The following is a 288,358-nucleotide window of genomic DNA, read 5'->3' on the forward strand; positions in this document are numbered from 1 at the left end:
CCACCCCTTCTCAGCCCCATGGCCGCCTCCTCAGCCCAACGGTCACCCAATGCCCGTTCTTCTCACTCAACAACCCCCTCCTCATCCCAACAGCCGCCCCTACCTGCCCCTCTCACGGGGTTCAGCCATGGGCCGAGGGTCCTTGTTTCACCTGCCCTCAGGGTCTGGTCCCTCAGGCTGAGGAAAAGGGTGTTTCACGCAGCCCCGAGAAGGAGAACGCCTGGCATCAGGAGCTGGGCTGGGCTTCCAGGAGGGCTGCAGCCCCAGGGTGGTATGAAGGCCATGTTCCCCTCCCAGCTGGGGGAGCCACAGCTTTTTGGGCGGGCGGGCGGCTGTATGCCGAGACACAGGACATCACCTCGTCCACGGTCCATCTGCCTCTGCTGCCTCACAGAGGAGCCAGTCATTAACGCAGGCTCGTTGGTCAAACACACCAGTGTAGGTGACCACGTGCGGAAGAGTACTAGTTAACATGGGTGCCAAAAGTTAAACACAGGTATAGACAGGCAGGACCAGGGCTCAGACAGCTCAATTCATCCATAACTATTTGTAAGTGAAGGCTCTGGAAGGCTGGGGTGGCAGGTCACAGCTGCAGGCAGCTATTTCTACACCCTGTGGTCAACACTGATAGAATTAATGAAGTAATAAAGTGCCACTAAATAGTTTTATGCAAGTTACAATTCAAGCTTACTATGTACACTTCAGTCTTGAGCACAATTTGCAAGCAGCTCTTCTGCCTGTGGGTTTTGGCTCCACGCGTGGTCAGAACGGCGGGCATCGTCATATCCACTTCTACAAAAGAAACCAACTGTTGTGGTCAGACCAGTATAAAAACCAGTGAGAAAGAAAGGTGACCTAGTATGATAGATTGTCTATACCAACCCTGCTTTGATTTGCAGATGAGTAGCTTAAGACAGGAGTATCTTTAAAACAGATAATTTGCTGTGACTGGTTCAGGAGGCACCCAGGACTGGAACAGCATTAATGTCATCTGGATGCACTACTTTCACTTACCACTTAATCACTCGATTAACAATTCAGGCAAAAAGCCACACACACTTCATGCAAATATCTAGCTATCCATTAGGCATAATAAGTGAAATGAAATTACCATGAGGATATTTCTAAATCGGCTAATAATTGTTGTGTTTTTACAAGGCGGTAACATTGGTTAGCTGATGAGGGGTAGACATCAATGTGTATTTGTTGCACGCAGTTAGTATATGCCCTGGAGAAAAACTTTATTCATCCATACTGCCATCAGTTAAAAGCAGGAACGAGCCCAAGCCATTATCACAGTCTCTCCTTTCCTTACGTTTGCTCTCTGGCTTGTAGCACCAATTGTGTCTTAGGGCTGTTGACTACAGAACAGTGCAAATTTCACATATTTTTCTCCTTTTACAAAGGTGCTCCTCACACAGTGTGTGCATCAGGAGATGTGCAGTTTTGAATATTTTTTAAGAACATAGTAAAAGACTTTCAAAAGAAGGAGAAATGAACACATCAGGGCCTTTTTTATATGCATGTGAATCTGTGACATTTACAAACAGAGCAATGACCCAACTCATTTGGACACAAATGACTATACACAGATGTCAATATAGGATTTTGTGGGCACAGCAGAAGAGACAGCATTTTGACAAACACAAGTGTGCTTGCTGCTGTACCACTACATTTGTGTTAAAGACACAAAGAACAAGGCAGATACCTCACGAACAGTAACGGGCGCTGGGTTGTGCAGTACATGAAAGTCAGAATTCAACATGCGTTTGCCAAGTCTCACACAAAATAGCTGACAAAACCCAGCATCTTTCTTTCCTATTTCACTACCCACAGCATATGTAAATTAATGACAAATGCAATATTACTTATTTAATAGCCTTATGAGCTATGGGTATTTCACATCGCAAGGAGAAAATGAATTTTAAATTAATGTGTTTAAAATCAGCTTTATCAGATCTGGAAACACAAATGCTGTGTGCTTTAAGTAATAATGCTAAAGCCACAGACAGACTGAAGTTTACTAGGGTTTTTTTATGGGTTTCTTCCAGTATTTATTTGCAATTGCTTGGATATGACATTATTGCAGTATTTTTCCACTTATGATGTTTCTCTTTGAGGATAGTTACGACATCTTTTTTTTTTTTCTGTATCTTAAATTTAGAACTACGTATGCTACTTTTTTTTTCTTTTGATCTGGGAATATATATGGACATAGGACCTTAAATTAATATTGCACTCAGCACAAAAGGCCATATAGATATGCACAACATCTAAGTTATGGCAGATATAGGAATGCTGATTTTAAATGCCTAGCTCTTATTTAAACAGTATCTTAACCACAAATAAAAGCTGCATATAAATTCGATGGGGATTTTTGTTTGGCTAGGTTTTTTGCTCTGCTTTATATTTGATAATTGAATACTTTCCCGATCACGCTCCATGATCCCATGCACGGGACACAGTAGTCAGCAAGCTGCCGTTCAGGCTGGCCCCGCTGCATCTGGCGTATAGAAATCTGGAGCAGACCACGAAAGCTCTCACCGTGCTCCCTGTCAGCGCCTTGTTCTTACAGATGAGACAACCAGTAGCTCAAATTAATTGCATCCTGATCACATATATACTTTTGCCAGGCAATAAAAGAAGGCTAAATCCACATACTTCAAATGATTCTTATTCACCTGTATATCTGTCGATGCACACCTGGTTTTTATTTCTTTTACTACAGGACTCAGAATGATCATGAACAGAGTCTTACTCCCCAAATGAGGTGGAAGAGGTAAGGTATGTAATATACAGACCAGGGTCTAGGCTAGTAAGAAAGAGCACTGTGGTAGCCAAGCTGGTTAAGGCCATGCAATAAATATTTATTTGTCTTGGGGTTTTTTCCTAACATTTTTCTCCTAGGTGTGCCTCTGGTCTAGCCTTTTGACTAGACCTAGCCTCGATCATTTAAAGAATGGAAGTGGAATTTTCAAAAATATTTTAACAACCTACTACTATTGCTGTGATTGCCTACAGTAACACCCTTCACTGACTTCAGGAAGACCAGAACTAGACCAAAGTCTACCCTCTTTATTTTTCTAAGTATTTGCAGTCAGTCTTCTACTGACCTGCCAATTCCATGTGGTTAACCACTGAACATGCTCACCCCACCCAAGTAATAGTTAACAGCACATTAAAAGACCCTGCTTAGAAAAGAAGGCATTTCCACACGGGTTACTTTGCAGATGTTTAACATCTATTTCTTGATTGGGATTTTCCTGAGAGTGCCCCAAAAGACCTGGAGATAAGAGCTCAGGCAGGACATGGTGCTTCTGCACGTGCTCATGAGCAAGACACACCAGGGACCAGCTCCCTCAGGTGAGGTAAGGCGGTGGCTGACACTGGCACCCCAGGAGCCTGGGAACTATGAGCTGCCTTCAGCCTTGTCCTACAGGAAAGTGCTTTTGAATTTCACCACGAAGCCCCACACCTCTTCACATGGCCATGGTCAGTGGCTACCTCCCTGCTGCTGGGAGAGGCAATGCAGGGAGCAGGCGAAAGAACAGCCATACCTGTCTGGCATTGGTACATCCACATCTCTTATCCCATACCCATACAAGAAAGTCTATACACCCTTAAGGACTTTGCCGCTTATGATTTCAGACACTGTAAAACAGCCCAGCGTTGACTGATCATCCCAATGTGGCTACATTATAACAGCAGAAAGCATCGGTATCAGAGGTAGAAGGGCTTCAAATTTTCATTGCTACCATCATCTAAAACTCACGCTTGAGGATAAATTTATTTCCAGCTCACAAGGTGAATTTAAGATTGAGCATATGCTTATGCTTGAATTTAAAGCAGAGCTATGCTTTCTACTCAACTTGTAACTTCTTTGGGATAGGAAGCTTCTCTTTAAATAATATAACAAATAATAAATTAACATAATTTCATAAAAGTATCAGAGTATTTCCGACCAGCTCCTTAAGAAGTACAGCGTATTTATTGTACATCAAGGAACAAAAAAAGATAGACTAAGATGCAATGAGGAAAAATATACATGAAAGGCAAAAGATAACATGTTGCATACAGTCATGGAGAGTAATTATTTGGAAAGTTTCAAAGGAAAGAAAGTGGGTTTTAAACTTTTCAGTATGATGAGAACACCATCCTGGAATTTAATGCTTTTGATAACATGTTGTTCCATCAATCAGTTATTTATAAATACCGTGCCAAGTTTACGTGCATTTACATCTGGCCGTGTTGAGATAGTTTTAGAAAAATAAATCAGTATTATGATTTTTTTCTTAATAAGCTTCACTTGTGCCCTTCACTTGTGCCTGTAATTTTGTACATCCGTGTTTCATGAATATTCCAGCAAGCACATTGCTGGCACACAGGGCCACCAGATCTCTTTTTATAGTTCATTAGAACCAACAGAAGAAACCACAATTTGTTCATAAATATTAGGCAAAGAGATTTAGGTGAAATCCAGCAAATACCTTAGTCATTGTGAAGTATTTGCCAGGATCTAGGTTCATGAGATGTGGCTGCCGTGAAGACTGCAGGGATAGTATTTGCATGCTACCATGACAAACCCATCGTGCTAAGCTATGCCAAACTGTATGTTCCATGCAAAACACAGCAGGGGCAGCTTTAGACCTTAACAGCAGCAAAGTCTTAAAAGACGTACAGGATCTCCAATCTGCTAAGCCACATACTGTTACTTGCTTAAGAAAGAAAAAAACAACAGTGTATCTGTCTGGAAATAGACTGCTCACCTAAAGCGAAATTCTTAGTTGAAATCTTGCTTATCCACTTCTCTCATCTCAAGCAGCACGTTGTCTTGCTCTTTAAGGGTCTCCCACTGGTAGAAAGCAACAAACCCAGGTGACCTAATAGAAGTGAAATTAGTGGAATTTGAAAATTGGCAGTTTAGGTTTTGATCACCAATTCTTAGTGATCCATGCAGTGACACTTTTTCTTCAAGTCTTCAAGGAGTTCTTATAATTTGTATGTCATGCCTAAGGAAATTAGGTGGTGAATTCCTACATAAGAATGAGAGGAAGTTGTTGACCTCATGGAGTTTGCAACCTCTTGCGTTAAAGGTAGTCAAATGCCCTCTAACTTCAGGCTGTCATTATTGCTAAACTATAAAATGAATCTGTGAACTGCAAGATGGTGTGATTTACTTACCAGTATATGAATTAAGAAACTGATATAATTTCTTACCTATAGATATTTCCTAGACCCACATTATTACACTGCAGATACTGGTGGAGAGAAATTACTATGGAAATGAGTCAGGGACTTCAGAGAGCGAGATATAATTTTATTTTTTCAAATAGAAAATTGCTCACATCTAGTTCATTTAGACATAGTCAATACATTCCAGCACATTACATTATACGCAACAATGACAGTGCCAAGGACTTAAAAATGAACACATCTATTATAAGTTAGTGAGTCAATTTACAGAAAAGACTGAGCAGCAAGAAGACTCATAACCAAACCAGTGTTTAAATAAGTTTCTAATAGAAGCCAACCATATCAAATTGACCTGTGAACAGTGCACATAGCTTCTCTTTTTTTTCCCCCCTTCCTCCTCTACTCTCATGATATACGAAGACCTGCTTTAAATTACTTAAGAGTTTATTAATTTTCTAAATCACTTGCACAGTTCATTTTTGGATATAATATTGTGAGGTACTTAATATCAGTCAGGGGAACAGCAACCTGACAGATTTTTCCACCTAAGAGCAGACACACAGTTTTGGGTGGAGCACGTGTTATGACCACATGGCATCCAAAAAAGCATCTTTTTAGCAAAGAATATTTTTGAGGCCCATAAAATGCTGAGGGCTCTCAGCTTCTGTTGACTCTAATACTCTCAAGAACTCAAATCTTTGGAGCTAAAAGGAAAGCACCCTCTCACATTTGGTTTTACAGCAAGCAGGTATCTGCTGTAAACTAAAATCTCGGGGTTTATATACAATTCAGAGCAACCTGAACCTGACCAACTGTAGTGTGTGCATCTCCTCTGGGCAAGCAGCCTGGACTTTGGTAGAGGAGGGCAATCTCCTCCGCAGGACTAGGAGCATCATGTGTGCCAGAGGCTGCCCTTCTTCTTCCTCTTTGTACAGCAGCAACACTAAGACTTTTTAGATTGTGAAAGTGGGGTGAAAAAAACAACCCTTGACTGATATAACTAGAGATTTCTGCTGAGTTCCCCCCTTGTGCAAAGCACTAAAAAGTTTGCTTTAAAACTTTGTAAAACTACCTTGAAAGCATTATGACTCTTCATTTTCTACAGAAAACTGTGATAGATGTTCTAGACAGTCTTGTTCTACGGGATTACATGAGGCCTCTGGGAACAGTGATAAAGTCAAAAAATTTTCTGCACAAAACTGGAAATACCAGCAGATCTCCACAGCAAAAATGAAAATATTTATTGCTGCCCTGACTGCTCCTACTTTGTGTCAATCTTAAGTAACAGCTAGTTAAAAAAAATAAAGAATCAATCGCTGCAATCCATCTCAATAAACATGTAATCTGAAGATCAGGTATGCTTAGCCTATGAATGACAGGGAAAAAACAAAGTCTGATGGTAATTTTGGAACACATTCAAGGATTCTGCTATGTCTTTCCACTGCGATGAGAGACAAATTATATAGTTAAAGCCCTACATGTTATGTTTTAAGGGTACCCCTTCCAGTTATGGTAACTGAGAACATTGTTTAAAAATCTTAACTTATATTTTATCACTAATTACTTACCAAATTGATAAAGCTATCTACTCTATTACACACAGCTTTACCTATACATAGCTGTTAGAAATACATATTTATCAGTCAAAATCAGAGACAACATCCAAACTGAAAGATGTAACCATACACTCTTATCCACTTTAAACAGTCTAATAAATAAATACAAATACATAAATATTGCAGAACCATAGTACATTCCTTGCCCAATAGAGGTATATTATTTATCTGTGGTCAATAGTAAAATCTTGTTTTAATCTTTAGAAAGGTTATTTTAAATTTTTTACAATATAGCAAAAACTTAAGATCATTCATAAATTACTGTGACAGAATCCAGTGTGTCTGTTACCCTACAAGTACTTACCAAGAGGCTTTTTTTAGTTTAAAGCCTTTGGAACAGGAATGCTCCTAGCTTTGGCTGTACCATAGGCAACCGCTGCAAATTAGCACCATTCATGAAACAATGAGAACATCAAATCTTCTCAGAGCACGAGGTAAAATGATATTCAAAAAGAAACAGTCTTTCAGTTTCTCCTTGTTTTTTCGGTTTGAAAATGTAGTGCATCATACATACAGTTGGGAATATTATCAATCTTAAATTGCAAAATTATCTCAGATTTAAGAAAGTACCTAAATTACACCGAATCCTAAGGAGAACTTCTGCACGCCTGCTTTGCCAGTATCTACAAATGCATGTACAAAAAAGATAGGAGATGGTTCCTTTAAGCAAAAAAATATGCATATATATTCTTGATCAGCAAGATAAATGTAGTTTAAATATAGCAACAACATTTTCTATCAAATGTTGACGTTACAAACTCAACATTTTTTGCAACGCTTCTGAGGAATTATTCTCAGGGAGATCTTTAACTGCTACATCACTCATCACATTCTGTGATGCTATTTGTGATGTATTTGATCAAGCAATTGTAAAGCAGTTAGTCTGTTACTGTTTTTAAATTATCGTGTAGCATATTTTAGAGAAGACCTTAATCTGTGACATACAAAAGCTTTTTTGAGCATGCAACAGTCACCCCTTTGATAATCCCTTGCCATTATACAAAATGTAGGGATTTAATATTGCTTTAACTTCTTGTTCAAAAATAAACAGTGCATTAAAACTTACAAATACCTGGAAAATTAATTACTTACATGCATTTACAGTAGTTTTAATGAGTGCTTATATGTAGTTATTAGTCAAACGACCCTTCCTCCACCAGAAATAAAATTTAAACTTATTTTTAAATGAGATGCTTGCTTTCTGACCTTTAAATAGTTCAACATGGGTTGGCTGTGCCAAAATATTAACAAAACCACATACAGATTCAGACAAACAGATGGAAGCAGCGCCGTCTCAAAGATACTAAATAATGTCATCGTGTTTCTCAGGAACAAAATTCCAAGAAAACAACTGAGCTCTGATTTCCCTTTCACAGACCCTGATGCCCATCAGACAGGTAAATTCAGTCCTGTTCTGTATTTCAGTGATCCTTTAAGCTGGTAGTAAAATGACTCACTCCGGTATGAGCAAAAGAACTGCTTAAGAGCTTTTGATAACAAAACAGCATGTTTCCCAAATAAACTGATATTAATTTGAATTCCTTCGTTTTTCAGAAGACTGTATCTCCATTATTACAAATGTGGCTGAAATCATGTTTATTTGCATCTGGCTGTTTAAATCCTGCTCAGTTGATAACCTCTAGATAATATAATGCTTTCAAAGTGCTGGTCTTCTGCTTTTTCTTTCACTCTTTGCTCCTCTAAGGTAGACACGAGTTTGTCTCTTTCTTCAACGACTTTCATCATCTCAGTAAAAATTTCATCCTCCTCATTCAGATCCATCTCATCTTTAAGGCTGTCTAAAAGATCGCAAAACAAGAGGTTAAAATCCAGATCACTCTGTTGTTCCACTTTGCATTATAACTGTTGGTGTACAGGTTGAATTAATATTATAGCCAATGACAAATGAAATCAATAGCAGTTAATATTTTTCATGTTACAGTTCAGGGAAAATTTCTCCTACATTTGGGCCATTTAAGGGTCCTAATATCTAGAGTAGATCTTGTAGCAAAACTTAGATTGGAAGGGGTAGGAAAAGCACAACTTGTTTATATAAACATTTAAGCTGGAGTTTAAATTTAGTTTATACAAAGTAAAAAGCCCAACCATGAAACATAGTACCTGTAAGAAAAGGGAAAGTATTTTTCAGAAAAAGTATTGAAAACCGCTGTGACTTACAATCCACATACTTAGAACACAACAGGTTGTTTTGGGATATCCTGTTGCAGGAGATGTAACCCCCCCTGCATTCCTCCTTCCCATGCTGTCTTTTCTAATACCAAATAAAAGGACAAGCCCAACCTGTAAACGCAAGTACCTAAAAGCAGTTCCAAAATACTGCAGTAGCCAATAATGCTACAGTTAACGTAAAAGCAGATAACCTCTTCTGCGTTTGGGTGGTTGAAGAAATTACTTTCTGTTGCTGCCTATCATCACATGTTAGCTGGATGTTGCTGTTTGCACAGCACAATTAGTGGAATTACATGTTTGAGTGCTTCTGATCCAGTTCAGTGTAAAACTGGGCAGGTTAGCTTAGCTGTCTTCACTAGAAGTCAGATGAGAAGATCTCACAAGTTGCATTTTCGCTGCACTCGAGCTGCACTCACAGAAGAGCGCAGGAGGAAGAGCCTCAGACACTCTGGTCCTTTTTGGAGCCAGCAGGGACTCATATGGGCATGGTCCATCACTGTGAGCTGGAGCACACTCTCCCCTTTCACTTACCATCAATGGCCATTTTCTCTCTCAGCTTTTGTTCCAACCTGCTTTGGTGGTCCTCCAATTCTAGCTCTTGGGCTCTAGGTACAATAAAAAGTACGTTAAAGAATAAGCTTTTTTCAGTAGATATCTAGACATTAATATTTTTTCAACCAAGAAATTCTGTGTTCTGTTTATCCAGTATTTTCTACTCATTGGCAGTCGAGGCTAAAAGCTTTGCCTGTGCCCTCATTGCCACAGCAATCCCAGAAGTACCACTTCCACCTTTTGCATTATGTATCAGATTAAGCCCCCTCATACATTGCAACCCTTAAGGCTTTAACCAGCTGTGCTTTGCTAGTGGCACCCACAACGTGACTCTGGAAAGGATTGAATGCTCCCACACATGAAGGGCCCTGCCAGGCCCTCTGCACAGGAATGGATCCTGAGGCAAGGGAATTAACACACGTGAACACACACAGACAACAACATTTTGTGCCCTGCAGTGATACAAGCAGCCTGCTTTTGCTTTTTCAACTGCTTTGCAGACAGCGTGAGCAGGAAGGATTGCTACCACAACACCCAATGACAATCAAAGGGGAAAGAAAAGGTTTGGCCCCTGACAGCATCAGCGCCGCTGGGGAGAACCTGGGGTGCAGCCAGAGCTAGTGGCTGGGCTGCAGGTCCGCACACAGCGCAGGGCTGTCTGAGTGATATGGAAATGATAAATGGCAACGAGCAGCCTGCACTGGTGTGAAATGCAGGGGCGAGTAATGACTGCTACGGCTCTCATCACCTTCCCACATTGTCCAGAAATACTGGAGAAAATAGCTGAGAGTCACCTCCACCTAACTGTTGAGTGCGTTTCCAAGGAGGCGAGGTGAAGGAGCTACAGCCAATATTGTTTCCATCAACCACAAATAGCGGCATCTGGGACGGTTTTTATTTGCTAGGTGTATCTGCTTGTTTCATCACTGTAGTGAATTCCTAGATCTTTTCTCTTATGTCCAATAAAAACTGAGATAAATTGGCCAGACTATTTTTCTTCCACAGGAGAGCGTGCCCCAGTGCTCATTAGATCTACATTATATAAAGGCAAAGCGTGTGTATGCTATACTGGTTTAGAGCATCGTACATGATTGAAATAATTGAACCACTATGAGAGGGAAGGACGAGGAGGGCTCAGCTGAAAATCTGTGTTCAAAACAGATTGTAGCTACTCTGGGTACGTTTATTCCCTGACAGTCTCAACCTGCAGCATGCAGCAAGGTGTCCAGGTGTAACGTGAGTACACTTTTCCCCTCCCCATCTTTAGTACTAATGCTCGACCTTACTTACATAATCAGGAGCTCAGACTCATAACGCATTAATTTATTCTTCTCCAGGACCAGCTCAAACCATTCATGTAGCATCTGAGTTTCATCCTTTGTGCCTGAATCTGTTTAAAATAGGAGAGTTAAGCGTGCATTACCAGCTTTCCTTCCAATGCTCTTACCACTTGAGTTCACTTTAAGTTGTCCTCATTTGTAAACCTAGGTGAGTCCAAATGTAGATTTTTTTTGCTGTATGTAACTTACATCAGTAACGTCTGGGTATAACAGGTGTAACATTCCTGTCTACATTCGGTTCAATGTTGTAGTTTATTACAGTTAAAGGCGCATTAGATTTTAAAACACACTTGTTTTGGACGTTAAATTTTTCCTTTCTAGTAATCGTATGGACTTTCCTTTTTTAATGGGCATGTTTTCTTCCTTTTAGTTCTGCCTTTGATAACATAGTTTGTCTGTCGATAGTGGACTCCAGCAGCTGAACTATTCGTATAAATGGATATCCTGTTAACACAATCAGACTTCAGGAGGTGCATGCTGGCAAGTGTCAACTTTGTCCCTGCTTCCAGTGGGCATCAGACACACAATAAAATCCTCTACAAATTTCCATTCATTTGCCAACTGGCCTCTAAATCTGCATCTGGTTTGAATGACAGGAAAGGCTGTGGGACAGGACAAATCTATTATTACTGGGTGTTTTTTTAACACTTTGCACTAGGGCATCACTGGTAGGCATTATACAGACATGAAACACGAGATGGTCTCTCTCCCGAAGAGCTCACAGCTCGACTCTGCCTGGCTGAGGGAGAGGAGGGCTTCCTCTCTCACCAGGTGAGGGCCTTTACTGCTCCTAAAATGCCGTCTGTAGAAAAATCTTTGACAATGAAGAACCCCTGGGTATTTTCAAGTGGCAAGTCAGAGCACATTCGTATTTCTTTTCCTTGCTGTCCTTTTTAACACACTCATCACTTCACATTTTCCATTCATTTTCTCACAAAACAAAACCAGCCCACCACCTTTTGATACAGAATTACAGCAGCAGTGATGGCACTGCCAACATGCCTCCCACGATGTCTGCTCTGACCATCTGCCCTCTGTTGACACAAAATAGCGATCACTTGTAGGAAGCAAATATCTTACACTACTCCGGGTTGAGGCAACAATTTAGGTGACAGGCTGACCCCTTCAGAAGCATAATACCAACAGCCAGCCTGTGCTCCTGCCTCAGTACATGGCAGTTGCCCACCCTACTACGCTGCCACCGCATGTTGTAGGCAGGGTCGGCCAGACCTGGGACAAAGCAACAGGAGGTGTCACAGGCAGGCAGGAGAACGCAGGGCTCTCCTCCTCAGTCCTTGCATCACACTGCTAGATAACCAAGCATAGCATCCCCATAAACCAGCCTGGCTGTTTTCTGTGGATGAAGACCTATGTGATTTCTCCTACTTTAAGAGGACTGCACCTTTATTTCAGACTGAGCACTGAAATTTAAGCCGAAAGGTCTCAGGTTCAAGCTCCACAATTACAACAGTATCATTAAACTACGTTACCAAGTAGAGAGATAACCAGAGTCCTGGACAGCTCAGCAGCGTTTCGGATGCCTTTCTGTTGTCGTTTTGGCATGCACTCTGTTCTCAGCCCAGGGATTACCCTCTTGCCTCTACTGCTTCAGCTGTCCCTCACTTTAACGTCAAAGCCAGGATCTGACTCCATTCAAGAACAGTAGTTTAAAGCCCATCTCCTTGGGGCAGTAATGATCTCACCTGACAAAGCCCTTCAGCAATCTTCCTGAGCAGGAGGGAAACTGTTGGGTATTTGGGATCACCAGCCCATTTGCATGCCTTCACCAGGCACTGTCATCCCAGAGAGCCCAGGTCACCTCCTGCCAGTGTCTGAGGAATGACATGGGCCCCCATGCTGAGGACAGGAGCCATGCTGGCTTGGGTGCAGTTCTATGATTTCTCATCAGGATTTGACCCCAATCTGAAGTTACCATGAAATGTGAGATTAAAGCAGCAGGAGAGGGCGAAGAATCTTTGTCCAATTTCTACCCGATTCCATTAAAACTTGCCAGGAACAGATGTTTCCTGTGGGTTCTTCCAGGTCAGCAAGCAGTGATAAAAAAAAAAAAAAAAGTCTTGTCAGCGTGACTGCTGGAGCAGTTCTGGCTGGGATGAGTCAATGGTAACTTCTCACAGATCCAATGCAGGCATGCAGCATTAGTATTCAGAGCCTTAGGTCTTCATATGCCACCGTCAGAAGTTATCATGGAAATTTGATCTATCTTACTGTCAGTAAAATCATTGCAATTGCAGGTATGCATACGTCCTGCACACATACAGAGGGTTACTATTCCGTTTGCTGTTTTCTTGATTAGGCAAAAATATTATTGCTTTTTTCTTTTTTTTTTTTTTTACATTTCCTCTTTAAACTTTGAAGTCTCTGTATCTCCAACAAAAGACTGTGTATCATAGCTTGATTGAGGTAATCAAAAAGTAATGCACTTCTCAAAAATGCTACCCATTTTAGCAAAATCCTCAATGCAAGGTGAAATAAAAATAGCCCTTGTTTTTCCTTCTTTTCCATCCCACAGAACGCACTTCCAAGTGTCCCCAGGAGCATTTTTCCCCTGAGCTTTTCAAATGTTTGTAATAATAATGTTAATTGTTATTTAAGTCTGACGGAGTGCTTTATGCCTTCCAAGGGCAGAACAAGCCAACGAAGTCCTTTGCATAACGCAGTACGACAGATCTTTTTAAAGGTTAGAGGGAGAACAATTTAAGAGTTTGTTTCAGGAGCCACACTGGCATTTTCTTACAGAGTTGCTAAAGCAAAATTTTCCTCCTGGTTTACACAAGTCTCCTTTAACCTGGATAAAATCAGATATTCTTCTAATTACATCATAGTAATTTCTATATTTGTCACTTTTGAGGGAATGACAGGCTGTGGAGCGTTCTCAAAACCTCAACCTTCTGTTTTCCAGAGTGATGCTATGCTGTCCCTCCGTACAGCAGTCACACCGTAAAGGGGGCTTGGCCAGTTTGCGCTCTTTTGGGAACAGCTAAACCTCATAGTCCTTATTCTTACAGGTTTTCAACTGATCTCTTTTGACTCTGCTGAAAGTTTTGAGAAACCTTGGATATGCTCCTTATGAAATAAAAAATTAGCTGCAACATGTGCAGATATTTGTTCACTTTCCAAAACATGAAGACATTTCTTAACATTCTCTCAACACAGATTTTCTTCTTTGTCATCATTCTTCATGATTTTTTTAGTTCAACAGATCGGTTATGCTAATTTCAGTGGAAAACATGTTTCAAGATTTTTATTTCTGTATTTTCTTGTAGGCAGAAGTTCTCCATAAGCCTCCACAAATGTCAGTGAAAAACAAAGCAACGGTACATCAATGATTTATTATCTGGCATTTCAAACCAGAATAAAGTAAATAACGGGCATGAAAAATTATTCATAGGACTGATATTATTTCTTTTTTTTTTTTCTTAATGCATGAATTGTTGTCACTACAATTAGAAGATCATCAAAGCCTCATTTTGCTCATCAGTCTTTATGGCAGTTGTTTCGCACCCACGCATGTTCTCTTCTAATTCAGTTGAGGAGCTAATGAATAACTGCCCCTAACAAAGGGGCCATTCATCCCGGGCTTACAGAATTATTAGAGGAGAGTTGCGTAAATGTCACTGAAGACTAGTGTTTGCAGGCCTGTCTCTAAATTTGGTTATTCACAACCTTTGCAGCTCAATATTATTGCTGAACTGTGATTGTTTTCTAATTACCTTAATAATACCTATTAAATCACTTGAATTGCATAAGTGCAGACCTCCTTAAATACAACTTAACCTAATAAACACTGGTCATTCATTAAACAATAATGCTCATTATTTTTAAGAAGGTTGAACAGAATATTAAACTCACTGATTCCTGCATCATTACACGTATGTTATCACAAGCAACAAAGCACTCACATTTTTGTTTGGAAAACTTAAAGCTTCATGCTTTTGCAGCAGGAGAGTTATTGAGAGACGGTAACATCCTACGTTTCAGTATCTGCCCTATTTGTAACTGGCCACCTACACACATGCAATCAACGGGGAGAAAAAATAGTACTTTCACCTTAATGAGGGCAATCCAATTACTAAGGATGGGGAGAGAATGAGAAGCATCAATCTCTTGGCAGACAGCCTTCTTTAGGAAATGCGATTGTCAAAACAGCAAAAACAAGAGGTGGCTCTAGGCCATTTATCCCAGTATTCGGTGTCTATCCCAAGAGCTAGAAGCCTCTTGTCCCTCTATATTTTTGACATTTCCAAAAAACATCCACCCTTATACAAATCAGTGGTGAAGAAAAAAGCTAATACTCCAAATCCTCAAAGCCTTTTTAACAGACTTTCTCACAGGCAGTAAGGTGAGTGCCATTTGATCAATGATTACGTTTTCACTTAAGAAAAAAAAAAAAAGAAAAAATGCTGGCCTTTTAAATAACATTTGAAATAGGTTGGCACTATCAGTTATAGGAAATCAGTTAATAAAAGGCTGAACAAATGATCTCTTGCTGAACTGATTAGCTCAGTGTTAGAATAGGGGCGATAACTGCTAAGAAATATGGCATTTAAAAACCTGGCATGTAGAGATTGTGCTGGGTTGCCTAGCTAAGACAACAACAAGATCAGGTGCCAAAATATAGCTAGGTTTTCAGTGTTGTACAACTGCCTGTCATGAAAGCACGAGGCTCAGCTTTCTAAAACAGAGGTAAATAAAGACGCGTTTGCAATCGGGCTGTCAGCTCCCCAGAATCCTTTCAGCACGGAACTGCAGCCCCCTCTGAAGTCCCTTACATGCATCGTTCACAATCCTATCCCCGTTTTGAGCCTGGCAGGAGCCCCCAGATGTCCCAACTCTCTGCAAGAGGTCTCCCCAGCTTCACCCTGTGAGTGCTGGGGAGCATTCGTAAGGCTGGGCGGGTGGGGGGATGCCACATCCTGGGTGATTGGGATGGTTGGTTCAGGAGAGTGAAAACCTTGCCTCCGACCAGGGCCAGGATGACGTCCCTGTTATCTTCTGCCCACTGGGGGAAAGGCTGTGTGGTGCAGGTCTGCGTGCCTGCACGCTGCTGTTGCGATAGCATGGCCACCAGCTCTAATCCTGTTAATGGCATTTCACACTCTGGGAGAAGTCATTAAAGACTCTGTTACTAGGCACGGGCTGCTGCTGGCTTGGTAACTGAGATACAGCTCCTGGAAACCTCACTGGTTCCCTCCAGAAAATGAAATTGAGCTCAAGATGGGATTTTTAAAAATGGGGGCGGGGTGTGTGTGTGTGTGTGTGTAATGTAGATTCAGGTTCAATAGCAAGGCAAATAATTCCACATCTGTGGTAGCCAACAGAAATTTATAGCACTCAGTGTAAAGGTGCTTGACCTAACAGAGTTTGAGGAAATGGGTAAACGATGATTTTCGTTCTTCCAGTTACTCTTTCGTTTCAGATTTTGCACTGAACTCTATTTCTATGACAATCATTAAAACCCCTCTGCTTTTAAAAAGTTTAAAAAGGTTAAAAAACCACCATCAAACAAACAAACACACACTGCTTTATTTACCTGATTCTCCTCTTAGTTCTCTCTCCAGTTTGACACCAAAAATCTCCAGAGCTCTTTGTCTTTCCTCCAATTCTTCTAGTTGGCGCTGGATTGCCTGCAAAATCATAATGATATAAAAGCTACAGACATAGCTTGAAAATTCAGAGACAAAAGATGGTCTCAGTGGTTAGAGAAACAGCTTGAAAAGGTCTCAGAGGAGTCGTGAGATTTGCAAAGTCATTGAGCGTACTAGACGCCTAAGCAATTTAATAATTCCACTAGGTATCTATCCACATTTTTAGTGGATAAGTATCACAGGTATTAAAAGAACCTCAGTTTTTCTGAACCTTATCTCTTCTGTTGTAAAACAGAGATCATAAAGTTTCTGTGTCTCGCAAGGTGTGAAAAGTCAATACCTTACACATTCAGAGGCACGTATTCTGAGAGGCTACATGAAAAAAGCTCATATAAATATTGAAGGTTTACAGCTAGAAAGCTTTGCTAGCTATTTTGTTGTCCATGGGGTTTTGTTGTTTGTTTTGCTTCCATATTGCACAAGCTTTTGACACAGACAGGAAAGGGTCTAATAAGTAAGAGGTGATAATTCAGTGGCACTTCAGGAAGGACCTCTACATTCACTGGTCCACCCCCTTTTAAATAACATTTTCAGAGGTGCCATGTGGATAATAGGCATGAAACACCTTAAGAGGTTATACTGTCACAGAGAGATGCTCAGCAGTTCCCATTTCAGGCTGTGTTAGGGAATACCAAGCCAAGCCCTTAGAAACAGCCTAACAAACATGAAAGATGGTTTGAAAAGTTTGGACTTGATCATTTCCACAAAGAAGTAGAGAAGATGCATATGCATCTAATTTCACCTTGAGATAATTTACAATTCTTAGATCAAAACTATAACATAGTTGTTCTTACTTTGGCTTAAATAAGATACTATTTCTTGTGGTTTAATCTCAGCTAGAACCACGCAGCCGCTTGCTTACTCCCCCCAGTTTGGATGGGGGAGGGAATCGGAAGACTAAAAGTGAGAAAAAGTTTGTGGGTTGAGATAAAGGCATTTTAATAAGTAAAGCAAAAGCCGTGCACACAAGCAAAGCAAAACAAGGAGTTCATTCACTGCTTCCCACGGGCAGGCAACTGTTCAGCCATCTCCAGGAAAGCAGGGCTCCATCACGCATAACTGTTACTTGGGAAGAAAAACGCTATCACTCCGAACGTCTTCCCCTTCTTCTTCCCTCACCTTTATGTACTGAGCATGAAGTCATACGGCATGGAGTATCCCTGTGGTCAGTTGGGTTCAGCTGTCCTGGCTGTATCCCCTCCCAATTTGTTGTGCCCTCCCAGCCTGCTCTCTGGCAGGGCTGTGTGAGGAGCAGGAAAGGCCTTCACTGCTTAGCAACAACTAAAAACACCAGTGCGCTACCAACACTCTCCCCATCCCAAATCCAAAACACAGCACTGCACCAGCTGCTAGCAAAAAAGTTAAGTCCATCCCAGATGAAACTACAACACTATTTTTCTTTCCCATGGATTTTATTCTGTCACAGATTTTATAGTAATGGCTAGATATTAGCATTTTCTAAAATCCACTGTCTCATTCAAACACAAAGTTTCTTTCCTTTTCAGTAACACATTTTGCAAAAGCGGTGACATCTACAAAAATGGAGATTTCAGATTCACGTCTCAAAAACTACTTATTAGTTTTCTCTTTTAATTTAATATTGGCACAGAAATAGCAAGTGGAAGCTCCATCAAAAACTATCCACTTGTTAGAGTAATACAACAGAAGATGATGGACAACTCTGCCTAGAAAAAGCCTGCTCTCCCCACTACCATATCTTGATTATCATTACAACCTGAATTAATGAGATTAAATCTAGCTCAAATTTCTCTGCCCTATGCTATAGTACAGACACAGACAAAACTGCTAATGGCCACATAAGCCATTAAGTTGTGTGTGTGCGCGTATCTATATGCATATAGATATGTATATGTGGTAAATGAAACAGATAAACCTGAAACTTTTGAGATGGGAGAGAACACAGTCTGAGATCAAGTCATGCAGAAGTGCATTCCTAAATCTTTAAACTGCAATTGAAAACAACAAAACACTATCAGAGGCCAGGGCTTTTCCAGCATTTTCTAAAGAGCAGGGCCTGTATAAAGTCAAGTGACTTTGCGTAATTAAGAAAGAAAACAGTTGACTTTCACTGTTGTGGCAGAGAGAGAACAAAAACCATCACACTGTTTTCATACCCTCCTGTAGTACATAGGGGTAATAGCTGAGTTTCTTACATTCTCAGGGGCTGATATTATTTCTCCTTTTTACCTCTTTCCCTCTTAAGTGTATTCTTCTCTTATTGCCAGTCCCTATTCCCTCTTGTTCTTCCTGCACAATTACGAAATTACGATGATCTCCTGGGGCACACGTGGATTTATTGCATACAGAGATGCAAGGCGCCACCACATACACCTTTCTGCTCCTGATGGTTTGGGGGGATTTCCACACAGAAGGCAGTGAGCCGCAGCGAGGAGCGAGGGGAGGTGCAGAGCCCACACTGGGGACCCCTCGTCCTCGCTAGTCACTCCTGGGAGACAAACGGGACATCTGTGAGCTACATTTTTACCTGTGCCTTGTGAAGCCTCTTCAGCTCCTCTTGTTTAATCAATTGCTTTGTCTCCTTCTCCAGCTTCCTTCTCCTTCTAAGAGTCCTTTTTGCCTACAAAAGAGAGAGAGAAAAAAAAAGACAATCAAAGCATAACTATGCCAGCACAGGTTTCCTCAAACCTTCTCCAGAATCACAGAACCATTGAGGTTGTGAGAGACCTCTGGAGATCAGCTAACCTGACTCCCCTGCTCAAAGTGAGGTGAGCTACTGCAGGGTGCTTGGGGCAACCTAACTGAAATGAAAATATTCATGTAGGGATGTCTTCATGCATTTTCCCACAAGGACTTTAAATCATTGCAAGCTCTTATTGCAACGCTAAGTGAGTGTGAACTGTCTCTATCAATAAAAAAAGGTCCAAATCACAAAGTTGGCTTTATACAACATACCACTATACATGGCTTCTGCAGACATCACCTTCATCAGGGAAGAAGCCAGGCACAGGTGGTGGGAAGCACCAGTTTAAGGAAACTCAAACCATTTCTATTGCTGTACCTGCTACGTAGTAAAATTCATTTTGGATCACTTGCAACACAGTAAGAGGGACATATCCAAAAGAAACAGCCATCACAGGACTCTACCTGAAGCCCTGTGAAACCTTCCCCAATGCCATTCCTCTATGGCATTACAGAGGTTTTTTGCCTTTCCCTGGGCCCCTGTCGCTGCTGCCAGGAAAGCGGAGCAGCACGTGCTGCAGGGCCGGCCGAGGGCATCGCCCATGCTTGCTCCAGCTTGCCCTTGACCCAAGCTCTCTGGAAGTGCTTCAAGGCTGTGGTTCTCCCATTTTGGAGGAGACAGAATATATGAGCGCTGTAGACGAGACGACTAAAAAACTAACAAGCCAGGAGGCCGCTAAAATTTTTCCCACCGAGTTTTGCCAGTGAAAAATGGTGGTACTGGCAAAATAGCATTTAGAGCTGGCATGAAAAGAGGTGTTAGGAGGCAGCCGAGAGAAACAAGCTGAGCGGGGAAAGTGCATCAAAACTGAGTCACTGTTAACACCCGCGTGCGGCAGCTGCTGGTTCACCCCGTTCCTGGCAGCTGCTCCGGCAGCGCTGCCTTCCCCTCCGCCAGGCCCTGCCGCCGCGCACGCTGCTCGGAGCTGCTCCTGGCCACTTTTCTCCCATGTCTCCCTTCTTTTCTCCATTTTGTTTCAACTTTATTTAATTAGCCAAAATATTATCTTGCTATAGATTGTTTTTCCTGTAACAGGAAAGATGAATGATGAATTCTGACATCTCAGCGCATCCTGACACAGAGCCACCGGCAGGATGTGCTGCCACACATTGCTGCGCTTCTGCCTCGTGGCACCTCGGTTCCTCTAGAGCTGTGCAACTGGGTTTCCATTCAAAGCCCCACTTAGCTTTCAGCTCGGCTGTGTTTTTCAGCGTACTGGGCAGCCTCTTGCTTTGCTTTCCTTTTCTTCCCCCCCCCCCCCCCCCCCCCGCAAAAGCAACAAATCAAAAGGCCACCTCGTACTATTAATTCCACTTACTGATATTCCCTCCACAGGAAAGAGGTAAACACATTTCTGATGAGCTATGCAGGCAATAAAACCTCTGTTTCTACAAATCAAAGCTGAGTATCAAGAGTTCACTGGTGCTTTAACCCCACCGCTCCTGCCAGCCACAGGAACTTTGTTAGGGCTCGGAGACCCCAGTGTGCAGCTGGCCCTTTCGGCATATAAGGTCTGTGTCCAACCCCATGCCTCACGCAGTCGTGCTGATTAGGATAAACACAGTGTTTTCGACGCAATCTGCCTGTAGCGCCTCTCAAATGAAGTTGTATTTCCCCCAGGGAAATCTGCATCTGTTTGGTTTAATGTTTTCAATGGTTTGCTTGTTGGGCTACATATTAAGGCCACTTAAGAATGCAGCTTCAAAGTGGTTTCAGTGAAACATGTCTGCTTGTCATATTAAGACCTTCTCTGTCAATGTTGGTGTAACCTGGGGGAATTAAAGATCCAAAGACGGAACAGAAATTTTTATTTTCATCAGTCTTAAAGAGTGTTAACGTATTTTTCTCTGTGTGACAAGTAACTTCCACTGATAAAGCGTTCCCATCCCCATTTTGAGAAACTGCGGTGTGTTTTGGATCAAAATCACATGATAAATCTTAAATACAGTCCAACTGAGGAAATATCTTTCTGTTTCCAAGTCAAGGTTACCTTGTGTGTTAATGAAGGCTTGGATTCAAATTCATCATCAGAGGAAGAAGTAGAACACTCGGTAGTTTGTTTTCTGACAGGTAGGTGTTCACATCCTAAGATGCAGGAACAAAACAGTCAGTGAAGCAAAAACCACTGTTCTTTAACTTACACAGACACTTTGCACCTGCCCTGAGTTCTAATCAGCAGCACCTAGAGCAATTTGGAAATTTGGCTGATGGCATTAATTAAATTTTTGATCCCTGTCAAAAACTCTATCTGGGTATATCTGATTTTTTTCGGGTATTACGTACAAATAAATTAATTCCTTGAGCACCCTGCATGTAGCATGCATGTTCTGAATGCTCTCAACATTCATTAAAATGTATATCTGAAGTTAGCCATATTACCCAAATGATTGTATAAGGCTCACTATACAGTGTAATTGAATGCAAAAAGTCTGAGCCAGCTCTTAAACAAATTATCCTTATGTGGCTTGTAGCATCTGGCACCCATTTTTACTACATGACATCTGCTCAGTGTAAAATAGTTGGCGTCAGAATGTCTGGTCATATAAAAAAATCACAAATGTAATCAGAAGCAAATGGACTAAGAGAACAAGGCTTTATCACACAGCCTCATGCAACATAAATATTTCATTAATTATGTCTAAACAAACGTCACTTATTTTTCTGCTTTAGGAATATTATCACATCATTGAACTGTTGATTAAAATGCCATAATAAGTCAGGAAAATCCATACATCACAACAATGCACTCCATAAGGAAAACTCAAAGGCTACTTTGGAAGGAGCATGCTTTCAGAATTATAAATTAAATTACATTTAATTGCAGCAATTTTATCATGCCTGTTTTTCCAGCATCTTGTTTCAACTGGGTGTAAATATTTGAATTTCTTCTTAATTTGTCTAATTCATAGCTTCATTCTCTTTATTTCAGAAATAAAACTGCTTTTGGAACATCTGTCTCTATGCTTCAACCTGCTACAGGGTTAATGATTAACAGCTGGGCAACATCTTGGAAATGTACATTATTTAAAGCTAACAGTGCCATTTTTCTTTGTATCTGAGAGGTAACAGTTGGCTTTCTGTGTGCAAGTTGTATTCAGATTAAAATCACTTCCCATTCTCCCAGTGTAAATGTTTCTTCTTTGCCTTGTCCTGGATCCCAGTCCTGAAGTAGGACTTCTGTCTCAAGCCCAAATTTAAAATCAGGATCCACGAAACACGTCCATTCCAGGCGGTAAAGCAATGAAAGCAAATCCAAGTAATTCGAGGTAGAAATTCTGATTTTTTACAGCGGTCTCAATTTTAGAAGGACCCAGTCCTTGCGCTCAATGAAGGTACAAGCTCAGAGGGTCCAGTGGAGCAGACTTGGGTCCTGTCCTCTGTTGCAAAACGCACAAGTTCTTGGGCAGCAGATGCCTGCAAGCGAAAGCGGGGAGGCGCAACAGCCCTCCAGGTGGGAGTCCAGCCTCCCAGGTGATTCCCCTGCTCCAGAATTGCTCAGACTACTACACCACACCTCCTCACCTCGCAGCAATTGGAGGAGGGACACAACTCCTGCTTCCTGACCTGCTGGGGACTCTCATGATTGCTGGCGTCACACCAGTGCTGTGCGCTGCCCCATGCTCTGCGGACAAGAGTGCAAATCCAGCTGCACCCTGTCGCTGCCCCCAGCAAGGAAGCCCTTCCCAGTGCACGAGATGGAGGAAAGCACGGTGGGGATCACACTCTCTACTTCTTTTGAGGAGTAAACTCACCTACATTACTTTTCTCTGTGCAACTAAAAGTTTGCAGTAACTACCTTGCGGTCACACCGCTGTTGAAATCAAATTCCATAATATGCAAGTAGCAAACCTTACAGCCCAGCAGGGCCGGAAACACAAGCAATTACATGCTCCCTTTCTTCTCTCAGCTGTGGGAATAAGTGACTGCTTCCCCGTGCCCTCCTCCTCAAGTGATATCAATAATTTAAAAAGCGTTACAAGGTCTAACGGAAAAGCAGCAGGAAAACACAAGGGCACCTGCCTCCTCCTCGGGGGTGTGAGCTTTTTGCCTTTTTGGGACAGAGAGATGGTCAAGGACTTCCCCAAGGAGTTCCAAGGGCCATCTCACGAGCACATGGAAGCGGATGTCTGTGCACAGAATAGCTTCATAACATCCACAATGCCCATCTGCTATGGAGAGCCATGTATTTGCACCTTGTCCTGCAGAGAAAGCCATTTAGATTGCTCTGAAACAGCTCAGCCTTTCAAGAGACCCAAAGCTCTGTGAGACAACCACCACCGAACTGCAATCAGCAACGTCCTCCATCATCTCCACCCAAGAAGCCTACAGGACAAAGGGCCATGTGAACCCACTCAGTGATGAGGCATCTGATGGATCTACCTGTGGACATTGACAGAGTCTCTGTCACGTTTCTTGCACCCACATTTCACAGCACTGATGTTCTCCGCTAATGTAATATGGAGAGGTGACGCACGGGCTGCTCCAAGGAGCACACAGCAGAGAGTGACAGAATTGGGATGAGAATAAAGGGGTTTGGCTCCCAGATATGCGTGAGCCAAACTATATCCCTGCCACATTTCAGGGATATAGAAACAGTGGGTCAGTGCCTTCCTTTCACCATTAAAAGGGCAGCCATTCAGTGCTCTGCTCAACTATTTTTCTTTGACTATTTTCTTGTTGGAGAGACCAGAAATATGCTTTAAAGTGTTTCCCAGATGCAAATTTCAACTTCAAGACAACTGTAATAAGCATAGTAAGAAGTTACCTCACTGAATGAACTTGTTTTATGCACAGCTAGAGAAAAATACCACAAGTTTATTCTATTTTTGAAAAAAAACCCACAACCCTACAACAACCCCCCCCCAAAAACCCAACCCAAAACATTCTTCTGTATTACAGCATCTACATGTTCTACTATAGATGATTGAGCATTAATCTTTCCCACCTCCAAAGGGGTGGGATAGGCAGAATTTACCTGCCAGCTATGAGGATTTGGACAAGGAGTTAACACATAAAAAATGTTCAACTTAGAGACTTTCACACTTACAGAGTCATTAAAATCTGAAACTTAGAACTGTAATAGTAAAGTTTGATAATAATAATTTGTCTGCTCCAAATATGTCAAGTCTTAAAGCTCGATAGCTACAGAAAAGATTGCAAAAACATACTTTTTTTTTCCAAATATGAGCTCAACCCTTCTAGACTTGGGCTTTTGCTTTCCTGCCATCTCATTCCTTCAAAACGGGTGTTATTTATTACCCATTTCTAAAGTATTCTAATGTTTCCCTAACTTTCAAGTTAACCGATGTTCTACTAGAGCTTTTCGTCCCCAGCTAACATGACTTTGGATCACTAGGCATGGTCAGCCATGGGTTTAGCTCTTAATTATGAAAGAGAAAGGAACAAATATTTCTGTAATCTTTATTAGTTTATTCTTGATTTACCTCACAGTAGCTACTAGGAGTTTGGCCAAGAGACCTTTCCAGCACACCTGATTTACAGCTGTCAAATCGCAGGAAACTGAGTATTAATTATTACTGTTATTAATACTGAGTGTCACAGAATATGCTTCAAAGTATAAAATTGAAAGAAACCTCCAGTTCTTCATATTGGGATTTGGTATCCTCGTACGTGTATGTCATAAGAGATAAGAAAAATTACATCCATAAAAATAAAATTATTTCCTATGGCCAGTTCCTCACACCTTGGTAATCCAAGGGTGAGTCTCAGACACTTTGCTTTGGCCTAAGCGCGCTGACATTGAATGTCATCAGCAGTAAAACCCTCTGTATTCAGGGGGATCAACTGGACCAAAGTCCAGTGCTTCTGCAAGCCGCTCCCTTAAATAAATCTAAGGTACCGGTTTTCCTAGGAAACCTGAGATTCTCTGAACAAAGAGGGAGGTGCCATGTGAAGAGGTTAAGAAGGTGATACCTTCTGTTAGACGTGGGCAGTGCCACCACTGCTGTCCCTCTGCACGTCACAGCTCACCTCCCTTTCTTGGGGTGTTTTTGTGTCACAGTAATGACTGTAGTCTAAATACACAGATAGTCTCAGAGCAGGAACTGTTTTTAAAATATAATGTTATATTAATCTGATGGCTTCCTCTGTAAGTGTCCAAGATGGCATATTTTTATATTTTTATAAAGTTGTTGGAATTAATCATGACCACTTTAAGTAGTTCAGTGTTTTACAGAAGAGAGGGGCAAAGCTATACGTATCTCTTGGGGCACTGGTGTCCCAAACCAGATGGGAATTGGCATGAGGTAGGAGATGAAAAGAAAGGCCAGTAGAAATCAAGAGTGGGCTTAGCTATTTGGCTTCACATGTCTGCTTTTCCACAGATCTCTCATGCGGTCTTAGGCATGTAATTTAATCTTGTAGTGCTTCAGTTCCCCTTCTAAAATATGAAATCCCCGAGATAACAGTGTCCTAGCTGACAAGAACATTGCAATCGCACAGACTCTCAGTGGTACAAAGATGCAGTAACGGGAACCATGTATGAACTGGAAATATTTGCAAGCAGTCCCTTTTCAGCCTCAAAGTGCACAGAAACATCAAAGTGAGTTCATAACATGTCTGATTTTCTCATCAGCTGAATTGGTTGTCCTGCTTAATGAAGTGAGCCATGTAAACAACACACAGTCACAAAGTGAGTTATAACAACTCTCATCTCATCTAAGGGACGATTCTAGGAATGTTTTCAGGTAATCCCTACTCTGTCACGGACAGAAATTTTCCTCCCACGTCTCCATCACTATCAAGAAGCAAACCTGGAGTCACAATCGTCTGCCAATAACCAATCACCTTCGTGGGCTGGCCTTCCCTTCTTGGTGGGCTTCTTTTCTGTAAGTTAAAAGTAACCTAAACCTGGATCCACTACTGCGTCTCATTCCAAACACTGCTGACTGCAGCACTCTCATACAGCCTGGCTTAGCTCTCTTTTCCTGTTGTCTTTCTGTGGTATTAATGATTTTTAGTATCTATAACTAACATGTTACTTTGGCATTTTTTTGAATTTAAAGAGGGCAAGTAGCCCCAGGAGAGAACAGTTAACCATCTGATTGGTCAATTTTATTGATCAAGTTTTTGTGTTTGGCTTTTTTTTTTTTAACTGCAGGTTGGAATACAAAGGAGGAATCAAAGGACAAAAGCCTCAGAGATATTTCTGCAGTAAATCAAAAATCTGGAATTGCACCTAGAAACTCCAGTGTGGCTGTCTGGGGACATTTGTATATTCTACAGGCAAACTTAGATGGGAATTTTTTTTTTTTTTTTTTTTAAACTGATCTTTCACTGAAAACAGTGCATGAACAGTGGATGAATATCCCCGTTACTTCAGTAAGATTTGTGTAGGTTCCACACGGGTGGTCTGCGCAGCTAGATCTCTGCACAGCCAAAACTTCCAAGTGGCTCTAAGGAATAGCTCTTATGAAAGTGTTAGCCAGGAAGTCTTTAGACCAGGTCTGGCTATCAGAAGCTGGAATGACCCATATGGAAGGTGTAACTGCACCTGTATGTTTGAGCGACAGGCAATCTGCTGCTCTGTAATTAAGATCTCTGCTTCCTCATGCTGAGCTTCAAGTTGGTGGTTGAATACGTGGTAGGAGATGACAGAAGGACAGAATATAGTTTTAGCTTGGACAGACACCTGGGTCCGAAATGCAGAAGTCATCAGCATAGGAAAGACATCTGGACATGTATTTGCAGATGAAGTAACTAAAATAAGATGTAGGGAAAGAAGAGCAACGTAATATAGAAGTAGATGTGTGGGGTGAGACTGAAGGTCCTTCCAGACTGTCTCCAGCAGCGGGTGTCTAAAGGAATGCTATAGGCACCAGCAGTCATTCCTCCCCTTAACACTCACCCAGCTTCCAAGCATTTTTCAGTTCAGAAGCTTTCTAAATTGGATGTGATTTCTAAACACCTGATTAATTCTCAGTGGATTTCTCTTCAATGAGCTTACCCAGTCTCATCTCAAGCCCATGGACTTTTATCACCCAGCTCATTCCTTGGCTCCACAAGCCAACAGCCCATTGAGGGAGAAAACACCGACATAATGCAAGACTAACCATACTTGCACAAAACGAGTCTGTCTGGCCTCAAATAGGATAAAAAAGCCCTACTGAAAAGAGCCAAGAGGAGTATGAGAAAGAGACTCACTAAATTGGTTCCTGCAAGGTGCTGGGAGTATTTTTTTTTCCTTTAAATAAAAGAATTTTCCTGAGATTCAAGAGAGAAAAATAATGACATATCATGTGGGCTAAAGCTTGTCACCAGTTCGTGACTGCAGTTTGCCAAGCCTGGGCCTTAGACAAGTGCCAGCATGAGACAGAAATGCCATTTTAGAGAGCCAAGCAGGACTTGGCTCTTTACCAGTTTGATTTACTCAAATATGAATGTTTGAAAAAGTTCGTGAGCTGCAGTGTTGAAACATGGAAGATGACAGATTACTGGGCAAATGGCTAGATCAAAGCTGCATTTTTTTATTCTGAACAGACTTTGCAATGCCTATATTCAATAATTATAATAATTTAATGATTCCTCTTTTGGCTTGCACAGCAGAGGAATGCAGCACATATTAAACCAGCATGTTTTTCCAAAATATTTTAAACATATATAACATATAGCATTATTCAAGCCTAACAAGAGCTTTTCCCATTTTAGTAGGAACACAACATACCAATTATCATAATATGTTTAGTTAAGAGCAAGTCAGCTTGGCTTAGTCGATGGGTGATAGCTAGGTACAGGCTCAGAAAAAGCGTCCCGTTTGAGACCACAGCGTGACAGGTGTGAACACTAGCAGCTCCCTGTGGCTTCACTGCGGCCCTTAGCATCCTCCTTAGCTCCATGGGGATACTGGTTTTGCGAGTTGTTTGATAAAGGATGCTCCAAGAATCCAATCCAAAAATTCAGGAACGAGAGGAGGAGTTATTCTATCAATTTTAATAAGCTTCAGATCAAGTCTCTTGTATACTGTATGTCTTCCTCGCAGCATGCAGCAGTTCTGAAGCAGAAAGGATCTGACAGCTCACTGGGAACATTTCGGCCACTTCACATTTTACATACAGATTGTTATTTTAATGCTGCAGCAGCAGCAGCATTAATACAGCAGCAATTTTGGGGTTACAGTTTGGGTTGCAATTCAATAAAGTAAGAAACAAAGAGGAATGTCAATAAAATTCAATAGGTTATTTAGTTAAATGACTGTGACTTTCTGCAGTGTGCTAGTGGAAAGATGGATCGCAGAGAAAGACAGGTGGGTGCAGCTCTCATACCTCCTATTTTATACCTGAAACTGAGCTGCGCTTAATTCTTTCTGAGCCTATGCTCAGATTACTCAGATCGCTCTTTGTCTGACATTAATATTTCTTACTCATCTGCAATTTTAATACTAACCTTGTTCTTGCAAGCAAACATGAAAAGTGATGCTTTTTAGTCCCTACCCGAATAGACTCACAAATAGGTCAGAGTAGGACAATAAGTGCTATCTCCTCTCAAATAGAAAAACAAAGTGATATTAATGACAGTGGAAAGCTCCCAAAAGTATGTCTACAGTTCGGTCACTGTGACAGCAGACAGAGCTGAAGAGACACCTGCTGAGAAAGCAGATACACAAAGCAAAGCTTCTTGCTGTTGCAATCATATTGTTTCGGTCTGTGAGCTCCTCATGGAAAGGGCAGCAAGCGTACTCTGCACTGCACTCGGGTTCGCCGTGCTCGTCCTTTTGCTTGCCCGCTGTACACCCCCTTCTACAACACACTCGATGTCACAGCAGCAGCCGCTCTGCACAGCTTCCCCCTCTGCCTCACCACTCCTGCCACCTCGGCGAGTACGTTTTCCTGCCCCAAAGACATTTGAACAGCAGCGAGCAGGAGAACAAACTTGGGTCCAGAGAGCTGCCCTCTGCTTGCAAATCCATTCCGCTCCTTTAAACCAGAAGCAACTCCTAAATCTTAACCAAAGAAAATATTTATTAAGTCTTCCTATGTAGAAAGTAACTATAAATTAAACACAACATACAACAGATTATATGTATGTGATCACACACAGGTCTTAAATGTTAAGTGCTATTACTAGAAATAAATTCCACTCATGCCCTCACCTGTGGAAGGATAAAATAGCCTGTCTTCTGGAGAACGGTCCTTCAGGAAAGGCAGAGATGACACAAAGATATTGCTTTCTCTATCACGAACTTTACTTCTCAGTCTATCAAAGAGCGACCCAAGACTACCCTTCTGTGTGGAGTCATCCAGATCGTCCTTAGAGGTGTTCTTGGGCTCTGGAGATGAAAGGAGGAGGTACTTTTCATTAGAGATAAATATGTCATCCATGGGAGCCCCTGAAGGAGTCTCCTTAAAGGTGAACTTTTCTAGGAGACCTGGGACATCCTCCATCCTAGTGCAAGATGGTTTCTGAGGTATACTGGTTGTCTTGGAAGGCCTGGTGTGAGGACTGTAGAGTGGGAAGGATATATCCTCACTGTAATCCCTTAGAGATCTCTTTTGAGAACTGGCAGAAAAATGAGATGGGTGTGAGGGAGGGCTCCCATTTCCTAAACACTCTCCTGCCCACTCCCTTACTTTAAGTTCCTGTGGCTGAGTGCTATTTATTCTATTATTGTTACTGTTCCTTTGGCTTAGGGAATAGTCAGCAGTACTGGGAAAGCTGAAAAAAGCTTGTTCTGAAGAGGCTTTGACTTTGCTGTCTGAGTCTTGCTTTAGTCCTTCTGGAGACGAGGTTAGAGGCTCCAAAATGGACCTCTTGATCACGTTGGCTATGAGCCTCAATGGGGATTTTGGCTGGCCAGCTGCGTGCTCCCTGGCAACTGCATCTGGACTCCTCAGAGCATCTTTCACGTCTGGTTGAGCATCATCCACAAATAAGAGAGGCACAGGACAACCAGATAGTTTGAATACATCTTTTCTCCAGTCAGCATCCTTCTCCTCTGAAGTCCCCATTGCTCCTTTGTTTCGATACCACGGACTGCTTCCACCTAAGTCTGCCCCGTTGGAACCACAGGACAAGGGTCGCTGTTGAGTACAAAGCACCAGCCTCTTTTTTGCCTCCTTTAATTCTTGCTCAAACTTTTCTTCTGGGTGCCTTGTATTCTTGTCATCTTTTTCTTTCAAATCCAGAGATGACAGTACTTTTGTTTTCCTGTTAAAATCTTGTTCAGGGGTATATTTCTGGTTTTTTTCCTTCCAGCCCTGGGCTGTGTATGTCCCAATGTCACCATCTATATCTTCAGGCTCAGAAAAATCAGCAGCCAGTGTCCCATTCCCAGGAGGGGTCTGTGGAGAACCTCTGGTGCTGCTCTGAAAAGGACAATGGGGCACATAGAGACGGATGTCTTCAGGCATCTCTCTGCCTTTTTCTTTTCTTTGAAATACTGGGCTGTAGAGTTTGAAATGTCCTCTTGTAACTTCTGGTGGTTTCTTGCAAGAAGCCAACTATGAAAAGAAGATTATTTTATGGGTAGAAAAATACAGTTCAGTGTATCTTTTATTTCATATATTTTAATCAATTTCACTCTTAACGCAATACCAATAAACATAATATTTTCTTTATATACACACATACATATGTAGATGATAATACAATAGGAAGAAAATATTTTCTCCCTAGAGGGCTAATATTTCTCTATGAGTGTAGATCTAATACTACTGTTAAATTTAATAATCTAAAAATAATGTTATTCATGTTAAGAATCTGTCATATTTTTATGAATTGCTTTTAATATTTTCCTTAGAAAGAAACAGTCCCATCTACAGGAAAATAAACAAAAGCAGATCTGCTCTTTTCCCCTGGGTGCATTTCTGTTGCATCACCTTAGAGTTTCCAGCAAGCAAAGAAACCATCATCTGTCCTCTCCGACTGCTTTTATAATATTGCATGCTTACATAGCGCAGGTAGGAATGAATGAAGTGACCCAGAAAAGACTGTAAAATGCAAGATGGCAGTTTTGAACAATTCCATTAGTTCTCTCTTATGATTACTTTTCCTTTGGGGAAGATTTAAATTCATTACTCTAGCCACTAAAATCTTCTGCTGGAGATAGTAACAAGGATAAATGCCCACGTTACCCAGCCAGCAGACCAAAACTAGGATTTTAACTTCTTAAAAGGGAAGCATTTTATCCTCAATGCTATCTGATAATGTATGGTGAGAAGATTCAATTCCTGTTTCCGCTTATGTGCCAGATTCCCAAATTCACACAGGTGAAGCCATTAATCTGTCTGACTTCTCATTTTCCAGAAGCATCAGAAGCAAGGCAATAATGATTGCGCCTTGCTTCACAGTTGCGTTTGGTGACTAATGTTAATATTGGCCAGATCTCAGATTAAAAAAACCATGAGGGACACCAATCAACAAACAAACACCCTCTTAATCCTCTCTCTTTAGAGTAGGAAAAAGGCCACCAAGTGCTGCTTATAGAGCAGGACCTGCATGGAGTCACCTCTCCTTAAGAGCAGTGTGGCCAGGCAGCATTGTGCAGCTCTGCTCCCCTGGGACGTTCCCTTCCTGGCCTTATTGTCCTGGACCGGATTTCAACCAGTACCGTGGACATGGAAGATTGATTTTCTAACACAGACCTGAGGTCAAGCAACTTTAATAATTTTTAACCCGAGGGTGAGGACAACGGGCTAGAACACAGAGGACATGGGCTGGTCCCCGTTCCACCCAGCTCCGAGTCCGGGGTACGTGCTGCCCTTTGCTCAGAATGGTTGGTCATGACTCCTGCTGTAGCATTGCACTTAGGGCAGGCCCACCCTTCCTCAGCCTTAAAAAAAAAAAAAAAGAATTAAAAAAAGCAGAAAATACAAAGGAAATCCTAGGTCCTGACGGAAGCTGAAGATGCTCCTGAGCTATAGGAGGCATGAAGTCACTGGTACAGGATGCCCAGAGAAGCTGTGGATGCCCCATCCCTGGAAGTGTTCAAGGCCAGGCTGGATGGGGCTTTGAGCAGCCTGGTCTAGTGGGAGGTGTCCCTGCCCATGGCAGGGGGTTTGGAACTAGATCATCTTTAAGGTCTCTTCCAACCCAAACCGTTCTATGATTCTATGAGTCAGAAGCCTACTGCAAATTAGGAGAAGTCTTCTGCCCACCATACGCAAGGAGTAAACATTAGACACAGACACATCTACGTATAAGGGCTGTAATGGCCCGAAATCACCCAGGCTCCTGTGCCATGTTGCTTATGGCTGGCGCTATGCGACCCCTTACCTTGGATCCCAAATACATTCTCCAAGGCCAGTGCTGGCAGTTGCCTCTCCCTGGTGATGGAAGTGGCATTTAAACCACCCAGATGCAGTCCCTTCTCATCCCACTGCTGCTGGCACCCAGCCTTGCCACACACGGAGAGCTGTCTCCATCCAGCTCTACAAGCACATGGGCAGACCAACAGCCAGCTCGGGAGCACCAGAGGACAGAGATTTGGGAGGTTTCCTCGCCTTTGTGCAGAAACTGTGGCACAAAGGAAATCCCAGCAGCAGCTAAGGGAAGGGCAAGGTGTTGGTGCCTACATGTTGGCTGATGCACCGGGTTAGTGCCTAACTCTCAGCGCGATCGAGGTCCAAGTCCCACAGAAAGCAAATGCCACTTAGCTGCCTGATTTGGGTATGGTTATATCAATCAGAGCATCAAAGGCTCTTCCCTGTATATAGCAGAGGCATAACTTCAACTTTAGTCATTGACAAAACTATTTGAAAGAGCAGAGGACGCTCAGACAGCCTGCTAAGAGCAGACATGCCAGTAGTTCTGGCTGTGCACAGTTCTCCTTGTACCTGTGTTCGGGAGTGATCCTCCCCAGGACCACTTGGACAGCTGGCTGCGCTGTCCTTCCCGTGGAGCCCAGGTTTCTTACTGGACAGTAGAGGGAAACCTGCCAAAGACACAAGTTTTACCATCACATTTCTATTGCTTTTGTCTTAGATAAATTTTGCAATTAAAGAACGAGTGTAGAAAGCTAAGAAGTCATCCGGACCTACAGTAATGAAGTTTATGACCTCGCTCACATGTGCGTGCACGCTGTGCCAAACACATGTTGACATTTTCAGCAGTGGATCTGAACCGCTTCCAATTTTTGCCTGGATGTAGTGAAGCAGCTTTTGAGTTCCAGGAAACTTTCTGGAAAATCAGCCCTCTTTAGAGGGCTTCCAGGCCTTAAAAGCAGAGGCAGTCCAATCCAGCGACTTTTGAAGCTTTTGGTAATTCTAAGAAATTAAGAAAACGTATGACTTCTGAGAGTGCTGCCTGTCAGAGTGGGAAAGAAATGGGAAATGCAACTACCTGCAGGCAGTACGGACAGAAACAGTCCTGCCGACTCCCAAGCCAGGCAAACGGGCAGCGCCCTGGGGCTCTCCCAGGATCAGGCAAGGTAACTAATTGCTAAAACTAGCACACGCAGACTAAGACCTACTGGAAGAAAAAAGTAGGGAGGTAACTTGTACCTGAAGGTAGTCAGGAGAGCTCTCTAATCTTTGTGCCTGTGGGAATTTTACATCATAAATAATATTTGCACAGAAGAAAAGTATCCCTGCGCCAAGATATTACCATGTCAAGCTTTAACATGACAAGTATATTTACAGCTGAATTATTAACTCCCAAGCCCAATTATTAGTTCTGAAACCCACAAAGGTTCCCAAAGCAGGCGTTGGGTTTTGTACGCAGGGATGAAAAGCTGTGCGAGGACAAAAGCAACATGCCAGACAGAGAAGACAGCTCCTGAACAGGGACTGCAGAGAAGGCAAACCAGGGAGAGAGGCCAAATTTCCTTTCCCCTCAGCACCTCACCTGCTCATTGCCAATCTTGATGCAATTTGTTACATTCAGTCAAGGACTGAGGGAAACGATGCACTGGAGTTCGTTAAGGAACTCCTGCAGGGACCAGCAACCAAGGGCTGACCTTTACATTCTATATAGCGAATTGAGCCACGGGAAAACATGAGAATCCAGAATTAGGATTAAAGAAGCCCCATTGTTACCTGTATAAGTGAGCCAGGGGGGTTTAGCCTGGTCCACTAAAGCCCTTTGCCTCCTGACACGGGCAAACGTCATGGCTCAGCACACCGAGGTGAGATGCAACCACTCCATCAGCCACAGCCCTAAAGCTGTTGAGAGCATAAGAGCCACAGCCCAGGGGAACCCACCCAGTCTGCAGGGGAACGGCACCTGCCCGTGCCCATGGGGACAACTGCTCCCCACCACAGCTCTCGTGGACCTGCATTCACTGACAAGGACAGGGCCTGCACACGCGAGAACGTGGCTTTGTGCAAAGACACCACAGCTTGCCGGCTTTCACAGAGAGAATGGATTTATTCCCACCAAAATGCTGAACCCATATTTGTAGCTTCACATTCAAAAAAGGATATTTTTTTTTTTTTTTAAAAAAAAGAAGTTCCCTTGAGCATTATCATGCTCTGCTTGGCCCAAAAGCTACTCCAAGTGACCAAGATAAATTAAGAGCGTGGTGTTCCCTGTGGCCCTGTGACGGGGATTAAAGATTTTGAAAGGTAATATCCTGCTCTGAGCCTTTCAGCCAATATAACCATGACAATGATTTCCTTTCCTTGGCCGTGTACTTCATGCTGTTTATGAAACATATGTGTTTTGGGAAATAAGTCTGAAAAGAAGACAGACTTTTCTTTCATGTGACTGATGATCATATGAATTCTTGTAACCAAATATTAAGTGGATTAAATATAGAAACTAAGACTTACAGTGTTCCTCCAGAGAGTAAAAAATGCCTTTATTCTGTTCCCAGTATACGCTGAATGTGCTTTACACCTCATTTTAACAGTATGCTTGAGATTGAGACAAATTCATGCAGCGCGTCACTTCCCTCTCAAAGGCTTTTAGCTCCCTCTAGAGCCCTTTGGAGGCACACGAAGATTTTAATAAAATGATGGGAAAATTAACTGGCAAACGATTAAATAAAGCACTTGCTGGGAACAAGCTGAAAATGAATCGAAATTAAGAGTGGCTCCCTGTCTCCTCCCCTCTCTCACAGTCGTTCCTTTTTTCCCCCTCAGACCTCGAATAAGCATCATTTTAGTTTGCTCTTTTAAAAACTGAGATCAATTAAGGCAAGATTTTTAAATCCAAGCCTTTGGTGAAGACAACACCTGATTATAAGCCAGTCCTCAAATGCTCAGAGACAGCCCTGAGGCTGACAGAGATGCTACAAGACTTTTCAAGGGCACCCTGCTCTGCCTTCCCGTCCCAGGCATGGCACAGCCTTCCCCCAGGTGGGACATCCCGCACGACTGCTCCAAAGAAGCCTCGCAGGCATGGCTAGTCCCCTGCGCCTCGGATGTGGTGAACCCTGGGGAACACAGCCCCATCACAGCCCGTCTGCCTGTCCATCTGCCACAGCTGCCTCTCTGGGGACAGCCTGTCACAGGGGACGGCTCGATGTAGTCCAGCTTGGTGGGAGCATCCTCTCAGGACCAAGAAATAGCCCTGTGCCTCCTCTACTGAGATATCCCAGACATGTGGCACCAGAGGCCTCCAAGGGACCATGGGGTTGGTAGTTACCGGACTTAGGTATACCTGAAAGCATCTGACCCAGGTGCGAGCCCGCTGCAAGGTAGGAGAGATGCAGCTTGTCTCCTTTTTTTGAGATAGAAAAATTCATTCCACAGCGGATACTTGCAAATAACCTTGAAGCTTGTTTGTGCACTCAAACCAAGCAAGCCAAGGCGCCTCTGCTTGAATGCTGGTCCCGTAACACACACACAGGGATCCTACTTGTTTCGGGAGCAGAGCCTTAACTTCTCTGAAGGCAACTGGGACTCTGAGCAGCAGCAGAAATCCCCCTCGTTGCAGAGGGCAGCTGAGGGCAGGGTTAAAGAGCCGCTGTCACCACCATTCCCTAAAACCCGCTGTCTCCATGCCCAGAAACTATGGCACTCGGTCACATGCACAAATCCTTTCTTTCCATTGCTGTACATTCATGTTTTATGCTTAAGGCTGTCAACACCCCAACCTAACAGATACCACTGCATTTCTAACCAAGTGTTGAGAGGGTTTGGGATGCTGGGGAGGTCGCCCGGCTCCCATACTGGTATGATCAATGCTGGCAGGTACCTGCGAGTCCGTAGTGGGGACTGGGCAGACACAGGGTGCACTTGCAGAGGGGCTGTGCCAAGACGGGCAGGCGACCCTGCTATGAGCAGCAGAGGTGTGACTGGGGATGGCTGGCTTGTTTTGGGACCACAGCCCAGGAGGATTATTCAGATGCAGCCCCAGCTGCAAGGAATGACCGTACTGTGTATTGGAAGTGAATTGAGCACGGACCTGATCGCTACTGAAATCACTGCATTCTCGTGCAATTCCCACGGGCAGGGATGGTCAGCCCAAACCAAGTGAAACTGCCAGAGGATAAGAACTAGTAACGCTCATTTCCACCAGCTCACCTCTTGGGATGGCTGTTAGTACTCTCTTCCTTTCAGTAACCCTGAAACATCGCCCTTTTTTTTCCCTCCCCCCCAACAAAAGAAATGATAGAGCACCTGCAGATAAGTGTAAATGGGCACCTCCAGGAGCATTTCTAATATGTAATACTCAAACTGTTAGACCCAGCATTGCACCTAATCAAAAGCAATCAGCGCAGGCAGGGCTAGAGACAGAATATGTGGCTCTCGGATATCGGTACATTTTCTTGGCTGGAGAATTAGCGCAGACGCAACTTGCCAGTGGGGGTAATAATGTAGGTAACAGTCATGCAAAAAGGGAGTCAGATCTTTTCAGGACAAGAAAGTGGAAAAGAAATATTTGGTGGATTTTCGATCTCCGTTTTCCCAGCTAGTGATGAAAAAAAATACAAAACTTTTAAAGAAAGAAGGAGAAACAGACATTTAAGAGACAGGAAAACAGGATACAGTATAAATAGAAAATGCAATCGCTTCTCAGGCTTTACTCACTTGTTTGGAGTTTTCTTCTCCAATTCTGATACTTATTTAATGCTGTGGAGTGAAAACTGTTGGCTCTCTGCAGCGCTGAAGAGAAACGGAAGACAAACACGGTCAGCTAATGTAGCAAAAGCCAGAGAGTGAAAAAAGAGAGGGGAATAAACCCAAACCCTAACCAAGCGATGGGGGGTTAGTTCTCTAACAGCTCCCCCGGTCCCGGTCCCGGTCCCTCTCCCCCGGCAGCGGCCGGGAGGGGGCAGCGCGCACCCGCCGCCGGCCCCAGCTGGGGGGGCGGGGAGAGGATCAGAGAAGAGCTCCTCACCCTTCCCGCTTGTCCCCAAACCAGCCCCGGCCGAGCAGAAAGGCAGGCAGACAGACAGACGGGCGAGGGGACGGGCTGAAGGGGTAAAGAACTGAGGGATGCTGTAATGCAGCTGGGTGAGGACGCAGAGCTGAGAGATCGTGAAGATGTAGATAACACGGCTGGCACGGTGGGGAGGAAGGTGACCTTATCAGCTAGAGGTGGGAGAGAGAGCATGAAACTGGGGAGGAAAATGGGTAGAATCCTTCAGTGACTGCATGGGGTCAGACGCTGCTGGGCACGCTCTGGGGTTTGCTGCTGCCCTTGGTTTTTTGCCCTAAACAAGGGCTTCATTATTCAAGAGTCAATTTGAATTGCTGTATGAAATCCCCTCTTTTCTGTGTGGATTAAAAATGCATATATGGATCTGGGGGTGGTGGCAGATGGGAAGAAATGAATGCTGATGGCCTTTTATTTTCTGCAAAAACATTGCTTTGGCTGTTTTTAGCACATCTTTTAGTTCTGACCTTCTCCAGCTCCAGAAAGAAGTTTCCATTTGGAGGCAGAACGTTCCTAAACCTCTCCCTGCCTGACCTAGCTATATCCTTTCCTCCATGTTCTTTCACTGGATGCAAAAATTGTAAGCAGCTACTGATACAAATACAAATTGAATGAAGCAGAGCTCTCTAGTGCTTCCCAACATCACCCTTGCTTAGGCAATACTGCAGATATCGCATTGACTGCTAATAACACCCAAACTTCTTACCGGTGGGAAAACATTCATCCCACCCCTGCAAAGCTAAGCACAAGGCACAACTATCCCAGGTTACCCTGCATCATGGAAATATTGTTTCAGTTACAGCACCCAAAAGACAGAAATCCCACAAATGAAGACACCATTAACAGGTACAACTTCACCATGTTGCAGGCAACGGCCTCCGCTTCAAAACCTCTCCCTCCAACCCTGACTTCAGCCCTCAGGAGAGGCTGCTGGAGCATTCCTGGGTTGGGATGCTGCTTACCATCAGCAACTTTGGATGTTCTAGGGCTTTCCTCTGGTGCCACAAGGCTCCTGGTGAGCGATGGCCACCTCTGGGCAGGTCTCGGGCAGGTGGGGGGCTCCAGCAGCGAGGTCTGTCCTTCGCTCACTTCTGAGTTTGACGAGTCGCCATTAAAATCAGACTCCAGCTCAGAGCTACAGGGAAAAAGGGCAAGACAGAAAGAAAGTGGGACATTTCAGAAGATGGATAGCATGGAAGTATTTGTTCCCCTTCAGTGCAACAAGCTCCGGCACAGCACTGACAGCAGCGCAGGTCGCAGAGAAATAGACATTTTGCAGCCAGAGCCAACATCCTCATTTTGATTTTTCATCGTCGTTATTACAGGACCATAATTTGCCCTAGGTGCAGCTGAGATATCCCTATTCCCATCAGGCTTCTGCTGCCCGGATTCGCACCCACAACCGCTGTGTTCAGCACCTGGAATCAAACTGCTGCTGAGGGAGACTGAGGGTGAAACCCCACGCTGCTCCGTTAGCCGGGACGGGCCCTTCTGCCTGCAAGGCTGGGCACCAAGATGAAGAAAGGGAAACAGCATTTGCAATGCTGTAATTGGCCTAGGAGCAAGGCACAAGGGACAAAACTCTACACTTTTCACCAGAAGAAGATGAAGCCAAGGAGGGGGAGGAAATCCCTTCAGCAGTCTGGGGGAACCCTTGCTGGAAATCCGGCAGCATCAGCTGTTTCAGCCGCAAGGCGACAGATGACACCGCGCTGGCATTGGCCTGAAACCATCTATTTTGGTGGTTTCTAAATCAGAACATCAAACATGATAAAACACCACCTTTCAAAATAAAAGCTTTGCAGGTATGTCTCAGAGCTGAGACAATAAATAAGAACCTATTTAATTCAGCACTCAGGACAGACAGCTCAGATGAGACTTCTGTAAAACTGGGGTATTTTGTTCTTTGTTATTGCAACAGCATCATTTCTTACTGCGCGCCGGGCACCTCGCAGAGCCATGGGGAGGGGTTTGGACCAGAAGAGGCTGTGCTTGGTCCTGACCCCACTTCTGGGGGGGTCAGGAGGAGACCCCCCTCATTCAAGAGGAGAAAAGAGCCTGGAGGAAAGGGCTGAGGATGGCCACCAGCCCAGCAAACAGGGCTGAGGCAAGAATTTGGAGAAAATTGTAAGCATTAGTCTAGAGAGGAGAAGACCTAATGAAGCTACGTGAGCAGCCTTCAAAAGGCGTCTGTAGGAAATAAGGAAACAAACTCTCCTCATTCCTGGGAGCCACTGGGACAGCCCACGGAACAGTGAGTGCAATGAGGCACCTGAACTGATCACAAAGGCAGATTTTGGCATCCCCTTTCTTAAATATAATTAAAAATATACCACACAAACACATATGAATAGCACACACTTTGTGACCGTGCCTCTGGGCAGGAGAACGACCGTTTGAGGTGATTATTAATCCTTTGTTCAATGATCATGGGATTTCTTTCATCTCTAAAGGCCAGAGTGTAGGGAACAGCACTTTCAGGCCCTTCTGAAGTGACCACGTTCCCATCACCATAAATAAGCGTGCCACCATCCTATTCAGCCTATTTTTAATGCAAACAATACTGCTAAGCTAATTTGTAGATTTATGTGATGATTAACAGATTAATCAAATAGATTTATTGTGATGATTAATAGCTCTACCTTAAAAGAGAAGAGTCGCTTACGCTGTGAGTAGTCCTGTTGGCGTGGCAGGAGAAAGCCGCTTCGTGTTTGCGTAGCACTGCTTTGTAGAAAGTAAAGATTTACTGTAACAGCCCAAGGCACAGCCCAGGAGGCAGGAGGAAGAAGAGCTAAAGGAAAGGCTGCAGATGGTATAACACCAGGGGAAAATGCCATAGAGGTAGCGCCCACCAGTCCTGCACCCCTGCTTCACCCAGATCAAACCAGCAGCGGGGCTGGCAAGGCAGCGAGAATGGGAGCGCAGCTCCAGGTGCGTTGCTCTCTCAGTAGGCTGGAGCAGAGTGGCCTCAAATTTCACTACTAACACATACTGTTTAGGTGTCTTTAGAGCTGTGTCGAACATACAGATGTATATAAAAATATATAAATGTACAAAGTCTTTGATAGTTGAGATGCTGCGTGGATGGAGAGATACCACACTGAGATTGGGCAGAGCGCCACACAAAAGGCCTGCCATTAACATTGATTGACATATTTCTGTTTTAAAGAGCAAAATGTTTATTTTCGTTGGCTGGCAAGGAGGTAAGTGCTATAGTACGAGGGTTCTCCTCTGATCTCTGCTTGATAGGCGCGCTCATTATTCACGCACACCTAAAGCCTGAACTGCAAAGCTGTGTCACTGAGCTGCTTGTTTCCCCCATCCCACCGAGTGCCTGGCAGCCAGCTCAGCAGTGCCATTTGTCACTTACTATTTCTCTCATCCCCCATTTTTAGGCAGGGGCTGGCCCGCTGGAGCGGCAAGAGGCTGACCTCAGAGCCGCTGGCACCTGCTGTGCCAGTGACAGATGCGGCGTCACCCCTTCCTTGTACTGCATCCCGCTGGCAGGGAACCAGGGTCCTCACCATCCAGCCGTGGGGGCTGCCGCAGGGAAGGGAGCTGATCCCTCTGATCGGAGGGATTATCCAACTCTCATCCCTGCCCGCACGCCGCGGGGGCACCACGAGCCAGAGGGTATTAGCGAGGGATACAAGCACATGGTCCGCAGGGGACCATGTAGGAAACCCTTCCCTGAGGTCGCAGCCCCCTGTGGGAGAGGAACCCTGGAGAGGTTCATCCTCCCCCCGAGGAACACCCCGACCCATGCAGCAGAGCACAAATGCCATTTAAAACCACCGCAGAGAATGGCAGAAAGTTGCATTCCTAAAAGCGCTGCTCTCTACAAGCCACATGCAACACCACCAAGAGCTGTTCTAAAGGACATCAAGAATTTGAATGAGCTTCCTTACAGAGCAATAGCTCCATGTTTGCAACAGCTGGCTTTGGGTTTGCTTCCTCCCCCTTTTTTCCCCCCTCCCTCTCTTCTTTTTTTAGTTCTCAGTGAGGAAAACTGCTTTACTCAGGAGATACCAATCTAATCTTTAGACAGAATGAACACCCACAGAATCCTGCCCAGAAAGCCAATATATTCTAATTTGCATGCAGAAATCAGGCTTCCTCTGACAGCTACCCAAGCATCCAATTTCAGATGTCTTAGGGGCGGGCAGGCCCTCAAATGCCCCGGGAGAGGCCCGGGGTGCACAGCTGTGGGATGATGCCCAAGTGGGAGAGGACCATGTCACAGGATCCACCTTTTGCCACAACACACCCACTGCCCTGATGCCTGAACTCACATTTACTGGTATGCAAAGAGCTGAACCCGAGCTGATCAGGGCCATGTTTTTCTCTCTGATTCAGGCCTCTGTGTGGGATGCGAATATTTGAAGATTTCCTGCAAAGTGAGTCATGTGTCAGGGGGATTTATGGCTGCGGTAAAAAACAATTGTTATTCTGAGTGGCTTTTCTTTTTCTTTTTTCTCCAACTGTACATACATTCAGTACTATGTTTGTTACATTTTTCCTTTGTGTGCCAGAGAAAACCAAGCTGCTCTTATGGGGTTTTTATAGGCTTACTTGTATTTTAAATTACCTGCTTGCATCACTGGTGACCATGACTCGGACAGCGAGAAGGTTGTGCTCGGTCATCTCCTCCTCGGGGATGACCCTCACGGTGGCCCACTCGGGGGAAGGGGGCGAGAACCAGCTCTCCAAGTCACGGTGGTCGGGGATGCTCTTCGCCTTCTTCGGGGAGGTGGGCTCGTCGGCCGCGGGCGGGCAGCGGTCTGGGAAAGCACAAAGGTGACAGCAGGGTGTCAGGGGAGGAGGGATTCTGCAGGGGAGACCTTGCCCCCTCGTTCAGGTGATCCTTGGCCACCACCAGCAGTTTGCACATGGGGCCCCGTGCCATGCCCATAGCACAGGCGAGGTGCACGCATCAACTGTGCGGCACGGCAAGAACAGCCCTTCAACCCGGTACGGCCCTGCCGGGGTTTGTCAGCTTGGATAGAAGGAGAAGGAAAGTCCAGGCGCAGCCTCGGCTTTTGCAGCTGCAGGTCCTCACTCTGCTTGGTGGGACAGCCATCAGGTTGGGTACCTGGTGGCAGTGGTAATGAAGACACATGCCAGCCTGACAAGTAGGGATTTATGGTCTCTTTTCAGGCCCCAGTTGTGCGTGTGGCAGGACGCAGATGGACCAACCTGGCTTCGGTGGCTAAAACTGCAGCATTTTATTGCAAGTTTAGGTCAATTTAGAATACTGGGAGCGAGCAAAATAAACACAGGCTCTTCAGAAAATTATTTTTGAGTGTGTACAGCAAATAGAGACACTGACTTGGGAGAAGAAGCAGCATCACAGCAGTCAAACAGCACCAGTCTGAACTTTGAATTCAGACAGACGGAATAAAGAATAAAGCCAAATTTCCCTTGCTCACCCCAGGTGATGCAGACAGAGCCAAAGAGAAGAGATCATCTGTCCCTGTAAAATCTTTAATTTCTGAGCAACCTCATTTATCCACAGACTCCTGCACAAGCAAATACGAATGTATCAGCCCCACAAGTTCCCCTGGGCTCAGTGCAAAAGGGACAAATGACAAGCTCCAAGAGTGTGGCTTTGCTCGGTTCACCTCCCATGTATGGTGCTTTTGCCACGTTTAATTCAACACTGTTGCTTCTAATTTACACCTGTATAAGTGGAAAAAAATCAGACCTGGGACGTGGCTTGTTTTCTCATCTGTTAGAGCAAACTATCTAGTAAACATCAATTAAACTCCTCTTTAACTTCAGCTCCTCCATATGTTGCAGGAGAGCACTCAGCCCTGTCCTTCATTTTGCAAAGGTTTTTAACTCAAACACCCAGCACCTGCGTGGCTTGAACAAAGAAAACAAACCTGCTGGAAGCAAGAGTGCTACGAGCAGATCCTTGTCCCACATGCATCAGCAGCATTATATACACCGCAGAGCCCGAGTGCCGGCCCACGGGAACCTCCGAAGCCGCAATTCCCTGCCTGCAGACCCCGGGCTGTCACACACGGCTGTTCACTCGCACGCGAGAGGCAGCAGCCACTGCCAGGCACTGCTGCTCCTGGGAGCCCATACGTGGTATCGCGGGTGCACGTCCCACACCGTGCCGAGCTCTAACCCCATCTTGGGTCCCTTCGTTCATCCATCCCTGTCCCCTCCCTCTGGTACCATCTCTGTGGAGCTGTGAAACAAGGTCCTCAAAACAAGCCGTGACAGCAGAGCTACACTTTTACTCTGCGTGATTCAGGTAACTCCCAGCCTCCCCCAGTAAAAGAAAAACTGGTGTTCTGAGCTTCTGCACCTCTCCCAGTTATTGTTTGTGCTCACCCCCTTTCTATGTTCCCAAGTAGCCACCACTGAGGAAAGCTCAGCTGCTGGTGGCAGGGACGACTGCTCTGCAGGTACAACTCTCGTGCTGGCCAGCTGAAGCTCCCTTACTTGCGCTCACAGACTGAGTAACATGGCCTTGCCATCATTTTTTCTGTAGTTTTACCAATTACGCTTCTCCCAAGTGGCACAGAGAACTGGACTTTTCAAAAGGCTATGGTGAGCTCTGGTTTTTCACACTTCACAAAAGTCAATGTATTTTCTTGGCTTGAAAACTCCTCAAGACTTCACTGCTCACAAAGAGTTGTTTTGTTGGTTTTTTTTTCTTCTTTTATTATTATTCTACTTCTATGTACAAGAAGCCAAGGAGGAAGGAGGAGCGGCTCACTGGTTCTCCGGAGCAAGATGCTCCCATGTGAAAACACGTGCTCAGGCTCTATGTCCAGCTCACTAGCACCCCAGCAGCCACGTGTTTCTTGGCCACAGAGATTTAATTTCCTTTGGGAGATGGAGGAAACTCATCCCTCTCTGATTGTTATGCCTGACTTCTACTTTGGTGCAGCCAGGCCACCCCCAGGCAGTGCACAGCGAGCCCGGCCGCGTTTGGGTGGCAGCGTGGGAGTCCACGGGTCAGCAGGGCACAGCTGCCCACAGCGGGGCATGGCTGCCCTTCCTCACGCGGGGCATGAAAACCCACCCGGGAACGTTCCCCTCTCCTTCAGAGCTGGGCTGGGCCACAACGTGCCATTTCTACTCTCCAGAAGCAAAATAGAAAGCAGTATTGTAAGCCAGTTTGAAAATATAATTCCTTCAACTCAAATTTCTCCTTAAGAGATGCTGCATTTTATATGAAAATCAGAGCAAGCAAAACCCTGCAACATTTTGCCAGCTCAGATGATAAACTTAGTACCCACGCCGGCAAGAAGCACTGCAGGCAGCTGCTGACGAAAGTCAGTTTTGCCAGTTGCCTGCATGCTCAGTACGTGTTCCCTCCCCATCCCGCACGTTAATGCTCTCCCCGCCATGCTAACAGGAAAGAGGAGAAAACATGTTTATGACTAACAGACACACACAGCTGGAGAGCATCGAAACCCACAGACAGACAGACTACCTAAAACGATTCCCAGCATGGCTCCTGAATGCAAACAGATTTCAAGTCAACAAGTCCCCCCGCAATAGCCCATTACACATCCAGTTTTTTAATCATTACAGAATAACAGTCAGAGCTGGTGAAGGACCTCAGGATGTCCTCCAGGCCACCGGATGATGGTGACGGATGGCACTGTCACCTCAGAAATATAACTGAAGAGTTATATTTCCGTGCTTGCTTTTTTCCTTTTCTCTCTTTTTTTTTTTTTCTCTCCTTTCTTTCTATTTTTTTTTTTTGGTACCATGGTATCTCCCTTTCTTGAATTCTGCACCCAGAAGTTGGCCCTCTCAGGAATCTGTTAGGCAGCTGAGCCCCTTCCAAGGAAGACAAGTTTGCATTCACAGGGATATTAATCAGGTCAGCATCCTGCATTAGCATCCAGCCCTTCCAGTGGAAGGGGTCCCTGCCCATGGCAGGGGAGTTGGACTAGATGGTCTTTAAAGGTCCCTTCCAACCCAAACCACTCTATGATTGGGAAGCAAACCCACTCCTTACTAACGTGTTTAATCAATATTTATATCGTGACACATGAAGTTGAATAAACTACTTTGCCCTCAACTCCATAAAAGCAGAAAGACGCTGGCCCGCCTCAGGCTTTCAGTGGGTGGGATGCCCACGTGTGCGCAGTAACTCAAACACCCGGCTACAAGTTCTGCAGGACATTCAAAAAGATTCAAGTTCCTACTGCTGTTTCTCACCGCCAGGATGTGCCTTGGTAACAGCCTCAAACAAAAAGCAAAGATGACCCAGATGCCCAAGTGTCAGGGTTTGGGGTTTTTCTTTGTAGGCTCTGGCGACATTATGCAATTTGACCGGTCTCTCCTAAAAAGCAGCGCTTGCTGCAAGGAATTTAAAAAGAAAGCTGGAGTGCCTTTAAAGCTCTTATTTTGCACAAAAAAATAATAAGAAGGGCTGTCTGCACTAACTTCTCCTGCAGCAGCCCAAAGGCTGAGTGCTCACGCAAGGCGAGGCATACGTTCACGCTCCTGAAGAGACGCAAGGCTAAACAGCAAGCAGCCCTCGTACCTCTCCATTCCAGCCGGGAGCCTCGCAGCGCTCCCTGCATCCTGGAGAGCCCCCCATCCTCGCAGCTCTGGCAGCCAGGTCCTCAGCAAGGCCGAGCGGGAGAATGCCGGTATTTTGGAAATCTGACTCCAGGGTGGAAACCATGCTGTAAGCCTCAGTGCCCTGATTCCCATCACACTGCAGGCTGAGAGTTAAGCACCTTGGACTGGCACCACTGGTGACCACTGCAATTAACTCTGGTCACGCGCCGAGCTGGCTGATAAACCGGCCCCCCGGGAAGAGGCCGATGGAGCCTTGCTGGAGGCTGCGCTGTGCTCCAACAGGGGACAAGCCAGAGCTGTTCGGCACTTCTGGGCAAATGCAGCAGCCCCCCAGCCACCCCTGCTCTCTGGGGAAACTCAAGCTCTTGCAGAAGGATTGAGGTGGACATTCAGCTCCTAAATCCAAGGTGACAATTCCCACATAAACTCTGAGATATGTAATTTTGCTTGTGCTTGATTCCTTTCATAAATTTGTGCCTGGCTGTACTTACCACGTTTATCCCACTTCTTCACGAGAAGACACAAAAATGGCCTTATTGCTATTCCCAAAGGGGAAGGGGCAGGCGGGTGTCCCAAGACGCTCCTCTGGGATTGCCTGGGCAGCCCGTGACACCACAGGCACCTCCGTGGCCAGCCTGCGCTCTCTCTCCGGACCAGGCTTCCTCCCCAGGATAAGAGTTTTTCTACTTGAAGCTAAGCGACTGAGTCAGAGGAACTGAACTTCGTAAGATAAACACACACAATGCGATAGCTGGAGAGGCATCCGGTCTGCGGGACAGAAAAGGGCACAGCCCCGTTTCCTGCCCAAGCTGGCTGGTGCTGTGCCACTGACCTCCGTGGGGCAGCACCGGACGTTATCGGAGGAGAACCCAGGCCTCAGGAAACAGTCACTCAAAATAGCATTTGCGTAAGGTCTTACTTCATTTCCATCACGCTCACTTCAGGTTTCCTACTGCCTGTGGCTCAGCGTGCTAAAGACCTCCAGCAGTGAGTACGCCTGCTCCGTGGCACGATCTGGACTGCAGTCCCTATTAATCCTTTGCCAAAATGTTCAAATAATTTACCCGGGGGGAAGGCACAGACAAGCCGTGCAGTGGGAAGGCGTTAATCTTTGGTCAGAGTCAGCGGAGCAGATCTGTCATGCGAGCGCAGCTGCAGGGACAGGCAACACACGCCACAAGTATCTCGCAGCACGCTGCTGGCCAGTTAGAGTGGAAATGTCCTAACAACAACTGATCTGTGTTTTTTTAAGGTGCTGAAGTTCCCTAAGCTAGTCAGTATGAGTGAGCCGAGGAGCTAACGTGCTAATTTCCAAATCCTCCGTGTCCTTTGGTGCTTTCCCGCGCGGCGTGAGGCAGGGCAGCCCTGCCGGCTCTGCTCAGACACCAGCAGCAGCTCCTCCCAGCCGGCACAACCCGCTGTTTACGCTGCCTGGTTTATAGACTACACTTACACAACTGTAACTTGCTGTCTGAAGGTCTGGTGGGATTAAGAGAATTTTAAGTTTTCCATTCCTTCAGTTGCTGTTAACTCCACTGTCGTCCACTTGTGATGGTCCTTCCTCATCCATCACACCACCCCAGGGCTTTCTTTTGGCCCCACTATTGCCTTTTTCATTAATCTGCCAGTTCTCTCCCCTGCCAAGCACACTGTGCCTTGCCTAATTTATCCCCTACCTCCTGGTTGCCTCTCCCCAGCTGCCATTCTCAGGGTGATGTCCCGGCAGGCTCCCGGGTGCTCCCTTCCCTCCTCTTCCACTCCTCACCCACTTACAGGCTGGCTCTGCTACTGACCTGGGCAGTTTCCGGGGCCGGGGACATCTTGCTGGCTCAGCAGCAGGTGGGCCTGGCCCCAGGCAAGGGCTTGGGGGGACTCTGTTCATCAAAGCAACGAGAAGAGCTCTGCGGTACCACAAAACTGGCCTCACGCTTTCTGCTCCTAAAGCATGTGACAAAACGGTATGTCCCAAATCCACACACAAGCTCTGCCCCCCGTCTCGTCAGTGCAAGTGTCTCTCCTCAGTCTGAGCTCTCCCGATCAGAGTCCTTGACTGAGATCAAATAATGGTTTTAGTTTTTTTAGGGGGTTGAGTTCTTTTTCTGCAAGCAGTGGAGCTTAGCCGCCTTCAGTTATTTAAACAGCAGCAATGGTCCGTGATTTCAACAGAACAACCCTGTATTCATCTGAGCCTCCCACTCAAACACGATGAAAAATTTGGATAAACAATTTCTCCTTTGTCCGTATTTCAAAACCCACCTCATCCTCCTCGCACGGGGAGAGAAACAACTGTTTTCCTTACAGGGAAAGGATTTAGCTAAACCGCGTGGTAACCGAGAAGTATTCCTAAAGCTTCATCTGCAGGGCTCGCAGCTGGGTCGGTGCTCACCCGGAGGTCAGGGCTCTTTGAAACTCGCTCCAACGTACGGGCTTGGCCAAACAGCCCCTGCAGACCCCACAGACAGATGCAAACCTCTTCCCAGTAAAACACACTTTTATTCTCCATCAAGTGTCATGCCAAGTTTTCCCAATTCACCAAGAGTGCCAGCTCACCCTTGCATTTGGGAGACAGCAATTTTTGCACTGTCTCGAATGAGTCAGAGATGCAGCTGGTGAGAGACAAAGACATTACTGGATCTCTGTGATGCTGGGAGGGTTCACGAAGCTCGGAAGTGGGCCTTATTGCAGCCGCACAGATATGGTCAAGGAGTACAACTCCTCAGTTTTTCCCCATAGCACCAATAATCCAAACACCATGGTAATTTACTGATGAAAGGTAAATTAGCGAGACCATTTGGATGGTAAGACCATCTTCAGCCACTTTGTGGCTTCTGGGTGGACTTGCAGGAATTCACCCATCAGACTGCGGCTGAGTGGACTGGACCCCTCAGGGAAGTCTGTACGGAGGAGCAGAGAAGGCAACAAAACGACCTAAGCCTTTGGGACGGCACGGCGAGGCCCTGTGCTGGACTGCCAGCCTGCGCCCAGTGCCCCAGCCCTCCGGACCCCTTCACCCCGCTTCTGGGGAGGACAGGCGGTGTGAAGATGCTCCCATCTCAGCACAGCTGCCCAGCAGGAGCCAGACAGGGCTGGTACCTCGGCAGGGGCCTGTTTCAAGCAGATTATCAAATCTGAGAAACAAACTGTAGTTTGTTTATGGCTTGGCAAAGTAGCAGCCTCTAATTAGGAACATAACGACAGTATTTGGAGGTCCCTGTATATACAAGTCCAGCAGCAGCCCTCCTGCAGGAGGTTTTAAGAGATCTTTGCCTTCATCTCTCTGGAGACGCTCTCCCTGGCTGAGCCCTGCAGAAAAGGCACAGGGTCACGGCACATTCACACTAGCAAAAAGCATGCAAATTCAGAATGGTTCTTCTGCTCACTGAAAGACCATTGCAACTGCGATTCTCTCAAATGACAGGCTTGTAAAATTCACACGCTTACAGCATAACATCCAGTGATGATCCCCCATAATCCAAAAAGCATTTTTGCCCCCTTCTTTTTTTTTTTTAAATAAGTTTTTGTACCAGCATCCTCAGTGGTCTGGATGCATTTCAGCCTCTAATAAGGCCTTCAAGCAGCACCGCTCTCCTGCAAAGGCTCTGTGCCCGGCGGGAATGGCCAAGGAAGGAGCATGGCAGTGCCACCATGCGTGCAGTGCCAAGACCCAGCCCCACAGGTCATCCCAAAGCCCAGAAACAAGGATGAAGAAAACCTCCCAGCATTCTGGATCAGGGACTTGGGGATCTAAAGTGCTTTTGTGAATACCTTGGTTTGCCTTCCTCCCTCCGGTACAAGGGCAAAGCTGAGAGCCAAGCACAGCAGTGAGAGGTCCTTCTTGTCTGTAATATGCTGCATATTATAGACATGAGCGACACGAATATCCTTAAAGCCCTGAAAGCTTGCAATTAGTCTTGTTAGTCATTTTCTCCTGCAGTGATTTTAAGGCAGTTCGTACCCACGGAAATACAGGGCAGGTTTCCCCAGAGCTACCAGGCACCCGCGCCGGTGTTGCTCAAGCTAAACAGGAGCAGCATGCCTGGAAGAGAGCAAACCTCTCCCAGTGTCACAGGGCGTCACTGCCAGTCCCCGCGGGGACCGAGGGAGGGTTCGCACGGGGCACAGAGCTGCGCAGACCCAAATCCAGGACTGACGCTGTCTCACGGTCTCAGCACCACTGTGCAACTGCCTGGTGTGGCCGGGCCATGCCAGCTCTACTAGACTGCTCTGCCAAAAAACTCAAGCCCAGATTTTTGAAAGCTCAAATCTCAGAGCTGTTTACTGCCCCTCCGTGACTAACAAACTGCTAAATGCAGCCTACCAGCAGGCAAGCGCCTTCTGCTACAGCCAAACAGATAAATGCATCATTGCATCCCTCCCTCCCGGTCTCAGAGGCTTTGCCAACACACCAGCCACATTTAACGAGGGAAAGGTTCCGAGTTTCACACTGGTGTCCCACGCACACCGTGCCAATTCAGCGCTGCACTGAGAAGCAGTGACACCCATTTCCATGTTATGCCACACCAGTGCCACAACTGCAACGGGCTTTGCGTAACTGACGAAAACACCCTGCTCCCGTGACCGTCACTGGTGTGGGTGCCTGGGAGCATCGTGCCTCCACACACATGGCAAAGGAGAGGCCCCTTCCAAAGGGGCTTAGCGTCCACCCACCCAGGGCTTCGCAGACAGCTCTCGGCACCTTCTATGATTACCATTTATAAGGCATTAATCGCTCCCCGCATCTGAGTGCCCCCACGGATAAAGCCAGGGCTAATGAACAGATGTAAGCAGGAGATGTTATTCATACTGCCGAGTCCCACTTGACAAGGCAGCCTGACTTTCTGTATGGGCTGCTGCTCCCGAGTCATCCGCCAAACCAGCGTCAGGCAAATCACATTACTGTGACCTGACAAGGAGATGACAAGGGCACGGGAACCAGCCAAATTTGGGCAGAGCCAAGTCCCCGCTGGGGGCAGCTGGGCCAGAGAGGCCGTTTCCCCCCCACCTCGGGCACGGCACGTGCTGCCCTCAACAGCACAAAGCCTGAATTCTGCCAAACAACATCCCCCTCCCCACCGGCAGCGCTGGGCCAAGTGCCTCGGACACCAGCTGGCTCCGGGCAGCTGCGTTTTATCAGCTTTGCCGGGGAGTGGCTGCTCGGTGCGTGCTGCTGCCCGTCCTGGACAAAAATGGTCAAAGATGCTCCAGTGAAGAATCCCCAACCAAGGCAGCTGCAGCAGCCTCCCCATCAAGTCAATGCCGCCGGGCCATTAAGCAGCCAGAACCATTCACATTTATCCTCCTGCCTCTTCTTTAGCCAGTTTTAAGTCATGAAAGGGGAATTAATTTCTAAGCAAAGTACAGCAAGAGCTCCCACGGCATTTCTCAGCTCAGTCAAGTCAGACCGTTGGGAGTCTCACACAAGCAAAAAGGGGGAGTGAGCCTTGCCGAGCTAACCAAAGTATGAAAACAAACTAATACAAACCCGGAGAACATCCCTGAAGGCAGATGAAAAACAGAAACAGGGCCAGGAAACAACAGATTTTGAAATGATATCAACCTTTCTGCTTTGGGCCACAACACACCCAGCGTACTGGTGGTCAGGAAGAAAGTTTCTGCTGGGAGACTGGTCAAGAAAGTGCCCCCGAGAGCGCCCTGATCCATCCAGCTTGGGGGTCCCCCCCACCAAACACAAGGTCTGGGGGCTGATGGGGTGGAGACCCCCCCGTCTGGGCCCTCAGAGGGGGTAAGAAATAGTCCATACCTGCTGCTGGCAGTGAAAGGGGACCCTGCCCCCAGGCTGGGCAGCTCAGCCCCTGCCCCGCAGCTGAGGAAAAAGCAGGTAAGAAATGACCGATTTCTTACAGCCCTGCCCACGTTGCATATCTGCGTGTGGGCCTTTGGGGGTGGGAGGGGAAGAAGGCAACGTGCTGGAATTAGGTGTCACAACCTGCATTTGGGATGTTTTGGCACCTCTGACACATCACGTTTCGGTGTCTCCCCGATGGCTGCGGAGTGGGAGCAGTACTTACCCACAGCTGCCCCCGCCATTCAGGGCTGGCAAAGGGCTTTCAGGTCCTCAGGTGACAAGCACGACCGAAATCCCAAGTACTGCCCTTAGCAGTGGGAGGGGGGTGCTCGGGCACCCGGGGCTGGCACCCGGCTGACTTTCCCCGCTGTGCAGCTGGCCCATCACACCACAGCGCCCGCCCATGAGGACCCCAGCCTAACTTGTGTCCTGCTTTTCCCACTGTCAGCCCTGGGGCTCTCAGCCTGCCATTAAGCTGCATCACCCCATAACTCATTCAGAGGATGAGTGGACTCTGCCTGGCCTTGTATGGAGCTGCTGACTACGGCAACGACAGGAGTGAACAATTTTAGAGCGGCATTACTCATAAACGTAGGCAGCTCTGATGGTGAAAGCAAACACCAGTTGGCATCAAAAACTGACATTAAGAAATTCAGTCAGCAGACCACAAATTGATTTGTAGCGCACCCAGCACACTTTACTGCCTCTCTGACTTCTTACCGTATCATAAACCAAAAAAAATAATTTACGAGTCCTGATTATAATACAGCAGTGCTTTAAGAAAGCTGCGGGGGCAGAAGGAAGGCACCTTTATACCAGTGCTGTGGAAGCCCAGCTGAAATGAACCCAGCCAGCACGGGGATGAGATACAGAGCAGAAAGCACTCGCCAGGGAAGCCCAGCCCGTGTGGGACTGTGAGAGGGACGGGGGAACCACCACACCTCCACCTCGGTTAGACCTGGGTCTTGCTGCAACACACTGGTTACCAGCCCACACTGGAGTGAAAGCCCAGCTCAAACCCGTTACAGCTTCAGCTGTGGCCTGAGCTTCAAAACATGCAAGGCTGCATGGGAGGATCGCCTGTGCTCAAGTTTGAAACACAAAACATGCCATTAAGGTATTTCATACATCTGCCTTAGGAGGCTATAGGGCTTCTAGCAGCATTCCCAAACCGATGTCCTGTCCAAACGCTAATTTCTCATCACACCTGAGAAACCGGTTTGTCCTTGTAAAAGGACTCCTGTAAAAGAGATGTCTGACATTTCACAGATTTCAGTTCTTGCCACATTTCTCTTCTTTTTTCCTCATGCTTGCTTCATACATCTACAGCAGTCACGTCCACGTTATGGTGGCTAACAAATGGCAAAGAATAAAGGCAAGTGAAGTGGCTCTCCCATTTCCATGGGGTGGCAAGTGGGGCCAGATCGCCTGCCCGGCTTCCAACCACCAACAGCAAATGCTTTCCTGCTGCCCCTTCTCCACCCATGGCCCAGTGACGGGCTCCTCCATGGCCCCCTCGTCCTGTCCCCATGTCAGGAGCCCACCTTCTCCCACTCCCCGTGGGCCCATGCCAGCACCTACACAAGTTCTTCAGCAGCAAAACCATTTTTCAAAGTATCCATTGCTTACTCGATAAACAGACACTTCTGAATTCAGGCACAAAATACAACCAGGGAATGTGAAGCCAAAGCACGACAGAGGCCAAAGCCCACGACTTTTGAATGCATCCGGGGCGGTGCACATGAACGCTCTAATACAAACTAAGCAAAAATTAATAGATGAAGGAAAAAGCAACTCAGTGAAAACCTAATAGATATACCGAATGTATATCTTTATGAAAAATTGCTTCTCAAACAAAACCTGCTGTGATAACACACTATTTCTGTACTTTCAGAGTAAATAAAAAATATTTTATCAGAGCAATCTGTGTTAGTCTGGTATATTAATGCATATAGTAACTGTGAATTCGGAGTACGGCAACAACAGTTTCAGTCTCTGGAGTGATCAGTGTCTCTCAAAATAATATTTTTTGCACACAGACTCCAAGCACCGAAAACCTTAAAACAAAGATGTGAATGAATACCTGCAGAATAAATGCCGAAAGAGCAAATTCAAGATTGTAACATTCAAATTTCTTTGTAATTTCACATCTCAAAAAACATGTCAGAAATTCCACCCATTTTAAACAAGTTTGGAGCCCGCCACCTGATGAGATGAGACCAAAGCCTCCCTTCTTTTTATGTTAACACAGTTTATGTGTTCCTTCAGAAGAAAAGGAAAGAGACTTGGGGAAATATTTACATGACTAATACGTATACTTGGATCAAACATTAATACATAGTGTCTTCTGATCTTCAGCAACATGATCTCTCATGCAAAAAAGCCAAGTCATCTGCAAACATGTCATGCCTTCGAAAACATAAATATTAATGCAGAATTCAGTGCATTTCAGAGTTCATTGTTTTGATTGGAATGCGAGGAATGAGTGAGCCAAAAGTGAATTAAAGCCAATTATAGTAACTAATTGCCATAATGTTGTGGGAAAACGCAGACCATAGCCCTTGCTTGAGGTTGGAATATGTACAGAAGCAACTTTCACTGGCATTTTATAGCTGTAGCAATCTAGAAGAAACCGAGAGGAATAGAAATTACTCTTCTCGTTAGAGTTAATGAAAGGCTGACGTTTGAATTTGAGACATTTCAAGAAGTTTTGTCTTTACTCTTTTTTTAAAATCACATACGTTTAAAAACTGCAAGATCTTTTTCATCATAAAGTATTAGCATAATTATAATAAAGGAAGGTTACCTTTACAGAATCCCGACATGTCTGATTTTCATTAACAGACATCTAGGCAGGTAATGCTGCCTTGCTTTGAGAATGAAAGATCAGCCCGGCTTTTCAAAAAAGCCCATCTGCGTACATATTTCCCATCCAAATGGCCCTAGTGGCAATAATTTCAGAACCCATTTTGAACCAGTATAAAGAGGAGGAAAGACAGAGCAACTCCTGAGCCTGCCAGACACAGCAAACGTCACCTCCACACTTCTAATGCCATAATGGCATCTATAACATCAAGTAGCTTTCAAGTCTTAGAAAGCATTAACTATGTAAAGTTAAACTAGTATCATCCGCTCCGAAACCGTGGTTTTTGGAAGGCGCCCAGTTCAGCGGCAGCTCGAGACCAGAGCAGCAGCCTGTTTGCTTTCAAAGAAGCACCGCTGCCAATTCCAGCTACGCGAAGGGACAAAGCGTCACTGCTTTGAAAGGGGTGCATTTATAACAGCACGTGCTTGCTGGAGACTGGGAGCACTGGGGCTTTTGGAGAGAGCTCAACACAAGAGCAGTAGGAGGATTCAGGCCTCCCACTCGAGGGAGGTCTGCTCATGTGGCCAGAAGAAGGCAGGAGTCCCAAATTAGGCTTATTAAATTCATTCAGAACTTAACCCAGTAGCTTCTTCCTCTCGTACCATTACTGTGAGCAAAACAAGGAATATTTAGTTTTATTGTGTAATGATTTTGACAGAGTGTGAGGGAACTAACAAACTTGATCCTCTCACGTTGCTCATTTTGTCTGGTTTGTTTCTTGTCCATACACTGTGTCCTGTCTCGTCCACTAGCATTCCAGGGCATGGACTGCCCAGTGCTAGGTATATCCCTCTAGGAAGAGGATTTGTTAGTGATTTGACTTCTTGGGCCTTCTGCATCACCACAAGCAACACAATTACTACATTACCCCAATTCCAAGATATTTTAGCAGGAATAAATGAAACTTTATGAGAACAGCATGAACATCTGATGCCTCTCAAAGCTTCAGTGTCAAACAAATCATCACCTTCCGCAGACACAAAAACCTCTTCTGATGTTTCCATGCCACTGCCTCTGTCTGAAATGATCAAGTAAAGATGGCAGAAATGAGTCTGCTCCAAAACTGTAAATTGTGCAAAGAGTAAATTTAGTTTTACCCAAATTGCTTTGTCCACTGCAATTAAGGAAGTGCCAAGTATTGTCTTAAGTGGTATTTGTTGCCCTATGTTTTCATTATGCAAATCACCTCCCCCTCAGACAGCAAACATTCTACTGTGCATGGTGGCTTTTTCTTTGGCAGGGAAGATGGAATAGTTCATTGGGAATAACATTTGTTGTTCTTTAACAATGTTGTCTTTAGCAACGCTTTCAAAAAACGCATTTCTGTCATTCAATCAACTCCTGTGAGGCTCAGTTTGAAATAACTTTAAAAAAAAATATCACACAGTCTTTCCATTAAATTATTGGGACTATTCTTTCTGGGATTTGTTTTTTTTTCTTGAAATACAAAGGAAGAGATTACAACTTAACAATTGCAGAGCAAGCAAAAGCAAGCAAAAGAAAGAAGAGGAAGGGGAGGAAGACTTAGGAAAGCTCTTTTGGAGAACCTGCTGTTTAAAGAGAACCACACCAGCTTTAAAAACAAAAATTAAAATTAAAAAAAAGCTGCGACAGAGCAAAGGAAGGCAAAATAAACAAATAAATAAATAAATAAAACAAGGCCACTGTTAACAGATATTAGGTCACCATTAGCTGCAGCTTCCAGGGATCCAGAAGATACCAGGAGCTTGCAAACAGCACTCCAGAGCCAGGAGCAAAGGTAAAGCTTTACCCACAGTTATTACCTGATTTTCCTGTACACGATATAAGATCCCAAATACACGTAACTTAGCATGACCGTTATGACATTTGTTAATATGTAAAAAAACCAAACCAAACCATAAGGAAAGGTAACAGAAGTCAGAGAAGCAGACAAATGCCATTTGTGTATGCAATACAAGCAACCCCCATGCTCACCAACACCAATTTATCATTCCCAGGAAGGATAAATCCCAACACCAGGCACCTCCTGATCTGCAGCAGATGGAATAACTTGTCAGGGACCCTGATGTATATCCCCTTCACATGGGACACATGTGTGATTAAACCAGCACAGTGAAACTCTCTGGCCTTTGGCTCAGGCCACAACAAAGATAATGTAACAGCATCCACCAGAAGAGGAATTTGCGAAACGAGTGTGAAGTCACTATTAAGTCTCTGTCCTCAGGAAATATTTTTAAAAGGAAAAGATGAAACAAGGAGACTTACAAAGAACTACATTTATTTTTGTTTACAGCAGATATCATAAATAAAGCTAAAACAATTTTCACTGTGTGCAAAATACAGAATTTCCATGTGAAAATTTAAATACAGCGTTAAAAACTATTTAATAAAAATGTTCAGTTAAGATTATAAAGTAAGATGAAGACAGAAGATTTAGGAGGAGAAGGACAGAATCCTCACTGGCCAGGAAGAGCTAGGAAGACTCTGCAACAGACGGTAAAAAACACAGCCAGGGGAAGTGATTTGAAATGGCAGACCTTTACGTCACAACCTTCATCTCAAAGCATGCAGAGCTTTGTAACAAAACACCATAGCCCTGAAATACGTAGGAAGTCATGTCCTAACCATTTGTGCAGGAAGTGACGCTTAAAATACAGACAGGTTTCTGTGTGGGCACTTTCAAAGCCATCAAGACATTTTAGGATACCCACACAAATAAATACTATTGCTTTAATCACGCGAACATACAGGTCAGCAAGATACGGTGTGGGGCTCTGACCCTGCAGCCCTTCTGCATTCCTGGCCGAGGCGTGCGAAGTGGGGCAAGTGGCAGGGGATGTTTGGCCCCTCCTGAAAATTGTTGCTTAGATCCATTCCCGGAGGCCCTTCCCTTTGAAAGGGATCCTCAGCAGGGAAGGCTGGGTCATGACCATATCAACCAAAACCTTAGCAGGCTTGCTTATCAGCCTGAGCCCTTGGTTCTTGTTTGGATTCATTTCCCCTTCCAGATGATCAACATGTGACTACGCATACTGGAACTTATATAAAAAAGTATGTACAAAAGAATCACACAAATTTGTCATGGAAAGTAGTGGCAATGCCTCATGCAGCAAGACAAATCCATTCATCAGAGTGGCAAATGGGGCCTAGTTAATTAGTTAACAAAACAATTCAAACCAAAACATTCTGGTTATGTGAACTTGACATTTTTGATATTACAGACCAAAAATATCATGCACATCTACTGCTGTTAGGCCTGCCTACTATGTTACCTGGGGTGGAAGACTGGAATTTACCTCCCTTTGACTACTTTTTCCAACAGAATCCTTTTATATCATACTTTTCCACTATGAAAGCAAAGATGTGCTTACAAAGCGCCACAATGCTCAAACGTTGCTTGCTTATTACATATCTGAGCTCAGTGGCAACAGGTGTTCACGCTAACCAGGAGAATCATCTGGCTAATCTTGTCCTGACCTTATTTTAAATCTTTCCTTCGATACTTTGAAAGAAATAAGGCTTCAACTAGTTCTTTCAAAAAACAAAGTACTTGCCTAACTTACCTTAAAGGCACAAGGAAGCGAACACACACAGACACAGGGAGAAAAACATTCTCTACAGAGAGCGCAGATGTTACCTTTTCTAGAACTGTGAACTCAGCAACAGGTTAAATGATCATGCCAAAGCTCGCATCCATTAATATACCAGACACACACAGTTTGCTCCAAAATCTTAAAAAAAAACCCCACGCAATGAAATGCTGTCAAACAACAGTGTTAGTCACACAATTTTGGAACTGGCAAGCGGAAAAAAAAAAAAATCACCTGAGAGCAGAAAGGCTTCAGCCAGTGAGTGGGTGCAGCACCGGAATGATGAATTGAACTAAAAGCAACGAGGGAGGTTGACAGAGAAGACAGCAGGAAAAAAAACACAGAACTTAACTTGGTTATACAGGAAAGCATCAGAAAGATTACACAGGCACAAAGAAGAATGGGCCAAAACGAAACCACCTTTTTTCATTAAATCATGAATAAGAACAAATAGGTACAAATCTTACTAGTAGAATATTAAGATGAGGTTAAAATAAAAAAATCTATTAATTTGATTGATAGCAATAAAAAACTTTCCCAACAGAATCACCTGCAAACTCCCAGTGGAATATGCAGTGTTCCTCAGGAAAATTTTTTCATTATGCAAGTTCCCGAATTCTGTTGTGGGAATGTAGGGATTTTATTCCCCATTATATAAAAATATATAAAGCCAATACCATATTTTTATTTTTTTATTTTATTTTTTAAACTTTCTACTCTTTTTGCTTGTTTTAAATTCATTTGACACCAGGGACTTCCAAGTTTCTTACTATATTCACCATTTTCTGTGAGTTATGCTCGCTCTGCTGAAAAGCAGAAAATTTCCTGTAGTAAACACCAGGAGAAAATGTTCCTAAAGACTGTGCTGCTGACAAACTGAAATCAAAATTGATGGCAAGCCAAATTTTGAAACTTTACCACTTAGCAGTTTGCTGTGCTGCAGGAGTAACATGGTAAATCACACTGCAGATGTTTTCTTTTTTAGGGTGAAACAATTACTATCATTAGCAAGTAATTAAAAAGTATACAGTGTTCCAAAGTAGTTTTTTTTTAAATGCCATAAAAGAGGTACAGATACATTTCTTTGCATATATACAGATGCCCACCATGTTACTAAAGTTGTCGCTGTGTCCAGTCAATATTCTAACAAAGTTTTGCTGAATACATGCTTGCGAATCAATGGCAATTTATTTCAAATGAATGCTACCTTATACCTAAATGATTTTCTTCAAGCACTTTTTCAAGTTCTGTGCATATACTTAACATTTTTTTTCCAAAATACATAAGCACTCTAAAACGTGAAAAGCTTTATCCTCATAGTTTAAAGAAAGTCAAACTATCTAGAAGAAAAATCCAGTTTGCCATTTATTTTACAGAGAAGACACACTTCCTTTTAATACCTAAGAAACAAAACAATTCAAATAATCTTCTCCCACATTACGTTAAAAAGATCAAAAAACTGCCAGCCCATCAGCAGTGCAGTCATTTAAGATCACTGGAAGGTGATCATCAACTTTGGTACTAACTGAACGCGACATTATTTCCTATTATGTAAGCCACATTCTTTTGGCTGGAAATAAATGCTTTTAATTTTAGGCTATACATATTACCATGTTGATGTATTTACCCACTTTCTGGTTAACTTCTGAATTTAAACATTTAAGTATCTGAAAGGCAGGGAGCATGCTTACCTCACTGGCTAACTAGGCTGAAAGTAAATTGGAATTTGGGATGTTGGTGTCTCTTTGCTGTTAAATAGTTTATTTAACCTCTCCCCACACCTTCTGATTAAGGTGGACCTTTTTGAGAAACATCTGAAAGAAATGTACTTAACAGCTGCTCCAGATTACGGAATTTCACTTTTCTGCAATCAGCTTTATACATTGAAATGAATGAAATACCCAACTTAGAATACATTTTTAGGTTTTTGTTGTTTGTTCTACACTTGTATTTTTAAAAAAATTCCACAAGACAACAGGAGCAGTGCCTACCTAGAGACACAACAGCAGTGATTTCACTTAGATGAGCGCTCCATAACTTGATATTCCTCAAACCAGCCACCTAATGAGGAAGCCTTGACTTGAGGAATAAGTCAACACTACCAGTTTCTTTGACTTACAGTTTCAATCAAGCCTTCACTCAACTAAGATTTGCTCTTCAAATTTATTTCAAAACTTTAAATAAATTAGTAGTACAGATTATACCCACTATCAACAAAGGGTATCTATCACATGTAAGAAATGTAAAAGGCATGACTAGGAGCAATGTGAATTAAGTACATGGTTTTTTTTTTTTTAAAACATATTCATGCAAGTTATAAACCTCATAACCCAGAGCAAAGATGAAAGCAAGAAAAAAAAAAAAAAAAGGTATGCGCCATATTCAGGTTTCAAAACCCAGTCATTTGTCATGAATATTCCACAAACATCTGAAAGAATGCATATTCTTTCTTGGTCTAACAAAAAAAAAAAAAAGGGTGGGGGGGGAGGGTGGAGAGGGACAGGGCGAAGAATGGTTTTAAAATGTGTCACCCCCTCAATGGTCTGATCACACGATAAAACAGGGCAGGGAGGGGGAAATCTACAAAATATCCTTCATCCGTCTCTGTATTCTGGAAATGTGTCTGGACACTGCCCTTCATGCTCTAACATACAGTACATTTTATACTGAAAATTTTGATTGCACCTCTTTTATATCAGAAGGAATCCACCATTCATTTAAGTCACATATTAAATTGCATGAAAAGTAAAAAAAAAAACACCCAACCAAAAAAAAAAAAAACAAAAAAAAACCCAAACTTCAAGAAAATTGTGAGGCTGTTAATTTTGAAAATCTGAAAGGCACAACTGAGCAAGACACATAGAAGAATTTAAACCCTATAGAATTTTTTCACCCATTCAAGCACATTTTCAAGTGATAGCTCTGCTTCCCGGTACATATGAGTAAGTACCTCTAGAAGAGCACAGAGGAATGGCACACCAAGGCTCAAGAGTTCGTACAAGTAGGTATAGTTATATGCATTGTCCCTGAAATGAAGATTGGTAGCGTGCAGAAAACCATGCATCCAGTTAGACAGGCGTCTGGGAATGTCAAGCAGATCCCTTGTCACCCGAAGGGGCCAGCTTAGTGCGCCCCTAAAGAAGGAAGTCAGGATACCTGGGGACCTGTCCTCTGGACTGCTAGCAGTAGACAAAGTGCTTTCTGTGGTGGTCTCTGTGGCTTTGGGTTCCTCTTTCTTCCATGCTTCTGTGGCCTCCTTATATAAAAGCATTAAATAATGTTAAATATACTTCTAAAAAATAGAAACATCCTTAAATCTGTTACTGTTTTCAAATTTTTAAGTATATGGTCATTTCCAATTGCTCTTAAGTTCAACTTTACTTTGCACAGGAAAAGCTAGTTTCCATTGAGAACCAGACTATAAATACATCAATTTTACAGGACCAGGAAGGTGTATTTTAGTATTGATTTTACAACTGCTGGTCATCAGGTAGAAAACATTTTACACAAACACACAAGTACTGCACCCTGCTCCAGATAAAGCTGCCTCAACTTTTCATGCATTAGTAACGTAACCAATACGCACCTTTCCCTGGAGCTGTAATGTTGCTCTTCTCTTTCTGTGCTTAGTACTGATTTTGCAGTGCGTAAAATGAGGTTTACAGTAAAATTTACCTACAAGAGAAAAAATAAGTTATATGATATTTTATCTATATGCCTACGGGCTGAAACCCCACTGTTGCATCTACAAAAAGATGAAATCAGGATAATAAATAGTGGGGCAGCAAGAGGAATAAGAAACTTGCCACCCACTCTGAATAGCTCACAGCTCTGAATGGGTTTCTTTTACAGCGCACAGATTTGCACATTTGTTAAATAAGGCAAGGTCATTTATCTACCACACAGGTTTTAAGATTAATAAATAGCAGAAAGACAAGATTCTGACAAATCACAAACCGACACAAGACATCAAGCATCAAAAAGTCAAATAATCAATTCAAAAAAGTCTTTGCAGAAGATCCTCTTGATTGCAAAAGAACCACCATTGGCCTCGAGTCTTTAATCCTTTTGTAGAAGGAGAACCCGGCTGATACTCCGATCTACTCAAATCATTTGGAAGTGACAAGGGAATTTCAATTCAGTTTAATAATTTCCCTCTAACCACCCCCCCACCCCCCACCAAAAAAAAGGGGGGGGCGAGGAGGGGGGAATAATTCCCCATCTCCAAACCCCAGGCTGTAGGTGGGACTGAGTGCCCAAGATCTGAACTTCCCATTCTGCCGCAGATGGGAATAAATTACACTGCTGCTTGGCCAGTACTACTGCTTTCAACTCCTGAGCTATTACAGCTTGAAAGAAATAACCTATATTCCCCCCATCCATGTAAATCTGCCACTATCATGGCATATCCTTATAGATCACATTATTTAATGGCCAGTTATAAATGAGAGATGAAAATAATTCTGCATTTTTGGAGAAAAATCACCTTTCCCTCCCTCCCCCTGTTTTGACCGGTGATTGGACAAACTGCATTTTGGTCATTCAACTTATTTTCCACTGAGGATTTCTTCATTTAAAGCTCAGGTCTGTCCTAACCGGATTCTTCTGAAAGACTAGAACTGCAAGTACAAGGACTTGAAGATTAGATGCAAACAACGTACTTGGCAGACCTCCTCCTGACCGAGCTTCTCGGCCAGGTCTTTTTCCCTAGTTCCATTAAAAGCATCAATACTGAAACATTTTAAAATATTCTTAAATAGCTCCTATATTACCTTCTTCAACATCAAAGGCATAAATTCCTAAACGGAGTGTTGTAGAACATATTTCACACTTGAAGCACTCCCTATGAAAGAAGTGGCCTTCTGCACTCAGCCGCTCCATGACATATACCCGTTTTTTGCAGAAATAACAAATGTCACTCCCCCCAATAGACTGAGGAAATTCTTTTCGCAGAGATCCCTGTTAAAAGATAAAAAAAGAAACGCACATAAAGCTGTTGCTCTACACCCAGATATAAATTCTTATAAAGTGGGCAGCTACTTTAGCTGCTTGAAGTTTTACACAGCACCCTCCACACACAATTCAAATAAGCACCAGTCAGCTTTTTTATTACTCATTTGCTGTGATTCTGTAGGTTTATGCAGCAATTCATAAATCAGACATCATAAGGACGTTAAGGGGTGAGTTTTCAACTCAGACTTGCCTCCAGCTTCCCTCTGGGAGTCCACCAGCATTTTGTGTTTACTCAGGTACAAGAGCAGCACCAGCCCCAAACGCCCGTTTCCCGCCCTGTGCCGCGCTGGCTCAGGCACTCATGTCTCACGGCCACGGGCATCCGTGTTCCTCAGAAGAGGGCAAAGGCAAACCTTGCCACCCTCACACAACAGACACGCATTTGGAGCTAAGAAAACAGACACCCTGAAAACTCAGTTCATACACACTCTGGAGGAAAACGTAGGCTCACGCTTTAAGCTCCAGGAAGACAGACTGACAGTCTTTGATGCTGGTGTCTGAACTGCCATTTATACCACTGCAGACGTGCTTTCCCTCTCAGCCATGTTTCTCCTGAGACTACAGCCCAAGCTGGGGCTTGGTTTGTTTCAAAAAAACCAATTTAGTTCCTACCACAGACATTCAGAATATTTATAACTCATTGGACTTTACATTATGATTCATATTAACAACTTGAAACTATTTTGAAAGTTTTTGTTGAATTTGGGCTGGCAATTAACATTCTAATTGCCACAAATCCCATCCTCTCTGGATACACATGCAAAAGGTACAGAAAAATAAATTATAAGTGGATTAGATGCTACTGAACTTCCCTTTTCTTATTAGAGGCAGGTATGAGGATGTTACTTTGCATTATTGTATTATGCTTAGTTATAGGTCGGTACAGATGAGCATCCTGTCTCTACCACAGCCAGCACCATCTCCCCCCGCTTCCACCACCCCCGCTGCCACAGGAGAGACACCACGCATGGGACAGAGGAGGCGCAGGCTTGGCAGAGTCCAGGCACATTCAGACAGCAGCACACAGTCCACATAATTCATCTTTAATTTGCCAGTACAAGGCAGCCTTGGAACAGTTTTTTAATGTTAAGTGCAAGTCCCAGTTGTCATTGTCACATTGTCTTGTGCTTAAAAGTTGAGAATCCTATTCCAAATCTGCCATTAGTAATCCATTTTGCTGCGATGCATCATTTCAGAGCATGAAACTTTCCAAACGAACAGCCATGCAAATGGAAAAACATACAAATGCATTTTTAAAAAGATGATGTTAATAGAACAGATAGTTACAATGAAGCAGAAACAATTGAGTTTAGTGTTGGCTAATAAGTAAGTGTCGTCACCACAACGCAACACTTCACTTCCCAATACCTGACAGCTCTGAGCAGTGGAGGCAGGAGATGGAGAATGAGGAATGGGGCAAGAACCTGTAGCTCTGTCCAGAGACGGCTTCTGAATTCAACACAGAACAGTGTCAGAGTTTAAAAACAGCTCTCCAAATGAGGCACGGTGATGCAGCACTTGAGTGTTAAAAATAACTGCACAAACATGTACTGTACAAAACTTTCTTTAGAAGCCACCCTGATTAATAAATGTCTTCTCTTACTAATTGTACCAGTAATTACATTTAATAAAAGCCTCCTGAAGTTTTAATTCATGCAGACAAGTAATAAAAATATAAATGGAAGACACGGTGAACAACGTTTCCAGCGTATCCACATCAGCATATTTTGCCAATATGCACTTGACTCCTTAATAAGTGTTAGACTAAGACCTTTCATAATGCTTAAAGTGCTCCACAACCCGGGTCTTAAGCTGTGATGATGTTCTGGAAGCACTACTCAAGTCAAGTTACTGTTTCTTGTGGGTTTAGTCTTACCAGTTCAAGGGGGGGAAGCTGTGGCTTGGGTCTGTGATCATTCACATACAGATTGACAAGAACTTCAGCCACAGCTCCAATTGCACGCGAGACCTTCCCTACAGTCATCTAACCAGAAAAGGGGAGAAGATGAAGAATAGAAGGAAGAGCTTTAGTTATCCTGAAAAATGAATTTAACAAGAAAAGGACAAGAATGATCTGAAAACATGCAAACAACGATAAAGAGAAGCTAGGAGAAAGAGCTGAGGCAAAGTCTAGCAGAGCACAAGCATGTTCATGCATGATCAGCATGGTCCAGCTGGTGGCCACAGAAGGCTTCCACGCAGCCCATACATATCTCCCTGTGAATGATGAAGAAATAGGTGCTGGGAGCAAATGCTGCTCCCACAGCACAAGGCCTCCCGCTGTGTCCATGAAGAGGCTGAGCTGGGAGCTGATAGCCTGGCTATCAGGGTTGGACCATTCACATAGATTAAAAATCCCTATTGTTCACTTTGACTTCTTAGGACTTTGTTGTCGTATTTCAGAATGGGTGTGGGGACTAAACTTCACATTAATGGACCACAAACCGTGGCATTTCAGGAAACATTCTATGAAAGCATACTAGAAGTCCCACGTGGAAATGTTTTGTTGGTGCTCACAGAGCAACCATTCTGCCTCTCCGCAGTGACTCATCTTAATGCTAGGGAAAACTGGCAAAACTACGCTCATGAAAGGAAGGCATCTCCTTTAGTCTGCTTCATTACCCTATTGCAGCCATGAATATTAGGCTGTTTCTAACAAAATCTACCGAATCGACCGGCCTGCAAGGAGACTGCAGTTCCTTAGGCTGTGGCTCCAAATGCACCACAGCCAGACCACTGACCGCATGGTCCAGGCTTCCTTGCCAAAACTCATGCCTGGGGACCGGAAAATAAGAAAGGAGGGTGTGTGTGAGCGGCAGACAGGTAGGTAGGTAGGTACTCTAGTTCTCTGTTCCTGGAAAAAAGTCTGTGAAGACTTCACAGATTTACAGTAATATTTTCTACCCTAAACCAAATTTCTTGTAGTGATTTTGATTTTAGTTTTATAGTCAATATAAGATCCCACAACCTCTCTGGTGGCAAAGGCAGCAAGGGCCATCCTGGTATGGCCAGGGATCTGACACTCCGCTTCACAAGCCCGGACATTTTTTTTTTCCCCTAGAGGATCCATGATCTCATATCTTACACTCCACAGGGCCCAAATATTAAGTCCCACACTTCTCAGTGAAATTATTCTTCTACTGCCACTACACCAAGTCTTGCTAACAGAAAGGTTTTAAAATATCAGAAAGTTACCACGAAGAAAGGAAAAAAATATAAAAGCAGTAGTATTCATGATACTTTATAATAATTTTAAAGCATTTTAAAAGCAACTATAATGCATTTTTGGGCGTGTTTTCAAAAATTATGATGGATAAAAATATTCTTGCTAATAAAAAAATTTCAAGTTCAGGAACTTGGGAACATGTCCAGCCCGTTAGAGCTCCCCTTATCTTTTGAGAGTTATCCCGCAATTAACTTAATATCCAGGCAGATACAAGATATGTATGTTAAGATGAAAAAGGCCATTCAAGGGAAAAATTTCTGTACTGCTTGGTTTTGTTTAATATAAAAAGACTTTTGTTTAATATAAAAAGACTTTTCAATGTTTTTCAATATCTGCACAACTTGTGAGGTAACAACAGCAATGTAAACTGTTAATTACAGCAATGCTGCCCTAAGTGGTACATTAAATTATAAGCCAATACTAGAAGTGAGACTGCTTGCTGCTACAGGAAAACTAAGTTCCTTTGTACTGTTTAAGATCACAGAAGACAACATTTTTCTCCCCAAATTCTGCACCTCTGAATACGCTGAGCAACTTTTAGGCTACATACAACTTATTACCCATGAGCTCCTGGGTAAAAGGAAGCATTCAAAGTCTGCTGAAGCAGAAAGTTTACCTTGAACTAGTTAAAGGCTGGAGCAATCGGTTAAACAACAAGACTAGGCTTAAAGTGCAAGTAGTTGCATTTCAGGAAAAGTATCCTTGAGCCTGAACTACACCTTGCAATTCATCAGGTTGGTTGACTTCTGTTCTCCACCCATTGGAGGAATCTGTGTCAACATTAAAGCAGTCAAAACAAGAAAACTCCATGTTTATACATACTTTAAAAAATGTTATTAAAAGGAAATGTTCTTGTAACGAATGTGAATTCACATTCCATGTAAAAGCAAATGGGATTCCAATTTAATCTAGTAACCAGAACATTGCTAATTGCTCTCATCTCCTCATCAACAACCACCAACACAGTGTTGCTACTCACCAGTGGGGAGGGCAGGAAGCAAGTGGACTTGAGGACTGATTAGATATCATCTTAGAGAAAAATTTTAATAAGGACCTATTACTGGGGGAATATCTCTACTAGTTCTCCTTCCAGAATCGGATATGTGGGTAGTCAAGAGCAGGTGAATTTGCTACAGCCTCTGTACTGCACCTTTCAGATGCCTTGCAGAGGGATCCAGACGGATTGGAACACTGGGTGATGACTGATGGGATGAAAATTAACCAGTCCAAATGCTGAATTCTGCACCCAAGATGGAGTAACACCAGGCGCAAGTATAAATGGGGAGAGGAGTGGCTGGAGAGGTGCCCTGCAGAAAGGGATCTGGGGGTCCTGGTCCACATCAGGCTCAGTACGAGTCAGCAGTGTGTCCTAGAAGCCAAGAGAGCAAACGGCATCCTGGGGTGCATCAAACCCAGCATCACCAGCCGCTCAAAAGAGCTGATTGTCCCACTGTACTCAGCGTTGGTGAGGCCTCACCTTGAGTGCTGTGTGCAGTTCTGGGCCCCACCATTTAAGGAGGATGGAAGGTTCTTGAATGCATCCAGAGGAAAGCAACAAAGCTGGTGAAAGGTCTGGAAGGAACGTCCTGTGAGGAGCGGCTAAGGACTTTGGGTTTGTCTAGTTTGGAGAAAAGGAGGCTGAGGGGCGACCTCATTGCTCTCTACAGCTTCCTGAGGAGGGGAAGTGGAGAGGGAGGTGCTGCGCTCTTCTCCCTGTATCCAGTGATAGGACATGTGGGAATGGTTCAGAACTGTGCCAGCAGAGGTTTAGACTGGACATTAGGAAGCATTTCTTTACCAAGAGAGTGGCCAAACACTGCAACAGGCTTCCTAGAGAGGTGGTCAATGCCCCAAGCCCATCCGTATTTAACAGGCATTTGGACAATGCCCTTAACGACATGCTTTAAATTTTGGTCAGCCCTGAATTGGTCAGGCAGTTGGACTACATGATCATTCTAGGTCCCTTCCAACCGCAATATTCTATTGTATTCAAATGCTGTTCAATCACAAAATAGAAATATCATGGCAGGATGAGAATCCACCAGAGCATCCCCTTGAGCACCTGCCACCATCAGAAACCCGCAGAGAATGGGAGGGATGGGGCGTGCAAGAGCAGTACTGCCCTGCAAGGCTTGGGACCTCTGCCCTTGTACAACCCCCTGTGTCTTCTCTAAACCTCACCCTGCTTACGGACAAGGACTTCAGTAACATCCTTACCCATTTAATCATCTAAGTGTAATAAATTCCAATTGCAGGCGAGAGGGTCTGACCCCAGAATCTACATACATTCCTTTAGAGAACCTGTCAGCTCTTACACAGCTTAGCTTTGGTCAACAGCACACAGATCTCTGCCTGCCTGATGCTGCTCATGTACCCTAGAAACTCAGCATACACATAATAGGTTTTATACTTTGCTCATGCACTTACTACCCTTGAGGCTACCAGTGTACGTGAAGTCCCACACACACAGGCAATTTTGTAGTGCTGGTGCACTACAAAACAGGCGACTGCTCACAATTCAGGCAGGTTTATACCAGTAGCTTTGAATGGGAAGGCATCTTAAAGAGTTACCTTATGTGGTGAATTTCAGAAAGCAACCACAAAAACACTTAAAAATAGCCCAAGTGTTTGTGATTTACTAAGACTACTGACCTGTCAATGACATGTTGCCAAAGCTTTACAGCAGGTTGATCAGGGTGGTTAATGTGGGGAGAGAAAGCTGCCTTCTGTATTTCCCTGTGCTATTGTTTACAACACTGCAGCCAACCAAATAGTAAGCCTCAGTAGTATTTTCATAAAACAAAGGAAATACACTCTCTACCTCCAAAAAGCATACAATGCTTTGTTGTTTCATATCCTTAATGATCTTCCTGATCTCATTTTGCTTTGAGGATGACTTATTTACTGCTGGTACCACCTGCTACATACATTTAACCTCTGAGATAAACAGCATTTGAGTAATAAGTTACTGTGTGTAGGAAACACCCAAGCCCTGCTTACTGCTGGTAATTAGAGTCATGTCACCGAAGGGAAGTAGTTGGTCCAAGCTCTGCAGGCAGCAAAGCCTATTGATTGCAACATCTTCATAGTTCTTATGACGTACTGTGTGGATTCACTCATGCAAAGCTCAGATGAACACAGTTTTCTGAAAGTCAATCCAACTTTAAACAGAAAACAGGAATAACCCAAGCCCAGCCTGTAATATAATATTTGTTAATTCATAATTTACCTATATGAATTTTGGCAGCTGACTAAAGCTAGAAGGTAGTTTTGATTATTACTGGCAACTTGCATGTAGTGTCATATAGAAGTTAATTCTTAATAACTTGTAATGACTGTATGTCTTTAAAAGAAACAATATGCTTCCATAGCCTTCCTTTCAAGTGCTCCTTTCAGGACTGAGGCCTAATAACAGGTTTCTGTAATAAGACAGCACGATTTCTTAGCCACCATTTTCAATAAATATGCCACCATAACTAATACTGTTCCAATGAAAATTCAACAGATGTAAAGAATCGTTATGACTGATAACAATCTCAGTGCTCATTTGAAATTAAAATGACATAATAACTATTTAAAGGATGGGAGGGCGTTGATATTTATAGTTCATATCTCATGAAATTTTACAAAACTTAAAAGGCTTCTGGCTTTCTGCTGGGAAAAAGCAGAAACACTGAGAGCGACATGCAATCTTTAAAGATAAAACATGGGGACAACAATTTAACCATGGAAGGGCACTGAGAGATTGCTTGTTATTAAATCAAGGCTGCAGCAGGTGTTCCCTGAATATTTAATACTCAGAATAAAAACAGCAGTAAGAAATCTGCATCTCGGAAAAATTTTGCTTAAGAAATAACAAAATAGGCCAAAATGTGGCCTATGCAACTCGAAGAGGAACAGAACTTAAGTTGCCAAAGAGAGGTAAAGCTAAAACAACAGGGGTATCACAGGACTGAATTGACCCCACAGTCCATGAATAGCATGGAGAGCAAAAGTCTTGCACATCCACCAACGCTTCACCAGCACATCACCAATGCAAGTAACGGTCCTGGATATAGGTCCAAAGGGCCACTGAGTCCATCCCCTGTCCCCAGGGGATTCACTTTACCTGTGTAAAGTAAGTGCAAATTGGCATGACCTGCTCCAAAAGGTGTTTGTGCTGCAGACTGCAAACCTCCCCCAGGACCCCGCTTCTTACTACTCAAGGGTCCCCTATCCCCATCCCCAAGTCTGACCTCAATCTCCATTCCCTGGTGACCTGTGCCAATAGCGGGTATGGTAGACGGGTACCCTCCCCTTCTCCACAACAGCCTTGTGCAGACACCATGCCTGACTGACCCTGTCTAACCCCTTCACTCCCTCTTAGTTACCCCAGTAGCAAGGACAGCACCAACAATGTCACTTGTACTCACTGGCACCCCTGGAAAGGAAACTCGGGGGTTTTGCCCTTTTTTTTTTATTATTATTTTTAAAAATCTACTTAATTTTCAATGTAGATTGAAAGGTATTCCCATTGAAATATCTACAGTAATACACCATCACTTGGGGTTCATTTGGATCAGCTTCCTATTACTGCATCTGCCAGACAGGGGAGGAAAGTTAAAGTTTGCCTGTTCGTTATCAGACCTGCTATTTAAAAGTTCTCAAATATGCTGTGTCAGACGCACCACATTTAAATATATGTAATGCAGACAGTGTACAAGAGGACCTGAGCCCATACAAGCCTATGGAGCAGCATACTGGGCATCAAGACATTCATGCATGTAGATATACCAAAGAATACATGTAGTCCTACCTAACCAGCCAAATATTCACCAGATGAGATGAACGTATATTTACTGTGCTGGTCACAGAACAAGATTTTCTGGCCTCAGCTATGCTGCATTCTGTGCCATTACCTCTGGAGAGAGCATTTTCAACTAAAGTAAACTCAGCCTGCGTGAAATCAAGTCACAACAAATTGCTACACCATTTTAATACAATGGCAAACTAATAAAAAGCTGTGAGTGCAATTTAAACAAAATGCAGCTGAATTAAAACATCTAAAAACGATTGCTCAGAAAACATTTTAAAATCCCAGTAAAATTAACGCTCACAGATTTTCCATATGATTAAGAGCCTAGTTCTCATATTCTAAAGGGTTGTTCACATAGTTTTTTGGGTTTGTTTTTATTCTCTTTGCAGTGTCACAATAGCTTTCCAAACGAGCAACAGGCCCTGGTATTTTGGAAACCATTACATAGCTTAAAACCCATCACATGCTGCTGTACCTCCTAAGTCATAAAAAGTAAGAGGTAAATCCAGGCAAAGGAATTATTTTGAAGCTGAAGGGAATTAGGGGATTACCGCAGTAAGGCACCTGCTGGGCTTGCAGTGTCCTTGAAGGGCTGTGTAGCCTATATTTTCCTGGGGACTGAGAGGAAGGGAGGCTTTTCAACGCAGCTCTATCTCAACCGAGGAACGTGCCTTGGTGACGGTACTCATTTTGCCAAACAGCACTTCCCTGATGTGTCAGGCAGCAGGGCCACCAGCTCCAGCAGCACCTGCATTGGGTCATAGCAATTGCCTTCAGTACTTCTAGAAACTTGATGTGTGAAGGAAAGGGAACCTTTAACCTGCCCTGAAAAGCTGAAAAATATCAAACTTTCTTCAATTAAAATCCTTCTAAAACAAGGGGAGTTAGAAGCCAATGCCATCTTAACTTCCACAGCCCATTATAACATCAGCGTAAGTAATAAGAGCTGAATCTCTCTGATTCAAGCGTTACCTAATTGCTTTCATTCAGAGTATGCACGTTTCTTCTCTGGGAAGTTTGCTGTTACAAAGAACTCTGTTCTAGCAATTAATGTGCAGAAGCAAGTTTAAGGTAGAAATAAGTAAACAAACAACAATAAAATCTGTTTGTATCACCAAGTGTTCATACAATTTTAAGACATGTCCTCTAGTTAAAAACCATTATAGTGCAGGTTCTCCCCTGCAGTCCAGACGGATATTCTTATAACAAGAAACACAAACACCACTCAAGAGCAACTAAGTGATCCCGTAACATCCAGTTGGCTGTACAATGTGAAGCTCTCTCTCTGCTAGGCACGTCTACAGTATTATTCAACAACAGAACATTTAAAATAAGCAGCAATGCAAAATTTTCAGAATGGAAGCAAAAATTTTGTTAACTATTTCCTTTGTTCTTCAGCTTTATACCTGAACTATTTTTAATGATGACTTTCCTCTTACAAGCATGCAGAATTAACAACAGCGAAAAAAGTAAAGTTTGATCCAAATGTGAAATGCAACCTATACAACAGATCGGCCAGCAGCGCCTTCCATCCAAGCCATTTCTCAAGCAGCTTTAGTGCAAGTTTGGATTTTACAGGAAAAATCTGTTAATAGAGTACCTGTCTAGAAGGAACAGCAGGGGAAGCTGAACTGACAGATGATGGAGAAGAGGCAGCAGCTGAATCATGAGGTGGAGGGCAAGAGGGAGTTGGGGGCTGAGAATGGGAAAAGCCTTTAGTAGGTAGCTTATTCTGTGTAGAGCAGAAACAGGAGAGTTATCCAAGAGACAGTGACATTAGCACAGGTTAAGAGAAAAATTTCAGTCATGCACCAAAAAATACAGAAAGATAATAACTCCAGTTCTGCTCTTTTCTCTATTTCTGCACAGTGAGGAGCCGTGGAAATCACCATGGTAAAAACCTCCACAGCAAATGATATTATTTTACTCATTTTTCTTATTAAAAAATATTTACAGCAGACAGTAAGGTAAGAGAGTGTTGGGAGAAAGCATAACAAAACATAAGAAATTCCATATCGCACTAAGAGCTACTGCTTGCCAATTCATTAGAAGTGTATACTTAAGCACAAGACGTGGTTTATTCTAACATGTTTGTCTTGTGCTAAAGTACTCCAACTAGCTTTATGATTTAGATTGTGTTTTACCTCAATTAAATTATGCAATAACATTTAAACAAAACTTTTCAAGAGTTTCAGTGGAACCCACGTTACTGTTTAGATCCACCCAGGATGAAAGGAAAGTTAAAGACAAAACCACTGCAATTCTTTCCCCGCCCATGAATTCTGATACGTCTTCTAACTCAGCACTTCTTCAGATGCAAAACCTAATATTCACCTTTGGAAACTCCATGTATCCAAACATTGAGGCAAGATGTGCTGCTTTCTCTTTAATGTTCTTTTTATGGAATTCCCTATTCGCTATGGTCTGAGCTCTTTTCTGCAATAAGAGCCAGGGAAAGAAAGCCAAGAAAAGAAAGAAAGAGATTTCAGTTAATGTCACATACATCATCAGAATACAGCAAGTTTGTAGAAAGACTTTTTCTTGTCTTAATATAACCTAAAGTTAACAGAGAAAAAGCCAGCATATCCAGGGAAAATACAGTATACAGATTAGCATAGGCAGTTAAGAGACAGAAAGGAAAAGAAATTGCTTGTCACCTGTTTCATTTTTTCCTCCAGATGCTGAAGACGCTCAAGCACTCCAGAAAGTACAAATGCAGCAGAACAGGCAGATGCGAGATTTTCAGAGGTTTCTGACAGACTGGGCTGGTTATCTGGTTTTTGTATAGTCTTTGCTCTCCTGGCCATATGATCAGAACCATTTAAAGACTGTTTGAGTTCCCTGACCTCGTGTTCACTCCTAGCTACCACCTGAAACTGGGAAACACTTGAAGTGAAAAAAAATCTGCTTTCTGCATTACCATGCAGTATATGCAGCTTTTAAGGATGCTTCCGAAAGCGCAGCACAGTCATGCACGTAACTAGAAATAAAGTGTTCTCACATCATTCTTTGCACACTATCTACCGCATCTCTGATGCCCGTGTCCATGCACTGAAATAACTCAGTCCTATGTAACTTATGCAGGTCTTGACATCCTTCTGTAGGTTTGTGTCAGTTTTTATGAATAACCCCAGACAGCATCAGTGCAGAAGAACACAACACGACATCTCCTTCTAAGGTTTTTAGCAAAGGTTTTGGTTTGGGGTTTTTTTTAGCAACACATCTGCCTGAAACTAGACTTACAATCAAATTGTAAGAATATCAACAGTAGTTCTTGGGATAACTCTAGACCTAGTCTGACCCACGTCAAGCTATAATATATTTCAGATTCAAGGCGTTTTCTGAGGAGTTCAGAATAGGCCCCTGAATTTGAATCTTCATATAAAATAGGTTTTGTAAATGAAACATTTGAACCAGTCCAGCTTTATCAAATTCAGTCTCGAAAATGACCTTCCAAGCTGGTCTTTTCATGACAGCTTTCTACTTCAACCTATCTGTCCAATTCAAATAAATACACAAGCCTTCCAAATTTCTCAGAATTCAAATCAAAAACCCTAATGCCAATCAACTTCATTATGCTCCTGATGTTTCAGGATAGCACACCTGCCTTTAAAACAACTATTCTCAACCGGTTTATGAATCTGCATTTTTCATCAAGCTGATCTGCAGATTTCCACATGCAATGCAGATCTCATTTCATTGCAGACTACTCTTGAAATGCCACAACAGGATATTTACTTCCATTTAAAACTCTAATGTAAAGTGAATGTCAGTATTATTTGATATGAGATTGCTTTCATTGGAAGTACTACGAGAAAAATTTAGACAATGTATTCAAAAATTTTGCCCCATGTATATGATGCTGCAAAACAGTTTTCAGCAGAAATTCTTACCAAAAGTTCTGCTTAATGAAATAAAAAACCCTGGGCATTGATATCAGGTTTTCAATGCTCAAGCTTTTGTCTTGCACATTTTTGCCAGGTTTCTCGCGGTGGAAAACTCTCTTTGCCTTATCATTACAACAGCCCAAAGCATCGAGTACACGCACAGACAAATTTTAAGGTACTGCTGTAGTTTTCATGCATGTTAAATGTAGCTATATAATTATATTTATACAATTTGGAGTCAAGATGTGATAATAAATACAGAAATCAACACCTATGCTTTTAGGGTTTTTTCCACACAGTTACTGATTCTTTCAAATAGTTTTTTCATCTGGTCAAGCAGGTGTAAAACAGCCTTAAGCTTTAATATGTTTTTCACAATTCCCAGCTAAATATACCTAGTAACTGTGCAGATTACACCCAAATATTGTTTTATATATTCTGTAGTTACACAATAACATTGAGTGCCCAGAAGTACAAGAAACGGTGTGTTTGTCAGGTGTTACCCATATGAGTTCCTACCTGCCTTTTTGGTTGAGGTGGAAGAAGACTTGGATCCTTAGGTTTAGCAAAGCGAGGATTAACAGGAGGGTCAGAAGAGAGCAGGGCTGGTCTATCTATTATCTCCTTGTAAAGCATTTTTAAAATTATAAAGGTAAAGTGGAAAAGAAAAGGAAGACAGTAAATAGGATTCAAAGATCTTTTAAGGCAGAAAGAAATAAAAGCCGCTTTTAAAGACATTTTACTGTGGAGCTTAACATGTTTCGCAGATTTTTGTCACCTACCCATTTTATAAACCCCTGCTACCATCAAAGATACACTTAAAATTCAGCACATTCAGTATTCTTTAAAAGAGGTTACGATCAAAAGGTAATGTGTTGAGGCTTCCTTCAACGTGGACAAGCAAACCTCTGCACACATACCACACGCAGAAAGCTCAGGGCACTGACAAGCAGCCAGGCAGAGTGCAAACAGCAGTGGTTCACAGACTGAGAAAGTCACTTGACATCTGTAAGGCCTACACTTCTGGAGGATTAAATATGTAAATAAACAAATGGATAAAAGCATAAAGAATTAAGCAAGCCACCACCCTTGACAAAACCTCGACACCTTGCTCATCCTTCCTTCTAGATCTTTTAAGGGGCAGATCCAAACTTAGCTGACTCAAATCATCTCACTGGCTGAAGCGTGATTTTGAGCTCATCATCCCTATCTTGACAGCATGGGATTATTTTAAAACACCACTAGTCACACTAACAACTAACGATGAAAAAGCTGTGGAACGTACAAGTATATTCCATCATGCCTACTTTATGAACAGAAATGGCAGCCGGACACATCTTGCAAAAGATTAGGTTCCCTTCTTCTGCTTTCTGAATTTTCCATAAAGGAACAGTCCACTGGTTATACAGTACCCTTTATCCATAGAATATCGGGGCGAAAAGAAAGTCCTTCTGCAATACCATATGCAGCCAGTTTAGACTTCCACACAAAGCAAAAATTCTACAGACTGGCTTACAAGAGATTTCTAGACATTGCAATTCCACTACACTTTATTAATATAATAAATTTAATTTGTATAAAGTATAGAAAAAAGACAACCCACTTCAAACACGTAACAGATCCCTTTTTTCCCCTTGAAATCTGCATCAAGTTCACAATGAGGGACTACAGTTTAATTTCAGAGATTATGTTCATCTATAACCTACCTGCCTCCGAAAAACTGTATTTGGAGCATTCTCTTCAAACTTTGCCAACAGTTGAGTTGCCATTGATTTAACTTTGTTCTGGTTCATTCCTTCTCTGCCATCACTCTGTTCTTTCCCAGCATTTGTCCCTTGGCTTGAAAAGCCTGAAGCCTGCAAGGAAACAACAAACTACGTTTTTCTCATGTTTACCTACGACACTCATGAAGAGAGAGAAAGAGGTAAAATCCTTATCAGCAAAGGGTGAAAGGAAATACAGTCTACAATATATTAAAAATTACACTGTTCTGCATGCAAAAGTCACCAAAAAAGTATTTTCTTTGTTCCCAGAGTACAGTAAAAAGTGAACATTAATTGGTACTGGTGATGATAAAGCAGAGTCACAAAGGTGACATCAGAGAGGGGCTAGGAAACAAGCTGCAATGCAAACTCTTCAAACAAAAATGTGTTTAAATAATTGAGTTGGGAAAAGGGAAAGAAAACCCCAAACAATATCTTAAGTGTTCTTGGGTCAGAAAGAACACTGTGCAGTGTTAGGTAGTAGTTAGTACTTTAGTTAGGTAATGCTGTCCTCCCTACCAAATTATTTAAATAAATTTATCTCTTCTTCAGTGCACACCACAGTAAATTCAAGGTTTTAAGGGGAGAGGCTTTTTGTTCCCACCAAGCACAAGAGGCCAAGCCCTGGCCCCCCAACTCCCAGTGCTCCTTCAGCTCTGGTGCTCATCAAGGAGCTGGATATGCATGGACACCACTGAACACCAACCTCTTCAAAGACACCAAAAAGACCTTTTCGACGTCTTTTGTTAGTCTCATTTTCTTCTGTTTTCCCTTCAACCTGAAATGGTAAAGCCAAAACAAGTTCTGTGGATTACTGCAGCAGTTACTAGATTTACCCAAGCAGTTCCTCCCAGGATATTAACTTTCACAACCAGGCAAGCATGGTCTGCCCTGTGTTAAGGCAAACACAAGTGAGCAGTGCCAGTGTGCGGTGGTCCTCATGGCACTGGCATGCCTTGTTAGGCCCCCCCAGCTCAGCAGGACCGTTTCTCACGTGAGGAGCTTGGTGGCCCTCGTGGCAGTTATCATGTACGTAAAAGCTGTCCTGTAGCCCCCGACTGGGAGCTGTCGCTGGACTCTGATGGGTGAAAAATACATGCTTGTACACTTTGTTGAACATAGGCCCTACAACGTTGGTGTTCACCTTTTCCTCTTTCAGTACTGAATAGTTTATAGCTCATAAAGCACCAGCACATCCCTGAAGAAAAAGCCATTACAGCATCAACTAGTCTGTGAATTTTAACCTAGACTACACTGGTTTTGAGATAAGTAACCCCTCACTCTTTCACTACAGCCTCCGCATCTCTTTTAACCTAGATATCTGCACGCAGATCACGTGTTCCCAGTGCAGACTTATCTCATTTTTTGGAGCAATTATTGTCTACCTTAAAGGTCTGTCTCCCTTGTAGGGTTCCCTTCCCTGACTATGTCTTTACATAACAGTACTTAGGCAACCACATTGCCTATTTTGTGCTCAAGCTATGCACATATTTCATTATTTTACTGAACTAGAGATTACACAAATAAATAATACTCCACATCCAGCCCGCACGAATTTGCAAAATAGTCAATGCTTAAAAAATTGTGTCAGTTATTAAATTCAGTCTTGAAGATTTGGTACAATGGATATTTTTTTTTTTGTCTGATAAATGTCATGCTAGGTTATATTTTATGAACAATAAACTACATTCCACTTATTTGCATTTGCCAATGCTGTAACTTAGTGATTGCTCAGCCAACTTTAAAAAAAAGAAACAAGAATAAAGAGAGAAAGATCAAAGAATACAGGCTTCCTTTTTACATATACACTGTTTGTAATAAATCATTATGCAGTGAATAGAAGTAATCCCAAACAACTTCTGGGCAAACACAAAAAGAATCAGATGACAATATTTTGATTACTTTGTATGCTTTGGTACATTGTCCTTCATGCAGCAGCTCTCAGTAACCTAGCTTTACTCTACCTATAGTCATGAGTCTACCAAGGAGGAGTAAACAACACTACAGCACAATGTATTCTGCATAATAATCTGTACCACATAAAAGCAGAATTTGCCTAAGTGAATGGAACAAACAAGACGTTGCCTTTCAAAAATCGTACATAAAGGACTTTCATTAACATATTTACAAAGAAGTGAAAGACAAAGCAATTTAATTGCCTAGCAAAACTCCAAAAAAGAGGACTGTGCCCTTTATTGTGTAAACACCTCCATTCATTTATTAGTCTGGAGCACAGGAAATCTCAGTTCCTCTCCAGCCTGGCTGACACTCGTAGGAGAATGGAAAACATTATCCAGCCCAGCACATGCTGCCAGGACGGCTACTGCCACACCAGCTCCAGGCCCCCGCTTCCTGGGCTCTCACAACCTGTGCCCAGATAAGGGTCCCTCTTCCAGTCAAACAAAAGGGCAAACTAGATGGTACGGAAAGTTTAGCAAGCAACACTGTAACCCGGCTGTTTTTTGACTCTGTGATACATGAGTGCTCTCCTACAGTCATACCCAGATAATGCTCAGCACCACTTTTGCAGGGGAAAGAACCATAAAACTGAAGCCGCAGCCAAACTCGTAACTCAAGCAGTTGCTTTCCAAGGAGCTTCATTTCCTAGCTAGTTTCAGGCGGTTATGGCACTCGCAAGTCTCTGTCCTAACCCGAGTACTGTGTTTCTTGCTTAGTTTCACGCCCCATCCATGACAGGGCTGCAAAGCCTCAACAAAACAAGGTCTTGACAGTCCCGCTCCTCAAGCTGATTTGGAAAATATCACTTCCACTTCTTATTTCAAATGAGCCCCTGTGGTGTGAAACCAAAGGGGCCCGTCAAGCAAATCACCTCATGCTTTCATGTAGTGCCAAGAACTATACCTCCTGTTATGACAGAAGGCTTATTTCATGATGAGAGGTTAGTCAGAGGGCTGTCCAGCTTAGTAATGGAAAGCTCTCCCCACTACTAAAAGTCTATTTACCTCTGCAAATAACTCATGGAAAAACAACAACATTGTGGTCATGAAAAAGGTTTTTCTTTTAAAGAAGTCACCCACAAGAAAAAGCAATGTTTGCTTTGCCTACTTGGTTTCTTGCTGCTCAGTTAGCCGGGAAACATGTCACTTGGTTTTGTGTATATGTGGGTGGCAGGGAAAAGTTATTTCCTAACAAGGATATATGAGGTTACTGGGCAATGGACTGTCCACAGTTTCTGAAAATGTGTTTGTGGATGGAAAACATTCAAGACGTAAGCCAGTGTAGGAAACGTGGAAATTCTGAAGTAATTCTTCAGGTAAAAAAAAGAAAATATAAAAAAAACCCCAACCACATTTCTATCAAAACTGAGAAGATAAGATAGCAAAAAATTTAAAAAACAGTATGTTAAAATACTGAGAAATGCAGTACGTACATGTACACCTGAACTTTTATTAAGGACATTGAATTCCAAAAGCAGTAGGAAACCTGTACTTTTCCAGGCAAAAATTTAGAGTCTCTGCATAGGTATAAATGAAGCAATACAGTTAAGCATTAAGGAGGTCTGTTTCAAACAGAAAGGAAAAAAAAAAAAAAAAAGAAAAAACCATCAAAAACAGAGACAGAGCTTGAGATTCATGATAGTAGATACAGAGATTCTGGCTGGCCCAGGAAACTCGAAACCTGGAACAGTTTTGCAGTAAGCTGTGTTTCAGAAAATGCAGAAGTTACATTCATTTTGGTGGGGAGTACATGCTGCCGTCTACCTTGCACTGGTTAACCTGGACTCAAGACACTGGTGCCTCTGAGCCAGGTTGTGCAGACACTCCTCATTTAAATTGAAGTTAAAATGAAGGTAGGCTTGGCTGTGAAAGCAAAGCCCCTCCTCAAGGTCTCCTTTCAGAAGGGGAACAAGTTAATGAATAGGCAGAAGGTGAAACAGTTTATTACTGAATAATTTCAGTAGAGAAACTTTTAAATTAAATCACATAAAACTTTTGAAGTTATAATCCATTCAGAAACACACAGACAATACTCTCACTGCCCACAGTCCTATGCCAGACAGCATTAACTCAGGTCTCCATAACCCTTCAAGGCCCTGGAGTCTTTAATGGCAACATGTATGGGCATGGATGTGTTTCATACAGGAACATAAAGAGAGTGTGTCAATAAGTTTTCATTAATAAGTGACTGAGAGACAAAAGTACATCTGTATGACTAAGACACCATTACCTCAGAGTCTTGCTAGTCAACCTGCCCACCGCTTGTCATCGTTGCAGGCTTTATGCACCTACAAGGGTTTGAAAGCTTCCCTCCAGAACCTTGGCAGCATCCAGAAACTGTTCAAATCACTGCTTTCATTAAAAAACAGCACTCCGTCTCAATCAATAACTAATCTAGCATACCAGCCATAATTTGAACTGCTATATAATATTATGGCTGTATATTTAATTCCAGAAATATAGGTCTATTTTTCTTAAAGGTAAAAATAGCCCAGAAAAATTCTGAGTTCCACATCTCAAAAAAAACCCAAAAAAACCCAAAAAACCACACACCACAAAACCAAAGCCCCCAAAATAAAAAGCTTAGCATCTAGCATTGCACAAAACCTCCTGAAAAAACTTTTTGAAAAAATTTCCAAAAATAAAACATAAAATACAATACACATAATGGAGCCAAGATCTCAAATATTTCAAGTTGAAAGCTTATAAACACACCAGATAAAACATCCTCCTCCTCTCCCTTTTACCTACACTGAAGAAGATTGACAAGGACAATGGATACGAATTCTCCCCAAGTACACCCAAATTCTCACTATGATTTGAAATTTTGCATTTAGGGAGAATGTTTAACTGGGACTATTATTAATGCTTTGGGAATTTGACACTGACACTGCTTCAGTTATCCTTAAAAACATCATGATTGAGTGTGCATGTGTGTATTAGCTTTATTTACTGTGAAATGCTTTACTTTCTTAATATGCTCAAAAATCTCCTTCTACAGGTCTTTTAATAGTAGGGTATATACAGACCCCTTATTTCTGAGCCTGACAGTTTATTTTCATCTTTTTAGAGGAGAAAGATTTATAGGGCAAGTCTTCCTTCACAACTTACCTTTGGTACTCGCTTTCTTGGTAAAGTTAAATTGATATAATTATTGAAGATGAAGTTCGATGATTTTGCTGAACAAAGATCATTATTTTCTCCATTTTGCTTGTCACCAGCATCTGTTCAAAAAACAACTGCTTAGGATACTTATTCAGATTTTTTTTTTTTTTTTTTTTTTTTTTTTTTTTAAGTACTAACTAAGCCAGAACTTTCTAGTTGAATGTTGGTAGCAATTATATATAAGAAACCCAGGCAAATAAAAGTATATACATACAATGTAGGGTGAGTTTAAAAAAGGAAGAGAAACACCCAGGAATGGACATGCCGTATGCAGTCATCCTTACCAGAGAATCACTCTAATGACCTGATACATGAACTTCATGATGTCAAGCAGCAGTTATCCAGCTGCTCCTGTTCTCTGAAACCACCAAGGACCCACAAAACCTTGGTCTTCAACCAAGTTTTTCCCCCTTTCCTTTTTTAAGCACAAGGTAACTATTGCAGACAGAAGCAGGCATGCTCGCATGCCAGAACAGCTCAGCCGGGAAAGAACTCGGCTCAAGAGCAGTGCTTGTAAGCAGCCCGGATGAAGTGCTCCTGCTCCCCAAACTCGCAAGAATTAGGAGGAGACTGGGTTTGGCTTACCTACTGCCCGCAGAGGTGTGCCTCTGAACAGTTCATAAAACTTCGAGAGGTACATGACCATGCTGAGCTTGTCAGGCTCCCCGGCCGACCCCACCTCCTTCCCCGTGGTCACAGGGGGGATCCCAAACTCCTGCTCAGCAACATCAAACGCCAGCTGGTTGTTTTTGACAACGTCCTCTTCATTCAGAGCATCAAAGTCACTGCAGGGACAACAGACTGGCGTCAACAGTGGTTGCTTTCTGCTCCCCTCGGAAGCACACAGTGCTCCCTTGCCCGCTGGAGAGGTGCAGAACAGCATGAATGAGGGCACAGGCATTTCACTGGGTCAAAGCTACGGAGTCTACACAATGCCAAAAGGTAAGAGTCTCATAGAAATCCCATTATTACAAATCCTGGCTTTGCCAGAAATGTAATTTAAAAGCAATTGCACTGAACTGGATTTTGATGTAGTCCCATGAAAAAGGATTCCCTTATTTATGAAGAAATGCAATTCATCCTCAGAAGTTCCAAGAAACCTTTTTTTGTCTCCAAATACAGCTGTAGTACTACAGATTTCACCTGTTAGCAATTGACTTTTTAGTTTCAATTAGTTCTATAAATCATCAGAGCCAGGAGGAGTAAATTTAGGCTAGCATTTTATGAAACAAACATGTTATATGTGTGCACGTACATGTGCACAGGCATAACCTTTCTTTTTAAGGTGTTACACACAGTTTGAATGATGACCTATGTGTCTATGTCATAACTGGATTTAGCAGTGCACTAAATAAGTACATCACACATCTGGAACTGTGTTATCCATTCTCTAATCCATTTTCTATGGGACTTATTCTAGGACTCTGATCCCTTGAACGGCTTCCAAAATTCATGATTAAAATAAACATGTGAATAAATTACAAAGCTCCAGGCAGGGTAGTTTCTTTCTCCTCATAAGGGATGTGAGGTTTGGAACCCCGAAGAATTCCTCTTTCTCTCCCTCCCACCCACACGCTCTGCCTATTTTTTCTGGTGCCAGGGGGCTTGCCGGCAGCCCTCCACCCCAGCCCTGCCCATAGGCAGCTGCCTCTCTTGCCTGCCCGGCTTTCATCTGTCCAAGTCCTTCAGCACTCCCATTTAACACAAAAAAGCCAACAAGATCCGAACACAACGTTAATTAAACAGCAGGAGGTCTGTTAGCTCAGGAAGATAAATCTATCAGCTTTCTAGAGAGAGCAGTGCTTAAAAGATGCTTTCCACAGACAGCAAAAATGACTTTGCTTTCTGTACTCTCTCTCCCCCACTCATATCCACAAAACCATCCATAATTCCCTTTTTTTTTTTTTTTTTAAACTAACCCAAGGCAAAAAAATATCTTACTCTTACAATCTTAGCTCTTCCTCTGGCAAAGCCGTACAAACAAGCACCCTGGGTATCGCTCCTATTTTTTACAACTTATCACACCTCATAAAAGAGCTCAATCATTTCTTTCATTTATCCATGATAAAGGGAGGCTGACAATAATTCATTCGTGACTCCTAAGTCTGTGTAGGAAGGCAAGAGAATGCATCCACTGAATGCATCTAAGAGAATGCATTTTGGGGACTGGTGAGAAGACAGAAGAGTGAACCCACCACAGACTGCATCAAGCCAATTCCTGACACCTGTTACGTATCCACCCTCCTGCATCCAACTGAGGAACCCTACAAAATGTTCATACATAAGAAGTCAGGTCTTGTAGGGTTGGACCCCAGAAACACTGTCAAAAGAAGAATGCTGGCTTATATTCAATCCCTAAAGCAGTAAATTTTCAAGGGCCAGCCCTTGCTGCATAGCCCACATGCAAGGGCATTGCGCTCCTCTGGACAAAGAGCTGTGCAAAACCATCACCTCCTGTGCACCTCCATGGCCCAACGTTTCCCTACGTGACTGTCACAGCAACCACTACAACACACTGAGAATGGTTCATTTAAGGCTTATCCAGGTATTTCTGTAACTCATGACAATGCCGTTATGGCTGTGGTTTTAAACGTGCACTAAAAACCTGTCTCCAGAGACCTGGGAATGCAACCCTCACATTCTCCAAGCATTGCAATTTTTGTTTTAAATAGCCATGTGACTCCCACAAACATGATCATAAGTCATAAGGTTTAAAACCTTCCCAGCTCTTTGAAAGCATATATATTTCATTTTAAATGGCATGCAAGGACATAAAGAAAAAACAAAGCAAAAACAACTCCACCCTCTTCATACCCTAAATCTGGCAATGGTGTGCAACTCTTTGCAAAAACCATCAACAGAAGGGGACTCTGAGTACTACTGTTGTTCTGGTTGGTCTTACACTATACTTTGGTAAATGCTTAATATTATCCTACACTCAACAAGATCTACAGATGTCACTTACATGAGGTCTGGTCTGAAGCGATGGATAATTGCACACAACGCAAGGCCGCTTTTCCAGGAGGTAGTCAGGTCTGTGACATTAACGTTACGGTACCCTTCTGTCTGTTTCTGGCACCAGGTCAAAAGCTTGTTAGGTCGAATATCTGACTCTGCGGTTACAGTGGACAGCAAACATTTTGATCAGTTTTTGTATGTTCAGAAGGCTACAAATAGTAAGCCACAGCAAACATGAGATGTCACATACCATGTCTTGAGAGATTCACTGATCTTCTAATGGAGCTCACTCTTTCAAGAGGACATTGTTGTAACTCATTGGTAACATATAATTGTCTCACCTACAAGTAAAAGTGATTAGCAGCATAATGTTAGGAATGCTTGGAGAGAAAAAATGAGTTTTCTTTCTAGGTTAACTATATCAACAGCTGATTGTAAATTAAGGAGTCTCCTGAAGATTTTGTTTACGCATTACTTGCGGCCCTATTTCTTCTAGACAAAAAGTGAACCATGATTTCACAAGCAAACCTTTTAAGTACTGACCTGGTGAGGTCGAACACAGCTTGAGTTCAAGTTCGGGTATCTTGTTCCTGGGTCAATGGTATACTGGTCGAAGTTCTTGTTAATATTTTCAGGGGTAGTCTGAGGCAAGAGTCGATAAATGCTCTCTCTTATAGAGAAAAAAGATGCAAGAGATATTGATTAAAATAAATATTTCTTATATAGAGAGTATTTTATTTTTTGCAGCTACCTGCACCTTGTTTTCATTCTGCTAGGACAAGCGTTATGCACTAAGTGCAGAATGCATCCATCCCATTTCTCATCCCTGCTTAGCAGGAGAAGGATGCCAGACAGAAAAAGCACAAGAAAAAGACAGACTCTTAGAACTTATGCCCGTATTTTCCTGAGGCAGGAAGCAAGCAAGAAAAAAAAAAGAAGGAAAAAAAAAAAAAGGAGGTTACATCATTCAGTCATCTGGTTTTGCTTTAACCTCCACCCAAGGAGTAACTTCTTTGCCACATAACAGCATTAAATCCCGTCATTCTGCAATTCCTATAACCACCACAGCCTTTTTTATTATGCTGTTCAATTTTCCATGCGAGACTATGCTGTGTTTGAGTCATCCCACAGGCTTCTATCTTAAAACTCAAAGCACTGTACGTTGTAATACTTCTACTTGCATTACCACAACGATGACTATTTCTGTTATGTATCTGCCCCGAAACAGCCTGGGCAGCTGTAGCGGAGCAGGGCAGTTGCCATCAGGACCCAAGCCTGCAACTTCAACCATCAGACCATGGCAACACCAGGATCGCTGATGCACTTAACAGCAGATTTTTTGCTCTGGTCAAAAAGACATCACATAGAGAAGCTTATGATGCAGCATGATAGCAATTCCCTTTTGGCATACATTTATCAGCCTAAATAAAAAGGGCATCAGGGCTACTAAGCTAAAATGCAGAGTTGAAAATCACAGGTACCAATTATGAAAGCTGTTCAAGTATTTATTTAGACTTGTTTCAGGATTATTTTTTTTCATTAAAAAAAACAAGGTGCTGAAATGGTTGGAGGGTTAGTCTTCTGACACAAGACACCTTTGGTTTGTTGCCTTAAGGATCACACTTAATTCTAGTCCTTGGTGATTAGTAAATTTGTGATTTAAACCCATGTCATGCACATTGCTGGATCTCTGCATCAGTGTGCAGGAACTTACAGAGCAATGTCCTGCTACTACTGTAAATTGTTCAGTAACCTAAAAGAATGGATAATTTCAACCCAATGCCACTGCAGTGAAGCAGAATATTCCTCCTGTTGGCTTTCTGAATTGCACTGCCTTCTACCAATACTGCAACTCTTTAAAACACTAGAAATGACGGAGAAGATAAAAGCAGCACTCACCGCTCAGCAAGGATTTCTAATGGGGGTTTTCCTTGAGCCCAGCTCCGCACCATCCATGCTGTATCAAAAGCAGCTAAGAAACCTCTTGCACATCCAGTACCCATTGGCCAGAAGGGCTGTAAGAAGCATTTACATTTTACTTCCTTGTATTTATTAAGCTCTTATTACACAAGTAACCTGCAATGTGAATTTGGAGTCTAGGGTTTCACCCTGCCTTAGAAACATAGCCCAGAAAGAGTTAAAATACAACATAGCCAACTCTTGAAGTTTTTAGACATTTCTCTCCTCCAAGTCTTAGGTAATGAAAAAGACTGCTTTCACTTTTTCTTTTTTTAACTTCTATATTTAAAAATAAATTTCTTAACATCAAAAGGTAAAGGCTGAGAAAAAAAAAAAAGACTCAATACTCAATAATTAGTCAAGGAAAAAAACGGAAAAAAGATGCCTTCTCATCTCCCAATTTTGCTTTGGACTGATCTTTTCAAACACTTCAGACTGTCAGCATGAGTTGACATAAATAATATTAGTTGCAACATACACTCTTCACTTCAGAAAGAGAACATATTAAGGCAAAGAAGCTGCAATAAAAATCAGGACCAAGTTTTTCTCCGTGATGGAAGTCAGGAAAATTATGCCATGCACCCAAGCTGAGGACACAAAGCTCTCAGTTTTCAGACAGAAATACAACTTGCATGAAGCAAAACAGGATCTCAGCCAGAGACTGCCAGCCAAGCATTAGTTATGACATTGACTATGGCATAAAAAAAGAGAACAGAAAAAAAAAGTCTATTCCAAAGAAGGTACCATTCTTTCAGGACACGTAAGAGAAGGCAGTTTGTTTTGGAGGGTAGACTGAATGGCTGGATTAAGGGTGAGGTGGGGGGCGGGGGGGGAGAGAGGGAAGCACAAATGACTACTTGGAAGACATTCCAAGATATACCTCAAGCAAACTGTCCCCAACAAGTGCCACCAGGAGCTGATGTCTGTGCCTCTCTCTCACTAGTGCAGCATTTTCTGATGCATACATGGAAGTAAAATCAAACATTGCTACATCTGGTTGCCCATAGTGATTAATTGCGAAATCCAAGGAAGGCAGTTGGTAATTGGTTGCAAAGTCAGCAGCTTCTCTGGCGTAGGACAGCAAATTGCTCTGGTTCACATTTTCCCCACAGAGGAGCAACTCAGTGTCAATATAGTCCTGCAAGGAGAGAAGCACATAGGATTAGATACTCCAGCCATCCTCTCTGGGTTGGAGCATTGCAGTCTCAGAACATCAGAGTGGCAACCATGCATCTCTCAGCATAAAAAACCAAATGAGATTTGTCATCTCCTCCAAAAAGTTACACATAAACATAGGTTACTGGACTGCCCCAAACAGGAACTCTCTATGCCAACACTGAATAAGCAGCTTTATTTGCAATAGAAGATTATTGTGCCTCCCATGTCCTCGGTTATGTGTCAATTCTTTCATAACATTACTTCCCTCCCATCAAAAGATGTTATCATCATTGCTGCAATGCTTTTTTGCATGTGTGTGCACCCCACATCTGAAACCACACGAGAGCAGAAATACCAATGACATAACATGCAGGTCTCAGCCTGAAGGTTTGATATAGCATCTCAGTAACAACACATTCAAGCTTGGGCTGCAGAACCTTTTCTGTTGTTCTGGTTTGGGCTGGTATGGGGGGTTTTTTTGGCCAGTGCGGTGAAGGACCCTGCCTTTACAGGTCATCCTACTTAAAGCCAGCGACTATTAATAAGGCAGTTTCTATTTACAGGTTAATCGTGGATGAGACCCCTAATCGCAGGGATGATACCACAGAACCGCTATTAGCCCAGTTGTTTTAGACAGACTGTTCCCCCCGCCCCAGACCTGAGCAGTTCAGGAAAACAGCTCTGACGGGCAACAGCTGCTGCTCCTCTTCTCCACACTCCCCACATATCCCCTGGGACTGCCCGCACCTACAAACACCAGCCCCTCAACCCCAGGGCCCACCTCCCACTCCACCCCACTACTGCTGGGGGCTGCCACCCTTCCCCTCTCCTCCCCTCCAGTTAGGCACAGCCAGCACCCCCATCCTCCAAAAGAGCAGGAAACCGTGGCACAGAGCTACATGATCCAAGCAGTCCCATCAGAATAGCTTCTTATAGCTCCCCACAAGTACTTCCTTCGGGGAAATTATACTCAACTGTTTTGGCACTGTCTTACTTTGCAAGAAAAATTGACCTCTCCTGGGTTTCCAGGAAGAGAAATTTAAATGGTGCCAAAACACTTTCTAGTAACAAAAGAAAATAAACCCCTACATCTTACAGGAGGAAAAAGAAGAAGAAAATATTAAAAAAAAAAAAAAACAAGAACAAAAACAAAAAAAAAAACACGAAAAAGGCCTCAAAGTCCCAAATACCTTTGAAAGTTCAGGCCATCATGTTTATAGCCTCCTTCTGTCATGTTTCACCCACTTTGGAGAATTTGCAATTTAGCCTGCGATAGGTTTTAATGCTTCCTTATTTGCCTGATAAAATTGGGCATAGCTGTGCTAAGTTCACCTTTAAATAAATGAGGTTTTAATTTTGTGGCGTGAAGACCACATCATGTATTTCCAAGATGAGTCAATCAATGTATTTCCCATTTCAGCCCATTTCAGACATGGCAAATTTAGGAAGTATTGTTTTCAGTTCTCTACTGAAACTTTGTGCTGACTGGAGGGAAGAACAAACAAACAATAAAGGCAGAGTAAGATCTAAGTGATCTGAGCTTTAATTGAGTGATCTCGTAAGTCTATAAACACCCTCTGTAACATGTAAAAATATTTATGCAGACGTTCACACTTATTCTGTGCCAAGTAAGTAAACAGGGTTTTAGCCAGCATTTTTACATACATTAATAATCACTCCTTTGTCCAGAAGACTCTGCTTTTTTGCTGTCATCACAAAATAATGAGTGCTATCTTTATAGTAAACAATATTCTCCAAGTCAATTCCTGAAAAGAGATAATACATTTGTTATCAAGTACAGTGCACTGTGTCATTTACAACAACACGTCATCGATCCCCACAGGTGCGTTTCCTTTTTGGGATACGTTCACTTTGCCAGCTGGGATGAAGCATTAGTGGACAAGATGCCAAAAAACAAAACAAGGGAGGAGATTGGCCTTATCCCACAGAGTTTGTCTCGCATTATTTGAAGTTATCTAGCAACCTTTTATGGAACAGCCAGTTATCTACAGCCTTAACAATTGGGTCTAATCAGGAGGTTCGTTTTCAATAATAATAATATCATCAGCTGTAAATCAAGAATGGAATTGTTTGTACTGACAGTGGATACAAATATTCTGAAACCCCTTTCCATAAAGATGTATTTCACAGTTTATATTTCAAGTATTTATGGCAGATTCCTGTCTAGTTCTTTTCAGTTTATCAGATCTACACATCAAAAAGCAAGAATAAACTCCTCCCAGAAGGGCAGAGCCTTTTTCACAGGATTTAAGCTGTTCAGTATGTGAACAGATACAAACAAAACAAACCATGTCTTAAGGGAAAACTCTGGGCACTGAAAGTGCTCTTCTAAATTTGTTCAACATAGCAGACATTTTTACAGTTGACAAAAATTTAAACATTAAAACAAGCTATGATGTGGCAACGCCCAAGCTAAAAAAAATAAATCTCACTGCACCATAAAAGGACACCTCCATCTGCAAGATTCTGACATCAACAGCATTTTATCACTTGGTTTTTTTGTACAATATATTTAAATTGATGTTAATAGGAACAGGAAGGTGGCCTGGCACATAAAGAGTTGCTCTACTGCCTCTTGTATTTGGTTGTGGAAAAAATGAGGATGCACTCACCCGTTTCCTCTTTAAGGTCCTGGAAGAACTTTTGATTGAAGATGAATGCAACACCACTGATTTCTTCTACCTTGGCTTCTGCAGTTGTATTTCTGTTTATAAAATTGGCAGTGATAGCTATAGCCAGCTTTCCACGAAACTCCTTCCTCCTGAAACCTGGTAAGCAAAGAAAAGAATTAAAAACACTGGAAACTTCACATTGGACTTTCAGGGAGGGTCAGCTCAAGGCAGCCTGGTCTCTTTCCTACGTTTAGTCCCACACTTCAAACAACACACCACCAGCAGATTCCATCATTCCTCCAAAATTCCCTTGAATGCAAACAGTATTTTCTCCCCACTTCCAGCTGTAAAACTGGAGCCGTACTGCATTCAAGATAAAGTCTCATAAAAAAAAATATAGGTCTGGAGTGGAACTATGGGAAGAAGTTGAACATGGGAAGAAGTTAAGGACAAATGATGACTAAAGAAAAACAGATTGGAAATAGAGCAGATCAAATTTAATGGAGGGAAACATTTTTAACAGACTAAATAGCAAATAAGATTTGCGTTATATATGTAGTAAACGGCTTATGAAAAAACATGCAAGAGATCAGCAGTCAAAAGCAGCAGAGAAAGATCTGAAAAACAGAAACCTCAATGAAAGTGCTTAGGTGCCCACGCTACCAGCTAATGAGGTTTTCCAAAGATATTAGGCGTTGAAAAATGTTCAATGGCTTAACTGTTATATTTCCAAGGGAAGCCTGACTGCAAAGTTACTTGCTCTCTCACTCCATCCGAGCTTCCTCTTTTCAAAGAAGAAGCCCGCTAAGCCACAATCTTGCAATCACACGCTTAAGTTTTTCCCTCTGCACACTCCCCTTATCCGTAAGTAAATTGTGAAGTAGGACAGAGGGTCCTCAGAGCTTTTTTAGCCAATTGCAGATGACTTTTCAGAGGATACACGTATTTTCAAAGAAGAAATAAGTCAGCTCTGAATTTTTGTCTCGGTGCTTCTTGATATGCTCTCATTACTTCATTGGGATAGATTTAATATAACAATACCAGCTTCTGTATGTTCATAATCTTCATCTTCAGTGCACCAAACATTCCCTTCAATCCTGCTACTATGATAACAGTTAACTTCTCAATGAAGTCTACAGCTGAGGTACGAATAATTTCATTTTCCTGGTATCTGACTATTTAAACAGTCCTTTATGGGGTATAGCTGGACAATAGCATGGGGAAATTTTTAATAGAGCATTATAAGGAATTAGCTGTAAGCATCTTGTAGTCAGCAGACATAAGAATAAGCAGACAAACTACGAAGCTAATAAAAGAAAGGAAATAGTGGACTCAAACTACATGGAGATAATGAAAGCTATAAGGGACACATATAATTAAATAACAGGTTTGCTCATATGATACAGGAGCAGCTTGGCAAGTGTCTTGCTAAGGAGGACAGCTCAGGTGGTCTGAATTCTCAGCAGTGACTCAGGTTCAAGAAGCATTTCCCCGCCCCCACCTTAGCGTTATTTATTATCTTTTGGTATCATTTCCAAAGTAACTGCTTCTGAAGTTACATCACCACTATAAAAGAGCGATACCTCTGATGCCTTCATTAAATAACTGGCAGTCACGTTTTGGTCATTGGTTCAAACATGTAGTGCAAATTTACAGCACAATAGCAAAGACTGTGCAATTCCTGACACGTATCTTGTCAGCCTCCTTAAAGTTAAATCATCATATAATTACTTAACCTTGAAGCAAGCCCAATGGCATCATGATGCACTTTGTAGGCAATGTAGATACACAGTGCTGAAAATTAGTAATGACAGTAAATGTCTTTATTTTGAGCTACAACTTAATAATAAAAGCAGAAGATACCACATAAAAAAAAAAAGTTTTCACACAGACTTCAGTGGATTGAAAGGTAGCCTGTTGCTTTGTGTTCTCCTCTGACTTTCAGGCCTTCTAAAATATGCTAAAGACCATTAATAAAGCCAAAAGCACACATTCACCTACCTTCTAATGTGTTCCTGCGGCCATCTGCACCAATAATAACATCAAATTCATACTCTGACAAAGGGTGATCCACGGGGAGAAATTCAGCCCTCCAACCTATCTCTAAAAACACAAAGAATAATATTTATTCATTCTTCAGTAATACAATTGAGAAGCGATTTCAGAGTCTGAAGAAAGGGCACTAAGATAAATGGTCCATTTCTCATTTCAGTGAGCTGAATTCTGCCTTGGTGCGATGGAGGGAAGTTCTGTTGCAGTCAAAGTTACGTTCAGGCGGTATTAGCAAAGTGTCAAGCTCATAAACTGACAATAAAAAAAAAAAAAAAAAAAAGGGGAAACCTTCATTTGGATAACTTAATGCACTAAAATTCCTCTCAGACCCATATCCCAAGAATATGTTTAAGTACTTCATTCTCTCAGAAATAGCCCCACAGTGACCTTATCAGGACACATGGTTACAGCAAGGAAGGGCTGGGTATTAAAAGAAGAAACATAGCATTCCATTGTCTATACTTTTAATTGTCTTCTAAACAGAAAATTAAACGAAAGCATACTCACAAAGCAAAATTTAAGTTTGTATTAACACAAAGCTGATTATGTGAAAGTGTTTGTATTGTCCATATTTAAAATTTATATATGTTTTAACTACTTAAAACAATATATTTATTCCACTGTCACTATATGACCATTTAAAGAGAGACAGCACAGTATTTTAATTAAAGTGAAATTTTAAAATACTCTATTCCTACTACACCCTAAATACTAATCTTAAAAAAAATTAGGAAAAAAAAAAAAGAATGAGAAATCTTTCTGTATTTTGTTTAAAAATCTTGCATAAAATGACTGATAAGACTCTGTGTGCCACTGGGAGTTATATCGAATGTGAAAGCAAAATGAGGCCCAGGGAGCTTAATCCATCCTCAATATTTATATTATCAATCAAAAATTGTTTTTGCAAGAAGATACCGAAAAGCCACACCAGACTCCCTACAAAGCCTCAAACCCATGCCAGAAGGCATAGTGCAAAACCTCAACTTCTCAGAATGGGTTATATTTTAAGAGTTATCAGTGCTTTATCACAATGATACTTATCATCCCTACAACTGCATATAGCAATCCTAGCTGAGTAAGAAGCACAAAAAACTCACATTTTTTTAAACCAAATTCAACTGCCTTGAATGATTTCATATAATGCCTGACATAAAAAGAAGTTACTGTGAACAGAACTACATTATGATAAACAATACTTTGGTTTTCTTGATCTTCAGGAGGTTCCAGGACTTTCACGAATTCTAGATTCACATGGATTTCAACTCCTAGTATAAGTGCAACTTTGAAGAGGATAAGTTGAAGTTGTCGAATACCTGTAGACAGCAAGTAACAAAGATCTATTTAATACGTAAGTAATCACAGCTGCTACCAGCATGCCATCCAACCGATATTAATTGTTAACAGAAGCATGCAGCGTTATTGTTCCCCATACTGTGACAAACGCAAACCTAGCAACCACCACAGGATGTTGTTCTCTTCTGGCTCATTTTCCTCTTGCAGCACAACCTCATGGGTAATAACACTCATTTCAGTAAGTTTCTTAGAATACTTTCTTAGAGCTTTCCTTCTTAGCAGATCCTTTAAATATCATTAACCAATATGTTGACAATTTTGGGATAGAAAATTTTACAGCGTATTTCCCTGTGAAATATCCCACTATTGTGTATTTTCTCATTAGATTAAGGGTTGTGTCTACCTTCAACATACTAGAATGAATATCAATATTCTTCATACTTCGTAAGAAAAACCTATTGTTTAACAAATGCAGATTAACAAAAAAGCTGCTCCATAAGACTGTCGATTTGTTCAAATGCCATCTTGCAATGACACCATTATTTTTCCTTGGGGGGTGTGCATGTGTGTGACACACTCACGCATGCTTAAAGAAGATGAGCTTTCTGACAAATCAAGAAAGTCTCCATTAATCTTCTGACCTCAGTACACCTCTTATCAGAACAGTGCTCACACCCTCAGATACTTACTGATGTGATCAATAGATCCTGCACAGAATTTTCCATAAAATTTCTTTGCTCCAAGTCCCCGGAGGTCATGGATTGTAAATGGCCAGAGATGCAACACATTGTTTCTTGAAAAAGTGTCCCTCTTCTCTACGACGACGACTTTGGCTCCCAGGAAGGCAAGTTCTATGGCAGTCCGCAAGCCACATGGGCCACCTCCAATAATTAAACACTAGCAGAGAAAAGAAGGAGTCTCATTTTTACACTGACTTCCACACAGTTTCTAACTTACTCTATTGGTATGACTTGGTATTCACCTGGACTTGAGAGTGTATTCAAGTCATCTATTTAAATCAATAAACATTCAAATTTTGTTCGCGTGTGGTGTTCAGTCAATTTATACAAGAGGATAAACTGTGCTCTGTGCAGACATAAAAGCATCTGATAAAAAGATGCAAAGAAAATAAGATAAAAAGAAAAGAGCAAAAAGCCAAGCACTTTTGAGCATCTGCTTGTAGATTTCTAACTTGCATTTAGTGTTTCAAAAGTGCTTGCAGTAAACAGGATTACAGCTACATAAAAGGGAAGAGAAAGGAAATAAGTGGTCTTGGTGTAGGCTTTTTTTGTTTTAAAGAGGAAATCGGTGTGCATTTTCTAGACTTGTTCCACAAATCTATGAAAAGCCAGTAGTCCCACAGTATTAGTTACTCTCTCTTTTAAGTGAGGGTGTACCCTGAACATAACAGCTTAGTTCACCAACTGCTGTAAATCAGGGCATACCAAGGGGAGTCAGGAGACTCGTCCTACTTCAGCAGAGCTGGGGAACTCGGCCTGTCCTATTCCATTTCAGCCAGTGGTCAACATCCTCACCTTCAGGACTATCACATCTTAGGAGCTTAAAGTTTGAGCATCCCCAGAAGAACCGCTTCAGAAATGATTACAGGGAATTCTTGCCCAAATTTCAGTTGACAGCTGTAAGTTTTCACAGACTAACAAGCAAAGGATTTCCAGAAAGCAAACTAATTAAAACTCAAACATATCTAATGCTTACATTTTCCCGACTGATTACTGAAAACTGATTGGAAACAGCCTAATAGCTGGACAATGTTGCTGTTCCACACCTCCCCGCAAAACTCACCCCACTCCCCCAAACCCCACACAGACTTCCCAAAATCTGCGCCACCGGCTGGAGCCAGGGAGAGCGGTGGTGTGCCCGAGCAGAGGGGAGAGCTTCGGCTGCAAGGCTGAGCTCTGCCGCATTCGTTGCAAATCCAAACCCATTATCTCACAAGCCAGACATGCTCCTGTGCGTCCCGCACACATAGCCAGACAGTGATTACAGTTTCAAAGCAAGCACGGGCTGTATCTGGAGGCTCGTTGGATACGAGTCTGGTTCCCATTACATTTCAATTTCATAAAAGAGAGTCATTTATTTGTTTTGGTTTGTTCGTCATTTGTTTTCAAATTTAACAACTTAAGCAAAAATTATCTGGGGCTGACTTTTGTCCATGACTTTTGTCCAACCCAATTGTAAAAGTGCAAAAAATTTTTTGAAATTGAATAAATAATTTGAATAAATTCCCACTGAAGGAAGAGCTCCTGTGAGGTGCATTTGCTTTGCTTTAGGCAAGTGTTTTGTTAACTAGAGATTTTAAATAAGTTAAAGTTCGGTTGTTGCATTAGCCGCTTGGCTTTCTTCCTCTTAGAAGAACATATTTAATTCATAATTTCAGAAGAACACTCCTCACTGCATGCTAAATATTAAAAAAACATCAACAGATGTAATTATATAAAGGAAGAAAATGGAGTGCAGATGTTACCCCGACTGAAGAGGATCACTGGTGGAGGCTGGGTCAGCTCTTCTCTGCACATGCTTGTTGTGATTAACATGGGAACTCTGAGCTCTGACAAGTGAGTGACTGCCTTCACAGCTACACAGTTTTCCAGTAATGTTTAGCAAGCAGTTAGAAACATTTTACAAATAAAGACCATACATGGTTTGATAAGGTGGGGTTGTTTCTTTGGCTAACAAACTGCATTATATATAAATAAATGCAACTTTTTAAAAAAGCAGTCTTTTGAGATTTAGTCATAGAGGATCCTGCCAAGTAATAAAACCCACACAGAAAGCACTGTTAGCTCCTCCTGGTTTTCTGCAATACAGTACGTTACAATTTTAGGGAGGATTCTGCCCTCTCTCCTCCTCCTATCACCATTGAAAAAATATCTTCCTAATTGCCTAGAGACACTGTGAAAAATCGTTGTATATTTGCCATCATCCATGGTTACCTTCCATAAACATATTTATCTATGTCTCAGAACTATTTGTTCTTTGATTTATTAAGACATTTCCTGCTGGTGTAGAGCTTACTCTTGGCACATTGTCATCTTTTTTTGAAATTTCAGGGGTCAAAACCAGCACAAAGTGCTTGCAAAGGTAACTCTTACTGTGGTTACTTTCCTACCATTATTTATTAAGTAAGGAAAGGGACCATACCACTGTCCTGTCCCTGCCCTCCCTCCCCAGCTCTCTGCTTGCAAAAAAATTCACAGGAGAAACCTTCTTGTAGCCAGCCTAGAACAAACCTTGAATGGCTTCCTCTTTTCACCTCCTGTTACCCCAATCTCCTGGCTCATCAGGGCCTGTTTTTGAAATTAAATCTTGCAATTTAACACAGATCGTGACAACGGACATCACATAAGGAAGTCTCGAATGAACAATCCTGAAACGCAACAAACAGGGTTGGACAAATGCCAATGGTTTCTTGACATCCACATTGCCATTCACAGCTCAACTGTCTTTTAATGGTGCCAGATCATCTCCTAAAAAGGAAAAGGGTAACTTGACTTTTCAAAGCATCTTCCGCAAATTATTCAAAGCAACAGTTGCTGAAGAGGACTGACAAGGAACTTTTACATATTTCTTGTTCAGGCTGGAAATGAAGGGAGAAAGACTTGTACAGATTACAGGGCAGCTCATCCAAGAATAAGATCATTACTAGACTTCCGTGACCCGCCTGAAGAATCGGTATCACTCTGGATGTTATATCCTGTTTTACTACTGAGGGTATACCATGTTAGTGCAAGATAACAATACTGACAGAAGGCATTTTTTCAGTGAAAACCTCATAGTATAAAGGGCTGATCTTCTGCTTGCACATCTATGTAAATACTTCGTATCAAATCAGAAACTTCATTGAATTTAATACTCTAAGAAGAGCACCTATGTCACAACAAGACAGCAGCAGGCAAAAGTACAGAAACAATAAACGAGGATGGAGAAAACAACACAGTTACGCATTCATGTGGCAGATTAAAGCATATGATTTTAAAATGCCATGTTTCCTCCTTTATCCTTTATGACAATAATTTGTCTTTGCACATGTCTCATCCAAAGATCTTATAAATGCTTAAAATACTGAACATACATCCTCTAGGAGAGGAAATGCACACACTGAGAAAGGAAGCCAGGATGAGGACTCCGACCAGGCTGTTCCCATGCCCTGGTCCTCACCGCAGCCCAGCGCTGCACCCAGAAGTCCCCCCCAGCCCAGGGGAAAAAAGCCGGGCACCACCAACACCTGCAAACGCCCAGACAGCGGCTTGTCCTGCACGGGCACACCTGCGCTCCATCACCTCATCAACAACAGGACCACATTAAGGGTACATACATCAAATTTTCTGCGCCAAACTCCAGCTACGCAGTACGGAAGAGACTGCCCACAAACAGCAACTCCTACAAGCAACAGTCACCACAAGCACTTTTCATGAGGATTTTGTGTGAGCTAAATTCATCTACTCTTCTTGCAAATACCTCGGATGTGAATGAAACTAATTATTGATTATTATAAATGCAACAATGAAAACTTTACACTTAACAATATAAATTATCATAAGTAAATGGACATGCTAGTTCGCCTTAAACTTCTGCAAGCGCATTTTTAGAATATCACTTACAAAAGTCCCACTGAAGAGGGCTAATGCAAGTTTAGAGGTCAGTAATAGCTGCCTAGTGACAAGTTTAGGATTATTTCAGTTTAAAGCTATAAATATTAAGTATGGAAATTTATGTACTTCAAAGTAGAACAGTAATAAACCCATGCATATCTTATAAGTGTTGTCTACTTAATCTGCTGACTAAATACTATGTTTCTACAGTACTGTTAAAAAGTACTGTACTTCACCCTCAAAGACAATTATTTGTTTCTGTATAAATCTTGTCCCACACTATACCAAGCACACAACTCATTGCATTATTTATCTTCAGACTGAAATAAACCAGAAACTTAATGTATTTTTTCCCCTGGTACAATTAAAAGATATCAGAAAGTTTCACTTGCAATAATATAAACATACACAGCATTTGGCAAGTCTCATAAGCTTGATTCTACTCAAAGGTCCATCTGACTTTAGGAGATACTATTTTTTCTAGCTTAGTATGTTTAAGAATGGCAGTACCTTGAAAATCTCCAGAAGATGTTTCTACACTGAATAAGAGCACTTAGTGCTGAGATAAATGGCAGCACAAGTTACTTCTCCAAAAGCAGAAGGACCTTTGTGCCAGGTGCAAGTTTTTGATATGATCTCGGGTATATAACGTACAAATATATGACTTACAAAATAGAAGAGGAAAGGCAGAGAGGGAAGTGAAGTAGGGGCCTCTTGCAACCCCTCCCATCCACCACTATTAAATCGGCAGCCTGTCAATCCAGTCACCTATATCCCATTCTAGAAAAAACATATGCAGTTTAACAGCTGAGAATTTGCAGAATGCCTCCATTGGTTTTCACACAGTAAAGTAAGCTTACAGAAACAACTGAGGTTTTGAGAGAAAGGGGAGAGAGAGAGAGCAAGAATACTGTCCCGATGTCTAACAAAAACCAAAATAAGACTCCACAGTGACCTAGTCACAAAAGTCTCAACCACTTTAATAACTGAAATGCAGAATCTACTCATTGACCTTGAAAAATGTAAAAAAAAAAAAAACCAAAAAAACCAACAAAAAAACCCACGAACCCCCCCCCCCACAACACACCACATTAGCTCTCAGCATCTACATGCTCACAGTCAAGGAATCTACCAGTTGGTAGTAGCATGTGGGTAGGGTATGCAACCAAACAGTACCTCTTTGCATAGTTAAGAACAGATAAATCTTCTTCTAGCTCAATGCATTACGCTGTTATTGTCCAGCTCTAAATCCCTCTCTCCTCTCCTGTCCAAGTGTCATGATTTGGGCACAACCATTAAATTAGTCCTGGAAAATAAAAGCATGTTCAATTATGATCCACTCCCTGTATGTTCTTGGGATGAAGAAAGAAGTTACAGTCACTCCAAGAATTCAAGATTTTCCTCATTTCTGCCTTTCAGTTGTTTTGGAGGTGAAAAAGAGGAAACTCATAGAATCATAGAATGCCTTTCCATGGCAAACCCTCTTCCATTCTTTGCTCTGGGCCTCAGGTGCGTTCCTTTCCATAGTCACCAGATCTGGGTGACTGCACACTGGTCCTGGCCTTCATGCAACATCCAAAGCAACAGGGATGCATCAAGGGATTAATTTGACTGACTCCACAGGATTACATCCTACATGTATTTGGGCAAGTGTTTATTTCTGATAGAGCTAAATGTGATGCAACACGAGATAGGCACAAAATGTAATGAAACAACACATTTTCTGGATCAGCAATGACTGTTTCCCTGGAAAGGCTCCAAAGAGAAACAGCTGCATAAGCAGCTAAGGCAGACAGCTACCAGAAGCTGCAGCGGGAAGCTCTCTCCACCAGAACGCTTTCCACTTCATCCCTGGACACGAAAATGCTTCTGGCAAAAATAGGACTGCTCAGTAGGACATTCCTGACTTGCTGACTTACAGTTCATCTCGCATTTGTAGTCTCAGATTCTATCACATAAATTCATAGACAGCCACTGGATACAACACTGCTGTCAAATGTACCCTGAATCCACTGGGTAGTCAATCCAGTTTTAAAGTTTGAAACATTATAATTGAAGTCACCAAAAAATAAAATTCTATATGCCACTTCAGACATTAAACATGTCAAGAGCTAAAGCTTTATTGTTAAAAAAAATATGAAAAAGAAAAAAGGGTTAAGCTTACAATAGGCGTGACGCATTTTGTCAATCCAAGATGCGAGTCTAATCTTGCTACAGCCCTGGTCTACGAGAGCACTTCAATATACATATATATATATATATGTACATATAGTTGTTCCCCTAAACTCAACAGCCCTATTCAGGTACTCACTGCTTCTCTAGACAAAGACCCCCATACAAAATGCTTGTAATCTCCTTTTCTACAAACAAACCCAGCCACTGGCACCAACGAAGAATGGGTTGCTATAAAATAGCTTGGTTACCAGACACACTAGAGCTACACGAGTACAGCATGCTCTTGACAGTAACATGCCCTGCATTGCATGAGATGCTTGTACTTGTTGCCTGTTGCCTGACTTGTTGAATGCTGCCATACCTATACAACTGCTCTTACTAAAAGGCAGCAGAACATGACCCTGTGAAGAACAGTGATGATAACTGTAGCTAAATATGACAGTGATTTGGAAGGTGTCCATTCGACTGCATACATATATAGAAAAGGGACAGTGCCAACCTAAAACAAGAATTCTTTTCTTCATTTTTAGAAAGAGGTCAAATGCTGAAACATATACCCAAAACTTCTGTGGTTAACACATCTATATTACATGCAAATATTAAAAAAAAAGAAATTAATTATTCCATCAAAGGAAGGGGGAGGAGAAGGTATAGGAGCTAATCTTTAAAAGCATATTTTCCTCTATTACACTATGTTTTATGAGATCCTTACAAAATTAGTGAGGTTAAAAATGTTTTATTTGACAAAAATAATATTCAGTTAAGCATATTTTAATGAGAGGTCCCAACTCTCCAAAGGGCTATGTGAATACTACTTAAATGCACTACAAATCACCAAAAATCTACCTTAAAATATTATTAAGACTAGCTGGATCTTGCTGAACAGACATTTTTGTAGAGCGAACACCACATAAATACTACTGTTGGGGAAGTTCAAAAGGCAGCTGGGAACAGCAAGGCTCACGTACCCTTAATTGCCACCGACCGCAGCAACAAAACCCTGTCCCAGTGCAGGAAGCACAACGCGAGTCCATTTCTGCTTTCAATCCCACCTGAATTTTACCCTTTGTATGCCCAGCTCAGCACCTCAAAAATATGCAGTTTTGCCCTCTCCTGCCAAAAGCACCTGTATCAGCAATCAGCAGATATGGAGACATTGCTATTTTTGTTCTTAAAAGACTGTAACTGGATTTGAGACTACCTAATCTAGGCTGATTCTGGTCAGAGCTCTTTTCCCAGCACTGCACCCTGCAGTTGCTGCACTCGCAGCTGGACGTCGCACAATCCAGGGATCAGAGGATCTGTCTTTATTGCCCTCCTGTTTTATTGGGTCAAAATGCCAGAAGTGAAACATTAGTAGATTTATTGCATTCATCTGGCTCATCTTTACTGGGATTTTTTTCTCTTTTTTGGAAGATAAGCTTCTGCGTGGAAAAAAAAGACACGTGCCTTCATTTTTCCTGGATGAATTTGGACACACTTATCTGTCCACCCTCTCTGTCTCTCAGATATATGTACTAATATTAGATTTGCGTATAAAAACCTTTCCATAGTTTGAAATTAAAACAATGGTATGAAAGACATCTGAAACTTATAGTCTGCTATGCAATACATTAAAGAAAAGCTGTGTGGACTCAGTGTGCTAGAAGGTCGAGAGCTCCTTCGTTGATGCACCAAAGCTGTCAGGCCTTGGTTATCTGGAGCTTTTCTGAAGAGCTCTCTCAGGTGGCATTGATCATATTTAAATATGTTGACTTGATCTCAGAGCTTTTATAACAATTTACAAAATTAAATTTTAAAAAATTGCAATTGGTAGATATAATACAGAAAAGAATCTCTAGAAACTTTCAGTTCCCGTGCACCACAGCTACAGTTATCTGAAGAAAACCTGCACATCATCTGACAAGAAATGTTATCCTCCTTTTAATAAACAGATTATCCACCAGAAATCAGGCAAGTGCTTTAATCCAAATATTTCCTCAACTAAAGCACAAAATAAACTCTTTAACACCCTTTGGAATTAAGAGCGTATTTGCTGTTTTCTTACCTGTCTTTCATTTTAATCAAAACAGGGGGAAAAAACCAAACCACACCCAAAAACCTGAAGAGATTGGTTTCTTTTCTTTTTTTTGGCCAGTTGTTTAAACAATCAAAATGAAAACAAGATAAACCTTGCAGAAAGAATGTTGCCTGACTGTCCCGGTCATGAATATGGTTGGCAGCATTTCAGTATCTTGCCTTTCTTTTGGTAAGCTTATGCCTGTCATACTGAGAAAATGCTTTAAGGCTATCCTTAAAAACTTAGCAGAAAACCCAAATGAAAACCATGAAACAAAACAATTCATCCAGAAACAGAGAACTGGTGAACAGAGATGAAGAAACAAGGATACCAAGAGCCTCACCGCTGAGCACAGTGGACACCAAGCCCTGAGTCTTGGGAGCCTCGCGAGTAGTGGCACTCGTGAGATTGCGACTGCAAGAAAATAATTAATCCTCTATGTGGTTTCAGGGTCAGGGGCTGACCAGCCAGTAGAGGACTTGTCTACAGACCCAGAGGAAGGGATTTCTCATGCTTTATGGCATCCAAAGCATGCAGACAAGTTGGTCAACAGCCATGGTTTTGCTACAGGAAGAAGCTGGTAATATGCGCTTTTAAAAAAAAAAAGAAAAAGCACTATTGCTATAGCCTGGTCTGTCTACAGAGACGAAATACTACACCGAACCTAAAATTTTTAACTGAACAACAACAATTACAACAATCTAATAAATCAGCTAAGCTTCCAGTTAGAAACTGGCTTTTTAGAAGTGGTGAGTCAAGTTATTTCAAGGTAATTTCACAGAATATTTTAAAATATGTTCCAAAATATATTTTTGTATCAGGTGAATTATTAACCCATACCCAATTAAGACTTGGCTTTCAGAACCCAGTACTGGGTAAATGAGTTCATACAGAACTAGCCATCAGGTCTGAGTGAGAATCCAGATTTTTAAATTATTTATTTATTTCTAAAGAGCTGTTCTTATTTAATACCATCATTTCTAACTTCCCTAAGCAGAATCACTGTATGGTAGTGTAAGGCAGCTTCAGCTGAGCTCAGAATGCAAACCCGTACAAGTAGGCAGCCGTTCTGGCTCCTATTTCCTCCCAGGTCATCATGCAATCTTCAAAGGCACTGCACTTTCCAGCGCTAGCGTTCACAGCCTCTTAACTAGTAAAGTCAAACACAGCTCCAAAGAGCAATAACCTGTTTTTTTCCCAGTTTATTTAACTGGTCACTTGCACATACCAGTTTACCATAGGCAGACAATGCTTTTACTTTTTTACATTTTCATTTACAGTTTGAAAACACTAGGGATTGACCAACCAGCGCCTCTAAGCAATATGGCATCCAATAGCATCAACAAGCAAGACGGACTCAAATAGTTCAAATAACTAGAACTAAAAAATATATCTTTAGCATAACATTCTTTAGGAAGGTTTCTGACAGCAGGGAAGGTTAACATCACTCATACAGAACCAAGAAACCAGGCTGCTGGCAGCATATCGCACAGTGAAAATTAGATTTCAGCACCTGTAGTTCTTCTTTCAAAACCTCTTCCGCTGAAAACAGAGAAGGTACATAACAGCCCTTATTACTGCAGGAAAGAGTCTTGAAAAATAAAAGTAAATATAAAAAAGGTGAAAAAACATGAAAAGGAGTATGCTTCAAGGAGACGGGCAGAGAGATGAAGACATAAAATTTAGCAGCAAATTGCACATCACAAGGTGTAATAGTCTCTTTCACACCAACATCCGACAGAACAGGAGGGAGATAAACATACACAGAAGATCAGTGTTTATTTACATGGCCACATATTAATGACTCTGTTTTCACATTCCAGGCAGGGTGAAATTCAGAGGCACCTGCCTGAACAACACCGGCTGTGCTTGTTCCACCACTATCAGGGCTGTATCTGGGCTGACAGTGAACTTCCTACCCCAGGTGCCTACAGCCGGGCAGGAGATGGAGCAAACCAGCCCAGCCCTCGCAGCCCCACCGGCAAGAAGACCCAGCAGCAGCCCCACCAGTCACAACAGCCCTCGCCTGCCAGGATAGGCTTCCTACCATATGCAATTATTTCCTACCTGGCTAAAAAACAAACAAACAAATGAAAAGGAAAAAAAAAAAAAAAGTAATCTGAAAGAAATGCCTCCGCCTTCCACTGAGCACTTGCTGATCAGCATAACTTCTTATTAATGATCTGGGTGTGTAGTCCTTGGCAGGAAGCTTGCTACCATCTCTTGCAATGTTTTCTAATCTGAGTTGCAATTTCCCCTGGGGCAGTTGTTTTATCTGAATTGTAAATCCAGCGAGGATGGCAGAGCACAGGCAGGATGGGGAGGTGGACACCAGTCACAGAGAGAAGTATTTGCTGTTGCACAGCTCCTTTTAAAGCTGCTCTTGTAACTCATTGTTGGCAGTGGAAGTAAGCAACACAAGACTAATTCAAAGTGTGGCATTACCGCATGGTTCCTTCTAAGTTAGTACCTTAGTCAAATGAGCAAATCCAGAGAGTGATGCAAGACAAGCAAGGTAGTATCTCTTGCTTGGTTTCTTAAGCAGAAACAGGCACGACCTTGGGAAACACAAGCTGTTCTTCAGGGCTGAAATAGGAGCAGCAAACGTCCAAAGTAAAACACAAACTTTGAAAAACTAATCAGAATTTGATCTATCAGTGCTAGCAGGACTATTAGAAGTAAAATCAATAACAGCTCTGGTTGTGCTCCAAGTAACTATGTAGCGTTCCTCTTTGGGTCTTCGCTAATGTATATTAGGCGAAGGTATTTAAGCCTCTCCTACAGGGCACGTTCTCTAAAGCTCTAACCATTCTTGCTGCTGTACTCTGGACTTGCTATAGTTTACCTGCCTCTTGCTATAACGCATACTCCAAACTGGGCAAAATATTTTAGCTGGGGCTTCGCCTGTACCAACTAGACTTGAAGGAACACTCCCCCCACCCCAGTCCCCAACACACCGCAGGTCTCCTTGGACAGGCTCCCTTGGGTCAGCACTACACCCTATGGATTCAAGCTTTGTGCCTGGTCCCTTATAAGCACCAGATCATTTTCTGCAGCATATTCCCGATTTTTTCTGGGTGTTGCACACTCCTTCGTTAGAAGGGTCATAATTTTCTAGTAGCTTTTAGGAATTTTATCCTCTTGATCTCACACTATTTCTTCAACTTTTCAAGATTTTTTTAAAATTCTAACCTTGTGTTTCAAAGCAGTAACAGCTCATTCCAGTTTGGTTACCAACTGCACCTCCTCAATCCAGCATCCAATTTTATAGTAAGTGTGACAAGTACCAGTCTACAAAAGGAATCGCTGAAATCCCACTTAAAGCATTTCCGCAGATTGGCAGCAAACTATTGCGAGCACCACTGTAAGTACAGTTCTTTAGCTGCCTGTGTGACGTAATTTAATGTAAACCATATTCACAAGTTTTCTCATTAAAGCAAGGGTTCTACGAGGGTCAAGTGAAAATTTCAACTTCTGCTTCCCTCAGATATGCTGGGCCAACTTCTTCGCAAAGGAGGAAGATACCCATATCTGGCTGTGGCATTCACAATCAAGGTAAGATGTCACCATTACCCACTTCACCCCTCAAGCCTCATCTCCCAGTATATAGTATAACAGGCTCACAGCTCATATATTTCTAATTTAAAACTTCTGTAGATGTGAAGTATAGCTCTTTCATTAGCTGAAATGGTATTACGCTTGTCCTTCTCTCTGCCATCACCCAGGGCCCAGAACAGCACCAAGGCCCATTTGAGTACCTGCCAGACTCTCACAGGTCAGGAAGATTTGAAGCAAACTGTGACCAGCTGCCAGGACAACAGCTCTCAGCTGAAAAGGCTTTTTCACCACAGAAATATGTGGTTCTCCCCCCTGCCAGGTTTGTTTCAAAATGCAGCTTAAACTCACCCAAACATTCCTGACCTGAGGAAAAGGTTAAAAGACTGAAGAATTAGAAAACTGTAATAGCATCACATTATGGTACAAACTCAAGATTATTTTTCAATAAGCACCTTTCATCAGATATATAGGTTGAGACACAAATATCCCAGAGACCTGAAATGACAAACAGGTGTCTACATTAGTTTGCAGAAACCTGGCTGTTCACAGACACAAACGGGTTTTGTGTGTAAATATAGGGAATGTGGGAATTTTGAGAACTGACTGACACAAAATAATCCACATTTAAACACTGTAGCAGAGAAAGTAATGCAAATTAATGCAATTTCAAAGGCATTAAAGGGGAAATTTCTACTTTGTGTGACAACAGATCCCAGTTAAACTTTTTTTTGACCACAACTCCATCACTGTTAAGGCTTTTCAGTGAGAAAATACAAATAGAAATTCTGTTATTTGCTTAAGACAATCAGCTTTTACTAAAATATTTTACGTTTTCATTTCTTATACACCATCTCTTAGAACTGTCATATTTTACATGCTACCAAAAGTTTTTTTTAAAAGCGATCTGCGCAAATGCCTACCCCAGAAAATAATGTAAAGTCAGATTCGTCAGCAGAAAGAGGAACGAGAGCAACCACATCCCCAAAATCCCAGTTCTCAGGACAGACATGGGAACCTCAGGAAGGACCTGAACTGTAGGAGACAGGAAATTGCCTTATTGTCTGAAATCTGGGTTTTAGCAGCCAAGTGTTTAATCACTTCTTGGTAGCAAAAGCTATGTATTTCCTCACTTATCAGTACACAAACATTACCAAAGCAAAGCTGGAAATGTAGCTAACAACAAGCCCCTAACAACCACATCTGGTACCATGGAGGCCCCTCTGAAGCCAGGAGAAGGGTCTAACCCCGGTGAAGGGCTGGCAGGGGCTGTGCGCCAGGGGCCAGGCGAGAGCCCCCCTCACCCCGCACACACCACCCAGCCTGCGGGACAGACACTGGACACACAGCCATGCCCTTCTCACAGTCAAACCCAAAAGCGCCGCAAAGCCACACGCCCTGTCATAACCTTTTGTTTCATTCAAACTTAATTAAGCCACTTGCAGTGACAATAGTAGCATTTTGTGTGAAAGTAACTGGGTGTCACTCCCTGTGGGAATCTCTATAAAATATCTAGGAAATCAGGTCAGGGTGGGACAGTTCCCTTCTGCTGATTACTTGCAAAGCCATTAAGCAAGGGACCGAGAAACAGCACAGCACTGTTAAAGTACAGATGTAAAGCTACTGTTATCTCGCAAGCCAAAAAATTTAAAATTCCCAAATGCCTGAAAAAGTCTTATTTAGGCTGCCTGATTATGCTATTTTGGCCAGGCTTCATTGCTTTTCATGACTGATAAAGCTGAAAAATCGTGTGTTTGTGGAAACGTCTGTAGAATAATAAAAATAAAGTGATTTCATTACCAAATCACATGCCAAACATTTGCTTTTGCTGACGTAATTTGGCCCAATCTCAGTTTAAAACACAGCTCAAAGAGTCAAATACTTTGCTTTGTTTTCAAAGAACCCTGTCTGCTGTGTGTCCTGTCATCACCCGAGCTTTCCCCCATCCCCTCTCTCTAAAAATCCTTAGAGAAATGAATGCATAGACAGTGATCACAACTGTGGTTTCTCTGCATGTTCATAGGTGATGTGCTGCTTCTCCCCTCATCTCAAACAAATTTCCTTACCACTTGTTCCCATTAGTCCCATATTTTCTACTACTTTGAAATAACTCTGTAAAAGCTGCTTATTAAAATTCTTAAAAATAAATTTACAATTAAAATCCAGTGCAAGGCTTTAAGTGCCACGTCCCAAAAGGCAAAAGCAAAGAAGCACAGCCACCAAAATAAACAGCTTGTCTTTCAACTATACCAAACACATCTAGGTACCACTTAAAAAGTCAGTGGAATACATGGCCCTTAATACCCCCAACACCTCAATAGCTTCTGCATTCTGCTCTCCAAGCACTGTGCTTTTGGATTTAAAAAACAGCCACCACCAAAAAATACCCCCACAAAAAAAAAAAAAAAAACAAAAACAAAAAAAAAAAAACCCACAAACAGAAAACCCCAAAACAAATCAAAGCAAAAAAAACCACCAAAAATACCCCCCAAAAAGCAGCTGAATGTACTTTCGTGAGAACTCACAACCTTTCATTCACTAAACTTCCTATAAATATGGCAGTCAACTTCTGGTTTCAGGTTCTATGACCTTCACAGGAACACATTTCTATTATAATAAGAAAGTTTGCAACTCTATCTAATACATCTAAGATAAGTTTGGTGGGTTCATTATAAACCCTGATTATCAAGTTTGGAAATCTCCCCATTTCAATTATTATTTTGAAGAGATTAGTAAATCCAGCAAAAGGGATGTGCCATCTGGATATTCACTCTTTACAGAACAAACAGGTTAAAGGTTTCATTATAATAAGAGTATTTTTGAGTTGAAGCATAACTGGTATTCCCTTCTTTCATCTTACAATTCAATTACTCTCTCAAAAAAACAAGTATTTGTCTCAAGGGACACAATCAGTCACGACACTTGAACACACAAACTCACTGGCTTCTGTACCAGTATATACAGCACAGGAGAAACCTGGCTGGAAATCCCACTTGCTTCTGAAGGATCAACCAAGCCAGTACTTCAGGAGGAAATTTAGCCACAGCACCATCAGGTTTATACATGCTGAATGATTTGCTTAATTAAGAGACAAGTATTTGTTTAGCACTACAGAGGAAAGTGGGGAGTGGGGAGCAGAAGACATCTAGAACCCAACCTGCCTCATTTACCATGAGGGGCAAGACTGTAGATTAGAATGTTTGTAAACAACTGAGGACTGGTAGGAAGCCAATTTCTACCTAATAACAAGGAGAGAGACCTGGTATCCTCTCCTCATCCTGCTGATTACCCTATGGCTATGTAACGTGGCAGCACCCAGCACGGCCCTGGAGCAGCTCTCCCTTTCTCAGCTCTGTGGGAAGGAGAACACCAGGCGATGTAGGTTTTACTAACTCCCAAAGCATTCATTTGACCATCTTTGCTTTGCTTCACAGGAAACGAAGACAACATGAGAAGGAGCAGAAGGAGCTTGGCAGATAAAGACGGTCCTGTTTTATCATTTGCGGGTACACCAGTGTGGTTAGTACAGGGAGATGAGGCTCGGGGCCACCGCTGAGTCAGTTGCAAAACCTCCAGCCTCCATCCCCATTTCTGACCCTGGGCTCCTTCTCATCTGACTCACACCCTCGCCCCAACTCCCCTCCGCTCCTGTCCCCACTCGAGGTCTCTGTAATGCTGCCTCAGCTAAAGCTGCACCCCACACCGGAGGAGCCCATGGAGCCTTCCCCTACAGCAGAGACACCAATGCCACCAAGCCTGGTTAGGACTGACAGCATATGAGGCTACTGAAAAGAGCCACTGTCTTTTTACGCAAGCCCTGGAAGTGTGGTCATAAATAATTTTAGAGTCATTCTCTTACAATAAGTTTCTCAACAGAAGTTTTTGGAAGGGAACCTAATCTATTATAAAACAAGCTTTTAAAGGCCAAGTCCAGGAACGAGGAAAACAAGAGAGGCCAAGAGGGACTGAGTTCAAGATCACTTCATTTGTTTTTCAGGAATCTATATGATGTATGTACACCTATACCTACAAGTGCACATACGTATGTATTTACATACACAGCACTCAAAACTTCTTACCTCAGTTTCATTTACTTGCTTTATAATAATGTTGTCCAGTTAGGCCTCAAAACCACTGCTCAGACTGTACAAGTCCTCTGCCCAGGAACCATGCCCAAGGTGGGGTCTACAACAGAGACAATGCTCAGGAGACCACAGCCATGCACAGGAATTTGCCACTGCCCTCCCCTCCATGTGCAACACCATCATCCGAAACTGGGTATACCCAGAGAGAAATGCTAGAGTCTACCAAGGCAGCTGATAATTACACGTTAGCACCTTAAACCAGTTCCCTTAGTTCTCCTCAAGTGTAAGCATGTGTTTTGAAAACAACAGCATACATGTTTGAGGGGGAAGACAACACCACATTTGCATGCTTTAGAGAATCAACACCTCCCTTCAGAGTAAGTTTGGGGTGTTTTCATGTGCCCCAATCTCTGCTCTCCTCAAACATGAACGTACAGTCATGAGAGAGCCAGAATTTCAGGTGCACAGCATGAGCCAGGTCCTGCCCTCTGATACATATACATACACATCTCAAACATCAGTGGAAACCTCATTTATATGTGCATACCATTTACATAGGTAAACTGCCAGTAAATCAAGTGCAAGTAAAGGATCTACTCCATACAGAGAGGGTCAAATAAATGTTTAGAGAACTCTCACACATGTCTTAAAAAGGCTATTGAATACACTCTGCAACTAGCTGGATGGATTCTTGTTCATCATCATATTACTATGTTTTGCATGTTCATAAATTTAGAGACACATTCAAACCGCTAGCATGGTGAACAACGTATATTAAACCTTTAGTCTTCAATTGTCTAGCTACATTTCATTCCATGAAGAAACAAATAATCATTACAGATTGCAAGCACGCTACTTTGCGTTGCACAGTAAAAGATAAAAATGAGAGAGAAACTTTGCCAGGATAATAAAGCTGTGCTCTTTTTCTAGACATATTTGCAAAAAAATCACAGTATGATTTCTAGAGTTTTGGCTACTTAGGACAGACTTCTGCTTCTCTCTAATACTGGTGAACCGTGCAAATGCCAGCTCCAGAAACACCTATTCTGAACAGTACTCATTCCCATTTTACAAATTGGTGATGGAAGGAAGTGTATGTATGATACAGATTTAATATACATACAGATGGACTCCTACAGTTTCAAAAAAAGTTTGCTTCTGCCCCAATTTTGTGCATGTCATTCTGCAGCACTTTGGTTTTGTTTTTTTTTCCTTCTACAAAGAATTAAAGAGAAAATAAAGTCCACAGTAAGGTGACGCTGAAATAGCAGTGGGTTTAAACTTCTTGAAAATTGTTCAACTTGTTTTATTCATCCAGCTTAAAATCATATCATTGTAGAAACTCTGAAAGCCATATTTGGCAATGCTCTTCAAGAGCAGTTAAGACACAGGACTGTTGTTATTTAGTTGGAGTGCAACGTTCTGTAAGAATAAAACTTGTCTATATTGTAATGAGTAACTTAAGTGTGGTTGAAGAGTTTATAAGCACAAAAATCAACAAGTGCATCATTCAGCTCTTAAATACTATGCAAAAAAAATGAACAGTTTTTGGGTGAGGCACCAGCTTCTTGTTTAAAAAAAAAAAAAAAAAAAGAAAGAAAGAGAGAGAGAGACCATAAGTAATTTAGATCCTGATTGTGTTTTATCTCCTTTGTCTCCTCCAAAGATTGGGAAGATTGCAAGCAGCCAGACAGATTGCAAAGCTTTATCTAAGAACTGTGAGCTGCACACTCAGCTACAGAGCTCATGGCCACAACCTTATGTAAAGCCTTCAAGTCATATATTTTTTTCAAATTATGCCTACTAGCAACCTTGGCTCTGTTTACAGAACGGCAATTGCAAAAATCCACTTAGCTCATTTTCTGATCTTGCTTTAAGTAAGATTTTCACTCCAGGCTGATCTACTTCAACCAGTCCCCAGGCAACTCCACAAAGGTGAGCACTGGGCACCGCTGTCAGGATTTAGCCTGCTAACTCACATTTGCCTGCTTCACTACTAAAAACAGCAGCTGGCATAGCATGCAAGAAAGACAGAAACTTAAAATCACCAGTTGCACCAAAGAAAAAAATTGAGGTATGTACATTGTAGCCTAATCTCTCTGCATTGCCAGCATTTCTGAGAATTCCTTATCTGTAAGTGGGGCTGTCAGAGCACAGCACGGCAATGATCAGGGAGTCTGCAGTCTTCTTGCAACATGTCTCCTCTCATTCACATTGCGTAGATAGGCTTCCACAGCAGACTGTGATTCACGTGTGAGGAATGTTTGGTAGATATCCCCACAGAGCCCGCAGACTGCGGTTACTGCTTTCATTTGCAGCAATCTGAAGATTCATGTTTCTCTCGTTAAATCAGTGATGACACAGTAAAGTGCAGCTCTGGGCATGGTCCAGGCTCATAATGAACATCTACAAGTATTTTGCAGAATATCTATACACACACTGTTCACATACAGACATCTATATTTGCAACTTGATCATATGTGCATCATAGATATGTCCATTAATTTCTGCAAATACTTACACCATGCCATTAAAAATTAATCTTTACTCTCAAAGAGCAGTAATACCATACTTTGAACTCTGTGGAAGGTGTTGCTTATCCTCCTGTGCTTGGCAACCTTGTAAAGCATTACAAGGTATTTTATGTACCAACTGATTTCCATAAGTCTTCTCACCACATAAAAAAATTAATCCCTTTGCTTAAGAACTTTGCAGAATCAGGCCTTAGCTTTGTAATGTCACACTTGAGAGAGGACTTCATTTTTGTATTTCACATGGTCTTAAAACTGCTTTTTTGTGTTGCAAATAATTTGTCAAACTAACCGTGGAAATTTGGACCGGGAGCTGTATGTGTAGGTGAGGTGCATGTGGAATATCTCCTATAATTTGTTAATCATCAGCCACTTTCTCGTTCCTTCCCTTTCCTGTCTGTTTTCATCACAAAGATGCACAATGACATATGTTGAAGGCCTTTTCCAAAGAACAAAAGGGAGGAAGGAAGCATAGGTCAAAAAGGGAAACGAAGGGAAAAAGGAAAGGAGAAAAACAGGCTGTCAGGAAAACAGTGCAAATAGCTGTAATGGCACTCTTCCTCGTCTAAAGAAAACTGTAGTAAGGACATTTATTACCTTAGAAAAAGTTAATAATCATTGGGAGATTATTAGAAGTAAAGAAATAAAAACACAGGCCTCTCTATACTGAAGGTAACATGGTGTCCTTCTCCCTGGTGCTTTTGGGAAGTTTCGATGCAAACAACAAGAAAGAGACTTTCAACACTGCCTATCTACTGAGTTCATAAAATAACACTTCGGTGATGTTTAGTTAAAAAGTCCTCCACAGTTTGGTGTCTAGTTATCCCCCCGTGTGCCCTTCCTCTCTGTTATACCTCTATAGAGTGAATTAGCTTCTTAGAACTTACCCTTCTTGGGACAACTTTTAGCAATCACTTGGCAGTAAATAACTGAATTGCTCTGAGACAAAGCTATTAAAAATATTCTGTGATAGCTAGACGAAACAAGCGGCACAAACTACAGTATTTTGTACAGTTTTGTCAACAAGATTTATACCAACATTCAGTGGTTCTATCAAAATATGGTATTGCACGCTCTGCTGAAGAGATCATTTCCTGTCCTTTCCATAACCAAGCAGATCATGTCCTTCAGTAACTACCACATAGCAACTTTACACATTGTGCTTGTGAAAAAGCAGCTACAGGAAAGTATTTAAATCCATAAATAGTGCAGGATTTTCTTTTTGCTGTTGTTCAGCAAGTAGAGCCAATGCTAGGTGACAAAGACAGATCCCCAGACCTCCAAGCAGCACTTTCCAGAGAACAGTTTAGGAACTGATGTTGAAACACATTTGGCCAGCCCTGGTCCCTTACAACATTCACCAAGCAGCAAACTGAGAAGCCTCCTGAATATGCAATGATTTGCACTTTGCAAAACCCTGTGTGATAAAGCAAGTAGTTTTTGTGAGCCTGGAATGAATGAAGCCTACTGCCCTCATGAGTTTCTGCCATGACTGAGGGAGATTGTAAAGCGTGGTGCTCTTAGGATCACTTCTACGTGCTGTGTGTTTCCACAAAACTTGCAGAACAAAAATACCTGAAAATGTGTCAAAATCAGTTGGTATCAACGATAGTTTCAAAAAGTATATTAAAGGAAGGGTTACATGAGGAGACACATTACATATGATGGTAGAAACCTTCCTTCTGCAGAAAAACAAGTTTAAAAGATTCTAAGCTATGAAACCCAAAACTGAATTTCTCCACTTACCTTAGTGTTCATACAAGATTTTCCGCGTTTATACTCTTTGTGACTTGCTCTTTTATCAAGCTTGTTCCACAAAGCTTTGGCCTTCCACGTGGTCACTCTTGACTTCAGTTTGGTGTAAAAGTTTCTATTGTCCAAAGGATCTAATTCAAGTTGGCGAGTGAGAATATTGAAGGCCTGAATGGTACCTTTGCATGTTGACGCTTGTACAAAGTTTTCAAATATCTGGCCAGCTTGGCTGTATTTTTCATCATCGTTTTCCCCCATGTTCAAAGAGAAATGTTTGAAAAGGATTAAGCTGGAGCTCTCGTGCTGGGGCACAAGTGATCAACACTACCAAGTACTTCCAAGCATGTTATTCCTAGAAAAGACAAACGCAGGTCATGTTAAAGCAGGTTCTGTCTAACAAAATTAAATCCAAAATTAAACTGCATATCCAATACAAACATAAAAACAGAGCATATGACAACTTCTGCTAACCAGGTACAGAAGTTAATAGTGGCATCCAAGATAAGCTTTACAGGTAAATATAACATACTTGTGCTGTCATGACACGTACTTCACAAAGACTGTCATAAAACCCCTACAAACTCAAGCCTACTGTCTCAAAATCAGCTTCACTAACACCCTGAAGATTTCTTTAATTTTTGTTCAGTGATAGGTGCTAGATAACAGATGAAGAAAACCCAAACGTCCAGATGCTTTTCCCAAGCAGAATTTATGTCACAGCAAGCACATCTCTGGTAACACTTTGGTTTTAAGAATCCCTAGAAACCTGAAGCTAAAAATCAACGCTGTTTCAGGGAATTTTCTCCCATTGCACAAGCTAGGGCCAAGAGCGCAGCTTAGCCAGAGCAATTTAGAACTGGCACAATCACGTGCCTCGAGCAAATGTACAAAATAGGCTAAGTAGAAACATTTTCACAAGTTACACCAGAACTGAAGAAACAGAAAACAAGTAACCACAGAGCGCTCCCCTTTTTCTAACTCTCTTGCCAAAATGCGAAAGGGTTCAGCGCTCTATTGTATAGAAAGGAATTTTATCTTCACGTCTCCACATGTTAAATGCTAGAGTTATGTGTTTGGAGTCTTACCTTGTCACGTGCTGAGGATATAAAGTAATGATGTTTGGCCCACTGGGCCCCATTGGCTTTTCCTAGCAACATGATCACTGTCAAACTGTGCCTGATATTCCAGATAAATACCCTTACATTCTGCAAGAGCAATGCTATTCTCAATTAACGTAAGTTTGCAAGAACTAAAATGCTTTCTTTGCGGCACTCCCTTATCCTTCTTTAACCTTTCTCTCAATCTCTAATGGGGTGCATCTTAGAGTCAGCCAAGGTCCACAGAAAACATCCAAGTGGTTTTCACATTTTCCAAGAAAATTTTTACAGGTTATGTATAAACTTATGCTCAAAAGAGGGTCTACCTGGACTCAAGTCCAGAGATTTAAGTCATGTATTCTTTTTCTTGCTATTAAAGAATTATCTACCAGTCCAAGAAATCAAAAACTAAATCAATGCTTGTCTAACCTCACACATAATTAGTTATTTTGCTTGGAACATCATCTGTTGGCTGATAGTTTTAGAATAAATTGTTAAAAAGGCCTTTGAAGTTATGCTTTTTAATTTAACACTGTTCACAAACTATTCATTCTCTGCTTGCACTTCCTTCAAAGAAGCAAAGAGAAAACATAACCAGTGTATTTAAGTAAAGAAGAGACCTACCATGTCTATCTTACAATCCTCTAATACAGAAAAATATTATGCAACTTATTAAAGAGATCCCATGGGGAGATAGGAGGAAGCATTTGGAATACTCACATTCCCTGGCTGCGCTCAAAATAAATAACCTTTGTGTGCACATCATCAGTCTCTTGTTGGTTTGTGGGTAAAATAAATTGGCAATGTTAAGAGTTTGTACATTTTCTTAGACCAAATGTCATGATTAAGCATTTGGTGCCAGGAATAAGTCAGGAAATTTTTGTTTTCCCCGCTGAATACTTCATTTATAGCATCCTCCATGCCCTTTTCTGAAGGGCTTTGAGGTAAAAGCAAGTTTTATATGCCCCAGCTTCCAGAGGGTCTAATTTTTTCAAGAAACTGAGTGCCATGAACAACACCTTGGCTGCCCCAGTGCGGGTGCAAGGGGGGACCAGCACAACCCTCACCAGCCCTGGCTGTGGGAACACAGAACTATATAGCAGTTTTGGTATCAGTCCAAAACCGACCAATAGATCCAGAAGTTCCTAGGGGCAGAGGAAAGATAAGGGACCGCCATGCAGAGGCTGGTACAGCTAAAATATATGCCTGGGCTTAAGCTTTACAAGGGAAAGGCAACACGAGGCAACTAAAGATAGCAACAGCACAGTGTAAGATGCTTGATATACAGGCACCGTAGGATTCGAGATGCATTGAAATGAAAAGAATTAAAATGAAGGATTAACACTTATTTCACCCGACTTCCATACCTTCCTGAGATACTTTTTTATAATAGAAAAGCCAAAGTATTTTTCTTTTCTCTCAAAATAACTATGAATAGCTTCTTGGTGAGTGGGGAAGTTTCAGTGAAACATTCCACTTTGGACATTTCAGCTAAGAGAGTGGCAGCCAGATTAGGTTTCTTTAATCACTATAAACTCACATCGCTACCACAGACTTTGACCAACCTAACAGCTATAAAACAGTACTTCCTCTCCATTGTTGTCCTTAGCTCACCACAAGACTTATCATGTTCATATAACACAGAGATCTTTAAAAGTTAACTCTGGCATAATTGATAAGTGAGTATGATCACAAGCTCTTTAATTTAGTATATTTTCTCCTCACAGAGAGGAGATTTTTATAGCCTCAGCTGTTTCCATCCAGCAAGGAAGGGAAGAAGATAAAAGCTCAAAGAGTAGAGCTGTATCTGAACCAACCAAGGAAGAAAAGCTGCGTGTGCCAAGGCCAATCATGGCAAGAAGACAGAGGAGAGGGTCGGCAGGAACCACTGCAGGCCAAAGGAGGGGAGGAATTACCTGATGCAAACCAGTGGAAGTAGGTGTTGCACACACAGAAAGACACGCAGCAGGCCTGGGCTTCCTCTGCCTCTCCACTGGGGAAGAGAACAGCTGCGAAGGACAGCCAGGACACCTTCCCCAGCATTAAAACTTCTCTCCTCCAACACCACAAAACCAGGACTGGGGCTATTCTTTTTGGGCACAAAATTTTCTCCTCATGAATTCCAGAATACTCCCACCTTGTCCACACCAAAAAGCCATGGAGTGGCATCTCGGCAGAGACATTTGCTCACCAGCGAAGCATTTCTCCTTGCTGTGTCAGAGGTCATGATCTCCAAAAAAGCCACATTTTGCGGTCAGAAAGGCAGGATGAGACAGGAGACTCTGGTTACTGGGGTTTCTGGCTTGCTGGAAACACCATTTTTTTCTCTCTTTTTTTTGGCACAAACAGTGTGTTGACAGATGACAGAGAGGAAGATGGTGCTCTAAGTAAATACAGCTCATGGAAAAGTATGCGTTTTTCTCTAAGGAGTCACCAACATTTCACTGCAGCATTGTACATAACTCACTAGAAACAATGCAATAAGGACAAGAAGTTGAACAGAGTAATTCTTAACTATAATTAAAGTTTCCTGTTCTGTAACTGTCTCAAAGACTTAAGAGGCAATGTATAAACTGCTTACCTATAGCGGAAATAAAACCTGCTTGGGGGAATACTTGAGTTCTTAGAGTACTATCATTTACCCTTTTTCTTCCTTCATCATATAAATCACTCTAGGGATGAAATACAGATCCAAAAGTCTCATCAAGGTGCATATCGACGCTGAAAATGCAAACCATACTTTTCAAAGCAATCACTGAACTTCCTCTGGAAGAACCACCCAAAAACATAATGAAGTTTATTTGAAACTTTACTGAAGTAAATAAGACCCCAATAAAAATTTGTGCCACAGAAAGGAAGAGAATTAGATAGCAGGAAACAGTCTGGACAAACAGTTCTTTTAAGTCAGAACTCAAGCATCCATGGGCTAGATTCACAGCTAACAAGAACTGTCATTTTAAGTCCCATGCACGATGAATACATACATGAAGCATATACAAGAATTTGGCCTCCCACACAGCCTCCCGTGGTATTATAGGAGTCTCTGGAGAGCTCCCAGACACAAAGTGCAGACACTGGGTAGAAGAAGGACTGCATTTTGATGATCCCTTCTTCTCTTATAAGATCGCCCAACCTCCTTTCTGCCCCGAGTTGGGGGCAAACAGGAGTGTCAGATAAAAAAATCTGAGAAGTGCTGTTCATACCTGGTGGCTACCCAATGAGAAAGTGAAGATCTTGTGACAACTTAAAGCAATGGAAAAGGGACAGAGAGAAAGTAGAAATTAAAGCAATTGTACATGTACAGATGTATACATATGAAAGCAAATGCCTCCGGTCTTGGCTTATATTCCCTGTCAGTGAAACAAACTCCGTTAACTACACATGATTTTGAGAATAGTGAAAAAATGGCTTCATTGTTAGGGTAATTTCACTAATTATCGCAAGATAAATGGATGTATGGAGCTGGTTCATGTCTGCACATGAAGCCTTTCAGCATCATATAGCAAGCAATAAAACTGACATACAGGAGTCATTTAACAAAAATAACTTAGTCTTTTGACAGCAGTACCATGTGTATTGCTTGTCAACATTGCTTTGAGGTACAATACTCAAAAAATTAAAAACCTTTTTTGACTTAATTGTCCCACTGGAGAGAGAACAACCCTAATTTTAATTCAAACTTGCAGCACTTAAGTCCTTCCTTAGCCCCTTAATGCTCTGTTTCTAATATTTGAGAACACATTCCTCAGGGAGATTGGAAGAGAATTAAATTCTTCACATTTCAATACCACTAATCCTGATTCCACTTTCAATACAGCCCTAATTCTGCCATGTTTACTGGAAATAAATTATTTTTCTTCAGACTTCAGTTTGGCATGCAGGATACAATACATTTATTGTTTGCTTAAGGCTAGAAACATGAAAAGAAAAGAAAGACTGGATTCTGCAGCATCTGTAGTAATCATTTACTTTGGCCTTCCTCGTCATCAATAAAAACTGGAGTATTTCTGCTGTGTCTTCCCTAACATAGCTGTTTAAAAATCTCAATACCATTACAATAGGTGAAATTTGCAAGTGAGACTGGCTGTGTTACAGGATCTTCTAGGTTTTTCAATTTAGTTTCTACTCACATTAAGTACTTTGTTTTCGTGGTGACCATTTTAAATATAAATATTTCGATCTGGAGGAAACAGCTTTTTGGTGGTTTGGTTTCTTTGCATGTTTTCCTAGAACTGACATAAAAGGAAAAAAAATTTTTAAATGTGATTCTGGTAACAACTGAGGCTCTCCCTTGCTTTGCTTGTAAAAGTCATTAAAAAACACGAAAGTACATTTGCCTAACATAATTGTTTTCTATTGGTGACAAACAGAAAACACATTTCTTAAGATGCACAATCCTAATAGAAACATCAATGAGCATAAACTGCTTCTGAACAAAGCCTCGCAAATGGTCTCTCTTTATAAACAGCCAGATTACTTTTCTGTATTTTTATAAAAGCTGACTTCCACAGAACTCCTGCAAAATAACTTTTCAGGCCAAGTATGGAATTCAAAACAGTTCCTACTGAGACACTCTGTGCCTATGAACTTACAAGGTTACCGTACACGCTATCAGCCTGTTTTGCCGAAGTTATATGAGACATTTCAAACATAAGCCTTCCAACAAGTGCTGCTGTGCCGATTTAACCTGCTACATCTGGAATCACCCCACAATAAAATATAGCTGGAAGCATGAGCACAAGTACACTGACACTTTGCAGTGAATATTTCAGATAATGTTCATAGGAATCATAAAATAAAATGACCTATCTGGAGAATTTTTATCTACCACACAGACTAAGTTACATTCCACACATTTTAAAGTTGAAGGCTTCAAATATAGTCCAGTTTGTTTCATGATGTTACTGGCCTGAGCTTTCCAGTTTTACTATGGGAATACACTAAGACACTGACAAGTAAAATGAGATCAACCACACAAGGCAGCAGCTTGCATATGTCTCCATTCGTGCAAACGTTCAGTGTTGGCATGGGTAAAGCATGGGATGCTGCCCGAGGGGCCACACGCGTAATCCCAGAGATGGAGGCTCAAACATCATCTGCCTCTGCCACCGGTGGACCCCAAGCCACACTGCACTAGCTTTGCCGCTCAGCCACCCTTGTAACCCAAATTTCAGATAACGGAGAACAGAAACCTGGCAATCACAGAGTTCACACCATTCTGCTGCCTGCACAGAAAGTCCTGTCCTGTGAGCATCACTAAAACCCACCGATGCTCATTTCACAAAGCACAGGCACAAGTATTTCAAATGAATGACAATACATAGTTTTCCAGGCTTCTGTATGCAGCATATACTTAAACTGCTCATAAGAAATACTGATCAGAAATAGGGATGCGTTTCTGATGAGTGAGTTGTAAAATAAAGAAATTTTCTTTTTTTTTTTTTTTTTTTTTTTTTTTAAAGTAATGGTGTTGTACCTATGCTACTGGAAATTGTAACTCTAAACTTTTAAGTCCAAAGCTTTTGAGGAAGAATGTCTCTAGTCCAATTTTTATTCTATGCAGGTTACAGTGAGTATTTAAAAATTATTATTTCTAACAGGGGTGCTAAAAGCTCCATTAAACGGTCCTAACTTTCCATATAATCTACATATTCAAAGCTAACTGCAGACGATTAAGCCACAATCATTAGGGGTTAACATTATTCATAAACAAGATATTAAAACCTGACTCCTGTTTAGACTGGTTACAAGAAAGAACACTTTTCAGCTCTGTTGTAGTAGATTAGAAACACAATATGAACAACAGTAGAAAGTTTATGCTGATGTTCTCCTAGGTTAGGATCACAAGAGCAAAGGAAAAAAGTATACCATAAGGACATTAGCCAGCAAGTAAGTGTACCTCTTAAGAAAAGGCACCTGCCATTTAAGTTAGAAAGATGTTATGAAAAGACTGTCAGCGAAAATAAATAAAAGGACAAACTTTAAGCTCTTCAAAAATCCCGCCTTTCTCTTCCTATAGTGACAGTTACAATTTCAAGCTCACAAACTGGAACAGCAGACATACAAAAGTTAAGCACAGAACAAGCAGGGGGGTGGTTGGTTTTTGATTAGCACAAGATTTTCTGCTTTCAATAGGATGTTAGGACATTGGGCCAGACTAATTGAGAAAGTAAGTAATATCCTGTTTACCATCACCAAAATCACCTCCAGCAGGGAGGCAGCAGGGCCAAGTGCATTGAGCAGGGGCGGACAACACGAGAGGATGATGGAGAGGGAACTCCGGCACCGCCCCTGCCCAGCTGCCGGTGGGTGCTTCTACATCCCACTTCCTCTCACAGCCCTGTGTCCTCCTTTCTGCTCCTCACCCCCAGGTCACAGGGAAAACTTCGATGGCACAACTGTGCCTGTGAGGAGCACGAAAAAAACACATACCCACTAGCTGACAGAGCTGTATCAGCAAAATCCCGGTACAGATGCAGCTATACCAACAAAATTGAGCCACATTTGGCAGCAGCAGTTCCTCTAGTACAGCTTTCCCTTTGTATGCCCAGGGACATAATTATGGAGGTAAATACACCATGAAAAATGAATAAACGCATGAAGCAGGAAAAAGCAGACTCTCTCAGTCAGCAATCATGGAAATAACGTCAGCTCATGTCACTTTGAGAACGGGGATAACCCAGAAGGATGGGGCAGCAAGATAGGCTATGAATTCACACAGCAATGCAAGACTGCCAATGCTGGCAGTGCCCAAGGAGGTGCCACCCCATTTTTAGGCAGCTGGTGGCCCCCAGCAGGGAGCACAGGGCAAAGGGGGGCACCAGTCTTGGTGCCCAGATACAGCCTGTCCCTCTACTGGGGTCACTCTTGACCCAAAGGGGCTACAGAGCAGAGAAAGGTGATCAGCACTGCTGGTACTCAACCTGACCAAAGACATCTGCTGGAGACACCAGAAAGTGCCTACCAGTGAGGGACCAGAGAACAGGGGATACCAAAATAAGATTGTCTTTTGTATCCACTCAGGATTTCTGTAAGAAAGGAAATTAATGTTTGTTTGGGTTTTTTTTAAGCAAAAAATATGAAATTATGGCTGTGCTGAAGCAAACTGCCCAGGATATGTCTTGGGGGAAGAAAAAGAACAGCACCAATGTTAGTTTTTACAGAATACATGCCAAAAGCTCTCCAGAGTATGTTTCACATTGTCTTTCCAAGTGTGGATCTCTGGTTATATGTTTTTTCTCCAGTATGTGTCCCTCTCATTATTAGGGCTGCGGCAATTACCCAAGAGCTGAGGAAGAAACAGTCAGCACAAGGGCTGCAAGACCCCAAGGGCTCCAGGCTGCAATAATTCATTTGGCAAAGCTGTATGACATCTACAGACATCAGACTTACAGACCAGTAACCACGATTAATCCACTGAAAACACAGACACTATTGCATTGCCAATCAAAGAAATAAAACGTTCCAGGCAATATTTCATTTGTATACACACACCACACACGCTTTTACGAATCAACAGATTCAGTTGTTGTAACTTTTTTAATAGAAGCTAGCACACAATGCTTCCTGTGGCTTATTGGGGTCTTAGTGTTATCAGTCACACTGAAATCCATGAAAACCACAAATAAGTTAATGAAGAAAAAGAATTAAAAAAAATAAAATCCACCCCAAAGTAGTTCTGAGTTGTGAACGATAGGCTCCTTGGTTAGAGCAATGTCACCAAATGTCACCAAATACGAGCTGCTGAACAACACTGGAGAATTGTAAAGCCACACCCAGGCAAGTCAGCCAGAGGGTGGTGGAAAACCACAAAATTTAGGTTAAACACCAAACTCTGCTCCAGAGAACATTTATGTGAGAAGACAAAAAAGAAAGCAAGCTACTGAGATTGCTTTACATCTGTTCTCTTTCTTTGTCCTTGTAAACCGGACCCGTAATTACCAGAAGAGACTAGAAAAGACATCATTTCTGAACGTAGAAACAGTATTTTTGGAAGAAAATGTGCAGGACAATTTCTATCCTCTTTCAGCCTTGACTTCCCAAAAAAATGAAGAAAAACAAAGTATAAAAAAACCAAATAAAGATTCCAAGAGAGTTACAAAAACAACATCCATTTCTGCTGCAGAAAAATCCTCTCAGTCAAACAACAAAATACATCTCAAAACAGTATTTTGGCAAAATCCATCTGAAAAAAAAACAACAACCTAACAGTGGGAATAAAACGTTAGGAAGCAGCCCCTTCAAAAAAAGACTCTGAGGGCAGAACGTCATTAACCAATAACAGGACAGATGACAAATGCATCACTGTTTTCACAAGGCAAGCTGAGATATAGTCAGAATTAAATTATGACTCATTTTCTCCAGCACAGAAAAGTTTACTAGAAAATGAGAAACACCAAAAAAGCACTACTTAAAAGTAATTGTTCATCACATAGCCTGGTTCCGAAAGGCTGAGGTTTAAATCCTCTATGTTAGTCCTGTCAACAATATTGAAGGTCAGAGGTGGATGCACCTTCTCATATTAAAGTCTTTATGCAACACTGACCATTTGCTTCCAATCACCTTCCAAGGAGAATGGCCTACGCAAAAATACCTAGAAGATATTATCATCAGACTCTTCATTAGTCATTCTTTCATTTGGAATATTTATTTTTCCATGTACCTGTACTTCACTGCATGTAAGTGGGCAGACACTGTAGGAACGCAGGCACTTCTGAAGTGCCAAGGCAAAGAACAATGCCAATTTTTTCTAAAAAATTACTTTTCTCACTGTCATCTGGTCCTAACATTCGCTTTACTGTATAGAAGATCCAAAATTTCTTAATGAAAGAATGCATCTGTAGGAGGCTATGGCCAACATCAACACATACACATCTGTAAGTCAACATTAACAGTGCTTTTATAGAGTTGAGCATGTGTAAGCGTAAGAATATTGCAGATATGTTAGATATATCCAGAAAGTTTTAAGACTGTGTTACTGTTTCACTCCCATATACTAACATGAGGTTACACGTAACATCTACAGCTGTTTTGGGGATCCTCAAATGATGCCACGTGGCGATTACGTGTTGCTTGTTTCAGAGTAATGTTTGCAGTACCACAGTAGATTAAAGGCATTGTGTTTCTTCCCCTTCCTACAGCTACAGGGCGACGGAGTTAAAGCTGCTTTGGTACCCCAACTCTCAAACAGTCTGTAATTTTCAGAGAGAAAGGATTAACTGGTTCAGGGTTTGCAGAGCGGCTGGTACACAAGGTCCTGATTATAGCTGGCTTTGATAGAGCAAACAACAATTTAGGAAGGAAAGTGGTTTACAGAAACATCTTGGGTCAATTCAGTTTTGCTTTAACACAGCCCAGCCTCTGCCCACCGGTTGGATGTCTGCTGGCTGGTGCCTCAGCGCTACCGGCCCTCCAGGGCCGCGCTGGGGAAGGTGCGGGGCAGCTGTGCCCTCACCCCACTGCTGTGGGGTGGCTGTGCCCTCACCCCACTGCCGTGGGCTGCCCACGGCCCCTGCACGGTCCCCAGAGCTGAGGGTTTTCAAACACGGGGGAAGACTGAAAGTTTTTACTCAACTTCCGATCAGAAGAAAACCCAAATTTGTTTCATCCAATGTGCTTACATAAAGAAAACCAACTGAAGACATGAAGATGTATTTCGTTATTACAGTTCCTTCATATATCATTCAAACAATTTTAATATCCCCCAACTTACAGAGACCATGAAGGAAAACACAGAATTGACCATCAGAAAAAGGATAGAGAGAAAATTTTCTGGATGAAAGTTATTCACAAAGGAAATATTGTTAAGTTCTCCACTTTAAAAATATGATTTAAAAAAAAAAAAAGTTTTGTTACTGAGCCCAGGACATCATATTGGCTTGGACTTCTCTCTGGTTTTACATTAGCACAGATTCCTCCCTTTCTTCTGCATACAGGTAAACAATATTGCTTTTATTTCACTGAAATGTGCAACCAGATCTTTATCTGCACTCCAGTTATCAAGCTTTAGTTTACTACGAATAAAGAACCAGCCAATGCCCTAATACAGTGGCTGTATTACCATTGTGATTAAATACTAATGCAACCAGTGCCCCAAGAGCTATACGCACAGAACAGCATAGGCTTTGTTGCAGGATCTGTCAAAAGCAGTACCTCCTTGGAGCTCACTACACGGGACTCTGAGTGTTCATAAACCCACAGAACTAGACTTTACTTGCATTGCACTTCCTTAGCCATTTAATTACAGACTGCAGCAACCTGCATTTGGCATCTCGCTCTGCCATTGCCATACTGAGCCTGACTTTTGGCGGAGGCAGCTGCATGGAGGTGGCTGTTGATGGACAGGCACAGACAGAGGAGGGCAGATCTGTGTTTGGACCAGACCAAATTCTGCCATTGCCCCCATCACAGCACAATGACAGACCCTGGTTAGGGATGAGCATCTGAGGGACCCCCACGCAGCACTACTCACTACTCTGCTGTAAAAAAAAAAAACAAACAAACTGGCATAAACACCCCTAAAGATCATGTAGTACCTTTCATCTTTGCAAAGCATTGGGGTGGGAGGAGAGAAAAGAAAAAAGAGCTTTAGAGGTACTGTTGGGTACTTTTTGCTCTCAGCTTTTCTTTCCAGCTGGGACATGGACTTTTTTTTTTTTTTTTTTAAAAGATACATGATACATATTTTTTCTTCCCCCCAACAGTTGCTTAGAACTGCTACTTGGATTACCAGAGAATAAGCATGTGATAAACTGTATAAAGCAAAGGAAAACAACGTTATTTTCTGAAGTAAAAGCTGAACTATGATATAGTATTTCCCCTTTCAATTTTGAACTGAAGTTAAAAACAGGTTCTTCAGTACATGCTGCGCCCACAGGCATGTGACCACAATTGAGTTTCAGGTATTGTACAGTTACTGCATGGAGAGAAGAAAAAAAGAAGAAAAAAGGTATACACCAGAAGTTTTGGACTGTTGGCACACCAGACCCAAATGGATACCACTTCCATAGTATGAGCTCACTCCCTCGAAAAAACCTGAATCAACATACAAACTAAACCTCAAATGAAATAACCTGGAGTGGAAGATGCATGGAACAAGTTTAAAGGGAACTTGTATCAGCTCTGGAAGCAAAATTTTCAAGGAACAGCACTTCCTTTTGCATGCAAGTCACACTACAGCTAGATACTACTTAAAACTCCCAGACCAATAGCCAAAGGAGAAAAAGAAAGGAAAAAAAAATTAAAAGCACAGCAGCATGAAAAAGTCTTGTATGCCAGTCAAGAGATTTCCATAATGCATTGCTAAATCAGAAATCCTTGTGAAAGGAGCTGGGAAGCGACTGCAACAGTAGCAGAATCAGTCCATTTCTTCAAGGCACAACATGGGAGTTTCTACCCCCGCCCTCATTCCTGCCAAGCAAAGATTGCTAGAAATACATTAAGTTCAAATACTACAGAACCTCCTCTGTGTGTAGCACAGATTATCATAGCAAAGGCTTTGAACATCAATGTCTCCTTGTTGTTTTCTGGTGCCTGGTCCAGCTAAGCAGGATGAGAGGGCTATCAGACCTCATGTTTCTATCAAAGCTAGACTGAGCTTGATGTCTCCACTGATGCTATCAACTTCAGAGAATTCCTTTCAAACAAGGTCCATCAGACATACCGATGTCTGCATCTAGGGAAAATGGGCTCCCTTCTAGCCAGATTAACCTGCTACCTTAAACTGACACATTTAAAACCACACACATGCAGATCCAAATATATTACAGTGATTTTGTTTTGTGAGCGTGTATCCCAGGGCTCCTGCTGCCATTTAATGATGTGGGGCTTTTCATGAAAAACTCTTTCATCGTATTTCATATGATGGTTTATCTGTGCTCCATGATCCAAAGTCCTCCTCACCCCACCACACATAGCAGAGGCTCTTCCTACTGCTGACTGCCAGTCCTGCCAGTGGACACAACCAGCACGCTGACTCTGTGGGAGCAACACAAACACCCAAAGGAAAATTCAAAAGCCTTAGCAACTCTTTGCTTACCAGATGCTGTAATGCAGCACATCGATGACACCCAGAACAGTTTATTCCTAGCTTTCTATGATTGACATGATAGGATTCTTCAAATTATTAGCTTTTTCTTTTTCACTGCAACAAAAGATGCCATACGTTTACATAAAAGGACACTAAAGATTGTAGAGTTGTAAATTGCAGATGTTGAGTTACATGAGTGGCCGCCACAATCTCTCCTGTTGTTGCCCATAGGATGTGCATATGAAACACTGCTTTGATTATATACATTGGGTCTAAAAGATATTACTATAAAAAAATGCAGAAGGCAGCACACCATTGGATTCCTAATATCCAGTGCATCAACTAATTATGAATCAACTTTTACAGAGCGTATTTCTCCAAGGCATCTTGGCAGGCAGTGCACAGCAACACGTGAACACTTCACCTCGGCATTTTCAGGTCAGACTATATCCTAAATGGGTCAGTGCAACATCAGGCAGAAAGCACCCTTCCTGTCTAAAAACAGAAGCTGACAGCTTTGCACAGGCCCCTCACAGCCCATCTTCTTGCAGTTGGGGCAGCTACACTTACTTGATTACTCCTTTTACCTCATGGCAGACCTTTACTTTCAGGGCCACCCCAGAGTAACCGCGTCTCACAGTGCTCTGGCAGAGCTCTATTAATCATCAGCAGGTTAAAAGGTCAGATTAGTAAATCAGATTAAGGCATATGCCCGACAGGCAGGGGCAAGCATCTCAACCAAGGGCGTTCAGCACAGCCACTGCTAACGTGACTCCACTTCTCTGGACCTACAAAATGCCCCAGCAGGCAGAGAAAGTGGCCTGCGCTCGCAGGCGCTGCCTTCACAGAGTCAAGAGTCCATCCAGACTCTGGCACACTGCTGTAACCTCCCAGGCACAGATACTTTACACGTTAAGAAGAACAATAAATCCAACATGCTTATATTTCCCAGACAGAAAACCCAGATTATTAGCAACAGTTTCCAACACAATTACCACAGGAGTTCCCAAATGGATTTCTTTACATTCTTGCCTACATCCTATTTTTCTGATCACTATGAGGTTGCACAGCAGCGCGTCTCACAGCTTAAAGCTGAAAATTTTACTGCTGGAGTTTTAATCAAAAGCAGTAAGAATCTACAATATAGCCTTAGAGGAGAGAAAAAACAGGTAAAGGCAAAAAAAAAACCAACAACAAAAAAAGCCACCCCAACTGAATTAGCAACTAAAATACAATTTTGGTGGAAGAAAAAAAGAACCTGTGGCCCAAGTCTCACTGTGACTTTGACACTTTCTTGCAGAAGCTCCTGACAGTTTTGTAAGTGACAGTAACGAAAACCTTCAAGTCACGATATCTTGAGTGAAATTTTTAAACATGCTATACAAGCAAAAAGTTCAGCTGTTTCCACCTCCCCTTAGCATCAGCAAGGTTATCATTACACTGTGTCAGTGCTGTAAAACAAATCCAGTCATCTACAATTGCACCAGAGAAGATGGCTCTGCTGAAAACAGGGGAGGGACTGCATCTGCTGGGGTGTGCCAAGCGAAACTCATCAGCATCACAGCACATGACTAAGCATGTATTTGGGTATGTCAATACTCAACCATCAATTTGAAAATAAAGGTAATTTCTTCTTATCTCCCCCCTCCCACCAATCTGTAACTATGGAAAAAGACAGAACATTGCAAATGAAGTTTAAGAAGCCTTAGCAAGAGACAAACACACCACAAGATACGAAACAAATTATTCACACAGGATAATGACTATTAATACTCTATTTAAGATTAAAATGTACCAGGTAAGTAGTATTAGAAATTAGGATCCTGTTTCTAAAACTAGAGAGGTGACTGCAGATACACTTGACAGAGACAACTCAGGTGAATACAGGCCTGTAAGATAAATAAATAATTAATGTAAATGTTGCCTTTCTTGCTTAATTCTAATTGGGAGAGGTAATACTTATGTTGTCAATACTAGTTTCTAATGACTGGGTCTAGAACAATCAATTATTTTTCATTTTAAACTCCACAGAACTGGCAGAAAAAAGCTCCCTCTCTTCTGGATATCCTCCCCCAAGAAAGCAGAATAATCATTAAAATCATAATGGAATCATCAGACAAAGGAAGAAAACACTGCTTGGCTTCACTTCCTCTTCCAAAACTAAAACACACATTAATTTCAGCCCTGCTGCTGGCATAATATCCCAGCAAAACATTAGACAACAGACAAAACCCATAAGGAAAGTAGAAAATTTGGATTCAAAACATGAGCTGCTTCTTAGTATGACAAGGGTGTATTTTTCTCATTAAAGAAACAGTCATTAAAAATAAATGCAATGAGGGCTTCCGTGAACTCATCAGAAGCACTGATCACAACCTTACAAAGTCTGTTGATACCCAGTAGGAAAGCCAGACAAAGCAATGAAGTAAGTTTGCTTTCTACTTTGTAGAAGTACCAATAATTCTCTCTCACACACATTTTCAATAAACTTTGCATACGGGTTAGCATATTGGCTACACGACAGCAAATTCAGCAGACAGACAAGGAAAGCCTTGCAGGTCTTTGCTAGTCTGTACGTTACTTTAATAGAGCAAATAAAACTGAAAAGTAGTGTTTCACAGTCTCTCTGTGTGCTAGAACAATTAGAGTGAAAAACCCCTGATGTATCCGCATCAATATTTATTTCTAAATTAAAACTTGTATGCAGATGCGGACCTGCTACACTATATATGCCATTCCTTTATTTATCATAGAAATCAGTCAACTAAAAGTGACGCTTAAATAATTTTACAGCTATTTTCCAGAAGCCAGTGTTTGTAGTTATACTGGCTTGAGAGTTCAAGCAAGCCAGATCACCTTAGGAACATGTATCCTATTAAGTTCTGGGTCAGTTATGTCCTGTTGAATGTTCTACTTGTCAAAGAACCCACAAAGCTTTACCTCAAAGGGCAAAGGAGTTTCATATTGATGCTGCTTTGTAGAACTACCGGCTTTACCTGACCATCTGAAGGATGCATACAAATGCTCCGTTAGAAAAAGCTGAGTCAAGAAACTCTGTCAAACACAGTGTTAAGTCATTTGCGTATTTTACTGAATGTCAGGTTGAACCTTGGACTTACCTTTGTAAGAGGAAAGCACTGTGAACAACACACAAAAATGTCTCACCTTGCTCTGAAATAGCTGCGTAATTCCTTTTGTTCTGTATTAATGCATGATAAACATAAAATAAATGGGAGACAAACATTTTGACTCCATAACTGAGCTTGAAGATGCTTCTACACCAAAGTTACTAATAACATCAATCCATTCATTAAGTCAGGTAGTAGCTAAAGCAGTGGCTATATACAGATTTGGTGGTATATATTTAAATGAATGCATAAAGGCGGCCTTAAGATACTATCAAGCTTCTGCGTTTGTCATGAAACAGCACTAGAAATATTGCTGGAGCCCTCAATATGCCTGCATTCAGGAAACAATCACAACTCCTTCCTCAGTAAAAAATAAAGCGGAGAGAAAGAAAATAACCATGCCCTTTGTATTTTTGCATAGGCAAGTATAAGATAAAGACATTGTGGATCTCTCCCACATAAATACACAGAGGAAAACTCCCAGATTCCCGGATCAGTAGGAAACACAGGGAGAAACCTTCTCCTCCGAGAAAGGGGCCAGCATCCACCGCTGCCACCCACACCCCGGCCTCTGCCAAACTCCTGGTGCTCAGCACAGCTCCTCCTTCCCATGCCAGCACCCGCTGCTTCCCACCTCCCAAAGCCATCTCCCTCGCAGGGCTGCCGTCAGCCCCAGAACACCCCAACTCTGCATCAAAGCACAAAGCGTGCTGAACTGCCGGAGATCGGCATCCTGCTGAGTCCACCTCCAGGGGAGAAGCGGTGCTCCCGAAGGAATAAAGCCACTCCCCTCTGTATGCTATTCCATATTTATCTTGAAAATCGATATGGGAAGTATTTATTAAAATTACTCCACAGAGGCTACTAAAGGCAATTTTTTTTCCCCACAACATGCACAAAGCAGGTTGGCATAGAGCACATTAACCTATTCTTCCTGTCCACTTATCTAAGCACCAAAGTTACTGATAAGATGCGGCTGACCTGTAGCGCTGGTTGTGTCTTACTGTACCATACCCAGTAGCTCTGCAGTACGTGCTGGGGAGTATTACATTACTCATCACCCTTCCACTGCACTTTCAGCTCAGATACCTACTCCCAAATATATACCAGGTACCCAGAACAAGACCCAGCGCTTCATTAAATATTTGGCACATTGGTCTCAAATTACCTTTGACACACAGGGTTATTTATACATCATGGCACATTGCATGCCTCTGCGACAAGATAGCATCACACAATACTGCATGTCAGGAATGCAGGCAACAGATTTAAACCAATCCCCACTTCAAGACACTTTTACTAGGAAGCAGGTCACAAACTGAGTAATATCCGTTTTATGCACTGAAAAACGTATGCTATTCATTTCCAGGAAATAAAATCAACCACCCTAATCCTTCTCCCCTCTCACATACACCCCCCATCAGAACAACAGAAAGACGGTTTCTTTTGTCTTACCAGGTTCGCTGTTGGGATGTATTTAGTTCTCTATGCAAGCCTTATTCTTCCTAATGCTTTTGCTAGGACACCTGATGTTGACTTGGTGCAAGGGCAGTGTTTCAGAGAGTAACTACAGCAAGAGGTATTTGGTTACATCCACTGAATTCAGTTTTGAGCATGCACCGATAGTTCATATTTATGGAGCTTGTTTCCCAGCCTTAAACACGTGCACATTTCTGATATTCATTCAACCACATTAATGTTCTGAACACAAACAATGTACAGAGGAGTGTCAGCTGTTACTTTTTAAAAAATCTATAGACGGAAATGTAAGGAACCTAGATTCAGCATTCATCTTATGAGGCAAAACTCTGAAATCTGAAAAATGGCTCCAGACTTCAATATTATTCTCATCCTACAGTCGTGCAATTACTTAAACGATTTTTCGAACTGATAGAAATGGTTGCAGAGGTGGCAACCATAGGAATCCTTAGCACTCAGTAAAGGGGAAGACCAAATACTGGTCAGAAGGCTAGGAGTTTGGATCTGAAAGAGAACTCATTCACATAAATTATCCAAGCCCAAATATCACATTTCATCAGCAGTTCCTTCAGTCCAGCAAGGATGGAAGTGAGACCTGGAGAAGTAAGTTCTGTTCTCAGGAGGCTGACTCCTTTACAACCTCTAACAGGAGCAAAGCAATGGAGATTCAAGTGTACAACTATACACTGTGCCAGTTCCACAGCTGAAGTGAAGGGACAATGACAAGAATACTTAAAGTAAATAAATAAAATAATAAAATCAGCACTGACTACACGCTTACTACCATGAACTCAAGCCCTATTACTTCCTGCAACACAAGCCTAGAACTTTCTCCTAATCGGTTCAGATTGCTACTTAAAATTATTAGCCAGCACAGCACAAGGTGAGAGAATATAAACAAAATTCATAATAAACAGCCTGATAACAAGTACATACAATACGTGATCCTGTACATAAAGAAGCTGATCTTATGAGTAAGCAGAAAAAAAAAAAAACCCTACCCACTATCTTGTAAAGTTCATTAAAGGTAATGTTTAACCAGAGGGGTTTTTTCAGCTGGAAAGGGTGTCAGCAGAGAACACTGCATTGCATTATGAAATTCTCCCTTGCTTTTAGCAACTGCCTTCAGAGACTGCAATTGTTTCTCTAAACCCTTCTGTGCTGCTCCCTGTGTGCACAAGTTTAGAGGCCAAGGGTACTGCACATCCCTGACACCACTAACAGATGGGACTCACCTCAGCCAATAACACAGATTACAGTTATCGCGATATACTCTCATCCGATTACGCGCAAAAAAATTCCACTATCTGCCAAACCCAAGTCTTCTCAAAGAGAAAAGAAGATGCACGTTCTGCTCCTGCTCCACTTTCTGCTTTGCTTTTTAAAACAAACAAACAAAAAAACCAAACCCTGTTAATAATTTTTAGCTGGACTCCATCATATATGATTTGCACATGGTAGACTAGGAAAAAATGTCTTGGAAGATTTAAAAGCCTTCCACTTGGCTTTTGGAGTTGTTATTCAGGTAAAAAAATGGCAAAATATGTTATCTGAACCAAACAGTATTTTGATGTACTGAGTCTTTCAAAAGTAAAACTATATTTAAGAAAAAAACAACAAACAAAAACCATAAAATACACAGAAGAGTTAAAATAAGCAATTGAATTGCCAAAGACTATTTAAAGTTGATTATAAAACATCCTCACATATTCCCAACAAAAATTTCACGTGGCTTTGGAAATTCTATTTTGATGCTTGGCTATGGTAGTTACACAGAAGGATGAACTAACTGTAACACCCCCTTGGGCATTACTGCAGTCTACACAGGCAATAAGCTGCAAGCTTAAAAGGTCTGAGAAGGATTTATTGTGAACTAACGGATTCAAAGAACCTGGTTTTTAAGAAGCCAAAACTCCACAACACACACGTACAATGCCAGGCACAGTCATTTTAAAAACTGAATTGGTAATACCCACTTGGCTGAATGTAGCAAGTGGAGAAACTGCTGGCATTGTTTGTCCAGACCAGTGCGGGTGAGATGTCAGTGATAAGAACAAAACTTTAAGTCTAATTCACGTATTCCCATCACACAATTCAAGAAACCATCTGCCTGAAGGAGTCAGGCCCCAAATATGAAGCTTTCAGGGACCACTTAACAAAATGTAGCGGAAGTGTCCAGAAACAGGCAGGCAGGTGATTTCTGAACCCACGGGCCGTTCTTCAGAATTATTCCCTCCTCACCAGATCTTACCATCACAGCTCTAGGAGGAAAAAAGCAAGGAGAAAAGAACCCAAGTTTAGACTTTCCTCCTAGTTACATCGTTGTTACTAGAACACTGAAAAATAGTCAGAATGAGGACTGAATATATGCTAGGGCAATAGCATCTATCATAATTTGTGTTGTGCTAGGGTCTACCTTTCCCAACAAAGAATGGGTCTTCTCTTGCTCCCCTCCCCGCACAGTAGATTGCCCACAAAAATTTGGAGGAGATAATAAAACAAACCCCCCCAAAAAATAACCCCTCACCAAATGGCAGCTCAGAGTAGGAACGGGGCTTGGTAGCACACGCAGCCCAGATTTAAGCACCAGTCAGAATTTTCTTCCTTTCATGGAACTAAGAGTCTAAATATGACTAAAGATCATTTTGGGGAAGTTTTTACTTGCTTGTAAACGTAACTATGCATAGATGAAAGAGTTATTCTTAGTCATCTTCTCCATGTCAAAAATAAACCCAGCAATCTCCAGAATGTGTCACAATACAATATTAACTATGTATCTGCACAGTCACTGAATCAGTGGACACTTAACAGCCTCAATTTAGAATATCTGTATTTTCTGGAAACAGTCTAACGTACCCTGCTGGAATACGCTGAACTACTAATACTACTTCTGAAGAAGTCAATTTGCAGCATAAACACCTCTAAACCTGGTCCTAGTGATGAGCAAAGCCAACAGCGTGCCATCCCTTCCCAGCTGGGGTGCCAGACACAGAGCAGAGGCTGCATTCTTCAAATTAACGGACTGCTCACGCGGAACGAGCTTGAAGAGCAAATGCATTATCAAAGAAACGATTTGCTCACGTACAAAATGCACACACTAAATGTATATTATACAGATACATGTGTGCCAGGCTGCCTGTACAGCCATACAAAGCCCTTCCCGTAGCTCGTTGGCCCGGGATACAACATGCAAGCAAGCTGAGAAAACACAAGGACCGTATGGGGACGCAGACCTCAATTTCAGTCATCTGAAATTGTCTTCATTTTAAGGGCATCAAAACACACCATGCCCCTAAGAAGCAAAGCCTCTTCCACTAGAAAACAGAGTTTTTCTGCTGACACCAGGGGAATCAAACCGAGACTCCTGAGGAACAGATACACGTTACCAAGGACTCACAACAAATGTTACAGCCACGTGTAAGAGTCCCAATGGGAAACATATAGCATTTGAAAGTTTTCCCTTGAGTTTTCAAGATACTAATTATAAAATACCAGAGCAGTGAGGCAGCTGGAGCAGATACAAGGTACGTGCTAAGAGAGGTGAAAGACTTAAAACATACTCACAGAGAAACTGGATAGAAATCACCTCTCTTGGTTTATGGTTTCTTACACTTAAAGAACATCTCTAGCCAAAAAATAGGCTCTCTCTTCTCCACAAGGAATGGGACGTGGACACCAGACAAGAAAACTCTGCTTCAGAATATCTTAGAAAAAACAAAATCTTTTTCAGATCATTCATACTTCTAGATTCTAAACAAAACTGAAGGAAACCTGAACTCCTCACAAAGAGCAGTGTAACCACCACCCCAATATCAGGGATATTTTACTGCCGTGCAACTTTAGAGTAATGTTAAGGCAACTGAGGAAAAAAAAAATATATTCAGAGTTTCAAACAGAGAGGACTTCTCATTTCTGTACACTTCAGTGGTTTGCCAATAATTCACCTAGTTTTACAGATAGGGTAGTAAAAGTCACGTCACCTGCTGCAGGCCACATGGCATGAGGAATTTGGATGCAGCATCCTTCAGTTTCCCATCAAAACTTCGTTTCTCCACTTCATATAAGCTGCATCTCCAATGTCTTTTCTAGTAACATGAAGAGAACAGCACTAACTGATGTCAAGCAGCATTTTAAAGCCTTTACATCTCAGGTATCAACTTGACAGGTGTATTTAATGTAAGGGATAATACAAGTTTTGCAGCAACAATCTTGAAAAGGAGAACTGAATAAAACGTGTGAGTCGAATGTGCTGGTACCTGGCCGCTCAGCCGAGTCATAAAGTGGCGTCCCAGCACACAGCCTTGCGGTATGGAGAAACCAAGATGTAGGAAAAGGACTGAGAATTTCTCAACCGAAGGCTTTAGCTGAAAAAGACCATTTCACCTGTGCTGTAAGCAGGTGTGTCCATTCACACCAGCTAATTTATGGAATACTGATGTCTTCTGGTGTACGTTGCCGGTGACCCCATCACCCCAGCCCTGCGCTATTGCCACTGCGGGCTCTGCTATCTTTGCCCGCGGGGGGAGGCAGCAGCGATAAGGAGGAGGTGGGGCGAGATTCAAGTCAGGGGAGTAAAGTGGCTAATTACTGCTTTGGACAGCAAGTAAAATAGTTACATAGATAAATACAGGACTTGTATTTTGACAACTTGTATTTTCAAGCAAAGAATTGTAAAATCATGGTATGCTTTTCAAGTTTCTAAAGAAGCGAAACATGACAAAAACTGAGACTGAACATAAGATTCAGTCTGAGTAAGACTAAGATTAAGGATGTGTTGAGTGTTAAGTGAGTCAACATCATTTTAATTTTCAAAAGGTTTACTGACCTCACATACACAGAGGAAAAACTACATAATAGCTATACAGTTAGGAGCAAAAGGTTGCTGATGCTTCAGTACAGTATTTTAGAAGTGCGTTTTTCAGATGCATGCTCCAGAAAGCATAAAACCCACTGTATTTAGAGAAATACCCAAATACTTCAAACTAAGCTTACATGGACATACCCTTTACAGTGCTTGTGTAAATGATAACAGACATGAATTCCAGTTTGGTTGTTGGATAATCTGTTTTCCATCCATGTAATACAATTAGCAACCAGTATGGAGTGGTGAAATGAGGGAACCAAGATGCCCTCTTTTCTCCCAGATCAAGGCACTTCATGAACATCAATTAGATGTTAATATCCCTGGGAGGCAAGCGTGACAAGTCTTATTAAGCCATTTTAAAGATTAGAACACTGAGTCACAGAGAGATTAAGAACTTCCTCAAAACCAACAGCAGAGTCAGAAGGGGGGCAGCTACACCCCAGCCGGGCCTGGCAGCACGAGACTGCACTGCTCCACCTTATGACAAGATTTAGAGTCTCTAAGGCAAAAAAACCACAAACAAACAAACAAAAAAAAAACCAACCAAGCCCAAAACATAAGTCCACACTCACGTGAAGTTTCCTGACCGTGCCAACGCGCCTCAGCTTTGACCTGCAGGAACCATCTTTAGATACAGGAATATAGTTTGGTTTCCACACTCAGATCGCATTTTGGCTGAAAGTATCAGCAAGGTTGCCAATTGTAAACGGTTTTTAAAGTCAACAGAGACCTCCAGATCTTTTCCGATAAGCTTGAGAGAGAACTTAAAACTTTTTGATGCTGGTTCAACCCTATAAGCCTAGGGGCAAATAAATCTACAATCATCAGTCTTCAAGCCAACCCACAGCCAACTATCTGAATTCGAGTCACATGCTGAATTTACACATTAAGAACGTAGTGAACATGACAAGACAATTACTATCATAGCTTAACACATACTTCAAAGCAAGCAAAGAGAAACCCAACAGATGCCATATTCAATTAGCCCAAAAGGTGAGCAGAGAAGGATGTTACGCTGATTAACACACTCATTAAGACGCGTCCAAACTAATAGCCCACTTCAGTGTTGTAACACGTTTGGAAAGCATTTTGCTGCCTTAATCGCAAGGTACTTACGAAGCCCAAGATTATTTTTACTTTTCCAGCGTCGCCCTCCGACACAGCACGAGAGGAGCGAGCCCACGGAGTTACCCTTCGTTGCCACGAACGCGCAGGGGACAGGTACAGCCCTCAGCCCCCACAGGGACACGGCCGGCAAGAACTGAAACGCGACGCGTAAAGCCCAGGCTGTCGGGCGCAGCGACCTGCCGCCCGCCCTGCCGCTCGCCAGCCGGTCAACCCTCCGCGCTCAGCCGCTCGCCAGCCGCCCGCGAAGGGAAACGCCGCGGCCCCGAGCGCCGCCACTTGCGGAAGGGACAGCCCGGCTCCGGGTGCCCTCACCCGCGGAGGGACCCTCCGGCCCCCCGCACCTGCTCCGCCCGCGGCCCCGCGCCCCCCGCCCCGCGGACCTACCGCTGGCGGCGGCGGCGCTCCGCATGCTGCCCGCGGCTCGGCTCGGCGCGGCGCGGCTCGGGGTGGGGCGGGGCCGGCGGGCCGGGGCGGGCGGGGGCGGGCCGGTCGCCCCAGCCCCGTGCGAGCCGCCGCCGGGCGTCCTTGCGTTCGAGCAAGGTGCATTTCCCCTCCGCCCCTAATCATGATTTTTTTATTATTATTATTTTTCTTTTTCCCACGCCCCCTCGTGGCTCGTCACGACCGGCCGTGCCCTGTGCCGGTGGGTGCCGACCCCCGGCTGGAGGCGGGGGCTCACCTGTGGCCGGGGTCCGGCCCTGAGCGGCCTCCCCCGCTGCCGCCCCGCGCTGCGACACCGTCGGGGCGACGGAGGAGATGCCACCTGGACACTGGGGAAGCGGGGTGTGTGTCAGCGCATCCGGCAGAGCGAGAAATAGGGAACTCAGAAACGATTCTTTTATCGTTCTGTATTTGGGGAAGCTTAAAGGTTGTCACGTATTCAGGAGATTTAAGAAGATGAAGCAAATTAAAAACCACTGGAAAGAACGTTCAAGATCGACAACTCATGTAGCTAACAGCACTTTTACACTACAACTCCTTGACTTTTATTAACAACACCTTGCTAACAGTACAAGTGAAGTTTTATAAAAAAAACAAACAATCAGGATTCACTTGAACTGCTGCAACATGAAGCCTAAAATGCTCCGCAGCTAAAGCTCCTATCTACCAACCTAAAAGTTTGTTAAAAACCTCAGCAGGCCTACATTTAGGTAACTTTAAATATTCATAAATATTTTGACATGTGCCACAGACACTACACCTTAAGTGACCTTGAAGAAGGCTGTGGCAGAAGAAGGGAGCGGGACCCTCATCTGATATGACATGAGCTACCTGACCTTTTTCACACTTGCCTGCTCTGAGCCAAACTTAAAGTTGCTTTGGAAAACATGGAGAGAAAACAAGTGTGAATGTGGCCCTATTTATCCATGCACAGCTGAATGTAACACAATCTCTAATGAGCCAGGCATTTAACCAACTCTAAAATAATTTGTCGACCTCAAGGTAAGCATTTTGTTGTGGAAAAGGCCTCTCATTTGGGTTGAAATTTGTCTTCTAGATTCTTGCATCGTGTTTGGCTGAACCCAACTTTTACTCAGTCATTAACTTTTGAACTGCAGTATGTTTATCTGCTTATTTAACTTTGGGAGATTAAATGTACTTTTTCCTCAAAGTGATAAAAGCTAGAATATAGAAATAATGGTGCATACCATTTCTCTGTTATCTAAAGGACTATCTTCTTTAGCAGCCTTGAGGAAAGCAAGAACAAGGAATGAGAAAATGCTCTTGGCGAACTTCCAGCACGAGTGATCTGTAGTTAGCAAAGGGGGATGTGCGTATGAAAGAAATAATATCTATATGATTTGTACAAAGTCTTCCCAGTTTCAGTCCACCATTGAGCACTACATGAAAGCAAGGTTCCTCCACAGAGAACCCAGAAAATACAAAGTCAAAAAGAATTTAACCCCTCCTGGGAAATAGTCCAAAACTTCCTTCTTTAGGAAAGACGTTCCTTCTTGGTTAGGAAAGATGCTTACAGCACTGGCCTCCCATATATCTCTTCACCTTTACTAGCTGTCCTCTGCCCTCCACTCCTCTCAGAAAAAGTTACTAAGTCCATAAAAAGATAACCTTCTCCTGCCAAGTCCTTCCAAAATTTTTATGCGCTCCCTAGGGAGACATGTCAGGGGCTGCATGAAGACCACCAGGGACCTTGCTGTTCTAATAAATATAATCAGGATATTTACCGTTTGTACTTAAGTATTTGAGCTTTGAAAATGGCCAAAAGATTAATGTATAGTTCACAATCACTGATCTTAACTGTTATCATAACCATCTTTTAAAATTATGTTTCATTAGATGTTACTTAACCAGAATTAAGAAATTCTTTATTCAGTCACACCTACCTCTCTCCAAAGGAAAACATAACTAAGATACAGTCTAATCACTCTGGGCTAAGATGAACACACTTCAGTAAAGATTAGATTAATAAACGCTAGTCAAGAACCACAAATTTGGCATTACATGTGGCTCTGTTGGCTACCCTAGCCTACCCTTGCTTCTGTGAAGCATGGGACACACAACCATAAAGGGAAATAGCAACTTCCCTGGGTGCTGTGCAGCAAGACCAAGCTCCCAACTCATTATTTTTAACAGTGCAGCTGCTTTGTAAATTTTTTTTTGTTGAGTCCTAGCCTGTTCTCGCCCGTTGAAAGGGTAGGAAAAAGGAATAAGAATAGCCCTTATGAAAGACAATCCAGCCTTATCAACTAGTGTAAAGCCATGCCTCCTAACTCCGCCGTAGGATGTCCATCCCCTCACTGTGGCTCATTATGTAGTGCTCCCTTTCCTGACATGTGCAAGCCTATCTATTCAAATTCTTGTAAATGTAATACTATCTACATATCCAACACAATAAAAGCCCTTCTTGTGGTATTTAAACAACCTGTCTGATCTTTTCTGATTATCTGTGGATTTCTTCAAAGTTAACTGAACTTTTTTATACAAGAGATGGTCTGGTTGTTGTGTTGCAGCCTGGGTCTCAGGCGACCACGCTGAACTCCCTCCTCCGCCCCTCATGTCCTTTATGACTTTGAGAATTCACGTTAACATGGTGTATATCAGTTCGTGATCTATAGGGTGAAAGTAGTAAGACTTCTTTACCTTATGGGGGCTTATGAGGGTGAAACCCTCAGATGAGCATAAAACCTTGACGTTCTACTACATCACACGAAAGGCCATTATGGGTAGCATTTTCCTGCTCTTGGTTTGAAGTTTGTCATCATATTCAGCTCCGGTGAGAATCAGTGGTTAAATACAAATTTTCATATTCTCTTCCTGCAGTAATGCTTTTTGTTTTAAATTAACATATAAAGCCATTAGAGTGGCTCTCCTAAAGGAATTTTGCTTTATAGATTGCGGAAAAGAAAATAGATCTGAAGAAAGGAAACTGAATTCTTTATGTGGGAGCATATAATTTTCCTGGAGCCTGGAATAGCTGGATTTTCTTACCACATGTGCAGGAAATAACCCTTCCTACTAGATCCTGAATGTATCACATAATACTCCTAGCATTTAATGGAACTATTGTAGTGAGAGACACCTTCTGAGCAACATTTCTGTTCAAGTTTCTAAACACATTAACAGATTTATACATGTCTATTGAAGAACAGTTCAAAACACTTTGGTTCATTGGTAAATAATGAATATTTAAACTATTCCACAGGATCCTTTTTTCTTCATTAAAAACCTAGGCAGAAGTACAAACAAAACACACCTAGCTAATTTTGTAGCCCTCTTCCCACAGATGACTACAGGTTCATTTGTTAGGGAAGTTTGGGGATGGGTCCTTCATCACCCTACCTTCCTCATATTAGCAATTTCTCACACACTCACTGCTTGTGCTGCAGTAACAGTAGTAGGGCTCTCCCACATTGGCACACAACTGCCAGGATTTGTATTTGCGCTGTGTTGCCTCTACCCTTTAAGAGGGCAAGCTCTAACAAACTCTCCCACAGCACACCTGGCCAGTTGGTAACATTAGTCCTTCTTTCTTCAACACAAATATTCTTTTGTTTGGGTTTTGGGCATGGGTGGGGGTGGGATTTATTTTTTTTTTAGTTTTTTTTTTCCCTTATGTGAATTTTTTCTCTGTTACTTGAACAAAAAAGGAGATAGACCATATCTGATGCAGGTTACTGACACAAATCTAGGAAATTTTCACTCTTTGGATCACATGTCTTCGCTGGTTAAATCTCCCTGAAGCTAAAAAGGATTTTACTGATGTGAAATTTCTAATAATACACCAAATCTGAGCACCGGATGATCTCTTGCTCCCAGTATCATTCAATATTAACTGATTCATTACCTAAGACACTTTGATAACTGCAGTCTCACATAGAGAGTACCCAGTTTGCCAGAACCAGCCTCTTCAAAAACTTCATTTCACAAATCAAAAAATTCCTTATTTGAAGGCAGAAGAAATGAGCCTCATGCTCTGTAGGATAACTCTCATTTTAGTAAGGCATAAAATTATAGTCCCATATAAGTGACATCTCAGTGTTATTTTACTTTGTGTAAGGGATAATGTCAGCTTTGGTGATGTTGTAATTATAAATCATGGAAACATTTTTTGAGTTCTGAAAAGCAACAACCAGAACCTTAAAAAGTTTGAAACTTCTCCTGGGGCACATATCATTTTGTAAAGTATATTTGAATTTTGAAAAGATTTGACAGATAATCAAATAAGGTGGACATTATGAAAGGTACAATAAATCATTATTATAAATAGTTGCCTTTTTTTCCCCCCCCCCGTCCTTGTTGTAAACAGTCTTTTAGTCAGCTGTTAAAAGATTTAGTCTTCCACAGGGACATATTTGGATATTTTCCCTAAGGAATATCATAATTATTGCACTAAAAGTCTTCATTTTAGTAATGCTAAGTTGTCAGTGCCCTAAGGGCTTTATTCCACAGGTATTTTATATTTTCATTTCTGACATTTGGGTTTGTGTGCTCAGATACAGTTTTGATTCTGCTTTGATTTGCAGGAGTCACTACTCTGTGAAATACATACAAGAAAATATCAAAGGCATAGAGCTACTTGGTGAAATAAATGTCAACATCTCACTGACTTCAGAGAGAAAAGGATCAAGTAATTAAACATTGTTTTGCAGGGATTCCAAAAGGCTTCGGATCAGGCCTCATTTTCCTAGCTAGTACTTGCAGCTTTGCTGCTTTGGATTCTGCTGACAAACGACTCTCTGTAAAACTAACCGACCAAGCTCAACAAAGCTGATAAGATTTCCTTCCTGCACCGCTGTGCTAACACCTTCCCTGAAAACGGACTCTGACTTTGGTCATACTTGATTTCAGATTAAGACTTTGCAGAGCAAAGTGAAACTTAAATGTCAGCTAAAGTGATAAAGAAATTTAAGTTAACACACAGTCTTTCAAGCCAAATGATTACGGGCTGTGTACAGCTGGTAAATAGATTCTGCTTTGTTAGGGTGCTAAAACAGCTGCATGAGCCGGTAACTGTCAGCTGCTTAAAGGATGTCACATTGCAAAATAGACGGCTAATTTGCTTCAGATTATATCAGGGGGAAAATATAGTGATCTGTGATAGAGATGCTGGGGAAATTTTCTGAAAAAAAAACCCCAAAACCAACAAAACCAACAAAAGAGACTTGTGTATTTAGCAAATACCTTCATTAAAGTAGTTCCTAGAGTGACTCTCAGTGAATGAAGGGAATCTTCTGTAAATGCTTAATACAAATTAACCATTCTGTATGTGTTGTCAGCAAGAACCTGACATTATTTCTTGTCTGTGGGAAACCTTCTGTCAGAGACAAAGATCACTTTCCAGATGCTTTGATGTTAGCATATTAAATCTTAGCAGAGACTTTATTTAATTAAATGTTATTTATGTTTTGTGGGTGTTACTGAACAAAGTCTTCCCTGAGTGTCATTAATGGAAGAATGACAGATAGTTTGAACCAGTGAGGACCATCATGATAAGTCTAAGTGCAGAGATAGTCTCTGGTGATATTTTAGGGAAATTACTTTTTTCTCAGACAGCTGAACACTCAGACGTACTTGCCTAGCTCAAGCATGAAACCACACCACTTCTAATTGCCATGCTTCCGGTTTCACAGATTCTCATTCTTCATTTTTAAGTTAAACACTTCTGGTTAGTCTGTGCTATTGTAATTGTTAATAATGAATATGATTCCATATGCAGGAGCAAACCCATGTTTGAAGTTTACTGCTAAATCTCTTTTTTCTCATTCTCAGGGAAGTAGGTACTTTCTTTGGCAATTCCAGAGTTTGCTTGGGAGATTCTAGTGACTGATCATTTACTGTGCTGCATTATGCTGTATTAGAGAAGAGATGACCTCACTTCCCATGCTTAGCCAGGAAGGAATGGCTGGGAAGAAGATGTAGTCTTTTTTTTTTTAAATTATCTAACACAAATGTTTCTAACTTGCTCTATGGAGATAATAGAAAACAATCAGCAACTGCTGGGTATCATCTTTGTCTGTTATACATTATTGTCTGTCTCGATGGCATAAAATAAATAAATTATATGTATTCAACCCCCCTTTGTTTAAAAAATAAGGTTGCTAAGAAACATGAGTTAAACATTTCTAATGCCATTTACAACCAGCATTTATATAAAAACATGAAACGTAGCCATGATGCACTTGGAGACTATTACAGCGGAACTGAAATGCAAACTCGTGGTCTGGGCAAAGAAGAACAAATGTGAATTTTACTGTCATGTCATAATTAGGACTCTGGCCAATGTAAAATTACAACTGCTAAAGTTCCTTTCCATGTTCTGGATTCTGTAGGAAATGTCAATTAATGTCACTGACATTTTTACACTCAGTTTTACTTTCTTCAAGGTAATGTTGATATGGCTTTCCAAAGGATACTATGTACACTCAGTAAGAGTGGAATAATTAAGAACCTCTAGAGTTCCACAGAAATTGTGCATATTATGGTTATATATAGTTGAGCAAGAAAAGTGTTAAATGCATATAAAAATTTGGTTTACCTGTAGGTTTGCATTTCAATCTGATTTATATGTGTTACAAATATTTGCATATATAAACTTTGTTCAAAATTACTGGGTTATCATGGTTCAGGAGGTAAGTGATTATGCTCAATGAAATATGCATATTGACATTTTTCACTACTATGCTTATTGGTAAGAAAAAAAATTTTATCCAGCCTCCTACCTTTCACTGGAGTCAATCGTATGCTCGTTTAGAGCCATCATCAACTTTTCTTCTGACCTCACTCAACTGCAAAAGTCAAAAAAAAAAGACCGAGACATCTGTAAAAAGCAAGGATTCTGCAGTCCTCACCAGGGGCCAAATAGCAGCACAGCAACACAACTGCTAAAGCTAAAGCTATTCATGGCATTGATAGCTACCCACCATACAGGCGCAGAAGAGACTTTTTCGTAAACCTGGTGCTATAAATTTGTGAGTTACAGGTCTCCAATCACTACCTTAACACTAGGAAAATTATCCTCAAAAGACTGGAATTCTTTCTGGGCAAAAATTACAACAGTGTTCTCAAACTGCTACTCAGGAATATTCTTGAAAGTTTAATTGCTTTTTAACTACCCACTGCCACTTCAGTTTTTTATTTTACATCCAGCTACAGCAGCACTGAAGATTTCTCTTTCTTATCTGATCACAGAAAAAAAGCAGCTTATTCCTGTTTCCACCCTTTTCATTCCTGGTTTCTTAAATGGGGCCTAAAGCCATTTACCTCTTTAACCTTATGTGATAATTATGTTATTCAAGCTTAGTCAACTTCAGTTTTCCCAGTTAAACTGGACCCTTTCCAGCATTGTCAGTTTTCCATAAATGTATCGGGAAGAGCTCAGCCTTACGCAATGCCTCCGCTCCCAGAGGCAGGCCATGCGCAGACATCAGTGCTACCGAAACCCATCTGCCAAACTCAAAGTGGCTCAGGAGGACACAACCCTCTTCAACGCTGCTTATGAGAGGGAAGACAAGTGCTATAGCCCACCTGGCACAGCAAATGAGGTTTTACGGCAAGCATTTGACACGCTGAGACCATGTGTGGAATAAGGCCATGGTCATTCTCCTCCCTGCCATAAGCTTTGGAGATTTCAAAGATGTTGCAGGTAATTCAGCCCCTACTGCCTCCTGCCCCTGAGATGGCAGGCTTTGCAGCACCACGTTTCCTACCGCCACTTGGCTGTTGGCTTGGCTCTTGACAGAGAGGTGCCACCTCATGGATTGCCACCAGCTCCCAGGGTAACACTAAAGCTTGTTGAACAGCCTCCTTTCTGTTGCTTGGGTTTTCTTACTTCACGTGATCTCACTGGATCACAGCACAAGCAATATTGTTCCTGACAACCTGTAAAATATTTTTACAAACTCCATAATTTAGTATTTGAACATGTCATGTTAGCAACTTTAAACAAACAAGCGTAGCTTAAAGAGACCTTTTTAGAGTTGCACCATCTGCCAATAGCTTTCCAGTCCCAGTGCCAGCATAAAAAAAAAAAGGTATTCTTTAATTAAAAAAAAAAAAAGGTCCTGTGCATTTGCAAATTTGTCAACAGAGCAGTTGGCATCCTTCCACCCTTCCTGCTCGTGCATACCCAGTGTTTGAAATATCAGATTTCAGCTGGTGAAGGAGGAGCCTGAACACACAGAGCAAAAACCACTTTGAACTCTCTGGAATGGCAACAGCAGCACTCTGGGAGAAAACAAAGCCTGGGCACAAGTGCGCTTTCACAACAGCTGAAATAAAGACACCTAACAACTGCCACATTCCCAGAGGAAATCCTGTTGAGCAGAAACTTAGTCCACCAGCTTGCTGTATGATTGCTCCATGTTGTTCAGAGAACTGGCATTTCTTTCAAGTGCCCTTCATAGGTTATTTAAAATTCATACATGGGATTGGCCTGTGAAACTCAGCACAACTGAAAAGTCTTCTTTTGCCATTCAACCTTCCTGAGTTGAAAGCACTTCTTTCTGCATGTGAAGTGCTTCTTTTAGCTATATTACAACCGTGCAATTTCTTAATGAGCAGCAATTATGCTGCTCTTTCAAGATATGCATCTGTCATCACCCATTTACCAACATACTGTTTATCAATGTATAAGCTAAAGACTAGAATGTGTTTTCAGTATTAAAAAAAGTCAAATTTGAAGTAACCCCACAGGATTCAAATGCTTTCTCTATTTACAGTAGTGCAATACTTCCTGGTGACCTAGACATCACTGTCTGCCCTTTTCACGGTCAACCACACAGCCAAGTATTTTGTGTCAGACAGTAAACAAAAGTTTACATATACATTGATAACTCCTATTAAATGTCAATAAAATACAACCTCTGTCTAAGATACTGCTTTGGAGAATGGCTTACTGTCAAACTTTACAGATGAAACTTCCTTATTAAAAAAAAGTTCTGCATTTGAAGAAAACTTCCGTCTTTAAATTAATTGAATTTAATGGCTGGTTTCTTTCATGAGCCCTGCCACTTCTCTTATCATTTACTCCAGGCAGTGATAGAGTAGGATTATTTTTTTTAGTGTACAGTAGTAGGATTTTAGCCAACACGTACATTTCACTGTGAGCTCATGGGCAGAAAGCTTATATATATTTTTTTATTTCACAATATACCCAGATGTTGGAAACTTGCCCACTCTTGCCTTCTGTTTTGCTTAAAACATTAGTCTACAAAGCATCAATAAGCATCTTAAACTAAACTAATGTCTGCATGTCATTATTTATAAATGTGTAGGTGCTTGCCTGGAGGCAAAAGAACCCATAATACTGCTACCATTTACTGTTATTTATATTTAGCTTTTTCTTTTTTAGTGAGGGTTTTCCTGCAGCATTTTTTTCTTTCAGGTTTCCATTCGGCCTGCCCTTGGTACTGTACACAGGACCATTTTCATCCTAGCAGCTCTGTACACTGGCCAAAGAAGGTCAGCTGAGAACAAGGGGTTGGAGCATGTCCCAGGGCCTGTCTGGGATGTATTACTAGCACTTCTGTGGACAAATATGCAAAGTTTAATGAAGTCAGTGGAAAGATTCCCACTGGCTTTGGTTAGCTTTGGATCCGGCTATAAATTAGGAAAGTTTGATTTTAGTTCCATTACTTGTCCACAATATTTTCTTCCTGTGTTAACAATATACCTCCTCTTTAAACAGTGACAGAGCTGCTCTTTTCAGTCAAATGATCGGTTTGTCAGTAAGTTGCACTGTAATATGACCAGATAGGGATCCTAAGATCACTGCTAACTGGAGGGGCAAAAAAAAGATGCTTTTCCTGGTTTTGTGGACAAAGTAATTGACTTCAAGGGAACCATACAGTGTCCTCTTATGCTTTGTATTCAGCATGTGATAAAATACTGTTCTGAAATGTGGGAGTAGCTGTTATCCTACCTTTCCAGAAGAACAAAGTGAAGAAAAATCACAGTCCTAGGAAAAACCGGGGAAGTTATAGGAAAACTTGTTTAAGGTGACTCATTAATTTAACAATGGCAGAAGCACTATTAATGCAGGAATTCCTAGCTTCTGTGTCCCATTCCTTGCTCCCTCCGTATGTATGATGTATGACATATACATACTGTTTCACAGAAAAAAGCACATAGGAGGTGCACAGTAAATCAGGATTTTGTCAGTTTAACAAGGGTAAGTTGAAAGAAATATGTGTTCTTGGAATCAAAAGCACAGGCTCCAAAAACAAGAGGGCAGCTATCAAGGCAGTTTATTTTGACGTTTAAAAGTGATTACAGTCCCCACACATTCGTGTGAGTAAGATAAAGATGTAAAGAAAGAATATTTAGTAATAAAGTTGTTTTTTTTAAAAGGAATAAAATTTTCCATTAAAAATACTGGTCTTGTACAACAGACAACATCTATGCATGTCATGTATCAATAGAATCTGCTTTCTGAGAATTATTTTCTCTCAGAACATATTCTATTTATAAACCCCCTTAAGCCTTTTGCAGTATGTTTCCTGTTCAGACATACCACTTAATCACCAGAAAATGACTCAGCCAATCAGTCCAGGCACTTCCCAAATACAGGATTCAAAACTAGTGAGAAAATAATGAACACGCTCAAAACTTGACTGAGAAGTCAAAATACTGTTTAAATTGATTCTTTTTTTCTAGGTAAGGAATATGTTAGAAATTGTTCACCTTGTCATTGGAAGGCACTTGTTCAGCAGAATAAGAATAAGAATAAGAATAAGAATAAGAATAAGAATAAGAATAAGAATAAGAATAAGAATAAGAATAAGAATAAGAATATTTTGCTCATTCATTCACTCTGAAATGCTTTCTATGTCTGTAATTACCACAATATTATATTTCAAAAGCAAACAGGCTTATAATCAAGATTTGAAACATGGATAACTCTCCTGCTGCACTTCTTTGGTTTGGGGTGGGCATTGCTATGAAGAAATACTTTATCTTTTTAGCTTGCATAAAAAAACTATCTTGGAAACACAAAGACATAACTGGCTAAAATTGCCATTTTCAATTTACTTATTTACTAACTCACTAATTTCTCATATCTAGAATATCAGAGGTCTTGTTACATATTCTATGCACAAAAATAAATGCTGTTTAAATATTCATCCATAAACATCATCCAGCATATTTGTCTGCAAAAAAAAATTAGAGATGGAACTGGAATACAGAGCACAAGCAATCTCCGTTCTCCTTTCACAAGGAGAAGCATTATCAAAAACTAAAACTAAGAATGGAGTTTCATCCTAAAACATTAATTGCTGCATAACTACTATCTGCATGATTCATCATGGAAACAGCCACAGAATTTCTTCCGCAGTCCACAGCAAAAGAAGAGCAGTAGAAGTATTTTCTTTTGTCCAGATTTAAAAGCACCAAATTTCTGGCATTTCAGCCACTTAGTTTAAAGGCAGCCCCACCTAATCTGTTGTCCTAATCTGTATGCACCAACAAACTCCCAAAATATTCCTGACTGTCTGGAATATCCCAAGGGACATAATCTGCAAATAAATCTCAAATCTGTAGCAATTTATAAATAGTACCATAGAAGTAATAGTATTTTGCATTACAAAGAACAGGTTTTTATTTTGGGGAGTTGAATCTTACCCTGTTTCGCAGCTGTGGATGTCGTGGCTTAAGGAAATAAATGCTCAAAGCGCAAGTCAACAGCCAGGCTGAGAATGGAATTGACATATTTCTACCTCTAGTCATAATTTTCACCCTCACAGTCTATCCACCAAACACTTGCCTCCATTATTTTCAGTTGCAATTAGGGAGCAGGAAGCTATGGAAATTACACCCAAGTAACATCATTGATTCAGAATCTATCTTTTAGATAACAGCTTCTTTTCTTTTCTGTTATTGTTTCAGATACTTCCCAAATCTGAGGCAGGAAGGAATAATCACTTATGGTTTATGAGACCTTGGTCTATTAAGCAGAATACCCATGGTCCACAGCAAAAAAAAATCATCATTTGATATTTATTTCCATTTTTTTTCAGAGAGAATAACCAGTCTTTCTCTAATCCCAGTGGTTTCTTTCAAGCAGACTTTTAAAACAGGTTGGAAGTGACAGAGGAACATGTTAAATATCTACACACAAGAGAGGACTTTTGAAACGAAACTTATTTCATATTAACTAAGCTAACTTCATATTAAGAGTCTTAATATGCCGTTTATGGGTACATGGATGGCATGGCAATATATGCCCCCATCCTGAACTGATCTGACTCCATGCCAAAAGTGGTCGGAAAAGTAAGAATGCCATATCGTCTGACAGACAATGTCATTCTGATAAACGTCTGAGGTCACATTCCAATGCTATCATTGCTGGCCTTTCATCTGCAGAAGCTGTTCTCTCACTTTCACAGCCAGCAGTACAGCGAAGTGACTCAAAAGCAGCTGAAAAACATACAAGGATAACTACCATAGAAACATCAGGGAAAAAATCAAAACACTAGAATGCGTTCAGCTACAAATGCACCTTCAAATGTGTGAACATATATTCCTACTCAAAGTTTTGTTCAAAGTGTCTACCTTTCTACATCACTACATGCTTACTGTGTGTTCAGTATGGAAAACTGACAGAAGGTGTGAACAATAAACCAGCGCTTACAAAAACTTTCTGTATCTCAGTATCTGTAAAATGTCATGATTTCTCCCATCTCTGAATGGCATTTCAGGTTCCACATTTCAAGTGATATTATTATGGTAATAATGAAGCTGCTTGTCAACACTGCAAAATCTAGACGTGCTTTTCTAAGTCTTCACTGTTAATCAGGGGAAAAAATAAGGTTCTTAGGTAAGATATGCCTACCTTCCCACTTTTTTCTGAGCCGGAGTTCTTTCAACTGGTCCTATAAGGGACAGGGTAACCTCGACTTCTCCTGAAAAATGAACATTTTTATAGCTCTATGCTATGCATGTATTTACTGGAATAAATAGGAAAGAGAGATGGGTCTGCAATGTCACCACAAGTTTTCCTGCTGACCCAGGGAGAGTACTTATGACCCTCGCCCTATAGCTGCAAGAAGCTTTGATTTAAAAATTTGTTTTAAAATAGATTTGGACAACTGCCTAAGTCTGAATGCCTGTGGCTGTGTTCTGCAACAGAGGGGAAAGAGGGAAAGAAGAAGGGAAGAAGAGGGAAAGAGGGAGGAAACCGGATTAAAAAGAAAACTCCCTACATAAACATAGGTAAAATAACTAAACAGAGACCTTGTCAAACTCCATCTCCTTTAAAGTTATTAGGTAATAAGGATCTGAAAATACATGCAAGTCAGCCAAAGTATGATTAAACAGTTCAACAGTGTACCTTTTATTTAAAAAAAATTCATTATGCAAATGCAGGTTTTAGATTAGATGAAGTGAAATAAGATGTGTACGGTACAGAACAAAAAGTAAACTAATACTGGGCACCAGTATTACTTCCAAGGCTTTGTGTTCTTAAACAACTCCTTCACCCTCTTCTGTGGAGGGTAACTTGCTTAGTTTCTCCTTTCCACCTTCCCCCATACTCTGATATGGTAAATTCAGAAGTGGATGCAAAGAGCAAACCAGCCAGAGTTCAGCTTTGTCACATCCCATCCATAGGTGTACCTTTCCAGGGAGGTCACAAAAGCAAACTTATCAACACAAGGCAAATTAAGACACACAACTGCTATTGATGTATCTCCAGTCAGATACAGCAATAAAAACAAACACAAAGGTGTAATACATCAGTTGGCCTTTGGTTAAGAAACGCTCAAGATGCAAGAATCCATCAATTATACCAGAAATAGTTCCAAAAGAAGGACCAACACCATGTACTCAGAGGTTCTTATGTAGTAAACTGGGAAACTTGTCACCATAGGCCGCTCAGGAGGAAGAGAAGACTTCCCAAAGTGACAAGTCAGACTAAAGCTTCTTCCCTAACTTGGCCCTGAAAACGTCTCGCTAGCCCCAGAGGGAACTCTGTCCCCTAACCTGAAGGGATGCAGCATCAGCACATTTTTGCACATACAAAAAATTCACAAGACTAAGACCTATTTAGCTTCATCCCACTTCCCATGACTTCAGTGGTGCAGGATCAGACTTGTATCTGAGTGATAAGAAAATAACTTAATTTCTTACAACAAATTATAACTATATTCTTCAATGCTCTTTTCAGGCAGTGCTCACATATGACAAAAAGGTAAGGCTGTAGATAGCACATAAGTGATTTCTAAACTCAGTTACATCCTGTCGGCTAGGACTTACTACTCCCCCAGACACAGCACCTCAGCTGACAATAATGCCATTGGCATGCACAGTAAGTTGATAATCTTAAATCACACTTTTTATTGAAACTGAACATTAAAGCACTCAAAGTATTGGCTTATTTTAAAACTATTCACCACCTTCACTGGTTCTGATAAACTTCTGTGTGAATTGTTGTATGTGTACGTGGAAATAGAAAATAACAGGAATGAGGCCATATCTTCTCCTATTTCAACACATGTTGAATATACTCTTGATAGCAGAGGTTACTAATAATCAGAAGGAAAATAGGATTCAAAGGAAGATATATACACAGATTAAGATCTGAGTAACTTTATCATTTAACTTGACTTCCTATCTAACATGGGCTGTTAATTTTAAACCATATATTTTCTGCTTGCATTATAGTGCCCATTTTAGAAATATTTTAGTCTTTATTAAAAAGGGCTCAAGTATTAAAGAAGCTTCTGCATACCAAATAAGATTGCACCAAGAACTAGCTTGCCTCAGAATAAAAAAACTGATGCTGCAGGTTATTTGTGGCTTGAATGTATCTAGTTTCTGCCTCCAAATTTAGGGTGTTTCTTCTGCTGGATTATAGAACTGACAGTCACCTTGCCTTTACTTGTGGGCTGTGATAAATGCTAACTCTTGGATTAAACAAATAAATTAGCCTTTGCTGGACTCTTCTTCCATAAGCACTAGCTGTTAATATTCAAACACGTATTATGCAAGTGATCATGCCTTATCAAATTATTCAAGTCAGGTTTTATAAGTGACTTGGAGTCATCAGCATTTTCCGTGTTGACGCTGATAAAAACATGGCATTTCACCAGAGCAAGAACAAATTCTTGGGAGTACCAGAAATAATTCAAGCTAACTAATCTTCTGTTATAACCACTTTCTCAGCCTGTCAATTAACTAGCTATTTAATATTGCATTTATCCCTTTCTTTTGTTTGTTTTTTTTTAATCAGAATGCCCAATGTCCTTAGGATGATTGATATTGGATCAACAAAGGTATGTTTATTAGCCACGCTTACAAATGCCCATTCAATGTCCATTGCCAAGCTCTGTAACCCATAAAACTATTTCAATTGGTATTAATTATGTTACCATCAATTATTTGTTTTCTTATTGCGATCCAGCTCAGATTTTCTCTGATTTTGCCTCTAGCAGTCTTAGAGTAATTACTCTGAAGTTCATGATCCATACCTTTTCCCAGTTTAAATATTGGTACTTCATCTATTCTTAGTCTGTTGTATCCTACAATTTGGTATAAATGCTACTTGATCAAAAATTCTTTAACCGTCCCAGTTATATCCTGTGAAATACTGGACTACAATCAAAGCTGTAAACGTATCTTTATATGCAATAAATTAAAAGTAGGAATTTAAGAGGGACACGTCATCACACAATGCAAAGAACCAATAACAAAACAACGTGACTTGAAAGTTTAAAAAGATTATAAAATTCTGCTAGGTCAATATATTGACCTAAGAAAACCTTTTAATAGCAGTGTCTGGGCAGGAAGTTTGGCAGGAATCACAGTAATCCAGTCCGCAGTAAATAAAGGTGTGGGCAAGTTTCAAAACATCTCGGGTGCTGACAGGGTCAAAGCCTAGTGCTCTTCTACAAATGGTAAAAAGAAAATGTTCAAATGCTTGAAATACTGTTCTCAAATGGGAAGATTCAAAAATAACACAACAGGCTGAATCGGAAATGATACAGTAGCTGAAAAGTAATTCCATATAAAGAAAAAAGTAAAATCAGTAAATTCAGTAAGTGGTTATATTTAGAAGGTCTTCGTGCCAACTTTTTTTCTGGTAATGAGTTGTTGCCAACCCTCCTCCTTCTAAAGATAAATAACATCAAACAGGCATCTTTTTGGTCATGCGAAACAAGCACAAAGATGGCCAAGACTTAGCAGAAAAAGATAGCGAAAGGCTGCTCTGGATCATACATGGTAGCTATGCAAGGGATGAAAACCTGATTTCATGTATTTCTATGGCAGAGTTAGATCAATCAGAAGAAATTATTTCATTCACAGAGCTGAACTTGACTCTCGGACAGTAAGTCCAGGTTTATACTGGCCCCAAGCCCATTCACCCTAGAACAAACAAACATGACCCTAAACAAAAACCAGAACAAAAGCACAACAAATAACATTTGACTTTGAAAAGTCGCAGAAATGTTCTGCCTTTTATGAAGAATTTAAATCTTCCAGTAACTTGCAGTTATTATTCTAAAAGCTTTTTCTGAGTTAAGCCATATTCTTGTCCCATGGATAGATTTTGTTCCTATACTTTCTTTATACAGAGGGACCGAGTGGATTGGAAGTCACGACACTTATTCATGTGGGAGAACACTGTCATCTGGGGGGTAAGTATTCTTCTTATCCCAAACATGGCAGACTAATATGCCAGAATCAGTAACATATTGAACAAAATCCAGCTTGTGAAGAAAGCCATTTGTAAAACAAACAAACAAACAGAACAGCTGTGATACATGCATGACAGGACAGAATTTTTTTTTCTCTACGAAGCAATAGAACAGAGCTGTGTCAGCAGGAGATCCTAAATTTAAACTAAGCAGCATCAGGTTTCAGAAATGCACCAAAACCACCTATAGCTCAGTAGTTATTTGGACTTTTGGATCTGTAGCTGCATTTGAAAGAAAGATGCTTATGGAGAGAAAATGTACTGAGTTTTAATTGCAGTTCCCATCTGGGTGAACTTGTTGTCTTCTCTCGTCTTCAACGGGATGTGAAAGTATTTAGAAATGTTTCTTCTGTGTGAGGAAGACCTTACTCATGTGATTACTGGGTTAAGAAGTACAGATTAATGATTGTAAAGTGCTTTGAAATCCTGAGATGAAAGGTATTATGCAAGAATGATGATTTTATTCCATCTAATATCAGTTTGTTCATGATGATGTCATGTAATGAGAAAGGAAGTATTCTTAAGCTTGGTGCTCAGATCTGGCAAGGAAACTTGTATTCTGGCTGCAACAAATTTTCCATGTCCATGTGGCATAGCTACATCATAGACCTTCACCTTCTTCACCACAAAATAGAAGTGATAATACTGCTTTCTTCTCCGCCCCGCCTCCCCCGCAGTGTTCTTAAGCAAAAATAAAGCATGTTTGTGATGGGTACAAAGATGCTTGGATGGAATGGCCATATAACACATGGTAACAGGACTATCGTCATATCAGACAAGATAACATAATTTCTGTAGTCCTGACATAAATTGCAAACCAAGTGGGGAAAAAGGAATACCTTTTTTTGTGTGTGTACATAAAGCATAAAGTCTTCCAGTCTAGCATGTTGTCTACTTTTCCTGGGCCTCTGGCCTTTTTGGTTCATTAGCAGATTTCTCACACGCAGAAAAACGACACCCCGTTTTGTTTTTTTTCGGTTTTGCCTAGTCTTCAATCACCTGGTTCTCATTTCAGCAGTACTCCACAGACTATATCTCCTGCCAGCTGGTGAAAGAAAAAAGTGCCATATCTCTGCTTATATCATTTCCCCAGTCCTGCTTGCCACACCTGTGAAATAAAGGGAAGTCTCTCCTGACACAGGGAAGGCAGAGAAGTAAAATGAAAGCATACAACTGGATGGAGGAAAGGAGAAGACCCCAGAATATTTCTGTAGCAGCAGTGGGAAAAGAGTTCTAATGTTTTCTTCCTTTACTTTTTACAAAAGCCTAATACATACAAGCTGCAGAAGTGCTATAAAGTGTAATTCTATTTCTGCAGTGCTGCCCTCTCTGAAGGAAGGCTTAGTCTCCTGGACAGCTCTGGGCATGGCGGAGTTGCTGGGACAAGGCCATGGCAGCCCACCTAACGCCTCCACGTTGCTGCGGCAGGTAACCCACTCATCTCAGACAAACAGTAGTAAAAACTTTATGTTTCTCCGTAACATACCCTCGCATGTTATATAAGTAAATACATCTCTCTGTGTATAGCCGTACAGAGGAAATTTTTACACTGCTAAGCATTTGGATTATGAAAGCATAAATATAGCGAAGGCTCCTGGAGCCACTGTAAACCATCAGAGTTATGCTAGCCTAAGTATGGTGAGATACACTATATAATGTGCACCGTTGTATCACATGCTCTGGATGTGTCAATACTAGCTACTGAACTGTGCTTTTAGGAAAATGGTATCTTCAGTAAGCTCTGGCAGTATCTTAATCCCTTTAGTATGGCTCTGATACGCTGATCACCAAAATCTAGGGCAGGCCTCTGAAGTAGTTGGATCAGGCTCTAATACTCCTTTAGATCATAATCCTGCAAAGATTTAACATTTACAAATAACTTTATCATGTGAGTCGTTAAATGGGATGTTGGAAGATCAGGGTCAGAACTGGAACATTCAAGAAATTCCAGCTTTGGTTATATTTATCAAGGATATGACAGAAACAAGAAGAAAGTTAGTGTGGCTTCTGGTAGATCCTCATTCTTAGGAATATGCAGCATTTGAGGCCTTATATATCAGCTTAAGTTCACCCACAACTATTCAGTCCTGTCAGCTTCAAAGGGTTTTAATCATCATGCAAAGCTAAGTACATCTGTAAAAGATAGGGACCTGGGTTGTAGCAGTCTTTCTTCTGACACAAATATTCTGCACTATGCTGTGACCCAATCCCTATTGTAATGCTTTCCCCCTCTTTTTCTAAGCCTCCTTTTCTTATTTTAACCTTCATCCTCCAAACAGGATACCTACCCGGATACCTCAGAGTACAAATGCTGTGAGGCTTTTACCTGTAACAGCAACAACCAAGATAAGATTAGAAATAGAACCGAAAGAGAGAAGCTACTCTTTAATTTAAAAGCTAAGCAATGAGTGTTTATAGCCCTCATTGGAGCTAGGCTACCCTGCCGTTGCCACCTCAAAAATTTTGGCTGTGGATTTGGCCTCTTACCTTCTGTGTAAACCACTGGAAGTTTAATTTGAAGGAAAATAGTTGCATTTCTTGAACAAGTTTTGTATGGTTTTGCAGAGGGAAGAAGAAACTGAGCAGAAAAAGAGGCGTCCAAACAAAATATGTTCTAAAACATCAGACAGACTATAGATGGGTCAGGTGAGAAGTATTTTCTTCGTCACTGCTCGGTTTGATATTGGATAATTAAAAAAGATTATCTAATCCTCCATGAGCGTTTCTACCTGGAGATCTGCTAGCGCCCTGCTGTGTTTAGTTTCATGTTTGTCATTAGAAAACCTCTGCCCTATTGCTTACACATCTCTCACAGAGATAAAATCATATAATATTTTAGAAATAAACACTCTCAGATAAATGAAAAGTGTTCTGGAAATAAAAGAGGAGGAAAACAACTATGTGGACCTGGCATCTCATTTACTCAGTTTATACATGAAGAATGAATGCCACTAATAGCATATATTTTTTACTTTTTCATTATGAAGAAAATAAGACCAGAAAAAAACCAACAGTGATTACTGCTAGGTTTGTAGATCAGTGTACAATTAAGATTCAGGTACTATTGGAAGAAAAACTGGGCAAGATCAGAGTATGAATGGTAAATTCAGAAATTCCTGCCTATCTGAAAATTATCTAAAAGTATTCAAATACTGAACAGTGCAAGTATTACATGTATAAAGGAACAATCTTTAGCATGTTACCAAAAAGCTAATTTTGTGCAGAATCTGTCCTTTATTTATAAAATAAATCCATCTATTTTATAAATCACATGTAAAAAATACTTCCAGTGCTAATAGAAACATTTGATATGAATGCTTATTTAGAAGTTATCACTTTCTGTTATCCGTTGTAGTTCATTTCTAACAGTTGCAAAATGGGTCAACTCTTTTTTTATAGGCTGCAGTGATACGATGCCTGTAAAACTGAGGTTATGAAATGCAAACTATTTTACAACAGCATGTCCCTGCTATCACAGAGCAGCTTCCACATCAAATGCACAGCTAAATACATCTTCTGTGCTTGTATATTGATTTCACTCCTGATAAACAAATGAAAGTCCCCCTCTATCATTACAGGATATCTGCTGCAAAATTCAAGGTTTTGAACAAACCTTTGCTTGAGAGTGATTTATTAAAAGCATTAATCTTAAAGTCTTGAAAAGCTAAAAGAATTGTCATTTCTAAATGACCTTGTTAGAGTTCATCAAGATCCCATATGTGCTTAAATCCTTGCAGATTAAAGGTCTTTTCCCAGTATTTTAAACAAGTTTCTAAAATTTATTTTAGACAAAAAAATCAAGTACTAATTAAAGTCTCTTTTTATACTTTCTGACTGAGGAGTCAAAGGAGACGCTACCATTATTTACTAAAGAAAACACTGTTAATTAGGTTAGGACAGGCAATTTGGATGCTAATTTATTTGTTTAAAATAAAAGTGTCAGGGTACAAAAATAGGTTGCTGCTTCCAAGCCACACAACCAAGCCTGGTAAGAAAAAAAACCTGTCCAAACAAAATGCTGAAAGTTTGGATTGTTTTTACAATTCTGTATCTAATAACAAATTTTATCTTAGAAAAGTTTTACAAATTCTATTTTTTCTAGTCATTCCTTAAAATACAATTTTCAATGTAGGGGTTTCCCAGGAACTAAAGGCCATACATATTAAGTAGCGCAGATATTCCTGGTTTAGAAAAACTCATAAGCAGGAGATCATCCGACCAGCCTATAAAAATAGATTGCCTTTTTATAGTAATTGGCTAAATTATTGGTCACATTTCTAGATCTGTTGAAAACTACCATATGCCTAAGACAGCACAGTCCGTAAGTGTGACTAAATAGTCATTAAATTCCTAATCCAAAATTCTCCAGTACAGAAATCCCGTCCTGTTGCTTATCTGCGATTGAACAACAAACAGCTGTGTATGAAATACCATCAGTCCCAAGCATTCTAAAATCATGGCTCAGGCTCCCCAATCAGAAGTTTTTTTCACAATAAATATGCTTTTAATTTGCTTTTCACATACAACTGAGCAGATTATGAAATGCTTTTCTGCAACCACAAGAGCTTGATAGGTAAGCTATTTTCATGTTTATTTTAAGAAAAAAAATCCAGAAGCTGGTGCTCAACAAAACCAACCAAAAATCTTGACACTCATGATATTGTGAAATCTAGTGATGACACATATGGAAAAATGAAGTGATACATGACATTTAAAAAGATGCTTATTTAGTTTCGTCATGGCATGTCAAATAGACCTATCCAACAATTCTAGCATGCATGATAAAAGGGTTCTATTATCAAAAGGAATTAAGGTGAAAGACAGGCAGGCTAAAATACAGAGACCTGAGAGATCAAAAGGAAAAAGAAAACAATTTGCTTGCCTGCAGGAAAGGGAAAACCTCATTTAACTAAACACCCAGCAGGAAAGGCAGCATGTACATGGCTTGAGAAATTCCATCAATGGTACAATTTATCCTCTTGATTTCATCAAATGGCAAATGACTGTATATACATATAAGGACAATCAGCTACATTCTGTACTTAGTCGTAGTCACGCAGCCCAGGCGTGAGCAAGTAGAGCTTAACCAGGGATTGCTTTTTTAACCTCTCTGTTCAAACATGTTCATTGTTTACATGGATGTAAAAGACAGCAGTATTTATCCCGTATTTCTTGCTGCATCTCAAGCCATTCTTGTAAGACAGATTCAAAGTACTGTGAAGACAAGAACAACTGACACTGTAGGGATTTTAAATGGGCTCCCCATTTCCCCAAAGAAATGCTGTAAATGTATGCTGTAACTGCCCAGCCAGTATAAATGGGCTGTAGTCCAGCCCCATCCCCACACGTAGCCTCCATTCACTACAGCAGGATTTCACAAGAGCAACTGGGGGCAGAGTGCAGTTGTGTTTCAAAACATTTGCAGAATGATTGGATATAATTCTTTGAAGAGGATTTAATTTTCTTAATGAGTCTGAGTAAATCATTAGCCTCCATGGTTGCAAGGGGAATACTTCAGGAGATTTCATGAGGTATACTTTAGCAGAGCAAAACAACACAGACAAAGTCATACTTGTTGGACACAAGGTCACAGAACAGAGGGAGGTGTTCCTCTAATATTTCTACTGCACAGTGTATTTATAAAAAGCTGAACAAATCTATCACACTGATTTTACTGTACCTGAGATCATGTATAAAATTTTTCTTGACAATATAATTAATATTCCTTCTCATACCATGATTTTGCCATCAACATGCATATTGAAGTGCCTTCATCCCAAATGAAGGAATTATTTTGATAAGTGGAAATGTGGAAGAGTAGAAATCTTAAGCAGATGCCTCTGGAGCCAGGTCCTTCTCAGTGTTCACTAGAGCACAGAACGTTTACTTGCTCTCTTTTAGTGACCGAAGATCTGAGTATTATGCTCTGGAAAACAACTGTCACAGTGCCTTGGATGAATTGCATTGGTCATGAGTCCACCAGTTCTGGAGCCCAAGTGAAGGAAGCATGATTCGTGCCATTCTCCGCGTGCCTCTCTCTGCCTGACTCACCTTTCTGCTACTTTCCCCGCCCTGACTGGTCATACTCGCACTCTGCCATCTGCTCAGCCTATCTCAGCAAAACCCACGGCTTGTGCAAGCAGCAGTCTGTTGCAATCTTTCAGCGGGAAGCAGGAGGCCCATGTGGACAGAGGGTACCCTCCAGACCAGGGCAAAACACTTCCTAGAATAACCATATCTGTGACCCTGTTGTAAAAACTGGTTTTCCTGGGGTTTATTCCTCATTGCCTCCCGCCTGCTAGCAAAGAACCTGACCCTTTCAAATCAGCACCGACTTACGTGGCTGGGAGCCATAGGAAAGCTAGCACTTCAGGTTAGCACTCCCTTTCCCCTGCTTTAACCTTTATAATCAAATATCAAAAAGAATGAAAACAAACTGTGGCTGCAGTCATTGGTGCCTTACATTTTCTGTTCTCACCAGCACATTTTATAGGTCACTGTTAGGCCAATGAAACATAACACGGTGTTCCTTTACCACTTCCCCCTTGCCCCCCTTTTTAAATTTGAAAACAGGTATCTTCTTCCAAGCTAAATACTTTTAACTACTGAATCTTACGGAAAAAGAAGGTCACAAGCTGACTCATCAACAGCCGTAATAAATGTGTTAAAGATCCTGGACAGGGCATCAGATCATGTAAGTTATATAAATGCCAGGTGCAGAGATACTCACCACCCAAGAAAACAGGTGTATGTGTTCTTAAGGTTTACTATGATTTATGAAGTAAATATATTACTCCAGGCAAAACATCCTGGGCTTGATCCTCCACTGCTTATCATCCATATACATCTATATACATCTTCTACACCCCATGCACAGAGTGAGCTTTGAAGTAAATCAGAGTTGAAGGGGGTTATATCCCTTTGTATGAGGCATAAACACACAACAGTTACTTTCAGAAGCTGACCTGCTGAGTTCACTGAGAAAGAGGAGGGCAGTTGTTAAAAAGAGGCTAAGAAACAACTGTAAAGATGCCTTTATCTGAACAATTTATATTCCAAGCATTCAAAATACAGAAAAAATGTCCTTTGCAGTTACTATTTGGCACCACCAGCTGGATGCTCTAAGGAACTAAGATACAGATTTTTACTGCTTAAAACTGGAAATACTGGCAAAGTGATCTTGCAGCTTATGGTCCTGTACACTATTTTGTCTTGCTGCTAAAGTCTAAATACCTGGTACCTTCTGCACAAGAGGATGACTATGCTGAATTTTATTCATTGTGTCGAGCAGCAGCCAAGTGAAATCCTGGAAATACGGAAAGATGCCCATCTGTATGTTGTGTGCCTCTGGCAAGATCTCATACAATATATACCAGGGTCTCACATGGAAAGGATTGTCCATCTCACCTGCCTCCTCACTCCTACATGTGCAAGTATCGGTGCAGAAGGAGCTTGGTCTCATTGCTCTCAGCCATACCAGTATGTTCTGGGCAAGCGGCTGAGCACTGTGTGTCAGGGCAGATGCTCCAGTGTCAAGAAGGTTTCACTTGGGCAGATTGCTGTAGCACATTGTCGTTTCCTGCAGGGTTGTTTCTTGCATCTGAGCTAACAGCGACACAGGGGAAGTAAGGGAAAAATTAGAAATCTAGATATCACCTCACAGGACTTTTTTGCAAAGCCCATCCTAGTCCAGTTGGTGTCTACGACAAAATTGCACTTTGTTGTTGTCATAAATACTTGGCACGTATCACTCCTTAGGAGGAGTACACAATGTGAGCTAAGTAGGAGCAAAACGTATCATTCCATTTCACCTGCTGGCAGAAAAATCCTGAAAGGATTAAATTGTGGGTAACAGAATATACTAGAAGTGTGTAACCTAAGTGATGCAAAAACATTACTTCTTAATAGAGAGCAACACAAACATATCAATCGCTCAGCAGGGTTCTGCTGTCCTTATCCCTTTGCCGGGGACGATGAATGGCATGAAAGGAAATCAAAATGACCTCCTGTAGATTCAGAATAGGTGTGGTGGTGGCAGGAGATTGTATCTCTACTCACAATCCTGGAGGCAAAACTCCTATGCACAAACATCCATTTTGTCTGAAACTGGATACTTCTCTACTTAAAAGACAAAGTAGTTCTGTTGGAAGCACAGGAAGGGAAGGGTGAGTAACTGCCAGAGATATGAAGTTTTATGTCAAGTGAGCTCAAAGGCATCATCCCTTCCCCCAACGACTGTTGGTCTGAGCAGAGTTGTCCCCTAAAGCTTTGCAAAAATCATTTCCGCTTCCCAGACTGGATTCCTGTGCAATGCATGGTGGATGTACATAGTCCAGCCCTGAGGAAGCAGGTCAAGTGGCACAGTGACAAGGACTGAGGATAGAAAAGGATTAGAGAGGCTGAGTCAGTCATAGTAAGTGATGATTAACTTCGGGGTTCTTTGCTTTTGACATTCAGATCATGTAAAATCATGGGACTACTTCAGTGACAGTCAGCCCCATGTCTGGGCCCTTCCCTTCCTAACAGGTGCCATGGACAAGACAGATCATACCAGCAGAGTAAAAAGCAAAAGTTGAAAATGAGTAAAAGGTATTCACAATAACTTCTGCTTCAATGGAAACATTGCTATACCTATAAACAAATAAACTATAAAATTTGGCACAAGAGGGGCCCAGGACTGGAATAGCAGGAATGTTGCAGATCAAGATTAATGTGCATTGGCAGAGCTAGGCAGAGAAACATGCACAGCACCTGTCTTCACGGTGCCTGTCGTGAGCTGATGACGTTAATCTCCTGCTTTCATAACCACCATATTCAAACCTACATTTTTAAACAATACCTTGTAGATTGTAATGCAAACTATTTTGAGGGAAATTTTGCTGAGAACAAAAAACATGCATACATGTAACAAGGCAGCTGAATAAGAAAGTAATACATACTTATAAATGTGTTCACAGAGAAAGGATCTTACCTATTCTTAGGAATACATATACATGCATATGTGTGTGTGTGTAAAACTATATATGTTCTATATATGTTAATAATAGGATAAGCATTAAAAAGTGCGACAAGAGAGATGAGGACTTTTACAATCCCAGTCACCTGAGGTGCGGCATAGTTCCTCTCAGAAACCCTTCTCAATTTCTACCTCAAATCCCAGAATGTCCTGCAGCCTGGATTTAGGACAGAAATTCCTAGACTGGATAAGATGCTGGAGAATCTGAATCTTTGCTTACAAATATCATCATGCCATTATATCATCATTCATTAGATGCCATTACGTTATTCAACCATCCTTAAATAACTATTACACTATTCCAGCCACTAATCCTTTCTGAGAAAGACAAGTAAGAAGTAAGCATTAATTAGGTGACCATTACATGAGTACTATGCTTTCTTTAGGACTGAATGTACTGCAGGTTTTGCTGTGCTGTATTCCTTCCTGAAATATCCATCACTAAGCCCTAACTCTATTAATGTCAAAACTCTCACTAATTTTAGCGGGTCTAGGAATAAACTTTTATTTTCACCAGCTAAGAAGAATTCCCTCAAAAAGATAGGGGAGAGAGTAGATACAGGATTCTGTTGCCATGTCTCAAGTCAGGATAATACTGTGTTTTTACATTGCGCTTGCATGTTTTGTTTTGAGGACAATAACAAATATTTACAAACATACCAGCTCTGAAATCCCACTGAACTCCTTCTTCTTATGTAAAATATATTCTGAGATAAGCAGTACCTTTAACTTTGGGAAATGTATGTCAAGCCTGAAAACTTTTCAGTGCTTATCATTTCTTTTAAAACTCATTCAGGAAATTCCTGGACAAACCATCAGTGATAATTTCTCTTATTTAGGCATAATGGACTCAGTATACACTGTAGTGAGAAAACCAGAACGTTGTATCATTGAAAGACCATGTTAAATATTGTATATATTTTTAGAATACCCATGTAAAACCTGAAATAATTTTACAGATAATAGGAGGTTCCTACTTTTGCTGTTTTCTCTCAGGAAAACAACAGATGTGCAACTGCTTTAAAAACAGTGGACAGGCAGTGTCCTGGTGTGCCAGAGGAGTGTTCTCAGCACAGAGACACCCACTAGATGGGGATATTTCCATAGGACACTCCTGGATGGCGCCGGCCTCCCCAGCAGTGTTCATCCAGTGCGCCAGGTCTGTACCAACACCAGCTCATATTTACATTTTAGATTCTCGAGTTTTGGATAGGATTGAAGTTAAATTGCTATAAATATTAATTCAGAGCAGTAACATGCAGTTCGGGTCAGCTTGGGGAGATCCTCTCTTCACGGAGCAACAGATTCAAATAATTTTTTTTTACATTAGGAAGAACAGATGCACATGTGCCTGTGTGCACAAATACACACACACAAACACACGCATACTGGCACACGTAGATGGGTTCAGGAGCCTAAATGGAGCACAGATCCTACCGCTTCTTAGTTGGAATAAGCGCTTCTACAGTCTTTAACAGTTAGGCAACTCAGACCTGCAAGACTTTGGGCACAGAGTAGTTTTTCAATGGCCCTTATGCGTTTGGTATTAGTTAAACTCAGTTACAATTTTAAAAAATATTTCAGGTTTGCTTGAAAATCAGACACTTTGATTTTGTATATGAGTGTGCTTATCTGTATCTGGTGCGCAAAAGACTGCACGATGAGCAAGAGATTTAGTGTATTAAACTGTCATCGATTACAGTGAAAAAGGCACCAGAATGCATTGCCATTTGCTTTTTGTAATTTCAATGGTCTGATTTTCCAGGACTTCTTAATACAAACTACAGAGATCAACTAACCATGATGATCAACCAGCCACAAGAAGCATGGCTTTTCCTATCTGGTACTCCCAGTTCTTTGAAAAGCAATATTCACCCCTAGTTTAAATCTTCCATGGCTCACTTTCTCCTGCATGTGTTCAGCCAGGGCTGATTTGACTATGTTTAACATCCTTTTCTGCAGCCCAGTTTTGTGTGCAGTCTGTAAGAATCTGGTCAGTATTTCCTATGCAATGGGGTCCACAAAGAATAAGGAGATAAAGAAATGCTGAGCTTTACGAGGCCCTATTATAAGTATAGGTGTTAACTTCAGAATTGGAAATACCCCTTATTTTCACCCTGTGTTGCACAGGTTTGGGGACCTTTGGGGATCTGTTAGATCCACTCACTTTCTGTTTGCAAGAGTAACACATAAGCATGATTTTGAAAGATTTTGAATCATAGAATGGTTAGAGTTGGAACATCTAGTTCCAACCCCCCTGCCATAGGCAGGGACACCTCCCACTAGACCAGGTTACTCAAAGTCCCATCCAGCCTGGCCTTGAACACTTCCAGGGATGGGGCATCCACAACTTCTCTGGGCAATCTGGGCCAGTGCCTCACCACCCTTACAGTAAAGAACTTCTTGCTAATATCCAATCTAAATCTACCATCTTTCAGTTTAAAATCACTATCCCTCATCCTATCACTACACTCCCTGATAAAGAGTCCCTCCCCATCTTTCCTGTAGGCCCCCTTTAGGTACTGGAAGGCCACTATAAGGTCTCCCTGGAGCCTTCTCTTCTCCAGGCTCAACAACCCCATCTCTCAGCCTGTCTTCATAGGAGAGGTGCTCCAGCCCTCTGATCATCTTCATGGCCCTCCTCTGGACTTGTTCCAACAGGTCCATGTTCTTCTTACTTTGGGGACCCCAGAGCTGGACACAGTACTCCAGGTGTGGTCTCACCAGAGGGGAGTAGGGGGGCATAATCACCTCCCTTGACCTGCCAGCCACACTTCTCTTGATGCAGTCCAGGATGCGGTTGGCTTTCTGGGCTGAGAGCACACATTGTGGGGTCATGTTAAACTTCCTATCCACCAATACCTCCAAGTCCTTCTCCTCAGGTCTGCTCTCCGCCCATTCTCTGCCCAGCCTGTATTTGTACTTGGGATTTCTGTGGTTTTTTGTCATTTAATCTGTGCTGTCCCCACCTCTCAACCCCTCTCTGTTCCTAATGTGTCATACACAAAATAACTGAAGAACTAGTTTGGAGGTTTTTAGAATTACTTACAGTTAAAATGGTCTTTCCGTGAACCACAGGGAAACCAGGTCCTATATGAAATCCACAGGTCCTGTATGAATTTCATACACTCCACAGCACAAAACAGATTCTAGAGACCTAGGAAATCATCACACATACCACTGAGCTGAATCACTGTATAAATGTTATCTTTGTTAACTATTTATTCTCTTACCCCTACAAGCTGGATAAGAGCACAGGAACCCACACCTCATTATCAACAGGGCCACACTGGTCTTTTTTTTTTATCTGTCTCACCCCTTTTGCATTGCACTGATAACTGTGGATTTTTGCCAGCTGCAAGTAGTTCTTGGCTGGCATTTGAGAAATAACTCGGCTGGTGGCTGGGAAAAGTATGTAGGGATGATCCACCAGAACAGATTAACTCCTTGGTCTCTGCCATATTTCTTTGACACAGGTAGCTTTCCTTTAAGTATTAGGTGTTACTCAGATTCTCTGAAGTGCCTTCCTTTCTCTCCCTCTTAATTTGTTTATTCAGAAGCATTTCAAATGGCAAATTAGAGGCATGCATTAAACTACAGCGTATAACATATGGAAAAAACAACTTATGGCCCCATCTCATTACTTGTATACACTATGAGTAAAGAAACTGGCAATTTATCCACAGCTTGCAGTTTTCCTGAAATAAACAATCAGTCAATAGTCAATGCAAGCTTAATTCTGGACAACTTTCCAGCATCAGCAATATAACCCAGTGGAACTGCCAGAAAGAGTTGTCCAAGACAAGCTAAATGAAATTTTTATTATAAGGTAAGATGCTTTTTGTAAAATCATGTTTTCAGAGAAGTGTTTGCCCAGTGTCTTTTTCGATCATCAACTAGATACTTCTTCAAACTGTAATTTTGCATTAACTTAAAAAAATACTAGTGTATTCAAACTGTTGTGGGGAACATCGTATATCTCAGTTTGAGTACACACCATTGCAAGAAAACAATCAGAAACTCCATTTAAGAATTTGTTCTTGATGCTTACATGGTGTTGCATGTCCTTTAAAAAATGCCTCAATTAACTTCATGCATGTGCAATGTTGAGATCTTTTCTCAAATATGTAGAGTGAAAGCCTTCCAAAGACAGAAATACCATTGGTGAAAGCTTGCTATGAAGTAGGTAGACAGTATTAGATATAAACTACAAATATTTTTTGTACTCTAAACCAGAATATTAAAATCACAGCCCAGCAGCTGTGACTGAAGGAAAACCATGTCCATGGTTAGCACCATGGGAGAGGCAGGATGATACTATCAGGGACACAGTTCAGTAGCCTTTACATTAAAGCAAAGATGAGTGTATGCATGACGCAGACTCCCAGGTGCCATGCAGCCCTCTGAGATATGCTCAGGGAGCTCAGCCTTGCAGTTTGACAGAGGTTACAGAATTCCTTAGATTAAAACCACTTTTGTTTTCCAGCCCTATAGAGAGTGAAAAGAGAGTAACGCACAGGCAGTTGAGAATCTAGCCCAAACCAACATATGAAATTATACAGAAACAACAGTAAATACAATAATTTCTAATGATGTATTTTTTAACTCTCACTGTCATTTACAAGAAAATATTAGTCACTAGAAAATGCTTTTGTTACTGCATTGTTGTGTTCCACGCTGCTATTATGACCCTCTCTTAACTTTTTATAAAAATGCTAGCAATATCATAGCTTGTGTTGTTCAACAGCAATTCTCATTTTCACAGTTCCTTATCACACAAACACATCTTTATGCTTCCACATCATTGCCGCCACAGGAGCATGAAACAGTTTTAATCAAACAAGTGCAGAGCTTACAACAACTGTTTTGACTGTCATTTAAAAGCCAACCTCACCAGCTGAATAGCTGTAGAGATATTGATCATATCAGAACAATCAGACCCAGTTCTGACCCAGGCTTAGTTCCAGGAATGAGCTCACTGTGCTCCACTGATCAGTCTTCAGCCCACCCCTCCTACTCTAATTTCGGACACATCTGTCCATGCCAGCCTGAGCCCTGAAAAGGAATCTGAAAAGAAACAAGAGGGAGGCTGTAACCGAAATCACCACCAAGAGTTTGCATGTTTCTTAGTTTTTATGTGAACCTCAGAATATATCAAATAAAGAACTAGATGCCACACCATTGAAAATTAATTAATTACGTGAGTAGTGTAGGTATGCTACCCTAATGTTACAGCTTCTAGTTTAATGGCATGCCTTTTGTGTCTAACCACAGGCTCCAAATGCAGCAGCCAAGAGAAAGAAAGGAGAGCTTATTCAACACAAGCACATACAGGAATTACAGGGCAGTCCATGGAAACATCTCTATGTAGGAGCTGGCAAAAAAGTATAGAGTGGTAATTGCTAAAACAATTCAGAATGGATTAAATAACAGAGCTGCAAAAGTAGATAAGCAAAGTAGATAACTCACAATGAAATCCTTTTCCTTCAAAGGCTGACACAGATGCATGTGGATGCAGCAATATATACAAATCCACCCAAATTGTGTGCATTATGCTGGAAAGAAACACATGCATGTTAAAAAGTCATAGGAAAACCTGTGCTTTGTGTTATGTATAATTTTACTAAAGTATATTAAAACCTTGAGACAAATGGCTTATAACAAATCTTTTGCCCTAAATGATGGCAATAGTGTAGCCTTCTGGGAAATGAGAAACAAGATGTGTTTGTTCCTTGCCACTTCTGTGTCACATATATATCATAGAAGGGATGAAGGATATAGCACAATCAGAAATTGGGCTTTGCTTTTGCAGAACTTGACAGATAATAGCATTGTAAAAGTATTTGTCTGACTGGAGGCTTGGGAGCAATCTATCAGAGCTATAAGAAAGGATGCAGTCTTGTGAAAGATAGAAGCTGAAGTAACAGTGACAACTTCCTAGTCAGCTCCCGGCCACAGGGCTGCCTAGCTTAGGCTGTGCGAGTCTAGAAAAAAAATGAAAACTCAACTTGCAAATCACAAGGCAGTGGCCTTGAAATATGTAAGGATATAAAAATCATTATTGTAAACCAGAGAAAGATTGTTTGCATGCTCAGTGGACTCTGTTCTGATAAGGAGAAAGCTGAAATTTCTTCCTGGGGCATTTGCTTTATTAATTGTTCTACTTGAATAAGTACCTACAGCAAGATGTGTTTTCATGACACAGATAAAATTATCAAGTAATAAATATGGTCCAGTTTAAAGGTTACCAAAACCCAAATAAATCAAACCTCTTTTTGTTTCCATCCCCAATTTAGTTCCAGAGTAGAGATGTTAGCAGAAAAAGTTCTCAACACAAAATAGAATTAACCCAAGTTCCTACAGGGCTATGCCCTCACGGTTTATTAGTGCACTGCAGGAATTATTTTCTGCCATTGCCACCTTACAGGTCAGTCAGCTTCTAGGCATCTGTGGAGCTGTGAACCCCCTCTGCAGATGCAAAACTCCTTGTTGTCCCAGGACAGGCTTTGCACAATCATTAGTCTATACTGCAATTGGAAGGGCAATTAAAACCTGAAGCATTCACTGTAGCTAGCAAAAAGCCATTGTAGTAAATGCAAAAGTTCAAGATAAGTGTAGGAAACTGTTCTATCATCAGATAGATGGCGTATAATAGTGAAGAGGTTCTGTAATATATGCCCTTTCAACATCCATCAGTGTCATTGACAGGTGCCATTAGGAGCCACTGTTCCCAACAGGAATATCTGACACAGTGCACGTGTGAAATGGCACACTGAAAGAAGTTGAGATGTAAAGAAAACAAAGCAGTTACTTTAATTCATTATTTATCATAAGACAGCCCCAGCAAGTGATATTCTCCATAAGGGACAAGGGTATAACCTGTAGCCTAATCCCAGAAAGACACTCAAAGGCGCTAAAATAAAAAGTATGCTCTTGGAAGACTAACACACTTCCAAAAGCCAGAGAAGTCACATTATTCAAAAATTGAAGGATTTCATTGGTGAAAAGAATGTGATTTGAGTCACTGGCCCAGTAAATGATTCACTCATCCTGGGCAAAGCCACAATGCTGATGAGTTCTTCATTGCACTGTCTTGTCTCCTTGTCTCATATCCGTTCTGTACCCGTTATCTCATCTCATTAGAGCATAATATAGAAAGTTACCATGACTTCTTTTGCTGCAGGCTGACAACCATGTTGACTCATTAGTTTATTTTAAAATATGACTGATAGTTGTATGTCTGTGTTTGAATCAGTCATTGATTGCCTGGCTCTGAGAGACACATCATAAATGTTCCCTCAGTTCCCCCAGATTCTGTCTTTGTTACTTTGCACAAATGGTTATTTCTTTTATCCACTCATTCATCTGGGGCAAATTGTGGGTATTTCTTCCTCTCTCACATAAGACCATGTTAAAGTGGGCATTGCTAATGCTTTTGAGAAGTTCTTGATAAATTTTAGTTGAAATCATTATACTCTCTTCTTTCAATAATTGCTCTCTTTCCACAATTTGTACTTTTAATTCCAGTTGTTCCCTACAGCTAATGAACATGTTGCTTTTCTGCAAGTATTGTGATTTTATTGTTTTTTCTTTGTTAAAAGCTTAGTCATATCATCCATCTTGTTTTCTTTCTGACAGCCTGTTTCTAAATGATAAATTTGGTGATACGATGTAAACTTTCAACTATTCTTCCTTTTCCTATCTTTGCACCATATGAGACGGAGCAACAGGAATATACCTTCAGTGCTCACACCTTCCTTCCTGGCAAGTCATGTTTTTGTAACTTTCAGACTAAGCGCAAAAGCTAAATGCTTGTCAATAACACTTTTTAACAGTCTGTGATCCTCTTCAACTGTTGCTGTGCAGCCACACATCTACTGATAGCATTTATGGCACCTGGCAACAGCGGCAAATCACTCCTCCATTCGAGGAGATTGGCGTCACCACTCTGCCACTCCTTCCAGCTGCAGTGTTGCACCATCTGCTGTTTGTAAAGCATCTCCTTTTAGTGCTTATTTGTAGTTTCAGATGATCGATTTTAACAGTGTTTTATGGACAATGACAACCTTCGCGTTCTGGGAGGTCTTGTCCCGATTGCTTTCATGGTACCACTTGCTGTTTATTTTCACAGTTCTTGCAGCAATGCAGCAATTCTTGTTGCCATAGTTATCCACATGCCACTCTTCTAACACATTTTACCTCTCCTTTGGGTCATTTGTGATGTTAATGTCACCTAGATTTATTTTGTTCAGGGCTGACAGCTCCTGTTCCTAAAATGTGACCACAAAAATTTATCTGCACTCCACAGTACCACTCTGGCCCGCTCGCATTTAAGTACTTGAAAATAGCTTGCAAAACAAAGTACTTGCTGTAATTTTCAAAGTTTGGTCATTGTCTCTGCTCCCAGATTCTTTCTGATTCTTAAATAGCATAGGATTCAGGCCTCCATCAAAAGCAGAATGCTCCTTTGTACTGAAGTACACAGAAGTACACAGAAGTATTCAATTTTTTAAAAATTAAGATGCTTATTAAAAACTTTCCATGTAGATGATCCAGTCCCAGTTCTGTAAACAATAAAAATTTGGTTTCAAAATCTGCAAGAGATATCACGGTCCATTACTTTAAATTTCAAAATATCCTGAATTTAAGAGAAAACTGTTTAAAAATATTTGGCATGCACAATAATTTTATATTCAAGCTAAATAATAATAACACCTCCAATAGATTGCAGATAATGTCAATTTACAGAGGGATACACAGTAATATATTTTCAAATGATATTCCATATGGATTATGAACTTTGCCCTTGATATTTCTATAGGAATTAAAGTAACTGTCTTGCCAGAAGAATATTGTAAAAAAAGCTAGAAAATAGCAGCTGAATACACATTCAAGACAGCATGCTGTTTTGAGTTCTTTTATCTTATCTCAGAAAGTGCATCTCAAAATATTTATGAAAGTGTTGTCAGCTCCTGCAATTATTTGTTGCTGGTTTTGCAGGGAGGTTGGAGCCAGTGATGCCAGAACTGTTGCTTTTTCCCAAATGTCACTTTTTAGTGAAATCTCAATCAATCAGATGTCTCCTATAGTTGGCAATGAGCAGCAACTGAAATGCTGCAGGAGAGAGTCAGGGCAGGAGGGTGTGGTAAGAGATGCAGGGAGGGACGCAGGCAGGGACACAGTGAGGGTGTCTCCCAAATCTCAATGGTCTGTGAGGGGGCTACCAGGGTCCACCACCTTTTCCTTCCCTGTGCCCTTCCTGTGTCCTCAAATGTGAAAATCTGAGTCACCGGTGATCATTTCTCACCAGAAAAGGAAAACTGCAACAAAAATTGAATGAACTGGTTTCCACAGAGGAATCCTTGTTCTGTTGGCTTCAACAACAATCTTGAAAAGCAGATGATGTGGGGAAGCAGTGTGTTAAAGTTAAAAAACATACCTAAGAAAAAAAAAAAATCATATGATTTATAAACTCAAGTAAGACAAGATGAAGGGAGCACCTATTTTTTCCTAATGAAATACATTTCTTTGTTCTGAATCATTCAATGGCTTTTTCTTGGTTACTTTAACAAGGACCATATGCAAGTTAAATATCAGTGCATCAACGACTTTGTACTTGCACTAGCGACTTTGAAGATACACGGTTAACTGAGAATTCTGGCTAGTCCTAGTTTGAGCAAATCGATTAGTGCATCTTTAATTTATGAATTTTAAAAGTCAGATCTTTACAAAATGAAGGATTCATATGTTTTTGTAGCCTCAGGGAAGCAGCCAGCTGTGAATGGCTAACCTTTATTGTGGGATTTCTGTTCAATTCTATTTAATACACAAACTTATTCACCATAACAACCGCTAAAATTGTGTGGCATGAAGCAGTAAAAAAAAAAAAAAAGAAGAAAAATAAAAAAGGCAGCAATACCCGTTCTTGAAGGAATACTAATATAAGCAAACTTCAATTCCATAATGGAAAGATGTACAAAATGCCATAACTCAGAATGCAGGCAATTTTTAAAACCAGAAATATTGGAGCCATTCCTCTTACATGGATATAAATAATGATAAATCTGCTAAAATCTGTTGAAGTAAAGTACAATGGCCAATTTTAGCTTAAATTTTGTTCTGTCTTTTGTGAAATAAATAAATCATAATGCTCTGTGATATTAGATACACAGACATGGGAAAATAGGTTCATAAGATATATTCAGAATAGGAAATGGAAAATTAGAATATAGGAATGACTGAATTCCTTATAAGGTTTTATCACAGTGTTTGCATTTTCCTGTATTTTGAAATGACAATGACATTAAACTAAGTTTTGACTACATAATAAAGCAGCAAAATTGAATAATGATGCTCACTTATCATGCACTATTTAGAGAAAGTGGAAATCTGGTAGAGCAAGGCTATGTACCTTACAGAAGACAAATTACCTTGTTAGGTCTTAATCAATTATACCTGATGTTTTTGATGATGTTGTAATATACAGTTTTTTATTTCTCATTACTTCATAGATGTTTAAAATACATTGACATATCTTCATTAAATCTACAAAAGGGAAGACTGGATTGCTTGTATGATTAGGCAAATGCTTAGACAACCTACTGGCTAGTGAGTCACCTATGAAACTGTTGCTGCCAAGCTGCAAACTTCGTGTGTATTTTGTCATTTTGGGAAAGGCTTGAGTAATAAATGATTGTGTGACCTTTGGGGGATTTCTTGAATGCCTAGAATCTGCAAAGATCAGTGGATGGCTAATACATGATCTATAATATTTCCTAACACAACTATTATCTTTGTGGGTTTTGGTACCAGCAAGTGCAATTTATAGCCCAGAAGAGGAGAAAACTGGCCAATGTATGAGACACATTCTTGGCCAAGGGATGAAAAAATGTTTATCCTCATACACAACCAAAGCATTATTACACATCAGACTCCCTATGTCTTGTTAAAAAAAGAGGCAAGCAAGCAATTTTTTCCTCAAATTAAATGTCTCTTTTTGTGCATTACATGTATGATAAAAGTTCTCCATTTCGCCCTATGCATTTGGTTCTTTCTTCTCCCATGTCCTTTATTCCATGCAAGCACATTTCCTATTTTCATTCTCCTTTAAACTAGCTTCAGGTTTCCCTTCTCCTACTCATTTTTTTTTGCTGAACTATCTTTTTTGTTTTCCTGATAAAGCTTATCTGTTTTGTCTGTGTGACTTTCATACAATCACTCCCATGCACATTTTCTCTGCAGCTCTTCCTTCCCCCTGCTTCTCTCTTCCCATGTCCCAAGCCAGTCTTCTCACTGTCACTTCAAAAAACCTCCCTATTGCTCTTGGGGGTATCTTTTCAATTCTCCTTGTATGAGTTCCTATCTACCTCACTTCAATCCACTTCATCTGCCACTATATTTGATTCCTTCTCTTGAAGGCACCTTCTTCATGAGTTATTGTTGGCCTGATTTCAGAGCAGCCCTTTGCCCACTTCTTGATCTTTTTGTCCCAACTCTCATATATACATGTTATGTTTGCCCATAGTACAATTTCGAGAAGCAGAATAGAGGAACTGGAGATGAGATCCGTAACAAGAAGCTAACAGGCCTGGTCACCAAGTAATGTCATGGAACAGACAAAAAAATTTGACTCTAGGACAGCTGCTCTCTACACATACCACCTCTAAGCAAAAGGGGACCTGCTTCCCTCTGCTATTCAGACAATACGATTCAATGGTGGCCTGGAATGATCCCCTCTGATCATGAGAGAATGTCTTAATATTTGTTGATGCCCAGCCTTCTTGCTTTTTTGAACTGGTACGAACAAAGCTGCCAAATATCTATCTACTACAAACTGAGTGGAGACGTTGATTCATTTTGTATGAATCACTAAAAACTTTCAACCATTACTTACTGATCTGAAATACACTCTAAAAAAGATCAGGACATAGAGGTTCTGTATTTCATTCCCAGTTTTCTTAACTACCAAGTCTTAAAAACATGAAATACTATGACAGTCCTCATGAGAGTGTCTGTAGCTATGGATTGTCAGTTAACACTCCCCCCCTCCCCAAAAAAAACATATGTGTACACTTCTGTAAAAAGAATTTACATTACAATATTGTACTTCCTGGATAGTTGGAATAATTTGGCATGCAGAAGTTTTAAAGTGTAATTTGATTGTATAGAATCATAGAATCATTTAGGTTGGAAAAGACCTTTAAGATCATCAAGTTCAACCGTAAACTTAACGCTGCCAAGTCCACCACTAAACCATGTCCCTAAGTGCCACATCTACACGTCTGAATGCACATGGACAATACATTTGAGCAGCAAAAAGATTTTGATCCACTGCCATGGATTTACACATTACAAAGAAATACTTTCTTATAACTTTCAGAACCTTATTGACACAGAACTATTTTTAATTGGAGCCAATAGCTTCAAGTGGCATTTAAAGTGCCTAGGACACGTAGTAGAATACAGTCATTTGCCTATGTACATAATTTGCCCTTGTGATTGTATAAAAGAGTCCTTACCAGGCTTTGCAGCTTGTGTAAGTCAAAGCAAATTCAATATGCTGTACTTCCGTGGTCTGGAAAGCAGATACAGTTCAGAGGTTTCATCTGGTTTCTTGTCACAGATCTAATAACGTCTGGTGGGTGACTCACTGCTCCATCCACTCTGGTCATGAGTAACTGAGACAATATAAGGCACGCTGAAAAAATAGGGATTGTTAATTAGTTAGGTCTTCACCAGTTAAAGCCTGGAGCACCTCAAGAGGAAAATAAAAGTGAGATCAAAGCATGTTCATATTTCAGATGCATAGCTGCTACTTTGCTAAATAATGTGCCATTAAAACTGAACAATATTTGTATTTGCATAATTCTATTTTTCCTGTGTAAAGTACAGCTGCCACATGATAACTGTCTTTGAAGACTGGCAAGTATTTACTGTGTGCTGATAGGTCAGTATTTCATAAATCCTTGTCATATGATAATCTAACTTAGATAAGAAAATATATAGAAAAATTTATGATCATCCATGAGAAGGCCAAAAGGAGATAATAGAGCTCCACTCTAAACTCTGCAGCTGTGAAGATAAAACTAACACAAGCCCCTTTCTTCTTTTAGAAAATAAAATTAGAGCAAACCACAAATCTCTTTGTCAGTCTGTTAAATAAAGGCCTGCAAGGTGTTCACCTACACCTGAACATTACTCTGGTTCTGACAAGGTGCGAAGTTAAATACAATAACTGTTCATAATAAAAAATGTGTGATACGCTCTTGTATTTTTTAAACAAGGTCTTACTGTCTTGCTACTTTGTGATTTAATCAACTTTCAGAGCAAGTTAAATTAAACTAGAATGAGGCACAGTTATTCCCAAAAAGTATTAAATTGGGAATTTTTCAGGACCCATAATTCCAGGAAAATTCTGTTGATATTCCTCCCATTGCAGTGAGGTCTCTCCCAAACATATGTTAGCATTTCAGTGTCTTTAACACCTATTTACTTGAGCAAGACCTGACAAAACTATGATCATTAAATGATTCTGCTCTAATTGCTTTGAAACCCCTAATTCTTTCCTAAATCTTTCCTAAAGCTCCTAGATCTCAGATTGATCTTAAAAATTTTATATATGTTTAATGTATAAAAATGGTCAGAAAGTTAAACGCTGAGCTGACCCAGCAAAATAACTCTGTGGTTTTTTTATGCTTACAGCTATTCAGTCCTGACATTTACAAGTTTCCATACTGTAAAACCTCACGTGAGTAGAAAAAATATTTTTACTACAACTCAGAGCTTTGTAAATCCAAGCAATCTGATAAAACAAATGGCCAGTAAAAAGAGTAGACAAGCAATACTGTTATCACATCTTGATCTCTCTGGATAGTGTCTCTCCCATGGAAGACACCTAACTGATACTGTACTAATTAAGCAATCAGTTTCACTGGAGAGTTAAACTTATTGCTGACATGCTAAACAGTATTTTTCAAGACTGCAGTATCAATATATAAATTCACTGTAGACCATAATTATTCGGTTTGTCACTTGTTGTTATTCCACTTTGTCAGTTAGCTATACTGAGTTTCATTTGCCTTGGACTGCTGTCACACCTGGCCTTTCAAGCTGCTGTTAACAGGGATTCATTGGAACAACAGTCTCCCACAGGACGTCAACTATGATCCTCCACTGACCACCCCTCACTGAGCTGGCCAGCTTTCCTGTGAGCCTCATACCAACACCATCACGGGCCACAAATGGGTACTTTGGTGTAGGTGTCCTGCATACTTGGGGAGTGAGGGAAAGGAGCGCTGCAGGGAGTAAGGGGAATAAGGGAAATTCACTCTGCAGGTGACAGGGTCAGCCCAGGAGCAGGGAGATCCCTTGGCAGTAACAACCTCAGCAGCCCGACTCCAGCTGTATAGCACAGTCTCTGTGGGGAAATTCCCATGAACAGCCGAGACACAAACAGCTTAAAAAGGCAGAAGCCACAAACTTCACTGGTGTTAATTCCCTCTCTCAACTCTGCTCTCCCTCTCTGATGCTCTCCTTTCCCCTTCAGCAGGGAATTTAGACTTTCAGTTTCTGGAATTTTTGCCTGCTGGTGATAGATTTTGTCTTTGTTGTACAGTTGTTTGATGTTGTTTATACTTACATATTTCGGAAGGCTGCCTTTTCTTTTCATATCATAGGTTGTACATTAGCCAGACATCTTGCTATTCTTTTTTTCTGCAGCTAACTAATTGATTGATTGTTCTCAGTACAATTGTTGGAAAGGGAAAAGAACTCTATTAATTAATTGGTAAATGAACATGAAAAATAACAGATGTTTGAAACACAGAAAACAGAATATAATATACTGCCTTTAAATGAATAAACAATGTGTGGGAAAAAATAAATGAAAGATGCACAGCTCCCTACCCCGCTGCTTTGAGGAACGTGGTCTTTTGTCTCAAAACTCATCCAACCAGAAGGTGGTTTCTATTCTCCAGAATCACTGATTCAGATGATGTTTGCCTTTGACAAGAGTGCATTCACCATGACAGGGGGCCACTTTTGCTCATATCCACCTCAAGGGTCTTGTACTGAGGCTGGCCTAAGTCTTACAAATTCTTTTTATGTAATATCTCTGGGATATCTTTTCCTAAGTATGTTTCCAGATCGAATTATTCCAGCTTATTATGTCCTAAATTAATGTCTAAGAATAAATTACATCTTGACAAAAAGATCACATGTGGTTTTGTGTAACGTAGGTTTTTTGTGTAATATATATGTTCAGGAAGAGAAGTTCTTTAGCTGTGTTAGTTTGTCTTAGAAAAATATCAGCTCCCTGGGCTGTACCTTAGCTATGAAAATTTACTATAGTCCAAAACAGATTCTCTGACATCTTTTACCTAACATAATACCTAACACCAGTGCAACATAAGAACACACAATATAGGACATAGTTAATCCTACATCGTCAGAAGTACACTTTTAAACAGAAACAGTAGTTTCAATACAGACATGCCTTTCTTCCTGCTGTAAAAATGCACTAGAGATAACCTGATTACAGGCTTCTGTTACATTAAATGCAGATGAATTTTTATCTTTTTTGATTTTTTTGTGGTTGTCACTGTTGCTTTAATCATACAAGATAAAAATGGTAGAACAAATGACCAGAAGTGGTTACCAATACTACAAGCTCCTTCTCATCCTCAGTAATTCTGTTTAAAGACAGAGTGCAAGCCCCACTGAAAGTTACGGGAATTTTTCAGTGAGAGCTAATCTAGGTTTAACATTTTCAGTATAAGCAATTAAAGTACCTAAAGCCCTGATCTAGGGGTATGTCAAAATAATTATACAAGTGTAGCTGTTTTCTGTACTATTTTACACATAGCTATAAAGGTGTAATTTTCTACATGGGCATTCAAATTCTGCTGAAAGAAAAATAAACCAGTAACAGCTCTCATGTTAGCTGCATGCTTTGCTATGACTATAAATCAAAAAAGTACCTGGGTACTAGAACAGACTTGTTCTAGTAGAACTAGAACTAGAAAATCCTTTTTGCATAGGCACTCTGGAGTGAGCCAAGAAGGAAGATAAAGATTAATCATTACAAATTGTAAGTTTCAGGTGCACTACCATCTATGACAATGTTTCCTTCTTAGTTTGCAATGTCCCTGTACCCAGGAGATCAAGTGATACTGAGGGGGAAAAGCACCTAGCTCCAAATGCTGAGAAGAACCTAATCATGCTGGGAATCACATCAGGCTGCTAGCATAGCACCTTGCCCTAACATATATACCTGCCTTTCATTAAGGCTAATGAGCTCAGGCACAACATGGGGTCACTGTGAACTAGACCTGGGTTGTGTCTCGCCAGCTCAACACATGAGCAAGGCACACCAGCCTCATGTCCAAGGCTGTCCTGGCAGGCACAGTTATGGGTGCAGGGGACTTCAGCAGCTCCAGGGCAAGATGCAAATCTAAGCAGGTGCTCTAAGGTGCTACAGGTTGATCTTAGAAGACATCGTTTGGCTCACCTGGCTATAAACATTGCCAGTCTAAAGCCTTGTGTACACAAGGAAATTACTATGAAGTAAACCAAGGTGACAGTGGAAAACCAGAAGAGCTATTCTGCACAGACTTCAGGTGCAGATCTTCCATTCCGGGATACAAGTGCACCGTCACCACTCAGTTCAATCCCTGTCCAAAGAAAGCTCATTCATAAGAGCTAGGAAAACTGAGTTCAAATCCATGAAAACAGTCAGAGTAACTGTGATTGCATTGTAAGCTTATTACACAGTACTTGTCCATATTGAAAGATGAATGTAGACTTAATTCACTGCAACAATACTGAATAAAACATATGCTGCAGTATCTTATTAATTGATCAAACAGTGTATGACTTTATATCTTGTTAGCCCTGTCAATATGAGGGTTGGGTTTTTTAAACACATTCATCGAAGGCAGCATAGGAGGGTCGTGCCTGCAAGCCAGAGTTTGGGACTGTTGCCCTCATCTTACAGCAAGAGAGGGAAACTTTATCTCCTTAGTCCCACCTCTTCTAAAGTGTTTAGGCAATTAACATTGTTTAGATTGTTCGGCAAATTGGTTTGAGACCCAAATTTACAAAGATATTACAAAGAAGTAACTAGCTTCTATTCCATTTATTTGGGGGTTTGATGACTAAGTGTCTTTGGGAATTCGGGCCTTGGGTCTTTCTTTTAAATGTTTTCATTGTATTCAATCTAACCTCCAGCTACTCCTCAAAGCGAAGAAAACTAAAATTCTAAATGTTACTTAATGTCACCTGTACACTGTCAATATTATTAAGCTGATTTGAGGCAGTGGATGAACTGGAAACCTAACCATAAAGACAGAGGTGGAAGAGTATGTTGTCTAAACATTTCTCTGCTGGTACACGATTGTTTCATATGACGTATTCCTGCAATGTGATGGAACACAGTTAGACTATTAATTCATTCCAGGTAATTCCTAACATTGTTTATTACTTAAATTGTGTAGTCCAAGAGGTTTACATTTAAAAAATCAAACTATTGTACCACTAAACTAAGATTTATGGTATGTCCAGAATGAAACCTTCTGTGGCACTGAACACAAGTACGATGTGCTGTGGCTGGGAGAATGAGGGACACAGGGCCTTCCCATCTCCACTGCATTTCTGGTAGCAGTCAGAGCTGACTGAAGCTGCCTCAGGTTGCCAATAACACTGGATTTTATGTTGGTGATTATTGTAAAAAAGCACTTGCAGGAAATTTTCAGAACTTAAACAGTTTCTGCAAAAATACTTTACTCACTATTACCTCTCACCCAGGATCCAAAATAAAATGAGATGTATTGGTCAGTTCCCTCTTGGCAAAACGTTGCCCCAGAGCCGCGAGCCGACTGCAGCAAAACCAGCCCATGAAATTCCAGGGGTGCAGCATGAAGAGGAAAAATAATGTGGAAATTGGGGAAGATGCACACGGATACAAGACGATGATGATGTTGCCTGAAATTTTTTAGAAAAAAGTTTGAAAGAAAACATTCAGGGAGCGTGGGGTGCTGGCGAGCCAGATGCAGGACGCGTCTCCACTCAGACCTAGCTGATCCTCGGAGCTGAGAGCATCTTTTGAAAGCTGAAGGCTGGAAAGCAAAATACACAATGGAGATGTCTGACAGCTCCCACCATCCTCTTCGCATTAAACCTGTTAAAAAAAAAAAATCAACAGAAGGGTCTAAACGCGAAACTTCTCTTGCTCCTTCCCCTCAGCATCCCTCCTCCCACCCCCCCAGCCTCTCTCCCCTCAGTCCTTCCCGCGCCCGCAGGGGCGAGGCTTTCTGCCCGGGGACCCGGGCCCTGCCTTGCCTCTCTCCAGCGGGGGGCTGCGGGGGCCGGGCCGGCGCTGTGAGGCCGGCGGGGGGCTGCGTGGGCTGGGCCAGCCCAAGTGGGCCGGCGGGAGGCTGCGGGGGCCGGGCCGGCGCTGCGGAGCCGCCCGCTGCCGCCCCACCTCCGCGCCTCCCGCCCGCACCCGTTGAGGGGCAGCGGCGGGAACGGCAGCAGCGGGATGCGGCGGGGAGCGGGAGCAGGGCGGCGGCGGCGATGGCTGCTGCTGGCGGCCCTGCTGGGGTGTCTGTGGGGCGCCGCGGCGGGGGGCGGCGGCCGGCGGAGGGCGGCCAGCCTGGGCGAGATGCTGCGGGAGGTGGAGGCGCTCATGGAGGACACGCAGCACAAGCTGCGCAACGCGGTGCAGGAGGTGAGGGGGCGGCGGACGTGAGGGGGGGGGACCCGGCGGGGCGGGAGGCCCCTTCTCCCCTCACAGTCCCCGGGCCGCACCTGCGGGCAGCGCCGTTGTCCATTTCTGTCAGCCGCCGCCGCCCCTCCGCGTCCGCTCAGCGGCGCCGGGCCGATGCCTTCGACAAAGAAAGCCGGGGCCGTCCTGCCCGCGTCCCCCCCGGTGAGGAGCCGTTGCCCCGGGCAGGGGAGAGCGGAAAAATCCCTTCGGCTCGGTGTCCGCCGCTGCCGCCCTCCTCAGGCGGGGAGGCAGGAAGGTGAGTGGGGTCCTGACGCTGGCCTCTCCTCTGCCTCGGGCGCTATTTCTGCTCGCCGTCCGGCTTTCCCGCCCCGCTTCTCTCATCTCCCCGGGGCACCTCGGCTGGTGTGAGTCCCCGCGGCTCGGGGTTCGCCGTCTGTCCGTCCGTTTGTGTGGCGGCGCCGGGGGCCGCCTTGGGGAGCCACCCTCTTGCAGCAATGCAGACAGGTAGTGAGGGAAAAACGCAGGTAAATGGTCTGTCCGAATCCTAAAGTGAGAAAATAACATTGCGTGGCAAGGGGAGGAGTGAAGGGAAGATTCATTTCATTGTCTTAGTACCGCAGGATCTAAGACACAAGAGGTTTCACCAAACCAAGATTCAGAGGTGTAAGACAGTCCTGAAAACACGTGTGGAGAAGCGGCCCATTTTTGATATAATTCTGGGTCTTGATCTCAAATTCCGTGCCTGGAATCTCACAAGACCTGTTTCAAAGCCAGGAACCGAGTCCAGACCCCGAGCCATTGTCTCGTGTCCCTGTCAAAGACCTTGATCTTCCATTCCTCTTCATGTTAAGAATCTTCCTTCCAAGTTCTCTTTTCCTCTCATTCAAAAATACATAGTCCAAAAAAACCCTTTTACTAACAACCCACTGGGGAAACAGACCTTTGTTTATTATAATGACGTAATTTCTGAACTTTTGCTGTCATCTGGATAGTTGCTGAAATCCACCTCCATCATCCACTTCATTTAGACTGCAAACCCATTGAGACAAACCATTTTTTTAAGTATTCTTTACAATGCCGAAAATATGCTCAGTTATAAACAAGGATGCAGTCAAAATTTCTGCCTGTTTTACTCTTCCTATAGTCAGTTCTGGATTGAGGAGTTGTCTGTATATAGCACAAAATGTGGATTGTCTGAGCTGTGTCTTAGCAGATAAGTGCTTTACACTTAAAAAGGTTTGCAGCTGTTGTTTAAAATAAACAGACACACCAGCAAGAGAAATTTTGTCTTGGGGAAAAAAAATCTGTTGTTCAGCCTGGATGAACTTATGGCCTCCTAGCTCTGTTACAGCAGTTGCAAAAAAAACAAGTGACACAACTTATTCAGAGTTTGTGTTGTTTACAAGAGTCATGCCCTTTTGCTGAGCTTACTCTGTTTTCTGATGCAGGGAGCACTCCTCTTCTGTGTTGAGTCTTCAAACAAAGACCTGAAAAAGAGAATGAAATTCTGGATGTGGTGCACCCTGGTCTATAGGACTGCTGCTGTTAACCTCAAGGGGCTTTGGCTGTCTCTCTCTGTCCTGCCAAAATATTTTCTATTCTTTGTCAGATGGGAAGGTCTGTCTTAAGTGTTCAGTGGTTTTCTGGGGAAAATAGAAAGCTGGGCTCTTTACCGGCATCAGCCTGTGTGGATGCCAAATTGCCACTAGTCTTCACACACTTTTTCCTCACAGGGAGTGACTTTGGCTTAAACAGTCCGGAGCTCAAGGGTTTAGCTCTCCACTGGTTTTCTAGTCCATTAAAAGAGCTGCTGTGGTCACTGAAACAGCTGAGTAAGCGTTCCCATACAGGGGAATCTGTACTAACAGCATCACGTAATTAAAGAGGGTATTACTGAGGGCTCCGCAAGAAGCGTCACTTGTTCGCCTTTGTGTAATTGTTGCTAATTTTCAGTTGGTTTATTTAAATTTGGCAGATGGAGGCTGAAGAGGAAGGGGCAAAAAAACTGTCAGAAGTAAACTTTGAAAACTTACCTCCCAACTACCATAATGAGTCCAACACAGAAACCAGAATTGGTAACAAAACTGTTCAGACTCATCAAGAAATTGACAAGGTATGAGAAAACATGTATAGCAAGCTACTGGTTCTTACACAACCTTTGCTTCAAAAATAAAACGCATTTTGCATATTTTGTGGAGAAATAAGATAATTTGGAGCATAAACTTTCCTGGTGATAATTACTTTTGGGTTTTATTCTGTTTTATATGTTTGCCTAATCACTGTGTATGGGCACATGTCATAAAAGGTTAATGTGAAATAATAATTGATTTTGAAAAAAGTGCCTGCTAAAAATAGAACACAGGTACAGCTATTGCATGCGTCATAAAGGAATGACCATCTCCTGTTCAGTTAGCTTCATTACCGTGACATTTTAAACAGATAAGGAGGTAGCCTTGTCATCTACTTTTACCCCTCAGATTAGGATTTTATACGAAAGGCAGCAAAATGAGAAAAAAAGGAGGGGGTGGGAGTGGGTTAATTATTGCAGAATGTAGGACTGAGACTAACAAAAGACTAATAAAAAAATATAGTTTGACATTTTGTTCTTTTGCTGTATCAGGTTACAGATAACAAAACTGGATCAACAGTTTTTTCTGAGACAGTTATTACTTCTATAAAAGATGGAGAAAAAAGAAATCATGTAAGTGAACGCATTTTTTCCTTTTGAATATTAAATATTTTGGGTTCATCACTCAGAAGAAGGTGATAAAGTTCACCTAGCGAAATTTCTGAATGCTTTAAAACACATGAAACAATTAGAGGTAAGCAGTCAAAAATGTTGTTTGTTTTTTAATTAATATGCTCCTATTAATTAACATATAACACGTTTTTGCTATATTAATATAATTATTAATATTAAATATCTCTGCTATAATAGTATATTTCAAGTTATTCTATTCTATTATGAATTGAAAGCAGAATTTCAATTTTGTGGTTACCTGAGGTGCTTGATCTAAATATTCAATTTGTCTGTCAAATGTAAATACTGTACTGAAATAGCAAAGATAGATACACAACCTTTTCCAGTGAGTATGAATAAACCCTTGGTATAATGGTGCTTAATGTGTGTCCTCTCTGTGCTTTTGGTTTTCACAAAAAATTGCTTTATAGACTTCCAACACTAGAAATTAAACCCCAAATTTTGTATCGTGAGGATTCTGTGGAACAATATATGGCTCTATTTGCTTTTCAGATTAACCTAGGAATGGACAACTGGTTGGGGAGGGGGCGAGGGGCAGGACAATAAATCCCCCTCCCTTTGGAAAATATGGTTGTTTAAGGATTCTCAAAAAAGTTTAAAAGTTCAAGAATATTCTTTACCTGAGTCTTGCAAACACAAGTACCTTTGCTAAACATCAGTAGTCCCATGAGAAATTCAGCATGTACCACTACTTAGAACAACTGTTAGGTTTTCTTCGCTTATAGTCTTACCAAAATGCACTTTTTTGATGCTCTTACCAAGACAGGACTTGCCAGTGTTTCCTCTGCTGACTAACAGTTTGTGGTTTAATTTAGTTTAATATGCCCTGGCTTTTTTTAGAGTAATTTTCTTCCAGTTCTTTCACAGAAGAAGCTCTTTCATAAAACTTTAAAAAATCATGGTGGTCACTCCTATTTTTAATGGACATAAAACCTGGAATTAGTGCATCTTTTCTGCTACCATCCTCTAAGTTTTCCCTCTTTCAGCTCATATTTTTATACTGCTATATAGTTTGAGAATGGCAAGTAGCAAAATAAAGTTGCTCGTGTATGATACAAATCTTTTTTTTTTACTATTTTGCAAAGCTTATAGATTAAGTGGTAAGTCAAGGTACAAAATAAATTGCAACTATTCTAAGCTACAGATTGATTTTACACAAAGTGTTAACATATTCCACAATGCATTTTAATACTGTGATATGTGTAATGAAGGCAATCCAAATGTTTTTTTCCAAGCAAATATGGTCCTGATCTTCAAACCCAGTGTACAAAGGCAAACCTTTCAACCTTCTTAGCACTGGGACACAACACTGGTGTTGTTTCATAATGTATTTGGCTTGCTTATGGTGTCTAATCAGTTGTAAAAAATATTTCTAGGTTAGCTTTCTCCAATGCTCATACAAAGTTCCTTATAAGCTTCATATATCAAGTGACATTATTTGCATTTTCCTTATGGGAAGGTTGCCTCCCTTACCAAGCCAGTGCTGCATCCAGAACCAATACTGTTACTAGCCTTCCTGCTGAAGAATTTGAGGGCTGAATACAAATTTTTGACAAACTTCATGGTGGCAGTCTTTATTCAGTTATGAAGTAAGCACAATCAGAACTGATCATGTTAACTCCTAATCATTTAAGTCCTAGGGCACTTTGTCAACATCCTTACTGCAGCAGCAGCTGAAACAAAACTATGTTTGTTAATGTTTATTTCCCCTCTCACACTCATTTTGAACTTTCAGCATGCACATGGTACAAACACCTTATTTAGAGGTTGCCAAGTTAGAGAAAAAGCTAAATGGGAAAAGCAACCAACAAACGTAGTTGGTTGTTATTTAAGGAGAGCAGGCAAACACACATATATTAATTTGACTAAGAGATGCCTAACAGAAGTAAATCTGAAAATAATTGAAAACTTTAAATATTAAGAAGGAATACGAATTACTTAGGGTACTACAAGGGTGAAGAATTATTGTAGGAGTAATGGCGTAAGATTGAGAATTGGAAAATTTGAGTTACAGCAAGAAAAATATGCTGCCAAGGTGAAATGTGCTAAGTAGAAAAAAAAATTGTCCAAATTAAAAAGCACTATTGCTTAGATCTGTGAACTTAAAAGAAAAGTATTGGTAAAATGAGTTGCGGAAAACTTTGCGCTGCCCCTTAGGTCATTTTTATATACATAAATTTTCATAGTTGAAGTGTCATGTGATGTTGTGGAATGTCCCAATCACTTTCCAGGCCGCAGGCTTCCCAGACCACTGGGTGATGGAAAAGTAATTCTGCTTCTTCACTGCTTATTTTAAATATTAGCAACAAAGTAATAGATGTATAGGTCTTGTGTTCTCCAGGCAATCAAAAATGAAAACCTTTTGAAATCTATTTGGAGATTATCTCAGTGGACCTCTAAATACAGCCTAGTATATGCTGTTCTGTAATACACATCCTTAATACCCATCAGTGATTCATCCTGCTGAGTAGTGTAATGCAACAGGAGGTTTGTATAATTGTAGCTCTAAGTATTGACAGTCATTTGAAAAGGGCGATACTGACTGTTCTGGGGATGGAGAATTGGGTAGCAGAGGCTGTGGGGAGCCAGCCTCTCTTGTAGCCTTCAGATTGGTGCCTCTTTGGAACAGCACTTTTGTTCTTATTTTCAATCTGCCAAGTAAAAGAAATAGGCACAAGCTATCACACAAGCTCAACTTATATGCTTGTAGGGAAACTGAATACTGAAAGCTAAACCTGTTTCATAGGTTTGGTTTATAGGCTTACCTTATAAAAGTTAAGGATTCCCACAGCTCCTGCTCTTTAGGTACAAAATTGTGTGGCAAATACAAGAATTCATCAAACACCTCAGCAAACCACCTGCTCTGAAATGTAAACTAACTAAATGTAAAATAACTGGAACCCTACAACCCTCAGTTCATATTTATTCTCTGAGCTGAGTTAAAAGCCACTGAAATCACTGGAAGTTTTTCCAGTGACATTTCTGGGCTTTGAGACGTGATGCAAAAGCCTCACAGGTGGGCAAAGATGTGTCTTGCAGTGGGTCCGTGTTGTAATAGTAAATCCACATGCTGGCTGGAATGAAATTTGGCAATGGAGAAGCAGCTTCATGGAAAATGGGTTGTGTCTGCTTTTTAAATCACAGTCCCTGTGCCACCCCTATGTCCTCCTGCAAAAAGGTATAAATACACACATATGTAGTGCATATAAATACACATAAGTACCTACACATACATATAGTGCCGATACACTATTGCAGAAATATAAGGCATAATCTTCCCCACACACACGCTTTGCCCTCTCAGACAGTATTTCTTCTTGGCTTTGTATCACGAAAGTATTCTCTTTAGACTCACTTGACAGTATTTTGATGGCCAGAAGACTATCAGTATTATAAGTCTCCAGAAGAGGAACTGGGCTGCTTGCCATTTCTGGCAATGCAGTCCAGTTCTTCAGAGGTGCTGCATTATTTGGAGGCGCCATTTACATTCCCAGACTAACATTCACTCTCTCAGATGTCAGTGAGGACTGACAGTCACCAGCATAGATGTCAGGCTTTGATCCAACAGTCTTGTATCTTTAAAGAGGGCAAATACAGGCAAGAGGTAGCTGGATGTGCATGTTTTTATGTCTGTGCAGGGTTTTACGTCCTCTTGCTCCTGTGTTTAAGGTTCAAATATTCTATAATTTGCTTCTCCAGGAAACATTAGTTAGCTTGCGAATTAATAAGTAAACTAAAGTATAGAACACAGATAAAGTAAGAGCACTCTTTATTATCATATGAAAATCAAAATGTTTTCTGGCTTGTTGACTAGTTCTATTTCAATTGTGATATATTAGCCTAATGAATGAAAAGCAAGTGTGAAAAATAAAAGGAAAAAAAATTGGTACGGGTAAGATCTGCTGCACAAAGGTTAGATACATTTCTTCTCAGTTGAGTTCAGAGTAGCATTTTATATGTTCTCATCTAATTCAAAGCTAGTGTACCTAATATTTTTTTTTTCTTGTCTGTATGAATTTGATAAATAAAAATAGCAACAGCTTCTCTTTAGCAAATTGGTGGGGTTTTTTTCCAAACTTTAATAGAAGTACATCTGGTTGCTTTGATTTCTGTTTCTTGAAAAAGATTTTTAAAGATGCTATTGTGTAGGGAGGGTGTATCAGGGAACTGGAAGAGTGTCATGCATTTCTCATTTGGCTTTGGCACTATAAAAAACATTCCTTTCTTTTGCTTGTCCTTTAAGGTAGAGGCTCTTGAAGGCATGACTGTGCCTTCTAATTAGTTACACAGTGCAGGTCAAAGTTTCTTTGTGGGTGAGAAAGGAGAGGTGCCTTCAGTGTGATTCTGTGCAAGGTGCTTGCTCTTTCTCTGCAAAGGTGGGTGTGTGCCTGTATGCACACATGTGTTTGGCACCCACCTTCTGCAAATAGAACAGCCGGTTAGTAAGTAATTTCAAACACTCTCAGGTCTTTAGGAGAGAGGCCCAATGATACCAGACCTTTATTTCGATGGTTAGAGGCTGCAGTTTGCATCCCTGCAGCTCTGGGCAGGGAGGACTATATCACTGTGGAACTGCTTTTACGAGCTGATTTGGCAGGTTCTGGAAGTGACCGTCAGTCAGGTCACTAGTTTATCTGTAGAGATAGAATGGATAGCATCCCCATTATAATGGCCTTATTTAAAGCATTTTTCAGTCTTTATCTTTAGTCTCATAGTAAAAAGAGAATAGTAAAAGAATTAAACATTAATCTCTGGGGTTCTGTTTCCCCCTTTTCTAAAGAAAAATCTGTTTTAAGTGGCTAAGCTGTAGCACTTCATAACCAAGCTTCCACTTCCCTGCAGATATCCAGAACTGCTAAAGTAACTGTTTGATTTGAGCAACTTTTATATGATTTCACTAAGAATGTTCTCAGCCGCATACACTGGAGTTGCTCTCTTTGCTCTTTTATACTGCTCCAGGGAGAGGAGTTCCTGCCAGTGCTGAAGAGAAAAGGAGGTTTGAAAATTGAGAGGGAAGCATCAATGGAATGGAAATTGCAATTTTTCCATTAGCAGCACTCCAGGAGAGCAACCGATGGCTGAAATTTGAACACGCAGCATCTTGGTGTTGACTTCTACTCCCTTTGGCATGCTAGTGTCTCAGGGAAGACACTTGTTTTGGGCATTGCAGTCCTACATTTTGTTCTAATTTTTTTTGTTTCATTTTTCACGGATCTTTTTGTCCCTGGTGACTTGCACTCAACAACCTTAAACTATCAATAGACACACTCTAAGTGCATTCCTGGGTTGAAATCCTAGTCTCTGTCTAGCCAAAAACCGCATAATATCTAAATTTGGTGGGCTTCGTATACTTAATTTAATTCATTAGCACTCTTAGTTTGCTTTTCTGTTAACAGTCCGCCCTGCTCTGTTGATGTAACTTGTTACATGAATCATGTCTTGATTAGTACAGTTCTTTTCGAAACACCCCACCGTTTAGGTAGTTCTTATCGTAGGAGTAGATAAGGCAAACTGTACTTCCTAGCCAGTGCTCCAGGAGAGAAGTAAGAGATCTGAACGAACTGCGTCACTGTTTTTAAAGTTTATATGCTATGTGGTAACTTGAATAGATTATTACAGTTATAATATAGGCTAGAACTTTCTGAAAAAAAAAAAAAAAAAAGCGTGAATAGCTTACAATGGCAATCAGTTAAAAAAAGTGAACCATGTTTGCACCAGCCCTTTGTAAACTGCATACCTGCATGCTATTGCACTCTCTTTTGCACGTTCAGTTAATACTTGTTAAGTAGTACATCTCAAGTGTTTGCGAGTCATAGCTTACATTTTAAAACAAAGCACGTCTTGTAGGCTAGGTTCCAAATCCACCTGAAGTCCTTCAGGAAAACTAATAGGATTTTTTTTTTTTTTTTATCTTAACACGTATGAAAAACTATTGCTTTCACTAGCAAATCTACCCTTAGTTCTTTCTCTTGTACAGCCTCTCCAAGGCAGTGTGATGTGTGTTTTGCCCTTCCGATATTTTAAGTTTGTTAACCTGTCTGATGGTAGCAACCTGCCCATAGTCTACACGTACTCCACTGGAAAAGGTAACAAAGTAGCCATACAAACTGAAGCTAGACCTTGAGCTTTTTGAGCCCAGTTAGTGAAAGAAGCAGTCTGATAGTGATCCTGAGAGACATCAATACCTGTGTCTTGTTTTGAAAGAAGCAAATCCATCCCCTGTCTTGTTTTAGAGATCCAGGGCACAGACATTCTGAACGTTTTACTGAAACCCCCTTTTTTTTTCCTTTTCAATTTCAGCCTTGGCAGTGTAGAATATGAAGCTGAGGGGAAGGTACAAATAGCTCATGAGGACAAGTACCTTGTGTTTGTTAGAGTACAAAATGATGTGGATAAGGATGCAAAGGGAAAGAGGATGTAGTCAAAGATGAGAAAAACTTTGCAATTAGTACTTTGATTTGGTCTTATTAATGGGGAATACTTTTAGGTTATGAATCTTGTTGTAGAGCAAGGGACATACCTTTCTTATATGAAAAGTGTGATGGAGTGTGCACGTATCTGTGTACACATATAATGTATTCATATCTGACTTCATAAGCAGCAAATGCTTCTTAGTGATGCAAAAGCTATTTAGAGATTTAAGTTAGCTCATGGGTGATGGGATGGAGTTATTATCAGTCATAGTGTATGTCTAAGACAAAGTTTTTACTGGTCATTTGATATTCACTGGACTACAGCCAAAAAAATCTGAGTGCTAGCCTCAGTGGGTGAAAAGACCTGACATAAGGAGTTTGAAAAAAATGTCGCCTCTGATCGTACATGAAGAAACTTCTGCAAGGAAGAAGGTGGGAAATCTCTGTAATTGCCAGCTGAGGTGTGTGTCATACAGCTCAGTGTCCACATCTTTATTTACTGAACTTAGTCCATTCTGAGTTGGCTTGTTTTCTCAGAGAGCATGCTGTGTAGAAAGTTACAGATCCACACAGAGAATCAAGAACGGGTAGCGTGTATGAACATAAGATGCTTTTGTAATACTATAGTGCTGCAATGGCCATGGTGCGGAGAAAAGTGAGACTGCAGTTTCCATGGACTCAGATGTCATGCCTTGTGACTTTGAACAAACAAGTAGGTGTAAACACTTATCAGAGTAAAGAGAAGCAAGCTGCCTTTTGCTGAGAGGTGAGGCAAACCAGGCAGGTGTTTCAGCTGAAAACACAACAACCGAAGGTCAGAGAATACAGATCATTATCACATTTTTTTGTCTTAAATGGTGGCTTGGATTTACAGGCAAAGAACTGATGCAACAGCAAAAGGGTTGCTCTTAAGGTATCAAAGCCTGCTCTCATTTGTACCAGTGGGAGTCTGAAGTAATTCAGGTAAATTTAATAAATTTCCTTTGCTAGTAACGAAAAAAAATTAAAAAAATTTAAGAGACTGACTAGGATTTCTTTCATGTTTCCTATTGGTCTACCTTAGTCTAATGTGGTTTTTTTTCTGTCAAGTTAGGCAAACAAAACTGTGTAGTCCCAATTGATATTCTGAGAGTAACATTCTTCATTACTAATTCAGGTCTATGCCTGTGTTTAGAATGATTTTAAAATTTGCCAGATCCTTATGTGCTATAATGTATTTTTATTCCAGTTAAACTCCAAAGAATAAGAATATTTTTATGCAAAATTATGTTGGCTGAGGAACTGCCTCACCATTTTTATCTGTCTATCTGGATTGTTACTCTTTGAGTAGTTAAATATTGAAGGGTGAAAGATTTTCTTAGAATAAACTTCTACTAACCAAAAGTAAGCTATTTCTGTAACGCAGTTACAGTGCCTAGAATTGATTCAATGTTCTAGGTGATTGTGTTAGTAAAAGCACAACAGTAAACCAGTAAGTTTATCTCCAGAAGGCTACAAAACAGACTTTCTCTCAGAGAGTCAGTGCCCACCCACTGCTTCATCAATATCCATCTGAGAGCCATGCATCACTTCTAAAGCTTACAGCATTCCTGTTAGTTGTGGAAATAAATTCTGAAGCTTTTCATCTGTGGGGAGGTATGCATCATGTTCAGTTACCTGCTTCTTGCTTGTTTGCATATTGGTTGATACAACTCTTCTGCAAACAAGCCATGGTAAGGGAGTAATGTAAATCAAAGAGCAGTTGTTTACCTTTTCCCTGGTTTTAGTTCAGTCTTCTCACACATAACATGCTGAATTTAGGGAACCAAGGCTGTCCAAATGTCTTTTACAGAATGCCTTTACTTTCTGCCTCTACTAAATCTACCTATTTATCCTAAGAGAAATTAAATATTTTTTTTTGTCTTCTCTGTAAGGTAACAGATACAGTCAGGAGAGTGAATTTTGTATGTGGGCTGGTAATAATTCTGTGGTCTACTGATATCTGTTAAGAGATCATAGTATGGACTCTCTTTAGACAGAGAAAGTTCATCTGTAATGTTTTCTCTGGTCAGACCCATGTAGCAAAATTAATCACATGATAGGAAAAGCTTTAAGGCAAAAGAGAAATTTTTTCCACTGGTTTTGATTACATGGTTTAATCCATTGGCTCCGGCAGATACTTATTTGAGAGTTTAGCTGAAACCATGTTGTCTGAGTAAGCAGTAAGCTTTAGCTATGGTGCTGGATGCAAAGCATAAATGTTTTGTGGTTTTATTTTCTATTTACATCTGTTACAATCTTAGAATGATTGAGGTACAAAGGGTACAGATGAATGGACTAAATGTGCAGCTGGTTTACATCTGTATTGTCATATGTAAAGTGGCAGAATGATACCAATTCACCATGTCTGGGAGGCTGGCCCAGTAACATGTAGTTCCATATATGAGGAGCCTAAGCGTTCTCTAACTTTTTCCTGATTCATCAAAATCACTAGAATGACACTGTTTTTATAGCAGTGAGTAAGCAGAGATCTGTGATTGCTTGGCCTTCTGTGCAGTTGTTTATGGTCAGAAAGACGTGCGAGATGCTACTAATTCAGCTTGATGGTGTTTTGTATTACTGTTTACTAAGGTAAACCATGGAAGTTGAAGGAAAGTGGTGAATTGAATTCTGTTTCTGTTTAGTTCTGTTTCATCAAAGATTTGGCAAATGTGAGGGGAAAAAAGCACTGTAGAATGGTGGCTTTAAATGTATTCCCTTGAGAAATTCATTTCTATGTCAGCTGAGTCTTACTTTGTCCTTCCTTCCATCTGATTCAAAAACAGCATTTTGCCATCTTTTGCGGCGTGTCTGCCTGACATTTTGAGGGACTGAGTCACTTTGATAGCTAGCACTGAGGAATACCGCACCAGTGAATGCATTAGCTATCAAATCATGGTTGTTCACCAGTGTAGCTTATAGAGAGAACCTCCCTCCAACTTTTCCACCTGTCCTGGTTCTTACCTTAACAACAAGTCCACTTCTCCCTTCCAAATAGTAATATGTCATAATACAGCATATTTGGTAAAAATAAATACAGGGTGGGGTGGGAGTTTTGGATTTGTTTACTTGTTTTTCTGTCTGGAAATGACTTAGAGCCTGTTCTGTGAATTTACATCACATGAGGAATCCCTCAAACTTGTTCCCTTAGAAAGTCCACTCATCCCGTGGGGAGGAAGAAGCATCTTACAGCATGTAGAGAGGCTGTCATCATGGTGTCAGGCAAAGGGGAACCTTAGTGGTCTGTGTCCAAGATAATTCCTAGGTATCAGCAAGGGAATGTTTTGGTTCCCTAGTAGGTGTTTGTTGTAAACTTCATACATGGTAAAAATCTGTAATACATTCACATTCTTGTATCCTTTTTGGAAGGACATAAAGAGAATGCTGAAGACCCTTTTTCATTTCTTTTTCATTGGAGTTTGTTCAGGAAATGCAATGAATATTCCTGAATAGTCATTAGCTCATGTTGTTGATATCCTCTGGACACAAGATTTTAGACCAAGAATTAAGTTAAGGGGGAAAAAAAGGCTCTACTGTAATCCCAACAAATGTCCCAAAGAGGAGGTCTGGAAGAAGCCTCAAAAAGTCAACATCTACCACCCAGATGCCTACTCCATCCTTTGGCAGACATTCATCTCGTGTTCTCAAAATCCTTAAGTGCTGGAGATTGTTTATTCTGATGCTTTTCTGTGCTCACATCAAAGTCTCTATTGCTGTAATTTAAACCCCTTGTTCTTCCATCTCCAGCTCACAGAAAATAAATTATTTCCTTTGCTCTGCAGTAACAGCAGTCTCCCACTCTGTCAACTCTGCTATAGGCAAAATCCGTTACAGATGAATTCTTACCCATGTGTTTCTGTTCTACTGTTACCATCTTTGGCTGACACCTTAAATACAATAAATAAGTCTGTTGAAACTGCGAGCTACCAAAAAAGTGTATCATATAAGACCAAAGAACATAAGATTCAGGGTTTGAAATAAATTCCGTGAGGGACTGGGCACAAGTTGGCATCTTACTCTCAGTGTGCTACTCTTAATTTAGTGATTAAGATTAGCAAGCAGCTATTAAGTACAGAAATCTTGTTTTCAACTGCTTTTCTTTTTGCACAGCTGTTTCACATCCTTGCTGTGTACAGCTACTCGGGGTTGTTTTGCTTTGATAAATTTTCAAAATTTACATAGTTAGGTAGTGAATCATGGAAACTTTGTAGTTGCCAGTTGTAGAAAGAAGTGATGCCTGTGTTAAAATTCAGCCCCTGGGCACACCATTACATGGAAGTTGTATCTTTATATGATTACTGTCTACTTAGAAATAATTTAGAGCTTTGTAGCACAGTTTTACAGTGTTTCCATAACTTACTGTATCTCTAGACATTTCGAATAAAACCCAAGCTGGTTTAGACCACAAGGTTTTAGACATGTCTTCTGGTTATCAAAGGTCAAAGAACAGTTGTTCTCTAATTAATAGATCCACAGGAAGAGGCATTTCTCTACTAAGACAATTAATTGCAAAATAATTAGGAAAACTTTGTTTATAAACATGCATCAGTATTTTGACTTCATTTGATAATGTCATACTATGTGAAAAAGCTTTTCTTAACAAGGAGCAATCAAACATGGAGAACATGGCTATTGGTTTTGGTCCTAGGTTCTCTAACTTCACAATATTCCTTCTCTGTCTAATTATGGATATAGAAGATTATATAGAGTCTCTGTGTATTTAAAAAAAACCATGGATGGACTGTATAGCATGGCACGAGGTTTCCAGAAGGCCTAAGGGAAGATTTTGTTGTCAGAATTTCTGCTATCCTGCTCTACCTATGGTATACCCGACAAACAGGAGGAAAGCAGAGAAATTTCGTGTTATAACCTGTCCTGCCTGCTCTGGGGCAAATGTGTGGGATGAGATGAGACTTCTGCTATTGCAGACAGTCTCTGCCTATATATATGTGTGTATATATATATAGTAGCCTATATATATATATATGGCTGTATATATACGTATATATGTGTGTATATATACATATACACAGACCTTTGCTCTTTTCTTAGTTGGATAGCTCTTAGTTTCCAGACTAAGTTAATTACCAGTCAGATTATAATTTGTAGGGGGTTTCTAACAACTTTGAACAGTTCTTCTAGTGTGCCTCCTCTGATACCATTGCAAAATAGATTGAAATAAGTACATTGCACTGTTTCCTACTCAGCAGCATTTGCAGAGGCTGTAGTCTTGCCAGGATCAGATTATTATATTGCTTACTGAGAAAAAGAGGGGGTGAGGGAAGAAAATAAAGTGATTGCTTCTGCAGAGTGACCTGCCGTGATTATGCCTATTACACAACGTACAGAGATTTTGACCATGTGTGAACAGAACATGATTTGATAGAGCATCTAGGCATCATTTTTCTCATTATCCTGAGGCATTTGTCAGGAATCTTTCATTTTTTGCTTTTTTGCTTAGTTTCCTCTTTCATTGAAGTCTCAGTTCCTTGAAGCTGTGGATAATATGTCATTTTATTTATTTATTTATTGACCTGGGACATTAACTGCATAAGGGTCTGATCAGTGACAGGGTTGCTGTATTTGTGGTGAGAATAGCCAGATACAAGGGGGTGGACTTCTTACACCAGCTTTGGTGGCAGGCAGTTTATTGGGTGCCTACAGCTTGTCTCAATTAATTCCGTAGGCTTTTTGACAGCATCTTAAGGCTAACGTAGCTATGTTGCTTTTGGTACCTAAAGCCAAGCTCAAGTGCCTTTGGGCTGTCTTCAGTTATGTCATGTAGACATACTTCCATTCATTCATATTGCATCATGTGGAGAGCCAGAAAGGAAGTTTTTCCAGTTAAAGTGTTTCTGTTTTGTTGACAGGGGAAAAGGAAACGAGTGAGATACTAGTTATATGGAGAAGTTCAAGACAAAACTAAGGGAATCATTTGTGTTTTCTTAGTTTTGAGCTCAGAAGTCACATTCCTCATTGAACAGCCACACAAATAGCTGACTTTCCCACATAGCACTGGGATGTGACTAATACCATAGTTTGCAACTCACATGTCTGCTCTTTTTAGTATGTCTTTTTTTAACAGTAGTCCTTATTTTTATGAGTGCTGTGTACTTGGCAGGACAACAGTAAGATGTTTGCTCTGCTGGAAAGTATTACAGAGGTTTTGCGGTATTTCAAGGCAAATTAATTCATATCTCATTAAAGACAAATGCATTATGTGCCCTGTCTAGACAACAAAGAGATTAGGAACTGGAATGCTACTGCAATTCAAACTATGGTAGTAGTTTCCATAAAACAATATTCCATTTTATGTAATTGTGCCATTTTTCTAATACATGCAGTAAATGTAGGTTATAAAACAGTTTTTATGGGTTTTTTTCCTTACTACTCATCAGTTTTTGCCATCTGCTGCAGTAATGGAGACCGGCCCTATGTGAAAAAACTTGTAGAAATTAAAACCTAGAAGGGGATATGTAAACACAGAAGTAAACATTAACTCTTAGAAGTGCTAATTGCTAAGAAATGTCTGTTTCAGAACGAACAAGTGGTTTTGCAGGAGCACTTCAGCTATGGCTGAAATTATCATTGACTCACAGATAGAGTTGGGTGAGCTCTGGAACTGTTTGGGAAGGATCTGAGCTACCATTTATGGAGGTTAACACTGAGTTTTACTGGAGTTACAGGTTTTTGAAAAGGAAATTTCTTTATATCAGGAGCTTTTAAGAAACATGTAAACAGCCTTTTTGTTCAGAGAAGCTTTTGAAGCATAGTTAGCTGTCCCAGTAGACTGTGAAAGCAGCCCCCATGCATTTCCAAAGTTGTTACTAAAAATCATTTTCTAATTGTTGCACCAACTGTTTTTGTAGCATTGCTCGCTATGTTGTGTACCAGCTGGCAAAACTTCCTTACCTCTCTGAAATGGGTGAATTTTGCCTGCATACTTGATGGCTTATGAACTTGAAATCCATAGAGGGTTAGGAATGAACACTTTGGAATGGCTGTTTTGGCTTACAACAGCACAGACAGTGCCAAGGCAAAAAAAAAAAAGCCTGCCTCTCCTTCAGCCGTTAGGCAGTTTCAAAAGGTTTGTAGTCAAATCTTGCAGACAAACTGCAACTGGATCAGAGTAAGCCAGTGAACTGGGCCATATTGCTTAGACAAGGAGGGGAAAAGTGGTTCTCCTATTTGAATCCCAGTTACTGTTCTCATGTCAGAGCACTAAGTGACCCTGGCAGACAAGCGCTGCTGCGTTTCTCCACTACAGCTGCCCCTTACCCACGGGGGCATTGCTGTTCCATATACCCTCTCCCCGCCTCCCTCAGTGTGCAGTGTGTGGCTTTGATAGATGTATTAATCACCATTGAAAAGTTGTCTATAAAGTCATCAACAACACCTTCCCCCAGTTTCTTGGGTTCTAAGCTAAAGTGTAAAGAGCCCAAAAGGAAAGGAAAGCTCGTTCCAGACAGTCATTTGCCAGTCCCAGACAAATATTGGCTGAAAATATGAATAGCAGAAAGTTTTGTTTAAAGTTATCTTTGAAGAAGAACTTTTTTTAGAATGTGGGAGGTAGGGTGAGTGTGAGTTGGGAGAGGGAACAGACAAATCAAATGTCAATTTTGAATTTAAAATTAATGATTCCATTTTGAAAGTCAGAGAGTATCAGAATAGAATTGAGCATATTTTGTAGCCTACGCTTAGGGTGTTAATTAGGAATTAAGGGAAAAAAGAGCAAAGCAAAATGAGCATGATTGTAGTTCATAATATATGACTAGTGAAACAGAGTATTAAAAATATTGCCATAGTGAGATACAGAAACCAGATGAAGGCTGCAAATTAAAGTGGGTTTCTATATGAAAGTAGGTTAACTCTGGCCTTGTAGTTCTGCTTTCATAACTTCAACTGAGAAATGCTTTGCTTCTCCCTCTTTATCCTTAGTGTGTTATATGGGCAGAGGATAATGTGGTCCACACCATGGTTGGCTACGCTTCACCAGTCAAGTACAGTCTGCCAAAATAGCCCATAGCGCCTTCTAGGTCAAAGGCTTGCTGTTGGCTGGTGTGTGAAGGTTGTCATACCACACTGAAAGAAGAGGTTTTTTTCTTCTGTGCCTTTCCATGTCTATGTAAACATTCAGCCCGAAGGAAAGTACCCTTGTCAAAACCTGCTACCCCAGTTCTGACCTGTGCACTTCTGCTCCATCTTGCATTCAGGCATCTGTTTCAGTTTTCTGGTAGTTGTGGTCCTACCATACTTCACTATCAGTAACATCAGTCAATTTTTTATTCTCAAGTGTGGAGACTAACCATTCTTTAGGAAAACAAATGATGACTTGGCATAATCTGCCAAAGACAAGAAAATTGAAGTTTCTTTCCACATCAGTCTTATAATATGGGCAACATTTTCTAGGAGTTTCAGTATTTTGTTGTTTTTTTTCCCCCCCTGTTGGTTTTGGAACAGATCCTAACCCCCAAATTGCTTTCAGGTGTTGCAGGAGTACACTGCAGAGTACAATAAGAGCCCACAGGATGCCAAGTATATACTTACAGGTACACAGCATGCTCTTCTCCCTCCTGGCTTCTGTTGTTTACGGGTCCTAGTATACCCATGAATAAATAGGCAATCCTGCTTTCACTCTGCACCAGTCTTTAGCACTTCTTGAGAGCGTATTCCTTTGCTGCTACGTTAAATTAACTGGTATAACATCGTAACAGATTTCAGAGAGATGTACACCCTTACAAGTGTAGCTAATTCTGTCTTTAAGCTATCTGCTCAACTTGTGTGCTCTGCTGCATATGAGAGGCCAGCACCCCCTTTCCTCAGTTTACACAGTTACTCCTGCGAAGACAAAATATTCTGAGAAATAACTTAGTTTGCAGAACTCCAGAAAAAAATGGATTGTTCAGAATCTATTGCAGCAGATGTTTAGGTTTGGTCCTTGTCCAGCAACTGTTGTGTCTCAAGGTAGCCTGATTAGAAAAGGTCGGTAGCCTGATTAAATAAATTATTTAAAAAAAAAAAAGATAAAAAATATAAACGGTTACACATCTGCATCTGTAAGCATTACTGAGTTCTGCATTGACTACGGATTGTAATATCTGGGTGAAGGAAGTTGGTTTGGAGCGTGGCACGAAATTTCACAGAGAGCATATGGAAGCAAGCTTTTTCCATGCCAGGAAAGAAAACAGTGAAGGGACTTTTTCCCCAGCTGAAAACCCTCATAAAACTGGAAGTCTGAACTGGTGGGACACAACTCAATAAGAGGGGAAAAAAGATGTTTTTTTGGCAGGGCACTCATTTGTGCAGGAGAAAGCAGTGACTGGAGAATTGCAATTTTGGTGTTAGGTGGCTTTAGAGCTAAAGAGAGAGAGTTATTCCATGAGCTTAAAATCTATTATGGCAAGATTTCTCCTCTGAGGAGAGGTACAATTGGAAAAACTGACTACGCTGAGACCTGGCTGGTTGCCTGAAAGTGGATGGAAGAGGAATGAAACAGTATAGTTTATTCTGGGTATGGTTTATACAGAGGGATTCATAAAAGAAGCTGACAAAGCTACAGACAGAAAATTGGCCAGAAAGAGCATGGCTGATGAAGCGAAATGCCTAACGGAACCACAGAACCTCAAACATACTACATAACATTTAGATTTTGACCCACCTGATTATGTAGCAACACAAAAGCAAACAAGCAGAACACACACTGTACTGGAATAATGAAACTGCAAAAATATTATGATAATTTCTAGCAGCCTAGAGTCGGTGAAACTAATGTCTTAGTATAGCTGAAATGACTGCTTCTTAATTATAAACATATAACCTGAGTATCACGTCATGGAGTTGAAAAGAATCAGGCCCTAGACTTTGTTTGGCTTCTGCTCTATGTTCTGGGGAATCGAACTGTTTGAAAACATCTCAGGTGGCCAAAATGGGTAACTCAGATGAAGCATTGCGCTTCGCACAGAGCAGCCTTGTCTCACACAGGGCAAGAAGCTTCTGTAAGATTTAATCTGGAGAAGATCTGAAGACAGTGTAGCTGTTTCACAGTGTAATCTTTTCCTCTTTCAGGGATTACAGTAATTTAAGAGCTTCACTTACAATTCTTGCTGACCTAATGTTTAGCCCAGCTGAAACACAAAACTCAACTGGGATAGGGTGGAAGAAGTCAGCAGTTTGGAGAGAAGTTATCTAAAAAAGTAAAAATAGAAAATTAAAAGCTTTGTGGAAACTTTAAATAAAAGGTGCACAGATGACAGTTGATCTGCTCCAGCAAGTGAGATTAATACCTGCCAAAGAGCAATCATGTGGTTTCTTCAGAAAATTCAGGGATTTTTGTATAATTCCTTTTTCTCTTTCCTCCCCTCCCCCTCCCCCCTCTCCCTCTCCGCTCCTAGCAAAAAGATAGCATCAACCTTATGATGGTACAAACCTATCTATGGTGGAATAGAAGTGACTCAGAATGGTGCTATGGTTTATTCTTCTGTTGGCTAGATTGTGTCCAGCCTGGAGAAAACACATTTTAGAGAACAGAGCTAATCACACAATTTTTAAGAGGTAACCATTAGATGGGAACAGAAAACACCCCCTCCCTGTGAACCAGACACATCAGGGGTACACAAACGTATCCACTTACTCTCTGTATTATGCTCACTGCCATACCTGGGAAGAATTTCCGACTCGTTTGTATGTTCACCCTGTGCAGCATGAGAGGAAGGTGAGCCATCTCTACCACAGTGCTTGTGGGACCTCTGGGTGAAGAGACTTCAGTCTGAGTCTGTGCTTCAGATGGGAAACCAGGTGTCCCTCTCACATGAGCATTTTTGTTAAGGACATGAAATGATTCCAGGTTTGAAAAACTGAATGTGTGTTCAAGCACCTTGCTAGCGTGAGGCCTAATCTAGTGTCTTAGCTGGGTAGCAAAGGCTGATGCATTAGGGAACTGTGGGTTTGGTTTTTTTCCCTAGGATGTATGTGTCTCTTCGGTAGTTGTCAGTCTTAAATTACTGTTCAAACCTGCCTGCTGAATGCTCATATGCAGCAAACAAAGGGGGAGGAAACATTGTGTTTGTTACATGCATTTCAAAAGCGTGTGACATGGAAATCATGTTCTTTGGCAGACTGGAATGTTGCTAAATGTAAATTAACTCCATCTCCAGCAGGAGTGATGTCAGCTGAGAATCTGCTCCTGCATATTTTGCAATATTTAAATTTAATTAAAGTAAGGATGTACAACTTACTTGTGTAAGTATTTAGACTTGTGCAGCTGTGAGCTCGCAGATGATGGGCTATGGTGATAGGTACATGAGAAGCACGCCATCAACCAGGAAAAGGAAACCAAGTGGTGCATGACATCTACTGCTTCCCAGAAGTATCGGCTTTACGGTAGTGCTGCTGTTACCATAAAGTCCCAGGAACGCTTAATGTTACCAGTCCTGTGGAACGCAGCACTGTGTTTTTCACCATAGAAGCTGTTGCCGATAAAAATGCTCAGGCACTACAAAGATGCTTACGTTTGTCTGAGAAGAATTTGTCTGCCCCTTGCAAAGGGGAGCAGAGGAGCCGTTTAAAGAAAAAGGAAACATTTCCCTTCTCCCTGAAGGCTGTCCTTGCTGGCTTAGGAAAGCTAACAACGCTGTGGAGTTTCTGAGGTCAACACTAATGTTGCTGGGGAAGAGGAGGGAGGATGGTGTAAAGCTACCTGGCCTGTGATCAAGAAAGCTGTGCAGAATGGTCTCCCACAGAGCATAAAGATACCCTTGGCTGCTGCAGCTGCTGTGGTGTAGCCTCTTTCCTTCAGTCTGGCCCCCCATCGGAAAAACAGCCAACAAGTAACGGATCACAGTTGTACTCTAATACAAGTAAGAATAAATTTAATACAAATGTCTTCAGTGCTCCCCTCCAAAAAAAACCCAAACAAACAAAAAAAACCCAAAAAAACCCCACCAAAAAGCCTTCAGAACAAGACAATTTATTTTCTTGAGGTTGGTGGTATTAATATTACACAAGAAGTGAAGCCACCAAACACTTTAAGGGCACACTATTCAGGTATGCCAGGGAGATAGCATTGTTCTATTGCAAAACTGTGGTGGTATGAAGAACCAAAGCAAGCATTTTTCCTTGGTTCCCAAATAAGAAATATAATCAATCAGGACCTTCTGGTATTTCAGGAAGAGGTATGGATTTCTGTCACACAGTGGAAAATTATACTTTTGTCCTTTTCTTCAGGAGTGTATCATTGACGAAGACTGTGAAACAGGAAAATACTGCCAGTTCTCCACCTTTGAATACAAGTGCCAGCTCTGTAAAACCCAGCATACAGTAAGTTCTGAATAAGATGTGATTTTATGTGGTTTTTAGAAACTCAATATGCAAGTTATTGTTGCTAATGTCAGCAAGTCAAAATTGGTAGAAAAGAAGCAAAGTTTCTGCATGAGGTTAAAAAATGGATGTCAAGTATTTTGGGTTGGCGTTGTAGGTTTTGGGGTTTTTTCTGCCTGTTAACACAACTAAGTTTTAAGGTTTATGTTCTCCTGTGCTTTAAAACCTGCACTCCGCTCCTCCTGACTCAAGCTCGACTTGTTCGGTGGTGTAAGGACAGCGTAAATTTAACACAGTGTAAGTTGCCAGTGGAATGGGCAAAGCGGAAATGCTGTGCCAGGTCCTAAGGCTCAGCTGACAGTTGGTCATTTCCAGCTCTTGATTCACAAAGAGAATTGCAGCAGCCTGTGTTCTTGCCTTCATTGACAGCTTGTACAATGCTGTAGTGCAGTTGTTACTGTAAATGACCCTCTTACATGGATCATTTACATTATTTGAATCTGGGAACCTCAGGAAGCAGTCAGTTCCTGTCTTTTGAGCTTAAAGATAAATGTTCTTGGTAGTAGCTATGGTTAGATTATCTTCTGTAGGTGACAGGTGCCTGAGAAGCTCAGGCTTTTTCTGTGGTGAAAATTCAGCTTAAGAGCAGTCTCTCAAAAAAGGCCTTTTATCTGACTGTCCCTTTTAATCTAAGTTCTGCTGATGGCCTCTTATGAAACAAATTCATTCCTTAAAACACTTGCAAACAGTTACGTCTACAAGCAAGCAAACCTTGCTGTGAAGTCATGTAATCAATAGGATTATTATAATCTAAAAGCACCAGGCTGTTCCTGAAATGATTTACATGCTTATCTTGATAACTTCAGGGAGCTCTGTTGTCTTCAGTGGACTGAATGCTTGCTTAAACGCAAGTCCTGAATATATGCTTCTGTCATTAAGAAAGCTTATTCTTCGTATTTTAGAAAATGTCAAACTGATAATTTTTCATGTTAACATGGAATAATTGAAAATCAAGATTGGGATGATCGAACACCTACACACACACACACACACCCCTTTTCTTTACAGTCCTCAATAGAACATTTGTAGGATAAAGAAAATAAAAATTGTGTCCTAGCTACATTCCTGTTGTAAAGTGAGCTCAGACTGAAGGTGGTAGGATCAATTTCCTGACCTAGAATCCTCACAATTACAAAACATTTTTCTTTTTAATTAGCCAGTCTTAATAGTGCTAGTGTGGTCCTACTTCTTGCCCTGTGTTAAGCACTTCCTGTGGGATCCGCTGGAAAAGAAATTCTGATTTTGTATGGCTGCCCAGACAGGGCTTTACACAGACAGAAAAAAGCCGTTAAAATGCTGACCTAATAGGAATCTTTAAGATGTTAATAAAACTACCTAAAAAAAGAAACAAAGTGACACACTGTTTTTATTAGGTTGATTTATTAGGTGTGTTTAGTTGAAACACTGAGACAATTGTCATACAAAGCTATCTCTAGCTAGAGATTCACATTTCTGATTTGCAAAGAGAATTTTTCTTCACACATACTTTTTTCAAAGAGTCTAGGTTCCAAATGAGATTTGGTTCTTATTACAACAAAAAATTAGATTGTAGTAAATTTTTTTTTTTTTGCTTTGCTCTTTGAAAGCAATTCTTCTGAACAAATTGTAAATTCCTAACTGCATTTAACAATGGAAAAAGAATCAGTAGCATTTTCCATTGATAATGATTAATTTATTGATGTTTTTTTTCCTTGGTTGCAAAAGGCTGCCCTGAAATCTATCTGACACTGCAGGATGTCTGGCTGTTGATTTTGATGTAAATGCTAAAATAAGAATTCAGGTTTTGTAAGATTGAAAGTATAATAGTGTAGGAGTGCTGTTACCCTACTGCGGAGGTTCTTGTCTGGCAAATAGTTTTATGTATGCTTGAAATTGAGAACCTAAGCAATTCTGTTTAAACACTGGGAATAGGGCATGCATATATTTAAAACACATATGTGCAGTTACCTTCAGGACCAGAGTCTAATTCTATGTTTAGCCATCTGTTGATACATGCGATTAGTGCTGGAGTGACAGTTTTGTCATGTGCTTTTCCCATTTGCAAGCATTGCTCGCGGGACGTTGAATGCTGTGGAGACCAGCTTTGCGTTTGGGGCGAGTGCAGGAAATCCACGTCAAAAGGCGAGAACGGCACCATTTGTGAGAACCAACATGACTGCAACCCTGGAATGTGCTGTGCTTTTCAGAAAGGTACAGAGGTTTTGCTTTTTATCCTATTCATTTGATAATACAGGCGTGTTAATATTTAGCTCTTTCGCCCAAGTGAAGAGGTTAAATCTCTACAGAATCAATAGGTCATGCTCCCTTGGCTCATGGAAAACACTGTGTTAACTTCATTATAAAACTTTAATAGAATTCAGAATGAGAAACAGTCTGATAGGGGTGCACAACAGTGAAAGAAAAGCCTGTGGCACATTAGAGAGGAGACCAGCATGAGAAGCACAAAAATCTACTGTTTCTAAAGGAGAGTCTCAGACATTTAAAAGTAGCAGAGCTCTGTGTCAAACCTTCACCCAATAGAACAAAAATAAGAGAATTAAAAATGTACAAAATAAATAAATGAGACTACTGAAAGTGGCTTTTCCTTCATATCAGCAAGACGCCATCAGAATCAGATTGCAGATACATTGCATCTGAGTTTTATATGAGCCTTCCAGCTCCCCCACGCTACACAATACTGACTGGACAGACGAGATATAGAGGAATGATGTTTCAGGTTATGTTGTCAGTCCACATGGGAACATGAAACTTGATTTTCAGAAGAGAAGAGAGGAGGAGAAGGTATCAGGCCTAAAATAAGTCTTAAATCCTGCCTGGTCAGGGCCTAGCTGCTTCTACCATTTTATACCCACTAGGTCCTCACCACTTTTTATCATAGTTCACCTGAATTTTGTAGTGACGGGATACAATTCCAGCCATCTTTCTACATCAGGTAGATACTTCTCTAGATAACTTTTTTCATGACTCTCGCTATGAGGAAGAGAAGAGGTTGTACCTTCACTGACAGTTGAGCTGCCTGTCCGGCCATCAAGCCTGCTGGGAGATCACGCTACTAGGGCATTTCAGGAAAACAAAGGAGAAAGCTCCAACAGCTCAGCTTTTCCTTGGAAGTTTTGAGCATTACATAGTAGACATTCAATGTTAAGTTAAGGTTGACATTCACCCCTGTGCATAAACAAGGGTGCCAAGCCCCAAATGCCATAAAACAGCTTTGCCTATTGTAGAATTACTGTAACAAATTAAAATGGCTGAGTATTAGTTCTTGTAACCTCATTATTCAGTCTCTGAAAATCTGTATTTGTAACCTCTGAAAAGAAATAGAATAGGAAAAACAACAGAGTTCTAAAATATACAGGTATTTCTCTATTCAGATTTTAAAGCATTAATGCTGTGCATTGCAAAGGATTCACTGTAATTTTTGTTTTCTTGGTTTTAGAATAGTCTTTCAAATCTCCAAGGGCTGGATTGTGCAGTACTACTGTACTGACAGTAGTCTCTTAGTGAAGCTGCAGTTGATCTTGCTCATTAAGCATAAACTTCAAATGTCTTACTCCCACCTAGTGGAAAGAACACTAAGTTATAGCTCCCTAATATGTAAGCGGACTTAAAGAGAACTCAAGCCCGTCTTTTCATGTTTTTTGTGTAGACTTAAAGATTAGGTCATCTCACTTTAGGAGACAGTTAACGACTTCTCATAAAATTAATTTACTCTGGCATGCAGAACTGCTGTTTCCTGTGTGCACTCCATTACCTGAAGAAGGTGAACCCTGCCACGATCCTTCAAACAGACTTCTCAACCTCATCACCTGGGAACTGGAACCTGATGGAGTACTTGAGCGATGCCCATGTGCAAGTGGCTTGATCTGCCAACCTCAGAGGTAAAGACTAAAACCGGGCAAGCAAACTGCTTGAAATTTTTGAGGGGTGTCTTTCTACGGTAAATAGATGTAGAGCTTGCAGATTCTTCTGCACTATAAAGTGTGTAATTGAGTCTGGCAACACCTTAATCCTGTATGATTTAACTTTGTGTATCAGACTGGCACTGCTTTTTAATCCATCAGAAAGTACTAACAGCTGTTGAGATGTAGCATCCCAATTTAATTCTCTACATGCAGCTCTTGTCCACCAGCTTTCTGTGGTAGATTTGGCTTCTGTTAGAAGTTTTGCTTGCTTTCATACGCATGACATAATTAAGACACTTTAATACATGCAGTAAGTATAAACAGGCATGTTCCTGTACTACTGATCAGCTTTACAGAAGGTCACTTCTATCACAAGAAAAAAAAAAAAAAAAAAAAAAAAGATATATTTGGCTGCACTTTCCTTCAGTTTTGAACTAATCCAAGCCGCCAGTTTCCCTACTGCTGACTTAAGATCTGCTGTTCATACTTGAAAAATTCATACTGTGCAGATTTCTTCAGTGTCATTGAGTATCACGGAATAGGAAGCAGGCTGACTCCACATTTTCTAAACCTTTTACTGTATTGTGCCTTTAACAATTCTTTAAAAGGACAGTTATTTGTATTATCAGCAATTTCATTGTGAGAAAGTGAGATCATTTCAGTTTTGCACTAAAAGCATTTACATGTGCGCTGTAAGTTCTCCAAGTTTGTTCCTACACTACCATTTTCATTATATTAACTTTCAACAAGACAGCATAGCTGTGATAGAGATGTAGATCACTATTTCTCTCTTCTTCTGTGTCCAACTCTGTTTCTACATTTTTTCATGCATGAAAAGTACCTGAATCACATTTTGTTTCATAAACGTCATTTAAGTAAGCAAGCAGAGTTGATCCCATCCGTTCAGCACCAAAATTTTAGTTAATGTTCAAGTACCATGAACCTCAGGGAAGGTGTATCAGCAAATCTTGTGTCTAGTAAAGGAAAACATTTCAGCAGAGGATAGAGAAACACAGAAAGGAGTTAGGGTGTGACTATAACTGAACTGTGCAGCTATAGTCACACGAATTATTCATCCGAGTTATCACAAATACAGTAACACTGTGCTTATCACCTGCCCACGGCTCGCATGGACAGTAAGATAAAGCTGCTTCTGTGAATTTACATGTGAATTTAAAGATTCAGGTAACATTTTCTTTACTAAAAGAAACAGCCCATCTCTGCTTGAGGTGGTCCTTGGCTAAATGTTACTAGTGAGTGATAAACACTGAAACTATCAGATTATATCCTAGCGAATATGGGGATAGTCCGCCCAAATGGAAGCCTTAAAACTCCTAGAAAGCAGCACATACAAGAATTCAAGATGTACATAAAATAAGCTTCAGGAACATCTTTAGCCCATTTACCCTTTCTTTCAAGTGAAAGAGGCTGCAGCTTTCGGCAGTTTCTGAGGGGTGCCTGGCACAAGCAGCCATCACCTCGCACTGTCACAGGGCCCCATAGCCCTGTTCTGTGCCATGTAGCACAAAGGGATAGTGGATGCACCATCAACAACTTCTCTTCCCCTGCCCCTGTCAAGTACAAATCATTCTTGTTGCCTTTTAAAGTTCCTACAAGTGTGGGAAGTTTGTTTGCAGGCAACTGAAGCTACTTTTCAAAACTAAGCAGCAAATACAGGTACTACGCTATCCTATTTAGAACTAAATAGATAACGCTTAAGTTCTCAACTCTACAGCTTGATGGCAAACAATATTTTTTCTGCATTCCTTTTAAGCTGGAGCATCATGTTTCTTAACTTGGTATTATGATATGAACAGAAAGGACTAGTCATCACTATTGCTTGTAGGTAGGACAGGCCAGGTTGTGCTGAGGTCCACTGCCATCTTGTGTCCTAGTAGCAAACATTTTCTATTAGGATCTATTAGGATCTTTGGTCTAGCTCTGTATGTGGACAACTCATCTTTTAACTCTCCAGCTGCCAAGCAACTAAAAATCAGATGTTTAAGAAGTCAGCTATGGTAGATCTGACCGTATTATGCACTTAACACGCTTTCATGTGGGGAGGGAATGAAGAATTTTACTAAGGACCGAGTAAAAGAACATGAGAAGACATACAACATGACCAGATCTCTCTTTTTCCAACAGCCACAGCACTACATCTGTGTGTGAACTGTCTGCCAATGAAACCAGGAATAATGAAAAAGAAGATCCCTTAATCATGGATGAGATGCCATTTCTCAGCTTGATACCTAGAGATATTCTTTCCGATTATGAAGAAAGCAGTGTCATTCAGGAAGTGCGTAAAGAATTAGAAAGTCTGGAGGACCAAGCAGGTTTGAAGCCCGAGCCCGACTCAGCTCATGACCTGGTTTTGGGAGATGAAATTTAAAGTCCAAACACCAGACAGTTTAGTTAGTTGTTTCTAGAAATTTTTGTCTAGTGTCTTGCTTATATAAACCCTAAACACATACTGCTGGATAGAAGTGCAATAAACAAGGTCTTCTCTGAGCATCCTTTTCTGTGCACCAAACCTGCATGTTCAAATGACTGTGGAATTCATTCAATCCTTGGACAAAACCTGCTGTCAAAGACAAATAAGAAATACATCATTGTTTCTTCTGGATTAGTACTTTCCCCTTGTACATTAGAAATAAACTTATCAGTACTTGTACTCATTAAAAAAAATACACATAAGCATAAATTATCTTAAGTTATCAGTGACTGTAGAAGTGACTTTTGAGTACCTATGTTTAGAATCACTTATTTTTCCAGGCTAAAAACCATCTACTTTGGACTCTTTCAATCATTTATCTTAAGCAGATTTTTTTTTTGAGGCTATAATCAGTGAAGCTGCAACATAAGAGATTCTGGGTGTCACAACCCTCCCATCACACACGCATTGTGGAAGGATGGAAAAGATAAAGAATGCTTACCCTTCTAGATGAATATACCCAGAGTTTCTTTTCAGCTGTGCACAATGGATGCCATCTGTCCTGCAGCAGCTGCCAGTGTAACTTAAGAACTGAGTAGCCAGAGTATCCCTTGAGTTTTACACTTTGATATACAATGGTCATTGGCCTCCCCCACTACATAAGGGGCATACTATCAAAAAAAAGCCTGGAACGTTTTCCATAAAAATAACAAAGCGTACATACTTCTATATCCATGTAACACATTGGTTTCTACATAGAAACTTTCAACTTGCCTGTTCAAGGCTCTGTCTCTCAAGGGCAAAATATATTACTCGAAATTGCAGAACAAACAGCTAAATGGGCTGAATACAAAGAATACAGACTCTCTGATGTACAATGAATGTGTAAAATCACAATATGTAGAATAGTGCAGCTGCAATTACAAGGCTGTGCCTAAGCTAGAGCTAAACCGGTGCCACAGAAATGGCACCATTGTGCCCTACACGAACATACCTTCTTGGCTAATGTCAATTGCAGGATGTGTTGACTGTACTCCATCATCACCTACCCTTGTCGAGAGACACAGTGAATGTAAAGTCATTACTTCAGTTTAGCAGTAAGACAATCTAAACAGCTTCTGGCATTTAGAGACTTGTGCTTTTCCTCCTTGAATCTATTACACCCAGAGAAAATTCTTTGAGAAATGGTTTGTGCTTTTAATACACTTCAAAGGCATCAATCTGTGCATGTTACAAAGTGTGATTATCATTACCATGTTAACAGGTCATTGATTTAAGAAATCAATAACAAGCTAAGAATAAAATCCGATCCACTAAACTCCCCAGCTCCCAGCTGTCTCAACAGTTTGCTACAATGGCTCTTCTACTATTAACATTTTTTTTGGATATAGATTTCACCATCTGTTATTGCACATTGTAAAAGATGACACAAGACTCCAGCCAAATAACTTTTTGTGGAGCTTCTTCCCAAATAATCTGTACTGCTTATGTCTGATTTGGAACAGTAGAGAACCAGTAACTTCACAAGAGCAGCTACAAGACTCTGCTACTAACCTGCAAGTCTTTCACCACTTATGGTCTATGAAAGCTTTTCAACAAATTCCTTGGGTACCAGAATTAATGTTAATAAGCATCATCATTATGAACAGAAAGGTTATTTCATCAGAACAGTCTGACTTTTAGTTTAAGGATTGATTTTACCACCAATACGTACACCAACACACGCGCACCAAGACATGCCCACAGTTCACTGAATTTGCCTTTCCTTTCTATCCCTAATAAAATTGCTGTTTTAGAGACAGTCCATCTATATAAAATGAATTAAGTAACATTGCAATTTTCCTGTTAAAGAAATACTTCACAAGAGCAATAACTGTCCCAAATTTCTGCTGAACTAAGCAAGTTAGAAACTCACGGCTTTTTGTTTATTTAAAACACCCATGGTCAAACTCAAAAATGTTTGAAATGATCAGAATGTAAAGCAGATGCTGAAAAATGTCTCCCAAACCAGCCAGAATATATTCCAGTACACGCTTAGTCATTACAAGGATGTCATGATAAGGATGCCCCTCAGCCCTCTATCCAGATTTCTGTCAAGACTTACAGGTTTAAAATTAACTACTTTGAAGAAGTTCTCAACAGAATTTTCCCAAACAGAGATTAAGCAAGCAGTTTTTGGAATTCTTAACCCTACTTTATTTCATCTCTGGAATTTGCTTCTCCAAACGTCTGAATTAGAAGAAAATTCATGACCCATTTAATAGTTAATTTTTTTTCTCTCTTCCGAACCCCCCCCAAGGATCCTTCAAGCAGTCTATATACATATGTAAATGGTAGTTTAATTAACTTCTCTGCCTACTAGATGGTATTTGCTCTATGCTTCCTTTGCACCTGCTTCCACCTCACCTATGTTGGACAAGAGGTGGCACAGGTCAAACAGGAAGAACGAGGGAATTCCCCTGGGCAGCGCCTGCTTCTCAAGCTGCCAGATTGCTCAGGATTTTAGATTGCTGCAGGTCAGCAAGGAAGCACTGAACGTCCCAGTTATCAAAGATGTGTTTTCCTCTCTGGAGCAGAACTTAGCTGCCCATCATATCTGGAGCTGAGAGGTTTCACTGGTGAGGAATTCAATGCTGGAAAAGGAAACAGAGTTGGAAAAACACCTTGGTGTGAATATAAATAAAGAGGAGCAGCAGACACTTCCTCCAATACTGTGTACACGCATAGGGGGTGTGTGTGCATATACACACATATAGAGACAAAGCCCCACAAGCCTGACATTGCCCTGGGAAAGTCTATTTCCATGAAATACTTCCGTAATTTTTCAAATAAAAACCACAGCATTTAATGATTAAAATAACACAACAGAATGAACAAATGTTTTATTGGCATGTTCATTGTTGTAAACAGCATCTGGCATGAAAAAGTTTACCAAAATCTTTTGATTGATATAAATTAGGTGGTTTTCCAAAAACTACGGAGAATTGTTCTCTATTGATCTTTACGGACCAAAGCAAAAAATGGCTGTTCCTAGGCTTTGCAATGAAATCACGGGGACTGCATCAGTCTTTGCACCACAACCTGAACTACCAAGTTTGGATGTTGAGGTGTTAGATGTTGCCCCGATATTTGACTACATATAGCTACGGAATCAACTCTGGGAAAAATAAAATGACTTTCAGCGGGTGGAGAAGATGCAAACTTGTAATAGTCTCAAAACCAAAATGTACAAAAAGTAGCTGAACAAAACAGAAACTTCAGTAACAAGGGGAAATACAACCCTAAAGTACCCAGCATTGTCAAACATAAAATGAATACAAATTTAAATAGGCAACTATACTTCCAAATGTACACAATGAATGTTGATATGTGAAAAGAAATACCACGGTAAATAGCTGAACTGCAGTTCTGTTAAATGGATAGGGCAGATTTTATTTACACATTGAACGCGATAGAATAGAGCTGCTCATCAGCTTCCGTAACCTATTGAAAACCAGTTTCCCTTACAACAGCGCTTCTGCAACGTGACCCCCCACCTGCTGGCAGCTTCCTGCAGACACCTCTCAGACTACCTGTTTTATGGAAGAATATTCTAAAAACCTTACACTTGCAGCACTTCCATTTCATCTGCAACCCTTTGCTGCTGCTTTGCTAAAACCAAAGTGTTAACGTTTACTTCAACTCTCTGATGAGGTAATGCGTGTATCAGTGAAACAAACAGAAAAAAGGATTCTTTCATGGCCTTTGCACAGCTTTTATTATTAAGCTATGAGTATCCTGTTTGAGGCTAGTTTCACTAGCTACTATGTGCACACTGTCCTCAAAAATTTCCACTCGTTTCCCTCCCCGCCCACTTTTTAGTTCTAATCTTTTATTTGCACATCCCTTTTAGCTTTACAGTACATTTGACTATAGTGCACAACATTATTCCAAGTCGAACAGCGACCCAAGGGGGGCACTGCGCTTCTGATTGGTAACGCAGCCCAATCAGTGCTGGTGTCAGCGCTTTACACCTAATGAGTGTCCTGCCGTAATGGCACTACACAGTAGTAGTGAACCTTTTTATTTTAAACAAAAAAATTCCCCAGGGAAAATGCTATAGCGAGTATCAGTCTTGAGTCAAATCTTTATTTGGTGCTCCATCCAGATAAATTTTTAGTGCTTTTTCTTTACGAGGAGAGTAGGTTACCCGGTGTCCAGTCTTCTGGAGTCTGCTGCTTTCTTTTTTCATCAGTTCATTTCTCTGCTCATCTGTTAATTCCATTAATTCTTCAGTTTTATCCCTAAAATGTAAATATACATGGAAATTCAGATTAATACAACCACAACTAGATTTCTGTATTATTTTTTTTTCCACTTGGAGCAACTTAGTAAAAAAAAAAAAACAAAACACAACTAAGCGTAATACCCCTTACAGATTATTTTCTTCTTCTCCAGAAACTAAGAGACACTCTACCAAAGCCCTTCAGCATTCTAGCTGACAGCAGACCCAGGGGACGGCAGCAGGGAAGAAGCCTACACCCCTCTTCCTACCTGGTCACTCCTGTTCTTTATAGACAACTACAACTCTGCTCTTTATTCGGTCACAGCACCAACATCTGGAAGCAGCACGTCCACCAGCCCCTACTAGAAACTACCAGCTGCTCTCCCAAATAATTTTTTTTTCAAGGCCAGCACATTATCAACCAGCTTTTCCCCCCAGACTCGTGTGTAATGATGAAAAATACTGTAGGAGAAATGAGTTCACGAGGTTGCCCCACCCACCAAGTGTAAGAGAAATGAAAATATTCAAGCCCTTAGTCCTCAAATTGTGCCTTTGGGCTACTGCCGCCAACTGGCAAACAATTTTCACGCTAATAAAATTATCGCAACATCCTTTTTTTCAGAGAAGCCATATTAATTCTCAAAGAAATAAACTCAGAAAATAAAATCCTTGCTCTCTAAAACCTATGGCAAGACTCTCGCAGACTCCACAAGGGATATAGTTCTATTTTAAGAGATTAAATCCAGATATATGCTTAAGCGTAGCAACTAAACTTCGCATTCAGCATTGTTGTCAATGGTTTGGGAGGGAGGACTGAGTAAAAGCGTGTGGTATTTGTCTTCTTAAACAATAACCATAATTAAGATTCAGGTTTTTAGGAAGCTGAGAAGCACAAACATTTCAGCTCGATGTTTTAAACCCTCTTTCCTTTAGGACACTAGAAGAGTATTTTTATGCTTCTGTTGATTACATCACTGCTCAAATCTTATACAGAGATTTTCTGCATGGTTTAGTATACTGTAATAAAATACGTACCTATAAAATATTACTGCACCATCATCACAAATGTACAGAGGCCAGACATTCAATGTAGATACTTTAGGATTCCAGTCCAAGTCTTGGTGAATCTCTAGTATGGAAATGTCACATGGAAACGTTCCTCTGCCCTGAGAAGCAGCAATTACTTAGTGAATAAAACAAAACTCATAACCACACAGCCATGCCATTAAAAGGTAAAACAGACAAAATCTTACTTACCTTTGCAAATTCAATGTTTTCTAAGGGTATTCCACTTATTTCACTCAGCTGCAAAGTGAAGAAAAATGTTGGATTTAATACTATTCCACAATGTTACACATTGACTACATGAGGTCAACAGATCTGCCAAATCTAGAAGTCAATTAAAATATTTGAAAGTCCTCCAATGATCCAAAGTATTAGAATAAAATTACAGTGACAAGTTACAAATTTTTTACATCTCTGAAGTTACTAGTGTGTCACAAGTGCTACTTGCTATGACAGTGTTTCATCACACTTCTCTTGGGGTGATGAAAGGGGTGGCAGAAAAAAGTTAAAAGAAACAATTAATTAAAAACATACAAGTTCCAAGATACAAAGAGACCAACTGCCTCATGTTAAACCTTCAGGTCCATCAGCTAGCCATTAGCAGTCTCCCTGCATGAAATGAAAGCTGTTACCAAGTCAACTTGGGAGCAGGCAAAGCCATAAAATATGCACAACCAAAGCCCAGCTCAGTACATCTGCACTTCCTACCGTAACAACCCCACAACCCCCACTGGCTGCTCTTCCCCCTTTCAACCGCCCCCTGTCCCACACCTCCTCGGTGCACGGAGAGCATCATCCATCCCCTGTCCCTGCTGCTGCTGCCCAGCCCTACCCAGCGCCTGTCACAGGGTCACCCGGCTGTGCCTGGCACGGCCTTGGTGGACCCTCCCTCTGCTGAGCAGTCTCATGGTGCGCACCGCAGGCTCATCACTGCCCTGCCCTTAACTCAAGTGCTGGCCGCACTCTGGTCTCCATGGCAATGCAGACACTAACTTCGATTTCCATTTATCTCTGGCTGCTTATTTCCCCCAAACTTGAAGAGATTTCCTCTCTAAGATTCTTGCCTCCGTCAAATTTACTGTTAAAACAGATAAACTGACGGTAAGAAAAGACTAACAGCCACTGTTAATTTCCTAACTCATTTCCTTAGGAAACTGGGCTAAACAAACCACACTGACAAAAAGCAGACAAATCCTGAAATTCATTAGCCCCACACTCTGCTAATAAAATTTGGCTGAACACATCTGTTACTACAGATGTGTCAAGTTCAAAATTTCTCTTATTACTGGTGGGAGTGAAAAGATAAAGGCCTCTGGGAGAGAATGCTGCTAAAATTGTTTCCTGCACATCAATTCTTAAGACAAGGAAACAAGAAGAGCCAACTCGCTCTTCAGATATAAGTGAGGAGGAAATCTTGAAGACTGCACCCAAGAATCTATAGTCCTAACTTCATTTCTACCCAAAGAATAGAAGAAACCAGTCCATAGCTTAATCTGTGTACATACACAAATCCAAGGCTGCTGCATTCTACGGTAGCTGAACAATGTTCCTCTTTGCAGCCTACGAACCCCTAACTTCCAAATCCCAAGTGTTTTAGTTAGGTAAGGCTCTGGCAGACTTCACTGATACTACGATTTTTGCTGGCCTCAACATCCAAGGTGGCCTTCTTACATCAGGGCATTGCCACATAAAAATAACCATTTCTCTAAGAGCGGAACTCTGTGATATACCGGATTAATAAAATAGTCTCAATACGGGACACGCTTCTCTAGAATTCTGCCAGGGCTGCACATGTCTTCTTACCTATCAGAGCATTCTGGCCTTAAGGGGGAAAACAAAAAAACAACAACAACAAACCATACCAAAGCCATATTTCTTTCCAACCAAAAATACAGTTCAATTTACTTGGCATAGTTACACTGTCCCTGAGCAACAGCTCTCCAATTCCCACAGGAAGAAGCTGAGAGGTTTGGCATTTTGGAATACCAAAACACTGGCTTGAAAAACCAAAGTGACAGTAGCACAGCTTTTCCACATGTGTTTTTCAAGGATAAGGGACACAGGTAATATTGTGCTTCTTAAACTTCAAAATATTACTTTATTTTTTTGCAGCCATTCACCTGACTACTTTGATACCAGACCACTATATGAAAGTAAGAACTAAAGCCTAGAATTCGTATGGCTTTGGTACCAGGATGGGGCAGGTTCTCAGTTCCGGGGGGGGGTGGGTGGGGTGGTGGAGTAAAGCATTTGCCACACAACAAGATTTTTGTAGCCGTGACATCTCTGTGCTTCCCAGAGGTCATCAATAGGGCTCTTAGATACCACAAGAAACTTGCATTATGTTACACCTTTTACCTTCTCTTTTAATTCTTCAACACTGCTGCTTTCTAGTACTACTTCCTGGAAAGAATCTAGTTTCATCTCTGATGGCCTCCATCGCCTTGATAAAACAGCAAGTTGTGACATGGATTTCATCTTTTCTACTCCTAGGAAAGAAAAGAGGAATTTCTTATATTGACATCACAAATATCCTGTTTAAAATTTGGGGGTTTCCACAGCATGAGTATACTCAAATATGGAAGACTGCACACTAGATATGCACACCTTAACCAGAGGCTGACCTCCAGATCCTGCATTTGCGCGAGACCTTCCTCAGCAATCTGGTATTTATTCACACACTTCACTTCCTTCACCAAAATTTCACACGCTAACTATGTACTTGTTATTAAAGCCTCCTTTACACCTGCCACCTTGAAGAGCTTTAGTACGTAGTGCCTCCAGCCTTTTACCAGTTTCAGGTAACAGCTTTCTCTGGTCAACAGGGTAATACTGTTAATGTTACCACCAGATAAGCAGAAGTCATATCAGAGGGCTGATTTTATTTTAAATCAGTCTATAATTTTGTAATTTGGCATGCAGAATTTGTGGCTTAAACATTTATGTCTACCATTACATGCTTGTTTTGCACGAAACCACGACCACTGGTTAAGCTTCTCCCTAAAAACCTTCTCCAGTCTTCCCTATGACCACGCTTGTGCCACCTTTCAACACTGACCTATTGTCTGAAATGAAGATACAGCCACCTAGTGCTTCTTGATACTGACTTCAAGTCTGAAGCAATTAACATGTTTTCTTCAGAGCCAGAAAATAACTAATATAAATATGTCTGCAACAGTGTGATGTAAAGCTGCTATGCTAAGAAACCTAACTGTAAATTATTCTAAGTTGCATTATCTACTCGCCTAACGTCTTCAGTGTTTAGCTGAAGAACAAGATGAAAGCAACGGTGGTGATGGGAGGCCTTACAAACCCTGACTTAAAGCAGCTCCCTTTACACTCTTCCAAGAACCTCTGTGGTAGCAGGGATACGTACAACTTAATTTTTGCAGAATATAGTGGGATCCGGCTGCATCTTCTACAACTGGATTAAAGTAGCTAAACTGGGCAGAGCTAGACAGCTATACGAGACATCACAGAATACCTGGAAGCCCTGTAGCCTATAATACTGCATGTCTGTGAACTAGGTGGGCTGCAGCGGTCTAAGAAGTAGTACCAAGACCTACTCACTACAGAACAGTACAGCAATCTATTCTCAAGCTAATCCAAAAATATTGAAAACTTAAGTTTTAACTGAAGTGCGAGCTGACACATATGTCTATAGGAATCCGAGGCCTCCTGAACCTCCCATCTTCATTTCTAGTTTTGGTACTTGCATTGGCACAATTTTGTTAAGAATTAAAAATATCAAGATTGAATACAGCTGCCAAAATACTGGAGTTACAGCTAAATAAGACTTAAGCCAGGTATGCTTGTGAAGAAAGTTCCCAAGTGAATGGAATTCACATTCCTCATCTATCCATTAACAGAAATACCTGTTCATCTAGAGGAAAACCAGCATGGCCTACTTTCTTTCCCCCCCTTAAGTAATGCTTTTGCACTCAGAATCCAAATCTTATGTGTATATGCAAAGGATAGCTTAAGAAATTCTGTATTTTTAATTATATTTAAGCAGAACTTAAGAAACAATCTGCTCTCTAACATTTGATTCTAAAGTTGTTTTGATGAACAGGGCCTGTTCAAAAATTTAGCACTTCATGATAAAACAGTGGGTTTTTCACTCCTGTCTGAAAACTGCTAAAAGACTGAACAGCTGTGCTGACTTCCAAAACAAACGATGTATGTATTATGTATATAAATACACACATATTTCAGCTAACTACAAACATCACCAAGACTACTCCAAAAATTAAAAACAAATGAAAGCATAAGGTATAGGCACTCCTACAGTTATTTTTACGTACAACGAAAAACCACATACGCAAAAAACTGCCAGCAGCACTGCAGCACATCCAAAAGGTTCCACAAAGCCTACAAACCAGTGCTGCTATTTGCCCTCTAGTACACTGCAGCCACAGATCTGCACTTCCACAATCCCCTCCCAGCTCCATGCAAAGCTTTTATTATTTTTAATTCTTCGGCTTTTTGTCTTTTTTTTTTTTTTCTAATAAAACACCATTAAAACATCAGTAACATCAGCCTTTCAAAAAGGAAAAAAAAAGGGAAAGCACATTTTCTAATGTTCTCTAAAGAAAATAAAATCTCTAACATTATCTTTACTTTCTCTTCACACTATATCATTATTACCATCAAGTATTTCTAAGAAGACCTCCCAATTGCTTGAAATATTGATATCTTCTTCATAGATATGATAATCCAGAAACACAGTGCCTGGGTTCTTCCAGGTTTTCTTTCGTAGGCGAAACCTGTAAATACATCACAAAGACAACGCTGAGTTTTTATCTGCTGATAAACGCTTTCCACTGTCAGAGATCAAAACTGAATGTTTTCTGACAAAACTGAAATACAACTCTTTTATGTGAGGGTTGGTTGGGTTTATCAGGAATAAGCTTAACATTCTGAAATAGTCCTGACAGCAAGGTACCACCACTGGGGCTCATACTGCTTCCTTATGCACGAGCACTAGAAAAGCAAGCCTGCAAGAAATGCGTAGGGATTTCGAAGAAGAGAACAGCTTCCTTTTGTGGATAAGAAAACAGAATATTCCCAAACACTTCTGTCAATTTTATTGCTTTTTTTTTTTTTTTTTTCAGAGGTGGAAGTGAGGAAGGAGGTGAGAGGTGGAAGATTAGAGAAGGACTGGTGTCCAGTTTAGGTACTTAGTTTTACTGCATCAATCCAGTCACAATATAAAAGGATGAGCTTTGATTTAGGTAGGGAGGTGAATAAGGGTATGAACAACTAAACTGAGACTAAACATGAGTACAAAACTTGAATCCTAATGGTTTCTCCACACACAGAAGCAGACATATATTTTGTGATGTGCCCCACAATTGTAGGGCACTAGAGAACATAACCCAAGCACGGCAATCAAAAATCCTCTGGCCCAGTCAGAGTGATGAAAAGAGAAAAACCTGGTCCAGATCTAGGTTTCTTCTCCTTTTCCCAACAGGAAAGGGCCAACGCTTCCCTTCCAATGTTGATTTTAGGCATGTATCAAGGCTGCACCAGCTTGCTTACTGCATCTTACGGGTTTTTCTTCATTCCAGTGAACAAAGTGTCAGCTATTCTACAGTAAATACCACATCATTTGTAACTGACAAAGAGAACATGCGTAACCAAGGCCCCAGAGCGAGTTCAGCCTTGATGCGATAACCGATTATGGGTAAAGGGAAGACAGCGCTGGACCAGCGTTGTAGACACACCCTGCGATAATTCACAAGACAGTCTGCTGCAGTGATCTATGCTGAGCCTGCGTCTAGACAGAAGGTGCCTTTTTTTGTCAACTGATTTACTTAATGCTCTCCTTCCTGAGGAACATCATCCTTAGAGAGACTAAAACTTGTCAGATCTAAATCCGTAGACGTGTTGCGCACAGGCAATTCTACATAAATGTTATTCCCTGTATCACTCTACATGAGATGAAAGCCAAGAATTGCTAAACTAACATTTGCATTCACAATCTGATTCAAAGGCCACAGTAACTTATTTCTGCTCCTTTCAAAATCTCCTTTATCCACAAGAGAAAAAAACCCCCACATTTTAAAGTAATATTTAACCAGGTAACTTTAACAGGTTGCAGTCTCTTTACCTGTCAATTGTCAAGTCTAGGCCGCATTGTTCTCGAAGCTGAGGAAGCAGCTCCTCTTTTGACTGTCGGACAGTCATTCCTTTAGCAAAAACTGCATCTAGAAGAAACTTGCATGGCTGTGAACATAAATAGAAAGTGATTAAAGACAGATTTTTTTGGAACAGAAAAAAGTAGATTTGCCACCTCGTCATGTTTTGTGACCAGTCCCATCCACCCAGCAAAATGACCACTAGAACGCTTTGCATAAACAAGGTAGGCAATGAATTGATTAAAATGATGTTTAACTAATTTGCGTGGCGGCAGCCCTTTGACAGGTCATGCAAACGCTCTGAACGCCTGCCACTGCAGAAATAGTGTCTTGTGTCTGTATTACTAATTACCACCATTATATTAACATTCTAAACAATTTGAAAGGCACTTTTAAATTGAATAAGCCATACGACAATAAAAAGGCCACGTTCTTGGCTTTCATTGTCAGACAGACCAGAACTCCATGAAAAGAAGTTACTTTTAAGTCTCCCTTATTCCCTGATATATCGATTCAGCTTCAGTCTCTTACGCTTATCCGCTATTAATATGTATATTCTGCAGTTCGGTCCAAAAAATAAAATCCGAAATTAAGGCGCATGTGAAGTCAACTTTTAAAGACTGCAATCTATACAGTGAAATTACTTCTATAACTTTCATGTCCCAAAAGATGTGACAAGCAAGTGAGCTGCAATGTGGGAGAGACATTTTTGTTTCAGGCTTGCCATATGCAGAGAGGACTATTATCCAGCTAAACGTTCTGATAACCACTGTCTGCACTGCATGAATGAGACAAATTATATCAGTACAATATTATTAACAACCACAATCATCAGCAAAAACAGTTTCTTATTTGGAAAGAATTCTACATGACTTTCATACATTTAAGGAAAACAAAAAACCCAATCATTTTAATTTGTCCTCCATTTACACCGCAGAAATAGACACACTTAAGGAAGATACTGTAGATCACATCCCAATTGTATTTCTGTACACAGAAATCTCAAGCTCCCTTTCTAAATCCAGGAAAACTTGTAGGAAAATGTACAGAGAAGAGGGAATTCAAGATTTCAGAGAAAAACGTTGGTCAAGGCACATATTACTATTTTCATGAGTCAATCTTGAAATATTCAACACCTTACCTCTGGCTCATTTACCAAAAGTTGATAGACTTTGACTCTGTATTCACCCTTCTTAAGGGCTCTTCCAAGTCTAATAGTTATCTAGAAGGTAAAAGGAGTATCTGTTAGAACTGACAGCAAAATCAAAATTAAATTTTGTAACACACTACCAAGACCAATGTAATGATTTCACCTGGGAAGTAAACAAAAAGTTGTAAATTATGTTCTTAAGTTTGTCTATATTGTACCAGTATATTTTTTAATAATTCAAAATAACTTCTGAATAACCTTATTGTCATCAGAAAACGATGAAAGTGTCTCATTCAGCCGAACGCTCTCAAACTCTTGATTGCTGGCGTAGACTCTAAAGACTTTGAAGTGAGAAGATGGAACTCCAACAAAAGGCTCCAAATGTTGCTTGAAGGCAGACAGTGTAATTCTTTTATCAACATGCACCATCAGCCCTAAGCAAAAATAAAGATAAAAATGGCATGAAACACCACAATACCAAAAAAAAAAAAATAATCACTCTAGGGTATTATTTCCATATATCTGCAGTTATCACTTGCAGCAAAACAGTACTGAAAAGTCAGAATTACAGGTAATGGCCACATTTTCATTTTATCTGAGGGTGTTACTGAAACGTTGAAGAGCTTCGCTGTATTTTAAGCGTTTATGGGTAGCTACTCGTGGAAGACACTGCAGTTCCAAACTGCCCTATTTTGCAATCGGCGAAGTAGCGGAGCAAAGCAGCATCTTCTCCATTCAGCAAGACAAGAAATAGAGAGCGCCAGACGGAGCATTTGCAGGTAACCCCCCTACAGGTTTCCCCTGCCTCCAGAGAGACAGAGAAGCGCTTCCAAGTTGGTGGGGTCAGGGACAAGCCACCAAACCTTTTTCTTTTTTTTCTCGTGGCTTTTGGAATTAAAACGTTTGGTTAACGCTGTGTTCTGGAAGGCCACGGAATATCACAAGGCAAGCTAAACTCTAGATTAAGGGACTTTTTCATGGAATAATTTTGTAATTATGGAAATGCCACTGTAGTAATACAGAATTCTGGAAAGTAAAGTAAATAGTTTATCTTTAGATATTGTGTTTCTAAATATATTCAATTTGGACTACTCTCAAACTACAGTATGATTATATTGTATCATGACTCAGAATAAAAAAAAAGCTATTCAGACTATTTAACTATACAAATAAATTATTTAAATTATAAATCCATTCATGTTGTCATACTAAAGATACATAAAAGCTTTCCCCTCAGGATAATCATTTATAGAGTGTGCTATGAAAGCATCAAAATTACTGTAAACAAATAATTCCTGCATCCAACTAGTCCTACCCAAAAAAAAAAAAAAAAAAAAGGAAAAATTAAAGTAATTCAAGATCAGCTCCAAAGAAAGATCCTTCCAGGCTAAAGGGGTAATTTCATTAAAATTGTAGTAGCTGCAATTAAATTTCTCTGTGGTTTTAAAAGTGAAAATGTTTCTTCACAAAAAAAAAAAATCCAGCAAAAAAGACTTTATCTACTATTAGTACGTCAGGATTTCTGGTTTGAGAGGAAGACCTTTGCCTTTCAAGATATTTATCTTATATCCTAATATTCTTAATTATTCTTCTGTTAGTTATAAAACATATGCAGGTACTGAGTGTTGTTTAAATGATTTATCTTTATGACAATTAAAATACTATTTAGGCTCTTACACTGAACTTGTATGGCTGACACAAAAATACCCAGACACTTCGTTGTAGCTATCCCTGCCCACGGTGGGGGGTTGGAACTACATCATCTTTAAGGTCCCTTCCAACTCTTAACTATTCTATGATTCTATTGTACTTCAGTCAATGCAAACCAAGTCTACTGAATCAAATTATCAAGTATATTTTAATTTTCTTTACAGTCAAATGACTAGGAGTTTTCAGGTTTGTTAATCTAAATGTTAACAGAATTATTGCTCTGTGAACCACAGTAAATAACTGCATTCTGAAACAGGTGAATCATCAGCAGCAGATGGAACTATTTGCCTTTCACTGGAAGACAACTCAGCTTGCTCTCCAGAAAACACTTTCAATATAAGGAAACAGATGTGTCATAGAGGAAGCTTCTCATTTTCTTAAACAAAAAAAAGCAAGACTTCAAATTTGTAATCACTTATTACAAGATCAAAATTAGGCTAGATTTTTGCTGAACACGACACGACTTCCCATCTTTGCACTTCCATTAGTTTTTAATTTGACAACTTTTTCAATACTGTCATTAGACTTTTTAACACGGAATATGAATTAAATAGCAATAAAAGCTGGATTATTTTAAGGCACTTAATAAAAGAATACATACATTTTTGCCCTTCTCCTGAACCTTCATCTGCAGCATAGGGTTCTGACTTAAAGTACATATATTGTGCTTCTCCTCTGCTCTTGCCACTTTCATCGTATTCGCTATCTGTTCCAGAATCTTCTTCTGCTGTGTCCCAGGTTTCTTTCTTCCCCTGATTTGCTTTTGATCGCCTACTACTTGTGATGCTATGAGAATCAAGTCCATTGGCCAGGGGAAGCGGGGCATTGTCCACGTTGCATAAAGTATCACTGCTGTGACTGGAGCTGAGGATATCACTGTCCACGGAACTTGTACTCCTGTCGTTATTTACATCTGAATCCGACCGTTCCTCGGACTGCAGATTTTCTGGATCAGAAATCTGAATTTGGTTTTCAAGTTCTCTGTTTTCTGCTGATGTTGAAGAGTCTATTTCATTTAAAGGTGATTCAATGTTTTCAAAATCACTGGCTTCTGTGCTTTTGCTGCTGTCTCCATTATCCCCCTCCTGCTGCTGCTGCAGGGACAAGCTTTTAAGCTTCTCGGTGCTTTCTTCAAGAATTGCCTCTACAGATTTCATATTACCTACAGGTCCTTTTACTCTTTCACAGCCTTCATCCAAGTTGCCTGAATCTCCACTAGACTTTTGATAAACTCCTCGCCTAAATTGAGATCCAGGTGATTGCTCTGGTAACGAAACATACAGTCTGATTGTATTGGCGTGACGATCCAAAAGTTTCCATAGATGAGAGTCTGTATATGCAACATGACGATCTAAAGACTCTGAACTTTCAATAAATACCTGAACATAAAATAACAGTGTTTTTATCATGTAGTGTTATTTTAAATAAAAGCAACAATAGCAAACACATGGGATTGAGCACACATTAAAAATTATGTCACTAAGAAACATCACCTTTTATAAAAAATTAAAATACACCTTCAGAAAAAGATAGACTAAGGAGTCTGTAGTTTAATAATGATTTAACTTTTCCTTATTTTCACAATCATGTTAACATTTGAGTGAACTGTATCCAGACTGACCAGCTGTAGTAAACGCTTTTATGTTCAGAAGTGTATTTACAGATCACTTCACGTGCACCCTTCACCTGTACACCAACACTAGTTATGGTAGTAATGAGCCCCACAACCACAGCTGACAGCCTTTCTTTATTTTCTAGGATAGCATCATAAATAAAAAGTCTTTAAATGTATACATGGGTAAGCAATAGCGCAAATTAGAGAACAAAAGAACACATTTCTCTTTTCCCTTTGACAAGGGCCGCTGTCTTGTAGTGACAATGTGAATGCAACTGGGCTTGAAATAACTGAATAGCAAGTCAATGCCATTGTTTTGCTCAGCTATAAGCCACCAAAGCCTTAGCTAGTCTTTCTCCATCAAGGATAGTGCGTTCTTGGGCTTAAATTTCAGAGACAGAGGATGTGCAAAATGCGCTAAAAGATGTGCTATTACTACTGTAGTAAAGAGGGCAATGCTACAGATGTTATTTAAGTACTAAGTTACTCTTTTTCTGAATGAATTATACAACTATTATTGGAAACTTATTAGAAGTTCTTTTTGGAAAAACAATATGACTTTGGCTTGGGGGAATTTGCATAGTAAAAATTACTGCATTTAAGACAAAAACCCGCCAAAAATTTGCTCTTAGTTTTGACACTTGTTTCTTAAGAATTTTAATACTGAGAGCAGGCATAGCTGTTCAGAAGGTTGAGGAAACAAATTAGGCAGGTTTCATAGTAATATGCCAACCTGTGCGGCCTAAGAAGGGTTGACACTTAAAAAACTTCATCGTAAGGTTGTTAACTCCACCATCATTTGGATCACTGAGTATTAACCAGATGCTGAATCTGAATCTGCTCTACCTTGTTACGTAGACTTGGTTTCATAGATAGCCTATAGTATTCTATCAGCACCACAATATTTGCTAGTTAAAATAACCTCCACACAGTACAAAGTGAAATGTGACAGTTATCCATTATAAATTTACAACACAACAGTGAAGACTACAAATACACAAAATGAACAAATGAAAAACCAGAGCACGTACCTTGTTGCTTCTAAAAAAGCCTTCAGCTTTCAGTGTTTTACTGGAAACATTCAGAAGACGCAAGTCATTGTAGCAACGTTCCAATACCACCCGCATTGTTTCAGCGGGCAGGTGCGTAGCCTAAAATAAGACATTGACAATAAGGTAACACGCACATTATATGTAACTTCAAATAGTGGAACAAGTATTTCGTTTATAAGATTATTCATAGGGAAAGGAGAAGGTTTGTTTATTGACTTATAAACTGCAAAAGACAAGGTGGACAAAAACCTCCCAAACCCATCCAGTCCCTTTCCTCCATCCTTTGATATGTAGCAAGTGTTAGCTTTGCAATAAGGTCAGTAGACTAAAACGGCTTGGCTTTGCACAGAACTGGCAAATTGTTAGTGATCAGTAATACAAGAAATCAGACTTATTATTTAGGGTATGAACCAACTGAAAATAAATATTCTCAAGCATCAGGTTTTGCATACTGTTCACTTAATTCTTAACTAGACCGAATTCAAATTACTGAACTCACATTTCATAACAAATATTATGAAGTTACACCTACCACTGTACCTACTAGTTTACAGAATGAGTAAAATGTCTGTCTTCCAGTTCAATGGAAGCAGTAACATTCCATGGTTTAAGACCATATAAAAGTCAATCTGCATCTTAATAACAAGTGGCTGCTGGGATGAAAAGGAGGGTTTGTAGGGAGAATGTGGACAGCTTTGGATGCAAAATTTCAGTTACTGAAGCCAGTGGTGGAAGTTACATGTTGGTTCAGTTAATGTTAACAGTTCACTAGTTCTGTCACTGACTGGATATTCAGTGAGGTGGTTCAAAAAGAACAAGAACATGACTCTTCAGCTTCCCAGTAAGCTACTAAGCAATACGGCCAGACAGTAGCTAAGATTGTGCAAAAGTCAGGGTAGAATTCTGGATGGAACCAAGAAGCACACTGCTGCTTTTAGCAGCGGTGACCAGACAGACAAGCTCAACTGTAACAACTAACCTACTAGACACGACACACAGTACAAACCGCAAAAAGTGAAGGCTCTCATTTTAGATATTTAAATTATGACACATTTTTACAGTCAGAATGAATGAAAACTTTGTAAGACAAGTCTTTAATGACTGTAAATTACCTTTGAAATTAGCTGTTTAAATTCTGAAACTGTTTGATTCAAATAAGCTCGTATGCTTATTGGAGGAGCAACAGATTCAGTCTTTAGGTCAACTACGTGAACCTTTACCATGACCTCTGTAGGGAAGAAGAAAACAAGACCACATGTATATTTATGAGAGAGAATTCAAAAGGCAAAGAGAACACACATATGCTTGTCTGATGTACTGATTAATGGGTTGCAATAAATACATACTGACAGTAATGAATTTGAAAAGCAGACCAATTTCAGAATTTCCTTGTCAGATCAATTTTAATGCTAGAGGGAAAAATGTTCCTCAGCTGGACAAATTTTAGTATACCTTAGAACTGTTTGAACTAGAAACAAGTCGGCAACACAGCACAGTATGTAGTTGGGAGTACTGACTTTGTACAATTTATCACAATAAAGTTTTTCTTCTTTCACACATCATAATGAAGTTCTATGTTTTACAAATTTTATTTTCATGTCATCACGCAATATATGATTTTAGTCTATCCTTGTCTATACATCGTTACATGTCTTACCACCAGGTTTATAGCACTGGAAAATTTGGTCAGGTCTTCTTGTTTCCAACAGTAAGTCAAACATGTACGTTGATTTGACACCTCCAAGTAATAAACCCATCGGTGTATCCTCTTCTCCTTCATAAGATCGTTCCAAGTAGTCATGGAACTCATCGTATTTGACAAGACGACAGCAATCCAAAGGAACGGCCTCTTCTAAATCCATTAGCTAGAACATGCACACAGGAAAAAAAAAAAACAACAACAAAACTTTTAATAATGGTTTATTTGTGAGTTTAGTTTTTCCCTTCTAAGCTAGAAATATCTCAGTACGTGTACATGCAGGAATCCTTTGAATTCACAAATTTCAATTCGGTTTTAGAAAAAACATACACATATATCATATATATTATATACACGTGTGCAATATATATACACGCATTTTCAACATCGAAAAGAAGAAGGAAGTTTGAAAAGCACGTATATAAGCACATGAAGACAGGTCCCAGAAGTATATTCAGAGGAATACATAGCCTATCAGTTTATAACAATTGCAATCTTAGAGGCCTGAGGAAGTAATATGCACTAATTATCTTCTGCACATCTCAAGGAGATGTTAACACACTCCAAATCTTAACTGCCTTGCTGGAACTCTCCCAGCCAAAGACGCACATGGCAAGAACCAAAGAGTACAAGCAGGTAAGCAAGAATATATGTCTTCTACCTGTTCGCGGAAGACAAAGACCAATAAATGCTTTAGTGCCCACTGATGTTATTTTATTAGCTATGCAGGAAGTTTCTTGAATGAATTACCTTATTACATATCTAATACAACAAATTTTACTGCAATACAAATATAAACATTCAGAGTTCTTTCAACTTACTCAAGTCTAACAGCAGCTCTCATGTCTGATTTTGAAGTGAGGGTATGTAAAATCATACTGCCTTTTAAGAGGTCAGGCTATATCATTCCGATCAGAAATCATCTGATGGCTACTAATGGAAAACTCAGTCAATAATCCCCAGCTAGAACACCTCAAAGAAAACCCCACAAAACACCCCCAAACCAACCACCAAGAAAACCCCCACAACAAAAAACCCCCCCAACTCAAAGCCAACTCCCACCAAACACTCCCAACAGCATTAGACATTTAAAAACCAAAGATACACAACAGCAGAAAAAACTACATCTAACAGTTAAACCTTTCTGTTTTGCATAACATACCTTGTAAGCTATTTCCACAGCTTCTTTGAGTGTCCTGTCCTTATGAACCTCTAATTTGTTCTCCATCATTATTTGTTTTGTAGGATGCATGCAGAACAATTTAATCTATGAAATACAAAAGGAAGAAAACTGACCTTGAAGGTATTTGCAAACGCCTTTCATATTAGAATACATTTAAACTTACAATCCTATATTCAAACAAATCTAATATAAAATACATCTTTATCTCTACTTCAGCTATACGACAGATTCCTTTCAGCTAGTTACACAATGGCAGATAGAAAAAGTCAAAGGCACAGTAGATAGCACTAGTGTGTGTATATGTATATCTTTTCGCAAGCCAGAGTATAACATCTATAACCAGAACGTCTTTAAACTGTAGGCAGCGTGCAAATCCCCCAAAACAAAACGCACATAGGAAAAATGAATGTGAAACTCCTTTCTCACATAGAGTTACATATTTAGCAACCATAGGGAACCTTCTAATAAAACAATCATGTGATCCACAGGCAGACCAGCTGATTGTCATGCTTGTAAATCATAGATGTCTAGATGTCGTATTTTGTTTGTTACTGTTGAATCTATGGTTGGAAAAAGATTATGCTCTTTCTGCCAAATAATTATTTAAAATTAGTTTAAGAAACATCATTTCACAAAGCAGAGAGTCACAATATATAAAGATTTAACAGTAATAAACACTTAACATACAGCACTACATGCTCTTGGAATTCATTTCGCTGAAATCAAGTGATGTCAGGTTAACTATAGGTTTGTTTTGGTTTTAATACCAATTCAAATTCACATGGAAGACAGGAACTCAACAAAAATCTCTGGAGAATACCTCTAACAGATGCTGCCGCTGTTTACAGGCTTGCAATAGGTGTACAACTCATTTTAAAGAGTTATTAATAAACATACACTTATCACAAGAGTCCTTGTATTATAGCAAAAAATTACTATCTACTGTAGAAACATTTCTTACTAGAAATGCATTGGTGCTTTATTCAGTAGAAATTCTAACCTTGCAAGTGTTGCGCTCAATTTCACGTTGCCTCTTTTCTTGTTCTTCCAGTTCTCTCTCTTTCTGTACCAATTGTTTAATATGCTCTGGATACTCATGTGCCTCAAGAAACTCTGCCAGTAAAAACAAAGGAACAGTTTTAAAAATTAATTTTTTCCACGGTGGGCAACATCTTAGGAATTATGGGTATATGTAACAGTTATCTTTCTTGCCTTTTCCCTCTCTCCCTTCTCCACCCAAATTTCCCACTATACCATGTCCTGTTCTCTTTTTCATGATTTAAACGAAACTGAAGTCAGTCTTTTATTCATCAGCAACACAAGCAAATGCTATTAGTACAAGATTAATATTCCAGTATCAGTAAGGGAAGGTTTGCTGTCGTAAAGAAATACAGTAAGACTGATGACTGCACTTGAGACTGTTCTTGCAATAAAGGTAAATTCTGACAGAGAAAGTGAATTACCTGACAGTAAGAGTCACAAGATATCATCTGTATCACGACAAAATAAACGTTGTACTTAATACAGATTATTGCACCTCATGAGATTTTGTTTCATAAAGAGAAACAAAAACAGAACATACAATACTTCAAGTTTTTTTAAAAAAATAATTTTTTCAGACTTAGAAATGGGTTTGGCATGTTCAAGAAATCTGAAGTAGCAGATCCAGTTTCTTTATTTGCTTGTTGAGGAATTAACAATCATAGGACTTACAGGAAAAACTATTTCCAAAGACAGCTCTTGACACATAGACTTTGTGGCTGCTGTTTATTCTTAAACATTATATAATTTGCAATGACTTGTTCAGAATAAATAATACTGTTTCAATGATTCAAATATTGAAACATTATTTTTTGTGGCTCTTAAGACTTACTACTTTGTCTATTTGTTGATAAAAGGTTTTAACAGTATCCTTCTCGTGTTGAATCCACTTCAAAGCTATATAAAGCATCTACTTCACATACTGTTATTTTAAAACCAAATAATATATTTTTATAACTGCAGCCCTCTATTATCATGAATTCTTAGAAATAAAAAGGAGCCAAAATTGATTTTGTGAGATACTTAGTTTTTCCCCTTCCTATTTCCTCAAAGAAAATATTACTGTTCAACTTTAAGGTGAAAACAGTAGAAAATTAATAGAAAAAAGTAGAAAAGTAGATAATAACATGTTTGAAAGTATCAAAAAACACTTTTTAGATACATTGATATAGGAGTAGTTGCAAGACTACTTTTATTAATTTTTGGGTTTGGTTTCTTTTTTTCAATAAAATTTAGTATAAGCTTAGGTTTTTTTATTTCCTATTAAAAAAACAAAACAAACCCAACAACATTAAAGCTTATTTTACTCATCCTTGCACAGCTATTTTCTTTCCTTATTCTTGATAATAGTCATTGTCAGTTTCTCATGGTGAAATTCAAAATTTTACCCCAAAAGGAGGAGTTGAAAGGAAGCAGAAAACTGCTCATCACCCTCCTAAAATATTTACAGCAGCACAACAACATAAACAAAATGTTATTTTCAAAGATCTTTTATTCCCTCTTCCACTGGACATGTTACAAGCTAGTGTGTTACAAACTCTCTCAAGTATGCAAGTTTCTTTTCTACGCCCTAAAAGGAACTTCTACTTCTTCAAAAAGGAGTATGCCCCAAAAGGAACTACGCAATGTGAGGTGCCAAAGGTTTCAGTTGTGAGATTCTACTCTAAGTAATATGTAATTTCAGTTTACCAATTAAGAATAAAATAAATCCATCTATCAAAATATTCTCTCCTGCAAAGGATGATTTTAAGATTCTTGAGCTTGAATCTATTCTTTGGGACACCAACCTCTTGAGCATTTAATGAAAAAGAAAAAAAAAAAAAGGAGGAGGAATGCAGAGGTATTAGAGGTTTTTTCCCCCTGCCTTTGAAAGTTTATGTGGCTTTTCATCTGCTCAAGCTATTAGGAAAAATCATTCACTGACTGGATTTTTTGTGCACTTCAGGGCATTAAAGTTCCGGCAACTGAACTATACACACCCCAAAAACTTAGAAAAATGTATACTATTTATCAGCCTAACTTCAACCAGGCTATAAACTGAAAAATTCCCCTTTATAAAAAGGCAGACTACTGAGTTTTTCCTTTAAGAAAAAAAAACAAATACAGATTTGATACCGCAAGCAAATTAATCCTTGGCTCAATTCAACCAGTTGGAATATTAACAAAATACTTGATTCTTCCAGGCACACTGCTGATAAGAGCAAGTGTGGCTAGCCACTGCTCTTCTGGTTTCCTTTCTACAGCTGTGCTTCTAACAAGAGATTAACAAGAAGGGGAAAACAGCAAATTAACATCCTTTCCTCTCTTTTGATATTAGTTAAAAAAAGCTCTATAAATCTTCCATTTACTACTGCATCACTTAGTGTGCTCTGATTTTAAATGAGAAACATTAATGTTTTCAGGCAAATAATACAGTGTTATTAAAAAATCTACAAGAGAAATCCTGGAAGTTTACAGTTATTAGTCATTTGAACAGTCTAAGACCCTATGAAATCAGCCAATACTTGAATGAAGCCTCCAACCCAACATTCCTGTTCTGAATCCAAATAGAATCTTCATTTTCCACTGTGACGTATTTCAAAGATTAACCAACCTGTCAGCTATTACATGGGGCCAGGCCTCAGTGAACTAAATCAGAGATGAGGGGAATAGAAGACAATGAAATACAAGATTTGTTTCTGACTATACAACTTATAGCATATTGTCTCACCTCAACTCAAACACAAACAATAAGGTAAGGGCTGGGTATAAAGTGTAAGACTTTGTCATTATGAAGACCTTACTCATTTTTAAGTCAAGAAAGTAATTTTTTTATTCTGCTACCAATCACGACACTAGCATAGCATTCCATTATAGTTTATTCAGTGTCACCCAGAATACCTGCTCTTCATTTCCATGACATCCAAAATACTAAAAAATTAGAAAATCTATTTTGTGATGACGTCCTAGTGAGCCGTAAAGGTTTACTATGAGAGAATGAAAAACTATAAAAGGTGGCCTCCTATATGAAAGTTACATTAGCTTACCCTAAAAATACCATTACTACCATCCTTACACAAGTTAAAACTCATCACATGTAACACATCTCCTTATTGTACAACAGAATCTTACGAGTAAACAAAACATACTTACTTGCATTTCTTGTTGGATCCTTCAGTCTATATATCAGCATGTATGCATTTGTGGAGCTGGTGGAGAAACGAACAGTTATCTGAATTTATCAGATGAGGAGGACAATATGGACTTCAAAAATTGTTTCAGTTTTGTTTTGTGTTTCATTTGGGGTTTTTTTTGCCCCAGTAAGGAGGTATGTCATACATATCTAAGTAGTACAGTAACCAAAAAGGATTTTAAAAAATAAGTATCACGGTATTTTAATGATCTGAAACAGCAGTCAGGATAGTTTTTACAACTATATATGATGCATCTACTATTGATTTTCAGCGAATATGTTAAGCACATTGACCTTGGCCATCCATTTGATTACACTAAAAGACCATCAGAAAGAAGAGTAATATTACAGTACTACTAACCTAGCAAAAGCACTGGAATAATAGCCTCTGCTTCCGGAAGATCCACCATATGTTTTCTTAATATCTTCCTGAGTTATCTAATGGAAAATAATGACTATTTGAGAAACTCACACTAATTGAGATGCATTTATTCTTATTAGGAAGAATGGCATTACGTAATTAACACATAATATTAATCATTCCAATTTTTTAAAATATTTCTGCTTATTTGCTGACTGCAAATAAATCTGTTTCAAAGCAATCCGTCTCTTCATTTCACAATGAATGTAAACAGATTCGTTTTTTTTCTTAAAGTACGAATTTCTTAGAAAAACATTATTCAGGTTCTTAATTGCAGTAACACTTATGGATACATATAACATCTGAAATGCATCAGCAGGACAGATTTAACAGCACAATCTGGGTTGTAATAGATCCACAAATACACTTCTCTAAGCAACAAGTTTTCTTCATATGCACAGAAGGCAAAATTATCACTCCAGCCTGGTTTGTACATGAATAAAGGCTTCTTTATGAACCAACCCCCTCCACCATCAAGAAATACTCCTCGCCCTCAATGCACAAAACCCCATACATAAATTAAAAAAAAAAACAAAACAAAAAACTAGAAATCAGTTAAGCTAACAAGGGAAGCATATGTGTATGGCAGGACATTAAGATGAGAAGATGAAACGAAGTAAATGCTTGAAATACTTGCACATAAAACCAACTTCATTATACATAAGTGAAAAATCACGTACAAAATACAAACTTATTAGTTCACCTATGAGTACACAAGGTAACTAAAAATACTATTTTTACCTTGCTAACATGCTGATCATTAAAGCTGTACCACTGGTCGTCACTAAAAGATTTTATACAGGCATAATAATGGCCACCAGCAGCACTTCCAGAATGAACCATAACAGAAAAGAGTTCATACAGTAAAGAACTCTGGGGAGAGAAGAAAAAGGTGTGATACATATTAAGTAGAGATAAGCAAATGATCATATTTAAAAGTTTTAAAACTTTTGCTGGTGTAAAGAGAGAGCGAAAACACCAAACAACTTAAGAAAAAACCATGGAAACATTTTTGAACTGGCTTAACGCATTACCGTTACTTCTTTTCTGTACAAGCACTGAATTTGTGACTTCTTATGCTAGATAGGTATTAAATATATCTCCACACAAGAAACAAAGTAATGACCAACTTGACTGTAGCTAGAAAGTTTAGGTTTATTTGCCATCACGCTTCTCTGCATTCTTGAACATTGCTTTTGGCCCCTTAATGTATATGGCAAACCAGCAACACACTATTCAATGCTTATCAGCACTCCACATTAATTTCTCTCACAGCACTCCGAGTTTGCTGTCCTAAACCTTTCTTTTCATAGACGAAAGGATGGAAAATAAAGGGTACTAAGGACATACCTTCAGTATTGTGTGTACATTAAAAAATAAAACTGAACAATACTGACTCAGACAAGCATTACAAGAATTAATTCTTTTTAGACTATATAGAGGAAATGCTCTGTAAATTCTTAGCATATATTGCATCTATTATTAAGATATCCAAACCAAAAAGCTAACAGCGTGGCTTGACACCTAGTTAGCCTTACGAACAAGCAGTATGAATTAATTGGCCAAAGCTACTGGCAATACTAGGACATGACACTTGCATTACAGATACAATACTCTGTCCCTGTTCCAGTCAAATGACTATTTATTAATTTCTTTCCTTTTTTTCCCCAGCTAAGATTGACAGTATTATGACATTTATCAAAAAACCCTCTCAAATGGTTTAAGGTAAATGTAAACAGGGACAGATGTGCAGTTTAAAATGCAAGTCGGCCTTTAAATATTTATGAAAGTAACAGTTACAGCCAAACAGTGTCCTAACAACTCTGAATAAAAGCTCTTGGCCAAGTTTCAGATGAGTTTGCTGAATAACAATACATGCAGTACACATTGTAGACGTTACCATAAAGCTCAACACTTTTGATGAATTTTGTATTGACAAGGAAACTCAATCAGGCTTCTTGAAGGTCTTGAAGATCTATGTCCCACAGAAGGATGACTGCTATCCTAGACTGACTTGCTGCTCAATTCCTTTATATTCTCAAGATGACGAAATGAATATTTAGCATTTAGACCATAGCCTCATCTAGATGACCATTTTTATAAGGACAAGAAACGGATGGCAGAAACTGATCAAAACTTTCCCATCTTCTCCTACTAAACTGCAAAACACTTTTGCACTCCAAGCTGGTAGGCCTTTAACAGTTGGCCTCAAAGGAAAAACAGCGCTCACAAGACAAAACAGTGTTCAATTTGAGGGTCTGCTGCCAAAACAGGTTATCTGGAAATTCTCAGTCTGACAAGCTGGGAAGACATTTATTCTCAGGAGACCTCCAAATCAGTTGCTTGCTTTCCTTAACTCAGTGTCAATCTTTGGAATTTGAATAGAAACACATGGTCCCACCCCAAATATCAGAATTATTTATATTTTTATCATTTACATTTATGGTGCATTAACCCTGGCCAGAAACTAAGCACCTCACCCAGTTAGTCACTCACTCCTCCACTTAAGCAGGATGGAGAGAATCAGAAGAGCAAAAGCAAGCAAACTTGCAGTTGCAGACAGTGATGGTTTAATAAGTGAAGGAAATTTTAATAGGTGATGGAAATAGGAAAAAAAAAAAAAAGATGCAATGTTGCAAAGGCATTACTCACCACCTCCCACCAGCAGAGCAAAGCCCAGCCAGTCTCTGAGCAACAGCTACTTTGGAAAGCACCCAGTTTTTACTGCTGAACATGACATTACACAGCAGGGAATACGGCACGGAATATTCTTCTGGTCAGTTCAGGTCAGCCCTTACAGCCTCTTGCACACCCCTAGCCCTACTCATTACAGGGGCAGAACGAGAAACAGAAAGCCTTGGTGCTGTGCAAGAGTTAACACACTGGTGTGCTACCAACACTGTTTTAGTCACAAATCCAGAACAGAACACCATACGAGCTGCTATGAAGAAAATTAACTCCATCCTAGTCAGACCCAGTACAACATTCTTGTAAATGTACCTTTTCACTGCCAGCTTTAGAAATTCTTTCTGCTGCACTATTGCTTTCAAGGCAGATTCCTTCATCAACTCCATCATCATTGGAAAAATCATTGCTCATCTGATCACTGTGACAGCTGCCTTCATTTTCAGCTCCACTGTCGGTGCAACTCTCGGTCTGAGGAGACTTCTTAAAAATAAGACATCCATACTAATATTATACAACACTTAAGGGTACACAGAACTAGAAATAACAATACCTTTGTGAAATGAAAAACAATGAAACTCCTCAAAAACCTAGAGACCTCTGCAATTGATCATCGAGAAGGGACTTGTTTCTGTTTGTAACTGTCTTCAGCCCACCTCTTAGATCGGTATTTTCTGGTCTTGTGTGCAACTGAACGGTAATTACTCGATCTCATACTTGACAAGATTATATCTGTTATTAGCCTATTACATTTACCAGTTAATTCAACTAAATACCTGGAAGTCTAATATCAGATAGTAAAGTCTATTGCAACACGGCCCTGTTAATCAGAACTGATTTGACTGGAAATATTTTCATCCACAAAGATTTTTTTCCATTTCAACTCACTGGACAGGCTCAAAGTATTACAGTAAGACTGATTAGTCTTCTATTAGCATAAAAGCATGATGTCAACAACACTATGAATGCAGTTCATTTAGTGCAAGTCAGTATATCCACCTCTTACCTGATCCTCTTTCCTCTGGATAATTCTTTTGCTTTTCTGACAGTTGTTAATTTTGCGTTAAGTTCTACTCTCTCAGATCAATCTCCATTCTCATTTAGCCCCCCCCGTAATACTTTGAGAGGTATCAATTGCTTAAATGGCACACTTCATAAACCAAAGGTTTGTAGAGAGTCAGAAAAGCCCCTCCATATGCGTATCAATGCAGTATTTCTCTTACATCGCTACAAGCTAACAAAGTGACATAACGTTTTCAGAAATGGAATTAGAAGAATAAATTTAGTCTTTAATGCAGAAGGCATATCAAATACTTTTTGGTGAATGTAACTGCACAACACGAATTTTCGCCAAAACCAGAAAAGTCAAAAGCCAAAAGAAGACGCACGTGAAAAACAAAATTTTTTTAAAATCTCATTTCTACAGCACACACAACTCTGAGTCAGAGGGAAGGAATTAATCATTAATGTTTTCTGGACTAAGCTCAGCGTTCAGAGTTTCAAAACTTTACGTCACCTTTTCTGACCAAAACAGATTCAGCCACAAGTTTAAGAAACATGTTTCATTCTGGATTTGCAGCATATGTAGAAGCCCTGAGACCTGTGCTTTTATATCACTCTTGTGAAGATGTAAGAAATCAGAAAAAGCTTATTTATGGAAACATGAAAACCCTGTAGTGATCAGAGAACATACTTCCTTTTCAATTTAGCAAAAATCCACATGGACAGATTTAAAAACTTCAAATTAAAACATTGCCATGGCTAAAGAACATTTTACGTAGATGAATAATGTTGTTAAAATGGGTTTATTACACCAACATTTTCATTTTCTTATTGAGAAACTTTAAGAAAGATAAAGACTTTTCTCTGAAACCAAACACTTTACCTCATCTTCAACATCAATGAAGACACTCATGTCTAACTCCTCAGGAAAAGTCATACGATCATTGAGTTTAATTCTGTGCATAGTGGTATAATCGAAGTCAAATCTCTTCAGCTGTAATGTCAGCAAATATGGAAAATGCAAGAACCGCAGACCCTAAATGAAGCAAAGACAAGATTATGCTACCATTGTCAGGATTGGTATTTACCAAAAGTAATTTTTGCAAATGATTTGGACAGTCTTTACCTTCCTTGCATCACATTTCTTCTTACATCGTTCACAAAAATACTGATTGGGGCCATCAAGAATCTCAGGCTGAATGAAAGCATGCAGTGCTTCTTCCTAATAATAAAAAGATGTTACCTGATTTTTAAAGAACGTTTACTATATAGGTGTAAATCAGAATAATAAATTTACAATGAGATTCCAAACACATACAAATTACTTCCATTAAATCTACAACCAAAATTTGATTGACATAAACTTTGATCCAGACAGAGTCAGTAAAACATGAAGAGAAACCAACCTTTCTACCCAGCCCAAGGTTAAACAGTCAAACCACAATTACTGCTAACTATATTTCATTCAGTATTTGATGAATCCAAATTGTCTTGATTTCATAAACATACAATATAAAATGATATTTACCCCTGTTATCTTGCACATCACATTTAGTCATGTCTGTTCAGTCAACTGCTGTGAAAACGAGCTTATTTTTTAACCCCATTTTGGCCCTGTTTTCCCAGAATTTTGAGATAGTTCTTCTGTATTTCAAGAAGAGTTTTTCCCAACAGATACCATCCAATATTTACTGGGGGTGGGGAAGGTGGCAGGAAAACACATTACTCAGTTCCTCAGTGTCCGCCTGAAGACAGCCTTGGTCACAATTCTACAAAGGGACTTAGGAAACTACATTTGAAGATATTACTTTTAAGTGAAAGGTGGGGAAGTGACAGAGGGAGAGTACTTGAGCTTCACGCCCAGAGAAGTGAGAATCAGATATGGCCATCTCCTGACAAAGACAGAACTAGCTTCCTAGAGTAAACCTTATGAGGCAACTGACCAATAACTGGAATTTTGTCCTCTGACAGCTGCCTAAAAGTTCTGTCACTAATGCTTAGATCCAGGAATTTAATGATTTCTACTTTGTTCCTCTCTACAGCAAACAATATTGAAAATACAACCAAACTGACCATTAGTCCTCCCCGTAACAGAATTTGCAACAATTGCGCGTAAGTTGCATACACTTGAGAACAAACTTGTTCAAACAAAATTCACCACGAATATTGAGATGGGTTCAGTAAAGAATTTTACTCAGAGATTTTAAAAGTTAAAACCTTTAACCCAGTCAGCTCGCAAACTGACAGGCTCTGGGTTTCTGAACTCCAAGGGGAGCCCAGAAGTTCTCTGTTCAGCTATGGAGGTGAAAACAAACTTGCACATTTAGACATGCAGTTTAATGCAAAGAAGATCAACAGAAACAATGCCTTGTAAAATCATCATCTCTTACAGAGGACTGTAGCTGTTCCCTGAAGTCTGAATAAGTAAGAGGGGGCTTAACTGGGCATAGTAAACTCACCAATTGCAACACGGCTGGCACAGAGCTTAAGATTACTATCTAAATCATGTTGTTAGATAAGTCACACTTTGGGAAGAAATCAAGGATATGCCAAGTTCTTCAAAAAGCCCCCAACTCTTCCCTTCTCCCTTCTTTCTGAGAACTCAGGGAAACAACAGTAATAATAATACAACAAATGTTTTGCAAAAGTTCAGTTGCTGTTCTAGTAGAAAGGACTTTCAAAAAAGGACTGTATTCCAGGTGACAACTACTCACAAACGAAGAATGTGCTAAACTCAACAGAACAACTGTACACTGAAGGCAGTCGTCACACGCTACCATTTTTGGATCTAGCCAGAAAAGCCTTTGAACACACCTGAAATCACAGCTGTTAGGCAGAGAGACTCTCTAGGCACGGGAAAACATTTTAAGAGTCTGAAGTGAATTGCTGTCTACATATTTACTTCCTAAATGCTACACAGGCTGAATTGCTTTTTACTCAAGGGCAACATATAGCTAACATCTAGTAAGGTTGTGCACTGAGATGTGAGGAATCTCATTCTAAAAGGTAGGAAAGACGACTAAACAAGTTATAACCCTGCTTAAAAAGAAAGGTGAAGAAATAGATTACTGCATTTTGACCATTCTGTAAACTAGTTTAAGGAATTAATATTCAGGACTATTAGAATGAAAACAAAAAAGATAACAACACAGAAATCACAAAACCTAGACAACATCACATAATGACTGCAGAACTACCTGTTATGAATCAAACGCCAGTTAAGACAATAAAAATATATTTTGAGTGTCAGAAAAAAGTTGCAATTCATGAATCAACATGATTGAATTGAATATGCATGAATGGGAATATATGAATGATGGGACGTAAATGATCACATAGACCGTGTGATGTGCAATTTAACAAGGAAATATATTATAGATTTCCACATACGGAAAAAAGCGATGAACCTTCAGACCCCCAAAAGCTGAATGAAGTACTATTACATTACTCTTGTGGTTTCACTGCTTACCACCCAGTGAGCTGTGGCTGTGCTTTGAAAAACCTGATTAAAACTCTTGAGAACTCCACTGTTTCTGAGCTGAGTGAATATCCATGTCTTTTTCAATCCTTATATAAGGAACTATACCGTTCCTCAAGTTTACTTGTTTATGTCTCCTCCATTTTTCTCCTATGTCATCTTTACACCAAACTGAATTCTGCTGATTAGGATGTTTCTTAATGCAATTCCTATTCTAATGCAGTTCACCATTTTCTACTGACAGTTTACTCAGCAAAAACAGCGATAAAGCTTCTACACTGCACAACCTATCACATGACACCCCCCATTTTTGTGCAATTTTACTTTAAACATTACCTTTGAAGTTATCTTTAAAGAGGTAACTATTGTGTGGTCTTAGATCTACTAAGCATTTCCACCATTCCCAACACGCACCTCAAAATATACCATAAAAGATCAAGCAATAGATTCATATGACAAAGGCTATTTAAGCTTTATTATACCTCACAGAAACAAAAGAACAATATAGGCTGAAAGAGACTTCTGGAAATCATCTGATCCTAACTCTCTGCTCAAAGCAGGTCCAACTTGTCCAGCCAAGTCCTGAGTATATCCAGTTTTTAATATTCTGATTGTGAGATTTCTAACACTTAGACTAAAATGCCATAACAAACAGTTCAAACTAATTATTGTCTGGCTAAAGATAAGACACTTAGGACACACTCTTCTCCACAAAAATGCATTATGATATAGTCAGTAGTTTGACAGGTATCTTGCTGCAAGCAGTTGTATAAAACCTGTGAACAGGAGCAGGAGAACCTTTATGAAAAGTTACACAATAAATAGCAATTAGGCAAAACTGTCAGTGGAAAAAAGCTAGAAACTAAATGCCATCTCAGATTTTCAGAGCTCATCTACTTTTCCCATGCCCAAAGAACAGGCTCAACTGAAAATACAAGACCTTCTTGTTACCAATCTAGCTTAAAAAAAAAATAAATGTCACATCATCCATATTCTAACTGCCTCCAATAGTTTTAGTTCGGCAACAACACCACAAAGTAAATTCACACAGAAGTCCAAATTAATTTCCACTCCAAAATAGTCTACTTGTATACATACTTACACCCTCAAAAGAAAAGCTAACATACAAAAGGTGGTGAAAACTAACAACGCTTAACAAAACAGAACTGTACTTGCTCAATCTCCAGAATACTTGTGTTATTCCTAGTCTTCTGGTATGACAAAGCAATTTCCACTGTTTTCTAGTAACATAATTTCCAGCATGTGAGCTCGTTCCCCATTGCACCCATTCTTCCCTCAGCTGTTCATCTTGCAAAATTTATGTTTTGCACTCAAAAAAATCTTTTTAGCTTATGTCTAATGCTGTTTAATTATATGTTAAATTCTGTTAAAATCTACACAAAAGATACCAATACCTACAAAAATCAGTATATGAATTGCTGCTCCTGTTTACCTCCCTGAAATAAGCTATATCTTTTTATGCCTATATTTCTACTGGCTTCAAGAAAAGACCGATTCAGAGTTTTTTAAACCATGCCCTTGAACAATGCAGATAGTATAACTACCTTTTCAGAAACTATCTTGAGATACATACCGACAAGATCTCAGTGCTCCAGAAATGCCCTAATGAGTCTGTAGCTATTTAGTCTTACTACATGAACTTGGGGGATGGAGTGAGGAATAAGAAAAAAAAATTTCAAAATGCAAACCTTAAAAACACACTGAATAATTTCAGAATTACTTTGTATTAGGAAAAAAAGAAAGCATAACAGTATCCTTCCCGGTTCTTCAGTGTTCCCATGTATTTAAGAAGCAATACATATATATTTATAGATCAATGCAACATTTGAGGTATCTACATTTTTTTGATAGTACACAATGTCGAACAGTGGGATAATACACTTTATGTGGCATTCTACAGATTAACCTTACTTAAAGCTCATACATCCATTCTCTCTTATTAGAAAGTAATGGAAAATCACTTACCTCTAACTAGAGTTCTTTGAAGGTAGTATCCTCCTTAGATCCCCTATCTTGGGTTGTGTCGCCTGCTGCAAGTTCCCTCAGGAGCTGACTAGCAAGGTCTAAAAAGTTTTACATTCCCTTCTATAAGCCCTATTAGCGCATGTGTGAAGTTTTTGATCTCTCATACCCTTTTACCTACACCTACTAAATCACCATCATCTATGGATCAATGGAGGATACTACCTTCAGAGAATTCCATTTAGAAACAGGCGATTTTTCCTTTCTCCAAAAGCAAGTATCCTCCATATCTCCCCACTGTTGAAGGCTACAAAACTAAAAATTACATCTGCTATAGATAATACAAATGCAGGGAGGAGAATCAACTGAATATAATCAGAATACGAATTAAAAAAGCTCAAAAATTGAAGCATCAATACAAATTGCAACCATGTAAGTCTGTGTAACAAAAATCTTAAAATTATTTTCCTCAGTGTAGTAAACTCGGTAAATGCTGATTTGCAGGAGGAATATCAAATACTACTAAAAGTAATCTGATATTTAAGTTCTTAACTGTTCAAACTTTGTGTGTTTTTACAACTACAGACTTTTTTTGGCATTCTGCTACAGACTTCTCTACTAAAAAAAAAATTTTCATTTGAGACAAATGTACAATGCATTGTTAAATGCAGAATACAACTACATGAACTGAATAGTTTTCATTACTTTAATAGATCAGAAAAATTTCATTATTGAATAAAAATTACAATAAAAAAATTTATTTTAGGGAATGTTTCTAGAAATTGGTTTTTGAAAGTGCAAAAGGAAGTCATCTACATAAAATATCAATCTGTATCAATGGAATGGTAGCTCAAAATACAGCTTCAATTAGCTGGATGGTTGTAAGAAGTTTTAATGCAATCTTAGAAAGATTTCAAAGGCCTTTAACTTGAATCCTTTTTGAGAGATCCATGTCCCTCCTCTACTGCTTCTCAAGATTGGTATTTAAAGTTCTAAAGTATGAAGTACTTTGAACCTACACTGCAGTTTAACCTAATTCTAACAATTCTTTTCTTAACAGAATTACTGTTAAGAATTACGGACCATTAGTGGTTAAAAATATTGCCAGCATACTAAATACAAAGGGAAAAATACTTTATATATAATAAATAATCCTGGTAAGCCAATTACACAAGTGTTCATTTAAAACAACCTTTACTGCGACTTGTTTGATTTATTCTTGTTCTTTCTCAACACTTCATCCATAGTACAGGTATTTTAAGCCACAACAGTGGAATTCCACAGTTTGTAATCACTTCTTTTCAGGGGGGTGGAAATAATAAAACAAAAAAAAACTTCCACAGATTTACTAAGCAATAGCTTGCCAACATCAGTAATGCTGGAGCAAAAGTGACCAAGAACATTGATACATGATAGGATTTTTTGTTATCATTAAATCGCTTGTTAAAAGCATATGGTATTTGAGAAGTGAACTTTAAAAAGCACAGCAACAACATGGCAATTAAACTAAAAACTCTAAGCCAACGTTCTCTTCTTTCACTAAGATTTTCAACAATGCTATGAAAATTTAGCAGATGTGCCAATAAAGAGAACAAACCAAATAAAACTTAGTAGTCTCATAAAAATATCTCAAGTAAATGCTGAAGATTTTATCAAGAAAATAATTGATTACTGCAGCCCTAAGGCAATAAAAGTTGCATTTCCCCTCCCCTTATACATGCACCAGTAGGACTCATTGAAGGGCAAAAGAAAAAAAAAAAACAAACAAAAAATAACCCAAAAAGCCAAAAAAAATCTTCTAGAACTTGCTAGCTGGTTCACTGCACAAAGACGAACACCCCAAGATGGAGTATCTAGGATGATACTTACCATGTAACAAATTATACCACTGTCGCATTATGTATTCTATGTGTGTATGGATGCACTATTAGTCAGCATAATAGTACACACCACGCTAGCAAACGCCTGGTTGGAGCCATACGGCCGGATGACCAAAGGAATATCCAGGTAAGTGTCGATTCTCCAGCCTTCATAGCCACATTCTAGACATCTTACATAGTCCTTCAGTTTGCCTTGATACAGTTGATTTATAAGATCAGCCTGAAACAGACAGATATTCAACAGAACTTTAGGCAAATGAAACAAAGCATGTTTCAATTCTTTAGTTTTACAAGAAAATGCCTTTTTAAAATTAAGTCTTAACTGCATAACTACACAGAAGTTATCAGTAGCACGTGTAACATGTTATGAATATATTCCTATCTTTCTCCTACACGAGAAGTGTGGCTTGAGCTGCAAGAGCCCACAACATAGCCTAATAAATACTGACAGCGAGGAAGCTATCACAGGAGTTACGCAATCACTTTCTGTGATTTCTTCAAATAAAAACTACGTATCCAGAGTTCAGAATATTCTGCTTTTAAATGGAGAAGGAAAACATAAGCAACACACTCTTAAAAGCTGCACAATATAGTAGCTGAACTATTGCATCAAACAAGAAAACTGGCAACTACTGCAGACTTTCAATAATCTTGTATTTAAAATTCAGTTAACATTTGTCGCAATCATCCTTAAAAAAAACACAGCAAAACCCAACATAACCACACTGCTAAATGGAGGAAAGTTTTTCTGCAATTACCTGTTCTGTTTGCTTCCATTTCTGCTCCAAAGCATCAAACATGACTCTACAAAGCTCCTGTACGTCATGTTGCTGCCATGCTGTCAGAAATTGAAATTAATCTTAATTAAAACCAGAGATCTTATTAGCCCCCAATATTCACTACTGGGCCAGTGTTCAATTCCACAAGCAGCTGCCTCTCAGGTTCAGTTAGAAAAATAGGCAGCCAGCTTGCTCACAATGTATTATTTATAAACGAGAATTGCATACATAAGCAAGAATATGTAAAAAATAAAGAAGTGCTGATACGCACTGTTATAAAATAAACTGGTTCTGACTTATTTCCCACTTTATACCAATTCTCTAAAAATCAGTTTTTTTTCTTTGTAAGTGTAAGGACACTGAAATGCAACTGCTTATTATCATGCAATTTCTCCGTGGAAAAATCAACAGGTTATGGGACAAAATTACACTATACAAGTGTCAGAAAGACAAACACAGTGTTTGACTTTATGGCATTACCCATATTATTTTCTATCAAAGTGGAACACGTACATTTGACATCTGTGATTCAAAACAGATGCAAGTTTCTCATAAAGAGCTACTTCTTTAGAAACAATTAACAATGATAATGATAGCTTAATTACAAAAATAAAATGCTTTTAACAGCCTAAAACTCCAAGGCATAATTTCTTTAAAAATCAAACACACACCACAAAGTATCCATTTAGGCTATTTTGTTTCCACTAAAACAAAGTGGATTCTAATAATTTTTTTTAGTTACTTGGGTATTTGTTCTCCGTTGACAGCAGTTTAGGCCCCTAACAGGCAGCTGCTGAAGCAAATCACACAAGCGTAATAGCTGCATATTACCCTCACTACTATCCCATCCGAAACTCCGGGTAACATCTGTTGTTTCAATTGCTCTTTTTTTGCTGGTCTGCAGTAAAACAAACAGTCTTTGAAGCTGGTAGGGGATACTCGTCACAGGATCCTCTTCAGATTCTTCAAATTCCCATCTATTCACAACACAATGTATTTGACAATTAAAAATGCTCTGAAAACATTACTCAAAAAGGTATTTAAAACAGCATTTCAAGAGGTCTGCCATATTACAGAGGTTAACTGAGGCTCTGTTTCTTGGGCAAAGTCAAATGAAATTGCTTTCCGTTTCTGCAGTAAATGACAACACTATTGTTCAAATGTACAAACCTAACACAAACAAATGGAATAGTTTTGTAGCCATTCACTGCACAAATACAGACATGAAGCGCACTTAGTATCAAACTTAATTTCAAGTTTGATGTTTTCAAGATGGGGTAAATTCTTTAAAAAGCTTGTTCATGCCAGAACCAATAACATATCTCAGTATTTTACTAAAAATTTGAAGCTTTTAAGCAGATATAATTTATGACAGTCTATCCAGCTTGACTTGAAGTATGCTTCAAGTATTCAAACAAGGAAATTTTGACAGGAGAAATTCAAAAGGATCTCCTACCAATATATACCAGAACAAATTTAAGAACAGGTTTTGATTATATATACTCACTTATATAATGCATTTCTAAATTCAGGAGTCATGAAAAGCGTTTGTAGAAGGCTGTTCAAGTAGCAAGTCATTGCTTGATTTACTAGCCCCACATAACCTAAGAATAGAAGAATGAGATGGAAATAATGCAAAAAGATGGGAAATCGCTTAAGGAGTTAAAACATTTGATAAGAAAATAATCTGTGATAATGTTTACTTAAGAATTGCATCCAGCTGTTGCCATTTATTGTTATGTGCAATACAAAAATTGAGGGAATATTACATGAGAGCAACAGAGAATAATAGTTTACACAACAGAAATAATTTCCCTGAATGACACACAGCTATTTTAGCGATCATGACTTAAGTTTCACAGTAATAACCAATATTTAATGCTGGATACTGCATCAACAGTGACACAGGAAACTTTAAATATTTTAACAGTTGATTTAAATATTTTACAGAAGAATCTAGAAATTGTTAAGAAATCATTGTGTACTAGTTTACTTATTGTCTGATGTCAACTAAAATACCCTAGTTATAATGTCAATATAATTTTTATCTGCATTGGTTTGTACTATCATCTCAGAACTATAAATAAAAAAATAATAAATCTTTAAATTGCCCACCCACATGTATCCTCTAAATCTTTCTCCCAGAATAACCAATTAAAACAGCTACTAAAAGTCAGTGTCATTTTTAGTAGCTGAAGATGGAACTATTTACTTTTTTCATCTGTCATTTTCAGATTTTCTCCAAAATATACAGTATTAACAGTTGAAAAGTAAGCAGCATACCCTGAAGCACAGTGTAATAAAGAAAGTAAATATGCCTATTTATACTCTGAAGCTCTTAGTAAACATTAAAAAAAACTCATCTCAGTTGCATACTAGTAATGGAAAGGTAGCTCCCTCCATGCAAAACACAGGCATTTTTTATGAAGAGACTGAGTTAGAACACATGTATTTTATTACTCTGCTCTACACAGATCATCTTTTCACACGTATATTAAATAATTAAAAAAAAAAAAGCTATGTCACAGATAAACTTTCTTATCTCTCAAAACAAATCTTGAACATGCATGAATTCGTGTAATGTGAATGTGGTATTTGTGTCTGCTCCACAAATTTATTATCAGAGGAGTTATCTCATTACTGAGCTGTAACTTGCTGTCTCCCCCTGTGCCCCTGCGCAGCAAAGGCACCCAGCAGCCTCCCAGGACCTGCCCTGGCACTTCTCTGCGAGGCAGAGCAGCACTTCTCTTCCAGAGGGAGTCTCTGCTTGCTGGTGGGGAGCCAGGCAGCGGAGGATGAACCTCACAGGGAATCATGGTGCAGGCAGAGAGAGTGCAACCGGGGGCTACAGAAGGAAGACTTTAGTTAACACGTGGAGTGCAGAGATTTGGCAACAGCCCCTCTGTAACAGAGCATGAAGTACTCATTAAGCTGCGAGTGTACACACAGCTTGAGGTGAACACTTTCTGGTAATACAATCCTGACTACTCAGCTAGGGACGCAGTGGCAGATTAATACTGAAAAGGAGGGGCCCTGACAGAGTTTGAATTGCACTGTCACAAGTGAGAAAAGGATGGGATACAGCTCTTCTGTTCCCAAAGCAATACAAGAATACGGTAGGAAACATGATGGAAAAATGTAGAAGCCATGTGGGTTTTTAAAATAAATTGCAATTTATTTCAAAAATCTTGAAGTGCTGCTATTTGAAAATATGCTAAAAAAGTTACAGATTAGCATTGCCTTTATAAGAGAGAACACTATACCTGTCTCTGATTTGCTCAGGACTGAAGAATAAGAGTAGCTTTGACTGACATAGTCATTGGTACAGCCAACAGAGCCCTCTCTTGGAAGAGGGCCTATAAGTCTGTCTTGCGCGCTGTCATCTGTTGTACCCGACTCCTCCTAAAAATATAAATACACTGATTTTATGCAAAAGTTAGACAACAAATTTTTACTGAATCACCTACAAGTTTTACGTCTTTCATAGCAAAGAAATCAATTTTGTTAGTGTATGACACAAATTTGACAAAATTGCAGATACACAGTTGCTTGAGTAACTTTAATTCTGCCTTCCAAATTCTCAAGACCCTCCGAAATCATTCTTCGCATTAGTGGGAGAAAATGCCCTTTAGAATACTGTATAATCAAATACAGTACCATAAATGCATACAACAAGCAAGTCTGCAGTTCAGCGTTTCCTATGTCTCAAGTTTTCTGCCCCGAAATAGAGAATGAGTTTTAATCTTTTTTTCAGGTATAAAAATTACAATTTGATATTCTTTCAGAATCACTCTCAAATTCTGACCTTGTGCACAATTATTTAAATGTGGGGTTTGGGGTTTTTTTCCTCTTTTCAGATAATTAAGTCCACAACAAAGGTTAAGTAGGCCAGCACCATGCTGACATGAGAGCTGAGTAATAATGTTATCACTAGCCTATACAATCCCCGGTTTAAATAACTCGCAGCTACGTTTATCTTTCACTGCATCACATATTTGAGAAATAGGAAATTTCAAATAATTTGTTATGGCAGACAGTGGCTTTTAGCAACACTGACAACTCTTGTTTTATGTATGTGTATATATAATTTTTTTTTTGTAAAGACAAAATTGGAAGTAGGTAACTGCTGTTGATACAGGACTGCTGTTTCTGAGAATGCTGCCACAGAGGCCTAATATTGCTTTCATATACTCAGAGGAAAAGGATTAGGTACATGATTAAACCTGTACTGTTAAGACTTATCTCTGAATATGTCAAAGATTAATTAATTATATAACCTTAGAAAATTACTCACAGCAAAACTTTACACAAATATTTGACAAGCATGAATGAAAAATGACAGCAAATCATTACCGATGGAATTGGTCCTACAGCCCAATTTTATTTCATTTTCTAATCTCTCATGAGCAATACACAGAACATACACCTCTCTCCCCCGAACACTATAGCTTATGTAGCTGAGCAAAGATTTTACTTACCGGCATTATATGAGGCTGCTCACCATCTTTGTCTGTCAAATGCAGAAAGTTCTTCTTCCCTGGCTCAAAACCAGCATCAAGAATAGTTTTGTCACTGTTCTGATCTATTGGAGTCTGCTAAAAAAAAAAAAAAAAAAAAAAAAAAAGGCAAAAAACTCAACACTTTTTTTTGGTAACAGATCTATATACAATTAAGAGATTCCATCCAAGTACACTGCTTGAAGTAGCTTCTGACACACTAAGATGAAATGAAAATAAATAATTATCCAGTATAAACAAAATACACTCATCATTAATACTGAAAGAACCTGGGAACAGCTTAAGAAAGTGTAAATTAAGTATCACAGTATGGTTTAATACTTAGACATTGGTTAAACTATTCAGGAGTCAAGACACTGGTCTACAAGTTTCTTGCAGGACATCAAACCATTTAGGGTCCTACATAGCTTGCATACATTTTTTTTTTTTAAAGGAAAAAAAAAAGTTCAGCAAGGATAAACATGACCTGAAATAAAATAACGTCTATTTCTTAAGGAATCTTAAAAATGTTTTCTAGGTGCATCTGTAGAAATCATATTAACTAAAACCAACACCAATTTACAATAAAGTATAGAATTGATAACAATAACAGTAATAATACTTGGGTTTGCATTAGAATTCAAATAGGTAACAGAAACATAGAAAGTCACTACACAGCACGCTTCTGTTGAGAAGAAAACATTTCTCAAACAAGGCCACAGGAAATAGGGGGATTAATTATGGGTATTATTACTAAAAATACACACTGATAATGAAAAAATAGCATTACATTGGAATGATCATATTAGTTTCTTTTGTTTAATGATTAAATACACATATCAATTAAGAACATATTTTGAAACTAAAATGTAGATATAACACAAAATAAAATTCAGCCAAATCAAGAGTGGTATCAATTTGCACTGGTGCACCAACTACAAATTTTTACAGGAATTAAATGAGCACTAGATAATACAGAGAGCACTGTTCCATAACGTGAAGATTTAAATGTCTGCTATCAAGGGGAAATAAAAAGTACTTTTGCCGTACCGTATCAGTTACATTATCTCCATTTCCCCACACTAAATCAAAAGTTCCATTCACATAGCCCACTTTTGAAGCCACATCTTCAAACAGCCTTTTCAGTGGTGTGGAAGCTGGCAGGTTCAAGGTAACACGCTCGTTCACTGTCTTGGAATTTGTGGTATCTTGTATTATACACAGCACCCTCGGTTCTTCAGCAGCACTTTCCACCTGAAATGACAGCAGGCAACAATTAATGAGTAAAGCTAAGAACATTTTTGAGTTTAGTTGAAAAATCAAAACAAGATTTCACCACTAAAGCATGGTATACTTTTACAACCTAGGAATCCTAAAAGTGGACTTCACTTTGGAAAGCAGGCATAAGAAAATTAAGAACCTTCCATTTTTGGAAGACCTACGTAAAAAGAAGCTCCACTTTCATAGAACAAGAAGGAACTGGATAGGTGGATCACCATGTAGAGAAACTGCTCAAGTTCTGCACAGAATTTCAGCCAGTAAGCAGATAGTAGACTGCTATAAAACACCATTTCAAGCTCCTATTTTGCTTTGACGTGATCGTAAATCCTGCTGAGGTAGAAGTATAACTTTTGTGATTTTTAGAAATGCAACCCAGAAGACCTGCAAGCTTCCAAATAATCTTGGAAGCTGACCATTAAACAAAAAGTTTCATCATCAAGCCACCAACTTTCTTCTACAAAATCCACTGCTGCGTGAATCACAGGAGAAATTCTTCTGCCTAAACAGAGTAAGAAAATTAACATTGCCAAATAGCTACTAGGCAAAGTAAAGAGACTTTAAACAGCAACTTCAATATCAGACAAGTAAAAATCTTGAATAAAGGTGACAATGGAATTGTGATAAAACTTTATGGACCTAGATAAGCCAAGAAAATGGTATTTCACCAACACTGAATACCCAGGAAGGCAAAGATCTAAGCACAATCAATTAATTCTCTCAGTTATCCAAAGTTGTAGAATCATCAGGAATAACTAATATTTAAATGCAGGTCACACAAGAAAGCTTCAGGTCAGTAAAGGGACTAATTAGTTAGTCCCCAAGGACTCAGCTTTTTCAACTTGTAACACACAGAAAGCATTAGTAATGCACATCAGAGCACCCAAATCTCAGTCCATGGCTAAAGTGCACATCGCCTAAAAAGGTTAAAAGATACATGCAATGCTATCATGATTTTCAGTGGATAAAAACATTAATAAAAAGCAAGAACTGTGTTCATGCTAAAACTGTCAGCCATGTCATAAGCATCTTACAGAGAATAAAGAACTACAAAGAAGATCTAAACAACTTCAGCCTCCCTTGTATAGCTCATACTGCACCCCCTCGTTTTACAAAATTTCCAGACCAGCTGACAGTCTTCACGCAACTGCAGTGTCTATTGCTACCATCATCAGAAAGGAGTTGTCAGAAGGGCAAATGATCTCCCCTCGATCTGTATTACGCTAGTTTGCTTTAGACTGTGATTTTTCTTAAGACTTTACATTTAATAAACATAGAGAAATTTGACGTTAATGTCCTGTGTGGAAATCTTCATTAACTGGATGCAAAAAGATGCAAGGCACTATTTCCAGCAAATCTGCAATACTTTATCTTCATACATTTAGCCTTTACTGGAGACTTTTAGTCTTTCTAAAGAAACGACTTTCCAAGACAACAGAGGAAAACTATTCCTGAAACATTAAATACACATTAAGAAGCAAACATAATTTAGAAGTCAAAGTAATTTTGACATTATATACTCATTTTCATCCACAGCTCCCACAGAGACACACAGGGCTGTACTTCAGCAGACTGAAATTAAACTTCACCAGTGATTACTTCTCCTGGGTTCTTTCCTTTAAATTTCCCAGCACAGCTTCATTCTTCAATTTTTTTTGGCTAAACAACACACATGCAATTTGTCTCTTTCATTGTGTGGTTACAAAAGAGAAGATGAAGCTTGTGGCCCAGGTCAGTGGTCTACTTTCTTGATTTTTCTAGAGAGGTCAAGCAGCAGCTAAAACCCAACAAACTCATAAAATCAACCAACCCTGATGACCCAGCTGCCCCAGCAACAGTAGAGGCTCTGGGTGGAAGCCTACCCTCCTCTATAGAACAGTGCAGAGAGGTTAAGAGGCATCTCCTACTACTCATACAGCTTCATCTAGAAAAAATGTAAATTAACTCAGATTTAACGATTCCCACTGATCCTACAACTTGAGCTGCTACTGTATATGAGCATGTCAGGAATAGAAGTTCTCCACCGGAGACTCGATTTTTTGTTGTCCTGCTGCCTTTACATAAGCAACACCTTAACTTCCCTCCTCTCTGCAGAAGATACCTATAAATCCAACGCCTCCTACTCATGCTTTCTCCACTACCTTTGATAGTGGATCAATTGTGACTCATAGCGGAGTTGCTACTGAAAATAATTAGACACACGGTATCTGATGGATGGAAACGACATGAAGCAAGCAAATTATAGATTACAGAAGATTTGCTGGCTGTTCCACGTTGGACAAATCCTCTCTTCCTTGTTCACAGATGTAATTCTGACAGACTGAAGTGGTTTAACTCAGGGTTAGCACAGCCAAGGATATTAAGCCATCATTCATGCTGCCACTGCTCCAAGTTGTTCACAGTAAATAGATAAAGCAAAAATAACCTACTCATGGCAAGCATTCACATATACCATCTGAACTATCAGAGAACAATGCAAACATCTTGTTTGTGGCTACTTTACTATAAAAATAGTGTAAAAGGCAATACTGACCAGTGATAGGCCTCTAAACTACTGTGACAAACTGACTTAGTTTAGTCCACAAAGTAAACACAAAACTTAATTTTAATCATTACATAATGTGATATATTATGACAGCTACACAATTCCATTTTTCTATGAAAAGCTACAGAGAGCCAAAAATGCACACACCAGTGCAAAAGCATGTAAACACATACTCGGTTTGAAGCTTCTGCTGTTAAGACTGCATTTAATACATACATAATCTTTGTATTCAAGAACATGCACAAGCAATTCAACAGCTCATGCTCACGTTAAGAAATAAACAAAAGCTACAAACAGCATCATGCTGTTACTACGTATCATGGTTATCATTTGATAAAGTCGATTTTGTCTGTCTACCTGTGAAAATTTCTTCTTCATTTCAGCAAAGATACTTTGTCTGCAACTCCAAAACATATCCTATAGTATATAAAAACAAAATTAACAAGTCATAATTCTTTACAATAGTAAATTTAATTTTTTGCATAAAGTAAGCTTTATAGTATATTTTATATATATAGTAATTTTTTATATATAAGATTATTATATAAGATTATTAACTTTAAAAGGAATAGCCCCCAAATATTTTAACAAATTCGCTGTTAACATGAAGCCCACTGTACACTATTTTAACATTTAAATTATCATAGAAGTAGTGTTACACAAAATGTTAAGTTGTAGTGACAGACTACATTTCATAAAGTAAAAAAGAGAGCGGATACGAAAATGTAAACAAAAATTCAAGATATAAGTTCATACTAACAAATTCCTTCATTACATTAAAAAAACCCTCCAGACATGGGCAAACTTTTTGCCTCAAATGGCTCAAGTGCAATATTATCATATAACCCTACAATCCAGTTCACTATTGTATTTATAAATTATGAAGCTATCCAGTTTCACATGAAACTGTTCCTTCATGCATAAATTATTTCCTGTAGGGAAGTTTTTATTAATATGAACTCATTTTGAAGTATTCAGCCAAAGATACAAGGAGATGAAGTTACTGACTATTCTTGTTCCTAACACTTAAAGCTTGACTTAGTATCTCTGTTTTACCATCAAAATGCAACAAAAAACATCACCTGTACAAAACTGGTTTTTCATTATGGACAAACATCAAATTAACTAGTTTCTGAATCCGAAGCATTGCACTCTGTATTTTTCCAGAGAGGAAAAACAGGAAGTGAGAAGGAAGATGCTAAAAACATCATTGCTCTTTTCCAAATTTCTTCAACTGCGCCCTCAGTCAAGATTATCAAAACATGAAATACTGACATAATCTTTACTGACTTGCCCTATTCGCCCCACTTACAAAAATAGCCTACATTAGACCACTGCATTTAATTTCTCAGCAGGATGACACGTAAGGCGACATTTCTTTCTTTACATACAGAGAACTGAAGTTCTGGTTTTGAAGTTCTAATAATCCAAGATTAGTAATTGTATCTAGCAAGTGTTTTCTTTACACAGTTTGTCATTTCAGATTTAACAGAGGTTTTAAAAACAAAATAATAAAAAAACCAAAGACAAACCAGAGAACAAACACCACCACCACAATTTAAATGTTTTGTTACTTACTAGCTTTACCTGCTCTCAATTAAAAGTTACATACACTTTGCTAAAGTGACTTAAAGGTTAATAGAGAGCACAATTTTGAAATGGCTCATTTATAATATTATGATCATCACCAGTATATTGCCCTGAGCTGAAGACTTAAACCTTCCAATTTTCCTCCTAATCTGTGTCTCCAAAGAGCCCTTACTTTAGCCTGAATTCCTTTCTCTCCACAGACAGGCAAGTCAAGTCCAGTTTACACAAAGGTGCATGTAATTTTCTAGTGCGCTACTTTACTTGGTATGCAGTGGAGGGTGGAAGGGGAGGACAGGCTCCAGGCATCACCTGATCTGAACACAAATATCTATAGCTTACATCTTTTACAAGAATTCTCTTATGCTGGGTTCTCAGCTCTTTATTGCTCAGAAAAGGACTGCTAGAAGATTTTCAAGAGTTACTTCAACTCTAAACAAATTCCGAATGGCAAAAGTTGATTTGCAATATTCCACATAAAACATCAAACAAATCAAATTTAAACATTATACTGTTTATATGATGTTTAGGAATTTTAGAAATAAATAAAATTTGAATTAAATTGTAATTTCAAATGTTAACGTTTTAAAAATATTGAAACACTATACTTTCATCCCAAGTCACTCCATCTTTTACACTCTTCCATTTCTAGAAAGGAGATGGCATTCCCAAACCTGCAGGTAGAAAATTTCTGACTATGTATTAGACCAAACTTGCAAAAGACTCTTTATAATACAAATATGCAATCAACACACAGGTCTGACACAGGTGGATATTCTAGAGCACCACTGTACATAAGCATTTACCTCATGTACCTTTCTAAAAAATATTTCATCTTTTTTACATGAAAGATCTGCATCTGCAAGTTGCAGCGCAGAAAGCATATTGTAGCACTGAAGTAATTCAAGCTGTAATTCTGTATATACTAACAAAAGAAGCATTGCTATTAGTGCCATCTGCAAGACTGAGACACTAGCTTCGACCATATAGGTTTTGTATTTGTTGAAAATAAGAATAACAAAAATATTAGTGTTACTAGATCTATCACAAACAATATTCAAATGTAAAACTGTAGTGGTTTTAGCACCGCATTTAGATGTGGCCTGCTATTTTTCAGCTTTGAACCACTAAATTCATTGAAATTCTATAGTAGCATTTTATTAACCTTATGAGGACAAACCAATACAAACATATTTTAAGAAGATTCTCCCAAGACTAACTCCTGCTTCAGTTCTTTTATATTATTATTCCTACAGACTGAAAGTGAAACCTAAAGCTAAACTCAAGCTTCATGTAGATTCTACCCAAGGTTTCCAAATTCCAGTATTTCCAACAGGCAAAAATATAGACAGCATGAATCTGTAAGTAAAATCACAAGTTTTAAGTCAAGGGTTTAAATAACAGATGTGTGAAGTTTGACTGCCAAGTAAAGTTAATAGCCTATTGAGACTTCAAATGATCACCAGTAGAGAACTTCCTACACGTCCACACCCTATAAATAATTCTCAAAAATCACTGCAATACAGAGGAAAGACAAAGAGATCAGTAGCAAGTGGCAATGACAGACATCATGCTTACATTCACAAAATGACTTGGATGATTAAGCCTAAGACAGCAGTTCTCAAACTTCATGTAGCTTCAGCAACTTAAGACTACCATATGAAACGCACACAAGTGACTACTGCCTATTACATTACTGCTGGTCAAACTTTGGGGTATACGTTCCAAGTTTGTGTAACTGACTGGGCACGGCATTTCCAGCAATTACAAGTATAAAGTGAAATTTGGTAGCTTCAATCACAAAAAAAAGTAGTCTACACTTACACATTTTACTTCTGAAGTATCATTGCATAGAAACATTCAGACCTTAATTGCAGTTCAACTGAACAAAAGTTTGTTTCAACTCTTTCCCAGCTATGACAAATACAAATTGCTATCAAACCGTCTCCTTGAGAAACCACAACTATATTTCAGGAATTCCTTTCCCAATTCCAACCCATTAAACACTACACTGGATACATGCTGACAACATTGCATTCTGCACAAAATGTAAAGGCTAAAGACCCTGCAAATATACAGCAATTGAGGGAAGAATAATCAGGGAGCTAGGTTACCATCTCCACTCTAAAAACTGTCTCTACCCTGCGCATTTTGAACAATGGACTTCAGAGTTCTTACAGCCCACAACTCCCTTCTCTCCCCAGCTGGGCTAGTCACACTCCATGCGTTCCCCAGCCCAGCAAAGCTCTTTTTCTAAGGCCAGCTTCCTTGAAATTGCCAGGTGAGCAGGTCACTCCCCCGGGACGGAAAAAAGGGACGATAAAGATCCTCAGAATGAGCAGAGCACTGAGCAGGTGGTCTCCATTGCTTTGGACACTGCTGTGGTTACTCATCTACTGAAGAAAAGAGAAGTCGGACTCACATTTGGCTTTATTTTAGAGGAAAGAAGCAACTTCTTTTTGAAAGACAGTTTACTAGACTAATTCTGTCCGAGGACTGCGAGTTGTTACTCAACACTGGTGCCTCACCGCAGCCTAGTTTGAGTTAATGAGGAAACAGTGCACTTAGAATTGTTACAAATGCCTGAACCAAAACATACTCTATAAAGGAGTATTTTACAGTACACATGTGGCAAACAATACACTTTTTCTAAACACTGATCCCAGGAGGTCTCAATAAACAGAATCATTTTGAACTGTTGTCTTTGATATATCTTGTGTTGGAACGTTTCCCGAGGCAAAATAATTCTGAACAACCTTTAGACACAATCATTTTATTTTGAATCTGACTGACTGACTTTGTGGTATCAGGTTTATGAGCACCTGAGTAACATACTTTATCCTCAACTTCAAATTCTTCATTATACCTGGACAGACTTCAGGCAAAATCCAACTGTGCTTTGAAGCTAGTGAAACAGAGGTTTTCTGTCCCATTACTAGCGAGGAAAAAAATACTTCATACTGAGACTAAAATGTCATCCACACTCAAGAATATATATGCTGATTCTGACCACTTTCCTAATTACTGAAACCTTGCTCTCTCCCTTCTTTATTTTTTCCTGGGATGGGATATCAAGGATTCACAAGACTTAGGGCAGTCCTTTCCGCCTATCCTCAGGCCTAGGACCAAGACTGGAAAATAGGAAGGAAAATTACCAAAAGGGTGTGCACTGGGCCAGGCTGTGGTAGAGGTAATTGTCTTCATAGCCGCTCCTAAGGTCCTGTGTTTTAGATTTGTGACTGAAAAAATGCTGATAACACAGTAATGGTTTAGCTCTTGCTGAACAGTGTTTGCACAGCATCAAGGCCTTCTCCAATTCTCACTCTGCCCCCCAGTGAACAGACTGGGGGTGCACAAGAGGCTGGGAGGGGACACAACAAGGCAGATGGCCTAAACTAACCAAAGAGATATTCCAGGCCATGTAACGCCTTGCTCAGCAACAAAAGGGAAAAGAGGGAGTTTAGTTAGGTTCCATCTTTGCCATTGTCTGGGCATTCACGTACCCATAGGACGTAGTGAGCGATTGCCTTAGCATCCCTTGTATTGGGTTTTTCCCCCCTCTATTCTTCCACTTCTCCTTCACTTATTAGACAATTTTGCCTTCACACCAAGTTTTCTTGCTTTTACTCTTCCTCTTCCTCTGTCCCACTGGGAGTGGGAAGTGAGCGAGTGGCTGCATGCCACTTAGCTGCCTACCAGGGCTAACACACAACAGGGCAATTAAAAAAAATAGTCTTGAAAGAAGTATCATTATTGTTTTAATTCGGCATAACTGAAATGTGGCTTTATTTTTTGTGTTATTATCCTCATTGCTTATCAACTTTTAATACCCATTCACCTCTGACGGATCACAAAGATTTCAAACAACTTCCCTGTCTCCAAAGTTACAGTCAGAGAGACTTCGAAGACAGTGCAAGGAAAGGAGAGTCAATAAAAATCGACAAAATATTTTAGAAAATTGTCAGAGTAGAAATCTGAGACTCTTAAAAACCACATAGGGGCTAGTCCATTTATGTTCCCCATTACAAAGCTTGAACTCCCATTTCAACCTTGTGAGCACTTATCTATTTCAGTTCACACAAACTGCTTCACTTAAACGCATTTGCAGCATTATGTCCTTGGTTATACTACCTACTACTATCTACTTCAATCTATGGCATTTAGCTATGCTTTCCTCTCATAGTATTTGATATACTTTAACAGAATGAAATTGATGCCTGAATGAGATACCTCATTAAGACTAATGCAATTAAAAATAATTATGATGCCCTTATACAATAATATGAACACACCCATCTACGTTGAAAACTCAACACAGAATTTACAGTACGCTAAAAAACACTTCACACACACATGCCAGCCTAAAAACTTTGAACACAGCAATGCTTCAGTTATACAAGCAGTTAAAAGCTTGAAAAGCAGCAACTGCTGCCAGAAGCAGCAGTCTTGCTCCCACCTGCTTATTTCCACCCCCACACTGTCCCCTTTCTTGTGCTGGTACAAATGGTCATGCAGTTACATGTTGAGCAGGCTTAGATAGCTAATCCTTCTTAAAATTAATCATTTCTGGTTGGTTTTTCAGTGCGTTAACTTTAACCCGAGTCAGCCCTCTAGCTTCTCTACAGAATCCTTAACTCTCCTGGAAATGGACCAAGTGATATAAAGGTACCAGCAGAGTTGTAGTAGTATTTTAAATGCATGTATTATATGTAGTAGTACTTAAATTACTTAATACCAACACCAACTGGATATACTAACTTGTTATCCTGAAAGGTTAAAATGACACCCTCCATCCTCAGGTATGAGTCTCTGTGAATGATCCTGCTGCTCACAGGACAAGAGGAGTAACTCCCCCTTCTACCCTGAATGGCCTAGAAGAGCAAAAAGTGTCATTACTGCAGCAATCCTATTGCTTTTGCCTTCACCCCATGCTCATGCTGTTTTCCAGCTGTCTGTAGATACAGGATAACTGCTGGAGATCACAGAAGGCGGCTGAGGCCATACTGAGACTAATGGCCCTGGCTAAGTGAACTGTAAGAATGCTCTCCCATGGTGGAGGACCCAATGAGAAAGGAGGACAAGAGATACAAAACAAAATTCTGTAGCAGGGCCTCTGTGATCTCATTCTTTTTGGAAAAGGGGGTAGCAGTTTCACCCCCTTCTCTGCCTCATGTAGATCATGGATTCATTTGTTGTTTTCAAAGACCACCTCCTCAGAAACGCTTCTCTAGTAAAAAAATTTTAATAAAAAACATTAACAAAAGCGTTTGCCGCCTCACTGAAATAGCGTTGCATGCCAGCTGTTAACTGTCACTCCTGTAAAATGCATATGGAAGAATTATTTTTATAATAGATACACACTTCAAAGTCTAATACTTCCAACTTTCTAAACATGTCCAAAAATAACACTATGCCTCAGAAATAGAGAGTATGTTATATTATAAGGCTAGCATTTACCTTTGAGAGTTTGTTGCTACTATTGTGGATTACTGGGTCATTTGTAAAAAGCATTTATAAAAGAATAGAAATGACAACCAGAAAAAGTTGGTATGGGGCCAGAGATAAGTACCTGTATCCAGGGTGTTCAAAAGACTATAGAAAACAATATGGCAGGGGGAAAGTGTCTGGGGACGACTGAACTAGAGATCAAAACATTTACTTTTCAGTTTTACAGAGGCTTTTTTCCATCTAAGTTATGTACTCTACAATACTTTAAATATGTTTTACTTAAGAATGCCTTGAAGAACCAGTCGTCTTACAGTTATCTCCTAATGGTCTTTTAAATATGGTCAATTAAGGTGGTTCAAGATTAATTACTTCCCTTAGAAAAATCAAACATAGCAACTGTCAATAATGAAAGAGTACAAATATTTCCTGGTCATGCCTACAGATGACACAAGAACTCTAACAAAGTTTCCTGTTATTAAATTAAGGGGTAACACAAAATACATCCACAGTAGTAACAGACTGAGTTTTAAAATCTAAATAGTTCTCTCTTAACCACTGGACATTTGAGTATTTCACTCTCTTAGTCTTAAAGGTTATAATTTTAGCTGATCATATAACCCTGAATTATTTCATTTCCAAAGGTTTTTGTAACCAGACTAAAATAATTGTGAGAATTAAATGTAAATGAAGTTCTATTTGCAAACTATCTGCCACCATACGTTCATTAAAGTACAAACTTTACACTCAGATTTGAAACAGCCTCATCTTTATATAGCTTCCTTTTGTTTGCATCTTGTCTCCACCTTCTTAATCACCATGCTCCTTGTTTTTCTTTCAAAAAAAAAAAAAATCTGAGAAAAGGGAATGCAAGAACAACACAAGATACTTATTACACTTTTATATATTAACCTATAATCACAATATGTGCTTCCTATGGAGTCACAGGAGCAATAGACGTGCATTCACACTTGCCCTCCACTCCTTCAAGTACAGAACTACCATGAACTTTATTTAAACATTTTCCTATGCTGATAATATTCTAAAAGGCTTTCTACTGGATTGTTACAAATGCAATGTTAGCATTAAAAACAAATTAAGAGTCTGAGCAAAAATAATAAGAAGAGTTTTCTCTTTTTGGACAATTTTGAAATGAAGGCTTACTTCATTACAAAATCACCAACAGACAGGTATACTAAAAAATTAATTTTTTGCACAGTTTAGAGATTAAAAACTCCAGTCTTCAAAAAGGGCAAGAAGGAGAAGCCGGGGAACTACAGGCCGGTCAGCCTCACCTCCGTCCCTGGAAAGATGATGGAACAGCTCATTCTGGGCATCATCTCAAGGCACGCGGAGGGAAAGAAAGCTATCAGAAGTACTCAACATGGATTCACCAAGGGGAAATCACGTCTGACTAATCTGATAGCCTTCTATGATGGCATGACTGGATGGATAGATGAGGGGAGGGCAGTGGATGTTGTCTACCTTCACTTCAGCAAGGCGTTCAACACGGTCTCCCACAACAACCTCACAGGGAAGCTTAGGAAGAGTGGGCCAGATGAATGGACAGTAAGGTGGATAGATAACTGGTTGAAAGACAGAGTTCAGAGGGTCATGATTAGGGGCACAGAGTCTAGTTGGAGATCAGTGACAAGTGGTGTTCCCCAGGGGTCAGTACTGGGTCCAGTCCTGTTCAATATATTCATCAATGACCTGGATGAGGGGATAGAGTGCACCCTCAGCAAGTTTGCTGATGACAGAAAGCCTGGGGCGGGGGGGCGCAGTGGCTGACACACCAGACAGCTGTACTGCCAGAGAGACCTGGACAGGCTGGAGAGTTGGGCAGAGAGGAACCTTATGAAATTCAACAAGGGCAAGCGCAGGGTGCTGCCCCTGGGGAGGAATAACCCCATGCACCAGTACAGGTTGGGGGCTGACCTGCTGGAGAGCAGCTCAGCTGAAAGAGACCTGGGAGTCCTGGTGGACAACGGGATGACCATGAGTCAGCAATGTGCCCTTGTGGCCAAGAGGCCAATGGCATCCTGGGCTGCATCAAGAAGAGTGTGGCCAGCAGGTCGAGGGAGGTCATCCTCCCCCTCTACTCTGCCTTGGTGAGGCCGCACCTGGAGTACTGTGTCCAGTTCTGGGCTCCCTGCTTCAAGAGGGACAGGGAACTGCTGGAGAGGGTGCAGCAGAGAGCTACCAAGATGATGAGGGGACTCGAACATCTCTCTTATGAAGGCAGGCTGAGGGATTTGGGTCTTTTCAGTCTGGAAGAAAGACAACTGAGGGGGGATCTTACCAATGCTTATAAATACTTAAAGGATGGGTGTCGGGAAGATGGGGCCAGGCTCTTTTCAGTGGTGCCCAGGGACAGGACAAGAGGTAACAGGCACACACTTGAGCATAGGAAGTTCCACCTAAACATGAGGAGGAACTTCTTTACTCTGAGGGTGGCAGAGCACTGGAACAGGCTGGCCAGAGAGATGGTGGAGTTTCCGTCTCCGGAGACATTCAAAACCCACCTGGACACATCCCTTTGCAACCTGCTCTGGCAGGGGGGTTGGACTAGATGATCTCCAGAGGTCCCTTCCAACCCTACGATTCTGTGAAAAGATGTAAATACAGGGCTAATTTTTAACTCTTTAATAACTCTCTAATTTTAAACTGTCCACCTGTTGCTGCAGAAGGCTGAAGAGAAGCTGAATAACAAGGTGAGTCTGCAGGGATTCTTTGTGTAGTTCTCTACCAACATCGCAGAGAATGAAGGATAACAGTTAAGAAGGTAAGCACCCATAAAGCACGGGCATAAACTCTATCTGCTACCAGTACCGCAAAGGGCCCCAGGGAGATCACAGAACTCTGAAGCACAATGCCTCCATAGAAGGTATAGATATGAGGAAGGACCTAGGTGATTTTTCCAAATCATAGAATCACAGGATTGGAAGGGACCTCTGGAGATCATCTAGTCCAACCCCCTGCCAGAGCAGGGTCACCTAGAGCAGGTTGCACAGGAAGGTGTCCAGGTGGGTTTTGAATGTCTCCAGAGATGGAGACTCCACCACCTCTCTGGGCAGCCTGTTCCAGTGCTCTGCCACCCTCAGAGTAAAGAAGTTCCTCCTCATGTTTAGGTGGAACTTCCTATGCTCAAGTTTGTTCATCAAATTATGATGAAAATATTTTATTTACAAAAAAACAGATACTACTTTAAGTTGCTATATTTGCTAATTTTTTATTTTCCTTCATTCATTGTTACTAATCTCAACACAATACCTATACAAATCAGTAAACATACCTGCTTTCCACTCCTTTAGCTTCTGCAGTACTCTGCCAGAATTCTTCAAAAAAACCATTATTTACATCTGTTTTCAGACATTAGCTACAGTGAAGACTTTTGTAGTATATCAAGTATATTTCTCACACAGCTTCAAAATTAGACCATTCACCAATCCTATGGAATTCATGCATAATGAATGTTACTTAAAAGGCTTTCATCACACCTGATTACTGAGAAGACACACCTGAACTGCAGCATGGTAACCAGTTCTAAGATATTCACAGAACTGCCAATCTAAAAATAATCTGCTGTCACTTTTCAGAAGCACCCAAAGTATCTTTGTGGTCACAATCTCAAAGATTAAACTGAATCAAGTGATTTTTTTTTTTACCGATTTTACCCCTTAAGTTTTTAGAACATGGCCAACGTCCTTTTTAGAAGTTATTTCATCTGCCAATGCTATTCAGGACCATTTGTTCAGCACAAGTTGATTACATGCCAAACATTGCAAAAACAAAGAAAATACTACACACTTCACTGTGGCAGAAACTATAATCAAGTTGGTTATCATTTCATCAGAAGTTCACAAAAAATTTACTAGTATTTTCAATTATTGGTTCTTTAGTTGCTAGTGGCATTGTTTTGAGAATATTTTGGTCAAGACAAAAAAAACAAACACCACCAAAACACCCAACAAAAAGCTAAACAGGCAGCTGGCATGAAGGTATACTATATTAATTCTCAAAGGGACAAAGTGTAAAACATCAGCTTTAAGTGTTCACAGAAGGACTGAAAAACTTTATCAAACTGAATAAAAAGTCTGAATATGTATATGTAACTCAATCACTCAATTTCCTAGAGACATAACTTTCACACTTAGTTTCTTACATAAATCCCAATATATTTTCAAATGCAAGAGAAAGAGTGGAGCCATAACTGGATATATGAACATCTGTACATATTTTAGTCATTACTGTATCAATTGTAATGTACTGGGGAAAAGGTTTAAAATAATACCTCCCCCCCGCCCAAGTTTAATTCTGACAAGACTAAAACATGTAAGTCAAAGGTAACACAAAGTCAATTTACGGGTCTATTTCAGTAAGTTTAAGTCCACAAGTTTAAACTTTATATTTACATCAATACATTATATCAGAAAAAGGAAGCTGGATAATCATGATTTTCATCAGTATTTCTGCGGTAGGACAATTCATATTTTAAGATTATGACACAAGGCCACATTGATCTAAAGGTATGCAGTTACTTAGTTTTTAAAACCAACAGAAAATAGAATTACTGGAATTTATCTATTTAAAAATGGCAACAAGCAAAGCACTAGAAACTTTTTTGTTGCATACTGAAATCCTGAGCTCAAGAAAGACAGTGTAGAACATAACACTGACAGATCTTTGAAGTATCCTGTGCCTCCAGAGAACTCCTTCACAGCTTCAGAAAAAGTTCATTACTAATTTGAGAAACAGCGTGTAGCTACACAAAAAAATTAAGGATTATAGTAGTGTACTCATTTGATTTAGAAACTTTAATCACCGGTGACCCACAAAACACCAGAGAAAATTGCATTTCTTGTTTGTGGTAATAATCAAAATGTATTACCACAGTAATAAAAATTAAAGTGGTATGTTATATAGTTGTCAGATTTATTCTACTGAGTATAGCTTCAACTAGCAGCATTTAAAGAGTGAGGTTCCAGTACCAAGTGCTACCTAAGAGGTACCAGCTACCTCTTAGGAAAAAAATTTTCATCAGATTATCTCAAGCTGCTATTAGATAATTCTCCTGATCACCTTTCTCATACTACAGATTAAACACCCAGATGAATATAGCATGGGGAACTAAACCAGGACTGAGAAGCCCAGTGGCTGAACTAAGCAGGGAAAGATCTTGTGTTCTACTCTCATGCCTCGTTCACCAAACTAAATTACTGCCTGAATACCATTCAGAAAGTGTCTGTTTGCAGGGAACATGACTTGGTGGAACTGTGCATGGATTTTCTGGTTTTTGTTTTTTTTTTTCCTAAATTTGATTTCCAGAATATCTGCTCAGTCAATGAAGTAGTCAGTTTCTCCATTTGTCACAATCACACCTTTATGTTTTACAATGGAGCACACCAGAAGGAAAGCAGGAAAAACTGATCAATTACACAAGCTGTAACCACTTGTAGAATCTCTGAATAGAGAGGAATGAAAGAACAAGGATGTCATCAGCATTGAAAATAACAGCATCCCTTTACTAAACAGAATTGCAAAACATCTTCGTCAGATTCCTGCTCTTCTAATGAAGAAGTTAGAGCGATACCAATCAAGAAACATATTTTATTTGTTCGGCGCAGAAGATTAAAATGGATTCATTAGTGTAGGGATGAAGAGACTCACGTAAGTTAGCTGAGAGAGAACTCACACTACCTTCTTTGATTTAATGGCAGTAAGTACAAAGCATACATTTATTTACTCTGACAGGTGTACTTTGGATAGTTCAGGCTGGAACACGTTGAGAAAGTATCTGCACAGCATTTATTTAATTGGTAGCACAGACATTTCAAAAACCTCATAGCAGAACATACTTTTTATACTCTGACCGATTCTTTTTATATTCTGTCCAATTCTGGGCAATACTCACTAAGTTCAGACACATCTTGATTTTTCAAGAAAAGTCTTAGTAATGTTCACTTACATTACCAGTAAACAAACACATGCATCTAACTTTCTGTGCTGATTAGAATATTTCATTATTTTCTATTTGAGGTAGATTTGCCCAAAATACATTTCAGGTCCTCGTTTCCTCTCAGAAACACTGGAAGTCATAGACTGTTTTCCCTTCTAATTGCACCATTTTCTACTTATTTCCATTATTTTCTTACTTATACTATTCCCCCTCCCTCCCTGGGGTTACTGTTTTACTAGACTAATGGGGGAAAAATTGACACCTAATAACAAAGCAATTTTTAAAGAACATACTTAACATTTACTACCAGAGCGCAGCAATGTCCTGTATGTTTCTCAATGCCTTCTGTTTTACTGGATATAAAAGAAGACTAAATTGAATGGCTTATCTTTCAGACGAAGAGAGAAAAGGAATTGAGGACGGGAAGAAAAAGGAACGTGGACCAGTTCACCCTGAACGCCAGACCTAGCAAACACTGCCCCCACTATAAGGAATTATTGGTGACACAATTACAGAAACAGCTGGGGAAGCATTAGGCAGTGGTGGGGGTGCAAGAACAAATTTAGTAAACGCCTGTATAACTTGGGCAAAAAATCTTAATATAAAAAGAAATCCAACACTGCGTTATTAGAAACTGTTTTAATACCATCTGTTCCAAATGGAAAAGAACTTTATGCCAAAGTTATGAGCAAGAGAAAATAATAAGACTCTGATTACCTGTACTTTAGAGATGCAGCTGAACCTATGCAATATTCAAAAGAAAAACTTTCATAAGAGACTACTAAAAGATATTCTAAGTGCAGCAGTGAAACTACTAGTATTTTGTACCCATGAAAACATGCTATTACTCTTTCCAAAAGTTTATGAAAAAATCCACGCAATATACTTTAAAAACAGCAATCTGAGTGCCTGTTAGCACACACACACATATATACACATACAAACACAAACTGAAGACTTATAAGCAACCTAATGTCTATCTTTCCATTCTTAAAACAGAGGCTGTTAATGTTACAGACACCTTCTACTACCCTATCTCTCATAGTATCACGTACGCTCGTAGACAAGAGCCAAACTCCTTTTCCCATCCACTCCTTTAGACAATTAGTCATTCCCCAGATCGACTTAAAGCAAACATTACATTTTTTCTTGCTCTTTTATGCTGGAATGCAAAGGAAAAATACGGTTTTGTACTCATCTTTAGCAGACATTGGTTCACAACCAGGTTTCATCTTTGAAATAGCACAAGACTGTGAGCTATACAAGCTATACTCAGTCCATTGGGAAGGGACAAAAAACACGAACTGTAATCCTTTATCCACCCCTAAAGGGCAGAACTGAAACTCCAAACGATCTGCTGTGCCGCCAGCTGCTCAGAAAGGCATAATAGGAATATTTAGAAGGCTGTTGAGAACTGAGAGACCTAGAGAATTCTGTTTACCCAGAACTCACAGTGTTCTCTGCAATGAGACTGTTAATGAATCTCAAAAGGGCTTAATGTGAATGCTGTAGCGTAAGATTTATTAAACTTCCTATCACTCAAAGAAAAACGAGGACATAATGAAAAACATTGGAAAAGCTGAAGATAAACTTCTATTACAACATATATATAACCAGATAGGACCAACACAATTAGTTAATCTCCTTTCCTCTTCAATTTGATTTTTCTTATATTCTGTTTTGTTTAAAAAACACTTGGGGGCACAATAAAGAGCTTGAGAAAACTTGCTTAGAAAAAACAACTTGCAATGTACAAAGTTCATAGATTTCACACTGTATATTTAAGGCATTCATATCTATAACATGTATTCATCTTCCTTTACCCATACTTCCCTCCCTAAAGATAAAAGTACATTCAAAATCCTAGTCCAATGAGTCAGTTAAAAATACACATCTGAATCATTCGTATATTCTGAATGCAACTTTAAAGCCAACAGGGATACTATTAATACATATAACTAAAGAAACAGCCTCAGCTAGCTGCTTTTATTAATCACCTTGTCTGTTCCAGTTAACTGCAACTGATGCCACAAGGTTTCTCCTGCCAGTCTCCTTAATCTCTATGTTTGTTTGTTTTTAAAATTAAATATTTAAGTACACTAGCTACTGTCTTCTATTCTTGGTCTTATAGTTTTGGAGATTTTTTTTTTTAAAGCAAATATTTAAGCATACTACTACACTCCATCCCTCATTTGAAGTTTCTGGAGATTTCTATTTCCTGTAAAAAGACTTAACATAGTCCTTTAAACCTTAGCATTTTAAGAAAGCAAACAAGAGGTAAAGTTTACCTTTGTCCTACATACATCCTGTACTTACCTGTACAATTGTATGTTTGTTTCTAAAATTCACTATTGGTATTTTTTTCACAGTTCTGCTCAAGGATACCGTTTAAGGATCATCACCTCTTTTTGCTAAACTCTACAAAATTTAAGTCCTTGACTCACAAAGCTTCCCGTAAGAATACATGGTGGAACAGGTAGATGTCACAAGCTACTGACATTTGATGAAAAACAACAGCAAAGATTTGAGTAATTTATCAGAATAGTAAAACTGTCAGAAAAGTTGGCTGAATACTTAAGCGTACCAGCTCACGAAATAAAGCTTCTGCTAATGCTACTCTACAAATAACCATTTCCAACATTTCACGCCATCGCTCGAAGACTCCTTCCCCTGCACAGTATCGCTCTTGCTTGACACGTGTCATTTGCCTATCGCTGCAGGACAGAGGCTTAGTCTTCCTCTTTCACGCAGGCTCTTATCTTTAGCCCTATGGCCAAAAACAAGCCTTCTCCCTTCCTCCTGCAGCAGAGGAGCGATGAGAGGCCCACAATAAAGGAAAACTCAACTCACCGCTGAGCCGGGACACATTTTCTCCGGCACCCACCGCAGGCGCTACTCGCCCGTTCTCTGCACCGCTTCGTACCGGCGCCGGGGAGACACGGAGCCGCCCCACGAACTCGGCAGCGGCCCCCCCGGGCTGCCATTTCGCACGCCGGGCCCCTTTCCCCCGACCGAAGACGCCCTCGGGCATCCAGAGACCCGCCTGGCAGTCGGGGCCTACTCTCTCCTCTGCCCCCTCAGCTCAGGGCCCTCACACGGAGCCTCCGCCTACCACCCCCCCACCCCCACCCCCCGCCGCCAGCCCGGAGGCGAGCTGCCCTCCCGGAGGGCTCCGCACAAGACCTCTGACACGGGGAGCGGCCCGGCCCGGGGCCGAGCGCAGGCGCCGCCGGCGCGGCCCGGCCCCGCCGCCACGCAGGCCGGCCTCCCCGCATGCCGCGACACAGACAGGTGCAACTCTCCGGCCGCCTCCGGGGCCTTGCGCAGCCCAGCCTGGGCCCCCGCCTCCTCCCCCCAACACACGGAAAAGCCTCCCCTTGCCCCGCGCAGCACCATTAACCCTCCACCCCGGCCCCCCACGGTCCAAGGGCTGCCTAGCCCCCTCACAAAGACAGGCCCTCCCTCCCGGCGGGCCTCGCACCGAAACAGCGAAGCCGAGCCAGGCCGGCCCGGGCCTCCTCCACTCCCCTCCTCGGCTAGCCCCGGCACCGCGGGCCTCCCGCACGCCGCAGGGGCCACTGCCACCTCCCCCCACGGCGGCCGGCCCGACGCTCCCCCGCTCCGCCTCACCTCTTTGGGGACGAGCTGATTCTCCTCGCTGGGCACCATGGCCGGTGGCGCGGCGCTGGGCCCGCAGCAGGCTGAGCTGAGCGTCGTCGTCAGCAGCGGGAGGCGGGGGGACGCCCGCGGCTCATCCTCCTCCTCCGCCACCGCCCCAGCCGGCGAGGGCAGCGCCCGCCCCCTCCACCACCGCCAATCATTGGGGAAAATGGCCGCCATCACTCTCGCGAGAGCCGAGACAGCCCCATCGTCACCCGCCGCCGTTCTCGCCTTCGCCCCAGCAGCGCTGCCGACCCTCGGCTCGCCCGGGCGAGGTGCGCAGTTGTGGACTGGGGACGAGGAGCGGTGTGGGACTCGTAGCGTGTAGCGCCCCCCCCCCCCCCGCAGGCGGCCAGGGCAGAGCCCCGCGTCCCGTCCTCCTGCCGGCGGCCGTAAACGGTGCTTTGCTGCCACTGTTCCTCCCTCACGTTACTCTGCCCCCAAGAGAGCCACTGTCCGCAGGGAGACCGGGACGGGCCTCAGGGGAGGCTGGGAGGGCCCTACCACTGCCATTTGCCTCTATACCCTGCCTGCGTGGATCAGGGAGAGAGTAACGTGATTAAAATGGAGTTGGACTAGTGGAGTGCCGAGGAGCAGTATATACAGAGATCATAGCCTGCAGCTGTGGAGAGGTTATAAGGGCCTCCCGTGGGCCTTCCCCCCCTCATAAGAGCAGGGCTCCCTGCCAGGCTGCTGCCATGAGGTAATGGGAGCTAGCCTGCCCTATGGGGCTCTGCTTCCCTTCACCCCACACCTGGGGGGCTTTTGCCAGAGCTAAGGAACCTGGGATACAGTTTAAGTTTGTTTCACTAATTTCTTCCGTGCCCGCCCCCCCCTCCTCCCCCCCATCTGGGTGTAACTTGGTGTGTGGCTGTGGGGTTAGGGGACCAGCAGGAGTGGAAGGGTAAGTGTGGCCTGATCCCACCAAGGCACAGGTACCCAGAAAGTTAGTGCCCAGAAGTTGTTCTTTGAAAGCGTACTGTGAAGTATGTGCTTGCTTCTCTAAATTTAGAGTTACTAGTGCATTTTCAAATTAAATGTAAGACTATTTCTGTGACATCACTTAATTGTTGATTTCTGTCTACAACAAGCTTAAATATATCAGTTTTTTGTGTCAGCTGAGGCATGCTAAAAGCTAAATACTAACCACTAGAATGGCTAAAACACACACTAGGAGAAAAGTAATTGCATGTTAATGTCTACTTGACTGCAAAATAGTTTTTAAGGTAAAAAAATATTCTGCTTAGCTAATGAAGAAGAATGGTACATGGTAGTTGTATGTTTTTGTGCAACTATTTTTCTCATTATTTTAGTGTCCTCTTGTGGAAAAGTGCAGAATTGAGGATATTTTTAGATTTGGTGTCCAAGAAACTTTATGGTTTTTGGTATTTTTTGAAGCCCATTGTACTGAAGGTTATTGGAAATCTATTGTGAAGATTTCCTAAAATTAAATGACCTCTTCTACATTTTAACGTTTGAAGTGTGTAGTATGGATATCTCAGGGTCCCTTCTCTCATCCTGCTTTCTCAAAGGTGAGATGAGTAACACGTTTTGGAGTCAGGGTATGTTACTAGTATTTATTCTAGTATTTTAACACTTTAAAAAAGGCTTCAAAGCAGTAATTTCTGTGATTAAAAACATCAGTAGTTTAATTTTTGTCTTTCAAGTGTGCTATGGTGGGTGCTAAGTTTCTTTTTTATTTTTTTTGTTTGTTTTGGTGGGTTTTTTTCCAGTTCTGCTCCTCGAATTAAACACACCAGTCCCCACATTGAAAACTTACTTGAAGCAGTTTTCAGATGTATTTCTGACCTGTTTTTCGTTACATAACTTAATAAGATCAAGTTATTTATACAGCAAAGGTCAGGAGGTTCTCTGAGACAGGAGCTCTTGTCCTCTAGCTGTAAAATATGTTGCACCTGAAAGCTACTCACCATAGACATTTGAGCTCTAATATGATGAAATCAAGTATCAAGGCAGGAACCTGGGAGTCCCTTGCTTTTAATCATACTGTATGTTAAGCACAGGGTTATGCAGGGCTACCCTTTCATTACAGGTAAAAGTATGTAGAACAGTTGGGATTTTTTAATAGGAAAGACAGTATGGAATTAATAAACTCATGTCTTTTAGAAAAGAGAGGGTTTTTTATTAATGCTTATCAGAGGTGTAGTTGATTAAAAGGTTTGAGATCTAGTTGGGTTTTTTTGAGGGGGACTTTTGTAAGCATCTTGGTGTTAGAAAAGGTATAGTTGCAGAAGAAATGGAAAACATTATTGACATTTGTAGATACTTGAAGAAGCACAGCAGCCTGGTGATCTTCTGTTGTCCAGTGGTGTCCAAAGATCCATGAGATTAGCGAGCAAGTACTTGTGTTGAAGAGCCAGAACAGAGATGTAAGCTTGCAACAGAAGGCGATATGCAATCATCAAAGCACTGGCTGGGAGCCTCCAACAGTGGTATGTGACTGATGAGCCTGGTGTTACTTCCCGCCCCCTCCCCCCCCCCCCCTTTTTTTTTCAGGGACACACACACACCACAATCTCTTTTCAAAGTTCTTTTGACTTTCTGAAGTGTTAATGTTCTTATGGGTTTTTTTGCTGCCCTTTGTGCTTAACAAGGGGCAAAGCTGTGGGACTCGTGGGTTTTAATTAAAATGTATTGTTCTATCGGGATAAAGAGGTAGCTACCAGAAATAAGTGCCTACTAGATAAGAATCAGGAGCTTGTTTTTTAAAGTACTTTGTTAGATCCTCCTGCCAACCTTTAAAACTGCAAACATCTAGTGTAGCCTGTGTGCATGAAACATCTTTAATGGAGCAATAATCTCTAGTTAATAATTAAATCCCCAGGATCTTTTGTAATTTGTGGATGCTACAGTAGTCTCTTTATGTGAGACTTCTTAAAGAGGCATATTCAGAACTCAAGTTTTATGAAGGGAATCCTAGCCTTATGTGAAGACTGATTTAACATATAACAGATTTAACTTGTTACTAGTGTGAAGAAAAATTGGTATCTCAGAGTAAAAATTGTGCTGTATTTGCAGTTACAGGTACATTTCTTAAGTTGTTGATTGTCAAACTGTTGTTTAGAGATGCATTAATGAGTGTCACAAGAACTAAAGTGTGTCAATTTTCAGTCAATGACGCTTGGCCAGTTTTAGTCAATACAGTACTTATCACAGTAATGTATGCGTTGCATTAATGGAAAAGTAGTTGTGCAACATTGGTAAGCTAGAGTAAATAGGCCTTCATTATAAGAGATGATGGACTTTTAAATTAGTCTGTGGAAATGGGATACCTCCCCCCCTCTACAGCCTGTTTAAGTTTATGCATTAATCATTTCTCCTCCTTGGTAAGAATTTGCACGCTCCTGTCCCAACACCCATGTCCAAGATTTGATGAATAGTGAAAAAAGTTTTAAAAACCAAATGGAGAGAGGCCTGCCAAGTAGCTCTTTGTATGCAGTTGTATGCCAAGAACTCTAGGGGTGCAAAATCTTGAGAAAACAGGTAAATGTCAGAATACAAACCAATATTGTCTTTACCAAAGTAATATTATCCTACCTGTTTGAAATAGAAAGCCTTTGTAAAGAGGATTGTGTAGACTAATACCATTGATTTGGGATGTCTTCTCTGAAATACTTCAGTTTGATTGTTCAATTAGGCTGTTGGTGGGAGATCCATTTCCCATTTCAGAGGTTGGTGGTCTTATTTGTTAGAGCCAGCATCACAGTGGTTGCTTTCTTCTGTATTGTTCTGTTAAAAAAAACCAAACAAGCACCAAACAACAACAAAAAAGAACCACAAAAACAAGCCCCAAACAAACCCCCCCAAATCCCTCCAAACCTGAAGTTTGCAACCCTCTGCAAGTTGCTAATGAATATTAAAATGATATAGCTATTCTGTATTTGCCAGCAGTAGAAATGTAGCTAGCGCTGATGCAGTATTCTTTTAGAGCTCTTCTGCGTTGTCAGCACTTTAAGGAAAACCAGCTGAAGGCCTCTCCCCTTTTCGATCTTTGGCAAGTCCGTGCCTACTGATAGAAGAGGAGATGTGTGAAAGTTCAAGATATCACAATCCAGCAGTTCATTGCACTGCTGGTTACTTTGCTGTTTGAGCCTCAGGTAAATTTTCTAGAATTGCACAAGAAGTTTTGAAGCATTTCTCTGAAAATCTGCAGACTACTGACTGCATCATCCTGTCCTTGCAGTAAGGAAAAAAAAAAAAAAAAATCAGTAAAATTGGCCCTGATATGGATGGAGTGAAGGTAGGGTGGGGGGAGAATTATTATGGAGAACAAGTAGAATTAGTACAAAGTAAAGAAGGGACAATTATAGAATTCTGCTTGTTCACAAGTGCTTTTTGCTGGATTTCTGTTTCTTTGATCTTACCTCCCTAAATATGAAGCAGGCCAATAAAAGGCTAAAATGCAAATTAAGGTCTTTAAAAAGGGAACACACATTATTTTTAATTCTTCTGTAACTGTTGTTAGAAAGGGGCTTTTCTATTTTAGCATTTTGGGCTGTTTAATGAATGTGTTAAAGACTGGAATCGAACTATTAATTTAAAGATAAGGTATCATTAAATAATTTTCCATGATCTGTATCTTTAAAAAAAAAAAAAAGATTGTAGTCTTCCATGCCTAAAGAAGTGTATGCATAGGAAATAAAAAAAAAATCAGTTTCTAAGAGTCGAGAATGCTGTGGGAAATTAAAGCTTTACGTGGGAGATTTACTATGGAAAAAGTATTCTTTAGCTTGTAAATTGTAGTAAATAGTCTTGTAGGTTTAGTAGATAGGTAAGCAGCCCTCTGAAGTTAAACTTCATGAGATTAAGAAAAAAAGCTCTGTTTAGAGTTCAGTGCTAAACATTGTGTTCTGTTCTTAAATAGTGTTTTCTGCTATAATCTTTATGAGCATGCAAGTGATTTTTCTGTCCTCTGACACTAATACATGCCAAGACCTTTTTAATCAAAACCAGTAGGGGATTATTTTAATGAATTATAAATCAGCAGCCAAGATTCATTGACATTTTTGTTACAGATTATCTTCTTACTCTGATTTCAAGACACTGAGTGTTCAGATGTTAGCTTAAGAAGTTAGTTTTCTTTTTTCCATGATAGCATTAATCTTGTATGAATTCCTGAATGGGTTTGAAGCTGAAAGTACAATTGTTAAGAGAAACAGAAATCCTGCAGAGAATTTTGCAGGACCATAGGTTTCTTTATTAACTCTGAATTCTTGTGTCAGCTTGACTTAAGGTTTTCAGTATTGTGTACTTAAAACTACAGTGCAGTTTCTAGCATTAATAGTCTAAACAAAACACAGTTCCAGGGCATTTGACCTCTTGATGCACTTGTCAAAACCTTCCTGGTGTCATTTGGAGTAAAACACCTGCTCTAGCAGGCCAGCTTCCACTTTGTGCGGTGTTTGGAAACAGATGTGGACTGGTATCATGTAGAGTTTGTGAGATCCAAGCAAATCTCACACAGGGTTTGCTGTCTTAGGCTCATGGCCAGACTGTAACTCTTCTATCTAAAATGTGTGCAATAGCTTGGAAATCTGCTGTCTTTTTAAATGTGCAGACTAGTGAAGTGTACTGCATAAATCCTTTCTGGAACAGGGGATAGTATGTTATCTAACGCCCTCCTCTAAGTCTAGGGGGTTGCAGAGGGGAAGGCATCTCTATACCCAGCAACATCGCAATGGCTTACATGTGGGAAAGCAAGCAGAAACGAGAGTTGCCTTGAATGCATACCATGATGGTAATGTCAGTCACCAAAGTGGTTCAGTTATTTCAGAGGTTCAAAAAAAGTGGACAGTGACATAGTCAGTATATTTGAAAACACTGAATTAGCACTTACCACACATGAGGATTACTCTTGAAGTGTAAAAGGCAGCACAAAATAAGACTATGTAATGCGCAAAAATAGCAAGAGTAGCTTCACATGGGGCTGTTCTCAGTATGGGCACTCAAAAAGTATTTATAGCTGCCCTTGGGTCCAGGGGAGTTAAATAGTTCAGCTTTGCATTAGGGGTTCCCAGTGACCCTTCAGATTAAATCTGGTGACGTTTAATATTACAAGCAAGTGCTAATTATACTGCTTACAGCTCTTTGGGCAAGCAGGAAGTGGTTTCCCATCCTCAGCAAGCCCTAGCACATAGGGAACATTCCTTCATCCCAGATTTAACATCCTAGGTGGCCTTCCCCTGGATGAGACATGTTTTCTTCGCATTTTCTTTGTAATGTGTCATGATTATCAGTGTAAAGCAGTAGCTTGCAGCTGCCTGGGTCTCACCCCTTCCCCTCACTGAGGAGATGGAGGGAAGTGCAGCACTTGGCATGTTTTGAATGTGCAGTCCATGTCTTTGAGTGGAAGGGCAGTACCTGCAGCAAGATCGGTGCCTTGGGCTGCCTTGTGGTGTGGTCTGCCTTTGGCCTGTCTGCACTGACAGCCTTCTCAGCTGGGTGGGAGCAGAAAGCAGAAGGGGTCTGTTGCCTCTCTTCCCATTTCTCCATGAATGCTGCTTACTGACAGGGCTTGACACCACTCTCTGCTTTGCTCATGCCCTCACTAATAATTTTCTTCCACTGGTGGTGGGAGAAGCTATGTATTTTAAGGAGTGTTGGGGTGGGCTGGGTTATTTTATAACTGTATTAGGATCTCTAGGGGGAGGGGAGTTGCCCTTCATCGGTGGTCATTCCTTGTGCCAGGCCTCCCTCCTGTCCATGACAGGAGGGCCATGAGTCTTCAGCCCTGTACCTTCCTGCTTGTGCAGTGTGCATAGCAAACATTGTGTCTCCACAATGGTAGGGGCTCAGACTGTCCTGCCATGAGGTTGCTCTAACATAGCTGTTAGGTAGTATGTGCATAGCTGTTGGGAGGCTTGGTCTAAAACCTGCTGCTGCCTCTGTGGTTTTCCAGGCTCAACCTTGTCCTCATTTTGCAATAGGCTGTCCCCTGAGCTTCTGCAGCTTTCTTGGGCTTTAAGGGCTAGTCTACTGGGGGGTTGCTAATCTCTTTCTTGCATGAATTAATGTAGCTTTACCTTTGGCAGCAGCAAAGGGAGCTGCCAGAGGTCTTGCATAGCATTTAAAATGTCAGCTGCCAGTCCAGAGCAGCTGCCAGCGCTGGAGCTCTGGCAGGGGGAATGCTGTCACAGGGCCAATGCAGGCAATGTCACTGTGGACACAGTGTGAGTCAGGCTGGGCAGGGACTTGGGTACAGAGTATCCTGATGTGGGTAAAATGCCCTTTGAAACCTCCCAGCAAGTTGTCTCCCGTGTTGCTTGGGTGATACATAAGGAAATGCCACTGGCTCTTGACTGTTGCATTTTGTATTCAGACCTGACTGTAAGTAGCCTGACAGAGTGTGGGGCCTACAGTGATAAAGGAATCCTGTGAAACTGGTAGTCTCTTTTCTGGGTGAAAGATTAAGGCAAAGCACTACCGACCTAGTGAGAGTCTTAAGAATGTCATTTCTGAAAACAATCTCATTTTGTTCAGGTATATGCCAATTTTGATGTTGTTTTAAATTCACTTTTTCTTTTAAATGTTTGGAATACATCTGTTGGTTGGACTGAATTAAAATGGGGAAAAATAATAAAAAAAATTCATAACTACTGACCTTGTTTGTCATCATTGCCTTTGTGAGAAGATATCTCTGGAGAGCAGGTGTGTTTCCTCAATATTTTGATTAGAGGGGTTGGTTGCAGAACTTCAAAATGTGTGCACAGTTATGCTAATTTGAATCCCCTATTTGCTGTTAGCATGGGAAGTAAATTTCTTTTCATACTGTTACTTCTTTGCAATGAATTGTGCCAGCTGTTACGTTAGATGCATACTGATTTGCCTATCACCTGTGATTTAAACCAGGCTTGTTAATTGTGCCTGTTAGATGTAAGCCTGTCTAGCAGAGATGCCCAGATAGGTAGAGACAAATTCCAGATCATTTGGATTGAATCCAGATCCATTTATGAGACTTAGCTCTTCAGCAGAGGGTTCTTTTATATGGCAGTGTTAAAGGAAGTGGGCTCATTGGGGTTTTTTCTTTGGCTGGTGAGTAATGTAGGGTGCATCTGTGGAATGCAGGGGTGTGTGAATTCGAAGGGTCTCGATGCCAGGCTCATAGATATAATAATAGGCTGGGTACTGTAGTATTTCTCAGTGTTTTACATATGGAATTAATCTGTGTCCCCCCTTGCGCAGGAAATGTGTGCCTTTCATGCCCTATGCCTTTACAATATATGTTGGTATTGTTTTCCTTATGGTAACAAAAGATTTACGTTAAGCAGCCCAAACCAATTTTAAATACTAACAGGCATACAGAACTGTGCTTCTGATAGCACCAGTAATGGAAATACTTACTCGAAATCAAATTCCAGACTCATTGATGAGAATCCTGTCTACCAGCATAAGAGTGAGCCAAAAGCATCCATGGACTTTTTGAAGTTGTAGGTTTACTTCTGTGTACAGGACAACTTGAATATGCAATAAAGCCCCCATCCTTTTCTGCATCCAAGATCTGGGTTGTATTACAGATTTATTTTTTTTAAGTCTAGGAGAGTTTCTGAAATGAGGAGTGTGCAAGCCTCACATCAGAGGGTTATCATCAAAACTGCCCAAGAAGTTATAAACAAAGATAAAGTCACTCATATTTGTCTTTTAGGTTTTTTGTCTCTTCTGACCACTGAAGCCTAGGAAAAATAAAAGCTTGTCTATAACATACTTTTCTAACTGCAAAATTGTTGCTAATACCCTGACCATCCTTGGTCTTCCCTATTTCATTGCTACTCCTTCAGCCTCTTCCTGTTCTTGCTCTTCCCAGATTTTTTTCAAAGAGAGTCTGGAACTGTAATGGCCTTTTGTTAATCTGTGCTTTGTATTCCCATGTTATTTATTTTCATGTCTTTGAATTTATTCAGGATGTAGTACGCATTTTTCAGGCATGAAGAGGTTAACGAAGCTTTAACTACCTCATAAAAACATTCATGTTCTTGGCAGCCTTGGGTTGGTAGTTATTGCCTGCAGTCGCATACAAGGACTATTATCCTGTTTGATTGCCACGTTTCTATACAGCCAAACTAGATTTAACAGAATCTTTAGGGTCCTTTTGTACGTTCCTCAGCAGTAATAGCAGTTTTATGGTGCCTCTTTTGAAAATTGAAAGGCCAACTTTTAGTAAGTTAATCAAACCAAGAATTCCTAAGTTAAAAGGTATAAAGTAATGTTTGTGAAAAGGTGTTTTGAAGATGTTTTGTGATTTAACTTTTGGAAATGAGAAATTCATGGCATAAGAAACAATTCTCAAAGCCTCACTACTAGTTGGATTCTGGTTCTTTGCTTAAACCATGGCTTTACTTTATGATGAAGTAACTAGCTAATTTTTTTTTTTTTAATTTGAGGAAGGGGAAAAAGTGAAAGCAGTAAGAATTAAAGTGGACAGGGTATTTTTTTTTTTTAATATCCACAGAAGTGAGTATTTTGGGAAATTTCAGAGCAATTACTAGTCACTTGTGCTGCACTGACTGTTTTTCATCCATCATGTGACTGAGAATGATGCCACTTAATGTGCTTGGATTGCTTAATGACTTTTTTCTAGGCAATGTTATGTCGTAAAACATAGTTAGGTAAGATGTTGTTTCAACCAGAGAGTTAGTTTGGTACTAATATGCAGTATGAAGAAATCTTGTTAAAACCGTAATACCTGTGGGGCATTCTCAGGCAGAACTGAAGAGCTAGATATGAAGTAAAAAACAAGCCCGTGTTTCTTATGCAGTACTCGCTTCATCTGTATAAAGTCTTGAGGCGTGAGAAGTATGATTTCAGTACATGGTTATGTTGTTTGGTCATGTTGTTTCCATGACTATTTGCTTGTGTACATTTCAGGAGTCTTTAACTGTTATTGTTAAGTATATAAGATGTTTAATGTATCTGAGTGTTACTGCAGCCTTGAATCTTGGAAATAGCCAAGATTTATTATTTATCCACTTATATTTCATTAGCTGTGTTGCATTTTCTTGCATTTTTAAGGAGGAAGTGCTTTTACTTTATTATAAGCTGCTACTTATTTATTATCATTACCTAGTACTGGTTAGCAAGCATATTCTGTTGTAGCTGAAATACCTAAACATAGAAGTTTGTATGAAGTATGCTGGTCCTGAGATAATTAGAGTGTGGTTGAGTGCTGTTATTTTGAACCCAGAGAAGGAAATCTTCGGTTTTTAAAACTGAGAGTAATTCAGACTTTCTTTTCTCCTGTAAACTAGATGTATCTATACATTAAAGGAAGCTGGATGTTAGAATCCTGCTGTGAAATGTTAACTGCAGCATGATGTCCTTTGTTTCTTTGAATTTATAACATGTCTTGATCTCATTTAAAAAAAACCCCAACAACTTAAATTTTCCAGAGAGCACAATTAGACCTTCCTCTATTACTATCATAAGAGACTTAATGTGAGTGATTAGCATCTCTCTGGATATGCAGAGACACTATTTTTATTTTAATAGCATGCTTTAACATCATATTAACAGTGTTTCCTTGTGCATAGTGAATATTATATCATCAGAAAGCATGTGAAATTAATATGGAAATTTCAGGTATTGGAACAGCATGACATAGCTGCATGTGAACGTTAGACTTTACTATGCATGATGTAATTCATGACACTTAAATTTTTGCAAGTTACTGTATATACTAGGTTTTTTTCACATTCAGCTTAGCTTGATGATGGAGAACCCTCCAGAAAAGGACATGGCAAAGTGAAAGGCAAATCAAAAAAGTTTGAAAAAGAATGGGAGATGGAGAAGAAAATAAAATTCAAACTCATCTCTATAAAATAGAACCTGGACGTAAGGGTAGCTGTTACACTGATCATAAAAGGAATAAACGTCTTTAAAAGAACAAGCATTATACAGTCCAGGTGTTTTTTTGTTTGTTTGTTTCTGTATCCAAAGAGATTCTGGGAAGAACCAAAACACTTCTATAAAGATACGAAAGAAGGCAAAATCAATAAAGCTACTTCGTGGTAGTGAAGTAGATAGTGACAATTCAGAAAGCTTTTGATAAGAAAACCTATTATATTATAAAAATGCTAAAACATTAAGTTGAGTAAAACCATCTCTCCCTCCTTTCTTTATCACAACAGTCTTTTCTTGCTGAGAAAACTGAACCTAACTTACTGAATCAGAGAGGCAGCTCTAGGTGTCGGAAACCTTGCAAACAGGAGGTCTGTGATTCTGCTGTGAGCTGTTTTGGTGGTGGAATCAGCGAGAGGGTTGAGAAGAACAGGAAATTGCATAAGGATGTCTCTGTTAGTTGTTTACAAGTAGCCAATGCCACTGGAATAAACAGCTGTACAGGCAGTACAGAGTCTCTTTTGTCTTCTAGTCTTAGCAGTACTGGAGATGAAAACTTAAAGCTCGGGCCTTGAATTCAGTGAAGGAAGCCAAAGGGATAAGGGAGCTTGTCATATGACTTTGAAAACTGAAGCAATATGTGGTAGTTTTGATCATAGACAAGAGCTTTTTAAATCCATAAGTTGTTTTTGCCAGTATCGCTCTGTAAAAAAAAACTTCAGTAGACAAACACAGAAGTTGAAACCCTTCCCCACTCTACCTCCCAAAAAAACCCACCTCTCTTCCCCTGCGCTGTAGAGGTATTTTACAGTTTTCTTGGGGACCTTTGGACAGAGAAACCTGTGATGAAGAGAGTCGGGTTTCTCATTACAGTATGACATCAAGATGGGGAAGAGAAATTCCTGAAGAAGAGAGTGTACAGTGTGGTCAGAGACCTCTCTCAGCTCTTCAGCCTTAGCCACCTCTTCATTAAGTAGGGAAAGATCTGCAGATGTGCTCAAAGAGTGACTAGACCTCAGTTCGCCTTGCAGAATTAGAACAAGTAATGATAACATAGGAGTGCCTTCCTCATTAGAAGCTACTGGTGATGGTTTCACATTTTTTCTAAGATATATGAGGATTTGGAAGCACTAAACATCCTTCTGCAGGTGTAATATTTTCACAGGAAAGGGAACATCATGATTTCACCAAGTCAGAGGTATTTAATGAGGTAAACTATGCTCAGATATTGCTTAATTCATCTTGTTTCTTTACGGTAAAGGTGATTCAGATGCTAAGTCTTCTAGAACACCGTGCATGAATCCAGTGCCAGAAAACAAGGGGAAAAAAGACACCACCAGGAGTTTAATATGACTAAGACGTCCTTGTTGTTCCACTGCTGAGCAAACTAAAAGGAATGTATTTATATGTATTCACTGGAGGTTGTTAAGGCTGAGTTATTATTTCAGCATAGTAGAATGTAGTGAGTGGGTTGGAAAGAAATACGCTCTTGTATTGAAATTATTACACCTCTAGCAGAGATAAAGAATGCTTGATTTACCTTACTGAGGTCTGTAATCTTCCCAAACCTCCTGCATAATATTGTCCAGACACCTCTGTGCTCTATTCTATGTCATCAGCCAGTTAAGATGTGCTGTAAGAATGTACCTTTTCATAATTTCTGAAATAGGGATAGGTTAATTTGGTTCTTAGCAGAGTAACCGAAGTCCAGTGACCATGTTTCAATGTTAATGTTAAGTTCTGCAATTGGAAAGGAAGGTCAACTAAATAAGGAAGGATTTTGTCAGCACTGTAGGAAAACCTTTATGCTGTTCTTTTATGATATTGTAGGAATTTTCCTTGCTACCATGTCATGTGTGCATCTTGGTATCTCTGAAGTCCTAGGATAACTAGATTATATTTAGACCCTTTTTTTTGTTATTTTCAAGGAACACCTGGCAAGTTTGTATTTCTGTGTAGCTAGTAGTGTTTTGACATTGTTTTTGGGAAAGGAGAATAGGAGGCAGAAAGCTGAACTGAATGAAACTTTGTTGGATTTAGGTCTAGCAAATTTAAAGACGTTTAAAGTATGAGAAAGAAATGCTGCATGTTCTTGCTATTTTTAAAAATAATTTAACATTAGTCCAAAAATAACAAAGGTATTATGTAAGCATTTTACTTGTTAATCTTTTATTTTTGTGGAAATTTTTTTTTTTTAATTAAAAGAATTCATAGTAGCTTTTGATTTAAGCACTGCAACTATTTAAATAAAGCTCTTATTTACTGGTACTTGTGTGTTTTCTACAGAGCTCTATATTAATTTGAAATTCAGTATTTTATTTATATGCAGGGAACACATTCCTTCTCCTTCATCTGGCAATCTGCGTGACCCATATTTTGTTTTTTTTATATATCTATACACACACACTGTCTTCAGGTGTAACCTTAAATACTTAAGGCATAGCTCCAACAGAACAGTGGTAAGTTGCCCTTCGGTTAACTTTGCACTCTCTTTCCTAGGTCTCAGGGTGCTTTACTTTTCATAGTCTGAAGACCTTGTTATTCAGATGATAAGGCGCTTGTGTTTTCTAGCCTGACTTACTACTGGTTTTGAAAGTGCAAATAAATATTCAAGAAAGGATAAGGTATTAAATGCACTTTGTTCAATTTGTAAAATACAGTAACTTCAGATTCCTATTGATATACATCTGTCAGATTAAATGTTGCTTATGAAAGGGAAATCATGTGACTTCTCAGATGTTAAGAATAGATGGGAAGGCAACATAGGGATCCAGAAAAAGGAGCAATTGGGGAGTGCACTTTCATAGCTCTGGTTTTGTGATCTCAATCAGGTTTTGTATGCCTATTGAGGCAAGTAACCTGTTCCCTAAGCTATTGCTGATTTGCGTGCAATGTTTGTATGTAGAAGGAATACGGAATACCTGGGGTAGCATAGTCACGATGGTCAAAATACAAACTTGTATAACAGTCTTTTATTACAAACTTACTGTGTCTGGTAAACTATATATATATTTTTTTTGTCTAAACAGATACATGATAAGCATTTTATTATTTAAAATGGAGTAAGAGTACCTGAACTAGCAAGGCCGTACCGAAAGGCGTTAAACGTCCTTCATGAACAGCAGTGAAAGTGAGACTTGTTAAAAAGTTGAGCAGAACGAGATTTGGTTAAACACTGATAGCAGAATTGTTCCTAATTAAACAGGTAAGGTGAAGATAACACGCAGGAAATAAAGGCAGCAAGAGAAGATACTTTTCAATTTGGGAAAGTTACTATCAAAGTGCAGAAAAGGTGCTGGCATTCTTACATTTCTACACTTCTCACTTCCACAGTGCCAAGTTAGCTGCTTGCTATTTTTGATCTGCTTTTGATGGAGTTCTTATGTAGAGATCATGTTTTACTTTTCTTATATAGCAACATTTTCAGAGTAGAAATTCTTCCTTTGTTCAGTTAGCACTTAACTTACTGGAATTTGAATGTTTAGTTAGTCCTGTAACAGTTTTAATAAATTTAAGAATTTATTGCTCTAACAGTTTTTCTAAGTAGTCATTAAGCTATTCCGCAAAAGCTTGACGCTCCAATCTTATGCAAAGGGCTGCTTATTTACCACCCCACCCCCTTTTTTTTTTTGTATAGAGGCTTTGCACAATTAATTTGGTAGCACTTTGAAGTGAACGGTCAGAAAGATGAGATCTCATTTAAAAGAAGAGGACCATCCAGATGGTCTCTTCAACACGAAGTCATTTATGCGTTCCCACCTAACGCTGGTGGGACTGAACAGGGGTATTATAAAGACAGTTTCTTTGATCATCTCTTCCTATGCCCTAATTTCTAAATTTCTAAAATATGCAGGGTGCGTGTACGTTTGAGTTCAGATCAAGAATGTGCTTTCGAATTAAATCTCCTAATTATTACGATTCACTCTTGCTTGGCTGACTTCGTGGAGCAGTCTTTTCAAATGCATATAGTCTGTGGATGCCAAGTCCTGAGCACCACTGATGTGTTCTGCAGACCTTCTGTTGGATGGGTTGCGCTATCTGCAGATTCTCCACTCTTAGAGAGAAGTTCTGCAAGTAATATCCTACATTCCCCAAAATTTAAAGTAATATGGGATTCCTTTTGCCTTTGCATCTGTGATAAGACCTTTCAACAGTTTTGTCTCTGTGATTATTTAGCTGTGTGTACTCAAAATATTTACTTGCTGTGCAGAAATATTTACTGCAGCTAGGAAAAGTAACCAAAGGAGAAATGAATAAAGAGAAAGTACCTCAATACGTAGTACAAGCCTGAAGTATGAAGAATAGTTCAAGTGATGGTCATTTATTCTAGGAATCAATGTTGTTGAGCAGCCTAGTGGTCAAAAATATAAATTGCTTTCGTTTTTTTAACTTTTGTCTGTACTTTCTTTTTTTTTTAAATCTATGTTGCTTTTCTTAAATCTCATTTGGGGCAAGTAATGTTCTTTTTAGCAGTGATATTGCCTGTGTGTAACATTAACAATTGTGGACATGCTCAAGGGATCAGTAGGAAAAGGTCTCTTTTAAAACCTCTGTTTAGGTAGGCAGTCATTCTTTACTTGATGTTTGCAAGGTGAAATACTTAGTATTTTAACTTAATTCTTCAAGGGAGGACCAACTATACCCTGAATAGATCAGAATCCTTAGCTTTTGATTCAGGAAATAATTTCTTTTCAGAAACTCTCAT

General features: G+C 40.3%; 3 protein-coding genes across 19 annotated transcripts; 1 reads left to right on the forward strand and 2 right to left on the reverse strand.

Annotated features, from left to right (window-relative positions):
- Nucleotides 1–5,320: 5,320 nt before the first annotated feature.
- Nucleotides 5,321–168,020, reverse strand: MICAL2 (microtubule associated monooxygenase, calponin and LIM domain containing 2). Of its 14 annotated transcripts, XM_063331408.1 has the most exons (36): nucleotides 139,106–139,175; nucleotides 114,992–115,349; nucleotides 94,917–95,124; nucleotides 94,131–94,247; nucleotides 92,884–92,985; nucleotides 90,883–91,038; nucleotides 89,915–90,015; nucleotides 87,972–88,229; nucleotides 87,032–87,147; nucleotides 85,676–85,802; nucleotides 85,383–85,473; nucleotides 85,140–85,287; nucleotides 82,760–82,959; nucleotides 82,121–82,233; nucleotides 77,758–77,829; nucleotides 76,995–77,144; nucleotides 75,808–75,912; nucleotides 74,059–74,277; nucleotides 73,736–73,837; nucleotides 73,002–73,133; nucleotides 65,257–65,364; nucleotides 64,749–64,829; nucleotides 63,140–63,326; nucleotides 61,954–62,042; nucleotides 61,524–61,623; nucleotides 42,150–42,342; nucleotides 38,524–38,696; nucleotides 37,213–37,287; nucleotides 33,073–33,170; nucleotides 29,391–30,738; nucleotides 21,273–21,367; nucleotides 19,067–19,159; nucleotides 16,446–16,539; nucleotides 10,842–10,941; nucleotides 9,531–9,604; nucleotides 5,321–8,608 (listed from the first exon to the last, which is right to left on the reverse strand). In XM_063331408.1, exons 2-36 carry the CDS (start codon nucleotides 115,253–115,255, stop codon nucleotides 8,424–8,426), a joined length of 5,874 nt encoding a protein of 1,957 aa, XP_063187478.1. In that variant the 5' UTR covers nucleotides 115,256–115,349; nucleotides 139,106–139,175; the 3' UTR covers nucleotides 5,321–8,423. The 14 variants fall into 14 exon arrangements, with proteins under 14 accessions (XP_063187478.1, XP_063187470.1, XP_063187464.1 ...); XM_063331400.1 differs by lacking the exons at nucleotides 5,321–8,608; nucleotides 9,531–9,604; nucleotides 10,842–10,941; ... (7 more) ...; nucleotides 42,150–42,342; nucleotides 139,106–139,175 and adding exons at nucleotides 57,055–57,261; nucleotides 58,602–58,659; nucleotides 145,903–145,968; nucleotides 167,939–168,020 and having other exon boundaries at nucleotides 73,002–73,097; XM_063331394.1 differs by lacking the exons at nucleotides 5,321–8,608; nucleotides 9,531–9,604; nucleotides 10,842–10,941; ... (7 more) ...; nucleotides 42,150–42,342; nucleotides 139,106–139,175 and adding exons at nucleotides 57,055–57,261; nucleotides 58,602–58,659; nucleotides 145,903–145,968; nucleotides 167,939–168,020.
- A 15,306-nt stretch (nucleotides 168,021–183,326) lies between these two features.
- On the forward strand, nucleotides 183,327–211,703 carry DKK3 (dickkopf WNT signaling pathway inhibitor 3). Its single transcript, XM_063331409.1, has 7 exons — nucleotides 183,327–183,613; nucleotides 185,589–185,726; nucleotides 186,234–186,314; nucleotides 205,028–205,120; nucleotides 207,226–207,370; nucleotides 208,902–209,058; nucleotides 211,228–211,703. The coding sequence occupies exons 1-7, from the start codon at nucleotides 183,425–183,427 to the stop codon at nucleotides 211,469–211,471; spliced, it is 1,047 nt and encodes a 348-aa protein (XP_063187479.1). The 5' UTR covers nucleotides 183,327–183,424; the 3' UTR covers nucleotides 211,472–211,703.
- Nucleotides 211,704–214,356: 2,653 nt separating this feature from the next.
- On the reverse strand, nucleotides 214,357–273,103 carry USP47 (ubiquitin specific peptidase 47). 4 transcript variants are annotated; one of them, XM_063331392.1, is made up of 29 exons: nucleotides 272,773–273,103; nucleotides 256,509–256,568; nucleotides 253,379–253,582; nucleotides 252,311–252,427; nucleotides 251,096–251,234; nucleotides 249,340–249,436; nucleotides 248,664–248,809; nucleotides 247,812–247,891; nucleotides 247,124–247,273; nucleotides 240,839–240,934; nucleotides 240,596–240,748; nucleotides 239,026–239,190; nucleotides 236,767–236,898; nucleotides 235,966–236,042; nucleotides 235,565–235,620; nucleotides 232,392–232,504; nucleotides 231,371–231,475; nucleotides 230,167–230,374; nucleotides 229,622–229,737; nucleotides 228,489–228,608; nucleotides 226,444–227,221; nucleotides 224,391–224,566; nucleotides 224,124–224,204; nucleotides 222,955–223,070; nucleotides 221,490–221,608; nucleotides 219,201–219,331; nucleotides 217,035–217,082; nucleotides 216,813–216,943; nucleotides 214,357–215,796 (listed from the first exon to the last, which is right to left on the reverse strand). In XM_063331392.1, exons 1-29 carry the CDS (start codon nucleotides 272,980–272,982, stop codon nucleotides 215,622–215,624), a joined length of 4,299 nt encoding a protein of 1,432 aa, XP_063187462.1. In that variant the 5' UTR covers nucleotides 272,983–273,103; the 3' UTR covers nucleotides 214,357–215,621. The 4 variants fall into 4 exon arrangements, with proteins under 4 accessions (XP_063187462.1, XP_063187461.1, XP_063187460.1 ...); XM_063331391.1 differs by having other exon boundaries at nucleotides 239,026–239,193; nucleotides 252,311–252,424; nucleotides 272,773–273,102; XM_063331390.1 differs by having other exon boundaries at nucleotides 239,026–239,193; nucleotides 272,773–273,102.
- Nucleotides 273,104–288,358: the final 15,255 nt, after the last annotated feature.

This window comes from Chroicocephalus ridibundus, chromosome 4 (genome assembly GCF_963924245.1).
Source record: "Chroicocephalus ridibundus chromosome 4, bChrRid1.1, whole genome shotgun sequence".
In the NCBI taxonomy this organism is placed as follows: domain Eukaryota; kingdom Metazoa; phylum Chordata; class Aves; order Charadriiformes; family Laridae; genus Chroicocephalus; species Chroicocephalus ridibundus.

What these genes read in the sequence shown, in the direction of transcription:
- MICAL2 (XM_063331408.1), bottom strand. Translation starts at nt 115,255, where the DNA reads ATGGGGGAAAACGATGATGAAAAATACAGCCAAGCTGGCCAGATATTT. An exon ending in TGAAGATCAAGAAAACCAAA is followed by an intron (nt 92,986 to 94,130) that starts GTATTGTTTATC and finishes TTGTGTTTTTAG; the next exon opens with AGATAGGTTGGAGGGCTGAA. An exon ending in GAGAAGAAAACTCCAAACAA is followed by an intron (nt 33,171 to 37,212) that starts GTGAGTAAAGCC and finishes TGTCTTTGGCAG; the next exon opens with GTTTCCCTCTACTGTCCAGT.
- DKK3 (XM_063331409.1), top strand. Translation starts at nt 183,425, where the DNA reads ATGCGGCGGGGAGCGGGAGCAGGGCGGCGGCGGCGATGGCTGCTGCTG. An exon ending in ATGGAGAAAAAAGAAATCAT is followed by an intron (nt 186,315 to 205,027) that starts GTAAGTGAACGC and finishes CCTTTTCTTCAG; the next exon opens with GAGTGTATCATTGACGAAGA. An exon ending in TTGATCTGCCAACCTCAGAG is followed by an intron (nt 209,059 to 211,227) that starts GTAAAGACTAAA and finishes TTTTTCCAACAG; the next exon opens with CCACAGCACTACATCTGTGT.
- USP47 (XM_063331390.1), bottom strand. Translation starts at nt 272,982, where the DNA reads ATGGCGGCCATTTTCCCCAATGATTGGCGGTGGTGGAGGGGGCGGGCG. An exon ending in CGGATGGGATAGTAGTGAGG is followed by an intron (nt 247,892 to 248,663) that starts GTAATATGCAGC and finishes AATTTCTGACAG; the next exon opens with CATGGCAGCAACATGACGTA. An exon ending in TCATTGATGTTGAAGATGAG is followed by an intron (nt 239,194 to 240,595) that starts GTAAAGTGTTTG and finishes CTTATTTTTAAG; the next exon opens with AAGTCTCCTCAGACCGAGAG.